Source organism: Pristis pectinata, chromosome 32 (genome assembly GCF_009764475.1).
Source record: "Pristis pectinata isolate sPriPec2 chromosome 32, sPriPec2.1.pri, whole genome shotgun sequence".
Classification (NCBI taxonomy): domain Eukaryota; kingdom Metazoa; phylum Chordata; class Chondrichthyes; order Rhinopristiformes; family Pristidae; genus Pristis; species Pristis pectinata.
Window position 1 is genome coordinate 18,948,318 of NC_067436.1, and position 229,123 is coordinate 19,177,440.

The 229,123-nt window shown below is 44.2% G+C and overlaps 4 protein-coding genes across 6 annotated transcripts; all 4 read right to left on the minus strand.

Annotated features, from left to right (window-relative positions):
• Nucleotides 1-1,305: 1,305 nt before the first annotated feature.
• Nucleotides 1,306-8,324, minus strand: LOC127585178 (protein shisa-like-1). The gene is made up of 4 exons (XM_052042392.1): nt 8,193-8,324; nt 5,104-5,218; nt 4,120-4,327; nt 1,306-1,516 (listed from the first exon to the last, which is right to left on the minus strand). Exons 1-4 carry the CDS (start codon nt 8,322-8,324, stop codon nt 1,306-1,308), a joined length of 666 nt encoding a protein of 221 aa, XP_051898352.1.
• Nucleotides 8,325-17,654: 9,330 nt separating this feature from the next.
• Nucleotides 17,655-65,384, minus strand: man2a2 (mannosidase, alpha, class 2A, member 2). 2 transcript variants are annotated; one of them, XM_052042672.1, is made up of 22 exons: nt 64,949-65,384; nt 55,592-55,846; nt 52,498-52,642; nt 50,078-50,249; nt 48,980-49,107; nt 47,031-47,204; nt 45,664-45,850; nt 43,960-44,137; nt 42,978-43,180; nt 42,491-42,673; nt 41,771-41,885; nt 37,968-38,035; nt 35,393-35,558; nt 33,032-33,262; nt 32,489-32,611; nt 30,673-30,787; nt 28,667-28,800; nt 27,270-27,411; nt 25,638-25,771; nt 21,873-22,067; nt 20,932-21,042; nt 17,655-19,937 (listed from the first exon to the last, which is right to left on the minus strand). In XM_052042672.1, exons 1-22 carry the CDS (start codon nt 65,078-65,080, stop codon nt 19,788-19,790), a joined length of 3,441 nt encoding a protein of 1,146 aa, XP_051898632.1. In that variant the 5' UTR covers nt 65,081-65,384; the 3' UTR covers nt 17,655-19,787. The 2 variants fall into 2 exon arrangements, with proteins under 2 accessions (XP_051898632.1, XP_051898633.1); XM_052042673.1 differs by having other exon boundaries at nt 17,667-19,937; nt 32,576-32,611; nt 64,949-65,351.
• Nucleotides 65,385-68,129: 2,745 nt separating this feature from the next.
• Nucleotides 68,130-116,831, minus strand: fes (FES proto-oncogene, tyrosine kinase). 2 transcript variants are annotated; one of them, XM_052042625.1, is made up of 19 exons: nt 116,658-116,831; nt 98,474-98,707; nt 96,318-96,491; nt 92,386-92,482; nt 91,690-91,873; nt 86,977-87,114; nt 86,134-86,253; nt 84,721-84,843; nt 83,526-83,712; nt 82,823-82,900; nt 82,078-82,287; nt 79,960-80,082; nt 79,560-79,613; nt 78,302-78,420; nt 78,095-78,189; nt 76,685-76,808; nt 74,829-74,986; nt 71,116-71,238; nt 68,130-70,036 (listed from the first exon to the last, which is right to left on the minus strand). In XM_052042625.1, the coding sequence occupies exons 2-19, from the start codon at nt 98,696-98,698 to the stop codon at nt 69,894-69,896; spliced, it is 2,475 nt and encodes an 824-aa protein (XP_051898585.1). In that variant the 5' UTR covers nt 98,699-98,707; nt 116,658-116,831; the 3' UTR covers nt 68,130-69,893. The 2 variants fall into 2 exon arrangements, with proteins under 2 accessions (XP_051898585.1, XP_051898584.1); XM_052042624.1 differs by lacking the exon at nt 116,658-116,831 and adding an exon at nt 104,304-104,428.
• An 11,098-nt stretch (nt 116,832-127,929) lies between these two features.
• On the minus strand, nt 127,930-228,860 carry LOC127585267 (furin-like). Its single transcript, XM_052042596.1, has 15 exons — nt 228,513-228,860; nt 173,479-173,577; nt 165,199-165,294; nt 162,733-162,861; nt 161,770-161,846; nt 159,962-160,050; nt 157,400-157,572; nt 156,991-157,203; nt 155,079-155,179; nt 150,811-150,914; nt 149,421-149,538; nt 142,242-142,421; nt 140,822-140,946; nt 139,829-139,954; nt 127,930-133,954 (listed from the first exon to the last, which is right to left on the minus strand). The coding sequence occupies exons 1-15, from the start codon at nt 228,684-228,686 to the stop codon at nt 133,386-133,388; spliced, it is 2,373 nt and encodes a 790-aa protein (XP_051898556.1). The 5' UTR covers nt 228,687-228,860; the 3' UTR covers nt 127,930-133,385.
• Between the last annotated feature and the right edge of the window lie 263 nt (nt 228,861-229,123).

Here is a 229,123-nt window from a genome sequence, read left to right on the forward strand (position 1 = left end):
GTGTATAAGATGATGAGAGGCATTGATCGTGTGGACAGTCAGGGGCTTTTCCCCAGGGCTGAAATGGTGGCCACAAGAGGACATAGGTTTAAGGTGCTGGGGAGTAGGTACAGAGATGTCAGGGGTAAGTTTTTTACTCAGAGAGTGGTGAGTGTGTGGAATGGGCTGCCGGCAACGGTGGTGAAGGCGGATACGATAGGGTCTTTTAAGAGACTGTTAGATAGGTACATGGAGCTGAGTAAAATAGAGAGGGCTATGGGTAAGCCTAGTAATTTCTAAGGTAGGGACATGTTCGGCACAACTTTGTGGGCCGAAGGGCCTGAATTGTGCTGTGGGTTTTCTATGTTTCTACGTTTCTAACTTTCACAATCTTTATGCCAGTGAAGTATTTCTGAATTATAATCACTGTTATGATGTAGGAAACACAGCAACCAAACTGGCCACAGTAAAATCTCACAAAGAGCAATTAGATCAGTGTTCTTGGGATGTCAGTTGAGGGATGGATACCGGGCAGGAGCCAGGTTCCTGGCACCCAATTCCTGGTCCTCCGCCTGTAACTTGGGAGACCTGTTTTGTCGAAACAATCACAGAAACATCAGCCCATCCAGTGCATATGGAGTGCATGGGTCAAAGTCTGTAGCAGAGTAAATAGATACACAGGAATTGCTGGACCAAAAGACCAAGCTCTGAATCATTTGCCATCCAGTATGTGAATACTCAGACAATCCAGTAACACTGTTGACTAACCAAAGTGACCAACCTCCATCCACAGGAGAATCAGAGCTGGAGCAATGGAACACTCAGCAATGTTCAAACTTACCATTCTCCTAAGACTATAACACAGAAACAGCTGGAGGTCGGTGGGGCAGCATCCTTGTCTAGACACCAGAGGTTCTGTGCTCACACCCACTCCAGATACTGGAGCACAGAACCCAGGTTGGTGCCCCAGCACAGAACTGCAGGATGCCTCGTAACCAGAGCTTCTGCTCTGTGGAAGAGACATTAAACTGATGCCACGTCAACTCTCACAAGTAGGGGATCTACTTTTAGTGCTACTTTTAAAAGGGGAGTTCCCATGGTGTCCTGGTCAGTATTTGAGCCTCAACTGACATTACAGCAGCAGATTATCTGACCATCAACACACCGCTACAGATGCAGTGGACAACCTGGCTGCTGCACCCCCGCCTCCCCACGATGCTGCCAATCCATCAGTGAAGTTCAGTTCGGTGGCTGCACTCCTGCAAGTCGCAGAGCACAACCTGCGCCCATGTCCACCAATGCAAGGGTCCTTCATCAGCAACGATGTCAAGATGCCCGTTGTCCCAACGACGACCTTTGACCCGGTGTGGAGAAACTTCCCTCAGGGCTGTCTCCATAGCCACCACAGAGGGAAGCAGGAGCTCGGCACGGCCGGAGCTTGTCTCTGTTCACCGAGCAGTAATAGAGCAGGTCCATCAGGAGGAGGGCAGCAACACCGAGACCGTAGACCAGAACAGCAGCCATCAGCCCATAGTTACTGGAGGGGGTAGAAACACCGGTTCAGTGAGTGAGGACCAACAGCCCAACACAGCTCGTCAACAGATGAGGAGCGACAAAGGGGCCTTCCCCAAACCTGGCTCACCGCTGGGACCAAAGGTCTCTGGAAAGCTGTGTGTCCCAGCCAGGAGGGCAGACACAGCTCTCAGCCGGCACCCAGCTGACTGAACCTTGACCGTGCTAATAAAGGTGAATGCCTCGGAGTCAGTGCCTCAGGGGCGTGGATGGGCCCCAGCTCAATCAACGTGGAGATGGGGAAGGGCTTGGGTCCACTGGGCAGCTTACAGAAAGAGCAACATCTGCTGAATCCCACCCCATCTCCCCACCCCCACCAGCACAGCATCCCCACCACCCATCCCATCCCCCATCACCACCTTAACCCCACCAACCCATCCCCTACCACAACCCCATCACCCCCACCATCCTGTCACTTCACCCTCACCACCCAATCCCCCCAACACCCACCCCCCATCATTACTCCAAGCCCCTCACATCCCCGCACCACTACCCCATGCCACCAAACATCAGCCACACTTCAAACCCTGCAATCAGCAAATTCAAGGCAACTGACGACTGAAAACCATCAAAGCTTCCACCAAATGAGTCCTTCCTTGCCCTCGCCTCTCACTCCACCTGAACAAGTTCCCTTCCCTCTGAGCCCAGAGCAACGTCTGGGTCACTCGATGAAGTGGTTGCAGTGCCTTCTGGGGAATATCCACCAACGTTACGTCTGTGGACTTCCAGATGGTAATTGATAAAGTCCCTTTTCAGAGTGTTTGTTAAGTGTAGGGCTCAAGGAACTGAGGAGGTTTTACTGACCTGGCTGAGAAACTGAGTGACTAAAAGCAAAGGTTAAGACAACGGACAGCAGCTCAAACCAGCAATGACAGGGGTTCCTACAGGGATCTCTGCTGAGGTCACAACTATTCATCATACCGATAAGGTACTTAGATAACAGAGTGAAAAGTCACACAGTCAGGTTTAACAGTGACACGGAGATAGATGACATTGAAAACCATGCGTGCAGTTGCATTAAATGACAAAGATGATTAATTGATTGAATGATTGGGAAAAACTGGATTTGAACGTAGCCAGTGACATCGTCAAATTTTGACCCAGAAGTCGGAAATCACAGTGTACCTTCAAACTGAAGAAGCAAAGCTGCAAATAGGCTTGAGGGGAGGGGTAGGAGTCGTGAACAAAGATTAATATCATTGACGGGTACAGAAGGTAATCAAGAGGTGAATGGAATGCTGGCCTCATGTCCATCGACGTAGCAGGGGGATGAAGTTATGCTTCAGCTGTTCCACACCCTGGTTACACCGCACTGTGGTCGGTAGTGGGGCCAGGCAGTTTGACGGGTGTACTGGCCTTGGAAAGGGTGCAGTGCAGGTTTACCAGAATGATACCAGAACACCAAGGGTTAAATAATGAGGAGCAAACACACAACTCATGTTCTGTTCCCTGGAACTGAGAAGGTTAAGGTGTGACATGATTTGAATTTTCAAGATAACAGATTTGGAAGATGAAGAGATAGACGGGGTGAGTGCCCGCTGTCTTCTTCACAGGCAGGGGACAAAAAACTAGAGGGCAGAGGTTTAAGGTGAGAGGGGAAAGATTTAAAAGGGACCTGAGGGGTAAATTCTTCACACAGAGAGTGGTGCGTGTATGGAATGAGCTGCCAGAGAAAGTAGTTGAGGCAGGTACAATAAAGATATTTAAAATACATTTGGATAAGTTTATGGATGGGAAAAGTGTAGAGGGCTATGGGCCAAACATGGACAAATGGGACTAACTTAGCTGGGCACCTTGGTCAGCATGGATGAGTTGGGCTGAAGGGCCTGTTTCCATGCTGTATCACTCTATGACTAAGAGAAGATGTGTCCACTGGGCGAGAGGGCAGGGCTAAAGGATTTGAGCCAAGCACACCAGGAGCAGAGTCAGGACACTCCGCTAGACACAGAGTGTGTTCAATGTTTACAACTCTCCACAAACACCAGTCGACGCTGGTCAACTGCTGACAAATCCAAGGCTGATTGTATAAGAACTCACAAAGGTTTTAAGAAATATGGGAATAAGCAGTTTTAAGGTCACAGGTCAGCTATGATGTCATGAGGCTCATACAGCACAAAAACAGGCTCTTCAGCCCACGGAATCCCTGGCAACAATCGGGCAGGAGACACCAGAGGCCGGAATCTGGAACAACAAACAAAAGGGTGGAGAAGCTCAACGGGTTGAGCAGCGTCTGTGGAGGGAATGGGACAGCCGAAGTTGCCGGTGGAGACCCTTCACCAATCCATGTGGATGGTTTCGACCCAAAAGGACAACTGTCCGTTTCCCCCCACAGATGCTGCCTGACTTCCTCCAGCTTTTGGCTTGTTGCAGCCATCCAGTTACACTGATCCTTGGCTGAACGATGGGCTCCAGGGGTAGATCGTCTCCCCCTATGCCTTTGCTCCAATGTCCTGGTCTGGATTCCACACCCCACCCTACTCCTCACAGAGCAGCATTGCCAGTCCACTTGGTCACCCCGCCAAAGCAGCCAGCACTTCCTCCTCTGTGCTGAGATTGGCTCATACATACACAGAGCTCCTGGTGGCCACCGTCTGGTTGATTCTCGTCATGTTCTGAAACTCCAACCTGTTGCAGCAGTACTTCAGGGTCTGATTACTCTGCCGGCAGCAATACGTCTGCTTCCGCTCATCATTGAGGCGGGGACAGTGGAATCCAGAGTGATATATTCCCGCAGCATCCAAGTACGGCTCACAGGTCCTGAACTTGGAAGCAGAAACTGGACAGCAAAGGGTTAACTGTCAGATCATCGCTTGTTTATACTAACAGAATTATGGCTCAACTCGATGCAGGGCAACCGTGAAATTAGTACAGGCAACCCCCCACGTTATGGGGAGGGTTTGTGTTCCCAGAAAACCATCCATATTGACCCAGATGCTGCCTGACCTGCTGAAGGTTTCCAGCGTTTTCTGTTTTTATTACAGATTTCCAGCATCTGCAGGTTTTTGATTTCTGTTCACAGAGGATATCATCTGCTCTCCCTTGTTACACGCAACACCAAACACTCAGCAATAAAACCACCCTGGACATAACCCAGTCAGACTCGCCGTTCGGTGGTAACTAGGGATGGGCAGTAAAAGCCGACCCTGCCAGTGACACCCTCATCCAATAAACAAATGGAAAAGCAAAGTTTAAGTCGCCCTCCTGTGACGGTACGATCAGTCCCACTGACCATGTCCGGGCAGTACTGAGAGTGTGTTGCACTGCTAAATGTGCCACCTTTCAGAAAATACATTATACTACAGTCCTGCCTCTCACCTCCCCTCTCCAACTGATGCAAGAGATCCCATAACACAGCTCTGAAGACGAGCAGCACATTCCTCTGGCCAAGGTCCATCACTGAATCGACACCAGGTTGTCTATTACATTGGTGTTTGTGGGATCACTGTGTGAAATTGGCTCCAATATAACGTAATGATAACACTTGACAAGTGGCCATGCAGCACGTTGAGGCAGGAAAGGTGTTACTGAGGGCTGATTTCTTTCACTTCTTACCTGTTGCCAATAACTCACAGAGCAGCAGCAAAACCTTCAGCTGTTGGGAGAGCGGCCAAGCGTAGCAGCTGTTCCCAGCGCCCCTAACTCTCATCCCAAAGGACGATACCAGGACCTACAACAAAGAACACCGTTTACTTCCAGTCCAATCTCTCACCCCTTCCAAATGCTACCAGAGGACCCAATTTCCTGCTGTCCTTGGTGATACAGAGAGAGAGTCCCTGAGAAATGAACAGTCAGAGAGTCAAACAGCAGAGAAACAGGCCCTTCGGCCCATGCTGTCCATGCTGATCATTAAATACCTATCAATACAAACCCCTTTTACCAGCACTAGGTCTGCAGCCTACTATGGTTTGGCGATTCAAGTGCTCGTCCACATGTCTCCACCACCTTCTCAGGCACTGGGTTCCAGATTTCAATCACCCTCTGAGTGAAATAATTCCTCCTCGGATCCCCTCTTAACCTCTTACTCCTCACTTGAAACCTATGCCCTCTCGTCTCAGATGCCTCCGCCATGGGGAAATATTTCTATCTGCTGCATCTATGCCTCTCGTAATTTTGTACACCTCTATCAGCTCTCCCTTCAGCCTCCTCCACTCCAAGGGAAACAAAGCCAGCCCATCCTGTTGCTCTTCATGACTGGCAGCTGGGAGACCAAATAAAAGCTGTCAATGGAAGACTCAATGTCCTTACAATACAGGAACACCGAGGATCAAGGATGAATCTACAATGGATTTAACAGAGAATAAAGGGTTGGTAGATTTTCTTTTTATGCTCTGGACCTATCAAAATTTTAAGTGTAATTAGTTGATCTCAGTGCTGGTGATGCAGTGAGCCAGAAGCAAATCATCGGACCAGGACGTGCAGACTGATTGGTTCACTTTTTAAAGCCAAACATTTAATTCTGCTTCTGCAATTAATTGCTCTATTAATATTTATCATATACATGTCATGTTGTAATTACGATCTCCCACCATTGATGGAGCTGCAAGGGGGTGGGGAAGGTTCCCATAATGAGACAAGCCTCATATAAGCACTTTGCACTGCAACTATAGACAGGGATTTAATGTGTTGACAAATTGCATGCTTCTCTGTAACACATTATATATTCTAAGCACATATATGCCATAATTTCCAAACAGAAAATCTCTCATTGTTTAAGTTTGAAAACCAAGACTGAAAGTTACACCTTAATGTGTAAAACAAAATTACATTGTGGGGAAATATTAATAGAATTGTTTGGATTGAGTACAATTCCCAGTGTAACTGAGATAATTTCAAACTGGCTGTTGGAGGAATCCCTGGTGCCAAAAGCAAACCTTCAGCGCGGTCAGCAGGCGTGAAGCGGAATGGATTCACTTCGAGAGATGCAAATTAATCAGAAGAGCGAAGATAACAAGAAAAAACTAGATGTTTCGATTGTTTGAAGAAATGGTACATTAACGAAATAAGAAAGGAGCTTTAGTTCAAAGAATAACCGCATGCAGGGAGGCTCTTCACAAAAGACCCCTCGAATACCTCACACAAGACCCCGTGAGCGGTGCTTGTTATTTGACCTCAGAGGTGGACGCTACTGCAGCTCCGCTCTCACCCACATGTCCGCACTTCACAGTACCAGTGGGTGGCAGGGAAACAACTTGCCGGGGAAGTTGTTTCAAGAACAAAGAAACACTGCCTCAATTATTTTAAACAGTTCTTACCATAAAGTAAAAAAAGATTTGTGGTTATAAGCTGCTTAACATAATTATAGCGCTTTAGAACATACTGAACATTTCACAGGCACCGAGCTCCGTCACTGTTGTCATGTCGGAAATGCAGCAGCAATTTGCGCACAGCAAGCTCCCACAGACAGTAACATGATCATGACCGGACTATCACTTCAAAGTTTTTTAAACATGGTTAGGGGCAGCACAGGGTTAATTCATGCTGCTGCCTCCCAGCTCCAGAGACCCGGGTTCAATCCTGACCTCTGGTGCTGTCTGTGTGGAGTTTGCACGTTCTCGCTGTAACTGCCTGGATTTCCCCCCACATCTCAAAAATGTCTGGTTTGTAGATTAATTGGCTACCTCTAATTGCCCCCTAGGGTGTAGATGAGTGGGTGGAACCTCGGGGGAGGGGGAGTTGATGGAAATGTGGGGAGAAATAAGTGGGAGAATGGGACTGATGGGAATGCCCGAGGGCCAGCATACACTCAATGGGCCTAATGGCGTCTTTGACTGTGTGAGGTGTGTGATGTCCCTGGCTATGCCAGCACTTTGAAGTGGCGCCTGATGATGAAACAGATCGGGGAAGGGATGGTCTAGAGTCACAATACAGGGGACAGGCGACACATTTCCCTCCCTGAAGGCTGTTCCTGAACACAAGGAAACAGGAGCAGGAGTGGGCCACTCGGCCCCTCAAGCCTGCCCCGCCATTCTATACTATCATGGCTGGGCTGTCCCAGGCCTCACCTCTCCTTCCGCGACAGTTCCCCACAGCCCCCAATCTTTCAAACGTGTATCCACCACTAACACCTCACGGATCCGGAATTCCGGAGATGCTCCACCTCTGGCAGAAGCTGCTTCGATGCGCCTCAGTTTTAAATGCTCTCCCCTAAAGCCGGATGGTTTCTATAACTATCAGTGGTTTCACTCTCACCGCGACTGGGACTCGTTTTGTTTAAATTCCGGATTAATTTACTTCGTTTTAACTCCTCGGCTGCGAACCCGTGTCCCTGACAACCACCGACGCCACTCTTGCATTCGGGGGACAGAAACTTCAGTGCGGGTCTGCGAATCTCGCAAGGGAGCCTCAGTTTAAGCTGAGGCGGGGCTCGCAGGCAGTGCGGCACCCCCTCAGTCCTGCAGCCCGGAGTCAGCCAGAATTTGCAATATCCTGAGGCTCTACCACCACCTGTCCCACAAGGTGTTTCAAAAGGAGTTTTGTCCCGTGCAGCTGAATTAATGACAGAAGACTTGTGGAGGGGAGGTTGATCCAAGTTCTCCCGGGGCGCAGACCCTGTTTGTAACTGCACTCGGCCGCTCTGCTCTGGGCTGCGGACTGTCCATCCTCACCCTGGGTCTAACTACTCTTCCAATCTCCCTACTCACCCGTTTGCAGCCGCCACCCGTGCAGCAGCAGCGGGCGCGTCTCCGTGAAGTTGGAGTCATTTTTTGGGGTGAGGATCCTCTGACTGGCAAAGATGCGGCTGGAAGAGCGTCCTGCACGAATCCGGGGCTCATCTCCACTGCAGCCGGCGAGGAGCCCCGGAGGGAGATTCCTGCAAAACCTCTCACGTAACCGACCCCGTCCCTCGGCAACCGTCACTGAGCGACGCCATTCTCCCGGCAACGCGATGCTGGTCAATAAAAGGCATCACTGCTCACCCCCTCCCCTCCCCTCCCCTCCCCGGATTCATTTCACATTTAAACCCCCCACACTTATACACTGGCCCTTCCTCCTGCCTTGTTCCGACCTTAGAATTGTTGCATCGCCGAGGGAACTCCAGTTAAAGCCCCCACATGTTCTCCGAGCCATTTGGAGAATTTACGAGTCCTCGCCTCTCACTGGTGCCCCAGGGGATGTGGGCGTGAGCCGACAGTCCTGGTGAAGGTGCTTCACAGTGGTGCTGAGGAGGGGGTTCCAGGATTGAGACCCAACTCCCCATGCAGGAACAGTGATTTATCTCCAAGTGCGGAGGTTGGGTGACTTTCACTCTTGCCTTATTCTCTTGCCAATGGACTAAATGGTCGCCACCTATACCAGCTCTTCGAGCAACCAACAGTCCCATCAACTTCCATGTAACTCTGAATTTCCTGTCCCCCTACAGTCAGGACAATTAATGTACCAGCACGTCTTTGGGACAGAGTCAGACAGCACAGTAACAGGTCCTTCGGCCCAACTGGTTCACACCGATCAAAGTTCTTATCCAGGCTCGTCCCATTTGCCTGCATTTGGCCCAGATCCCTCCAAACCTTTCCTATCCATGTAACTGTCCAAGTACTTCTTAAATACTATTCATGTACCTGCCTGGGCCACTTCATCTGACAGCTCACTCCACATTTCACCCTCTGGGTGAAGAAGTTTCCCATCAGGTTCCTATTAAATCTTTCCCCTCACTTTAAACCTGTGCCCTCTGGTTCTTGATTCCCCAACCCAGGGAGAAAGACTGTGTGCATTCACCCTGTCTATGCCCCTCATGATTTAACACACCTCCATGAGCTTACTCCTCATTCTCCTATGCGCCAATGAATAAACCTCAACCTGCTCAACCTCTCTCCATCACTCAGTCCCTCAACTCCTGGCAACATCCTCGTAAATTTCCTCTGCACTCTTTCCGGCTGAATGGCAATTTTCCTATAGCAGGGTGATCAAAGCTGAACACAATATTCCAAATAATGTGGGAGGAAACCCACACAGTCACTGAGAGAACAAGCAAATTCCACTCACACAGCACCTAAAGTCGGGGCTGGACCCAGTCACTGGAGCTGTGAAGCAGTGACACTCACTGCTGCACTATGATACCACCCAGAGTGCAGCTGACTTGGAGGGGAACCTGCAAGTGGTGGTGTTCCTGTCCTTGTTCTGTTAGGTAGGAGAGGTCACAGGTTTGAGAGACACTTAACAAATTGTTCTGGTGAGTTGTCATTGTGCATTCCACAGATGTCACACACCACAGTCACACCATGCCAGCGCTGCAGGCAATGAATGCTCAGAGGCTGGATGGGTGCTGATCAAACTCACTGATCTGCCCTGCATGGTGCCAAACTTCAGGAATGCTGGAGTTGTACTCATCCAAACAGCTGGAGTGCATTGTCATGCTCATGCCTTATAGGTGGTGGAAAGGCTTTGGAGAGTCATCACTGAAGCCCCCACCATCATCTTTTTCTCAAGCAGTTTCTTGAGGAAGATGCTGTCCTTCAGTTCTTCATGCTCTGAGGTGGCTGTTGTGGGGGCTGTAACTTCTGCCACAGGTGGGCAGGGCGTGGGGGAAGGCTGGGGTAGCTGGTTTGTTTGGGACTCAGCACATACTTTCCAATGTTTGGACGTGTGGTCCCATCACAGAGATGCAAGGTGCTCAGTGACTTTTCACCTCGAGAGGTCAGGGACCAGGGACTGTCACATTGGTGATGATGTTGCATCCTTTTAAGGAGCACGTCCACAAAATGCTCTCTCTGACCTACAGCCTAGTCGTTGCTGTGACAGAGCTCAGAGTACAGAGCTTGCTTCAGGAGTCTGGTGCCAATATGCAACATGGCCCACCCAACGTATCTGGTTAAGCATGTCCCGAACCTCAGTGCTGGGGATGTTGGTCTGGAAGATGCTGCTGCTAACGTTGGCTCCCCTGCCCTGCCAATTGACTTGGAAGACTAGTAGTATGTCTCCAGTGCTTTGATGTGCCCTATCGTAGGTTGTCCATATCTCTAACACTTTCAGGAGGGTGGGGTCACTACTGTTCAGTAGACAATGAGCTTGATGCCAGGTTTGAGGTCTTGGTCTTCCTTAGCTGGCTGAAGGCTATGCTCACACATTGGCAGTGGTGAACTTCATCATCGATATCTGCCTTTGCTGAGAGGTGGCTCCCTCAGTCAGTGATGATGCTTGTATCTGTTCACCTTCATAGACTGAGCTCAAAGTCACCGCTGACTCCTTCACTGTAGCCAATGAGTGCCTGCACCTTGTGTTAAATAGCAAGAAGGTAAAAGTCCTCCCACTAACTTGACCTAAAATCCCCAATCAAAATCCATGATATACTGGAAAGTGTGGATTACCCACACCATCCCCCTAGGGGAGTTCACCATTGATCAGAACCTTAACTGGATCAGCCACATAAATACAACGGCTACAAGCCCAGGTGCTGGGCATCCTGTGGAGTGGCTCACCAGGTTTAATATCCCCCATAAGGGGGAATTAATATTGGGTACTGCAGAAATAGCTGAGGCTTTGAATGACTATTTTGTGTCGGTCTTCACAGTGGAGGACACATCTAACATGCCAAAGAGAGATGTTATGGATGCCACGGGAGGTGAGGACCTCAATATAATTGCTATCACTAAAGAGGCAGTGATGGGCAAACCAGTGGCCTAAAGGTAGACAAGTCCCCTGGTCCTGATCCCAGCGCTTTGAAAGAAATGGCGGATGTTATAGGAGAGGCGTTTGTGATAACTTACTACATTTCTCTGGACTCTGGGCAGGTCCCAGCACACTGGAAGACGGCGAATGTCACGCCACTGTTTAAACAAAGATGTAGGTAAAAGGCGGGTAACTATAGGCCAGTTAGCTTAACATCTGTAGTTGGGAAAATGCTTGAAGCTATCATTAAGGAAGAAATAGCGAGACATCTGGATAGAAGTGGTTCCATCAGGCAGACGCAGCATGGATTCAGGAAGGGCAGGCCCTGTTTGACAAACTTACTGGAGTTCTTTGAGGATATAATGAGCACAGTGGATAGAGAGGAACAGGTGGATGCTGTATAATTGGATTTCCAGAAAGTGCCACATATAAAAGACTTATCCATAAGGATGCATGGAGTTGGGGGTAATGTATTAGCACGGATAGAGGATTGGTTAACTAATAGAAGGCAGAGAGTTGGGATAAATGAGTGTTTCTCTGGCTGGCAATCAGTGGTGAGTGGGGTGCCGCAGGGGTCAGTGCTGGGCCCACTACTGTTCATGATAACCATTAACGATTTGGAAGAGGGGACCGGGTGTAGCGTATCTAAGTTTGCTGATGACACTACATTGAGTGGAAAAGCAAATAGTGCAGAGGATACGGAGGGTCTGCAGAGAGATATAGATGGGTTAAGTGGGTGGGTGAGGTTCTGGCAGATGCTGGTAAATGTGAGGTCATCCACTTTGGAGGGAAAAATAGAAGATCAGATTATCTAAATGGTGAAAGATTGCAGCTGTTGCACAGAGGGATTTGGGAGAGCTTGTGCATGAATCACAAAAGGTTGGTTTGCAGGTACAACAGGTTATCAAGAAGGCAAATGGAATGTTGGCCTTCATTGCCAGGGATTGAATTTAAGAGCAGGGAGGTTATGCTGCAACTGTACAGGGTACTGGTGAGGCCACACCTGGAGTACTGCGTGCCATTCTGGTCTCCTTACTTGAGGAAGGATATACTGGCTTTGGAGGTGGTGCAGAGGAGGTTCACCAGGTTGATTCTGGAGATGAGGAGGTTACCTTATGAGGAGCGATTGAGTCGCCTGGGACTATACTTGCTGGAATTCAGAAGCACGAGAGGGGATCTTATAGAAACATATAAAATTATGAAAGGGATAGATAAGACAGAGGCTGGAAGGTTGTTTCCACTGGTAGGTGAGACTAGAACTAGGGCACATAGCCTCAAGATTCGGGGGAGTAGATTTAGGATGGAGATGAGGAGGAACTGCTTTTCCCAGAGTAGTGAATCTGTGGAATTCTCTGCCTAGGGAAGCAGTAGAGGCTGCCTCAATATATTTAGGACAAATTTGGATAGATTTTTGCATAGTAAGGAAATTAAGGGTTATGGGGGGGAAAGGCAGGGAGGTGGAGCTGAGTCCACGGCCAGATCAGCCATGATCTTATTGAATGGTGCAGGCTCGACGGGCCAGATGGCCGACTCCTGCTCCTATTTCTTAAGTTATGTTCTTATATGTGGAAACTTCTTTGTACTTCCAGCAATTTCTTTGATAAAATGAAAGACCTTTGACCCAAGTCTTTTCTCAAAAAATATTTAAATAATGGCCTCTCCCAATTCTTCCACCTACTGGCACCCATGTCAGAGCCTTTGCAGTTGGCCCATGCACTGGCTCCTGCCCCCAATGCCTCCAGTAACTTGTACCCTCTGCTGATTCACCAAATTACTTGGCAAATATTTTAAATTTCTCTTTCTGACTAGCTCCTCCTGACTGTAACTAGCAGTAAAGAGCTTATAATAAACCAACTTATGAAGACCTCGGTCTCACAGTAAAGTACTTTTGAAAAGCAATCACTGTTGGAATGGACAGGATCAGGTGAAATGAAATCTATTGACAGGTCTGTCGATAACCAGGGAACATAGATTGAAGGTGGTTGGGAAAGGAACTGTTATGGTGAGAAATTATTTTGAGGCTTATGATGATGTGGAGGGGTCTCTGGTGATGGAACGGCAGGAATGAAATTCACGCTGTGAAGGATAGTGAAACAAATAGTTTTTAAAAGGAGCGTCCATGCAGGCTGAGGGGACTAGAGTGACAGATTTTGGGCAGCAAGAGGTGATCGAGAGGGGAAGGAGGTGTTAAATATCAATGCCAGCATGGGCGTGCTTAGCTGAAAAATCTGCTCCCCCTGCAGACTGCATTTGATACATACAAACAGTCTTTCAATTCCAAAGAAGTTTTTAAAATAAGTCTTCATTAAATTCATTGCATTGACTTCATTAAAGGATGATTGACATTGAACTGGCTAAAAAGAGCAGGAAACGGCTTTAAAGTCCAATATTTTACTCCCTTTGAGTTAACTGCAGCAAACAAAAATTGAACAGATAACAAGCAACCTTGATGGAGAAATCACAGGACCATTGCTGAGGTTCAGCGTGCAAGAGGTAATTTAGCTGCAAAAATCTCAATCACTAGACATCTCCTGCTCCCACCTGAGTTTTCTCTCTCCCCAAGGTAGTGAGTGCCAACTCTCACTGAGGTAAACTTTCCATAAACAGGAGCTTTCATGGTGTCTTGCCCTTACTGTTGCTACACATGGGAGTTAGGATACAGAGCATCAGCAGGATACTTTATTTTGGGAGTATCAGCAAAAAGTCCACTGCTGCCATGGAATGATGTAATACCTAATGTTATTCAGCCCAAGAACCCTATGCTAGTATGTCCTGTAACTTTTGAAAAGGCAATGAAGGTTTGAACATTAAAAAAGATGTGTAACCACAACTTTCCCATTCAATCGCAGATGTCATATAGTTCAAAAATCTACTGAACTTGAAAATATTCAGTTCTTTGGGGTAGGGTATTCCAAGAATTTACACCCCCAAATGAATCCGAAATGGCCAATCCTTTACTGAGTCCACTAGACACTCCAGCCGGGGCTGTTACAGTTGAATCACCTCCAGATCATAAACTGGTTGTGTTAAAACTCAGTGATCTTCTCCTGTTGAATATCCACTGGTATGAACAACTATCTGACATCTGGGATTGAGTGGGAAGGTGGTGTTGTAGTTAACTAGCCTTGATCTTCGAAAGACGGATGAATGGTACACATCTTTTTTAATGTTCAAAAGTTACAGGACAATAGGAAAGGGCAAGAGTGGATTGCTTTTCCAACAACCCACTGCAGAAACATTCCTCAAGATTTCTCCAGTTACCACTTTTCCTGTCAACGTGCTTTCCATCGTTGTCTTCTGCCAACATTCAAGTTGCCAGATTGGAATCAGGAGCAAGAATCTTGTTTACCCTACCTCCTCTCTAATGTGAATCCGTACCACTACTGTGAGATCAGCTAACTCAGCACGGGCCAGGGGGTGAGAGAACTTTGTCAGTAATGCTGCAAACTGGAGAAAGTAAACAGTCACCAGTGACAAGTGTAAAGCCCTCAGATAATTTGCACATTTTCACTTGGACATCATCCCTTCATCACCACCCATTCCTGAAAATCCACACCCAACAGCACTGAGGGAGTTCCCTCAGACTGCTGTATCACAGCTCCAGACCCAGGTTCAATCCTAGTATCATGTGGTTTGCACATCTCCCTGTGACTGTGTGGCTTTCCTCTCACATCCTGAAGACGTGTGTGTTGGTCAGTTAATTGGCCAATGTAAATTGCTCCTAGTGTGTAAGTGAATGGTGGCATCTAGGAGTTGAAGGGAGTATGCGGACAATATAATGGGATTAGCACAAATAACGCTTGATAGCTCAGCTTCAGTGGGGAAAGGGGTCTGTTTCTGTGCTCCACAATTCTATAATCTCCATCAAGAAAGTGACTGTCACCTTTTGTTTTACAGAGAAATTGGGATGGACTGTAAATGCCTCCATTCTATGTTTGAAAGGGAAAATTGCCAAACAGAAACCCTGGTGCCTATTCAAAGGAATAGCATGGAGTTGAGCTACAGTTGAAAAATCTCTTCAACGATAGCTAAAAGCTGAAGGGTCCTGGGTTGGAAGCTCTTGTGACAAGCAGCACAGTGTCAATGGTGCTATTACACTTAGTACCATTACAAAGGAGTTGACGAATACCCGGCAGCAAACATTAAATGCATAAATTGGGGTGTAAGATGCTACGCCAAGGGAAAGTGGTCAGGGAGAAGGGAAACAAAGGAGATGTAAGGAAAAAATACTGTAAATCACTCAGCAAGTCAGGGCATCATCCACAGAGAAATTGTTTTAAGTGCAGTTTCCTCTGTGAATTGTCCTGGGCTGCTTCACACAGGTTTAAATTCCATGCTGCTGAAGATCAGTAAGTATGTAATCAGTTGTTGCAAAACATAAACAAGCTGGGTCACTGGTTATGAATGAAATGCCCTGTGTAATTAATAATGAACAGCACCACTCTGAACATGCCCTTCCTCTGAGTTCATTGCTGTTGGACACCAGGTCAGGGACTCTGACAGTGGCCACTGTGCAGTGAACATGAAATGGAGATGGTGTGAGGTGGGTGTCACATCAGTGCTGACGCAGGGACAGTCAGGTAAAGTATGTATCAACAATGTTTTGACACATGTTATTAATTGCATGCTGGACTTCATTAATTCCTGCTCTGACATCCAAGAAATCACTGAAGGGCAGCATTAAAAACAAAATCTGACATCAGCTCAGGGCTGAGAAATATTGTCAGAGAATACATTAATGTTAAATAAAATCTGAAAATCCTAGAAAAACTCAGCAGATCAGGTAGCATCTGTGGAGAGAGAAGCAGAGTTGATGTTTCAGGTCTACTACCTTTCATCAAAGATTTTCAAGTGACAGAGAAGGGGTAAGGGTGAGAGAACAAGGGGTGTCACAGAGCCTATCACAGACATTCACTCTGTTCTTTTCACCCCATCTGCTACTTAAAACATGTTTAATTTCTGATTTTTCCACGGTCTGATAAAAGACCATCAACCTGAAAGATGAACTCTGGTTCTCTCTCCACAGATGCTGCCTGACCTGGTGAATGTTCCCAGCATTTTCAGTTTTGATTTCATATTTCCAGCATCTGCAGTTTTCTGCTTTCCAGTAATATTAATCCGACGCACCTCTGGTTGCTTACACTCTGAACATGTTAAAATAGAAAGGATGCACCTGTCTGATGGATGATTGAAAAGGGCAAATCAGTCTGCAGCGTGAATCAGCTGATAGTAGCTGGAAAAATGGAACTGCTGACCCAGATTCAAGCTCCCTTGATTTTTCAAGCTGTCAATGGTGGATGTATTATGGTTAATGAAAATAAAAATAAAACTGTGGAATGAAAAATAGAGGTAACCTTTCAGGTTGGAAACCATTCATCCTAACGATCTGTCAGACTACTTGCTGTCAGATGGCACTACTCAACTTTGCAGAAAATTATCAAGCTAACTTCTGTCCATAAAAAGCAGGACATCCAATTTGGCCATTTGCTGTACCGACAGCCTCAGGCATCAGCAAAGAAGTTGGAAGGTTGTCTCTCAGTAATTACCTTCCAATTACGTTGCTGATGACTGAGAGCAAAGATGCTCTTTTGCAAATCATACACTCGGACTCCCAGGCGCCTCTACTATCCCATTTCTATAATATACTTTTATATTTTTCTCCTGCCAAAGTGAATAATTTCACAATTTCCCACCTTATAGTCCATTCACCAGACCTTTGCCCACTCACTTAGCCTACCTACATCCCTTTGACCTCACAGTGACTTACTTTCCAACCTATCTTTGTGTCCTCGGCAAATTCAGGAACCACATCTTCCGTGTCTTTATCCCGTCATTTATACAAATATTTAAAAAACTGAGGTCCCAACATTGATCCCTGTGGCTCAGCAGTCATTACAACTTGCTAATCAGAAAAAGACCCATCTTTCTGTGAGCTGGATAATCTTTTATCCACATTGTTACCTCCAGCTTCTATTTTCCTCAATAACCTTTGACGCAACACTTCAATGACTCCTACAAGTCTTAATACATCAACCAGTTCCCCTTTATCCACCGCTTATGTTACTTCTTCAAATAACTCCAATAAATTGTTCAGACACGATATCACACATTGATTTTGCTTGATTACCTTAAAGTTTTCCAAGTTCTCTGCTGTTACATCTTAGTTAAGGCCACAGTTATAGCAGAAATTACTCTGTGCCCTGCTATTACTTGCAGCTGTTGTGGTCTGTGTGGTGAAAACCAGAGATTTCTATGAACAACTGTGCAGCAGGAGCCTGAAATCCTGGCAGCACAGCAAGCTCCTTTCACAGTGCTCTGAACAGAAAACGGTGGAAAGATTCAGGCAGTACCAGTATTCATTCATTTCTTTCTCCGCAAATCTGTCCTTTCAGTCTGCTTCAGACTTCCAGCATCCGCAGCTTTGTACTTACTCCTCCAGCTCTTGCACGCTGTGTCTCCAGCTATAGGTGTACAAAGACAAGCTTACAATCCACAAGGTTCAGTTTCTCTGATGTTTTATTGAGTATTTGCAACGGTGTTTTGCGCCTATAAAAGTGCGACTGTGACATTGGAAAATCAAGTTCAGGCAATACTGTTGGCAGCAGGAGACACAGTCTGATCCCATTGGGAATGGTGGGTCTGGGTCTTTTACAGAAACAGGGAATGGTTGAATCTGATGGATATGAGGGAAGCACACCTGCAACCAGGAATCTAGTTAAATGTATTTCTAGATTTTCATAAAGTGGCCCCTGAACAAGGGATGTCGCAACAGGAACACCTGACAACTGCAGCAAATAGAATGTGATTCTTGTATAAATGGTAATAAACAAGTCAATTGGTATACCTTTAATTTGTCCTCTTATGCTATGCCCATCACCATCAACCATCCTGAGGCTCTGCACCTAGTGTTATATTAAGCTCAAAATAGTTTCCCCAAACACTTCCCCTTTGAAAGGACAGAGACAAAAGCTGTCCTGCTGGAAATGAAAACATTAAAATTCCAGTCCCATTTCAGGAAGCCTGGTTCTGATCAGTGCGAGAAAACATCCCTTTAGAAAATATGTCAATTAAATTAATTTAATTTCAATAACCCATCCACACGGATGCCTTTTAATATTTTTTCAGAGAACATGATCCCATTTTTTTTAAAGAATACCTTGAACAACTATTGCAGCTGCTTCAAAGTACAACTTAATTATTCCAGAATATTTTCATTTGAAATTTCTATTGGGCATTTTTCTAGTTTCAAACTAAGGAATTCATAATTTTGCAATTGCTAGTTATCCAAATGCTATTGCCTTTAGCAATTTTATTAAAAAGTGATTCTCTCCAAGAGCAGCAAGTTAACCTTAAAAAAACTTTCAGAAGTAGAACTTACTCCTATCAGTTTGCAAACTATCATACAGCTCACATTAAGTGAATCAGAAGAGTTGAATGCCTCACATGATCTGTTGATCCATTCACATCAAAAGAACACTGAAAAAAAAATCAGACATAAAAACACTGAAAATACACAGCATATCCTTCAGATTCCAAAAACCACGATTGTTTCAGCCTGAGAGCTTTGCTGGAGGTTTCAGAGAAAGCTCAGAACACTGATCTGTATTTGTGTATCCAGATCCGCTGTGCATTTACAGCATTTTTTGTTAGCATTGCTGATCAGGACACTTCAGGTCTTGTGCTGGGTTATAAATATTGTGACAGCCACATTGCAAAGAGCAGTTCGGCTGTACCTGGAGAGACTTGACCTCACCCAGCAACTTCAGCTCTGAATATGCAGCAAAACCACAGACTTATTGCACAAACATCCCAGGAGATGCTGACGAATGAAGCCAAGGCTTTGAATGTCCCAGTGCTGGTCCAGACACTAGAAAACAAGTCCTGAACAATGTGGTAATGGAAGGTCAACTGGCCTTTGATTTACAGGACAAAATGCAGCAGGAAGGTGTGGACATTGGTTTACTCGAGGTGAGGTTCAATCCATGTCAAATCCATCTGTAACAGGGAAAGGACTTCCACAGAACCAAACACCACCCCCCACCCCCCACCATTGAAGGGGAGAGATTCATTGTCAATCTCTTCAGGAATGCATTGCACAAGTCAGATCAGAACACCTTCAGTTCAGGTTTACAGATTTGCACACTGAGCAACTATGAATGTGCAGACTACTCTGATGCCCATGCACACAACTAACACTTTCCCACTTGCCTGCTCTGTTCTTGCACACTTGTGCTTTTGCATCACTGAGACAGGTGTAAACTGTCCACTTTCAGATTCCCCAGAGCTCTGTTCCTCACTATTAAAGTTATGAATTTACAATCAGGTCAGGCTTGCCCATTAAAGTGGATGAAGTGATGTATACTGTAGTGGTAAATGCATAAATTGCATGTAGAATTTGGGGTGGTTCTGCTCTGCTTTCACTACACAAGCAACTTGAAATCCACGATTTGACTCAAATGGAGGAAGCTTGTTCAGTTTCACAGTTCCAGCTCCAAATGTGTCTGTCCCACACCCAACACCCTCTCCATCAACTCCATGGTGTTTATGAATCCAAGAGCCATGGTTCCTACTGCTATATGGCTGCTATCTTGCAACTCCTAGCTCCAGGTGAGGAAGCACTGTTGTTAAATCACTCAAACCATTCGAATGCGGAAGGTGGAAATCTCCATTGGTTTCAGGAAGACAAGGCTGCTGTTGAAGGGCTTGGCGGGATACAGAAGAGTCAGGGACATTGGCTGCACATTCACAACATCCAGACCCTGAAACAGGGTCCCCACTGATAGCTACAACAGAAAGGCAAGAGAGAGGTTAGTCTGTAATCATGTTCTTACTGAACTTCAAGCATCCAGACAGAACTATTCCCAGATTTATGAGAACTTAACAATTTTGTTGAGTTTCGACAAGCGTTACAAGAATTTTAAATAGAAATTAAACAATTATCCTCTTCTCTCCTGAGAGCACAATTCAGTGGAACATTATCCCCCCCATTAGCTCAGCATTACTAAATGTAAAAGACTCAAAATAAAATGCTGGAAATATTCAGCAGCATCTGTGAAGAGAGAAACAGCTAGTTCTGATGAAAGGTCTTCACCTTGAAACATCAACTCTTGTTTCTCTCTCTACAGATACCGTTTGACCTGCTGAGTATTTCTAACACTGTTTTTATCTCAGGTTTCCAGCATAGATAGTTTTTGAATTACAGGGTAGAAAAAACACAGCAAAGAGCATGCAGCTTCTGTGGAGTGATGCAGATTAGCCCAGCTCTTGTGCTTAACTGAAATCCACATACAGGCAATTGCAGAAAGATGATGACTGGCCAACACCGAGGACAGGAATCCACTGGCCAACCCTTCTCCCTCTCCAGTGCTGCCAACCTGAGCACCTTTACCAGACTGAGAACAGGGGGAGAGGGGAGGTCCCCTGGCCTGTTGGCAGCAGATTCACAAAAGGCCATGTGGGTTTTAAGGAAGTCATTGGGCAAAGCCTCATCTGAGAGCCAAGCACAAAAGGTTTACATACCAATAACTTTACATAGAACCAAGAATGTTTGTACAAATTGGCCACTGCTCCTTTTAAATTTTTGGTACTCACAGCAAACGTCAGGAGTTCCTCGACACCAAACCGCTTGGGCCAAGTGGATCCCACGACCAGATTTAGGCAACAGCATGGGTCTGCGCCAGACCCATGTCATGTAAAAATAAAAACTGCCTGAAGCTGCCTTTAATTGATTTAAGCCAGTTATCAGACTGTCTGTGTCTACAATAATCTGTCCCATACCTTGCCCTGGGTAGTCGTACAATTGAAGCCCAGGCTCCTGGCCTCAAGCCCACAGTCAAATCCTTTCCGATGAAGGATCAGAGCAGCCTCTAACCCAGGGGCTGAAACCACCTGTAGCAAAAAAAAATAAGAGAGTGAAGGGGGCGGGTGTGAGTGAGTTGGGGAAAGTGCAAGAGAGTATGTGTGAGAGAGAGAGTGCGCGAGACATGGTGTGACAGAGAGGGTGTGTGTGAGAGAGGTGTGTGGGTGTGAGAAAGAGAAGTGTGAGAGAGACACAGAAGTATGAGTGAGAAAGAAAGACAGAGGGTGCAGTGAGAGAGAGAAAGGGCGTGAGTGGGTGAGTGGTATTGATGTAGGGATTACACCCACCATGACTTCAGTGCAGAAGGACAATGACATGCCATTACAACTCCACACCACGTCCAGTGTGGGTGCAGTGGCTGGGAAATCAATGGCAGCATCCGCATTTAAATTACAAAGTGAGCAGTAAAGCCCAACTTGCCTCCTACAGCACCTTCTGTTGGATGCCGCTCAATCTCACAACCAATGCTTTTTATTTGTGGGATTGGTATATTGCAACGCCAGCGTTTATTTAAGGTGGTGATGAGCCAGCTTCCTTCAGCCACTGCTGTCCATATGGCAAGGATTCTCTCAGTGCTGCTTCTGACCCCTCTCTCCTTTGCGGAGAGGAAAGTTTTGCCAAGCTTGAGAGGGCTTCAGAAGGCAAAGTGGGAAGAACCATGTGATCCCAGTGCGAGACTGGGTGAATGACGTAACTCTCGGGCAGCCAGCCTGTCACTTTGGAAGGGGCAGATGATAGGGTGAGGGGGAGGAACTACAGCAGGGTGGTGCAGCCCGGACTGGCGAGGGAGCAGGAAGCATGGCCAGTGTTGGGCTGAGCCGCAGCGGTGATTGGCCTGGTTCCCCGTCACATTCCTCACCTCAGACTGCAGAGTCCTGATGTTCAGCATGTGGAAGTCGCACGGTACAGCGGCAGAAAGCGGGCGCCAGGTTCGGATGGGCGGAATTTTCTGTGGCCGGGGTGTCACAGGCATTGCCAGGACCTCATGGTTCACCAGCATCGAGGTCATGTGACTGAGCAAAGAGGGGAAGCTCACCGGCCTGCTGTCCTGTACCTGGAGGAACAGAAATCAATACCTGGGGTGAGAGCAGTACCCTGCGGTAGACCCAATTAATCCAGGAGGAAGGGTCAAAGGGGGTGAACCTGAGCAACTTAACTCTTCCAAATTACCGGATCCCCAAAATCTCTGTACTACCCTGTACTGCCTCGATGCAATGTGAAATGAATTGATCTGTACGATCGGTATGCAAGACAAGTTTTTCCACTGTACCTCAGTATGAGTGACAATAATAAACCAATTCCAATACCAAAATCCACCCTCATCTCCTGCAAAGCCTGGCAGATTAGTTTAACAAGTCAAGTCAAACTTATCGTCATGTGCACAAGTACGGTGGGATATAGGTACAATGAAAAACTTGCTTGGACAGCATCACAGGCACGCTGGTTCAGACAACACACAAAACATAAAATATACATAAATTATATAAGACAGTGAAGAGAAAAAGACTGTGCAAAACAAGACATTAGTGCAGTCCCCAGGGTCACCAATACTGCACAAGCTCAGTCCCAGAACTTAAAAGGTTTTGTTTCCCTGGGGCACGCAAGTACAATCCACACACCGACTGAATCAAGTCCTGGTCAATTCCCACATCTGCTGATTCAAGAGAAGTTGAACTTAACTGCCAGTGAGAGACCTGCACTTTCTAAACCCATCAGAGTCAACCAGGATGAACCAACAAGTCAAAAAGATAAAAAGAAAGGAAGGAATTGCCTGGACTTTGGTGGCTGAAAAACAGCATGACAACAACATTCAGCTCCAATATTCATTTAATGAAGGTTGATCCTCTATCTGCTCAATATCCCAGCCCTAATCCCCAGATTGCTTCAGGATCAAAGTCTATTGATCTCAGCTTTAAACATACTTGAGTGTATATCCTTTGAGGTAGAGAAGTCCTAAGATTGACAGAAACCTCAGATGGACCACACCTGGTGATGTCTGGACACTACAATTCTTTACATGCATTGAAAGACTGTTACATAAATGGCAGCTAAGCCAAGCATGACTCTGGCTTCATTCAACATCCACATGCTATTCAAGGAAAGAAATAAGAAAATGATTTTTCCTACCCTCACTGAAGGCAAAAATGAGCCAAATATCATACTGACCGAGACCAACTAACACAGCAGAGGGTCTAACCAGAGAGTGTCTAGACTGCATGCTGCATTGGCTGCTGCAACAATCAGGGAGCGCTCTCGCATCACCTTTCAAGCTAAGAAAATCAGACAATTCACAGGGAGGTTTTACTGGTCCAGATTTCCCCTGCAGACAATACACTCAAACAGCAGTAAGCTGATACTGTGTGGATTCAGACTGATGATCATTGCAAACAATTGCTCAGTTTCTAATAGCAGATTTCTCATCAGTGGACATTGGTACTTGGCACAGGACTGGCCAGAGTCAGGCTCCGAGCTTCTTTACACGGTGCCAATGTATGTGCTCATCCAGAGTGTTCAAGGTCACAAACTGTGCAGTCACGATGTACCATCACTTACACTGCTCCACTCCTCCCACCAAAATTGCTCTTCAAAACTGCTTTTGCAGTTTTTCTGCTCAAATCGTAGCTCAGAATTGGTGGGCCAAAACTTGGTAAACGGGCATAGCAGTTCTGTACAGAGCCAGAGATCAGCACCACTAGCATGGCTTGTTACAGACCTCTCCCTCCTGAGCGGACATAATTCAGGACAAGGCAGCAGCATTTCTCCACTTCCTTAGTAAACTTAAACTATGAGTCCACACTGGCAGTGTTAACAAATCACTCTCAAGGATCACAGTCAAGCCACACTCAATCCTTACCAGAATTTCACTAACACTCAGCAGGAGCCAGCAGAGAGCAGTGAGGCACTGGAACACTGACTGATCTCACCCACTAACACAGAGGCAAAGGTGCACTGCTAATCAGCAACTGGGATATGAACACAGACAGGCAGCTACTGGCTACACTGCACAGGCAGCTACAAATGACAGCACTGAGGAGGTCAAAGATAATTAACAAACTATACTTTGACCTAGCCCGCTCTCTAAAAGGTTACCTCGTGGGTGCTGTTCCAGGAAAAGATGGAGGCTGCGAACGCCTGGAACATGGAGTGCAGCCTTGACAGTAAGCCAATGTACTAAAGAGGAGCAACGGGAATGAAGAAAATGGTGAAGATGTAGGAAAGCAGTGCAGCAAATGGGCAAGTCCTACCTGTCACACTGCAGAGACACAATAGTAATTACACAACATGTACAAAAACACACACTCACACCCAAACCCACGACCGATTCTCCTCTCTTTAGCCTGTCAGATGGGCAACCTGCAGCTCCCCCACCAGATAGCCTTCCAAATACATGCATACAAAAAACAGACATTTTATACACGTGAAAGCAGTGGCTGGTTTGCATTTGTGATGCTCCTGTTCCTAACCGAGACCCATTAACCAGGAATGATTGGAGCACAGAAAATTCCCGCAAACTCCACTCATTTCCAGGTCAGTCCAGCTGAAGGTTGTGCAATTCTAATTAATTGTTCCGCAACACTGCAGAACTCCTCACTGCTGACAGTCGTCTGCTCTGCCACGTGTCACAGGTTTGACAGCCCCTAACGACTACTTCCCTTTCAACCTTTAGGACCCTGAGGCAGGGGCAGAACATTCACTTCTTAACAATGACTGGTCACTAAGGGAGATAAGCAAAGCTTTATCTTGCAGACTGTTTCATTTGACACTCCCACTGAAAGGCAAGAACTTCTTTACTGAGGGAGTTCTTCAGAGTAAAGGATGACTTGCTTTCATTAGAATTCTGAGGGGTCCAAGATGGCTGAAGAGTCCTAATGAGGGATCTGCAGACTCTGCCACAGGTGAGGTAGGCGGGGCAGGTGGATGGGTTGTTTGGGACGTTGTGTGCTCCTTCCACAGTGGTTCAAGTGTTCCCATGCAAAATTCTCAGTGTCTCCCCAGACACCCCTTCCCTCATGTCACACACCTGGGTTCAGAATAAACCAAAAATATTTCATTGGCTGACCCACACATTGGGTCATGCTGAGGTCATTAAAGCACCATCATAAGTGGGAGACCCTGTCTGATATGAAATGCAAGACGAGGGATACATGTCTGGCTTGGCCTTTGCCTCACGTGTTGATACAACCACAGAACCTACTAAATACAGAACAGCAGCATGAAAAGGAGACACTGGAGAGGAAACAAATTCCAGACAATCTCCCCAATCCTTTCCTTCCCCCTCCTTGCCCACAACCTCCTCTGTTGCTGGGGTCCATTTCCACAAGCTATATGTGAGTTCTCAAGCTCGGTATTTGCTGGTGGGCATTTAATCACAGTGAGGATTTCAAGCAAGACCCTCCCCTGGCCACTGGAGAACACTGGAGTCAGCTGATTTCTAACCCTCCCTACTGCTCAGATATCAAAGTGTGGAAGTGGACACCTCTGGAATACAACGGTCAAGGACAATGTCAAATGGATCTTAAACCTCATTGGAAATGAGAAACAATATTTTCATTTTGCTTTGTCCATCTCCTCCACATAGAGGCAATAGATCATTCACAAAACACATTTGTAAAGGACTAAATACTTTGTTTGATGTCGATCTTCTTTCCAGCAAGATGCGGAATCTATTGCAGGTCAGTTTATTGTCTTTTAGCCCCTGTCCCAGGCCTCGATTATCATCCTGCATTAAGCGGCGATCCAGAATAATCTCCAACTGACCTGCAAATGAAAGGGGATAAACATCAGCTCAGGCTTCAGCAGTAAAACAGAGGGGTTGCCCAGGTTACTTTCTGTAACATTTCCTCTAATTTCCTCAGGAAGAGGGTTTGTTAGAAATTTCAACTTTATAAAAGTAGTTCCATGGATTAAGATATCTTTATTAGCCACATGTACATCGAAACACACAGTGAAATGCATCTTTTGCGTCGAGTGTTCTGGGGGCAGCCCACAAGTGTTGCCACACTTCCGGCCCCAACATAGCATGCCCACAACTTCCTAACCCATATGCCTTTGGAATGTGGGAGGAAACCGGAGCACCCGGAGGAAACCCATGCAGACACGGGAAGAACGTACAAACAGCAGTTGGAATTGAACCTGGGTCGCTGGCGCTGTAATAGCGTTACGCTAACCGCTACACTACCATGCCTGCCGTTCTTCACTGATGCCTCCTCATACCCTACCCCCACAACAAAGGCTACAGGTGGTGAATACAGTGAGCAAACTTGATCAATGGATCACGGAGGTTCCTCATTCTTTAAAGCAATCCAGTCTTCCTTCACAACAGGATGCAGATGCAGAGTAACTGCATTGTAACCAGCAATAGGAACATTTCAAATCAGTCCCATAAGCAGCCACACCACCATTCCCTGCCCTGCCTGATAATGTTGGAAGAGGACAGTTTACTACCGCTCTAGTCTATGTAAACCAGGTGCATAAGAAAATAGGAGTAGGCCACTCAGCCCTTCATTCAATATGACATGGCCGATCAGCCCAGGCCTCATCTCCTCCACTATGCCAGTTCTTTATAGCTCTCAATTCCCCAATTCAAAAATGTATCTACTTCCATTTAAATACTAATGATTTGGCATCCACAGCCCTTCAGATGGAGAATGCCAGAGATTCACCACCCTCTGCAAGAAAACATTTCCACTTATCTCAGTTTTAAATGACAGGCCCCTTATATTGTAACTATGTCCCCTTGTTTGAGACTCTCCCACTTATGAAAACATATCAACACCTTCGCTGCCTTGCCCCCTTTAGATCGTGTATATTTTCAATAAGATCATCCCTCATTCTTCTAAACTCCAAAGAGTACAGACCTAATCTGTTTAACCTCTCGACAGGACAATCCTCTCATCCTGGGAATTAGACAAGTGAATCTCCTTTGGACTGGCTCCAATGCTACCATATCCTTTACTAGGCTCATGAGGAATTCTTATGTCAGTTCTTTTCAAAGTGAACCAGCCTGTTCAACAGTCCAAAGCAAAATAGTAGTACAAAAAATATATGGCAGCCTTGTCTGAACCTAGTGCACAGGATCTCACTATGCTAGTGTCAATTTCTCCTAACCATAGTGACCCCGGCATTGCTACAGATCATGGTGAGAAGGAATGGATACTACCGCCCATCCCCACACCGGCTAGTACCTCTGACAGTAGGGCCAGGGGTACTTCCTTCCCACTCATTTGATGTCCAGGAGCACTAAAGGGTTACTTACCACTACGTATGCTTGACACGCCCAGAGATTGAGCAGTGTGCACCGTGAGACGGGAACGATTGTCCTGAATATAGGCCATGGCTGGCATGGGGTAGAAGTTGGCCTGAAGTGGCAATTTTTGGAAGTATTTCCTAGGTTGAATCTATATCAAAATAGAGAAATATGAAGATTGATTCATACTGCTGTGCAAAGTCTTCATTATTTGAAACTACAGTATCAAATGGGAATTTAAATTTCGTTCAATCTGGAAATGAGAGTGGTCATGTGGTGACTGGGAAATGACCAGATTGTTACAAACCCCCAAACAATTCACTGCAGCTTAGGGAAGCAATTTGTTGTCCTGATGTGACTGCAGACATATTGCACCTTGGTTGCCTCTTAACTGCTCTCTGAAATGCTCTGACAAGCCACTTAATCCAAGTACAATTCAAGATGGGCAATAAGTGTGAGCATTACTCGTGTTGCCTGCACTCTTTAAACAGATATTGAAGAAAACATTTAATTACATATTCTTGTCCTCTTGCAAACTGACTTCAAGCCTCTCCAGCTATTCTCCCCAACTCAGATGTTTCCCAAACCACACTGAACCAGCTCCCTGATCTGATATCCAATGGACTGAAGTCAGGGATGGGGACATAGGGTCCATTAAACATCTATACATGTAAAATCTTATGGTCTGTGTGCATTTCCTATTAAAACTAACTCTGACCGCATTTATAATGCAGGCTGCTACTATAAACCTGTCAAGCTGTAATTATTCTGACTTCACAAAACCAGGCTGGAGTAATTACAGGGCAATAAGTTCACATCACCAGTTTCTACTGGTAGTGTTCAATGAAGAGAGGATATGGAAAAAATTAGGCCAAAATACGACTTATAAGAGGGACTGATTATATCTGTGGATCCTGGTCCAATTATCCCGACCATCCAATACCTGTTAATTGATCCTTGATTTGCTCCTCAGCCTATGAAATGTCCACTGGTTAAAAAAAATGACCATCAATGTATTTATATTGCACCTGACAACATAGAGATATCTTAGAGTGCTTCACACAATGAATTATGATTGAAGGTCAGTGAGGGTTTCACAAACACAGCATCATTAATGGCCCTAAATTGTGACAGGATGACTAAGCAGCTAATCTGTATTTGATATTAGTTGCTACCACAGAGGAACCATCTGCTCTTCAGATAATGTGACAAAACTGTTCACGTCCGCCTGAATAACAACAAGAGGCAGATGGGATCAGCTTCAGCGCACTTGCTCAGGAGAAATAGCTAAGAGTTTACTTCAGGGCCGGAGTTTTCTAAAAAAACACTTCTTGTTTAATTTTCTACCATCCACCATATTCAGCTTTCTAGGTCAGTGGATGATACCGTTTGTGTAATCACTTTACCTGAAACCCATTCAGATCAGTGAAGAACATGTCTCCGCTTTCAATACTAGTGGACAGTCGCATTGCCAGCTCCCTGTTGACCTGGTCATGAATGTCAACGACAATGGAAACATCCAGCGACAGCCCTTCAACTCCTGTCAGTACAATGGATTGTGTCAGGTTATCAATGAGCGGCATATAACAAAGCACATTATAATCTACCGACTGGAACCATTCCTTTCAATCTATCTCTGCCACATATCCAGATGCTATCAGTAAACTCAACAATGTCCACTGCTAGCAATTCCTGACGTCAATAGTGGCACTAAATCCAGCTTAGTACCTCTCCTGGACCTGTCACTATTTACTGCTCCTTGCAAAAACATCAAACTGAGGCTTTGAAACTGAAATGCTTCAACTGCTGTACAAAGTTTCCCTGTTCCTCCCAAATTCCCCAACCCTTATTGTCACTGCACATTCTCCCTGTGCCCTGATAGATTGCAATCATCCTTCTCAAACATATGACAAGGAGAACAGCAATAAGGAAATTGCACTTGTATAACACCCTGCACAGCCTCAGGAATCCAAAGTGTCTTAAAGCCAATGGAGTCACTGTTGCAATAACACTGGAATACAGGAAAAGGAGTATATTGTTTCTCCACTCTGTTGTTCAGACATTCAATGAGATCATGGATGATCTGTGACCATCCTCTAAAAGAGGCACTCAAATTACATACAGCAAGATCCCACAATTAGCAATGCTCTGTTGCCAGAGTTTTAATGATGTTGGAAGGATAGCCATAACGCAGTAGGATTTTTTAATTACAGCCAGGAGAGCAGTTCAAAGCCTCTCATTTAAAAGGCAACACTGACAGTGCAGCACTCCACCAGTATTACACTCGGAGTAACAGCATGAAGCAGCACTCAAAGTCACAACTGAGAGATTCGAGTGAGAGCAAAGGCCCTAAGCCATGATGAATACTCAATTCTATCGTTATAAAATTTACAGTCAGTGTTCAGCAGCCAAGATGACTCTGCTCACGACAAGAGTCAAAATCTGTTTGGCCCATCTCCTTAATAAATCCTATCTGTTAGACAATGCTGAGCTGTGCCACTGCTGTTAGAAGCCTGATTTTTGACCTACGCTAGAGTGACAGCCATGCTGGTGAGAGAGAAACAACTTGCATTGTGCTCGTACTTGTCCCAGCTGTACGATACCCAGACATCTGGACAGCTCATCCTTGTTGGGCACATTCATCCTTAGATGCAGCTGCCTTAACCTAAACCTTTTGATTCTCCACATGATCACACTCTCGTAACCACTGGTGCTCAGATGCTGGTGTACTGTGTGATGCTCCACAGTGCGTCCAGCAACAGCAACAGTGGCCTTAGACATTCTCTGCTTAAATCTCCTGGATTCCATACATTCCCCTGTCCACTTTCAAAAGCCTGCTGGACAGTGCCAACTTAAAAACATAAGAAAATAGGAGGAGTAAGCAACTTGGTCCCTCGAGCCTGCCCCACTATTCAATATCATCATGACTGATCTGCCCTGGGCCTCAACTGCTCTTCTGTGCCAGTTCCCCAAAGCCCTCAATTTCCTAATCTTTAAAAAATGTATTTATTTACTATTTAAATACTTCTGATAAGCTGGCCACAAACCTGAAGTAGAGAATTCTGAGATTTACTGCCGTCTGCGAGAAGTTATTCCTGTGAAGCTCAGTTTTAAATGACTGCCCATTCACCTTGTAACCACGTCTCTTCATTTGAGATTCTGCCACTAGTGAAACATCTTGACATCTACCCTATTGTTCCTCCAAAGGTCTTATAGGTTTCAATAAGATCAAGCCTCATCCTTCTAAGCTCCAAACAACATAACTATAATTTTTTTAGCTGCTCACGGTAGGACAACTCTCTCATCCCAGCAATTAGGCAAGTCAATCTCTCAGTGTCTACTGCTACTCCTGCCACTCCAGGGAAATTCTGCATCATGAGAATGTGCTAGGGACAAAGAAAGCTGCTGTTACCTGGCAAGTTGTAAAGGCGAATTATCTGGTGGAAATGCCGATAGAAGCTGATGACCTCGGAGTACAATGGGCCTTCTGTAATGCGAGTGATCGGAGTCTGTTTGGAAATATAGGCCTAAAAGCAGAGACATAAATACACAGCCTTGAAGTGAAAGCAAATTAAACTGGATACAAAAGTACTATAGTGTACATTAGCCTTGCAATTTATCCTCTATAATTTATTTTCAATATAAGAATTAGTACAAGGCTTAAGTTTTTATGCCATCCCACATCTGCAGTTGCCTTTCATTGCCTCAGTGTGATTTACAGACATTTAATCATTCGAAGTGTAATCACTGCTGTAATGGAGGGAATGAGGGGTACAAAGAGAATGTCCACATTTAGTCACCTCTCCAAAATGGCACTCTTGTCCCAGCAGCTCGTCTGTGAAACATGTGGCAGGTGAAATTTAATGCTGAAAGCTCCGAGGTGTTACATTTTAGGAAGAATGAGAAAAGCCAATATAAACTAGACGGAACAATTCTCAGATGGGCACAAGAGAGAGATCTCAGGATATACATGCACAGGTTGCTGAAAGTGACAGAGCAGGTTGGGAAGTGGTTTATATACATAATCACAATTGATTGGGCTTAATATAGAGAAAATACGGTACAACAGTTAGGACAAACCTTTATAAAACACTGGTTTAGCCATAACTGTAGTATTCTGTCCATTTCTGGTTGCCCCACTGATAAGCTGAAGGCTTTGGAGAGGATGCAGAAGAGATTAACCAAAATGATTCGTGGGACGAGGGACTTCAGTTATGTGAACTCATTAGAGAAGTTGGAACAGGGTAGGTTGCAAGGAGATCTGATTGGTATTTAAAATTATCAACGGCTTAGGTAAAATGCATATGGAAAAACTTCTCCCCATATTCTAACAGCTGGGAGAGAACAATGAATGAAGGAGATTGGCAAAGGCAAAAGTGTCATGAGGAAATAATGCAGAGAACAGTGAGGACCTGGAATGTACTACCAGAAGCAGATACAACTGTAGCACTGAAAGGAGAGCTGGATAAATATCTGAAAGGAATAAATTTAAGGGATAGATCTGGTTCACACTTGACAGGCCAAACACTGTAGCCATTGTGATTCATGAATGAGCGTAGACAGTAAATTCAGAGGCTGTTTGACAGTGAGGGGCAACAGCCGACTCCACCGGTGTATAATTTCCACTGGGAAGTTAAGCAGGAGGAAATCACCAACCTCTAACCCAGACCAATGATGCTCAGAGCACACTGTGGGCAAGGGGGCATGAAATATTAGTTTATGTACCTTATAAATGTGGTTTTGGAATTTTATATTTATGTGTCATATAATTTATATGTGACATAAGACAGTCTTCCAGTTTTGTAAAGACATAAATCATTATGAAAGTCATCTGTGAACTGAAAAAAAAACTCATCAAATTGGAAAATATATGAAGAGTATAGATTAAATAAAATCTGGAGGAATGTCCTTGAGACAAAACCCCCTAAAATGGATGGATATTTTTTGACATGTCCTCACTATTCAAGTTTAAACATCAGGAAGTAGGACTTCCAGGTGGACTCCAAGGAGTCTACACGAACTGTTCAAGGAATCTAGTCAGTCACAAACTTTCCACCCATTGGATATATTTTTCTATAATCATGCAGATGAGCACTTTTGTTTTAAAAGCTTTGCCTGTTGGATTTCTCAGGGTTTCCATAACACCCACAAAGGGAATCCTATGAGCACTGAAGTCTCTCCACTTCCATTTGAGGAAATAGTTTAACTGCCATTATAAAGCTCTGTACCCTGGCTTCACCATCAGGAAGGAAGAGGTAGGCGCCACTCTTATCTTTAAATGACCGCGTTCCATACCACACGAACTCCATCCGCACCTTCTGCTCCTGCTGGTCATCTTTCCTTTTAATGTTCTGGAAAGTAAATAAGCACAGTTAAAGAGAACATACAGGTAAACAACCAGGATGGTCAGATTCTACCTGATCTACACCAATAACAAAGAGTAAAATGCATCAGTATTGTTGACTGAAGAAATGCACTGCTAATTCCAAGATCCAAACTACAAACCTATCTAAGGTCAGCTTCCAAGTTGTGAATGTGTAAACTTATTTTGTTTTACAAACCAAACTTTTCAACACAAACATAAGCACCAAAATGCTGGGAAATGGGAAATAAATAACAAACCCCAACAATACAAGTAATTTGAGTCTTTCAATCCATGTAAAGTGCCTCATTCTTGGTGGGTTCTCCTACAGATAATTGTGTACAACTGCCTGCACTGTTCCTCAGACATTTCAGCCAGTGATATTCTTTATTTCTGGTCGAAGCCCTACCTCCATCAGTCCAGTTACTCCATTAAACCACACTTGCATGTGCTGATTTTCGATGAAGAAATCATTGGTTGAGGACTCCAGGATCTTCACACTGAATGGTTCCTTCTTACTCACAGTTACGTCTCTGTTGCGTAGGTAGATTGCCACGTTGGAATTCACTGGTGCATTAAATGATTCAGATAGCTGGAACACAGCAAGCCCCAGAGCAGGGAGGCGAGCAACGAAGGAGACCTGCAGTGAAATACAGCAAGGTTATAGTGGAGATTACTTGCATGTATCATTTTGCACTGAATAAAGGGGTTCCCTCACCATCTGTTCTGAATAAGAGTGTTCAACCTGTCACATTGGCTCCGTTTCTCTTTTCACCAATGCGGCTTCACCTGCTGAATATTTTCAGATTTTCCTGTTTTTATTTTAGATTTCCAACATGTTCAGTTTTTGTTTTATTTTTCTCTCCCCATTGTAGTTTGATTCCACGGTATGAATAACCAGTGGTATCACTGGATTATTTATTGGACTGGCACCATTTATTGGGAGTGGAAGACAGATTGTAGGACATAATTAAAACATAACTTATTACAGGTTTTTGAACTGATAACATTTGATAATGGGATTTGGACATCACTGGCATTGACAATACTATTTTGCATTGCTGAAGTTCATGAACTTAGAGCAGTTAAGAGTCAACTACATTGGACTGAAATCACAAACAAGCCACAGATTTTCTTTGCTGAACCAAATGCTTACTCTTATTCAGACTAACTTTTGGTTGGAATTCCAGATTTATTAAATTGAAGTAAAATTCTCTAACTACCATGTCCACTGATTGATAGCCGAGGACTCTGGCTGCTAGTCCAATATCTCAACCACTACACAACTGTACCCCAAATCAACATGCATACAGAGAAAGAAACAACATGCCTTTGGACAACATATGACATCCTCAGTATATGCCAAAGCTACGCACAGCCAAGCAATTGTTTCTGATATTTAATTATGGTGGCACATAGCAAAGATCCACAAAAACAAGAGCTGTATGTCCAGTTAATTGTTTATTGCAACATGGGCTGAAGGATAAATATTGGCCAAGGCTCCCTGCTCTTCAAGTAAGGTCACACATCTTAACAGACAGATAAAACTTTATAATTTCAGACTAATGCTGAAGAGAGAATGAACTCAAAACTTTGACTCAAATATAGTAACTAAACTGATATTTCTTTTCCTTAGCATCATACAAAGCTCAGTACTCTCCTGAAAAGGTAAAGCCTGATTCCACATCAAGGAGGGATTGTGGAACATCCTTTAGCTGACCAAAGGAATTCGCCCCCATTTTACTCTTACTCCACGACAGTATGAAAACCATGATGTCAACCAATGGGTCTACAACAGAACCTTAACGAATATCCCAGTGCTTCACTGCACCAACACTTTTCTCAGCTGCATCACGCAAAAGTACTTTGATTTGTGCATGCTTGGAGGCAGAACTTCATAGCAGCATCACTGCTTTCATGAAAGGATGCACTTTACACCCTAGATCCACAAGTCCTCTACCAACTTGCACCCCTTGCACTACAGTGCCCTCTGACAATATAGGTTAACAGCGAGATCCTAGAAAACATGGACCATTTCCCATTCAGGAATCACCTCTCGGCAAAGGCAAATACTGAACATGAAATTCATCATTGCCTTCAATGCATCCACAGTCTTTGGTCAATTGAGGAAAAGGGAATTTGAAGATCAAGACCTCAGAACTGGCATGAAACTCATGCTCTATCAGGCAGTGGTGATCCTGCCCTCCTATCAGCTTGAGACTTGGACAAGCTACAGCAAGAATCACACCTGAAAAATACCACCAGTGCTGTCCCTGAAAAACATTCCAAATTCACTGGAAGGATAGTTGAACCAACATCAGAGTTTCTCTCACTACTACATAGCCAGTAGAGGCCCTAGTTACACTCAGTTCGGTTCACTGGAATTGTTTACATTACTCATCACCAGATTCCTGTAACAGACACCATCAAGAGCTCCATCATGGGAAGAGACAAAGGAAGAGAGTCAGCATCCCCCAGTAACTCCTGGGAATCTCTGGCCACGATTGCTCAAAGTGGAGAAGGGGCATTTGTCATGGTATTTGGGAATCTCATGGCTTTGCATTGGAAGCACATCGAGGCCCTGCGTACAAAGTGGACCACCTCAGAAACTGTCCATCTACTCAGCCCTTCAGCCACCATCTGCACCATTATGTGGTGCTAAGGTCCAAATGGAAACAGTAGGAACATTTCACACAGATCATTATACTTCACTGTAAGTCTTCAACACATAAATGGATTTAAATTGCCACCGTCTCACACTCTCCACTACCTGGTATGTATCTGTTGCCATATCAGTTGGTGATTTCCACACTGCACTGATCTGTGTGGGCAGATTGCTCCCATCGATTAGTGTAACCTTGACCCGCGGTGAGGTGGTGTGAACAGAAATCACACAGAGACGCTCTTGCTCAATAGGATTGAATACAACCATGTACCTGGGTAAACATATAAACAGATTAAAGTTCCACTTAACCAACTTAAGACTCTTCACAAAAAGGCAAATTTATGATGACTGAGGAGCCCAGGATGTCCCAAAGTACTCCAGAACCAATGAAGTAAGTTTGAAGTTTAATCACTGTTATGTCTGTGGAAGGTAGCTCATCTTCAGTACACACAATAGCTCCATCATTCTTTACAAACAATTACACTACAGCCATCTTCAATATTACAGAAATGTAAAGAATGATAGCAAGAATTTCTATGGATACTTCAAAATGAAAAAAAAAGTTAAAATGTGTTGGTCCCATAGAAAGTGACTCCGGGAAATTAATAATGGAAACAGATACTCTGCATCACTCTTCACCGTGGAGGGTACAAGTAACCTCCCAGAAATAGCATAGGTCAGGAACTGGAAGGAATAAAAGAAAAGAAAGAAATTGTTGGAGCTGCACATTGATTGGTCCCCGATACTGATGGAACTCTATCCTAGGGTCTTGAAAGTGGCCAGTGGGACGGTTAATGCATGGGTTTTAATTCCTTATATTAAGGAAGGTTCCAATAGATTGGAAAATAGCAAAGACAGCAGGGGAAATTACAGGCTGCTTAACCTAAGACGTCATAGGGAAAGTATTAGAAGCTATTTTTAAATACATGGCAGGGCACTTCAGAAAATTCAAGGTAATCAAGCAGTCATCGTGGTTTTATGAAAGAGAAATCATGTTTGTCCAATTTCTTGGAGTTCCTTGAAGAAGTAACACATGCTGTGGATAAAGGGGAAACCAGTGAACATCTATACTTAGATCTCCAGAAAGCATCAAAAGTTATTGCAGAGACTAAAAGCTCTACATATGAGGGGGCATACTGGCATGGACAAAAGATCAACTAGCTAACAGGAAACAGACGGTAGACATAAATGACCTTTCCAGTTTGACAAGATGTAACAAGTGGCTGCAACACAGAGTGGTGGGCATGGGGGTTGGACCCCAATGATTTACAATTTATATAAATGACTTGGATGAAGACACTGAAGGAATAATTGCTAAATTTGCTGATGACACAAAGATAGGCAGGAAAGTACACCTTAAATAAGAAATAGAGAGAGTATAAAGGGAAATAAACAGGTTATGAGTGGGTAAATGAAGTATAATGTGGGAAAATGTCCATTTTGGCAGGTGAAATAAAAAAGCACATTATCTAAGTGGTGTAAGATTGTAGAGCTCTGAAATGCAGAGGAACCTGGGCATCCTTGCTTGTGACTCACAGAAGTCTGGAATGAAGGCACTGAAAATAATTAGGAAAGCTAACAGAATGTTTTATTGCGAGGGGAATGAAATAAAAAAGTAGCAATATTGTTCTTTTGTATAAATATGGCATTAGTGAGACCACATCTGGAGAAGTGTCCTGTATCGGTCGCATTAATTAAGGAACGGCAATGGAAGTAGTTCAGAGACTGAAACCTGGAATCAGGAGGTTGTCTTGCAAGGAAAGATTGAACAGGCTGATAGACTGACTAATTCTGATGACAGGCCACATTCTCCATAGATGGTGTGTGACCTGTCGAGTATATTCAGCATTTTCTGATGTTATTTCTGAATAAGGTAGGGATTTTTTGTTTGAAAAAAGAAAGGCTGAGGAGATGTTTAATCAAGATTTAATCATGCGAGACCTACAGAGGATGAACAGGAAGGAAGTTTCTTTATCAGAGAGGCTCATAACTACAGAATGCAGATTTAAGATCCTTGAGGGAGAGATTAGAGAAGAGGAATTTTGTTTTCAATCAAGAATAGTGCTCTGGAACTCACTATCTGAAAGAGCAGAGGAGACAGAAACTCTCATTATATTCAAAATATACTGGATGAGAACCTTAAAAGATATGGGCCAAGAACTAGAAAGTGGGATTAGTCTCAATAGTTCCTTTTTTGTGGGCATGGAAATGCTGGGCTGAGTCACCTCCTGTGCTGACTATCGATATTTCCACAGCTCTGAGCACACTGATGACACCTGCTCAAACTTCTCAGTGAATTCAGAAAAAGCACTTTACAGCAATCTAACCCTCAGGTAACAAGGAACCATCACCACCTGCACCTCTTTAGGGGCGAGAAGGAAAATAAATACAACAATAGGTTCTTTAAATTTTTGAACAGACGAATGCTAACTTATGGGTTCTCATCAATTACTGGGCCAGTATTCATCCCTCAGCCTAAAGCATGCAGATCATCTGATCATTATCACGTTTTTTTGAGAATCTGCTATTTGCACACATTGACTGCCATATCTTCCACACATTAATGGTGACTGCATCTCAAAAGTGCTTCTCTGATGTTCACTGAGATATATTAATGTCATGGAACATGCTAATACTAAAATATGCAAAACTCATTGCCTTAATTGCTGTAAATTTATACCTGGGAAGTGATTCCAGTTTTATCACCGTTTTCTCTGGTAATGAATCATGATTTTGCCGTCTGTCATCCTGAAATTAATGAAAAAAGTCATAATAATTCCTAAACAGAACAAAGCTAACATAACTCCTAGTTACTTTTAAACACTTGCTACACCACTTGTAAGCTGTGGCAGGCTGCAGCTTTGATGTGGGAGAGGGAAGAACATGTGGCACTTCCTCCTGTGGTATCTGGCCTCAGGATGGAAACTTATATAAGGCTACATCCATGAATGGGTTATGCCTTTCCCAAGAGGGAGGAGATGTAAGGCACTGATGCCAGTGATCAGACTCGCCATTCCACTTGACACACTGACTAGCTAAGACAAAAGCGAAGGGAAATTGCAGCAGAGTAGAAGACCAAGGAAAAACAACAGCTACTATCAGGTGAGTTTGACTACAGCTATGCCATTGGATTTATTGTAGTCTTTCTTGCTGGATGTGCAAAAGTGGCTGAGCTACAGGACTTGAAACAAAACAAAGTGGCAAAATAAAGTTAAATATCAGAAACAAAGGTTGATCTGCTGTTCCACCAACCCCAGTGTAGATAAGCCTGGGGATAACTCAACAGTAACCAATTCACCTGTCTCCAAAAGGACCCGAGAAGCAGAAAACATGTCTGGCCCAAGGATGGTGAAGTTAAGGGGAAAAACAAATGTAAGTGACAAGTTACAGGCTATTATTATTGACTTAGCCATAAGAATCAAACATAAAACATACAACAGTATGGCATTAGAACAGGTCCTTTGGCCCACAATGTCTGTTCTGACCATGAAACCGAATTAAACTAAACCTACCTGCCTGCTCCTGATCCATTTCTCTCGATTCCCGGCATGTTCATGTGTCTCTTAAATGCCACTATCATGTCTGCTTCCACCACCATGTTTCAGGCACCCACCAGTCTCTGTGTAAAAAAAATACCTTGCATATCTTTAAACTTTTCCCCTCTCACCTGAAAGCTATGTCCTCTAATATTTTACATTTCTACCCTGGGAGAAAAGCTCTATTTCCATTATCTATCCCTTGAATAATTTTATAAACCTCTAACAGGTCTCCTCGCAGCCTCCAACACTCCAGAAAAAACAATCCAAGTTTGTCCAACTTCTCCTTACAGCTAATAAACAAACTTCTGGATCTAGTCCAAGATTCCTTTCTTGTTTGTGCATGACGATTGGTGAGGGGAGGGTAGTAGATGTGTGCACATAGCAAGTTCTTAAAACAACAGTTTTAACCATTAGGTGATCTGCATCCATTAGGCTGAGTGATGAATATCAGCCCAGTAACTGATAAGAACCCCTAAGTTAGCATATATCTGTTCAAATATTTAAAGAACCTTTAGTTGTATTTATTTTCCTCCTCACCCCTAAAGAGGTGCATGTGGTGATGGTTCCCTGTTACCCAAGGGTAAGATTGTTGTAAAGTGCTTTTTCTGTTGGGAGTATCTAAACAGTGAATTTACGGAGTGGGTGTCAGTCAGAGGATTGAGTATAAAAATTGGGAAGTCATGTTGCAGCTGTATAAAACTTCAGCTAGTCCACATTTAGAGTATTGTGTGCAATTCTGGTCACCATGCTATAGGAAGAATGAGGCAGCTTTGGAAAGGATGCAGAACAGATTCACCTGAACCTTGCCTGAATTAGAGAGTATTAGCTGCAAGGAGAGATTGAACAAACTTGGATTGTTTTCTCAGCAGCGTCGGAGGCTGAGGGGTGACCTGATGGAAGTATATAAAATTATGCAAGGCATAGGTAAGGTAGATAGTCAGAGCTTTTCTCCCAGCGTGGAAATGTCAAATATGAGAGGGCACAGGTTTAAAGGAGCTTTGCAAGGCAAGTTTTGTTGCACAAAGACTGGTAGGTGGCTGGAATGTGCTGGCTGGGGTGGTGGCAGAAGCAGATACAATATCAATATTTAAGAGGCATTTAGACAGATGCACAAACAGGCAGGGAATAGAGGGACACGGACCATGTGCAAGGCAAATGGGATTAGTTAGCTTGGCGTCATGGTTGGTGCGGACCTGGTGGGATGAAGGGCCTATTCCTGTGCTGTACTGTTCTACGTGGGCCTTCAAGTGGTAATCAAAGGATGGTAAATCCTCGTTGACTCTTTCTCCTCCTGAGCCAATTGGAACACCTCCTCAGGTGTAATCTATGCAGAACAAGATCTTCAATATACACATGGCACAGTTACAATTGAGCCAAAGAGAGTGTACATTTTCCATTTGGAGACTCTCTCAGGGTTAAATGCTCTCTCAAAATTGTATAGGAGTAGCCCTTCCAATCAGCTCCAGCAGAATTCACTTACCACATGGAGAAAAATGTGCAGTAGAGCTCTGCGATGACAGCATTATGAGGTATTGAAACAAGAGCCAAAACTGGAATCTGAAGAGCACTTACAGCTACCTTAACCACCAGATGTAATTTCTACTTCAAGGGTATTATGACCAGCAGGAATTTTAATTGTGCTTAATTTTCTTCCCTCAGAGATCTGCCATTCTTGTTACCAGTTTAGTTACACTGCACACATTTTATGGCAAGTACTTCATTCTTGGGTAACAAGACCAAAACTGCATATCATCACTCCAGGTAAGGTCTTACAAAACTGCAACAGGACTTCTTTACTGCTGTAAGCAAGCCCTCTTATAATAAATGCTACCTACTTGATCACTTCCTGCAACTGCATGTTGTTCTCAATGACTTGTGACAGTTGCTTTGAACAATCTCTCACCATTCAACAGATATTCTGCTTTTCTGTTCTGTGCAAAGTGGATGACCTCTCAATTTTCCACATTATATTCCATCTGCCAGGTTTTCTCATGCTCACTCAGTCTGTCAGTATCCTCTTTAAGCCTCTTCACATCCTCCAGTGTGCTCCACAATCCTGCCCAGATTAATACCATTAGCAAAACTGGAAATATGACATTTCTTCCCCTCAGCCAAATCATTGATATAAATCAGGGCTAACTAGGGCCCCAGAACCAATACCAACAGTGCCCATTAGTCACAGCCTGTCAACCTGAAACAACTCTTTATTCCCACTATTTGCTTTCTACCCAATGACCAATCATCATTCCATGTCAGTACCTTACCTACCAACTCCATGTGCTCTAACTAACCTCCTATGGGCCTTATTCCGGAAATCCAAATACACCACATCCAGAGATTGGGTCCCCTTATCTATTCTACCAGTCACATCCTCAAAGAACTCAACATATTAGTCAAACATGACCCTTCTTTGCAAACTCCATAACAAATCTGCTCAAACCTTTTGTTCCCTTCAAGGCTTTTCCGTAATTCTATCCTTCATTGTAAATTCCTGCATCTTCCCTACCACTGATATTAGGCTGACAGGTTGGCAGTTCGACGTTTTCTCCCTCCCTTCTTTAAATAGTGGGGCTATACTAACATCATTATAATTAGTAGGCACTCAGTGAGGCACACTAAGTGGAATACCAGTGCAGCTCAACCCTCCGACACTGGGGATTAACTCAATGACTCTCTGAACCAAATTCACAAAACAGCTCAGTATTTGAGACACAATCTAACAGAGGCAGAGCCAATCCCTCTGATGAGAACGGCCTTGTACTTGGCATCACTTATAAGTCAGTTTTGTACTAACCTGCACCAAATTTCTGAATCTAATGCTCAGTTTTGGGATACTGCACTCAGCCTGTAATAGGATAAGAAATAGCCTGTACCTCAGAATAACTCAGATACTCAGTTTTGTTTTCTAAAGGGATATATTCCAAATATCACAGGTTTAATTTACCAGCTGTAGGAAAAGGGAAGATTCATCGTATTTGTAGTCATTTTTGCTCTGAAGTACCAAGAAGTGGGCTGCATTAATTATCACCCGTTTCAAATTCATAAGGGAGTGAAAGAGCCTGAAAAGGAAGAACACCCATGTTTAGACAACAGTCCATCAAACCTCGGCAAAAAGCCTTGCATTTACACAGCATACCAGCATACAAGTATCCAGTAGCTCTTCAAATCATTGGTAAATCTGATGTCTCTGTACTGACCCAGCACTTCCCCAAGTGTTCTCTAAAAGCCTCAGGTTTGGCATTAAGGGTGGGAAGTTTATATAACATCCTGAGTTAACTTGGCAAGTGTAAACTGCTACAATAAGACTTCATAGGTTTTCATAAACAAGGCCAACTACTCTACAGATCAACAACACGAACAATTATACACTTTGGTGTTTATTTCTGTAACAGCAGACCACATCCCTTACAAATAACAATTTTATGAAAGTAAAAGCAAGCTGAGAGGATTAATCACTAATGATGCCCTTTGTCCATATTCCACTTCATGGTTCCCAAACCTTGGCTCTTGCCAACCTGACCACATATGCCTCATGTCAAACTGATAAAAACCATGTGTGTATGTGGACTTTAGGTTTACAGTAGAGTGATGGGCTTCCAAACTATTATCACAAACTATCCTGGGAATTTTAGTCTCATTAAAAGAAGCTCCTTGCAGCATGTACCTGAGCCCGTAGTCAACAACCACTACTTCTTTTGAGGTGCCAGTAATAGCGTCGTGATGCTGGAACAGGCCTATGTTTTGCCGAGCTTCAGTTAAGAAGCGATAATCAGAAACGAGGTATCGAATGTCCACACCAGAGTGCCGAGCGTGACTCAGGGCCAAGCTGTAGAGGATCTCAGCTGCTCTGCAATAAAACCACACCGTTTACAAAAGGCTGACGCAAGTTATTTACCAAAAATATTCTCACACACTATGTTATCAAAAATTTACTGGTAGGAGTCATTCAGTTCAATACTCCTGCCCAAATTTATATGCTGTCGCTCATTAAAAATAAAGTTTGACTTTCTGTAATTCTCACTGTTACTCTCCCTAATCCATTTGTTTTCTCTTTCTTGCTCTTTAACATCCATTCTTATTCCTTTTCATTAAAGCAATATGAAAGCTCCAAGAGCAGAAGTGCTTGCAACTGCCAAGTGGAGGATTCTTACCTGAGGTGTGATTCCAGCACTCGATCCAGATTCTTATAGAAAGGTCTTGAAGTAAAATATCCACTCCAATAATGGTCCTCACGATCGGCATACGTGAAGAAGTCACCACTGAGGACTGGGTAGGATGGAGGCTTGCTGCCAGGGCTGACACCATTCTTCTTGTAAACTGCATCAAAGTATTCAGACAGGGTCCCAAACTGTATCTGTAAATCAACAACAGACATTCAGGACACCAAGTGAGCACATTATGTCTTCCTCTCTGATGAAAAACATAATGATGCTGGAGGGACTCAGCAGGCCAGGCAGTATCTATGGAGAAAAGCAGGCGGTCAACATTTCAGGTCAATACCCTTCTTCAGGATTTCTTGAGTTCTGAAGAAGGGTCCTGACCTGAAACGTTGACCACCTGCTTTTCTCCACGGATGCTGCCTGGCCTGCTGAGTTCCTCCAGCATCACTGTGTTTTTCATCTCGATTCCAGCATCTGCAGTCCTTTGTTTCTCTCTGTCTTTCTCTCTGAAGCTTTCCTTCCTAATTTTCCCCAATCTTCCAAACAGACTTCCAACTTCAATATACTTCCACAGGGGCCCTCCAAAGTCAAAGCTGAGTTTATTGCCATATGCACAAGTCCATGTATGCACAGGTGCAATGAAAAACTTACTTGCAGCAGCATCACAGGCACTTTTCCCAGAGACCACAATTTATCCATGAATCTTGCAGACCATGCAATAGTGGATATTGGCCAAGTCCAATTTGACCCCATTCAGTGCCATGTGCTCCCAGCTTTCTTCAACAGCAGCAACTGGAAGACAGAATCCCAGCAATTCCTCCTCAGCTAACCCAGAGACACCACAACCAACTACTACTCTGGCTTAACGCAGCTAGTGGATCAGAAATCTTCCAGGTTGGTATAGCTCAGAGCTAGAGACTTTAGAAATGAACCAATGGGATCTGGAAACTTGCCCTCAACACAGAGCACTTACTTGCACATGAAGCTCTGGGTGAGAGTTCATGTAGTTGAAAAGTTTCTCATAATTCTGGAACTGCTGGTCCCACTCCAGAGCTTTGTCATAACGGAAGTCATCTCCAAGTGGAATCAGAACAACTTTGCTTTTGTACAGCTTGGACTTTTTCCGGTATTGATCCAATAGTAAGTTTGCCCTGAGCGAAGAGAAAAAGATCTGGTGAAATAGAATCAAATAGCTGTGAAGGAAAATCAAGAATGTGTGTCAGTAGTAATAAACAAATTAGGTTATAATCAATCAATCAATTTCCTTAAGAAATGGAAATTTGCCATCTGAGTAGCAGCAGACAATAATAAAAGCTGGGGTATCAAAATGAATATAAAATCTTGCTAAATAAATCAATAAAGTCAATTATATTGCACATATTTCTTGTCAATTTTTCCCAATATAAATTCTTATGTCTAAGTTTATAACGTCAAGCTGTAATTAAACTCTTCTGCTCACAGAGGTGTCAATAATCGCACCAAATGTCAGGACCAGGTAAACAAGCTTAACCCATTTAAGATTGGCAGATTCCAATATGAATGTGAATACATAATTTAATAATGGAAAGATATACAAATAAATGTAAAATTGCATGTCAATCACACTGTTCCATGACCTTCCCAGTTCCAGCCACCAGTTTTCAAAACCTTCACACTTGAATTTGTGCCGTGCAGCATCCTAATCAACCTTAGTTCCATCCTCTCTCAAGTTTCAACAGCCGATACTTCAGAGCCAAATATTGCACAGCACAAGACTACACCAATCTTGATTCCATCTGTTCAGACTTGAGAGATGGTCGTTTACCATGTGGAGCACAACATGAAAACAAAACTATCAACACAAAAGATAGGTTGCAGTACAGATAGACCCAGATCTGGCTGTTCTCTGCAACGTTAATTGATTTCAACTCGGACAGTAAAGCTTTACTCCTGGATTCAATGACTCAGGGTAGCATCAGGGCAACCTCACAAAGATAATCTGACCACCATCAATTTAAAACCTACTCGAGCACTTCTGATTTTATTTTCCACTGGAGGCGCTGGCACAACAGTGGAATAAAGTGACTTGCTATGCTAGGAGGACGTGCAGCAAGTCATCCTGACCTGGATAAAGAGCACAGCTGGCTGTCAAAGTACGGTCCACCTGACCCCAAATGACCAACACAAATAGTTGGGTCTCATTGAGTGAAGGGCAGGTATCCAGGCTCTACTCAGGGTTTCACTAGTCGTTCTCAGACGACAACTGAGAGCTTGGCACAAGGTAATTTACAAGGAAGACTTTTGCATTCAGTTAAGAATTCAACATCACTCCTTCATGGTGTCCAACCAGACCATGAATAACTGCTTGGACATTTCCTACCACCCTCCCTGCTGCTAAGAACTCCTTTCAAGAAGTTAATCATGTGAAGGACAATGGGGTATCACCAAATACATGAGATTTTCAAGAACAGAACACATTTCAAACACACTCAAATTCAAAAGGAAGCAAGTACTCCCATGGTGATGACTACACAAGGTAGATACAGGAAGATTACTTCACCAAGACTCAACAGTAATCCAAGTCAGAATTGACATTGACAGCCATGAATAGAGAGCGAATACAAATGAAGTTAGATTGAAACACACAATTATGCGAGTTATCACAGAGCCCACAGCAGTCCAAGAGATCAGCTCCTACCTCTCTGCCACATTGGCATCATTTATCACTTTAGGTGGGACTTTCCAAGGACAGCTGATGCGTCCTCCAGGGAGGCGCCTGAAGTCAAACTGGCAGCAGATTTTGGGGTCAGGCCCACAGGTGTGAGGAATGTCATAACTGTAGAAAGGCATCAGTTGACACATGATATCTGTGCTCGAGTCAGTATCTAGAAAAAACATGGCGGGAGGAAGCAAAATGTTTAGTTTCGTCATAAAATTAATTTTTAATTTATGGAATTTTTTCCACTCCCTCAAATTGTGTGAACTGAAACAAACAAAATAAAAAAGACATTGGAAACATCTTCTTTCATATACAAAGGAATTACGGCACATTTCCACCAATTATGTCCTTTCTCCCTGGTCTAGTCCCTTCCCACTCACATCCATGACACGTGGGATGGCCTCCACCACTTCAACAGATTCCATTTCTTTCGTCCCAACTGGTTCACTTTCACCATAGACATATCATCTCTCTACACCTCTATCCCACATCAGGAGGGTCTAAGGAAGGCCCAACTATCCCCACCAACCACTCCCCACCTTATGGCACCTTCCCATGCAACCATAGGAGATGCAACGCCTGTCCTTTCATCTCTTGTCTCCCACCATCTAGGGACCCAAACAGTCTTTCTAGATGAAGTAGCAATTCACTCGCACTTCTTCCAATCTGATCTGCTACATCTTCTGTTCACAATGACAGATGCAGATTGGGTGACTGCTTTGCAATAACCTGCATTTAGTCTGCAGGAGTGATGCTGAGCTTCTGGCTGCCTGCCACTTAAGTTCCGTCCACTCCTCTGACCTATCTGTCTGTGGCCTTCTTCACTATTACAACAAGACTGAATGCAAGCTTGAGGAACAGTACCTCACCTTCTTATGTTGCAGCCTTCCATACTCAATACCAAATTCTTCAACTTTTTTTTCTGTGTTCAATTCTGTCAGAATTGCTATTTCTGCCTGTCATTATTTTGGTTTAGTTTCTCTTCTTCTACAAGAACGGTTGGGCCTGTTGGGCATGTCCACAAGCCTTGTAGTTAACGACACATTACACAGACAAAGAAGCACAATGCACCTCTAACTGCTACATTAAGTCATATGGTCTCGCCTTATCGGAGTTATTCCCTTTCTCCCCCATGTTCTCTCCTACTGAATATTAATTTGTTTCTCTCTTTCCCAGTTCTGACAAAGGATCTCAGACTTGAAAACATTAACTGTTTCTCCTTCCACAGATGCTGCCTGGTCGACTGAGTTTTTCTTTAGCAATTTCCGTTTTTACTCCAGGATATGTGCATTTATTTCTGGTATTTCCAATTCACAAGAGTTCTTTGCAGAGCTGCTTTCACCTACCCCAGGTCTGTCTCCACATGAATTCCAGATTTTTGGTGGCTGCAAAGTGTTTTTTGATGGAATAATGCACCCTCTGGATGAGCATACTGGTCAAGTTGGAGCGTTTCAGCAGATAGGACATGGTTGAGCTGTGTCCAAAAGGATCGATTGCCCATCCTGATTTTGGGATCACTCCTACGAATACAAAATATAGGAGCTCACATCAGCATATACATCAAATCAATGACGGTAAATATCATATTGAAGAACCACAGCCTATACAGAAACTAGTAATAGTTCATTCCATGTCCATGAGATGCATATAATATCACCAACAAAGTTTTAGCACTCCCAAATAGAATGCGTTTAAGGTAAAAGTCCAGCTTCAATCTATGGCAATGGAAGTGTGGATTTCAAAAGGTACTTTAAAAATCAGTCACCTCCTCTGCTCCAACTCCCACCAGTACAAACGAGCTCATTCCTCTGCTGCAGGTGCTCACCAAGGTTCTAACAATTTCAACTACCATTGTTCACATGAACAGCAGAAACGAGTGGAGATGAGCAATTTTACTCTGTGCTTTTAGTTCCTCAACAAAAAATGAAAAAAACGTTGACACAACATTTTGCACATCCCACTTACAGCCACAGAAATACTTTTCAACTGCAACTATTGGATATGCAGAGGCCATTTTGTGCATTGCAAGCTCCCAGAAAAAGCAATTTGATACAATCAGCTAATCAGTTTGCTTGATGTCGACTGAGGGATAAATATTGTCTAGGATAAATATTGCCTAGAACACCAGAGACAGATCCCTGGCTCTTCTTCAGAACTGTGCAATGGGACCCTTAGTGTCCAGCTCAAGAATGTAGATGTGGTCTCAATTTAACATTTCATCTGAAAGACAACACCTCCAATGGTTATAAGTAGCAATCTCATAGGTGAGATTGCTAACTGCTGTGCCAAAACTGGCACTTTAAGGGAACCTTGGTGATCCAATGGGTCAGACAGCCACACTGTAATACTCCAGCCTGATCTGCAAAGTTCTCACAAGAAAGGATAGGAACCAGGGGTCACTGCAAAAAAGATATCCTGAACTGGCAATATTTTGTTTTCATTTGTAGGATAAGGGCATTCACACTTACTGGCCATTCCTCATTGTTCTTGAGATGGTGGTGATGAACTACCTTCTTGAATTGCTGTAATCTACGTGGTGAAGGTGCTCCCATAATATTGCTGGATAGGGAGCACCAGGAATTCATAACCTCAATAAGGAACAGCAATGCTTTGCCAAGTCATAACAGTCTGCAACTTAAAGAGGGACGTACAGATGGTCGTGTTTAAAGTGAGCTTGTTGCCCTTGTCCTTTTTGGTGGGAGATGTTGCCAAAGTAGCCTTGGTAAGTAATTGCAGTGTGCTCTGTAGATGGTATATTGTACCCATGATGAAATGGTAGATGAAATGAATCTTTCAGATGGAGCTTAGGAAACTAAACACAGAAAACTGTTCATCCAGACAACAGAGTATTGCCTCATCCTCCAAAGATACAAAGTGCAATTGGCAATTTTGCAAAGTGATCAAATGTTGTGCAGGGAATATTACACCGTCTCCAACCCTTGCAGTCTGTGCCTGAGAATGTTTGATGAGACAGTAGGAGAAGATTTACTCTGTATCTAACCCACGCTGACCCTGTCTGTGTTTGATGAAACGGCTTAAAAAGAACTATACTCTGTATCTAACCTGTGCTGCCCTATACTGGAAGATATATGATGTGGCACTGCGGAAGGAACTTCACTATATGTGAATAGAAAATATCTTTCTATAAAAAATTTGCAATTAACAACGGGAACATTTGTTTCAGTGTCAATATTCTGCACTTTGGCAAGAAAAAATAATCCACACCTCAACATAATCCTCAGATCCTTAACGTATCTGTGCATCAACTTCATGGTTTGTCAACGTAGATAGTTACCAATATTTTTCTCCAGCCACTGATGTCCTTCGATTAGCTGATCAACCATTGCAAAGTAGTGGGAGTTAGCTTCATCTGTCATTACCCAGCCTCCAGTCACAAACTCCAACTGACCATTAGCTGCCAGCCTGGAAACCAAAACAAACATTGAGGAAAATGGCAATAAATCATATACCACACAAAGTCAACTGAAAGAATGATGCACAAAACAAGAGACATGAACAAATGCCTCCCTACACTGAAGTTATCGATGCATCACGGCTTGGTACGGCTACTGCTCTGCCCAGGACCACAAGAAACCGCAGAGAGTTGTGGACACAGCCCAGTGCATCACTGAAACCAGCCTCCCCTCCATGGACTCTGTCTATACCTCTCCTGCCTTGGTGAAGCAGCCAGCATAATCAAAGACCCCACCCACCCAGGTCATTCTTTCTTCTCCCCTCTCCCATCAGACAGAAGATACAGGAGCCTGAGGGCACATACCACCAAGCTCAAGGACAGCTTCTATCCCACGGTGATAAGACTTTTGAACAGTTCCCTTATACGATGAGATGGACTCTTGACCTCACAATCTACCTTGTTTGACTTTGCACCTTGTCTACCTGCAATGCACTTCTCTGTAGCTGTGACACTTTATTCTGTTATTGTTTTTACCCTGTACTACCTCAATGCACTGTGGTAATGAATTGATCTGTATGAGCGGTATGCGGGACAAGTTTTTCACTGTACCTCGGTACAAGTGACAATAATAAACCAATACCAACACCAATACCAAATGAAACATCATCAACATCTGACAATTGATTCAGAATTAATTCTGGCTATAATTGGTTCCTGGCAAAGGACCAATTGGCAATTGTTGTGAGGTGAGGATATACTGAAAGATCTGATCAGTCTTTAGCCATTTTGCCCAGAATGGCCACATTGACAATGAGAAGTCAGAAAGGCTGACCCATAATGTCTCTGTTGATCGACAGCCTGTCTTGGTTTGATGACTGACTACAGATCAAGACAGTAACTGAGACTGGGATTGGGAACTGTGCACCTGCCCAACACAAGACAATGCTTTCACAAGAGAAAATTCCTGTCCCTGCATACCGACGGACAGCTGCCCTTTTCTGAGTATCAATGTTGTCCCACCACTTGGAGAAAAAGGAGATCTCTGCCCAAATAAAGCGGCGCTTTGGGTCCTCCTGGAGCTTCAGCAGCATGTTGTTCAGGATGTGCTGCGTCTGGTCAAAGTAATATTTGTCAAATGTCTTAATCCATCCTGCAGAACAGAAACAGATTACAACTATGAGGATCCAAATGTGTAGAATATTTTCTCACATCTCTCAGAAACAAGTGGAAGTCATTAAAATAAGGGAGTCATGCAGAAATACAGCTATTGCAGCCCTGTGGGTATGTGAAGGTCACAATCTATGGCAAGATCACACAAACAGCAATCAGATAAACAACACAAATCTGCTGTGCTGATTTACACTTCAATACTGGACTGAATGTTAGAAGTCAGTGCCTTTTAACCACCCCAACCTCACAACCATTAATGCCCAGCAGAACCAATAACACAACATAAGAAATAGGAGGAGTAGTAGGCCATTTGGCCCGTCGAGACTGCTCCGCCATGGACTCAGATCCACCTACCTGCCTTTTCCCCATAACCCTTAATTCTCCTACTATGCAAAAATGTATCGAACTGTGTCTTAAGTATATTTAATGAGGTAGCCTCCACTGCTTCCCTGGGCAGAGAATTCCACAGATTCACTACTCTCTGGGAAAAGCAGTATCTCCTCATCTCCATCCTAAATCTATGCCCCTGAATCTTGAGGCTATGTCCCCTAGTTCTAGTCTCACTTACCGGTGGAAAATACCTTCCTGCCTCTATCTTATCTATCCCTTTCATAATTTCTATAATGTTTCTATAAGATCCCCTCTCGTGCTTCTGAATTCCAGCAAGTATAGTCCCAGGCGACTCTCTCTCTCCTCACAGGCTAACCCCCTCATCTCCAGAATCAACCTTGTAAACCTCCTCTGCACCGCCTCCAAAGCCAATATAGCTTTCCTCAAGTAAGGAGACCAAAACTGCACGCAGTATTCCAGGTGTGGCGTCACCAGCACCGTGTACAGATGCAGCATAACCTCCCTGCTCTTAAATTCAATCCCTGGCAATGAAGGCCAACATTCCATTTGCCTTCTTGATAACCCGTTGTACCTGCAAACCAATCTTTTGTGATTCATGCACAAGCACTCCCAAGTCCCTCTGTGCAACAGCATGCTGCAATCTTTCACCATTTAGATAATCTGATCTTCTTCCAAAGTGGATGACTTCACATTTACCAGCATTGTACTCCATCTGCCAAACCCTTGCCAACCCACTTAACCCATCTATATCTCTCTGCAGACCCTCCGTATCCTCTGCACAATTTGCTTTTCCACTCAATGTAGTGTCATCAGCAAACTTAGATACGCTACACTCGGTCCCCTCTTCCAAATCGTTAATGGTTATCATGAACAGTTGTGGGTCCAGCACTGACCCCTGCAGCACCCCTCTCACCACTGATTGCTAACCAGAGAAACACCCATTTATTCCAACTCTCTGCATTCTATTGATTAACCAATCCTCTATCCATGCTAATGCATTACCAACTCCATGCCTCCTTATCTTATGGATGTCTTATATGCGGCACCTTATTGAATGCCTTCTGGAAATCCAAGTATACAACATCCACCTGTTCCCCTCTATCCACTGCACCCGCTATATCCTCAAAGAACTCCAGTAAGTTTGTCAAACAGGACCTGCCCTTCCTGAATCCATGCTGTGTCTGCCTGATGGAACCACTTCTATCAAGATGTCTCGCCATTTCTTCCTTAATAAAAGCTTCAAGCATTTTCCCGACTACAGACATTAAGCTAACTGGCCTATAGTTACCCGCCTTTTCCCTACATCCTTTTTTAAACAGTAGCATGACATTCGCTGTCTTCCAATCCACCAGGACCTGCCCAGAATCCAGAGAATTTTGGTAAGATATTATAAACGCCTCTACTATAACTTCTGCCATTTCTTTCAGTACCCTGGGATGCATCCCATCAGGACCAGGAGACTTGTCTACCTTTAGACCCACTAGTTTGCTCATCACTACCTCTTTCACGACAGCAATTGTATCAAGGTCCTCACCTCCCATGGCATCCATAATATCTCTTTGGCATGTTAGATGTGTCCTCCACTGTGAAGACTGACACTAAATAGTCGTTCAAAGCCTCAGCCATTTCTGCAGTACCCAATATTGTTCTTAGCAGCTCAACAGAGGGATTTTACAACTGCACTGGAGCTTTAGTCACAATCTAAACATTTAGGGATCATGTCAAGGATGTAACCAATTACTCTGGCCAAAACGACACCATTTTTATAAAGCCACCAGCAATTTTCTAATATACAGCTACACACAAAAACAAAACCATTATTATTTCATTGTAAAATAAATTTGAGATGACTCCGGAAATCAACGTGTTCCTCTCACCTGGATCATTGTGGGAATGGGGCACCACAAACACCTGTAATGGTTCATTGTCCCACTCTTGCCGATTATAGGTGATCTCGAAGCCCTGCTTCCAAGCACCGCCATCCACATTATCAAACTTCAGGACCGAATAAACATCCAGCATCTATCAGACAAAAAAGGCATGTACCAAGACTGCACCACAACCTGAAATTACAATTCGACAGTGAGCAACTGGTCAGTGACTCAAGACACTTGCGGGAAGTCAGAGAAACATGGTAGGAGTCGCATGGCGCAGCCCCAAATTCTCAGGCAGAACACAGGTGACCGCAGGTTTCTGTATCCCTTCAGCTATGACCTTACTGAATGACAGAGCAGGCTCAACGGCCCAGATGGCCTATTCCTACTCCTGTTTCTTATGTTATTGTCTTCATTTACCCATGCCCCAAGCATGCTCCAGGATCTGGTCCCTGACTGAAGACTTTAATTCCAAGTATCAGCATGGATTACATGTCCTTTGTCTGTGGCAAGCTTGGCTTCAATTGCTTTACTTTTAATTTTAAGTTTGCCCCTTGAGACAACTTGATTCAGAACACGGAGCAACGTCCAGAAGGCAACACCAGCAGCAATTTAAAATGGAAGTCTCACGTAGTTCTGAGGACTCTGCTTCCCAAAGGACATTTTCATGGTACGCTGAGTGTTACTTTAATCTCGTACGCCCTTAATGAATAAATCACATATGCTCAATCCCATGAGAAAATATTTGACATGAAAACAACCGACCCTTCAGCATTAGAACCATTTCAGGTGCAGAACCACAGCGACGTTGGTTCAGAAAATTTATAGAGTTGTTATAATACTGGAAGCTGCTTTTCAACCTATCGATTCAATGACAGCTCCCAGTAGAGGAATCCCATCAGTTCCATTCCTTCGCTATTTCATCAAAGCCCCTGGAAATTTAGAAGCCCAGTGCATATGGTGAATTTGCGGTATTGATTGCAATTATTTCAGATGTTCTGTTTAATTGAGACCAAGCACCAACCCATGTGGCATCCCACTAGTCACAGCCTGTAAACCCAAGAAAGACTATGGATTCCTACACTTTATTTCTTGTCTGATAACCAACTCTCAATCCAAGCTGGTACATTACCCCCAATTCCATGTGCTCAGACCTTGTTCACCAACCTCCTGGTGGGATCTTCACAAAAGCTTTCTGAAAATCCACTGGTTCCCCCTCACCTCCTCTACTGGATATATCCTCAAAGAACTCCAACAGATCAGTCAAACACAAATGCCCTGCTGTAAGTCGATGTTGACTATGCTCAGGCACATAATTTTAAGTATCTTGGTACCACATCCATTATAATAGACTCCAGCATTTAATGCTGTCTTTAATTTCTTCTGCATCTCATAGTTGGACCACTTTTCCTGCTTTGTTTTTGTGCCTTAAAGGAATGTACATTGATTGCAAATCATGTAATAGTTCTTTAACTGCTTGTCCATTCTCATGCTGTTTAGTACACTTTACCAAACAGCAAACTATTTCTACATCACTTCCAGGTGGTAGTCTCCTAAAATTACCCTTTTCTACACTTGTACCTATTTACTAAAGTATCTCAGCAATCAAACAAGTCACTTGGGCATCTTACTGCCATGCTGATACTGGTATGGGTCTGAATCATTACAAAACAGATGTATAAAAACAGCTCATCTAAATAGAAAGAACTGACAATCCCTCCAACACAAATCTAATGGCTATCGCTCCTGTTAAATAAATGTTCTTGGATCGTGGATGACACCAGAAAGACTATGTTTATCGTTAATCTGAGGAAGCGGTGGTGGAAAGGGGATGGCTCCCTTATTCTCTACAGCCCTTGTGCACGCAGTGCCACCACACAAGTGCTGAGGAGAATATGTCGAAGTATTGCCTCAGGGAGGATGAATCACTGTCGACATACAAAGCAGCAGAATGTATGACCTTGGCTTCAGAGGAGGGGTGGGGAGCGTGGAGAGCGTGATGCTCTCACAATATCCCTGTTGCTGTCTTTCTGAGTGATAGAGGTCACAGGGTAGAGAAGTGCTTTATTGATCGCATGGTGTTTGCCTGCATTAGCATACTTGCAGGTCAACCACACACTAATCAATGATTGAGGAACATCAGCCTGAAATTAATCCTCCACTGATTTGAACCAGTGTCTGATGTGATTTGAATTTGCATCTATAATTTGCCCTTTTTTTCTTCCATTTACCATCTATCTTCATAGCTGCCTCTTTCTTAGGAAATCCCACATTTCTCCCCAGATAATTCAATCCTTTGAAATTAGGAATCACTGAACTGTTTCCAATGCCAGAGCATTAGGCACCGGGACTGCTCAATGATGTGGTGGCTTTATTTCTGAACAACCATTATGCTGTTGTGTTGTGCTGTGGGCACTGAGAGAACAGGAACCATCAGAGGTGGAAGGCAGGCTAACATTTAAAGTAGTTGATTTTTACCACTATTGGTTTTCAAAGGTAATGGGAAACCTTTTGTAGCCCTCCTAATGAGAACAAATTTGCATTGATGTAGCAGCTTTCACATCTTCAAAGTGCCTTGTGACTAATGCACCGGTTTTGAAATTGTGCCACTTACAGATAATACAACTGCAAACACTTACAAACAGCATTAATAATCTGTCTTGATAAGGAATAAATATTGGCCAGGAAAATATGATTTTATTCTTCAAATTGTGCCATGAGGGCTTCATGTGTGCTTTGAGAGGCAGACAACACTTAATTTTATGTCTCATTTGCAAGGTGACTCTATGGTGACGCAGCACTTACAGTGCTGCACTCGAACATTTACCTAAATTACATCATCAAATCCTTGAGTAAGTAATAATGATGGGGGAGGAGGGTGCAGAATCAAAAACGATTATCAAACTGGATAAAATTGCAGTCACACTGAAAGCTGTTTGTTCCAAATTAATCCGATCTTCTCTACCTGCCAATCAGAGTCTTACAATCTCGTCAACAAAGCTTTAGATAAAGGAGAGTGTTATTGATCCACACGGATTAGAAACAGATACAACCCAGCAGAAGTATGTCGGATTAACATTTGATCAGGTTTCCCTACCTGCAGGTCTGTTTTTTGTTCTTTATTCCCAAGGGCAAATTGGCAATCTTGTGGAAACACCGAGAGGAAGGTTTGGTGATTGTCAGTTGGTAAAATCCAGGAGCCATTCGCTTGGAAGGTGAGCAGGCCTGGATGAGCATCTGCATTCTCAGTGAGCTCCAGCACAGAATCCTTGATGTGGCTGATTATTTGGTGATTTTCCTCCAAAAGCTGCTCCAACTGCTCAATGCGATTTTGGAGCACCGAGATCTGGTTCTATATTGGGGAAACAAAGGAGAATGTGGACAATGTTACGTTGTGGATCCAGAGCACAGCAAATTTCACTGTTTTTAAAGTTGCTGTCATTTAGATGATAAAAACACTGTACACTTGCCCAACATTCCCCCGATAACCTTCAACAACCATTCCTTCAAGATGCTGAGGACCTGCTCAGAGTAATGTGAAGGTCACATACTCATATATGTCTGTGTATCATTTTCCAATAGGGAATGCAGAACTCTACATAAGCCAAATCCATACACGATCGAATTACTAAACTAAGATTAGATCAGATCAATCGTTTAATAAGTATTTCATCCTCAATAAGGTACTAGAATTTGTTATTAATGGAAAAACAACCTTTTAAAAAGAATAAAGCCAATTACCTGTCTTCTTTCTGATCTGTCACCTGAAATTTACAAGGATAACAATTAAACTCCAACCTGAGACTCTGCTTATTTGACACCAATTAAACTTTGTATCCTTTTTGTGAACACTGACATCCTCAAAAATCCAAGCTCACAAGCCTCTATTCCCTCCACTAACACTCCACCACCAACACCAGCTCAACAATAAATTTATTTTGTCTTTTTCCCTCCCCCAAAATAAGTATTCTTCCATCTCATCCCCTCCTGATTTCATGAATGCAGCAAGGCTCTCAAATTTAGCTTCCCTAGCCTCATAAATGATCAGCATTGTGTTCAATTCTGGGCACTCTGTTTTCCAGAAGTTCAGAATCAGAATTATTAACACTGACTTATATGGTGTGAAATGTGTTGTTTTGCGGCAGCAGTACAGTGCAAAGACATAAAATCTATAAATTACATAAGTAAATAAATAGTGCAAAATAAAATAACAAGGCAGTGTTCATGGACTGTTCAGAAAGCTGATAGCAGTGGGGAAGAAGCGGTTCCTGAATTGTTGAGTGTAGGTCTACGGGCTCCTTCCTGTACCTCCTCCCTGATGGCAGTAATGAGAAAAGGGCACGTGAGGGTTCTTAGCGACGTATGCCACCTTCTTGAGGCACTGCCTCTTGAAGATGTTCTCGACGGTGGGGAGGGTTGTCTTCGTGGTGGAGCCGGTTGAGCCTACAACCCTCTGTAGCCTCTTGCGATCCTGTGCATTGGAGGTTCCATACCGGGCTGTGATACAACCAGTCAGAATGCTGTATCAGTCAGATGTGAAGGCTTTAGGGAAGGTCCAGAAGAGATTCACAAGAATGATCTACAAATGAGGGACTTCGGTTACATGAACAGACTGGGGAAGCTGTGGGGGCGAAGGAGGGGGTATCGTTAGAGCAGACAGTGTTAAGGGATATTTGAAAGAAATATCCAAAGCCTAGGAAAGGTCCAGACAAGGCAAGTAAAGAGAAAATGACGTCAAGAGTAAAAAGAAGAATTTAGAACCAGATGATTTAGACTTGACATTGGCAAAGGAACCAAATAACATGAGCGAAAAAAGTCCTTTTCTTTAATGCATCAAGTTGTTGTGATTTAAAGCTCATTGCCTCAATGAGGGTGGAAGCATTTTCAATCACAGCTTTCACAAAGGTAATGGATAAATACTGCGGGGCTTAAGGGGAAGAACCAGAGTACGAGACAAACTGGATTGGCCTTACAAAGAAAAACACAAGGTCAATGTGCCAAATGGCCTTCTCCTATGCTCGAACAATTTGCTAATATTCTATCAAGGCTCTCATCTTCTTTCTTTCAGAAGACTTTTTTTGTCTCCAAATGTATCATCACACGAATGCAATAAGATTCTCCTTGGATGACACAGTACAGCTGCCTCACAGCTCCAGCCACTTGGGTTCGATTCTGACTCAGGTGCCGTCTGTGTGCAGCTTGCACATTCTCCTTGTGACCGTCTGACCTTCCCCTGGGTGCTCGGGTTTCTTCCCGCATCCCAAAGACTTGCTGTGGGTTAAATGGCCACTGTAAATTGCCTTTGATGAAGGTCAGTGACAGAAGAATGGGGAGGGTGGGGTGGGGGGAGCAGCAGTCGATGAGCATGTGATAAAGAATGTAACTAGGAGATAAGAGGGGGACAGGCACTAATGGGAATGTTCAGAGAGCTGGGCTGAACAGCCTCCTGTTTTGTAATAATGAGAATAAGAATACAGAAAATAAACATTGTTTGTCCGAAGAAAGAAAAACTGGGGAGACTTGGCAATAAATTGTCCACCTTAAAGGGCACCTTATGTGACTGAATGTAATTTATTCAGAAGGATCTAAAATTTAATTGATTTCCTGTTAACAAGTCTTGGAATTAGTTTACGTGACAGCTCAATACATTTAATCACTCTTCTGTATAAACCATTTCAGAATCTTGACAGTGATCAACAATTTATTCCAAGCTCTCAAAAATAAACAACGTGGTTGACAGCTACTTGGCACCGAGCTACAACCACAGCAGTAAACTTCAGCAGCTGCTGCTGGAACACGGAACAGTAGTTCCAAAAGCAGAAGGGTAAAATGTAAGCCACACTTTTAACCAGCGGACTGCACATCAATTGTATACTGCTGAGAATCAAAGAACAGCATGGCACAGGAAGGCATGCAATCTTGTGATGAACAATCTCATCAGTCAAAGTACCTGGCCTTTGCCACATCCCTGCAACATTTCCCATGTTTCCTTCAAACTTGACTGATTGCTTACTACTCTTGGTTCTATTTCTCTTACTTGCCTTACTCCTTCAGCTTAAAATAACTTGCTCTCCAAATACACTTGGGTCACTTTTCTAGTAGCAGATTTGTTCCATGCTTGGTCTTTAGAACTTATGGTTTCTCCACCAGTTACCCTGCTTTTCACCTTCCTCCAACTTTGAATGTATTACAATGAAGTGCCAAAACAGTGAGATGTACGTGAGGGACAGTGACGGAAACAATGGAAGAGCTGGGGGTAAGGAGCCTGAGAACAGGGTATTTCAAGAAAGGAACCAAGTTCTCCAGCAGGGCTGCTAAAAGAAGTGGGCCCAGCGAGAGACCTTAAACAACAATATCACAGCAGGAACCAGAAAGGTGAAAGAAAACTTGTCTTGGTGTTTGAAGATCCTCGTCATTTAGACTGGAAGGGGTTGATGGTAAGCATGAGAGGAAAATAAGAGATTAAAATAGGATTGGTTTTTTTAAAATTTGTGTCTCAGCATCGGTGGAAACTCAATGCCTTATGTTAGAATGCTGGCAACTAACCTGGTAACAAGGCTATTCACATCCTGATCAGTATATTCTCATCATTCCCTCAAACCTGCTGTGTTCCAAGTGATCTGTCAACTGCCTGAGCACACTCTTTCTCAATGGCTGAAAACCTCCCTTACCTCATTGAGTGTGCCCCACCCACTCATTCCCAACTTCCTGAGTAACAGCAACTTACATCATGGGCTTTGTCTTTCCCTTCAGCTAACTAGATAAATCTCTCAAACACTGGTTAAACTGCACTAGGAGTATGGTGTACAGTCCAGTCACCACACCACAGGAAAGATACGGCACAGAGGAGTGCACAGATTCACCAGGATGATGGCTGGAATGGAGGACGTTAGTTACAAAGAGATATTGGATGGGCTGCATTTGTTCTCCCTGTTGCATTGGAGGCCGAGGGGTGGCCTTATGGAGGTTTATAATGTTATGAGGGGCACAGTTAGGGTAGATAGTCAGTGTCTTTTTCCTCAGGTGGGGGAGTCCAAAACTTGAGGGACTAGGTTTAAGGCGAGAGGGGAGAAAATTAACGGAGATCTGAGGAGCAAATGTTTCCACACACAGAGCAGTGGGTATATGGAACAAGCTGCCCGAGGTGGTTGTACAGCCGGATACAATTACAACTTTTAAAATGAATTTGTACAGATACTTGGACAGGAAAGGAGAGGCTTACAGGTTGATTCAGGCAAGTGGGATTAGCGTAGACAGGCATCGTGGTTGGCATGGACGAGTTGGGCTGAAGGACCTGCCTCTGTGCTGTACAGCTCTATGACAGTGAGAGTCCACACAGATAGGAGAGCTGATTAACGATATGTGGTGCGATTTCATCACATAAGCAATAAGACAACTGCACCATAGGTCACTGAATCAGTTGCTAACAAAAATGACACAGGTCAAATAAAGTTTTCTGGAAAGAATCAAAGTAATATTTTGCACACCGGGCTACCATTCATCCGCTGTATCCATGCCAGCCAGAAATAGACTACTTTGCTTAATTATTCTTCCAAGTTCTTGGTCCATTGACTTATAGATTATGGTTATGCAAGAGGAAATCTGAAAGACGTGCAAGTTGGTAGGTTAATTGGCCACTATAAATTGCCCCTAGTGTGGAGGTGAGTGGTAGAATCTGGGGGGAGTTGGATGGGAATAGAGTGGGAATAAAAAATAGCATTAATGTAGAATTGGTGTGACTGGGTGACTAATGGCCAGTGTGGACTCGATGGGCCGAAGGGCTGTATAACTCTGGGACTCTGTGAATTCACCCGCATACTTTCTAAACATGGTGAGGTTTTCTTCCTCCACCACACATTGAGAAAGAATTTCTTTTACAATCTTCCTCTCATTAATCCACCCTTAATTACTGTCTCGCCTGCTGAGGAAAATAGGAGCCTGCTGCTCTCATGTAAATCTCCACTCTTTGGTAAGAGAAATCCGAAGAGGTATCCCGATAGGATGGAGGTCAATACTGATCGGTGTCTTGTGAGTGCTTTAAACAAAATAACACATCGTATATCAGATACAGAAATGAGTGGTGTTCTGCTCCAAAAATGGTCCACTCAATGGGCAGTGCAAGTGGTAGGAGAACCATGAATTTAGCAAGTATTTGCCATTTTAGAAAAACTTCTGTGATTGCACATAACACTCCTACTGAGTTTATTTAATTGTGAAAAGGCGCTGTGAAAAGACACTGAAATGGAGGATGAAGTCTACACAATAAATTCACAATATGGGCACAAGGACAATCAAGTGCTGAGGCTTGAATTTAATACTGAGCACCGGCGTTAAAACACAGCTAAATTACATGGGTTACAAAGGTCTTGATTCAATCCTCTCTGAAATGCATAAACTAGTGCAGAACAACTAGCCTCAATAATTCTATGCAAAATGGAGGCAACAATCACTTGCAGCATCCCCCCATCTGTTCACCAATGCATACAGTCAGCTCAAGTTCATGGTCATTTAAGCCAGGTGCAGGACAACTGCCAGTGATCTTGAAATTATACCTCGTTCAGATTTTTCAGAAGGGGCAGGCTGGTATAAAAGCTCCCTGGGAGAAAGTAATAGTCAGAAAGCAGAGACTAATTATCCATTATTATAGTGCAATCGATAGCAGTAGGTGTATTAGACACTCTGCAAATGACATATCTGACAAGAATGCATTTATAAATGGTTCAAGAAAACACGTAACATTTATTTAAAGATAATCTGTAGCAGAAGGTTGATCCTTTGTTACTAACTGTAATGCTACTCCAACAGGGGACAAACACATTTGTCAACAGAATGTGTTTTGTACTTCTGCATTACTATTGTTTCCTCATAAGTGCATGGAATAATGCCTCACATAATACGGAACTAAGCTGCACACAGGTCCAATCCTTGGAATTGCAGTTAAGTATCACACTGAGAGATAATTGGTAAAGGAACTCAAGGTTAAGGGGAGAGGAAATCAATGTCCCCATCTTGCATTTAACATTTGCTGCTGGAACAACACACGAGGAGCCGGATGACACTCAGGTACAATATCAGCTGTGCTCAAACAGAGCCAAATCCCACCTTCCTCTGCAACCAACAGTCATTTAGGAGAGGCACAGAAAAATCAACTGCATCTTCTTACAAAATAATACCTTTAAGGGAAAAGGATAAAAGGAAAAATAAACTTGGAGAAAAATTATTTTCTTTTACCACAAATTTAGAAGCATTAGGCAAGCCATGATGTACTCACTTACTTGAACCCTTACTCTAATTTATTTAGATTAGGGTTGCTTTTAATCTCTGGGTTTAACTTTTATTCACATGTTTTCAGGATGCCGGCATTCACCAGCAACATGCTGCACTTCTCCTGATGAAAGTACTCCCAAATGCTGTCAGGGAGAGAGCTCCAGGAATGTAGACTAGGCACATGATGAAGAAATGGTGATTTTTTTTCCCAAGTCAGGATGGTGTGTGAATTGAAGGGGTAGCTGCTGCTGCTGCTCCTATGTTCTTGCTACTGTTTTGCTTCATGATGCGGAGGTCACAGTTTTGCGAGGTGCTCCCTGAGTAGCCTATGTGAGTAATTCCAATGCATTTTGTAGTTGTCACACCCTACAGTCATGATGCACCAGTGGTAGAGAGGGAGGTATTAAATTTAAGGTGGTGGATGGGTGCCAATTAAAAGGGCTGCTTTGTTCTGGATTGTGCTGAGCTTCTTGAGTGTTGTCATCCAAGAAAGAGAATATTCCATCACACTCCTGACTTGTGCCTTGCAGATGGTGTCTTGGCTGCAAAAGCATGACAGCCTCTGTCATACTCTTTGTAGCCCTGGCATTCAGGCGGCTGGTCTATGTTTCCAGACAACAGTGACCCCCCACCTCTGTGCCCCTCTCCAGGATGCTGATGGTGTGAGACCCTTTAGTGGCAATGCCTCTGAACATCAAAGCTTAGTTGTAGAATCATGAATGTTACTTGCTTTTTATCAGCCCACGTCCAAATATTGTCCAGTTCTTGCTACTAGGCACCTTATTGCTTCATTTGCAGAACAGGTTACAGATTGAAATGTGCATTGTTTAACTGTCAGCAGACATCCCCACTTCTGACCTTACAAGAAAGACTGTGTCTTTTGTTGTGAGATAATAAGCAGCTAATACAACTGATTCTCATTGTAGATGCAAGCAGACGGCATAGACAAAATATGAACATTAATCTTCTAATAATGCTTTAAATATGTTTTGCATCCATTCACCCATAAAGCATTCTAGAACAGTACCAGACATCATCAAGCCCATCACATTCTTCAATTTGAAAAAGTTCTCGAACTATTCACATCCCCTTAACCTTGCCCATGGTCTGCAATTTTTCCCTAAAGTTTTTATCCTGTTCTCTCTCGAAAGGGACAACAGAATGTGCTTCCAGCTCGTAACAACTCATTGCATAATTGCCAATGTGTTTTGTTTGCTGTTTGATAAGCAGATTAAAAAGCCTTATTTTTCAGTGAAAGCATTGAATAATAGTATGCTCGACAGCATCAGTCCCTGTTAGGCTAAGGTTGAGTGTTGCACCCCAGACAATGAGATGCAAAACTGGGCGCCAGGTCTATATACTTGGTGTCAGGTCACAGAAGGCATCAGATGGTGACAGGTATCAGTGTCTAGGTGGTGCTGGGTACCAGAGGATATGGGGTGATGCTGGGAGCTTGGGTGGTGGAGGATGCAGCCCACAGGATGCCCAATGCTGGGTGCCAGAGGATGCAGGGTGATGTGGAAACTTGGATGACAGGGTGTCAGCAAAACGATGGCTGAGGATGAGGGATGATGCTGGGAGCTTGGGTGACAGGGTACCAAAGATGTTGGGTGTCCAAGGACATGGGGTGATGCCGGGTGCCTGAGGATGAGGGATGACACTGGGTGCCCAGGTGATGCTGGGTGGCACTAGGTACCCGAGGATGAGGGATGACACTGGGTGCCCAGGGATGAGGGGTGGCACTAGGTGCCCAGGTGATGCTGGGTGGCACTGGGTGCCTGGGGATGAGGGTGATGCTGGGTGCCCGGGGATGAGGGATGACACTGGATACCCAGGTGATGCTGGGTGACACTGGGTGCCCGGGGATGAGGGGTGACACTGGGTGCCTGAGGATGAGAGATGACACTGGGTGCCCAAGTGATGCTGGGTGTCACTGGGTGCCCGGGGATGAAGGATGACACTGGATACCCAGGTGATGCTGGGTGACACTGGGTGCCCAAGGATGAGGGATGACACTGGGTGCCCAGGTGATGCTGGGTGGCACTGGGTGCCCGGGGATGAAGGTGACGCTGGGTGCCCGGGAATGAGTGATGACACTGGATACCCAGGTGATGCTGGGTGACACTGGGTGCCTGGAGATGAGGGTGGCACTAGGTGCCCGGGGATGAGGATGATGCTGGGTGCCCAGGGATGAGGGTGATGCTGGGTGGCACTGGGTGCCCAGGGATGAGGGTGGCACTGGGTACCTGAGGATGAGGGGTGACGCTGGATGCCCAGGTGATGCTGGGTGGCACTGGGTGCCCAGGTGAAGCTGGGTGCCCAGTGATGAGAGTGGCACTGGGTGCCCGGGAATGAGGGGTGACGGTGGGTGCCCAGGTGGCACTGGGTGCCCAGGGATGAGAGTGGCACTGGGTGCCCAGGGATGAGGGGTGACGGTGGGTGCCCAGGTGATGCTGGGTGGCACTGGGTGCCCAGGGATGAGAGTGGCACTAGGTGCCCAGGGATGAGGGGTGACGCTGGGTGCCCAGGGATGAGAGTGGCACTGGGTGCCTGGGAATGAGGGGTGACGGTGGGTGCCCAGGTGGCACTGGGTGCCCAGGGATGAGGGGTGACGGTGGGTGCCCAGGTGATGCTGGGTGGCACTGGGTGCCTGGAGATGAGGGTGGCACTAGGTGCCCGGGGATGAGGATGATGCTGGGTGCCCAGGGATGAGGGTGATGCTGGGTGGCACTGGGTGCCCAGGGATGAGGGTGGCACTGGGTACCTGAGGATGAGGGGTGACGCTGGATGCCCAGGTGATGCTGGGTGGCACTGGGTGCCCAGGTGAAGCTGGGTGCCCAGTGATGAGAGTGGCACTGGGTGCCCGGGAATGAGGGGTGACGGTGGGTGCCCAGGTGGCACTGGGTGCCCAGGGATGAGAGTGGCACTGGGTGCCCAGGGATGAGGGGTGACGGTGGGTGCCCAGGTGATGCTGGGTGGCACTGGGTGCCCAGGGATGAGAGTGGCACTGGGTGCCTGGGAATGAGGGGTGACGGTGGGTGCCCAGGTGGCACTGGGTGCCCAGGGATGAGGGGTGACGGTGGGTGCCCAGGTGATGCTGGGTGGCACTGGGTGCCCGGGTGAAGCTGGGAGCCGGGGAGGGGGGGGGGGGGTGCAGGTGACCGGGTGCCCGCCGCGCTGGCCTTACCCGCGGGAAGCTGACGCCGCTGTGCCGCCGGCCCGGCTCGTGTTGTACCCGGTCCAGCATCAGGTAAAGCGAGAACACGGCCACGCAGAAAATGGCGCCGCCGCACACCGTCACCTGTTTCTTCAGCTTCATGGCGGAGCGGCCCGGGAGGGGAGCCCCGGGAGCGGAGCCCCAGGACGGGAGCCCCGGGCTCGGCGGCGGCCGCCCGCCCCTAGGCCTCTCGGTACCGCCGCTCCATCCCCGACCTCCCGCTGGGCTGCTGGGCCCGGAGACACACACCCAGCACCGCCTCCTCCCACCCGTCACACCAGCCGGGCGCCGCGGGCTGTGGTACCGGTGCAGGCAGCGGTGTGGACCGCGGCGGCAGTGGGCGGGATCCGGAGCGGCTCCTCAGCAACGCGCCTCCTTCCCCACCCCCCGCACTGCCCGCCGCCCCTGCCCGGCGGCAGCACCGCGCCCCTAGCGGCGCGGAGGTCCAGGCCTCCCACCGTGTCACCGCCCCACCTAGCGGCGCGGAGGAGAATGGGAGCAATTGTGACCATCTGTGAGGAAGGGAACGGGGCAGAAAGTTCACGGTCGACCCAGCAGCAGCGATCTCTGGAGCAACACACGAAGTGTTGGAGGAACTCAGGAGGTCAGACAGCATCTGTGGAAGGAAATGGACAGTCCACGTCCACTACCTCGGACTATTTTTTTCTCTCAACTGGCACATGTTTATTTTGTTGTGAAAGTTACCTATAATTTAATACAAGTCTATGTTAACTTATATTTGTCATGTTTGTGCTATAATGTACTGTGCTGCTGCTGGAAAAAGCTAACTTTCATGGCATTTATACCGTGACAATAAACTTGAATTTGACTTTGACACAGACAAGCACCAGGCACCTTAAACACTGGAGAGGTACTACCAGCTCTCAATCCTCCCAGTCCATTGTAAGGATAAGCAAACAGACAACAATGTTCTTTCCCATCAAAGCTCGAATTGTATCCGATCACCACTGACGGGCAGGCTACAACACCAGACCACGAAAACAGACAGTCTGAGCTCAGTCACAGAAAGAGGAAATGATTCATGGAGACACAAGAGGCTACAGATACTGGAATCTGGAGCAACAAACAAGCTGCCGGGGGAACTCAGCGGGTCGAGCAGCATCTGCATGGTGGAAATGAACCGTCGACGTTTTGGGTTGAGACCCTTCATCCGGACTCATGATAAGTCCCTCACCAACTCCTGAAATCCCTTGCCCATTCTTGCTCATAATTTGAGTACTTGGGATGACAGAGTTCCTCCAGCAGGATCAGGCAGCAGCCCAGCCAAAACATCGGGAGTGTACAACCCTCCCCACCTGTGCCACCAACCACCTCCTGCCTCACCAGAGGATGCAGTCCCACATTCACCCTCGCAGACCCCTCAGAACAGAAATGGAAGCAAACCACCCCACTCTGGAGAGCGAAATGCTGCCCCTGGTGGCCTGAAGGATGTCCAGAGCTGATCGAAGGGGAACTGGATCTGTTGCAGACTTCCCCAGGAGCCTTGAGGATCAGACTTCCCGTAGCTGGTCCTCACATTCCGAATCCAGGAGTACATTCACGTAGCATCGCTTAGGAATATTTAGAAAGACATTTCTATCCTTTTAACCCTTTCCAAAGCACTTTGCAGACAACTTTTTGTCAGTGTGGACATTGTTGTAAAATAGGAAATGCAGCAGTCAATTTGCATATTGCAACCTCCCGCGAACGGTAAAGTAGTAATGATCAGATGGTCTGTTTCTAGCGAAAAAAGGTGTGCAATAGGTATTGGGCAACACTGTGTTAACTCACCTGCCCTTCATCAAAGGAGTGCCAGGTGACTTTTGCTTGTTCCTGAAGCTGGGGCAGTGGGGTGGGGGCTCTTTCTTTAACAGCTCATCTGAAACACAACATCCCGAACAGTGCAGCACTTCCCTCTTTGTTGCACGAGAGCGTCAACTCTTGAATTTTGTGTCTCTGGGCTGGAACCTTTAGGTTCAAAGCTGTGGCAGCTTCCTTTAAGTGTGTAGCTATATAGAAAACAGGAAATGCCGGAAACACTCTGCAACAAAGGTTAGCCACTTCTCGACACAAGCTGCCTGACCCAATGAGATTTTCCAATATGTTCTTTTTTTAATTTGAGATCTCCAGCATCAGCAGTATTTTGCTTCCTTTGCTTTTCAGTGAATCAGAAGAAAATTAGACCAGCAAAAGGTCATGTTTAAATCAATTGCTATTTTTAAGTTATGCATTTTGCACTTTTTTAAAATATCCCAAGTATAAAAGCTTATTGCTTCATTCCTAAAGGAAGTTGCTGGTGTCAATTTGTCACACAGTGCCTTCCTTAGTGGGACCACAACAACACCATGCTGGAGCTTACCACTGTCAGTATGGAGTGCTCAGATTTCTGACTAGAAATGTCAGCACCACATCAATTCATCAAAACCCCCTCAGGATGCCCACACTATTTTACTTCCCAATGGTCAGCACAACTCTCAGTGGAGAGAGAGCTTATGTGGGAAATATTACTGTTTTTTCTACACCACCTTCGATTCAATCCACAGGCATTTCAACTTTAATATAAAATCCAAACTGCTTCATAGCCACACAAACTGGTCCAATGTGGAAACATGACTTACAGTAACTGACGACACCAGAGACTGCAAATGCTGGAAATCTGGACCAACAGTCAAAGGCGCTGGAGGAACTCAGCGGGTCAGGCAGCATCCGTGGAGGGAGATGAACAGTTGACGTTTCGGGTCGAGACCCTTCACCTGGACTTCTTCCCAGTGTTCAGTCTGAGCAAAGAAAGCACCCCAGCAATTTCTCACAAAGATCGATGAGACCTTACTGGTGTTGGTTGAGAGATGAAGCTGGTGAGGACACAGGGACATGGCCTAGATCATGAACATCAACCTGCACTGTTGGATGACATGACAGGGCAGCTGCTTGCTGTGGGCTGAGTGGCCTATCACAACAGTATTGGTCTTGTACAGTAGTAAATGCCAGTGCAATCCCCATGGTCAGCGTGACTGGTCCAAATCGGAATCCAATAAAAAAAACACATCCTCAATCCCTATTGGACTAAATACCTGAGTAGTTCTGGCATTAATAAGGTCACAGTTGTGTTTATCTCACTGCGTACCCCAGAGAACCATTCCAACACACATCAAACATTTAAAACACTCCATTTTAAGCTTTATTACTGAGCAGATGGCTGCACTTCACTTGCAGAGGAGCACTGGGTACACAAGGAGCAAACTTTTTGGCTTTACATATGGTTTCTTGAAGTTTTAATTAATGTTCCCATCAATCTGTTGCTGAGATTATCAGACCTTCTTGCTCTAATTTTATCAAACAAAAAGACAGCAAAACATTTCAAGCTTCCAAACTCATAAAATTCAAAGAAAAAGTCAAAGTACAAACACAAAGGCAAGCAGTCCCTGAGCTGGACTGTAGGGTGCAGGGTCAGATTTGGCCACAGCCCAAGGTTTGGGTGTCCCTGCAGAACAGAGTCAATACTCAACATGTTAGTCTGTACAGGAAGATTGCACGGTTGGGTAAGAATAATTTGGCAAGTATTCCCAAAATTAATCACCCAATCTGTGGAAATTTCTGAGGGTTCCACAGTGCTCCAGTTGGCGTGGGAATTGTAGGCTCAACATCACTTTACACTGTGAGGTAACAACTGTCCAATCATCCCCTGACCCACCAGGAGAACAAACTTAAGTTGGTGGTCCACGTTTCAACCTCCTGGTTACCATGTGGTGATTCCCAAGGATCCTGAATGGTCCTTGCAGACCTCATAGTGGCATTAAAAGACTTTTAGATGGCACAGGAATATGCAGAGGGGGGAGGGATATTGATCATGTGCAGGCAGAAGAGATTAATTTGGCGTCATGCTGGTGCAGACATCGTGGGCCACTGTTCTATGTTCTAGAGTAAATGTACTCATTCCCAGGAGGTGGACTGTGCTGGAAATATCAGCATTTACTCAGCATGAGTGAACTTAGGAGGCAGTTAATGAGCTGTGTTACTGGGTCTGGAGTCAGACTGGGTAAGGATGGCAGATCTCCCTCCCCAAAGGAACCAGCGCTCCCTGCAGATCAAGCTTTTACTGAAGTCTGGTAGTTTCATGGAAATTAATACCAGCTTTTTACATCAAACTTATTTAAATGAATTTAAATTCCTCAGCAGCTGTGGTGGGATTCAAAGTGAAGCTCTGGACCAATGGTCCAGGACTCATCATACCAGCCCAGTAAATGAACCACCAGCCACCACTACTTTGACCAGGGAGAGCTGTGAACTCTTGGATGAAGTGACAGAAGAGGACTGTTGCCCAGACCTTCCAAGCAAAGGGAATTAAGATCATAGAACTGGAGAAAAGTGCCAGTCCTACTCCAGTGGAATGGCTCAATACTTCCTTGGGAATGAAAGGGTGGGGGGGTGACACAACCTGTGCTCGGCAGCTACCATCCTGTCATCGTGAATTATCATCTTGCGACTTGCCTGGAGCTGCCTCCCTGCCCAGGAGGGCACTGACCCCTTGTCAGGGAATCCCTGGGCAGTCTCACGCCGGTTCCTTGTGGCTACAGGAGGAGAAAGGGTGAAACGAGAGCAGCATCGGCTCCCTGCCAAAGCCGAGGTTGAACCAAACTGTTGGCTCAGCAGAAAGGCAGATCCACACACTGCAGCTGTTTGACTATGACACAGACTGCCTGAGAGAGGAAGTATTTACCCCTTATGATATAATGCAAGGAATAAAAAACACACATTGGAAGTACTTTACACATGCATTCTTAGGCATTACTAGCAACACAAGCATCCCTAAGACATTAAACATTCGAATGTTACTCCCCAGTCTGTTAGCCTCTGTGTACAGCGCACACACACTCCGGGGAACAGGGGCTGTCTGCAGAATGCATTTCTTCCAGCTTCATTTCCATTTCTTCCTTATGTTTATAAGTTCCTGGTGGATAGTACTGAAACTCGGCCGTTTCTTTGGATCATACTGCCAACAACGGGTCATTATGCTGTAAATTTCTTCCGGGCAGGAGTCTGGAGAACTCATACGGAAGCCTAGGGCAAGAAACACATCAAGTAGCCAATCAGTTATGGGGTCTCTTGAACCACGACCCTGGCATTCCTCCTCACGGCACAGTTCCCAAGCTTCAGGCCCGCAGGCTGCTGCATGCCCAGAGACTTCAGCACAGTCCTGTCTCCACCAGGTGCCGGGTTCCAGCAGTGGTCACTGGTTAAAGCTTCCGCACAATTAAACACTTCCCACTGTTGGTGTCACACAGACCCAGGGCAGGGATAACATGGGGCCAATGCTGAGCAAAGCTCCCTCTACACCATCCCATCACACACTCCCAGGGTCTGTGTGACACCAACAGTGGGAAGTGTTTAATTGTGCGGAAGCTTTAACCAGTGACCACTGCTGGAACCCGGCACCTGGTGGAGACAGGACTGTGCTGAAGTCTCTGGGCATGCAGCAGCCTGCGGGCCTGAAGCTCGGGAACTGTGCCGTGAGGAGGAATTTTATGATAAGTCCCTCACCAACTCCTGAAATCCCTTGCCCATTCTTGCTCATAATTTGAGTACTTGGGATGACAGAGTTCCTCCAGCAGGATCAGGCAGCAGCCCAGCCAAAACATCGGGAGTGTACAACCCTCCCCACCTGTGCCACCAACCACCTCCTGCCTCACCAGAGGATGCAGTCCCACATTCACCCTCGCAGACCCCTCAGAACAGAAATGGAAGCAAACCACCCCACTCTGGAGAGCGAAATGCTGCCCCTGGTGGCCTGAAGGATGTCCAGAGCTGATCGAAGGGGAACTGGATCTGTTGCAGATTTCCCCAGGAGCCTTGAGGATCAGACTTCCCGTAGCTGGTCCTCAGACACAGAGTGAAGCTCCCTCTACACCGTCCCATCACACACTCCCGGGGTCAGACACAGAGTGAAGCTCCCTCTACACCGTCCCATCACACACTCCCAGATCACAGACAGCATAGGTTAGATACAGAGTAAATCTCCCCATACATATAGTGCTGTCAAACTCTTTAAAGAACAAGTGTGTACATAAAGTTAGTTATGTGAAATCCCAGAGGCTTGTAACATTGATAACAACATTTTTATATTTTCCTGTGAATCTCACCTTGTTCAATTTCCTCCCGAGTTTGCTGGTTTGTCATTGTTGGGTATGGGGTTGAGCCCAGAGTGAAGGTCTCCCACAGCAGCACTCCATAACTCCAGATGTCACTCTCAGTCGTGAACCTGCCTGGAATGTAACCAAGTCAGTCGATGAACAGAGACAACGGCTGGCCCTCTGGGCACTGAGCCAGGAGTCCTTCACCAGTTCTGGCCACAGCTTTACCCAGAGAACACAAACACGCCTTCCCTCCTTCACGTCTGACACATGCCGAAACACAGGGTCAACACTCTGTCTACCCACCTCAGATCCACGGAGACACAGGAGGCTGCAGACGCTGGAACCTGAAGCAGCACACAAGGTGCTGGAGGAACTCAGCGGGTCAGGCAGCGTCTGTGGAGGGAAGTGGACAGTCGAGGTTTCAGGACCAGTCCAGACGAAGGGTCTCGACCTGAAACATCGACTGTCCACGTTCCTCCACAGATACTGTCTGACCCGCTGAGTTCCTCCAGCATCTCGTGCGTCACCTTAGATCCATGCTCCCTGATAGCCGATAAAAATCGTCGCAATGCAGTTTGGAGACACAGTTGATTCTGTCACCTACAGCCGTTCCAAGGAGAATCCCTCAGCACCACAGCAGAATTCCAGACTTCTAAATCACTTTATTCAAGGAAGTGCTTCCTGACATCACTGCTGGATAGTCTAGTTCTCCTCTGGCCAAAGGCTGTGCCCACACCCGACCCCACACCCTAAGACCACAGGCTGTGCTCACACCTGACCCCACACCCTGAGACCACAGGCTGTGCCCACACCTGACCCCTCATCTGACCCCACACACTGAGACCACAGGCTGTGCCCACACCTGACCCCTCATCTGACCCCACACCCTGAGACCACAGGCTGTGCCCACACCTGACCCCTCACCTAACCCCACACCCTTAGATCACAGGCTGTGCCCACACTTGGCCCTGGCCTCAGGCTGAACGTTGTGGTCTGCAATCTGAGGTGCCAGGGTCAGGTCTCCTGCTGGGAATACAGTTAACGGTGAGCAGCTGGCTGTCCCTGCACCTTTTCTCAGTTAATTTTATTGGATATAAGAAGCAATGGAGATGGGAAGGAGGTCAACAATTTGGACACACCCATTTTAAACCACAGCTCAAAGTCAAAAGCCCTGGCCTCGAGGTGCTAACACACATCCCAAAATACATTCCAACAAAGGAAACAAGGGGAAAGGTAAGTTGCTGAAGGTGACCTCTAACTTTGCAACTCAAGGAGAATAAACATCATGACTTTTACCGACGCACCATAGAAAGCATCCTATCCGGATGCATCACGGCTTGGTATGGCAACTGCTCTGCCCAGGACAGCAAGAAACTGCAGAGAGTTGTGGACACAGCCCAGCACATCACGGAAACCAGCCTCCCCTCCATGGACTCTGTCTACACTTCTTGCTGCCTCAGTAAAGCAGCCAACATAATCAAAGACCCCACCCACCCTGGACAATCTCTCTTCTCCCCCCTCCCATCAGGCAGAAGATACAGAAGTCTGAAAGCACGTACCACCAAGCAAGGACAGCTTCTACCCTGCTGACCACTGAACGGTCCCCCTTGTACAACAAGATGGACTCTTGACCTCATAGTCCGTCTTGTTGTGACCTTGCACCTTATTGTCTGCCTGCACTGCACCTTCTCTGTAGCTGTGACACTTTATTCTGCGTTCTGTTCTTGTTTTACCTCAATGCACTGTTGTAATGAACTGATCTGTACAAACTGTATGCAAGACAAAATTTGCACTGTAACTCAGTACATGTGGCAATAATAAACCAATTTACTTTCAGGTGGCCACCGCCTGCACCTCAGGCTGGATGTGGGGCACACACACGGGAGTCTTGGTTCCACTCAGTGCTGAGTCGGCTGACTGACCTCAGCTCTTCACAGTCATTGGGCCATTGGATCACTACATACACTTACAAAACAGCAGCCTCACTTATGTTTCCTCTTTACACAACACACCCATGAGTGTTGAGGAGGCTGTCACACAGGGCTCAGTCCCTCAGTGTCCAGAGCCACCAGCACCCCAGACTGTACTCCTTCCCCACAGAGCCTTCACAGTGGCCGCACCGAGCTTCAGTGCGTCCCTCAGCAAGGACTCCTGCAGCCTGGAACGTGCCAGTCGACAGCATTTACTGACACCAGGATGTAAAGAAAGATGTATTGATGGTATTGTATTTTCTGTCTATATTTTGGTGAATATATTTTTGGAAAAAAAAGCTGATTTGCCTCAGTTCCTTCAGGGAGATTGAGTGTGCGTGCCTGTGTGTATGGGGGCGGGAGGACATTAGCTAGAGCTCCTCACCAACACCCAATGGTCTACTTGGATGAGACTGTGCTTGATTCCCACACTTGAATTCTTTGAGGGTGTGACAGGGAGAGCTGAGAGTGGGGAACCTGTAGACGTGGGGTATTTAGATTTCCAAGGTGCCATGTATGAGGCAAGTGCATAAATTAAGAGCCCAAGGTACTGGAGGAGGTATAATAGCATGGACTGTGTTAACATGGGAACCTTGGTCAGCATAGACCAGTTGGGTTGTGTCCGTGCTGTATACCACTGAAAGCCAACTGCCACAGAGAAAGCAAAGAGTTAGAATAAATGGGCCCTTTTCAGGCTGGAGGGATGTAGCTAGTGGACTGCTGCAGGGATTGGTTCTTGGCCCTCAATGTTCACTATTTACATTAGTGACCTGGAGGAGGGAAAGAAATGTGAAGTTTCCAGGTTTGCTGATGATACGAAGGTAGGTGGAAGGGCATGTTGTGATGAGGACATTGTGATTCTGCAGTAGGCTCCAGATAGATTGAGGGATTGGGTGAAAACCTGGCAGGTGGAGTTTAATGGGTGGCCGATTATTATCCCAATGGAGAGAGACTACAAATGAGTGAAGTACAGGGGGCTCGAGGTGCTCTTGTGCAGGAATCACAAAAGGTCAGCAGGCCAGTCCAACAAGTAGTTGAGGCAGCAAACGGCATGTGGGCCTGGGGCTTCGGGTTACTGAAATTGGAAAAGTTCTCAGTGAATAATTCTTCTGAAGAACAGGGAGGTTTTGCTACAGTTGTCCAGGGTGTTGGTGAAGCCACACCTGGAGTACTGTGCACAGTCTGGTCCCCTTCCCTAAGAAAGGATACAGCAGCACTGGAGGCGGTCCATAGGGATCAACCGGGCTGATTCCTGGGATGAGAGGGTTGTCGTATCAGGAGATGTTAAGTCATCTGGGTGTGAATTCCTTGGAGTTTAGAAGAATGAGCCTTATTCAAACATACAAAATCCTAGGAGGGCTTGAGAGGGTCGATGTTCTCACTAGTGGGAGAGTCACGAACAAGAGGACATAGACACAAAATAAGGAATTCATTTAAAGCTGAGGTGTACAGAAACTTCTCTCAGAGGCTGGTGAACCTTTGGTGGTGACCAGGTCACTCAACAGATTTAAAGTGGAGACAGATAAATATTTCAAAGATCGGGGAATTGAGGGTTTTAGGGAACTGGCACAGAAGACTCAATCAGTATCGAGGCCAGTACAGATCAGCCATGATCGTATTGAATGGTGAGGCAGGTTTGAGGGGCCGAGTGGCCTCCTCCTGCTCCTAGTGTCTTGTGTTCCCTGCAACTACAATGCCCAGGTGGACACTACTGCTCTCTGGTCCAGGCCAGCCTGAAACACTACTCACCGTAATTGAGTGCCTCAGGGGCCGTCCACTTGATTGGAATCTGCTTCATCCCTCCTGTGGAGGAGTAGACCCCGTCCTCTTCCTCGCGAGACATCCCAAAATCACTGATCTTCAGAACATTCTTCTCTGAAACCAGGCAGTTCCGAGCTGCCAGATCTCTGCAATGAAATGAACATTAATTTTAATGTGTACAGAGCAAGATCCCACAAACAAATACGTCAGATCCTGAGCTGAGTGAGGGGGGGGGGGGGGCACGGATTGAAGGAGGGGGAGGGAGGTGCTAAGAGAGTGTCTTCCCTCTAGTGGGTGATCACTGGAACCTGTTCTCCTCCTGTCCAAGTCAAAAATCAAGTTTATCGTCAGACGCATGCCCATGTGTGCACAGGTGCAAAGAAAGACTTACTTGCAGCAGCATCACAGGCACAGAGCATCAGAGAAACAGCATTCACAAGAAAAACGTAAATTAAACATAAATTATACACAATTGTGTGGATGATACAAAGATAGGTGGAGGGGCAGGTAGTGTTGAGGAAGCAGGGAGTCTACAGAAGGACTTGGACAGGTTGGGAGAATGGGCAAAGAAGTGGCAGGTGGAATACAGCGCAGGGAAGTGTACGGTCATGCACTTTGGTAGAAGGAATAAAGGCGTCGACTGTTTTCTAAATGGAGTGAATTCAGAAATCGGAGGTGCAAAGGGACTTGGGAGTCCGAGTGCAGGATTCCCTAAAGGTTAACTTGCAGGTTGAGTCAGTAGTAAGGAAGGCAATGCAATGTTAGCATTCATTTCAGGAGGACTGGAATATAAAAGCAGGGATGTAACGCTGAGGCTTTATAAGGCGTTGGTCAGACCACATTTGGAGTATTGTGAGCAGTTTTGTGCCCCACATCTAAGGAAGGGTGTGCTGGCATTGGAGAGGGTCCAGAGGAGGTTTACAAGAATGAACCTGGGAATGAAAATGTTAATGTATAAGGAACATTTGATGGCTCTGGGCCTGCACTCACTGGAGTTTAGAAGGATGAGGGGGGATCTCATTGAAACCTACCGAATATTGAAAGGCCTGGATACAGTGGACATGGAGAGGATGTTTCCATCAGTGGGAGAGTCTAGGACCAGAGGGCACAGCCTCAGAATAGAAGGACATCCCTTTAGAACAGAGATGAGGAGGAATTTCTTTAGCCAGAGGGTGGTGAATCTGTGGAATTCATTGCCACAGACGGCTGTGGAGGCCAAGTCATTGGGTATATTTAAAGCAGAAGTTGATAGGTTTTTGATTAGTAAGGGTGTCAGAGGTTACAGGGAGAAAGCAGGAAAATGGGGTTGAGAGAGGAAAATAAATCAGCCATGATTGAATGGTGGAGCAGACTCGATGGGCTGAATGGCCTCATTCTGCTCCTGTGTCTGATGGTCTAATTTTTACAAAAGAAAAAACACAATTAGGGTGAAAAACAAAGTCGATTTCCGTGCAAAGTGGTCAGAGCAGTCCCAGTGTTGCTGAACTGTAGGGGTAACCAGGGCCATGCCGGTTGCTTCAAGAACTAAATGGTTGAAGGGAAATCACTGTTCCTGAACCTGGTGGTGTGGGACTTCAGGCTTCTGTACCTCCTGCCCAATGGGAGCTGCGAGAAGATGGCACGGCCCGGATGGTAGGGATCTTTGATGATGGATGTTGCCTTCTTGAGGCAGCATCTCCTGTAGGTACTCCTGATGGTGGGGAGGGATGTGCATCCGGACAGCAGGTCAGGACACCGCTGAAATGTCTATATCTGGACCTCCAGGGACCAAGAAGTGCGGCACTATTTGGTACCGCACCCTGTGGCGGCACCCTGCTGCTGAGTGCTGCTGGAGCATCACTGACCTGTGGATGCAGTGCTTGCTCTCCAGGTAGGCCATCCCTGCCGCGGCGTTCTCCGCCATCTTTATCAGGTCTTTGGTGCTGAGTCGGTTGGCTTCATTCCGTAAAAACGTCAAGAAATCCCCTCCTGAATCGAGAGAGTTACAAGTGAAACATTGATGATTTAAACCTGTTCATCTCAACAACTTCCAGCTCTGATGACCTCCCTGCAAACTGTTTCCCCCCTCCACAGATGCTGCCTGACCTGCTGAGCATCTCTGTTGCCAGCAGCCACCATGTCCTACTCCGTGTTTGTGATTGGAGTTATACAGCTCAGAAACAGGCCCTTCGGCCCAACTCTCCCATGCCGTCCTGAGGATGGTGAGTGCAGTGAGGAGGAGCCAGAGCAAGGATTTTATACCAAGGCCAAGGGGAGATTATCCATCTTGTTCCAACATTATTTTACTCATTCGCTTCTCGGGATCAGCTATCGCTGGGAAGGCCAGCGTTTACTGACCACCTCCGATTGCTGTCGGAAGTTGGTGGTGAGCTACTGTCCCTGTTGGGGAGGGAGTTCCAGGATTTAGACCCAGCCACGATGAAGGGTGGGCGATAATTTTCCAGGTCAGGATGGCGAGCAACTTGGAGACACAGGAGACTGCAGATGCCTGAGTCTGGAGCAGCACACAAGATGCTGGAGGAACTCGGTGGGCCGAGGAGCATCTGTGGAGGGAAGTGTTTAAAAAAAAACATGCAAGGTGTCCCGAATGGAGGTGGGGAGGGACTGGACCAGTGGGGTGAAGTCCAGGTGAAAGGTCTCAACTTTGCAATGTCAACCATCTATTTCCCTCCACAGACACTGCCTGACCTGCTGAGTTCCTCCAGCATCGTGTTTGTTGCTCAGAATAGCGAGTGACTTGGAGGGGAACCTGCAGGCAGCTGAGTTCTCCGAGGCTTCCTCCTGGTGCGAGCAGAGTGGACATCAGCCGCTTGTCCAAAGTCCAAGGAACGGGGTTCAGGTTGTGTAGTGGGGCCTCCCACCTCCTCCTGAGCTCCCAGCTGAATGAAATGGTCATAGAACATAGAAAACCTACAGCACAATTCAGGCCCTTCGGCCCACAAACATGTCCCTACCTTAGAAATTACTAGGCTTACCCATAGCCCTCTATTTTTCTCAGCTCCATATACCTATCCAAAAGTCTCTTAAAAGACCCTATCGTATCCGCCTCCACCATTGTTGCCGGCAGCCCAATTCCACACACTCACCACTCTCTGAGTAAAACACTTACCCCTGACATCGCCTCTGTACCTACTCCCCAGCACCTTAAACCTGTGTCCTCTTGTGGCACGGTCAGTGCTGGGACCAAGACGGACAGGGTTTACCTATCCCACCTTTCCCTCCACAGGCCCACACCTCAGCCCCCAGCACCTCACCTTGCACCAGCTCCATGATGATGTAGATCGGCTGCTTCTGGGTGCAGACACCGATCAGCCGGACGATGTTCGGGTGGTCGTACTGCTTCAGGATCCTGGAAGACAAAACCCGGGGACAACCTTAAATGAGCTGCCTCTCCTGAGCGTCCCTGATGTGTCCGAGCATCGTCTCTGGCCCCTGTTCACCAGTGGCTGCCCAATCCTGACCTGGCCTCCATGAGGAACTTGTTCTTCTGCTCAGCCGGCAGGTTCTCACGGCACATCTTGACGGCTACCAGAGTGTTGTCATTCCTCATCCTCCCGCTGAACACCTCACCAAAGTTGCCCTGCGGAGGGAAGAGTGGCACAGGTGAGGAGATGCCAGCCACTCTCCACGTCCCCAATCTACACCCCCACCCTGCCCCACAATCAGCAACATCACATCCCCCTGTTACATCGCTTCAGTCCCACAGCACAGCAGCCGTCCCAGGCACGGCAGAGTGACATCAGGCGCCCAACACCGGCTGCACGGTGACCAAAGCTCAGACAGGCAGGGAATGGGTCAGGCAGGGAACTCAGGGAGAGAGTTAGAGGGAGCCCCAGGGTTTACAGAGAGGGGGATTGACTAGGACAGGGAGCCCCAGGGTTTAGAGAGAGCAGGAGTCAGACAGGGAGCTCTGGTGTTTAGAGAGAGCCGGAGTGGGTCAGACAGGGAGCTGTGAGCCGGGGCCCAGGCAGCTGAAGGCACAGATGCAAGTGGTGGAGCGGTTAATTCAAGGATGAACAAGAGGCCAGGACTGGAGGTCAGACATCCTGGGGCTGTCGGCTTGTTGGAGATTACTTCCACAGAAACAGAAAATGCTAGAAAAACTCAGCAGGTCAGGCAGCATCCGTGGGAAGAGGAACAGTCACCATTTAGACCCAAAACATTACCTCGCTCCCCACAGATGCTGCCTGACCTGCTGAGTTTTTCCAGCATTTTCTGTTTTTGTTTCAGATTTCCAGCATCCGCAGGTTTCAGATTTTCATTTGCTGAAGAGATTCCAGAGACGGGAAGGGTGAGACTTTAAGGGTTTGAGAACAAGGGCGACAAGTTTATCTGAGGTGTGGTCAGACTGGGAACGTGTGCAGGTCAGAGAGCACCAGGGGTGAGGGCAGCAGTCTATGGCAGGTCTCTGCCAACCCACAGCAATGGGGAAGGGAGGGGAGGGGAGGAGGGCTGAAGGTGTTGAGGAGTGAGTGTATTTATTGGGCTACAGTACAGTTCCACACCACCAACTACTCCACTCACCCAAGTGGTCTCAGGTCAGCCTGGACATTGAGCTCCAGCAGCACTTCGACCACTGAAGGCATCACTCCCCGTCTGAACAACTGGAACTCCCTCTGGTTAAAGGGAGGAAGTCCTGAATATGGATTACACACATTATGTTGGGCGAGAGGGGATTCTGTGCAAACACTTCCTGCACAAGCAGCTCCTGGCACTTACCCGGCCGATCTGATCCCCGATTAGAACATCCTCGTGGTCCAGAACCCACTTGTCCTAGAAAATAACACAGCATCAACTCAACACTGAGTGTCTGTGAGCTATTTAACTGTAGACACCATCACAGAGAGAGTTCAAGAAAGAGACAGAGAGTGCGAGAGAGAAAGAGAGAGTGTGAACGTGAAAAAATGCACAAGTGAGCCAGCTAGAAAGAGAGCAATGTACTCCAAGACAGAATAGATTGGGAGAAAGAAACTTACTAGAGAAGGGGTGAGAAAAAGAGGACGAGAACAAACATGAGGTGAAAAGGTGAAAGCGAGAAAGGGTGCGAAGCACAGAGTGTGTAGGAGAGCAGAGGAACGTCTGGGAAAAGTCGTCACGGGCGGACAATGTTATCGGGCACCTTAACAATGGGCTTGATCAAGGTAGCTCCGGTTTTCTTGGTGATGGGTTGCCCAGTCTTCAAGAGGTTGTCGATGAGCAGAGGGATTGTGGGAAAACCGTCACCATCAAACCGATACTGCGACTGTTGAGAAACGAGAGGTGAAAAGGCTGAGATACTCGTGGCTCTTCCTCTAACATGGAACAGCAGCACTGAAGCTGCCAACCAACGTGCCCTAGTTCACAGAGGATTATCTTACCCTGGAGAAACACAGCAAAAAATGCTGCAGCTTCTGCTACGGTGGGACACAGTGTGTACTGCTCGACATGCATGGTGCTTTGTAACCTGGAGTTCTCTGCATAACAACAAGTTGGGTACAGTGTGTCACGCTGTCCTGTCTCACTGTACACACAACACATTATACACAGTACATTCCATCTGACACACCACCAGTGTCTAACAGAGAAACTGACCAATGCTGTGACGGCAATTCCGCTGGTCAGGGCTTCTATTGTTCGACTGGGCTTCAGTCTCCGAGTGCCCCACCTGACCCAGCCTGCCCACTCCCAATCTTGCCGACTGATGGTGCAGACTCACTGGGTCAGTTTCATGTGCCCAATGAGAAGCAGAAAATGCTGGACACACTCGGCAGGTCTTCGACCTGAACCGTTAGCTCTGCTTCTCTCCGGGGAAGTGGGTCAAGGAACGGCAGATGGAATTTAACTGGGACAAGTGTTGGATTTTGTAAGTTAAACCAGTGCAGGACTTGCACAGTAAATGGCGGAGCCCTGGAGAGTGCTGTAGAACAGAGATACCAAGGGGCACAGGTACACAGTTCTCTGAAAGTGGCAACCTGGGTAGACATGGTGGTAAAGGGCACACTTGTCTTCATCGGACAGGCATCAAGTACAAGAGTTGGGACATCATGTTGCAACCGTACAAGACGTTGGTGAGACCACACTTGGAATACTCTGTGCGTTTCTGGTCACCCAGCTATAGGAAAGATATCGTTAAGCTGGGAAAGCTTCAGAAAAGATTCACGAGGATGTTGCCAGGACTGGAGGGATTGAGTCATAAGGAGAGGCTGGACAGGCTGGGACTTTTTCCCCCTGGAGCGAAGGAGGCTGAGGGGTGGCCTTCAGAGGTTTCTAAAATCATGAGGAGCATGGATAAAGTGGACGGTTGCAGTCTTTTCTTGCGGGAGGGTCATCGAAGACTAGAGGACACAGGTTTCAGGTGAGAGGGGAAAGGTTTAGAAGGGACCTGAGGGGCAACATTTTCACCCAGAGGGTGGTGGGAATGTGGACTGAGCTGCCAGAGGAAGCTGTAGAGGTGGGGACAACTACAAATATTAAAATATAGTTGGACAGGTTCATGGACAGAGAAGGTAGAGGGAGATGGGCCAAACAAGGGCAAACGGGATTAGGGCAGGTCGATATAAAGAGACTATTAGTGGTTTCTCGCCAGCCCGCATAATTAGGGGGAACGTAAATTAGTGAGGGTGAGATAATGAATGCTATGGGATAGAGGATTTTGTATTACTGAGTATCATGGTTACGTAATATGTAATGAAATAGGGGAATGTCTATTAATGGGGATTAAACATAGAGATACGTAATATTAATGGTGTATTGTTGATGGGGATTAAGCATTATGTGTATGATGGGGATATATCTATTAGGGTCATATTAATCACAATAGATAGTGGATATTACATAGTATGGGGCTTAATCATCAATATGGTCAGCACGGACGAATTGGGCCGAAGGGCCTGTTTCTGTGCAGTATAACTCCACGACTGAGTGTTTCTAACATTTTCTGCTTTATTTCAGGTTTACAGCATCTGCAGTTTAAAAAAAAATCTTCAAGCACCCAATATGAGGCTATCCTCACAGAGCACCTCATCGGACCATTTCAGCCAATGGCGTCCTGGGCGAACTCTGACAAGCAGGTGACCTCCAGCAATGAGGGAAGAGGTCCCCGGAGGAGAAATCCCCCTCCCTCTCTCCCCCACCGATGACTGCTTGCCCTCCAACCCAGGAACGCTGAGTATCATTACATCTCCTCTCACACAGCGACGGACGGGGATGATAAAACCGCAGACGAGCACAGATCCCACGGTCAGTCTCTGAGACTTACGTCTGTGTGTTGAATGATGAAATGGCGACACTGCCCCGCGGACATCACGGACAGAACGTACTCCCCCTTGTTCTGGCTCTCTCGCACCAGGAAGTCCCCCTCAGTGGTCAGGAGTTGCAGGGTTTCCATCCGGGGGATGGCACCGTGGTACCAGGCCTGCTGGCTCAGCGGCTTCTGGACAGCTGGCACAATGGGCAACAGCGGAGGCAGCTGGAGGAGGCACAACACACTGCGTGAGGACCGCTTCAACCCCACCCCCACCCCGGAGCCCCTCCCGCAAACTTCCAAGCCAGGAAGGCATCCACAGGGGAGTGGAGGATGCAGAGGAGACCCTCACGGAGGCATGGGACAACGGATCGGATGGTCACCTTGGGGAACCAGGTGGGGGTGGCATTACTGTCAGCCAGTACACTCCAAAGCAGGGTGAGGGATGGACCCAGGCAGGGATCCACAGCTTAGGCACACAGCCACCTGTGTCCCGAGCACAGGGAGCATTTTCGCTCCAGATTGAACTCCACGTGCTCAAGCAACAGACTCTTCCCAATCACAACAGGCCAGCCAGTGGCTTGTTCTGGGAAGCTGATTCAGTTGAAGTATAACCCACTGCAGCTTGGGGTTGGGGGGTGGGGGGGTGCCAGGCCATTCAGCCCATCTGGTCTGTTCCTTCACATCACAGCTCGATTCCATCTCCCATCACTCTCAAAAACCCGAGGAGAACGCGTGGGAGGGAGTGGGCATCACTTACACTGAACTTGGGCTTGAAGAGCCCTGAGATGTGGTTCTTCAGCGATTCCAGGGTCATGGGTCGGACCCCATCCTTTCCCTGGGGACAAGAGACAAACCAGGTCAAAACTCCCCAAGGACAGCGGCCGGTGTGGTAAATGTCTGTGGTGGTGATCAGGGGCTTTGGGGGTGGGCGAGGTGGTTATGGATGGGTTGGGGTGTTAGCAATTTGCACCATGCTCCCCCTCGGTCTTCAAAAGCAATGGGTGGGGAATGGAAGGGTGGAGGGTTTCTGATGGTGAAGCTGCTCCAGGTGAAGCTACTTCTGCAGTCCCACCGAACAGGCAACACAGAATTATACCACACCGAGCTGTGAGCGTCTCCGAGCCCCACCCACCAACCCCCCATCAACCTTCCACCCCTACGAGCCCCCATCAACCCCCATCTCCCTTCTCCACTAGCCCCCATCTCCCCATCAACCCCATCTCCCCCAACCCCCATCTCCCCAATCAACCGCCATCTCTGCCAGCCCCCATCTCCCCCCCACCAGCCCCCATCTCCCCTTCTCCGTCAGCCCCATCTCCCCCATCTTCCCACCAGCCCCCAACTGCCCCCTCCCCCCAGCCCCCTCGGGTGCCTGTCCAGTGTCCCTATTACGCGGCCCCGCTGCCTGCCCAGGGTGCCCGTTCCGTGGCCCTGCTGCCTGTCTGCCAGTGGTGCCTCACCGCTGAGGTGATGGAGTAGCGGTCGTCGTCCATGCCCAGGGCTGGCGGGGGTTCCTTGTCCCCCAGCTCCTTCAGCTTGTGGACCAGCAGCTGCCTCTGGCCCTCCAGCCGTGCCCTGCTCAACAGCAGTGCCCGCACCTGCTGGTGACTCTCCTCCAGAGCACACTTCTTGCTGAAGACGTAGACGCTGCCAGGGCAAGGGGAAGAAAGAACACGTCAGAAGGAGAGGAAGCCGCTCTGCCCCTCCATCCTGCTGCTATCCTCCAAGCCCACGGCTGATCCTGGGCTTCCAGTTCCTCACCCCATCCCCAACGTCCAAAAATCCCACCAGTCTCATCATCAGTGGAGCACCAACTGCCCTCGGGGGACAGAATTCCAAGGATTCACCAACTGAGCAAGGATGTTCCTCCTCGTCTCCATCCTGACTGGCTGACCCCCAGCCCTGAGTCTGCGCTCCCATCTCCCAGCCCTCCACCCCTCTCAATGAGGTGGCGTGTTCTAGACTGCGGTGGGTGTGGGCCCTCCTGTCCAGCGGTGGAGTCTGAGATGTGGCTGACTGAAGGTCGCCTTGGATGAGGAATTGAAAAGCTGGGCACTCGATGCAGAAGAGATCCTGGCGGTCTCTTCAGTCTGAGCCCTGGATGGTTGGTCTACACAACACACTGGCCATAGAAACTTGGAGAGCTGCTGCCTCACAGCCCCAGGGACCCCGGCTCAATCCCGACCTCTGGCACTGTCTGTGTGGAGCTTGCATGTCCTCTCTGGAACTGCGTGGGTTTCTCCCAGGGGCTCCGGTTTCCTCTCATATCCCAAAGACGTGTGGGTTGGCAGTAAATTAACAACTATTCATTGCCCCCAGTGAGCAGATGAGTGGTAGAATCTGGGGGGAGGGAGGGGAGTTGATGAGAATGGTGGGGAGAGCAGAAGCAGGACTAGTGTAGGATTGGTGGAAATGGGCATTTGATGGTCAGTACAGACTCTGTCAGTCTACAGGAGTAGTGAGGGGGAGTGAGGCAAACAGGAGGCAAGTGGCTGACGATGGGGAGTGTGGTGGAGGAGATCTTCTAGAACAGTGAGGGTTTATCTATAAAACATGATGGGCTGCTCACACCCTCTGGCTGTTTCCTGTCACCATTTAATGTCCCTGAGAATCAGTAATGTTAAGCCCGGGCCCTCGCTTGGCTGTGCTGCTCACCGTGACCGGAAGCCAGCGGACTGCTCCTCCGCGCTTATTTCTATGGAGATCTGTCTGCTGGTTGCCTGTCGGTTGTCGATGGTCTCTGTCAGAGACTGCAGCTCCTCCTCGATGGACGTTAGACTGAGGGGAACATGGGGACATCAGTCCACGCAACTGTGGCCAAAGGTTCATCGGAAACAGGCTGGGCATCGAGGTGAGCACAGTGCAGCTCACAATCCTGTCTGGATAGCGCAATCCAGCCTGAAGATATCACGGTCCGCATTGTGGACGAAGTGGTCTCATGCAGGTAACACGGTCTCAACATGGACTCAAATCCGACAGTTATACAGCACAGAAACAGGCCCTTTGCCCACTGCTTCGATGTCAACCTTTTTGCCCATCTATACTCATCACATCTGCCTGCACTAGGTCTGTATCCTTCTATGCTTTGCCTATTTACTTGCCTGTTTAAACGTTGTTAAACATAGTAAATGTATCTGATTCTGCCACGTCCTCTGGCAGCACCGTCTGTCAACCGCTCTCCGTGTGGAAAAGTTTCCTCCCAGATCCCCTTTAAAACTCCTTCCTCTCACCTGAAACCCATGCCCTCTCGTTTTTGACACCCCTACCACAGGAAAAACATTCTGACCATCTACCCTATCCATGCCTCTTATAATTTTATACACCTCCGTCAGGTCATCCCTCAGCCTCCTGCAGTCCAGCAACAACAAGCCCAGCCTGTCCAATCAGAACTAAAGTCCCTCAGTCCAGGCAACACCCCAGTGAATCTCCTCTGTACTCTCTCCAGCACAACCACATCCTTATCATCATTCAGTGACCACAACTGCACAAAATACTCCAAGTGTGGTCTTACCGGTGTTTTGTGAAGTTGCAACATAACGTCCCAGCTTTTATATTCTATGCCCTGACCAATGAAGGCAAGCATGCCATATACCTTCTTCACCACCCTACCAACCCATGTTGCCACTTTCAGGGAACTACGTACTTGAACCCCAAGATCTCTCTGTTCATTAACGTTCCTCAGTGCCCTAGCATTTACTGTATTTGTCCCACCCCCAAAATGCATCACCTCACACTTGTTGGGATTAAATTCCACCTGTGCACGCTCCACCCAACTTCCCATCTGACCAATATCCTGCAGTAGCCTCAGACAACTTTCCTCAATCTCCAACTGTCGTGGTCCACAATGTGCCGACTTGGTCCCAGTGTGGATGACACAGACCGCACCTGACACCTCCATCCATACCGCACACAACAGTGATAAAGAATCCAAACTCTATTACAAATTCAAGAGAACAGGCACATCCACGAGTGACCAAATACACTGGTGTGATTTAACACATTTGTGGCCACACATGTTCAGACATGAACACATACCAATGACATGCATGGGCAGCTGCACACACTCACCTGTGCTGCACCGATTCGATGGTCAGGTCGTTGACCTGTAACTCCCCCACTTGCAAGTCGTCCAAGTCCTCCAGGAGGCTGGTGTCAAAGGTGACGAGCGGGGGCACCTCGGTCACTGACCTGTCGGGGACACGGAGGGTCAGAGTGAGGGGCGGTGGCGACGCCCCGGAGCTTCACACCAGCTGTCTAGTCAGAGCCCTCTCCTGGCCAAAGTTCCCCAGCCACAGTCCAGCCCCACCTCTGCCAGGCAGGCTGAAGCTGCTGGGAACACCAGTGGGTGAACGGTGCCCTGGACAGCAACTTCCCTTCAACCAGTCAGTTCTTGAACCAACCAGAAAAACCCTAATCACCGGAGGTTAGCAACACTATGACCACTTTAATCACTTTGCACGATGGACTTTTGTTTTATTCTAATTGTGTTCTTTCTTATAAAAATTGTACATAATTTATGGTTTTCTTGTGAACGCTGCTTATCTGATGCCATGTGTCTGTGGTGCTGCTGCAAGTAAGTTTCTCATTGCACCTGTGCACACATGGACGTGCACATGACAATAAACTCGACTTTGAACTTGATTTTGGATTGGGGTGAGGCAAGATTCCGGGTCACGTTGAGTATTAACCTACACAGCTGTGATGCATTCCATGGTCAAATTGCCCGTGTCTGGGCTCCTACACTGGGTAACGAAGGTGGGAACCCGTGCATTTTCGGGAGAGAGTGGGGTGGGGGAATCTATTTTAACTAAATGCACAGTTTTCACAAAGGATGCGGACCCGGAACACGTCCCATGCCTGGGTCCATTGGCTGGAGCAGGAGGGCACGTGAGGACGGTGATGGTCACACACCTGTTCTGCTCAATGAAGCTGTTGTACTCTCTGTGTGGGTCAATGGCTTCAATAGCGTTGCTGATCTCCCGGTGAACCGTCACCACTTCCTCCTGCACCAGGCTCGTCAGCTCATGGTATTCCTGCAAAATGTCCTTGCTGTGGGAAAATGAGGAAGACAAATGGGAAGACCGGCATCAGTGGCCTGGACACAGCTCGAAGCAACCCCTTTGTCCTCCCACAGCACGGGCTGCCCGCTACAGTCAGTGTCCGACTGGTAAATTGTGGAGCTATCCAAAGCAAAAAACCGCAGATGATGGAAATCTGAAACAAAAGCAGAGACTACTGGAAACACTTAGAAGGCTCAGGAAATTCAGCACGTTCTCAGTGACTCCTACCAATTTTTAAATATGCACCATTGATAGCATCCTGTCCGGACGCATTGCAGCTTGGTACAGCAACCGCTTTGCCCAAGACCACAAGAAATTGCAAAGAGTTGTGAACACAGCTCAGTCTATCACGCAAACCAGCCTCCCCTCTATTGACTGTCTACACTTCCCACAGCCTCGGGAAAACAGCCAACATAATCAAGGACCCCTCCCACCCCGGTCATTCTCTCTTCTCCCCTCCCCCATCGGGCAGAAAATACAAAAGCTGGAGAACACGTACCACCAGGCTCAAGGACAGCTTCTATCCCGCTGTTATCAAACTCCTGAGCAGTGTTCTCACATGCTAAGAGATGAACTCTTGATCTCTCAATCTACCTCCATATGGCCTTTGCACTTTATTTGTCAACCTGCACTGCACTTTCTCTGTAAATGCAACATTATATTCTGCATTGTTTCCTTCTTACAACCTTGATGTAATAGTGTAAGATAAGATATCTTTATTAGTCACATGTACATTGAAACACACAGTGAAATACTTCTTTTGCATAGAGTGTTCTGAGGGCAGCCCACAAGTGTCGCCACGCTTCCGGCACCAACATAGCATGCCCACAACTTCCTAACATGTATGTCTTTGGAATGTGGGAGGAAACCGGAGCACCCGGAGGAAACCCACACAGTCACGGGGAGAACGTACAAACTCCTTCCAGACAGCAGCTGGAATCGAACCTGGGTCGCTGGCGCTGTAATAGCGTTACGCTAACCACTACACTACTGTGCCTGACCGGTATGGCATGATCTGACAGGTTGGCACGCAAACAAAAGCTTTTTGCTGTTTATCAGTACATGTGACAACAACAATAAACCAACCAGATCAGGTGGCGCCTGTGGAGGGAGAATCAGAGTTAATGTTCCAGGTCAATGAGCTTTCATCGGAGCTGGGAAAAATAAGAGAAAAAAACTTGTTTTAAGTTTCAGAGAAAGGGGGGAGGCTCCCTGCCCTTGGAGGACTGACCATCAGCCACACTATAAGGGCAGCTGATGGCCACACTAACTGTTCACAAAATCACCCAACTCAATCTCCACTCTGACACTTCCTCCAGTGGATGAGATCAGACTGTGAGACCAGCATCCAATGTACTTCCTCCTCTCCCACCCGAGAGGTTACTGAGAGGGTAGTGGGTGGAGCGTTGTAGCTGATGAAGGTGATAGGTGTGTGGAGGTTGTTACCTGACCTCCACCTCAATCAGGGCCTCTCCCCCCACCCCCTCCCAGTTCCTATTGACATCGCTCTCCCAACACCCACACTCAAGAACTCACAAACACACACCCCACAAACATACATAGGTAGGCCTGGTGGTGTAGCGGTTAGCGTAACGCTTTACAGTGCCAGTGACCTGGCTTCAAATCCAGCTGCTGTCTGTAAGGAGTTTGTACGTTCTCCCTGTGTCTGCGTGGGTTTCCTCCGGGTGCTCCGGTTTCCTCCCACATTCCAACGACGTACAGGTTAGGAAGTTGTGGGCATGCTATGTTGGTGTCAGAAGCGTGGCGACACTTGCGGACTGCCCCCAGAACACTCTATGCAAAAGATGCATTTCACTGTGTATTTCAATGTACATGTGACTAATAAAGATCTTATCTTTTTTATATGCAACACACATATAAGGGCAACACACAAACAAACACAGAACACACTTGGGAACACTGGGGATTAGGTTACTGTCCAATCGCTGGGAGTCACGGACAACAAATGGATCCCAGTACTGGTTCGCAAAGGGAGAGAGGGATAACGATCAGCCTGGTCCAGCAGAGAGAGCTCAGTGATTGGGCCAGTGTGGAGCCCAGCCACAGACTGTGGGTTCAATCCCCACCCAGAGACCCGAGAGGAAAACCCAGGCTCTGTGCAGGACTGAGGGGCTGCTGCACTGTCAGGGGAGTTGGTCTTTGGGTGAGCTATTAAACTCAAGCCCCAATTTAACTTCAGGCAGGTGTAAAAGATCCAATTTTCCACTGTTTCAACAACAAGAGACCCTCCCAGTATCCCAGTCACCATATTTTTGAGTCACTGTTGAATCTGGGGTCTTGCTGTACATACATCAGCTGGTCACATTTCTTCCCGGATAACAATGACCATGTCCACTTGGTTTGAAGCACCTGGTAATGAGCCAAGGTTGTGAAAGGCGTGGGATACACGGAGTCAGTTCAGGGACCTGAAATGTTAGCTTTGTTTCTCTCTCCACAGGTGCTGCCTGACCTGCTGGGTGTTCCAGCATCCCTATTTTAATGCTGCAGAAATGGACGTCTGTCTCTGAATGGAGACACTGGAGACCACAGATGCTGGAATCTGAGCAACAAACAATGTGCTGGAGGAACTCAGGCTTATGTCGGGTTTCGACCTGAAATATCGACAGTTTCTTTCCTCCACAGATGCTGCTCGACCCGCTGAGCTGCTCCAGCACAGTGTCCGTCTCTGAGTATCTGAAGGTGCAGATCGAGCTCCCCTACCACCCCGGTAAGCTGCAGTGGTCTCAGGCTACTCGGCACTAGGATTCCCAAACACACTTGGACACAAGACTTTCACCCACAGGCAGCAGCTCCGGGGTTAACCCTTTCTGCAGAAACAATGGACTTTAATCACCATTTACAACACGTGGGTACAAGAGCAGACTGACTGGAGTCAGGAGCACAGGTGGTAGGGGCCCGAGCTCAAACTGCTCGCGGCCACTGTGGACGAGATCTCCTCAGTATCCTCACAGAAATATTTCATAAATAAGAATAGGCCACAAAACTAAAGAGCTCGCAAATGTCTTTTCTGAAAAAAATGTTAATCAACAGGATGTGGCTGTTGCTGACAAACTTGGACTGATAGCGAAAGGCCTCCGTTAGAAGTGTCTGCCCAACAAATGCAGTGTTAATAACCCTTAAAATAATCCCAGCCGTTATGCAGGGGAAGGGAACCAAGGCAGACCTGAGATATCGATCAGCTACAGCTCACGTTCAAATTCATTTCACCAGCAGCAACAAAGCAGCAGAGACACAAGGAGCAGGAGCACCCACATGGATCAGCATGTCTCACAAACTGCTGGGTCCTCTCACGTATTAAACACCCCAGCCTCCCTGTTACACCCTCAGGGAAACTCAATGCACATCCCCCCGCTCAACATCACTGTCCCTGCCCTCGGCGTGTGTGATGGGACGGTGCGGAGGGAGCTTCACTCTGTGTTGACCCTGGGAATGTGTGATGGGACGGTGCGGAGGGAACTTCACCGTGTCTGACCCCAAGAGTGTGTGATGGGACGGTGCGGAGGGAGCTTCACTCTGTGTTGACCCTGGGAATGTGTGATGGGACGGTGCGGAGGGAACTTCACCCTGTGTCTGACCCCAAGAGTGTGTGATGGGACGGTGCGGAGGGAGCTTCACTCTGTGTTGACCCTGGGAATGTGTGATGGGACGGTGCGGAGGGAACTTCACCCTGTGTCTGACCCCAAGAGTGTGTGATGGGATGGTGCGGAGGGAGCTTCACTCTGTGTTGACCCTGGGAATGTGTGATGGGACTGTGCGGAGGGAGCTTCACTCTGTGTTGACCCTGGGAATGTGTGATGGGACGGTGCGGAGGGAACTTCACCCTGTGTCTGACCCCAAGAGTGTGTGATGGAACGGTGCAGAGGGAGCTTCACTCTGTGTCTTACCCCGGGAGTGTGTGATGGGACAGTGTAGAGGGACCTTCACTCTGTGTCTGACCTGTGCCCCTGTACTGGGAGTGTGATATGGATAGTGTAAAGAGAGCTTTACTCTCTGTCTATCCAGTGCTGTCACTACACTGGGAGTGTGTGATGGGACAGTGTAGAGGGAGCTTGACTTCTAGATGTAAAATGTTTGCTTTGACCTTTATGCCCAAGTTCCCAATTTTGGGTATTTTTGTTTGTGTTTTTTTTATTTTAAAACAACTTCATTAACAGTAACTCAGTAAAGAACTGGAAGTGTCCTGTGGACATGCTGCACTCCAGGCCCTTTGGCACCCACAGGTTGTGGAATGGCTGAAACAAACTGGAGAGACGTGCAGTCTCTCTCTAGGGATATTGTGTATGTAACTCAGGAGAGGGGCAGGCAGTTGGAATGGATGGAATGCTGTTCCTGCCTGGGGAGCATTTAATGAGCCAGTGCAGGGAGAACTCTACGTACCGAACCTGTGCCCTGGGAGTGTGGGCGGTGGCTGCTGAAGTGAAAACTAGTTCCAGTACCTCCCAACCATAAGCCAGGAGCCATTGGATGCTGTAGTTTGGGATCCTCCCTGTTTCTTGCAGCGTCGTTGGTCAGACTGAACATTGCACACTGGGATCGTACTTACAGGATGTGAACCATCTCCTCGTGCAGCTCCTGCAGAGCGTCCAGCAACCCCGGTAACTCCTGCTGGTAATACTGCTGGTGGTGGACCTCGGCTGAGCGGACAGCCAGGACGTACTGGTTGTGGAGGATGTGCATTTTCATGGTGGCCTTGACGTACTTGTCTTTCATTTTGTCCCGCTCCCTGTCTAATTTTGAAAAGAAATTTGTGTAATCAGATCCTGCTGAGCCTGGGGAGAAAAATCTGAGCTCAGTCCAGGACAGAGCACCAGATCATCAGACAGCAACCCCTCTCAACCCAGAGTCTCTTAGCCCAGAGTCCAAGATTCCAAACCCAAGTGTCACAGACAGGAATACATTTCAGTAAGGAACTTATATTTAACATAGTAAAGCTTCCCAGGTGCTTCACGGAATATCAGATATTATGTGAGATGGGAATATCAGGATAGGCAAACATTTGCTTGGCCCCAAGAGTGAAGGGTTCACTGGTCAGAGTTCCCATTGTTGTGTTCTCAGGATGATTGGTTCAATGGTGACATTTCCAAGTGCGTGCCCCCAAGGAGTGAAAAGTTTACTGGTGAGATTTCACTGTATCGGGTCCCTAGGAGTGAATGGTTCACTGGTCAGCGTTCCTAGTGTCATGGCCCCCAGGAGTTTATGGAGATTGTTCTTCTCTCTGCCTCCTCTCTCTCACACTCACCTTTACTGGCCTCGTGAAATTTCTTCTTTGCTGCACTCACTTCCTTGGCGTGCTGCCGATATTGTGACTTCAATTTCTCAATTTCACTCTGTGTGTTCTGTAAATCAGAGCATCACAGTTTAAACACAAGAATTCACAACAGGTAGCCAAAAGTGGCCTTGAGAAGATGCACACACTTTTAGGGAACCAAAGCCAGTATTTTTATTGGAGACACAAGAAATTCTGCAGATGCTGGAATCTGGAGCAATACACAAAAAGTGCCAGAGGGACTCAGCAGGTCAGGCAGCATCTGATGAAGTCCTGATGAAGGGTCTTGACCCAAAATGTCGACTGTTTATTTCCCTTCATAGATGCTGCCTGACCTGCTGAGTTCCTCCAGCACTTTTTATGTATTGCTCCAGTATTTTTATTGGCAACACAGGTGAACGTCAAGAACTTTTAGTGGGTACATCATTAAAGGTGTGCAGATTAAGAGGATGAGTTACAGTACAAGATTGAGAAAGGGCTGTGCTGTTGAAATGAGGGGGAGTGAGGGAGGTGAAACACCATGAAGAAATTGAGTAACAAGAGTCCAGATGAAGGGTCTCAGCCCTAAACATCAGCTGACCATTTCCCTCCACAGATGCTGCCTGACCCGCTGAGTTCCTCCAGCAGTGTGTTTATTTCCTCATTAAGCAATGTTAGTGTACGACAGAATAAAATAACAATGTTAACAGCTGAGTTAGCATGGGTAGTGGTGGGAAAAACCAGATGGGCAAGTGCTTGGTCTGAGAGTGTGTCCATGGGCAGTGGGTGGGCAGAGCAGGTATGGGTCCAGGGGTGAGCAGACCACGTGATGGGGACAATGTCCATGGAATGTGGGAGAAGAATCAGTGGGATCCAGTCTGTTTCATTCACATGGCTCCTGCTGAGGATACTGGTCCTCCAAGGGAATTGTGGCCAGCATTCAATAGCAGGGTTATGAAAGCCTCCGTTTACTATTGAAGCAATTACAAAGCAGGTATCGAGGCACAGGAGAACCAGGGGAGGGTCAGCAGGAAACTCGTCAAAGGGGGTAATGGAAAACCCATTCACCTTTGGGAGGGCAAGATGAAAGAAAGTGGAGAAATGGGGGTGACTGAAGATGGCAGAGAGCCAGCCGTGGGATCGGTGAGAGAGCTCCATCCAAGAGTCAACACAGGTACGCTGGGCTGAACTGCCTTGGTGTTTGGAAGGTCATAACAAACAAGATGCTGGAGGAACTCAGCAGGTCAGGCAGCACCTGTGGAGGGAAATAGACAGTCGATATTTCAGGTCGAGACCCTTCACCTGGACTGAAAGATAGAGGGGAGAGAGGCAGTATAGAGAGGTGAGGGGAAGGGTGGAGCCAGATCTGCAGTCTCTTGTGTCTCTGGATTGAAACATAATGTTCATCTTTGTTGAATGGGATTGGTCTAAACCTGCTCTCTGTGATGGCGTAACCTCCAGTTTATGGTTTGTTCCGTGTAACAATATCTGCCCTTAAAGAGACTAATCGAATTATCCTAATTGGCATACTTGGGAATACAACACCTCGACAAACTGGTTTTAAAACTGGTTCTGTTTACGACTGTAACTAAAGCAGTCAGGCTGCCACTGGGATAGCGTGTAGGGAAGGGTGTGTCAGTAATACCACAAAACCCCTCCACCCAGACCACAACTCATAGTTTCCTGGAGCATTTACAAAAGCTGGAGAATTTAACAGGAAACAAGAATTCCTCAATAAACAAACAGTGAAATGAATTAGTCAAAGGTTACTGCAGCCAGGTGGAGTTGTAGTAACAGGGGTAGAGGCAGGAATCAGTGGGGAAGGCTCAGATTATGATTCACGCAGATGCCTACGCCTACAGTGGGAAAGACACCAGGTTGGAGCCTTGGAACCTGGATACCAGGGAATAGGGTGCCAATGCTCCAGGGCTGTTCTGGTCACCAGTCCTCAGCTGGAGCCAAACCCAGGAGGCCTCAGGGTGATTTAATACTTTAAGTTCCTTTGTCTTTGAGTTCTGGTTTACTCATTCCAAAAGAACATCAGAGGTGGGCAGCCTGGTATGCAGTGGGTAGTGCTGGTCCCTCACAGCCCCAGTGACCAAGGTTCAATCATGGCCTCTGGTGCTATGTGTGTGTGTGTGTACACGGAGTTTGCACGTTCTCCCTGTGATTGCGTGGGTTTTCCAGGTGATCCAGTTTCCTCTCACATCCCACAGACGTGCAGGTTGATGGGTTAATTGACTGCTGTAAATTCTGGGCAATGAAAGAGTCAGAGTGCAGGTGTGAGAGAAAATAAGTTGCAGTGGTCCAGGGAAATGAGGAGGGGGGATGGGACTGTTCCTCGAGAAGCCAGTGTGAACCCTGATGGACCGAATGGCCTCTTTCCATGTCATTATAAGACAAGAAAAAGACGGCTGCTTTACTATCAAGAGCATCCAGCTGGGTAGCAAAAGCTTTGAGACACAAGAGAGACTGCAGACACTGGAATCTGGAGCAACACACGTGGTGCTGGAGGAACTCAGCAGGGCAGGCAGCGTCCATGGAGGGAAACAAGACAATCAAAGTCAAATTTTTCTGATTGGCCCTGAAAAGGCAGGGAGCCTTGATGATTGGCATGCTGGGTGACCAATGGCAGGAAGGCAATGTGTAACTGACAAAAACTACTGAAAATATCACAAATTCAGATTGGTGAAGTATTGTTGGGCAAGTGTATTGGGTCCCAGATCACAGGGAGATTGATGGGAAACAGGTCAGTGTACAGGGAAAGTGCGTGGTCTCTGTGGACAGGCAGCAGTGTACATTGGGTAGATGTGGGTGATCATTGTGGGGAAATCGGAGATCTGTTTACTGCATGTGGAGTATACACAGGTACTCGAGGATGCAGGTCAGTGTTCTGGTAGTGCGTTTGGGGCACTGAGTGTATGATTTGTGTTCTGAAAGTGGATATGGTGGATTGTTGTCAGTATATATGGGGGAAATTGAGGATTCATACTCTGTAGAGGAACTAGCATACAGGTTTTCACACCAGTAGTGGGTATGCGGACAATCAGGGATGAGGGTCAGCGCACTGGGAGTGTATATAAGTGATCAGGGATACAATCAGCGTACTGGGAGTGCATGTGTGAGTTTATAATACGTGACAGAATACTGAGAGTATGTATGGGTGATCACGGATACACGTCAATGTCATGGAACTGTACACAGGAAACTGTGGGCAGAGGTGACTATCATGTGTATACTGGGGATCAGTGTACCAGGAGTATGTGCAGAAAGAATCAGGGATATGGTTTGTGTACTGGGACTTTATATTTAGGATCGGGGACAGCTCATGTACCTGAAGTGTAGACAAAGGAATTAGGGACAAAGGTCAGTGTACTGGGAGTGCGTATGTGGGATTAGGAATACAGATTAGTGTATAGGGAGTGTTTATGGGGATACAGGTTTGTGTACTAGGACTGTATATGGCTAGTTGTGCAGCGTGCACTGGGGGCGTACATGAAGGATGGGGGATAAAGATCAGTGTACCAGGAAGGTATATGGGGAAAGAGGGATTCAGGTTTGTGTACTGGAACTGCACGAGGGATTGGAAATGCTGCTCTGTGTGTTCTGAGAACACACAGCGACTTGGGATACAAGTTTGTGTAGCTAAGTGTACACAGAAAATATCCGAGAGAAGTCAGTGTATTTGGAGTCTATTTGTGGGATCAGGGATTCCAGTCAGGTTTGTACACTGGGAGCATTCAGTTGCAATTCTAAGCAAACCAATCGCAACAAAACTACCTGCACAACCCAAGGAGACATCGCTGTTGGGAGAAGGAAGACTGAAGGTAAACGTGGGAGCAGGGGGTGGGGGGGGAGGTGTTGGAGGTTTTCCAGGATGGGCTTTCCCAGCGTGTGGCCAATGGGATGCATCTCCTGTCTGATACCTTCAGCACTTCCTGATTGATGTGCTGCCACTGCTCGCTGTAGCTCTTCTTCAGCAGCTGCTTGTCACGGATCAGAAGGGCCAGCTTGTTCAGCGGCCCTGAGCTCAGGTCTTCCGAATGCTTCCTCATCACCCGACTCAACACCTCCGTCTGATTCACAATCGTCGCCCAGGACTGCAACAACAAACGGGAAGTTTTCAAACAATATCTGTTGTCACACCTCACAGCAACGTCCTGACACGTGAAGAGTTTAAAATCCTCCTCACAAAGACGTGACTGAGTGGAAAGTTCAGCAGAGGCAGCCTCAGTTAAAATGGAGCTCCACTCTGTGTTTAACCTACGCTGTCCCTGGCCTGGCACTGTGTGATGGGGCAGCGAGGAGGGAGCCTTATTTAACCTGTTTTTCTTCCAGCCCTTGTTGATCCTGTCCTGAGATAGTGTGGCAGGACAGTATAGGGGGAGTTTTACTCGATATCTAACCTTTGCTGCCCCTGACCCTGATGTGTGACAGCATTAGTTGTTTTTCTTTAAAGTTAGTCATCGCTGGTATACTTTCTTTTTAATGTAGTTTCCCAGTCTCTTGGGTAGAGAGTTCCAAAGGTTAACTTCCCTCTTTGTGAAGAAATTTCTCTTCATCTATGTCTGGTATTGTGATTTTGACACTGTGAACCCTGAGAAACAGTAACTCAGCATCTACCCTGTCACGCCCTGAAGTATTCTGCACTTTTCAATGTGAAGTCTTCTTTTGTACCCTCTCTTTCTGCCTCGATGTTCTTTTCATAAAGATATGGACAGTTTTCCAAGTCTACTCCAACCAAGTTTCAGCATTTCACATCCACTCTGCCAAGAGCATACAGCTCCCTATTTCTCAATGCAACCCATACTGGGCTACTTTGACAGGACCTAGCTGTGCTTGTAGCTAACAGCCAGGTTCAGCAAGCAGTTAGGAAGGCACGTGGTACCTTGATCTTTATTACAAGAGCAATTGAGTACAAGAGTAAAGATAGTCACTTGATGGCCGGCATGGACATGTTGGGCTGAAGGGCCTGTTTCTGTGCTGCATGATGCTAACCTTATTACAATTATACCTCGGTGAGACCACACCTGGGGTATTGTGTACAATTTTGGTCTTCCTACCTAAAGAAAAGAGGAGATACTTTTGTTGGGGTGAGTACAACAAAGGTTTACTAGACTGGATCCCGGGACAGTGGGTTTGTCAAATGAAGAGACATTGAGTAGACTAGGCCTGTATTTTCCAGAGTGTAGAAGAATGAAAAGAGATGCCAATGAAACTTGCAAAAATCTTTAAGGACAAAGCAGGGAGGGTGTTTCCCCAGCTGAGGAGTCAAGAACCTGGAGTCACAACCACCAAATAAAGGGGAACCACTTAGGATGGAGATAAAGAAAAGAATTCTTCACACAGAGTGTGGTGAGTCTTTGGGGATCATCTTCCCCAGAGACTTGGGGAGTTTCAGTCACTGACTCATTCAAAACAGGAATCAGTAAGATTTGAGGTTGAGGATCGGGCAGGAATTGGCGCTGAGGGAGATCAGCCACGGTCCTGATGAATGGTGGAGCAGATCAGAGGTCCACGTGGCCAATCCTGCTCCTGATCCTCGCGTTTTCATGACAGGCTCAACTCACAGCAGAGGAAATAGATGAAGGTGACCTTTCAATGACGAACGTTATAAATGACCAACTGATCCGTTTCAGAGATGCTGGTTGAAGGATGAACATTGGCCAGGGAAAACTCTACTCCAAATCAGTCCCTCTGACTTTTCAATCAGAAGTCTTATACCCACAAATTAACAATTTACCTTAAGGACTGTCCACTCGACAGTTCAGAACAATATCAGTACTGCCCCTCCCACGACGCAGTGCTCCCTCGGCACCACCCCTCCCACGATGCAGTGCTCCCTCGGCACTGCCCCTCCCACGATGCGGTGCTCCCTCCATACCACCCCTCCCTCAGCACCACCCCTCCCACGGTGTGGCGCTCCCTCAGCACCACCCCTCCCCTCAGCACAGTGCTGGGACAGTCAGTCTGACCTTTTACGTTCTGTGCCTAGGGTGCAGGGCTGCCTCTGGGCCTGGCTGTGGTCTGTGGGACTTGGTACCACCACAGCAGTGACTCTGTCCCTGGGCTCCCTGCCTACCTTGTTGAGCTGGCTGATGTAATCACCCCCTCCTGCCTGAAGGCTGCTCTCCTGCCTCTCCGCTTGCGAGAACATCTGGTGGAGTAAGCCGGAGTACTCCTTGTCGCTCCGCACGCGATTAGTCATCCATTTCTTCATCACGTCCATCAGCCGGAGCTCCGAGTCCTGCAGCCGCAGCAGGATGGTGTGGCTCTGCGGGCACCACAGGTCCGAGCTGAAGCCCATTGTCTGCACCTTCGCCAATGGGAGGAAGGAAATGGGTTAAACAACGGAGGGCAGGACACAGGCCAAGTTCCGAGCACAAAATTCTCGGCCCTCAATCCCAACGCAGCACTGAGGGCTGTTGTGCTCCTCTGACAGTGCAGCACTGTTTCGTTCTCTCTTCTCCCCTCTTGCATCAGGTAAAAGATAGAGGAGCCTGAGGGCACTTACCACCAGGCTCGAGGACAGCTTCTACCCCGCTGTGATAAGACTATTGAACGGTTCCCTTATACAATGAGATGGACTCTGACCTCACGATCTACCTTGTTGTGACCTTACACCTTATTGCACTGCACTTTCTCTGTAGCTGTGACACTTTACTCTGTACTGTTATTGTTTTTACCTGTACTACATCAATGCACTCTGTACTAACTCAATGTAACTGCACTGTGTAATGAATTGACCTGTACGATCAGTATGCAAGACAGTAATAAACCAATACCAGTATGGCCCTTTCGGTGGTGCAACCCTCCTGCAGTACTGCCCCTGCAACAGTGCAGCATTCCCCCATAGTGCAGCTCTCCATCAGTACTGTCCGTCTCCAACCCTCCTTCACCGCTGCTCCTCCAACAGTACGGAACTTCCCCCAGCATTGCCCCTCCCACTGTGCAGTGTTCCCTCAGCACCGTCCCTCCCATCACGCGGAGTTCCCTCAGTGCTGCCTTTCAACAGTGGAGCACACCCTCAGTCCTGCTCACTGAGTTTACCACTGAGTTGAGGTCAGATGTAACACAGCTCAAGTGTCTCCCCTGTGGCAATGAAGTGACATCAAAGGTGAGATTCTGGGTGAGGAGTTGTCTTCAATGGGTTTTTGCATCAACATATTGTTAGAATTAATGCCACCATTTACACAAAATCTAACCACAGATCCGTTTGGTTTACCAGGATGCTGCCTAAATTAGAGGGCACATGCTAAGAGGAGAGATCAGACAAACTTGGGTTGTTTTTTCTGGAGTGCCAGAGGCTGAGGGGAGACCTGATAGAAGTTTATAAAACCATGAGAGGCGTAGATACACAGCCAGTATTTTTCCCAGTAATGTCTAATACTAGAGGGCAATGTGCTGCCTGGGTTGGTGGTGGAGGCAAGTTAAGAGGCTCTTAGATGGGCACAAGAATGTGCAGAGAATGGAGGGATGTGGAGATTGAGCAGGCAGAAGGGATTAGTTTAGTTTGGCATTTAATTACTAGTTTCATTAATTCAGCACAACATGGTGGACCGAAGGGCCTGTTCCTGTGCTGTACTGTTCCATGTTTGATGTAAAATCATTTCCAACCAGTTTCTGCTCCATTCTCCAACACTGTGAAAATACACCGACCCCAACAGGCGTCTCCGGGGATAGCCCGGAGTGATCTCACAATCTCATCGCCTGACCTGCGGCTCAAGGACCAGGCGAGGCAAATCCTCACTTTTAAAGTCATCCCTCAAGGCACACGTTCAGATCTGCTGTCCATACAACCCACCTGCAGCTTTACAGGTTTGTTTTAAGCTAAATGTTTTCCCCTTAAATCTGCTTAAAAAATTATTGATTTTTTTTATTCATATCAATAAAATTCCATATCAGCAGTGTATTTTGTTATCAGAATTGTGCACTTTCTTCAGGGTGTGCTTGTAAATGTGGACAAAGTGCAGAGACCACAGCTTGACCCTTCACTGACTCACCAGGCATCTGTGGAAGATCCCAGAGGAGCTGAGAAAGAGGCAGCAGAAGGGCATCACCCCTGATCTTCCCAAGTTATTTCAAAATCTGAAGACAAGTTGAGATAATATGGCAGATGCATGACTGATGCAGATTAAGAAATTGGAAAGGGTGCAAGAAAAGATTTACCAGGGTGTTACAGAGACTAGAGGGTTTGCATCATAAGACATAGGAGCAGAATGAGGCCATTTGGCCCATTGAGTCTGCTCTGCCATTCGATCGTGGCTGATTTATTTTTCCCTCTCAACCCCATTCTCCTGCTTCTCCCCGTAACCTTTGACACCCTTACTAATCAAGAACCTACCAGCCTCTGCTTTAAATACACCCAATGACTTGGTCTCCACAGCCGTCTGTGGCAATGAATTCCACAGATCCACCGCCCTTTGGCAAAAGAAATTCCTCCTCATTTCTCTTCTAAAGGGACGTCCTTCTATTCTGAGGCTGTGCCCTCTGGTCTTAGATTCTCCCACTGATGGAAACATCCTCTCCACGTCCACTCTATCCAGGCCTTTCAATGTCCGGTAGGTTTCAATGCGATCCCCCCTCATCCTTCTAAACTCCAGTGAGTACAGACCCAGCGTCAACAAACACTCCTCATATGTTAACCCTTTCATTCTTGGGATCATTCTCATAAATCTCCTCCGGACCCTCTCCAATGCCAGCACATCCTTCGTTAGATACAGGGCCCAAAATTGCTCACAATACTCCAAATGTGGTCTGACCAATGCCTTATAAAGCCTCAGCATTACATCCTTGCTTTTATATTCCAGTCCTCTCGAAATGAATGCTAACATTGCATTTGCCTTCCTTACTACCGATTCAACCTGCAAGTTAACCTTCCAAGTCCCTTTGCACTTCCGATTTCAGAATTCGCTCCCCGTTTAGAAAATAGTCTACGCCTTTATTCCTTCTACCAAAGTTCACAACCGTACATTTCCCTGCGCTATATTCCATCTGCCACTTCCTTGTCCATTCTCCCAACTTATTCAATTCCTCTGCAGACTCCCTGCTTCCTCAACACCACCTGCCCGTCCACAATCTCTTCAGCTCCCTCTTTCAGAGCCCTGGGGTGTAGTCCATCCAGTCCAGGTGATTTATCTACCTTCAGACCTTTCAGCTTTCCAAGCACCTTCTCCCTAGTAGTAGCGACTAGACTCACTTCTGCCCCCCGACTCCCTCGAGTTTCTGGGATTTTGCTGGTGTCTTCCACAGTGAAGACTGATGAAAAATATTTATTCCTTTTTTCCACCATTGTTACCCATTACTACCTCCACTGGGTCATTTTCCAGTGGTCCGATGTCCACTCATGCCTCTTTTTTACTCTTTATACATCTGAAAAAACATCTGGTTTCCTCTTTTATATTATTGGCTAGATTACCTTCAATATTTCATCTTTTCTCCCCTTATTGTTTTTTTAAGTTGCCTTCTGGTGGTTTTTATAAGCTGCCCAATCCTCTAGCTTCCCATTAATTTTTGCAATATTGTATGCCCTCTTTTTTGTTTTTATGCTGTCTTTGACTTCCCCTGTCAGCCACAGTTGCCGCATCCTCCTTTTTTGTTTCTTCTTCTTTGAGATGAACTGATCCTGCATCTTTCAAATTACTCCCAGAAACTCCTGCCATTACTGCTCTACCGTCATCCATGCTAGGGTCCCCTTCCAATCAACATTGGCCAGCTCCTCTCTCATGCCTCTGCAGTTACCTTTACACAACTGTAATACCAATACAGCCGATTTTAGCTTCTCCCTCTCAAACTGCAGGGTGAATTCTATCATATTATGATCACTGCCTCCTAAGGGTTCCTTTACCTTAAGCTCCTTAATCAAATCTGGTTCATTGCACAACACCAAATCCAGAATTGCCTTTTCCCTAGTGGGCTCGACCACAAGCTGCTCTAAAAAGCCATCTTGTAGGCATTCTACAAATTCCTTCTTTTGGGATCCAGTACCAACCTGATTTTCCCAGTCTACCTGCATATTGAAATCCCCCATGACCACCGTAACATTGCCCTTTTTACATGCCTTTTCTATCTCCTGTTGTAATTTTTAACCCACATCCTGGCTACTATTCAGAGGCCTCTATACAACTCCCATTAGGGTCTTTTTACCCTTGCAGTTTCTTAACTCTACCCACAAGGATCCTACACCTTCTGATCCCATGTCACTTCTTGCTAAGGATTTGATTTCATTTTTTTTTACCAACAGAGCCACCCCACCCCCTCTGCCCACCTGCCTGTCTTTTCAACAGGATGTGTATCCTTGGGTGTTTAGCTCCCAGCTCTGATCTTCCTTCAGCCACGACTCTGTGATGTTCACGTCATTCCTGCCAATTTCTAACTGCGTTATAAGCTCATCTACCTCATTTCGTACACTGCGTGTATTCAAATATAACACCTTCAGTCCTGTATTCACCACCCTTCTCACATTTATCTCTGTGTTGCCTGAAGTTAAATTCTTATCCTTGTCTAAACTTTGTCTTTTTCTTTACTCTGGAGTCTTCAGTAACCTCTCCTGCGCTCTCCTTCCCTTGTACTTTATCAACACTTTTCCAATCTGTTGAACCCAGCCCCCTCCTCCCACCACTAATTAGTTTAAAGTTCTATCTACAGCCCTAGTTATGCGATTCTCCAGGCCCCTGGTCCCAGCATGGTTCAGGTGGAGCCCATCCCATTGGAACAGCTCCCTCCTTCCCCAATACTGGTGCCAATGTCCCACAAATTCAGACCCACTTCTCCCACACCAATCTTTTGAGCCATTTAACTCTCTGATCTTATTGACCCTGTGCCAATTTGCACGTGGTTCAGGTACCGATGCAGAGGTTATTACCTTTTTAGTTCTGCTTTTTAATTTAGTCCCTAGCTGCTCAAATTCCCTCCGCAGAACCTCTTTCCATGTTCTACCTACGTCGCTGGTATCCTCATGAACCACAACAACTGGATCTTTCCCCTCCCACTCCAAATTCCTCTGCAGGTCAGGTGAGATGTCCCGAACCCGGGCACCAAGCAGGCAACAGCCTTCGGGACTCTCGATCCTTGCAACAGAGAATTGTGTCTATTCTCCTGACTATACTATCCCCAATTACAACTACATTTCTCCTCTCTCCCCCCTCTTGAATGACTCCCTGAACCACGGTGCCACAGTTCGGTTGTTCATCCTTCCTACGGCCCCCACTCTCATCCACACAGGGACCAAGAATCTCAGACCTGTTGGACAAGCTCAAGGGCTTAGGAGAAGCTGGATAGGCCGGGACTGTTTTTTCCTGGAGCGTAGGAGGCTGAGAGGTGATCTTATAGAGGTTTATAATATAATAGATAAGGTGAAGGCACATAAATTAGAGGGCATAAGTTTAAAGAGAGATGGGAAAGATTTATAAGGGACTGGAAGAACTCAGCAGGTCAGGCAGCATCTATTGAGGCAGATAAACAGTTGATGTAGTGGGTATATGGAACGAGCTGCCAGCGGAAGTGGTAGAGGTGGGTACAATAACAACATTTAAAGGACATTGGACAGGTACATGGATAGGAAATGTTCAGAGGAATATGGGCCAAACACAGGCAAATGGGACTGGCTCAGGTAGGCAACTTGGTCGGCACGGACTAGTTGGACCGAAGGGCCTGTTTTCTGTGCTGTGTGCTTAAGTTCTATGACTCGATGTCAAGTTAGCTTAAGTTGTAGCATCCTACAGAGTCCAGGAGACTGCAATGTTGCCAAATGGAAAATGAGGTGCTGCTGCTAAAGTTTACGATGAGTGTCACTCAGTACAGGAGTCCACAGAGTGAGAGGTCAGGGTGGGAGAGGGGTGAGGAATTAAAGTGGCAACAACGGGAGGTTCAGGGTCCCCACTGTCAGTTAAACACGAATGTTCCGCACTCACCCAACCTGCATTTGGATTCCCCGACATTGAGGAGACCACATTGTGAACACAGATGCAGTACATTGGAAACGTAAGAGACCACAGATGCTGGAATCTGGATCAACACACAAAATGCTGGAGGAACTTAGCAGGTCAGGCAGTATCTATGGAGGGAAAAGGACAGTCAACATTTTGGGTTGAGACCCTTCACCAGGACTGGAAAGAAGGAGATGGGATAGCCAGTATAAAAATATGGGGGGGGGGGGGGGGGGGGTAAGTGGTGGAGCAAGAGCTGGCAGGTGATAGGTGGATCCAAGTGTGGCGGGGGGGTGATAGGCAGGTGAGGCAGGGGGAGAGTGGGAATGACGGATGAAGCTGGGAGGTGACTAAGATCGGAAGAAGTGCAAATGAATCACTGCTTCACTTTTTGTCTCCGTTTCAGTTCTGACGAAGGGTCTCCAACCTGAAACGTTGACTGTGTTTCTCTTGCCATGGATGCAGCCTGCCCTGCTGAGCATTACCAGCGTTTTCAGTTTTTCTTCCCCAAATTACTTTCTATTTATGATTGAAATATAAGTTTGATGCGTTTGGCTCAAGTTTGGTTTTATCATGGGAATTAACAGATTTAAACAAGCAATATTAAACCTACTGAACCAGACATAAAATTAAACTTGTGCTAATTATGACAGTAACCACAGGCTGGTAAAACAAATGTTTTGTTGAGGACTTCCTTCATGACACTGTTTCTCTCACACTAACAGGCTCGAAGACACAGGATGTGAGATACCATCTTTCCTTTGTTACTACCATGAGTTGAATCAGATTAAGAACAAGTGGGCAGATTCTGTGAAAGATCAATGGGGAAACATATTGCACATTTACCGGGCTAATGAGCGATAACACAGACGCAACCTCTGACTAACTCCGAGGTTCTTGCTGTCTCCTTTTCCCAGTCTCCTCATTTTTCACCTGCCTCCCCTCAAATACCATTCTGCAATGTCCATTTTTCAAGCAAGTTTCTTTCTTATTGTCATAGAAACAGCACAACAGGCCCCTTTGGCCCATCAACCACCCATTTGCAACAATCCTACATTAATCCCACATTCAGATTCTACCCCTCATCCACACACGAGGGACAGTTTACAGCAGCCAATTAATCTACCGATGTGCGTGTCCTTGGGGTGTGGGAGGAAACCAGGGCACCCGGAGGAAACCCATACGTTCACAGGGAGAACATGCAAACTCCACACAGACAGCGCTGGAGGTCAGGATTGAACTGAGAGGCACTGTTTGACAACTTGCTACAACTAGCGATGAGCTTGCAGCCCTTTCTGTCCAGACAGCTCTATAGAAAGCTCCAACGAGACTCCTGACAACTTTAGTACCTCCGGTAACTCAGTGGGAGGGATAGTCAGGAGGCTTGGATTGATATTTTTATGAACTTTCAACCATGTTGCTTGCCCACTCACCCACAGTGCTGACATCCACTTGGACTGTATGGCCACAGGTTTGCAAGTCAGCAGCACCACCACCCCCCCCCCCCCAAGCTGGAATGTACAGCTGGGTGAGGCTGTGAGGCCTCCCATGGGTCAATAGCCAACTAGCCTCACATCTGAGGGGTGGCACTGGAGGGCTGTGTGTACGTGGGATGGAAGGTAGAGTGCAGCCTCAGCAGGGAAGAGGGAAATTAACCCTGAATGACAAGAAGTAAATAAGGAGGAGCAGGAATAGGCCATTCAGCCCCTTGTGCCCTACAATGCCATGAGGCAAGATGGAGACCTTGAACCTCAGCAGCGCTCTCCTACCCTATCCCCACATCCATTCATTCCTGCAACATCCAGAAATCTCCCGACCTCACTTCTGAATGTAGTCACAGGCTGGGGCTCCCACATACTCATGGGGTGGGGAAGGTGCTTCAGAAAACACCATCCTTACTGTCCTGTTCATAACATCATAAGACACAGGATTAAGCCATTCGGCCCCTTGAGTCTGCTCTGCCATTCAATCATGGCTGATTTGTTTTTCCCTCTCAACCCCATTCTCCTACCTCCTCCCTTACGAATCACGAACCTATCAACCTCCGCTTTAAATATACCCAATGATTTGGCCTCCACAGCCGTCTGTGGCAATGAATTCCACAGATTCACCACCCTCTGGCTAAAGAAATTCCTCCTCATCATTGTTCTGAAGGGTCGTCCTTCTATTCTGAGGCTGTGCCCTCTGGTCCTAGCCTCTCCCACTGATGGAAACATCCTCTCCACATCCACTCTATCCAGGCCTTTCGATATTCGGCAGGCTTCAATGAGATCTCCCCAGAGCCATCAAACTCTCCTCATATATTAACCCTTTCATCCCTGGGATCATTCTCATAAACCTCCTCTGGACCCTTTCCAATGCCAGCACATCCTTCCTGAGATACAGGGCCCAAAACTGCTCACAATACTCCAAATGTGGTCTGACCAATGTCTTATAAAGCCTCAGCATTACATCCCTGCTTTTATATTCCAGTCCCCTCGAAATGAATGCTAACATTGCATTTGCCTTCCTTACTACTGACTCAACCTGCAAGTTAACCTTTAGGGAGTCCTGCACTAGGACTCCCAAGTACCTTTGCACCTCCGATTTCTGAATTCGCTCCCCATTTAGAAAATAGTCTACGCCTTTATTTCTTCTACCAAAGTGCATGACCGTACACTTCCCTGCGCTGTGTTCCATCTGCCACTTCTTTGCCCATTCTCCCAACCTGTCCAAGTCCTTCTGCAGACTCCCTGATTCCTCAACACTACCTGCCCCTCCACCTATCTTTGTATCATCTGCAAACGTGGCCACAAAGCCATCAATTCCATCATCTAGATCATTAACATATAACGTGAAAAGTAGCGGACCCAACACCGATCCCTGCAGAACACCACTAGTCACTGGCAGCTGACTGGAGAGGGCCCCCTGTATTCCCACTCTTTGCCTTCTGCCAGTCAGCCAATCTTCTATCCATGCTGGTACCTTTCCTGTAACACCATGGACTCCTATCCTGTTTAGCAGCCTCATGTGTGGCACCCTTGTCAAAGGCCTTCTGCAAATCCAAGTAAACAACATCCACTGACTCTCCTTTGTCTATCCTGCCTGGTACTTTCTCAAGGAATTCCAACAGCTGTGTCAGGCAAGATTTCCCCTCAAGGAAACCATGCTGACCTCTGCCTATTTATCATATGCTTCCAAGTAACCCAAAACCTCATCCTTAATAATGGACTCTAACATCTTACCAATCACTGAAGTCAGGATAACCACCGTATAATTTCCTGTCTTTTGCTCCTTCCCCTCTAAGAGAGTGCAGTGACATTTGCGATTTTCTCATCCTCTGGAACTATTCCTGACTCTCATGATTCTTGAAAGATCACTACTAATGTCTCCACATTCTCTTCAGCTACCTCTTTCAGAACCCTGGGGTGCAGTCCATCTGGTCCAGGTGACTTACCCACTTTCAGACCTTTCAGCTTCCCAAACACCTTCTCCTTAGTAATAGCGACTACACTCGCTTCTGACCCGACTCTCTCGAATTTCTGGCATGTTGCTGGTGTCTTCCACAGTGAAGACTGATGCAAAATACTCATTCAGTTCGTCCGCTATTTCTTTGTTCCCCATTACTATTTCCCCAGCATCTTTTCCAGTCGTCCAATGTCCACTCTTGCCTCTCTTTTACTCTTCATATATTTGAAAAAACCTTTGGGATCCTCTTTTATATTATGGGCTAGCTTACCTTCATATTTCATCTATTCTCCCTTTATTGCCGTTTTGGTTGCCTTCTGTTGATTTTTTAAAAGCTTCCCAATCCTCTCACTTCCCTCTAGTTTTTGCAATATTGTATGCCCTCTCTTTTGCTTTCATGCTGTCTTTGACTTCCATTGTCAGCCACAGTTGCTTCATCCTCTCTCTAGAATGCTGCTTCTTCTTTGGGTTGAACTGAACCTGCATCTTCCAAATTACTCCCAGAAACTCCTGCCGTTGCTGCTCTACCGTCATCCCTGCCGGGGTCCCCTTCCAATCAACATTGGCCAGCTCCTCTCTCGTGCCTCTGCAGTTATCTTTACACAACTGTAATGTCAATACATCTGATTTTAGTTTCTCCCTCTCAAACTGCAAGGAAAGGATTGAGTGCTCTCAGTCAGGAGAGCAGTAAGGGGGGGGGGGGTTACTCCAGCAGGGGAGGAGGGGACAACAACAACTGTAACTGGCACCAGGATCTCAGCAGCACTGAGATACCCTGGACCCCAATTGTTGAGCTTGGCGAGGGAGGGGGGAGGAGGGTATCCGGAGTGTCTGCCCGTCAGTGACTGCTCTCCTCAGGGGCAATGCTGAGGGCCATGTTCGCTCCCCCCGGGACCCGGCCTCCGCCCGCCACCATCCTCCTCCCGCCCCCTCCTGCCATTGGCCCGTCCCCCAGGCCCGCAGCCACTCACAGAAAGGGGAGGGAAGTCGTGCCACCCAATCACGACTCGCCCTCCCGGCTGTCAGTCAAACCCTTGTCCTCAGTCCCAGGAGGGAACCCAGTGACATCAGTGGGGGGAATCCCCAGGAATTTGCAGGCGCCTGTTGTTATTCCCTGGGTTTTGCACCAACCCAGACCACAGCAATGATCCCAGAGGCTGGAGAAGCGCTCCAGATGCAGACAGACGTTGCGCACATGCCCCAGGTCCCCGCCAGTGGGTGAAGGTGCGCCCGCATCCTGTGTCAGCGGTGCAAACCACCATGGAAAATTGTAAAAGCCATGGATGCTGGCAGCGTAAATAAATCAGAAATGCTGGAAACACTCAGCAGGTCAGGCCGCATCTGTGGGGAGAGATTCAGAGTTGGGGAGAAGAGAAAAACTCGTTAAAACTTGCAGTTGTCCTTCCCGGTTCTGACGGTCTTCGACCTGAAACGTTAACTGTGTTTCTCTGACCTGCTGAGTATTTCCAGTGTTTTATTTTTGACACAAACTGTAATATTGCAAAGAACACTGCCCATTAGTTGCTCAAGAAACCGACTGTTGACTGGGCGGGAAGAACAAAACAACAGAATTCTTCCTACACAGGAGCAGTTGTCAGAACGGATTACAAGTTACTCCATCCCAAGCGAATCAGGGAGAGGGAGTGTGCTACTCCTTCCCCCTCTGAATGTTAAAACTGGTTTTATCTCAAACGTCTGCCGGTTCTAATAACATATAAAGTAAAATAGACACGGGCATGACACTCTGATCAAATGCAATCTTTCAAGTGCGTGGAAACAGTCAAGCGTGCAAACTGTCCTGAACGAGCAGCACGCAAATTCACACTTGCAAACATGCAAGATATGATAAAGTGTTGCCAGATTAAAGCTTCTTCTATCTTCCATTACTGAAACAGTGATGAGGGGTAATTGTAGGAAGGGCACCAGAACGGGAAGGGAGAGGGAAGGTCGGGAGGCGGGGGAAGGGGAGGGAAATGGAGAGTGAAGTGTTGGGAATGTGGAGAACACCAGCAGGATAGTGGGAAAAGCAGATGATCTGATGGCTTTGCTGGGGTGGTTGTGGGATCTTGCTGTGCACAGACCGAGTGCTGTGATAAACCGAGCTGGAGGGTGCTTCACTTTTTACAAAGTGAAACAGCCAAGCTGCTCCCAGCACCTGAATCGCGCCCCCCCCCCTCCTTCTTGGGTCGAGGATGGAAGACCCACTCTCTGATCAGACCATCGGTCTGTTGTTGACTCTGGCTGGTGCCGACTCCTATGCCCAGCCCAGGTGCAACCCACCCCCCAACCCACACTGCCTGCTGAGCTGACGAGGGGTCCAATGCCACAGTGAAGGACAATTGGGTTAGCACAGGAGACCTTCAATGGTAACTGGGGAGGATTGGGTTCCAGTACTATTTCAGTGAGGGGAGGGTGTCAGTAAATGGGGCCGGGGGAGTGGTTCTTTCAGCATCTTGTCTTCACTGGCAAGGCCAGCATTTGTTTCCCATCCCTAATTGCCCTCAAGAAGGTGAGTATGATCCACCTCCTTGAACCGCTGTTGGGGAGGGAGTTCCAGGATTTAGTCCCAGTGACGTTGAAGGGCCCAACCATGCAGTTGTAACTCAGGACAGCATGTGACATGGAGGTCAGGCTGCAGGTTAGGGAAGTGCGTTCAGAGTAGCCTGGGTGAGTAACTGCGGGACACCTTGCAGACAGTGCACACTGCAGCCACTGTGAGCCAGTGGTGGAGGGAGGGAATGTTTAGGGTGCCAATCACGTGGACTACTTTGACCAAGAGGGTGTGGAGCATTTAAATCATTGGCAGTGGACTGATCCAGGCAAGTGCAGAGTATTCCATCACACTCTTGAGTCATGCCTTGGAGAGAGTGAAAGGGCCTTGGGTGTCAGTCGGTGAGTCCCTCACCGCAGGATCCCCAGCCCCTGACCTGCTCTGGTAGCCACGGGATTTATGTGGCTGGTGCAGTTGAGTTTCTGGTCAATGACGGCCCTCAAGATGTTAATAGTGGGGGACGTCGTGACGAATGCCATTGATTGTCAAGGGGACGTGGTTAAATTCTCTCCTGTTGGAGATGGTCGTTGCCACTTGGGCTTGAATGTTGTCTGGGTCTGGCTGCACACAGGCATGGGCTGCCTCATTTGCTGAGGAATTGATCATTGTGCAGTCATCAGTGAACATCCCCACTTCTGACCTTACAACAGAAGGGAGGTCACTGATGAAGCAGCTGAAGGTGGCTGGGCCCAGGACACTGCCTGAGGAACTCCTGCAGTGACGGCTCGGGCTGGGGTGACTGACCTCCAACAACCACAACCATCTTCCTCTGTCTGACTCCACACTGGAGTGTTTTCCCTTTGATGCCCATTGAGTTCAGGTTGACCAGGGCTCCATGATGCCACACTTGGTCAAATGCTGCCTTCATATCAATGCAGTCACTCCCCCCTCCCCTCCGGAATTCAGCTCTGTTGTGTTTGGACCACGTCTAGGATGAGGTCCGGAGTTGACACTGGACATCAGTGGGTGAGTAACTGCTACTTGATAGCACTGTTGCTGACAGCTCCATCACTGTGATGATGATTTGAGAGTTGTCTGTTTGGGTAGTCTTAGCCCAGTTGGACTTATCCTGTTTGTTGTGAACAGGACATACCTGGGCAAATTGGGGAGATGCTAATGTTGTAAATTGTACTGGAACAGTTTGGCAAGAGGCCAGCAGAATGCCAGTAGAGGAAGTCACAGTGGATAAGGTAACTGTTAGGATGGGGAAGTGTTGAGGTTGACCCGCAAATCAAAAATAATACATTTCACATTTAGATTAAAAACCAACTGAATCTGAAATTGCAAACACACAGCATTCTGAGGGCCCCGTCTAAACATTTCCCAGGGAATGCCCTGACCCAGTGAGGTGAATATTGTGGGGTTGGGGGTGTGAGTGGGGTTAGGGCTCACCTGCTGACTGGAACACCAGCAGGACACAGGAGTGCAATGACTGATCACTAACGATTCAAAAGAGAAGGATCTTTACAATTCTAGTCAACTCAACAATTTTCACATCCCAATTTTTACGATTAACACACTGTTACATGCACAGAACCACTTAGTCAGTGATACTGAACCAGTGACCAGTCCAATTCAGATCCCACAAATTAAGCTGATGGAAAAGAATCAGAAACAAAAAGCTCTGCTCAGTCATGGTGGCAAATTACTGGATTACTGAAAAACCCAAAACCCGTTCATTGATGTCCGTCAAAGGAGGGAGTCTGCAGCCCATCCCCGATCTGGCCTGTGGGTAACTCCAGTCCCACCCAGATGGTTGGCCCTGTACCACCCTGCAAAGTGGCTCAGCCACCCTGGGGCAGTTGGGGACAGGCGTTGAGTACAGCTTCACCAGCAGGGCCCACCATCCAACAACTTAGAAGTCTGAAATTCTGAAGGAGCAAGTGACAGAGAAGCAGGGGCCTGAGAGCCATGTGCCAGCAAGGCTGAGAGATGTGGCAAGGAAGATTTAAGTATCTGTTGTGTCCTTCACAACCCCAGGATGAAGTACACCTTGAAATATAGCAGCCAGTTTGTACACAGCAAGCTCCCATAAACAGCTACAATATGGTGACCAACTAATGTTTTCAATCAGGGTGATTCCCCTCCCACAGTGCAGCACTCCCTCAGTATGGCGCTCCCTCAGCACTGCCCCTCCCACAGTGTGACCCTCCCTCAGCAATGCCCCCCCCACAGTGTGACCCTCCCTCAGCACTGCCCCTCCCTCAGTGATGCCCAGACATTGACTGTTGTGTGATTTCAACAATTTCCCTGTCTGGAGGCAAAGGAACCGGTTAAAACCCGGCCCGTCTTGGTGATGCTGGTTAAACCAAAGGGGAGGTAGGTCAGAGCTGGGGTGGGATTCAGACCTGGCTCAATGTCAGTCCACGCAGCCTGCACCAGCTCCACTGGAGACCAAACCCACAGCCTGTGCCCGGCTCCAGAGTAGGTTCTGAGGGAGCAGGGAACATTCAAGGCAGCAGGTGAAGCAGGACAGCAGAGTCACAGGAGAGACGGAGAGCAGCTGAGAGCAACCCTACAGAGGTGCAGGGAGAAATGACAGGGGCAGCTCTTGCTTGTGAGACTCAGCTCTAGGCCAGATCTAGTTCAGTTGTGAACAGTTTGGTCTGTTCTCTTTGTTTGCAGAGGAGACTGAAGGGAGATGTTTCCTCAGTGTTCATGAAAGTTCAGGCCAGGTAAAGAGGAAGGAGCCATTTCCCTTTGCAGGGAGCTCAATAACCGAAGGGCATGGAGTGACTGAAAAGCAGATCAGAGGGGAGATGAGGAAACATGTTTTTAGAGTTTTTAGGGTGGTGGAGTCTAGAACTCACTGCCTGGGAGGAAGGGTGGAGGGAGAAACCCTCCCCATATTGAAATCGTAGTTGGAGGGGCTCTCGAAGCGCCACGTCACTCGCAGGGCTACAGACCCAGCCATGGCAAGTGGGATTAATCTGAACAATTCTAGCCTCAGCTGACGTGGACACAATGGACCAAATCAACTCATTTCTGTGCCAACACTTTAACGAGTCTTTGATCCACTGTCTATAAACTTAATGAGTGGGATGGACTCCAGGGAGAAGCAGACAGCAGTCGCTCTGAGCAAGGGTCAATCCTTTGCATTGCCTGCATGTTTCCATAATGTCTGTGCTCAGTAGAACACTGACAATGTTTCACAGGCAGGACAGCGGCCAGGAAGGTTGAGATGGTTTCTCTTAGAGCAGAATGAAGGTGTCAGTTTAAGCCTTAAAACGGAACAAGTTCAGTATTTCCAGGTTACGGGAGACAGGGCAGTGACAGGTCACAACTTTCTCAGTGAACATCAGCCTGCTTCAAGTGGTAGTGTGCCCAAGTCAGAGACAGAAACTGTTTCAGACAGGTCCATAAACGTCTGGCACTCCCACAGAGTGCCACACTGCCAGAGGTGCCTTCTGTTGGATGAATGTGCAACTAAACTCTCATCAGTCTGGTCAGTTGAACTTGTAATCAATGGGGTTGCACATGAGACAAAATAATGACATTACTAGAACACTTTTCTTATCACCAGCACAATTCACCGTGCACACAGCCAATGGCATATTTCAGTTGTCAAGTACATTAAACTCAACCACCTGGCCACTGCACAGACCCAGCCATCAGCACGCAAATAAATAACTGATACCTGGTTTAGGTGCTGCAGGGGGACTTATCAATGCTTTCCGTCACTGGAAGAAGTCCCCTGCTCCTCATTAATGCCCTGGCATCTTAACCCCTTACTTGGCTGCAGGGATATTGGTTTAAAGCATCTTCCAAGAGGTGGCACCTCTGTCAGAGTTGCATTCCCTCCTGACCGTCCAGGAAATGAGCTGAAATTTCTTATCTTAATCTATCCAGAAATAAGATCCTTCATCTGACAAAATGTTCACCCACGACAACTAATTTCAATTTTGGTCAAAAGAATTAATGAGTATGCAAAATACATCAAAACATTACAAGGACCAGGTTTACGACCCACATTGTACAATGCACTACTGCCTGATGTAATACAATAAGCCCTCTTATGATATACCCAAATTTATACTCTTAGCTTACTCACAACCCAATGTGAAGCCTGTAATAAGTGGCTCAGTGAGTTGTGATCAAGTATTGTCGATGAGTCCAAAGGCTGTGGGTTCAAGTCCCACTCCAGACCAACAAACACAAGAATCCAGATGCCTCTCTCCAGGTCTGCGCTAGGAGTGCATCTTACAGATAACATTACACTGAAGCCCCATCTGCTCTCTCGAGTGGACAGGGACTACTTTCAAGATGCAGGGGAATTTGTCCACTATTTATACTTCCTGAGTCACTAAAATGCAAATGATCAGGTCACCATCGCTTTGCTGTTTGTGCTTGCTGTACGCAGGTTGGAGGCACATTTACCGGAGAGCACAGACGTAACGGGGAACATGAACTGAGGGGGGGGGGGGGTGTTTGTGCATAGTTCAGGGCAGGTTGAGAAAGTGGTTATAAAAGCATCATGGGTTTATAAATAGTGGCATGGTATGCAAGAGCAAAAAAGACAATGATGAACCTTCAAAAAAATACTTGTTCAGCTCCAACTGGAGCATGGGGATTTGTACAGTGTGATAGGCTTTAGGAAGAATTGAAGACCTTGGAGAAGATGTGGAGAGGACGCAGAGGGATCTGGGTGTCCTGACCTGGTGCGTGATACACAAAAGGCCGGTGTTCAGGTGCAGTGAATGATGGGGGAGCAAACAGAATGTTGTTGTTTATTGTAGGGGAATGGAGTACAAAGGTAGGGAGGTGATGCTTCAGTTCTGCAGGACACTTGTGAGGCCACGTCTGGAGTACAGTATCGGTCTCTTTATTCAATGGAGGAGGTAAATGCTTTGGAGGCAGTTCAAGGAAGGTTGCCTGCACTGATACCTGGAATGGGCAGGTTGTCTTATGAGGAAAGGTTGGACAAGCTGGGCTTGTATCCACTGCTGTTTAGAAGAGTGAGAGGGGACTTGGTTGAATTCTGAAGGGTCTCGAGCGGTTGGCGGTGGAGAAGGTGTTTCCTTGTGGAATCTGGGATGCACATTTGACACAGTGATGAGAATGTTTCTCTCTCTCTGGGGGTGCTGAGTCATTGCTATTCCCTTCCTCAAAGTGCAGTGGAAGCAGAGTCTTTTCAGGCAGAAGCAGAAAGAGACAATAAGCAAGGGGTAAAAGGTCAGCATCGGGAGGCGAGGATGCAGAGTCGAGGCAACAATCTGATCAGCAGTGACTGGCAGAGAAGGTTTGAGGGGGCCCGAACCTGCACATACAATGATTCCAGTTCTGGGATAGACCAGGGCAGCTGGAACAGAGGAGGTTGTGAGAAGGTCTGAGCAAGACCAGGGGGTGGGGGGGGGGGGGGCGGGGAGGGGGGAGGGGGTAGTAGACTGAGACAAACTGTTCCCATTGGTGAGTGGCTCAGGATACGAGGACACGGAGAAATGAAACAAGGAATATCCCTTTCCCACAGTGAGGAGTTAAGGTCGGAAATACAATGCTGGGGGATTCATGGAGAGAGAAACAGGAGGAGGCCACTCAGCCCTTCAATCCTGTTCCTCCATTCAGTAGATCCTGGCTGATCAGAACCCCCTCTCTCCCTGCAACCCCTGGATGCCTTTCCCAAAAATCCTTCTTAGTCACTGTCTGGGCCTCTACTGCCTTCCGTTGTAGGGAGGTAGGGGGAAGTGAGGGTTGGGGGGAAGTGAGGGTTGGGGGGAAGTGAGGGTTGGGGGGAAGTGAGGGTTGGGGGGAAGTGAGGGTTGGGGGTGGGGGGAAGTGAGGGTTGGGGGGTTGGGGGAAGTGAGGGTTGGGGGGTTGGGGGAAGTGAGGGTTGGGGGGTTGGGGGAAGTGAGGGTTGGGGGGATGGGGGTTGGGGGGTTGGGGGGAAGTGAGGGGGACGTCAGACCCCGACCCCGGGAACACGCCGGTTTCACAGCCGCGGGACCGGAAGGGGAGAGAGCTGTTCCGTAACCCGAACCCAGCCCGTGGGGAGGGGGGGGGAGGGGGGGTGTCTGCGGAACCCGGACCCCCCCCCCCCCCAGAACCGTGCGGCCAAACCTCAGTCCGACTCTCAACGTCCGGACGAAACCTGGGACCCACCGGGAACATTCCCACCTTCCCTGACGACACGGCAGCCGACCATTCGGCCCACCGAGCCGATGCCAGCCCAGTCCCCGTTCGCCCCTCAGCCCTGCCCAACGAACAAACGCCCCGCTCCCCGAACGTCCCGGGACGGAACCCCGGCGTCAGAAGCCCGGCCCCGGGGCGGCGTCCGTCTCCCCGCCCGCGGGAGGGACCGGTGAACCGGGCAGCGAGGTCGGAGCGGCGCCGGTGCCGGGACTCACCGTCTGTTGGGCCACCAGCGACCCCGGACCTCCTCCTCCTCCTCCTCCTCCGCTCCGGGACTGAGCCGGTGAATTTATTTCCTCCTCTGGGGAGGGCAAGAAAAGCCCAAGCGATTCGTCCGCTGAAGTCTGTTGGAATTGCCACCGGACGCGGCGCCTCCTCCCCCCTCACACTCCCCGCCCCTCCCCTCACTCCCGGACTCCCCCCCCCCTCACACTCCCGGACTCCCCCCCCCCACCCCTCACACTCCCGGACTCCCCCCCCCACCCCTCACACTCCCGGACTCCCCCCCCCCACCCCTCACACTCCCGGACTCCCCCCCCCACCCCTCACACTCCCGGACTCCCCCCCCACCCCTCACACTCCCGGACTCCCCTCCCCACCCCTCACACTCCCGGACTCCCCCCGCCGGCAGCCTCCCCCCGGGCGGCTCTGCTCTCAGCTCCGTGCCGCGGGCTTTGACATCGCGCCCCGCTCCCGGGTTTCCTTCCTCTCGCTTCGACGAAGTGTGAAGATCCAAACCCTCCCCGCGCTGCCGCTTAACCCTCGCCGTGCCGGACCCTGTCCCACACGGGCAGCCGCCGCACACACCCTGCCCCGGGGGGGAGGAGCGCCTCAAACTCTGGGGTCCTGCACCAGGCTCGCAATCAACACTCGCACCAATTGATCAGCGGGTCCATTTAAGGGTTTGAAAGAAGTAGGTTTTATTCTGTGGTTGACATTGTTGTGATCCGGATGCACAAGTCTGCGCCAAGTGCTCACGCTCTTGTCAGTTGTGTGACTTTGGTGAAAAGTGGGGGTGGCGAATGAGACCACCCCCCCCCCCCCGACTGGGGACAGGGAGAGAGAGACTGCTGGAAACACTCAGCAGGGCAGGCAGCGTCGGTGGGGAGAGATCCAACCTACTACTTTGAACGTGAACCCTGTTTCTCTCTCCCCAGGCGCCGCCTGACCTGATGGGTGTTTCCAGCAGCCTCTGGTTTTGTTTCAGAGTTCCAGCATCTGCAGGATTTTTGTTTGATCCTCCCCCTCACCCACCCCCACACGACTGGACAGTGGCAGCACCAATCACGTTGCTTCACTGTGGGACTGGCTGAGGGTGGAGGTGGGGGTGGGAGGCAAGAGCTGGTGTGGGCAGTGGTCATGGAGATGGAGCTGATAGGGCAGTCATTACCAGACCGGTACCCCAGAATTTCCACGCTCAATCCCGTTGAAGCAGCTGTGGATTTAAGTTCAGTTAATAAGCATTATTAAAAACCTCCTCATGACAAGATCTGGCACCGGAATTGCTCCGGTAGATGTTTCGGAAAAGCCACCACCTTCGGGATGTGCAATAGATGCTGGCCCTGCCCAAACCTCCAAATAATAAATAAGTCAAAAAAAGACCAGATATTAAAATAGCCAAATAAACAGAAGACTGTGCTCAAGGCGACTTACCCTGTCCGACTGCGAGGAATTTTGTCTTTGGCGTAGCTCTTGATTTCACACCTGGGGTTTCTGCAACTTTGCACGATTCCAATTTTAGATCAGTGTGTGACGTGAGGGGAAGGTGCACAGCTGTGAAGCTCACTTCCGATGACGCCGAGCTCCGTCGGCCAAAGGCATTAAGATGATTCCCAAACGGGACAGGAGGCTCCCGGTCACTGAGTGTTGCTGGTAGCAAGGTTGATGGAGTGAACCAGAGATGGCGTTGATGAGATTTCGACAAAGTGTAGGGGTGAAAGGAGGGTATTTTGAGGAGCTGACCACATTGACACCGAAACAGGAGCCACCGAGAACAAGTGTGAAGAGCAGAGACCACGAGCAGCCATCGAGTTAGACAAACCACATACTTGTCCTTAGCAACCGTGTCCACGATTGGTTCCTGGCAAGTTCCACACTGGTGACCCATCCTGTTCAATTCTTCCCTTGACTGAGAACCGAGGTGAAGAATACATAAGGAATATTATGCTGGACATCAAAAAAAAACACTGGTTCAGCCACAACAGGTCAGGTCAGCTCTGCAGGAAGGATGGAAGGCCTGAGAGAGGATGCAGGGAAGGTTCCAGTGTCCAGGATGAGGGACTTCACCGGAGAGTGTAGAGCAGAGACTGCTTTGTATCACAACCATGTTGATAGAGGGGTCCAACAACATGAAGGTTCTAAACATAGAGAAACTCTTCCCATTGGCAACACACAAAGGAGTTGAGAAATGCAGTGGGTCAGGCAGTATCTAGGAGGGAAAGGACAGTTGACATTTTGGGTCAAGACCCTTCATCAGGACTGGGTCCCATTTCCTTCCGCAGATGCTGCCTGACCTGTTGGACTCCTCCCTCCCCTTCGTGTGTTGCTCCAGATTTCCAGCATCTACAGTCTCTTCTCATTGGCAGAAGGGTTAAGCAGAGGACATGGATTGAATGCAATTGGGAAAAGATCCCAAAGAGAAAGGAGGAAAATTCTGTGGCATGGGGTGGGGGTGACCTAGAACTCACTGCCCGAGGGGAAGGGGACTCTAGCACTAACTTCACAAAGGGGTGGGCTCAACACCTGAAGCAAAACAAGTTGAAGTGACAGAAACAGGGACTCCTGGTCAGTTACCTCATAACCTGATGGTCTATTGTGTGCGGCTTTGAGCTGACACTACATGAATTGTTGCCTTTTGCTTTGGTGGAGAGGAGGGAGGTTTATAAACTGACAATGTGCTGCAATTTATAGAAGGTCAAACTTGACAGGCCACAACTTCCTCTTCCTTTTGACTGTGCAGACCCCTGATGGATGTGTTGTTGCAGACACGAGCTGCTGCTTTGTGTCACAACCAGGTTATTGTAGGGAAGCTGAGACAATTGTTAGCGAAGTTTTCAGTCTCAGGCAGTGCCTTATGTGAAACAAATTGGTTTCCTGCATTCGCAAGCAGCCAGAAGCTTCCTCTCTTTGGCTACGGTCCAGTGACAACCCTCCCCAAGGCCTGGCCCACGGACACAAGTCCTTTGGATCCCATCAGCATAGCTGGGAATTTAAATTTAACTATCAAATATAACTGGAATAAAGTCAGTCTCAGTGACAGAGTCACAGAGAGACAGCATGGAAAAAGGACCTTCAGCCCATTGAGTCCATGCTACCCTGTTATATTGACCCTGCATTAATCCCAGTTTTTATTCTCCCCACATTCCCATCAACTCCCCTCAGATTCTACCCCTCACACCTAGACACAGGGGCAATTTACAGCAGCCAGTTATCCCACTGACCTGCATGTCCTTGGGATGAGGGAGGAAGCCTGAGCCCCTGGGGGTGGGGGGGGAACCATCAGGGTTACAGGGAGAACATGCAATCTCCACACACACAGCAGCCGAGGTCAGGACTGAACCCGGAGCTGGGAGGCACTGGCTCCTACCAGCTGTGCCAGTGATGGTGACTCTGAAATGCCAGTTGTTGTAAAAACCCAGGTGGCTTCCAAATGCCCTAAAGCAGAGAAATCTACAGTAAGCATCCAGTCTGGGCCGTCTGATGCACCAGTTATTGACTCTTTACTCTCCACTCTCCAGTGGCCCAGGGCAGTAGAGCTGGTAAATAAGGGCATATAAATGCCATTCCTACCACCAATGCCCACATCCTGTGGAGAAATGATCTCCCTGCCCAGCTCACCGAGCCAGGATCCAGCAACCACCGCCTCCTGAGGATGTGGAGCTAATGTGACAATTTTCCTGCTGCCTTCTAAGGTTTATTGGCTAAGCAAACCAAAGACCTTGGTCACCCTCAAGAGGCCCCTCAGCACAGCTCAACGTGACCCATGCTTCCCCACACCATTGAAAGGCTCTAGGATTAACGGCTGCTGCAAATTTAGCTTCTGTGCCGTGCTTAGGCAATACACAATCACTAGGGAAATCCATGGTGAATAAGTTTAGAGGAAGTCTGTGAAAAATGAAAGCTTGCAACAACATGCCCGCAGTCAATGTTATCTGCAGTGCACTCTGAATAGCGATTTGTTTGTAAGTTTTAAGTTCAACAACTTCAGAATTCAAAGATAGTTCCTGCCCTAAAAGTTACTCAATAACTCGCTCAGTACATCCCAGAATATTGTCTGTGAAAGTGGAGATTTTCACCCACTTAACCACAAACGGGTGTCACTGCTCTGTTGAGTGAACGTCAATGGGACCAGGATGAGCCTCAGGTCAAAGAGCTCGAGGCTTCTTTCTCTCTCACTGGGTGGTTCTACCCAGGACAACGGCACTCAGTGGCTCTGGCCACACACCCAGATGTCAAGTTAGCCACTCAATTGCTTTGAAAGCTTAAGTTGAGCAAACTCTTGTCGGTCAAACCCCTCTCCTTGGATGGGGTCGAAGAGTGCAAGGTAAGATGGTCAGTTATAAGCCAGAACTAGAATGTTAAAAAGCCTCTTAATCAAAGGAGAAGATCCAAGGGAGGTGCAGAGTTGGACCAGCATGGAATACGGGGACAGAAGGAAGTTCAGATCAACACATCTCAATAGCAACAGAGAGAACACAGGGAGAGGAGAGGGCTTCTGCTGAGAAGGAATGTGAAGGAATATTTTCGATAAAAAGCTGGAATTAAATTTTAGTTTGCTGTTCCATGCCAAGTTGACTCATGTATCCCAAAATTCAGGCAATGCCAAGTTCAACTGGAAGACTGCAGTCTACAGACCAGGACTTTGAGGAGGAGGAACCCTGCTTTACTTACTGTGGGTAATGATTCAGTTGGTTGAAAAGTTCAGCTGAAATCAACAGCAATGCTGGAGAGGTGCTGGAGGCAGATCCTCTCCCAACAGTTAATCTCCATGGCAGAGAAGGTTACAGGCTGTATGTTGGAAAATGGAATCTGTTTGGATTGGGACACAAGAGACACGGCAGATGCTGGAAATCTGGAGCAACACACACTGCTGGAGCAACTCAACAGATCAGGCAGCATCTGTGGAGGGAGATGAACAGTCCACAATTTGGGCCGAGACCCTTCATCAGGACTGATGGAGTCTAGTTGGGTAATTTGGAGACACCCGAGACTGCAGATGCTGGAATCTGGGGCAACAAACAATCTGCAGGAACTCAGCAGGTTGAGCAGCATCTGTGGGAGGAAAGGAATTGTCGACGTTTCAGGTCGAAACCCTGCATCAGGATGGTCAGCATGGATAATGTGGGCCGAAGGGCCTGATCTTGCACTGATTCTCTAAGTTTTGCAATTTGGAAGTCCAGAGTACAAAACATTTGCGCAGATACTTGGCTGAAGAGACAGAGAGACAGATCTGGGGCAGGCCGCGTGAAAGGGATAATTCTCTGTGCAGAGCAGGGGAACTGCATCGGCTGCCAACTGCTTACAGAAGTAACACAGAGAGGCTCAAGAAGCTGAAGAACAAAACAAAAGCAAGAAACTGCTGAGCTGGAATTCTGATAGAAACGCAGAAAATGAGCAGCAGGTCTGGCCGTGTCTGTGAAAAGAGAAAGGGGATCACCTCTTTGGCTCGACAATCTTTCAGCAGAGAAGGGAATAGCTGGAGATAACCCAAGTTGTAAGATACAGAGAAAGGGGAAGAGTGAGTGACAAGGAGGATCTGAGAGAGTTAGGCAGGAGAGATTGAAGTGGACGCAGGAAAGGATAATGAGGCAAGTGGAGGGTCTGGTAAAATGGGGATTGCAGAACAGTGGTTAGTGAATGGACCCTTTGCGTTGGCAATCTGGATGCTCACCACATGACATTAATCAGAATCAGACTTATCACTGAATTATATGATGTGAAATTTGTTGTTTTGTGGCAGCAGTACAGTGCAAAGACAAAATTCCTGAGTTGCAAAATAAATAAATAGTGCAAAAAAAAGGAATAACAAGGAAGTGTTCACGGACTGCTCAGAAGTTTGATGGCAGAAGGGAAGAAGCTGTTCCCTGCACATAATGCAAACTTGCACAGAATTTTAATGAAAGTAGATAACCTTATTAAAGTTACATAAACTTTGAACTGCAAACAAAATACCTTTGGTGTTTTTCTTTAATCAATGGGGTCAGCAGGCTTCTGACTAACTGACCTTCACAATGATATAAAAACACAGGAGTTCAGATCACAGAAATTTCTCCCTAAATAAATCTTTAAAGAATAACTGACAATATTTTTGCAGTTCCACTGTGGTGAGAGGTCACATTTGCATCTTACAATGTCCTCATCTTAACTCAATCTTTTGCAAAGCTGATGATTTTTTTTGAACCATTATTACTATTATAAGGCAAACACACCAAATATATCTAATGGGACAGTGAATCCATTATTTTGCTCATACAACCCAAAAGTTGAAATGAGCACTGGGTGAATCATTTCCCTTTTCAGTGAAAGGGACAGGAGTTTTATTTTAAATTTCAATCTAAGAGGGGCAGGTTAGATCATGTCTTTAATTAGAAAATCAGAACCTCTGTCAATGCCAGCTTTTTGGAGTGTGCCAGGACTGTGCTGAAACAGACCCAAGGAAGTCACTTACCGTCACCTCTGCTGCCTACAGAAACAAGCTTAGAAGTACGGCTGTAACAGGACCAGTGGCCCTACCTTGCAAAAAGGTCAAGCTGCGGTTGGCTACGTTCAGAAGCAGCAGATTCCCTTGCAGGTGAAAAGGAGCGTCCAAAGTGATCCCTGAATTAATGAGGCCAGGGTCCAGTACAAGGAATCTGCTGACTTCATTTCCAGGCAGCTGTTACCCTTCCTAAACTCAGTGAAATTAAAACATCAGCAAGCCCACAGCCCACCTTGGTTTTGTTCTCCACACCACTTCCTTTTCATTCTTAGTAACTAAAACACGTGTTAGAAACTGTCTCTGTATTAGTCACCAACTTCAATACTGCATCTCAAAGCCTCTCATTTTGTGCCCCAAATCCCTAACATTTCTGAACAGTCCATGAACCTATGAACACTAACTCATTGTTCCTTTTTTTTTTGGGCACTATTTATTTATTTTTGTAATTTAGAGATTGCGTGTCTTTGCACTCTCTACTGCTGTAAGCAGAATAACAAATTTCACATCATAAGGTGCTGATAGTAAATGATTGTGTGTGGCAAAGTGGACAAAAAACAATGGCAATAGGTGTGTCGTTTTCAGCTTGGTGGGCTGTGAGCAGTGGGCTGCCACAGGGATCAGAACTGCGTGCAATTCTGGTCACCTCACTATAGGATGGATGTTGAGGCTTTAGAGAGGGTGCAGAGGAGGTTTATGAGGATGCTGCCTCGATTAGAGGGCATGTGCTTTCAGGCGATGCTGGACAAACTTGGGCTCTTTTCCCTGGAGCGGCAGAGGCTGAGGGGAGATCTGTTGGAAGTGTATAAAATTACGAGGGGCACAGATAGGGTGGACAAGCAATATCTTTTTCCCCATTATTGAGTGATCTACCAGAGGGCATGCATTTAATGTGAGAGGGGGTAGGTTCAGAACAGACGTCAGGGGTACGTTTTTTACTCAGAGTGGTGGATGCCTGGAATGCGTTGCCTGATAGGGTGATGGAGGCAAATTCACTGGGGGCTTTTAAGAGGGACTTGGATGGGCACATGAATGAGAGGAAAATAGAGGGATATGGGCATTCTGTAGGTAGGAGGGATTAGCTATGCCGGCACAACATTGTGGGCCGAAGGGCCTGTTCTGTTCTACGTAATATTCACAGGTTAGATGAAGTGACAGTGTATCTGGATGAGATCACACGGCAGCAGGGAAAGTGAACGAAGGACCACTAGAATCTGCAAAGTGTTTTTAGCCAGATTGAATGGACAAGATGGTGACAAATGGAACATAATGTGGGCCAAATGGAAGGCAGGGAACTTGTAAACACTGGGGAGCTGAGCAGAGTTTAATGAGATTCCAAAAGTTATCATGAATGAACAGCAAACAATTTATAATGGAAATGTAAAGTTGGTCTTTATTGCAAAAGGGCTGCAGGGCAAAAGTAATAAAGTCCATCTAAAACAGGAGCATAGTGGGAGCTGTGTGGGGAATTTTGGATCTACTTGCCTTGCTGCACGCTTCCTGTGAAAAATTTTGGATTAGTCAACACCCAGGGGTGGTGGTTTCATTGAAGTTTAAGAGATTGAAGGGGACAGTCAACAGAGATGCTGCTTCCTCTGGCTAGAATCCAGAACGAAGGCAAAATCCCAGGAAAAGGAGTCATACATTTATGACTGTGAAGAAGTTTCTTTAGGGTACAATAAACTTCTGGAATTCTCCTGTGCAACATTCAGTTGAGTACGTACAGGGCTGTGATCCAAATTCAGCACACCAGGGGAATCGGCAGGAAAATGATCCATGATCTTACTGAAGGACTGAGGGCCAGTGTAGCCTCCAGCTTCTGTTTCCTATGTTATTTACCAGAACAAGTTATGCCACATGCTGCCCGTGAGGACTGGCTGTTGCACAGACCAACGGAACAAGTGGTTATACTGGAGGGAATTCGTCAGCTGGAAGAACCCTTCTATCTGAGGGCGAGAAAGGTGCTGATAAAATACAAATTTTCTTCCTATTTAGACCATACAACAGGAGCAGGAGGAATCACTCAAGCCTCCCCCACCACTCAACACAGTCATGGCTGATCTGCCTCATTCCACCCGAGTAGTCTGCAACTTGACAGCGTGAACACTGAATTCTCCAGTCTCAGGTAACCCCTGCCCCCTCTGTTCCTCTCTCCGCACCACCACCGCCCCCCCCCCCCCACCCCACCAAAGAAATTTGGCAAATCCCCTTTGACCCTAACCAAGTTTTATCAACGCACCATAGAAAGCATCCTATCTGGATGTGTCACGGCTTGGTACGGCAATTGCTCTGCCCGGGACCACAAGAAACTGCAGAGAGTTGTGGACACAGCCCAGCGCATCACAGAAACCAGCCTCCCCTCCATGGACTATCTACACTTCTAACTGCCCGGGTAAAGCAGCCAGTATAATCAAAGACCCCTCCCACCCCAGACATTCTCTCTTCTCCCCCCCTCCCAGGCAGAAGATACAAAAGCCTGAAAGCACGTACCACCAGTCTCAAGGACAGCTTCTATCCCACTGTTATAAGACTATTGAATGGTCCCCTAGTACAATAAGATGGACTCTTGACCTCACAATCTACCTTGTTATGACCTTGCACTTTATTGTCTGCCTGTACTGTACTCTCTTCAACGGTAACACTTCATTCTGCATTCTGTACTGTTTTCCCTTGTACTACCTCAATTCGCTGTGTAATGAACTGTTCTGTATGAACAGTATGCTCTACAAGTTTTTCACGGTATCTCAGTACATGTGACAATAATAAACCAATTTACCAACTTGCACCTCCCCACCCCCATTTAGTCTGCCCATTACTCACACACTCCACCCATTGGCTCCCCTATACCCCCCTCCACTGCCCCCCCTTCCCTCATCTGGTTTCATTCACTTCTCCCTCTGTGCAGCCCCTCATTGTCTCCACCCATCACCTCCCAGCCTGCCTCCATCTCCACTCCTCCCTCCCCCATATGCCCATCCTGACCTGGATACACCTATCTCTTGCCAGCTCCTGCCTCCCCCCTCCCATACTTGCCAACTCCCCTCTTCACAGTCCTGATGCAGGGTATCGACCCAAAACATTGACCATCCCTCTGCCTCCACAGATGCTGCTCAATCTGCTGAGTTCCTCCAGCAGTTTGTTGTTTGCTCCAGATCCCAGCATGTGTAATCTCTTGTGCCTCAGTCTTCACCTCTTCTGTGCCAGCTTCCATAGCTCTCAATTCCCCAATCTTTCAAAAATATCTACTTTTTAAATACCCCCAATGATCCAGCCTCCACAAACCTTTGTGGCAGAGAATTTCAGAGATTCACTACCTTCTGTGAGAGATCCCTACACGCGTCAGTTTTAAATGATCCCTCGACCTTGTCACCATGTCCCCTTGTTCAAGATTCTCCCACGAGTGCAAACATCTACCCTGTCAGGTCCTATCAGGAACTTGTATGGTTCAGTAAGATCACCCCTCCTCCTAAACTGAGGAATACAGGTCTAATTTCTTCAGCAACTTGTTATAGCACAAGATTCACTTCAATTTTATCTTTTAGATAAATGCAAACTATTATTGTCAATTCTGTCAAATTTGAATTTGCATAATGGCATTATCTCCACAGAATGCTTTAGTTATTAAACAGCTTGAAGCACCAGCCACATCCTGCAAAATGTAAGGAGATAAAGGTTTAGCATAACTACTTACGATGGTGAGGAATGTTGACAGGGACACTGTTGTGAATAGTTGCCAAACTGGTTCAGAATGATTGAGGTTACAAAATTAAATGCAGAATTCATCAACAGTGATGCAGACACAAGCACACCCCTGCACTTCATTGCCAGAACTTTATGGCAATCTTGTAAAGAGGCTCTTCATTCTTTTTTTGACACCAATTAGCTAGTGGGTCAGCATATTCCATGGATTGCAATAATTGCATGTCATTATATCTCAGAGGCCATGAGGATTAACTTCACCTTCTCATTAATCTGCTGATACACTGCAGACTCCTGATACCAACCACCGAGTAAACAATTGTTTCCAAATCTTCGGGACCATGAAATTTAAAACAGTGCTTAGACAAAACTAACCTGCCTGGGCTCCAAGGATTGAACAACTGTGCTTTTCATGGTTGGATGGGGACCAGCCAGTCCTTCGATCAAGTAATAGATATTTCCGCAATGAAGGGCATTCATTTCAACCTCTCCATGATGCTAGTTCCTTCCCCAACATACAATTTATTCCCACTTCTGTCAAGTGCTTTCCCTAGTTCTTTAAAGACTGTTCTTGCACATGCCTCATGCAGCCCACAGCCACAATAACTCAGCTGGAGTACCCTCAAGCTTGGGTCAGAATGCAGCACAAGGTGCTGTGATGGAGGGGATTGGCCAGGAGACACCAGCACAGCTCACATGCACCTTCATTCCATTTCCCCACCTTTGCTCAGCTTACCAAATGAAGCAGTGAGATTTACTCAGAAACCTGCTTTTACTGTTGGTACTTAAACATGATTGGCCAGCACACCCTACAGATAAACACCAAAAACCACCCATCTGCAGTCTACTTAATAGTACTTATTGTCTCCATCCGTCCCGATGTACTGAGTACCATCTGCACACCCCAAACCCTCGACATTTGTGCAAAGGAGTTGCTGCCACAATGGATCCCTTGACTGAGCAGCTAGTCACCAGCAACTGTACCACAACACTCAATGCACAGCAGAGCTTGGTATTTAACAGGTCCAGACTCTTCACGGAATCTGCTGACGAGATTCAACATTCATCAAATGGAGAAAGAAAACACTAATACATTTTTTGCTTTGAAAAAGTCTTTAATTTCTTTAAGTAGATCTATGACAATATTTCCACATCCATTAAATAATGAGTAATCTGTTTTAAGCCATTTTTATATTACAAGAAAATTACTGTGTACTATATAATATTGTACAAAAATATGTCTGTTCACTTATCTTAGTAAATCATCCAGAATATCAGCATTATAGCAATGGGACTTCACATCAGAGCAAGCAGTCAGCAACGCACTGTGAGATAAGACTGTAACTGAGTTTATGTAGCCCTTTCAATTTAGTATCTGTGAATGATTTTGGATGCTGAATTTTCTCTCCTCTCCCCTGCAACCCAACACTTCCCTAATTCTCTGCCCATCTCTCCCTAAGGCTTGACACCAAGTAGTGATTCCATGAGCATGAGTTGACCTCTCTTCCCTTGACAACCGTCCTCAAGTGCCTGCCTAGGTACACAGTGTATTGATAGGTTATTTGTCCACAGAAGGCACCACAGTGTAGCCTAATGTGCTCTTCAATAATCAACTTATGCACTTTACCATGGTGGTCACTGGATAGTAATTGAGACAGCAACTTAGTTTTCCACCAGCTAACCTCAGTAACATCAAGGGATCCCGTGGTTCCATTTTGTTTGGAATTACTCCATTCAAATGTAGGATCTTCTGGTTTATATGACTCATGGCTTTTAAGCCGTTGAACGGTCTTTTAACAGGATTTGATTTTGTGACTGCTTTTGGGCACTGCAGTTAATGCATTAGACAAGATCTGGAATGATTAAATACATTAGTGCAATGCAGCTACACTGAGTGGGGAGAAGGGGGAGAGGAGCTGTCATTCACTATGAATTATAAACCGTATTTAATCTCCAACTACATGTGCAAACATTTCAGCAAATTTGTTTTTACTTAGCTAGGGCAAAGTTTAATGGTGATTGATTAACCGGCAGGAATGCGAGAAACTAATGATGATCTGTACATTTCCAACTAATTAATTATGGAGCCTATGGTACTCTTGGGGTAACTAGGATCAATTATTTATAGCATTTGCACAGAATATTACCAAAGGAGTTGCGCAGAAAGGTCAGAGACCAGATTGATCTATTCCTTAATTTTTGCATATGCTGCTGCGTCAATAAACTGTTGACAGTACGAAATATTTTGTCAGCTCTTCCCTCCAACTTAACACAAAGATAGATTTGGGCCTGTGTTTTAACCAAATACTGGAACAGATCTCCAGAACAATGCTGATTTGTTGAGTATAGCATCCAGGATTCAGCAGTAGACTAAAGTGCATTGACAAATGTCAGAACGTGGAGCTGTTTAACATTTGACAGTGAAAAGGTATTTTGGGGATGGACACAATGGAGCAGAGTCCGACGGATTTGCTCTAAACATGGCATCAAGACATGCCACTGGATGCAGCACAGGTCAGAACTCAGGTAGGAGGACACCTACATGAGTTCCAAGGATTACTGGTACAAGACTGCTGCAGTGCAACACCATGTAAAGTACAGCTCTGCTCGCTTACCGTCCATATCCCCATCTGAGTATGCCACAACGCACTGCAAAACATAGCAGAATAGGCAAAGTCATTCCATCTCCTCACCAAACACAGCACCGGGACAATCAACTCAATTCAGGACTCCCTGACAGACACACACGTACTGCGATTCTTTTACACTTTGTTGCATATTATCAAATCATGGTTTAATATATATATTACAATTTACAATTACTTCTCATGAATTCATTGACAACCATATACCTGCCCCCATCCCACGGCCCGTAATTATATTGCTTTATTAAAATAATAGTCACATGGTGCCAAGTTCAAAGAAGCCACAGTGACCCAGCTTAACCAAAATTTCAGTAATGGTATCGCACCATTGTTTTAGTGCCTGATATTCACAATAGAAAGAGAATTGTGCATATGAAAATAGTGCAAAGTCAAGAGATAACCTAATGACTTACTTGCAAGGCTGTTAGACGATGCATGCCTGAACTGTCACTTCCACACCCAAAAACCCCCCGACTGATCAGTATAATGCTGTAGTTGTAACCCCAGCTAGTCAACACAGTTTGCACAAAAGCCAGTAAAGTGACTTTCATCCTGCAATGCAATCCCATGGCTTCTGAATGTGTTAGTTTTTCATGGGTTATGGCCATACAACTAGACTGTCCTGCAGAACCCATCAAATGGCCCTTCTACATGTGAAAGGCCAGCGAATTAACTGGGAAAGAGCCCACAGTTAGGTTTGGACCCATCCCCCCCATTGTCCACATGTACACATTTAAACCAGGTCACTGATACCAATCAGGAGCAGGAACTTTGGGAGACTCTTCAATTTCCCTGATGGAACAGTGCTGAGGCTGGATGTAGGAGCCCAACTAATGCACTGGCTTTGGTCAATTGAGGACAGGGCTTCTATTGCACAGCTCATAGTTCACCATCAAACAGGGTCCAACAGAACCCCTCTCACGTCACTCCATTTGGCTGGTCAGAACAAAGTACAAGCACAATGTTTCACTGAAGACATGACTCACAATTTGCAAAGTTATCCTGCAGAATAAAATTTAATACCCCATGTGCAAAAATATTTCCCCACCCCAGTTAAATAAAGGGAAACTTCCAGCTTTGGAGTCCATCTAAATTCTCTCCATCCCCGGCAACTTGTGCTTTCAAATCTTTCCACCCATCGCCCTCCAACACCCTGACAACTGATGAATTTGAAATCAGTGAAATGCCCAATTAATTCAGGTGAAACCTGTAATAATTTGTATCATTAGAACTCAACAATAAATGGCATAATTTCCCCTCAGACCATGGCGAAGTCCGTTAAGTGTGTGAAATGCAAAGGGGATACAGTCTTCCTGCTTGTGCGTTAAATGTAGCTTTAGTCTTTCAAGACAGTAAACTTTGAAACACCAGGATACGGTGCTACAGGGAACAGTGTCTTGGTTAACAGTGGGAGGATAATTGGGAGGATTGGGCTAAATTTGATTTTGTTCTGCACCATATCAATGCAAGTATTTTAAACAAGCCTCGTGACAAGCCAGAAATAATGACGAAGACTTCACTTGCAAACAAAGCATTAACTATACTTCACACAGGCACCTCCAGCAGATTCAGCAAAGTAATAAGATTTTGTGACCAACTCTTCCAACTTTCAAATGTTAAATAATTTATCAGCCTCATTCATTATCACTGATACATTATAAAACCAAGAATAATGCAACTTAAAAAAAATTCTGAGACAATGCCCTTGCTTCACTGAAGGAACTGTTGGTGTCATCAGTGAATCACCCTGAGAAGGATGTGATGATTTGGGAACTTCTTTGCCCCAAAGTTCTGAACTCCCATTTCAGTTTAATAACCACACTTTGAAAGAGACATTTACCCTCACCCAAACCCAGTGATGTTTTGTGCTCATTGTATTTGCTCAGAGGATAAACATTTTTCACAGCTATTTGCCACAACTTTAAGCTAATTCTCTCAGGCCAGGAGGCACGAATGGTAAATGGGGAAAAGTGTTGTTTAAACTTAATGAGGTAGAAGCACTACAAAACTGTACAGGGCATCTCAAAGGCTTCATTTTGTGACTCTCCATCAATAGGCACAAATTTGTGAACATGTTCAGACTGAGGAGAAAGGTTCCCAAGTGGACAGCCTGACATTGTGGGCGGTCTTTGCCATGAGGGCAAATACAGCACTGAGACATGGGGTAAAGTTTCCTCTAACACTGTCCTGTCAAACACTCACATGGTACGTAGAGTACAGGTTAGGTACTGAAGGGAGTTCCACTGCCTTCACACTGTTAATTCATGTCAGCTCCAGAACAAGCATTTCTTGCAACATTCTTCTCCATTTTCTACAACAGTTTATGACCTCCAAATCATGCTGAACATTTAGCAAATTAAGAGCACTTTATGCACTGTACCTGTCCTCTTGAAGTTAAGTGGAGAGCAGACAAACTTGCATTAAATAAGATTCTTACAACAAGAGGGCAACTCCATTCTTTTGAGACGTATCTGGATGGAGTACCAAAAGTGAAAAAGCATCTAACCCACTTTGTCATCTGTCAGGAATATTTCCTTTAGATGACAGAGATGCCTTAACAATATCTCCTCAGAATGTTGCACATTTAGAAGAGTGTGGTTCAACGAAGAAACAGGTGTATAATTCCTGAATATCTAACTTACTGAAAAAGTTAAGAAAATGGGGACCCCACCATTTTAATTACATTAACATTCAATTTAAACCTGCTCAACTTTGCTCTGTTGGCCAACTATACGAGCAATTTCTTTCCCAGACAAACCATAAACTATATGCTTATTACCAATCCTTCAAAGAAAATAATAGGTACTATTTGAAAATTTAGGGATTGACATTTATACAAAGTGCTTTTGAGGAGATTTGCATCAACACCTCAGAAACTTGCAAGGTGTGCAATGAATATTAGTGAGGTGGCATTCTGGGTGTCCAAAGTGATATGTTCCTCCTTGGGGATTAACAAAACCCCTCTGGCCACACATTGCACTACTCTCAAAATCATACCCAAGTGCATGGATGAAAATTTTTGATTTTCTGCCCAACCCTTTGATCTCTGATCTCAAAAATTGCCGTTGCCCAAGCTCCACTGGAAGCTGAAGGTGCTGTGGAGGAATACTCCCCATCCCTGATAACAGCGGGGAAACAGTACTGCAGGTGCCTTCAGTGCCAATCTTTGTAGGAAGTGCTATCAGATGAGTTGGATCAGATCAAACTCTACTCGCATCCACATGCACTTTCAGCAGGAGCAGTTCTGACTGTTTCCTTCCCAAGCCCCCAGTGGCCAGCCTGAATTCAGCACAGACCCGGAGTTTCAATGCATGAACACCATAATGCGTGGTGTTTCACCTGATGGATCAGAGGGAAGTTAGAAAGAAAGATACTTCCAACTTCAGCCACAGTCTAGTGAGGGTTTTAAGGGATGGAATTTTTAATTTTTTTTTAAAGTGCAAAAATGTTACCGCTTGAAACTGTCACTATTGCTACAGCACAAAAACACTATCAAATATTAGAAAGACTTCTGTATTTTTCAATCAATGTGATTAAAATTATTTTCCAAAAATTTTCTAAACTGTAAGAAAAATTCCTCATAATTTAATGACTTGAATTTATCCAGATCACTTTTCAATTTGATACACAATTTTGGGATTTCCTATCATTACCATTCACTCTTTCTGACCATATCCCGCAAGGAGGTGAAGTCTGTAACCTACCTCAGTTAAGAGCTGTGAAAAATGCCCAGTTTCCAGTATTAACAGTTCAGCTACAAGGGACCATGCCCAGTTTCAAATACCCATGTTCCAGATAAAAGCGAGTGTGTGGATTTCTTGTCCCCTAAAGACACCTTTCCCTGAAGTCCATGAAAGTGATAGACACATAACCCTTCATTAGTTAGAGGATGCTTTGAAAAAAGATTAGAGGACACTTTGTATTTTCTTTATAAAAGCCATTCTCTCACTTTGGCCCTCAACATCAAATTCGTCGCAATCCGATTCGGATAAATCCCCGTCCTTCCAAGCATCAGAAATTCCTTTGTAAGATATAATCCCTTTCCCATTCTGCAGAGTGTAGACCTTCACCTTGCTGAACTGGAATCCTGATCTGACCTGAAGAACGATGAATATTATAAAAAAAACCATTATAATAAAGGCACAGATGGTCAACGCAAACCATACAGGTACGTGGGACCCAGTTAAAGGCTCCACAGCTTCCTCATCCTCCAGGGGTGACTCTCTGCTGACTTGCATCTGGGGTGAGCAGCTCAATTCAACTTCATTGTGGTGTGAATGCGGAAGGCAGGAAAGGCAATGATTGGCAGTAAAGCCATTGCACGTGCGGCAAGAAGCATGACAAGGCAGGCAGGCCAAGACCTTCGCAGATACGTCGTTGTTTACTAGGGGACCATCAATGACTCCTTTGTAGAAACCAGGCGGACATTTTTCCACACAGCTTTGTTGGTGCAGAAAAAATACGTCTTTACATTCTAGGAGAGAAAAGGGAAACAAATTTTAGTACAAATCAAGAACCATTTCAGTAGAGACTACTTTGCAGCTATTGAGAGCTCCAAATGGGACAAGACAAAAAGAGTATCACAATTTAAGGCTGGATTAGATTTACAATGCAGGACCATTCATTAATGCATAATTCATATCAGTTTAGATAATCAAAGGTTCAAAATCTGGGGAGCCTCTAATCTTTCACGCAATTACTTTTGATTGCATTTACTTGAATGGTAAATTAAAACAATGACCTTTCAAACCTAGGAGATTCTTCAGAGAATATTTTAAATCTAAAGAGACAATACAATAGAACATCCACATGTCCCATGCTTGGCTCTGTAATGAAACAACTCAGAAACCTGACAGTTTGCACGTTGTTAGGTTTTACATAAGGATGTGCACTACACACGAGGCCTTCCACAGCCCAAATGGGGCCTAATTTTAATTTTCCCCATTGATGAGAATTTTTTCAGATTCTTGAAAGTATTAAATATTTGGGTGGACCCGACCCAAGTACTTTTGGTCTACCTGAACTACAAAGAGAAACTAAAAATTTGTGCACAGAGTTTCAGCAGGAGATCAACTATGATTTAAACCAGTTAGACAAGGAAGAACCAAATTTAGTGAGATACCAAAGAAATGCCTCAGATATCATTACAGAGGCTGTTTACAATGACCAAAGAATATTTTTGGATGTTGCTGGTAGAATCTACTTTTGGCTAGAGTCCAAAGACAAAACACAATTATCCTGACTGTGGCATCATCAGGCATTGCTTCAACTCTTTAGACTGGGGGAGGGATCTGCACATTTGGCTTTTGAACTCCCTTTAAATATGACAAGTGGAGACTCCAATATGTAACATTGGTCAGAGAACTGCAAAGGAAAAAATTTTAAGGAGTTTGTAAACTTATTGTCCAGGATGAATGTATAACAGCTCACAAAGCAGCTACTGAAGCATTAGATCACGTTGCAAGACCTTAGACACTATCATAAATTAATGGCAGGAGGTTTAGTGTTAGCTGGAGGTTTTCATCAAACCCTACCCGTAGTAATTCCATGAGGTACTGAAGTAGAAGAAATGAAAACCTCAATTAAAGCATCATAGTTAGGAAGATATTGAACAACTACAATTAAAAACCAATGTGTGACCACACATGACAGACAATCCAACTACTAGAGTGTTTGCTTCGAGTTTATTCAAATCAAGAATGGGGGAAATAAACACAAATACCCAACAGGAATGATTTTGATGAAAAACTTGGGCTGAATTGTTACATCACTTCATGATCTGATGTGAGCTCTTTTCCCAAATGTTACTCAAGACAATTCAAATTATCAATGGTTGCGTGAAAGAGCAAATTTAGCACAATAAAGTGACGCTGCTCAGGCCTTCTGTTGAAGCTTCCTGGGCAAACTTTGCCATATAAATCTATTGACAGTGAGACAGACATTGAGGCTGTACATTTTCCTGTTGATTTTTTAAACTCTGACCTGGTGTGCCATCACATGAACTTGAATTAAAAGGAGCTCCAATCATGCTACTCAAGAACTTGCATCCACCAATACCATAAAATGCCACAAGATTATCAGATCAAAAGTTACTAACACATGCAACTGATGCTACAAAAATAATGCTGTTGGGGAAAATGTCTTCATCCCTCAGATACCAATTATCCCATCTGATCTACTTTTTTTCAAATTCAAGTGATTTCCATTGCCTGTTCAACTTGTTTTTTCTATGAGCATTAACAAGGTGCAACAACAATCACTGAAAGTTGTTGGCCTTAATCTCAAAACTCAGTGTTTTTCTCATGAACAGCTACATGTTGCTCCAGAGTTGGACATACAAATAATGAACATTTTTACACCGGATTCAAGAGAGAAATACCGTACATTTTGAAGCAATTCAATATTGAAATTAAGTACATTTACACTGTGTATGGGTACATAACTACTTAGAGAATAATAAATGTAAATTTTGTATAATTAATTTTCAGTGAGAGAGACTTGGATCATTGATGTTACATTGGAACGAGCTTGATAAATGATATACACCAAATTCATTTCAAATATGGTCATTGTAAATTTTTTTTTTACTTGTCTTATTCAAATTAAACTCAGAGAGATAAAGACAGACCCCAAAGAGACAAGGGCTCCCTAAAAGTTAACTGTACGAATTAACTATGATTTAGAATGCTGTTAATCATAGCAAATATAGGCAGTCCCCAGATTATCACAGGGTTTGTTCCTGAGAACCGTTTGTAACCTGAACTGTTCGTAAGTCTGAAATGAACAAAAACAGTGTGTAGGAGAGGATCACAGGAACAACTGTGATGGGAGAGCGAGCAGGCACGGGAAAAGTGGCCACCAGCTGGCCTCACTGACCCAGTGAGAGAGCGAGTGAGTTGCTCAGCACTGCTACACTCAGGTGAGGGGGTGGGGAGGGGAATGGAGGGGAGAAGGCACACGGAAATGCCCCATTCCCACTCGGCAGAGGATGCCTGAAAATCCATATCCATCCATCCCACCAGTCTCTTAAGTGCCCGTTTGTGTATACAGGGTGTCCATAAGTTGGACATTTGTAACCTGGGGAGGGCCTTTATTGGAAAAGGGCCCTCAAGACCACTTCAACCAGATGATGTCTGATCTACATGTCAAATCCATTGACTCACCTTTGCTCTGTAAAGCTTGATAATCCTGACCAGCACTGGATTTAAAAACAACACTCTGCTGGAGGAACTCAGCGGGTTGAGCAGCATCTGTGGAAGGAAATGAATTGTCGATGTTTTGGGTCGAGATCCAGCAGAACCCTGTCCTGATGCAGGGTTTCAACCCGAAACGTTGACAATTCATTTCCTCTCACAGATGCAGCGTGACCCACTGAGTTCTTCCAGATCGGTTGTCGCTCCAGATTCCTGCACCTGCAGTCAGTCCCTCGTCTCTCCACTGGATTTAAAAACTCTATCTCAATATGCAGAGCTTTTTCCTTGAAGTACCAGATTTTCACTTTTTGGATTTTGTGCTTTTTGACTTTACTTAAATAATCTAGCACTGAATTCACAATTGCAACCTCCTTGTTTTCTTCCTTCAGTGGAGATAGGTCCAATTTATCAACCAGACTACATGACTGAATTTCTACCACTTTAAACAGCTCAGTTAAATCTCCCTTCAGTCTAAATGCAAATGAATGCAAGTGAGGTTTGCTGCTATCCTTAGAACTTAACTCTTTTTTACAAGAATCACTGTAATCATGTTGTAGCCTTTCAAAAGCCCAAGGTCCAACCCTAAACTGAACCAAACACTGCAAATGGGAGTAGCCTACAACTCTGTACCATTTACTCTTGGATGCAGAGACTGGCCAAGATTTCAGGGGCTGTGTTTGCACTTGCTGTTATTTCTCTGCACTGTTTGCAACAGCAGTGAATGGGAATCAAAGCAAAATAAAGTGTTCAGACTCTGGGCAGATTAACCCCTAAATACCAAGTCTGTGGGAGCATGGATGCTTGTTAACAATCAAAAGTGATCTCTCTTTCCAAGGAGAATCATTGCATCAATTTATACCCATTGTTGGTTCCCTTTGATAATGTTTCCCTTCTAACTGTTTATTTTCTCCAGCTCCCAACTCCTCACATTGGCATTTAGAAAGGACACTAATTAAAATTAAAGCCAATTTGGGACCTCATCCAAAATCTATGAAACTTTAAAAAAACAATTATCAACATTAATTTGAAGGATCACTGACATCAGGGAGCGGTGATTTTTTTAATTAAATGTCTCAAATGTTTAGGGGAGGTTCATTATGTGAACCAAATGATAATATTTCGGGCAAAAACAATTTACACAAATTCCGCACTAAGGTTTAACCTGTCATTTCTTGTTGTACTGGAGATAAATTGTGCATTTTTAGTCCTGATATCCCAAACTCAGTTTTTTTAATTTTACGAAAAATCAGATAGAAGATGTTTGTTAATTTACACTATTTTTACAAGTGCCTTGGGAAAGAGAAAGGAAGTGAAAATGTGAAGCAGAAAGTTAAAGACAAATTAAAATGACAAAGGAACCTGTGAACTTCAAAAAAATATAATCCATTTTTAAAGTCACCTATTAAAAAGCTCCCCCATCCAAACTTGGCTCAAAAGGAGATCAAAACACCAGATTACCTTTCATGGTATCTACACTTCTTATCATCAGAAAAGAATTTGTGGGCTTTAAAATCTGTTTGCTATAACCTGCCTGCTATTTGGTTGCAAAGTTACAAAACAGAAATGCCTATATCTGCAACCTCTATGGTAGACAGAAATCTTTTAAAATGTTAACAGGGTGCATAAGTAAAAAAAAAAGAACTTTGAAGTTTTTCAAACCATTTTTCCAATTATTTTCTTGTGATAAAATCCAGATGTCTCAATTCCTGAAATTCAGCACAACACTGACCCTTCTGATGTCTTGCTGTAGCAGCAATTCATTATGTGATCACGTAAAATGTGCTTTTTTTTTTACTTAAAACGAGGAGGACACTGAAACCAAGCTCAATGTGACCTTCACACATTGACATGAGCTGGAGTCTGATCACTCTTGCCCAATCCTTCACTCCACAATCCAGAAGTGAAAGTCCAAATCATAACACTCCTTCTGCTGACCAGGCAAGAGATGCTGACAGTCAATGGACAGAGCCTAGGTCTAATCTGAATAAAGTACACTGACTAATTGTGCTATCAAGAAGCTAGAAGTTGAAGATTAAATATCTTAACACACATCAAGAAATTGGGGGGGGGGGGGGGGGCAGCGGAAGCTTGCCAGTATAAATTACTTTTACATTTTACCAATAAAAGATTTTGATGTTTGGTCAGTTCAGCCTAACAGTCACTGTGCCAATTTGAAGTTTAAAGGTCAACGAGGCAGATTGGGGATAAGTGATGTCACTTTGAGGCACTGTATGCTTGCAAAGTACACCCTAAAAAAGCAAGGAGCCATGTCCCTTCAATGACAGACATATGACTTGTGATTCAGCTATATGATCTACACATAGGGATAATTTTAAAATATGTTGTAAAACACAAGCTATGATGGAAGAATCCAACTCCCCTCCTTTCCAAGCACAGGAAAAATTATCTATTTCACCTATTTTCTCATAACTTTGCAATGACTCTGGGGATAACATTATAGTACAATCTGATGTGTTAGCTTCTAATGTCAAGTGTTACAGTGCGCAAGATCTAAGTTCCAAATTCCAGTTGCAATTAAACTCAGTTAAAACCCACACTGGGACTTGAATATTAATACCTACAGGGCACAGCTTAAAATTTATGCCTGTGTTTTTACTTGATTCCCAATCACTTCAAAAAGTTCCCCTTGCTTTTTTGCAGCCAGGTATGCAAAGCCCCTTGGACTGGGGAGTATTAATCAGCAATGAACCAAATCTGTGCAACAATAACATCCACGACAAGCCAACAAACGTCAGCAAAGTGTTGCCAGAAACATCTGCCAATCTCTCAAATTTAACATTAGTCACAGGCTGGTAACTTGGCTAAGGTCTGCCCAAGGCTATGTTAATTTATTTAAAACATTTGACAAAATTAATAATCATTAATCATTCATTTCCTGAAGTACTGGAAAAGCTACCAGTAACATACAGAACCACCCGCCCTGGAAACAATGAGTTTCCGCTATGTTAAGCATTTAGTAGCGTATAACATAACCATTAATTTTTCTTCTTTCTTTCTTTCTGTAATGTGCTCTTTTATTTTGAGATGTTGGGGTGGGGCAAGTTTCAGTCCCTACCTCACACACTTTTCCAGTCTCACGTGTAGAGGGCGCTCCAAGGCAGAAAAATTCAGCCTGTATTATTTTGTTTACTTACCCACACACACATGTTGAGAGTTCAGTGTCTTGCAGTTGGCAGGAAGTGTGATATTGGTGACTTTCAGCTGATCATGGTTAACTGGTGCTGTACCGTAAAGGACCAGTGTAAATTGTCTCAGGGTTCCTGGATAGATAAATGAATGTAGAACGTTTCTAGGTTGCAAAATAACAGCTATACTTATTTTCCCAAAGTACACACTTTAAGAAGGTTAGAAGAAAATGACAAGAAATTTGTAAAAAAATATTTTTTGGAAATGGAAAACAGATCATCAAATGGGAAAATGATGGAGGAATTGGGTGTGGCACTTTAGCAGAATATTCATGTAATGTCAGAATGTACGTCAAGCAAGATTTACTGACCTCACGTGGATATAGACTAAATACAGCATTCAGGGTTTTCGGGGTGAACTCAAAGATAGTTTGTTGGTGAATTAACATCAACCAGGGTGTGGGTTTTTGGGGGCTGGGGGTGAAACTTGAAAATGTTTGAAGGCGTGGCAAGGAAGATAACAATGAACTGCAAGGGAAACAGACAGGCTGGCAGAATGGATGGGCAAGCAGCAGCTGAAATCGAATACAGAGGAGTGTGTAGTGACATCATTTGGCAGAAAGAACAGTTGTAAAGGGTACACAGTAATAGAAGGACGGGGGTGTATATGTGCCTGAGATGCCCGTGCACTAACACTTCCATGATTCAAAAATAGGACACAGATTGAAGATCATCGACAGATGCACAAAGGTAGTGGTGTAAGAGATGTTTTCACCTGATGAGGGCATGAAACATGACATGTGCCAAATAAGACAGAAGATTATCTGACAGCAAATTACATACTGGATAAGCGTATCAAAGGACGCAAGAAATCAGCAGGAAGGATTAGAGTAGATATCTGTCACAGGCACCATTATCTCTCTACATCATTTATGTAGAGGAGACATGGCCATTAGGGAAGGATTCAGATAAGATACAATGCCTGATTTTGGAAGCACAAACCATAATTATTTAGACCAGACATATTCTCCAGCTCTAGAACCCATTCGCCAGATGGATCTTCATCCCATGAATGTGTTGTCATGAATGCCCAGTCTGTGAATCCTTCAGATGAGTAGTCACGTTGCCTGTAGGGGATAAAATGCAAATCAGAGATGGGTCCGTCCTTCCTTCCCTCCACCCACCACCTGTTTTGCCATTCAGGAACATCAAACACCATTCTCCTCTCTCATATCCATTTTCCTTAATTTCCATCTTGAAAATGCTCAGTTACAAATCATCATCTTGGTCAACAATTCCAATAATTTGCAACTCCAAGAGCAATGGAATTTCTCCTCACCCAAATCCTAAATGGCAGACCCTTTACCCCGAGTCCATAACATCCGGTTCTTGATTCTCTTGGCTGCAGAATTAACCTCTAAGCATCCACTCCACGTCCCATTAGAATTTTATAACTTAAAGGGGTCACTTCTTATTCTTTTAAGATCCAGAGAAGGCAGACATACTCCATTCAGACCCAGGGCAGCCCTCTCACCCCAGTTACACCCACTCAAAGGCAGGTATCTCCTTCCCCAGGTAGGGAACAAAACTGGAGCACACCAAAATATGATCTCACCAAATACTGCAACAACTCCAGCATCCAATTTCTTATGAAAAAATTAAGTGACAGCAAAATTCTCGCAACAGTATTTTTCCTCCACTCATTGCAAGCACTTATTAGAGAGATAATAAATAAGTTTACAATACAATGCTTAGCATTGTCCACCCCTATAGTTTTACTCCCAATGGCACTGACATACAAACTGTGAACATTTTTTGCAGGTAGATATGATCAGAAAGGGCAGAGTTGTGATCTCATGAAACTCGGCTACGTTCACCAAGAATCTGGGATAATGTTCTGGGGCCCTTCTGTACTGGGTAGCCATGAAGATGAGAAAATGCACTGCAGTTACTTGCTCGGGCTACTCTGACAGAACCTCCAAAACCTACCAGTGGAACACCACTGCCTGCAGGCTCACTTCCAAGTGGTACGCCATTCTGACTTGGAAATATATCACTGGTTCTTCACTGCTGCTATATTCCAATCCAAGAACTCCATACTCAATGTTGTGGGAGTACTTTCACCAGAACTAATGCAGCAGTTCAAGTTAGCTCATCATCACCTCTCAGAGGCAATTAAAAGTTAGCGGTATGCACTAGCCTTATAGAATTGTCCGTATCCCAAAAATGAACAAATGTTGTTCGGCCTCTCATTATAAAGCATCAAACTAAATTCCCTTTGCCAAAAAAATGAATATGGTGGAAAACAACTTAAAACTATAAAACCTACAATGCAAAAATTACCTATTTACATTCTTTGCAGGATATTATTCACAATGTGTCTACTTTGAGCTACAGATTTTATCTAATAGTAACTACATACCTTGGTGCCAACAGCGTTGACCTTGTCCCCTTTGGGCTGGTGAGGTATATAGCCAAGTCTCCACGCTTGTTATATGATAGTGTGATCCTTGCCTGCACGTGTTCTAAGGACTGAATAAAGTTTGGAGTTTGAAGGCATGCATCAACACTCTTCCGTATCTCCAATCGGTCTCCGATTTCCCTAAAATAGTAAGTTCAACATCAGACCATGAACTAAAATGAAGGAAATGTCACAACATCCTCTGAAATTATCTATATTGTATACACAAGATCAGTTAGTTGTGGCTCAGGTTCTTGACAGACCCATGCAGAACTAGTTACATGCAGGTTGTCTCATCTGGTGTAATTCTTGCCTTAAAAATCAGATGGTTGTGGTTTCAAGTCAGAGTCAAGGACACAAACACAACTTAGGCTGACACACTAGCACAGAACTGGAGGCAGTGTTACACTGACAGAAGTATTAACCTTCAGAAGGTGGTGTTATGCTCTGGCGATTCAGATGGACATTAAAGGATCCCAAAACAGTCAGGAGAACAGCAGGGAATGAACTAGTTGACATCCCAGCCCCCTCAAATACCTCCAGAAATGAATAAACTCAAGTACATTCCTTGCTGGATACAAACTGTCTTAACAATCGACTCAGTACACGAAGTGCTTTACAACATTTGAGAGGTACATTGCCATGTACAAGCCTTTTCTTAAAATTCAATTGTCTACGTGAATGCTGCATTTTTACTCAAGTCCTAGGGACAGTTTGCAACCACCCACATGCAATAAGTACAGTAGCTTCACATTCACTACATAGAAAGAACGACGACTGTGGAAAGCACAAACCACAATGATGGTGAACTCGAGACAAAAGCCACTTGTCAAAGGCACTAAGTTTTTGGTTAAGGACCCATCTCTTCACGGTGCCTGCATTACATTCTTCACCCCAAACATGGGTATCACATGAAGCTGTGAGCAAATTAGTAATCAGCAAATCAGAACATGTGCTGATTAAAAATCCTTACACACCCATTAGGTGATAAAATTGGAAAAATGTGCACAAAAGATAAAATTTCCCAAATTGCATCTAAGTGTACAGTATATTCACTTCTGCTCAAACCACACCTTTGAATTGAGGCCAACAGGTTTGGAGCATGGTGCACTCTGTCAGTGTGGAAAGAGTTTAAATTTATTGTTATAGGCATACATACACAGGGTATAAATGTCATGAAAACTAGCTTCTTGTAGCAGCACCACAGTACATTACAAACATGACAGACAAGTTAACAAACTTAAATGAAGTAGAAATTTTCCCTTTGCACCATTTCAGTGAAGCTGTAAAACACACAACTTGATCCATCCCACCCCCACAAAATATGGTCCCGCCAGCATCACTGCCAAATAATAATGCAGAACTCTGGTCAAGACAAAACCAACCCGTGACAATTAATGAAGCTGCTGCCTGACAGCTGCAGTGAACAGAGTTCAATCCTGACCTCTGCTGTTGGCAGTGTGGAATTTGCATCTCATCCCTGTGACCATGGGGGTTTCCCCTGGGTGCTCCCAGTTTCCTCCCACATCCCCAAGACATGAGGGTTGAATGGCCATTGTCCTTAGAGTGTAGGTAAATACTACAGTATGGGGAGTGTTGATGGGAATGTCCTATCACAGGAGGTTAGACAGTTTGGGTCTGTATTCCTTGGAGTTTAGATGAATGAAGGGTGTCTTGTTCAAACATACAAGACCCTAAGGAAGCTTGACAGGGTAGATGGTGGGATGTTTTCACAAGTTCTGTATCTTTCTCTAACAAAAGATACAGAAAGCCTGGGGGCAGTGCACAGGGATGGGAAGGTTGTCCTACAAGCGTCACAAATAGTCTGTTAACAAAATAAGGGGCTGGTCATTTATAACCGAGGTGTATAGAAATATCTTCTCTCAGAGAGTAGTGAATCTCTGGAATTCTCTGCCCTTGGGGGTGGAGAAGGCCAAATCATGAGCTATATTTAAGGTGGACTGAGATAAATATTTTAAAGTTGAGGAATAGACAGTTATGGGGAACTGGCACAGAAGAGTAGTTGAGGCCAGCATAGATCAGCCATGATCATATTGAATGGCAGGGCAGGCTTGAGAGGCCTGGTGGCCAACTCCTGCTCCCTTGTGTTCATGTGAACATGCAGAGAATAAAATGGGATTAGTGGAAATGGGTGCTCGATGGTCAGCATGGACTTGGTGGGCCAAAGGGCCTGTTTTCAAGTTGTGGGCCTCCATAAGTATCTCTTACACAACAAACAGGCAAAGTCTTTACAGTTGTGCAGAAGTTCAGTCACAAAATTATCAGTACACTGCATGCCCAAGAGGATATTCATTGATAATTGCTGTTTCAATTTAAGTTATTAGATAATGAATATAACTGAATGCTCCAAGACTATAATCATCACTCACCAGGAGTAATTGCCCAATAGATTTGTGCATTTTTACATTTTCCATATTGCAGACATCCAAAATATTTACTGGCAAAATCCAGTATAATCAGAAGTAGCTGTTTCAATGCTAGGAACTGTATCTGATGCTCCCAACACTGCATGCTTGTAAACATGCCTAGAAATAGCACTACTCTGTATAATTAGAATGAAGGAAATTACTTATCTTCAACAGCTGTTACTGTACTTGCTCTCCAAAAATAGTGATAAAAATTTTAAGTAATGTTGAGTTCGTAAGAACTTGCACAGAATTGGTTATGAGACAGTGCCGCATGATATTGCGTACAGGAGGTCAAGAGCAACAGCAATCTTCATTCATCTAGGGTTAGAATCTGGGGATAACTGGCTGGGGCCACAGTGTATTTCAGGCCCCAATAAGTTGTACATTATATCAAAATTATAAATTCCTATTTTTTCCATTTATAACGAGAAGTTTTGATGTAGTATTACACTAATTGAATGCTCTCAGGAGTGGTGACAAAATCTTCAGCAGCAATCATTTCCTCACTAATTTGAGGCCTGTGCAAGATCTGCTTGTGCAGAATCAGCCAGATTCAAACCTGCGTCCTTCTGGGTGCATGATTCACAGGCTCCCTTGATTTATTTATTTGGGGTTGGTATTTTCCCTAATCATGCTTATCCAACAGAAAACAGGCTTTACATTCAAATCTTTCCCACAGAATAAATCAAACTGATAAGACAATTCTTAAAATAGTTAAAACTCTTATTGGAAAAGGTGTTTCTTCAGTCAAAAGAAAGGAGTTTTGAAGTTGGCGTCAGCTTTTCATTTCTTTGCATACATCGAACTAAGTTGGCAAAAAGACAAACAAGAACCATCGTGGATCTATTGCAGGCACTCACTAATCACATGGCTAACAGACAACTGTCCTTTCATTAGAAATAAGTTATCAGCCAAATCAGTAGCTTGGTTTTTAAAGATAGTCACAGCTACTCAAGTTGAACACAACTACCTTTAATTCTGTTAATGCACCGATGACTACTGTTCTATGGCAACTTATCTGTCAACCTGATGCCACAAAAAACCTCAGTACACAGCCAACTTTAGCACGAGTATAGACATCCACTAGTGCATGAACCTCTCCTATAAAATACCCAGTGCCATCATAGTTAAGGTACCAAATGGCCAAGTTTGTTGTTTCTCAGTGAACTTCATAGTCACTAAGTAGGTAAACTTTTATAAAAAATTAAATTCATACTTGGGTAAACAGTTATTTAACACCATGAAGCTTCCAGGCCTTTGTTACAACGGCAACTTCAATTTGACTGCTTGACTGAAATCAGCTCGCCGCCTCTGCTCCAAGGACAGCAGTGAGGGGCCCTGCCACCTCACCCAGCTACAGCTGCACACTGCACATGGCACAGCTCCAGTACACTGTCGATCCCAGCTTACAAAGTGCTCAGGATGTGGAAACGTGGGCCTGTAAAGAAGCGAGTGAGGCCACATCCCGCCTACAATCTTACTAGCCGAAAACTGAACTGGGAGCATGTATTTGTGAGACCAGACTCTCAGCAAGGGTTATAAGATCTGCCAGCTATGAATGGATAATAGAACATAGAACACTACAGCACAGTACAGGCCCTTCAACCCACGATGTTGTGCCGACATTTTATCTTGCTATAAGATCTATCTAACCCTTCCCTCCCGCATAGCCCCCCCATTTCTCTGTCATTCATGTGTCTATCTAAGAGTCTCTCAAATGTCCCTGCCCCCACAACCTCTGCTGGCAGTGTGTTCCACACACCCACCGCCCTCTGTGTAAAAAAAAACACCCCTGATGCCCCCCTTATGTCTTCCTCCAATCATCTTAAACTTGTGTCCCCTCGTGTTAGCCATTGTTGCACTAGAAAAAAGTCTGACTGTCCACAATCTATGCCTCTTATCATCTTGTACACCTCTCATCCTCCTCCTCTCCAAAGAGAAAAGGCCTAGCTCACTCAACGTATCCTCATAAAACATGCTCTCCAATCCCGGCAGCATCCTGGTAAATCTCCTCTGCACCTTCTCTAAAGCTTCCACATCCTTCCTATGAGGTGACCAGAACTGAACATAATACTCCAAGTGTGGTCCAACCAGAGTTTTACAGAGCTGCAACATCACCTCGTGGCTCTTAAACTCAATACCCCGACTAATGAAGGCCAACACACCGTACGCCTTCTTAACAACCCTATCGACCTACACGGCAACCTTGAGGGATCCACGGATGTAGACCCCAAGATCCCTCTGTTCCTCCACACTGCTAAGAGTCCTGCCATTAACCTTATATTCTGTCTTCAAATTCGATCTCCCAAAGTGTATCACTTCACACTTATCCGGGTTGAACTCCATCTGCCACTTCGCAGCCCAGCTCTGCATTCTATCGATATCCTTTGTAATCTACAGCAACCTTCTACACTATCCGCAACACCACCAACCTTTGTATCATCAGCAAACTTACTAACCCACCCTTCCACATCCTCATCCAAGTCATTTATAAAAATCACGAAGAGCAGGGGTCCCAGAACAGATCCCTGCGGAACACCACTGGTCACCGACCTCCAGGCAGAATACGTTCCATCTACCACCACCCTCTGTCTTCTATGGGAGAGCCAATTCTGAATCCACATAGCCAAGTTTCCCCAGATCCCATGCCTCCTGATTTTCTGAATAAGCCTTCCATGAGGAACCTTATCAAACACCTTACTAAAATCCATGTACCACATCCACTGCTCTACCTTCATCAATTGCTTTGTCACATCCTCAAGGAATTTAATCAAGCTCGTGAGGCACTAGCTGCCCCTCACAAAACCAGGGCTGGAGTGGGATGGGTGCACAGCTGGAACCAGGATCCAGAATGCTTGTATTTTTCAGCTGACCTTGACAAGCTGAAAGTGGAAGTTGTATAGTGGTCAACCCTTCCATGGGTGTGGCATGTCGTAATAGATCTGGTTCTTCCAGACAGATGTTTCTTCCTTCAGGAAAATGGTTGAGAAGTTTGGTTGGGGGATAAGGACAGGGATAGGATAATATCTAATTTGAAAAAAAAATAAACATCTTTGATGATGACAGCAGCAATGTTAGATCAACACAAGCTAAGTCAGAAATCATTTGGAGTTCAAAGACTTCATGGCTCTCGCCTTAACATCAGTATTTCAATGATGTCAGGCAATTTAATAGACAAAACATTTAGTAACTGAACTAAAACACAATTATCAGCAGAACGTTCAATTCAACAGTGAAATCGTTTGGTACTTCTTCCAATGTAGGCCTGAAATAGAAAAACCTAGATTTAAATTGTCAATGCTTTCAACAAGCAGTGCACAAGTTGAACTTTCAAATGGCAAGAAGCAAAATATGATGAAATGCCAAATAGTTAAGTACACCCACTGAATGGCCTTTGGTCATAGGTGAACCTAGCAAGAGCTATGGAGGATCCTGGTGCTACAAGTCACATTTGTTGGTACTTAGTCATATTTTCTGATCCTGTTTGGTGGCAAATGTATTACCTGCAGAAACCAAAGTCAGATATATCAATGCATTAATGATTAGTTATTGCAGGTCAGGATACGAACAGTGTCTTACCAGCAGTTCGACCATTGATCCATACCTTTGAATTAGCCCTGATCTTACTGAAAGGCAGAGCAGGCTCAAATCTGGCCAGCTCCCAGTCCAACTCTTCGGTTGTTGCTCACTCACTGCTAATTGAATTTCAGCACTAAGTTTTCAATTCTGTTCTCATAGCTGTACTCTGGATGGTTGGCCAAGACAATGATTCCTGTTTGGTCCTGAATTAATTTAACTGGGCATGCAGTTGGGAAACAAGGATTGATTTCACTATCACAGGTTTAGAAAGGAGAATCAGCTGTGCTTGGTTATCCACCTTGCGATCCGAAGTGGATGAGTGTAGACATCAGGCAAGGACAGGACTGGTCAGGGATCGAACATCCTCCAATATCAAATACCTTGTTGACGCTTAGTGCCAGGTTTCAACTGTTCAACTGAAGTGCTGATAGATACCTAGCACTATGGAAACTTCACCCCAGAAGGAGCAATAAGTTCATGGAGAGAGAGAAAATTGGTAGAAAAATGCATGGAAGCTATAACATACACTAAATCGTTATCCATGAGGGATGGGGGCATGGACTTCCTACAGATAACAAAACCTATGGATGCTGCTAAGACCATTAGTGATGAGGGTGCCACGCCACACCCATGGAAGGGTTGACCACTATACAACAACTATTTCAGTTTCAGCTTGTCAAAATCAGCTGAAAAATACAAGCACTCTGGGTCCTGGTTCCAGCTGTGCACCCATCCCACTCCAGCCCTGGCTTTGACTGGACACCTTATCCTGGCTCTGAACCATTCCCAACCCCAGCTGCACACTGGCTAATATTTCACTACATGCCAACAGAAGTCATCAAATGCAACCCATCTCTGGATACACTGGACCCTACAAGACACGGCCCTGGAATAATGTGCAATGTTTACTAACACTCTCAGTAATACATGGCGGAACCCCGCAAGTACACAGATAGTATGTCAGCAGTAATGAGGACTTCGTGTAATCATAAAAATCTCTTCAAAAACATCCCATTTTCCATGACCCCATAATCTATATCAAAAGAAACTATAAAATTTAAAATAAATAGCATAACATTTTGGTATTACTGCCCTTTATGAGGGAAGTGCCCATTAATAAACATCCACTTACTTTGGCTCAGAGGTGATAACAATGACGCATTTCCGCTGAGCTCCAACACTTGTCCAGTTTTTAGCTAATGCAACCATAGCTCCAGCATCAAGTAGTCCATACCCATAGGAGTGACTGACTGTAAGAGTAGGGGAACATCACAGAAATAATCCCATCTCTTTCATACAGTTGAGTTGACAATAGGTTGTATACACACACAGAGCATTTTAAGAAACCCCTAACAATCTACGAAATAACTTGGTGGTGTGGGGTGAGGGAGAGAAACAGAGAAAAGGAACTGGGTTGGAAGGAAAAAGGATGGTTGAGGAGAGAAAAATTTCAATAATCAGTCTGAAATGTTGAATCTTTTTTCAAGTTAATTGTAAGAGTTCAAACTGCAATTTTATCACCAGGACTGAAGGTGTGGAAGCAGCTCAAGGGTTAATAGGACACGACACATCAAATCCTGCAGTCTCTGTGGGATCCTAATTTATGCAGAAGACAAAAAATGCTCCATCTGCCTTTTTCTAGAGATTTTTCCCCACTCTGTAGTGAGTGGATATGATCCAAAATGACCCGATGGACATAGTGAAAAGTTCTATAGCAACACTGTAGAACAACTAAAGAGGTGCATAGCAGATTTACGAGAACGTTGCCCGAGATGGAATGCTTCAGTTATGAGGAGAGAATGGCTTGCCTGAGTTTGTTTTCCTTGGAGTGGAGAAGGCTGATAGGGGTGGGAGGGGGAACCTGATGGAGGTGTACAGAGGCACAGATAGGGGCGATGGTAGGAAACCTTTCCTTATGGCAGAGGTGTCTAAATCCATAGGGTACAAGTTTAAGGTGAGAAATAAGAGGGTTAGAGGGCATCTGAGGAAAATTTTACCCAGGTGGCTGGAATCTGGAATGCAGTATAAGATAGTGGAGGAAGTGATGTTAATGGAAGGTACTGCACAAAAGTACACAACATTATATGGAGGCACTGTTCCCCTCCATCCATACAACCTGCAGGAAGGATTTACTGAACGAACTGTTCTCATTAACACGCTTGCAAAAAGATATCCAAACAAACCAACTCTCAATCCACTATAAGAAAGCATTAAACAAGATCACTGTCTGCAGAGAAGGCAACTGGACACAACCTGATCAAAAAACAGATTAAACGGTAAGGTGAAAAAAATCTGCAATAAATGGAACCACCAAACAAAATATATTTCAAATCAGAAGGAACTGGGATAACCTGCCAGGTCGATGAAAGGGAGAAGCATCAGGAGGTGCACCAGCTGCAGCCAGACTGTGATAGCAAGGTCAGGGTACCAGCTTGGATGAGTGACATGGATTTTCTCTTCATTATGATTTCATTGCCAGGAGCTACCCAACAAAAGACAGATCATTCAGATGCCATTGTTACCTTTGCGGCCAACTCCATTTGTAATCCAGTCGTTGGAGGAGAGGTGGGCTGGTTTGGATGTACGTACTACAAGGTGCTGCATGTCACGCCAGGTGAGATTTTTACTTGGAAGGGAGGAGAGGAAAAAAATAATCAATAAATTAGATGAGTGTAGCCAAATGCAGCACTTGGCAGGAAAGAAAACGCAGAAACACGGAGGCTAGACTGGAGCACACTTACTCAAACAAAGCGCACGTGCTCACTGAAGTAACTGAGAGCCTCTCCGGCGGACGTGACGTGCAGTCCCCACCAGAAGGCCTGCCCCACAATTAGTCCGCATCGCACTCTCGCGCATGCGCCCGTGGCCACCAATGGCAGTTCGAGTCCTGCGGGTCCGGGCCGCTACATGAGCTTTTCAGTAGCGCTGGTAACGCTGAGTATAGTTTTCTCTCAGGGAATGCTCCCCATTCTTCTACTTTCAATATTAAAAGAATAGCATTGCAAAGGATGGCAAAACCACAGCAAATCACCTTTTACTTGTTTGGTTAAGGCATTATAGATCTTCATTGTTGCAATGTAAATCTGCTCAACCTTGTCCATCGATCTGATCTTGTCCAAAGTTGCATTTGAACTTCGAGCAATTCAGAAGTTCCAGGTGTGATCTTCAGCCTAAGGTACTTGACGGGATTATCCACTTCTTCTAGAATGTGCATTTGTCTGGAAAGGGATGCAGTGGTCTCCAGGCTCATCCCAAACAGCTGCATAACACAGAACTCTGTGCTTTGCGCAGCTGTTCCCAGGGATGCACACCAAGACAAACATTAACTGCTCCTTGGAGATTACCAGCCTGGCAAAAAATGCACTTTGGTCTGCATTAAAATTTGCTGGTCTTCCACTGCAAGGGCCTGCCCACAACTGAACGTTGAAGACTGCTGCATTCCAAGTTCCAAGACTACACGCTGAGGGATGCACTGAAGCTTGGTGCAGTCATGGGGAAAGGTCACACTTCAGGGCCCTCCCACCATCATGTGCAGAAGGGCTGGAGCCCATGCAAAAGCTTCTGACCTCATTTGGGGAACGTGCATGAAAACATATTGAAGGCATGTGATCAAAAGCAAATGGAAAGTCTTGCCCTGTGAGTGGTGACATATGAACATACTGATTTGTATATTTGCAAATTTACTGAATTTAATAATGAAATTTAATAATGAAGTTGGTATCTTTTTTTCCCAGGGTCGAAATGTCTAATACTAGAGGGCATGCATTTAAGTGAGAAGGGGTAAGTTCAAACATGATGTGCAGGGCAAGTTTTCTTCTCTTTACACAGTGTGATGGGTGCCTGTAATGCACTGCCAGAGGTACCAGTGGAGACAAAAATGAGAGGTGTTTAAGAGGATCTTAGACAGGCACAAGAATTAGTTCAGTTAGGCATTTAATTAGTTCAGCATGACATGGTGGGCCAAAGAGCCTGTTCCTGTGCTGTACACGTAACTATACGATGGAATCATGAATTCCCATGTTTTCTCAACTGTGAAGTACCACCGAAATGTTGTCTCCTTCTGAGGAAGCATGCCTCTGGGCATATACAAAATGCACTTGTTTTCTGGCAAGGGAGATGAGCTTGACAGGCAAGAAATCCTAGTTAACAACTGATGATAATTGTTTAAAAGTCCTCAACCTGAAACATCACTTCTCTTCCCATAGATGCTGTCTGACCTGCTGAGTATTTCCAACACTCCCCATTTTTATTTCAGATTTCCAGCAGCTGCAGTTTATTTGGTTTTTGAATCATGGAAGCAGGTGGACTGCTGCCATGGGCCGAGAGTTCTTGTCATTTCAGGGCTGGGAGATTCGTCAGGGGGGTGGGGAATCAAATGAGGGATGAGACAAGAAACCGCCAGGAAGCTGATTCCCTGCAGCGATTGTAGTCACTACTGAAGTATCAGGTTAGTACAGCATTGGCCTCAATGTTTTTGTGGTCCAACAGCCTGACAACACTTCAGTCCCATGTCAAGAATGAAACCAGCAGGAGCCAAGCATCTGCAGAAGGGGGGAAAGGGGAGGAAATTGGAGGGCAAAAGAGGCCAACAGGGAACACAAATAAAGCTTTGATTCTAAAACCTTGAACAGTAACATGACACACTAATATCCTCTGCCTAAATAAGGGCAATTACAATTACAAAGAATTGTTGGGGGAACTAGGAAAATAGGCAAAAGGAAAGGTCAGTATGAGCAGTAGCAGATTTTTAAGCAGTTATTTCATCAAACTCAGCAAAAACTTATCCCAATCAGAAAGGAGGACTCAATGAGTAACACAAATCCAGGGTAAGTAAAAGTCGATAAAGGAAATTATTATATTTTGAATTAAAGCATATGTATAGTAGCAAAAGCTAGTGGTAGCAAGAAGACGGGCATTTCCACCTACCGCCTCCCCCCACCTCCCCTGGCAAATGAGGGAGAAAATTGACCAAGAATAAAAGGGCAAGAGCTTCAAAGGATAGATGAAAGGGAGGAGGATAACTAATGTAAGTGTTGGACCCCTATAGAGTGAGACTGGGGAACTAATGAGCAACAAGGAAGGAGTAGATAATTTAAACCAATATGTTGCATATCTTCACAGTGGAGGATACTACAAATAATTGGGCTACTTTCAAATAGAAAGGAAGAACTTATAAAAAATCCCTGTCACAAGGGACAAAGTATTGGAAAAGCTCATATGACTAAAGGCAGACAAGCCATTCAAGACCCAAACCCAACTGCCTACATCCAAGGGCTTTAACAGAAGTGGCTGCAGAGATAACGGAGCTAATTGTTACCAAGTGTTCCGAAACTCGGAGTTCTGGGAGTGCAGCAGTTGATCAGAAAACAACAAATGTGACTCCCTTGTTCAAGGAGGAAGGGAGACAAAAAACTGAAAACTGTTGGTCAATTAGCTTAACAGTTTTTGTTGGGTACTGGAGTCTGCAATCACGGAAGAAAGAGCTAGTCATTTAGAGAAGCTTAATATAATCAAACTGAGTCAAAACGAGTTTATGAAAGAAAACTGTGTTTGGCAAATTTGCTAGAGCTCTTTGAGGAGCTAACAAGCAGAGTTGATGAAGGGGAACCTATAGTTGAATCATATGTGGATTTCCAAAAGTCATTTGATAGGTTGCCACGTAAAAGGCTGGTGTACAAGATAAGAGCTGACAGAGGAAGTGTGTTGATGTGGACTAAAGACTGATTATCACATAGAAAAGAGTCAGAATAAATCGGTATTTTCAGAATGAAAGGATGTAACTAGCTCTTGACCCTCAATTATTTATGATCCATATTAATGACTCTGAGGGGACAGAATGCAAGATATTCAAGTTTGCTGACGACAGGAAAATACGTAGGAGGGCACGTGCGATGATGATATTTGGACTAGTAATCAGACATAGATAGGTTGAGTGAGTGGACGAAACCTTAGCAAATGGGAGTTAAATGTAGTCAAACGCAAGGTCGTGCACTTCAGTACGGGGAATGAACAGGCAGATTGTTTATTTACAGTCTTTCACCACTGAGATAAAGTACAGAGAGATCAAGCTGTTCTTGTGCATGAAGCTAGCATGCAGGTGCAGCAATTAATTAGAACATTGGCCTTTATTGCTCAAGGGTTGGAGTTTAAAAATAGAGAAGTAGTGTTACGATTGTACAGGGTAATGTGAGCCGCACCTGGAGTTCTGTGTACAGTTTTTGGTCCCCTTATTTAAGATATACTAGCATTCGAGGCAGTCCAGTATAGATTCACTAGGATCCTGGGGAATGAGAGGGCTACCCTATCACAAAGGGCTCAAATAGTTAGACCTATATTCTAGAAGAATGAGGGGTGATCTCACTGAAACAGCCAAGATCCTAAGGGGTCACCACAGGGCAGATGCTGAGATGTTTCCACCAGTGGGAGAGTCTTGAACGAGGGGGTCATTAGTTATTGAGGTATGTAGGAATTTCTTCTTGGTGAATCTATGGAATTCTCCACAGAGGGTTGTGGAAGGCCAATTATTGAAGATATTTGAAGAGAAGGAAAGATCAAGAATTGAAGGCCATGGGTAGCTGCAACAGAACTTTATGAGGCCTGGGCCAGATTAGCCATAATCAAGTTGACAGATCAGGTGGCCTACTCCTGGTATTCTTGGTGATACCACTTGTTAATTGTTTTATGTTGAAAATAGCTAGAATTTAAATAATTTATTAAAACCTTAACTAGAAAATTACTGCACAAAACATTATGTGAGCAGCCAATAGAGGGATTTAACCATGATGCTTACTTTGCCTCCAGTGCAAGGGCAATGATTCCAGCAGCAAGAGGAGCAGAGGCAGAGGTTCCTGTGTGTGACTCTGTGCACTTCTGTCTGAGGTCAGTGGTAACCTAAGCAAAAATAAAAGGGAACATCTGTTAATGAGGTATATGAACAATCAGAATCTCCAATTTCAGTCAGATGATAGAACTGGCTCAAAGTGCTGGGAACCCAAAATAAAATAGCAACATGCTGGAAACGCACAGCAGGTCTGTCTGCAATAGTCTCAAACTGAAACAGTAAACAATCTTTTTGATTCACACCAGTTATATTTTCTGCTGTGATCGCAAAATATTCTCAAAAATGTCAATTGAGCAGTCATACTCCATTGATTCAGTGTCCCTTCCTTCAACATTCAGGCGTATCTGACGACCCAACACTAAAAGCAATTTGTACCAAGACATGGTCAAAAGTTGCTGTACACTAGCTGGTATTAATTGGCAACACACTCAAGCTTTATACTCCATGGGGTAGAAATGAGATCAAAGTACTCTCATTCTTAACTCACCGCAGCTTTTAATGGTTCCACTGAGACTTTGTCTCATTATTAGCAAATATGCCTTTGGCACGTGTCAAATAGTGATTTGCTTCCTCACGAACATCAATCGGGCAAACAAAAATCACAATAACCAGCCACCCCCTTTACCCAGCTGTGTGGCCATTTTTCAAACATAGGCTCAAAACTGAGAGTTGACAGATTATTTGACCAGGATACAGACTGCAACCAGATTAACCCTACCTTCAACAGCCACAGTTAGTAATTGTGACATGCCAGCACATCTGTAAGTCAATTGTAGCATATGAACTGTTGACCATTTTGGATTAGTCAACTCAACATGGATTGGGAATGATCAAACAGGGTTTGATCCAAATTGCCCTTCCACTCTGTGGAGGTATTGATATTCCACTAGGAAGGGCTCTCATTGGAACAATGTTCAATGGGAATTTGAAAGAGGAGACATTTTCAGGCAAAAAAACCTCACTGGACTCCAGGAGTGAACAGTAAAGCAGTTACAATTTTCAAAGTCAACAAATGCACTGAAAGAGCAAAGGATGAGGCATGGTAAAGTCAATTTAACACAAATAATAATGGATTATTAACTGCTTAAATACATAAAGGACTCAATTTAAGGAGAAACAAAAATCAAACCAATCAGAAGCAACTCCTTTTTCTTTAAGAAAATACAAATGGCCCAACTCAGTTTTGATTCACATTTCCACTGTCAAAATAAATGTTCGTTTGGTAAAATCCTTCAACTACCCCACATCCTGAGGATACCAGAAGCAGCAAGCAGATGGATTCCCAATATATGGCAACATTAAATGACAAAAAAATGTTCTAGGAATTTCAGTGACATGTTAATAATAAAATGCTTTGGTGTTGTCAGGAAGCAAAGAAATCAGCTGAGTAGAGATGGAGTGACTTCTGCACCTCCTATCCCTGGCTGCTATGAACTGAATTAGCTGTGAGTAATCATAAGGCACATACCGTACTGCACCAAACACATTCATACTAATTTAGGCACAGAAAGATAATTTGCACTAATATGTCTGTTCATTGCCAGCTTCACCTCGCTGGTTAACTCTGACCCAAGTTTTTCCAAGTCTAAATAATTCTTTGAATATTTTTGAAGAAGTAACCATAAAAAAAAGGTAGCTGAAGTAACTAAATACCCACTTGTGCACCATGATGAAATCTGCTAATGAAGAAGGATCAGAGGATTGTCCTTAAGTTTTTGCACAATTTAAATAATGATTTTATAATACAGTTTCAAAATGGGTACGGATTATTCCACTACCATTGCATCAACAAATGAAACAAGGCATACAATGGAATACACTTTGGTGACAATTACACTTTACCAATGAAATAACTACTTACAATCTGCTTTTCAAATTGCCCTCCACTGCTGTATGTGGTAGCAAGTGTTGAGGAGCATGCCTCACTATACCATGGCACATTCCCATTTTGAGTTGTGCTGCTGATTGACAAGGTATAAATGCTGTTTGTGTATCCATCACAGTTACAGCTGTCCCGCTCCCGGCCGCCATTTCCAGAGGCCCAGACGAAAATCGAGCCGAGACCCTGACGTCCCTGTGAACAGTGAACCAAAACACAATTAACATTGTGCAGCTCAAGTCCCAAGTTTCACAACAGCTGAAGAAAATTTAGTGATTGGATAATGTATCTAAAAATTGTGAGCATTACATTTTCTAGACCTTGCCAATGTTTACGTTCCACAGATATGAACGTTCCACTGCACAATATGCAAGAGTAAAGTTCACTTTACCTGAGTAATGCCTTTAAAAAAGGCTGCCTGTGCTAGCTTAGCAGGTCCATCTACTGTCTTTCCGTCATCTTCTGGACCCCAGCTGGCACTATAGATGTCAATGTGCTGAGGATTCATGCTGAGAGACTGGGCTTCCACAGCATCAGTCACCTCTCCATCCAGCATCCGCACGCCTACAGAATCCCAAAGAATGTACATTAAGTGGCTGAACTGGCTGATGTAGCACAAAGCTTTGGTGACCTAAGCTCAAAGCTCAGTTGATTATCAACTGGATGGCAAGGGATGATACAGAACAAAATTGAAGGAATAAAGAAACTAGAAATTTCTGCTGTTGTGTTGATTTCTAAATCCTTTTGGAAAAACAAATCTTCTGCAACAAGCCTTCAAAGAGCTTAAAGGCACCCACTATGAGCAATGTGAGGAATATGTATTTATGATAAATTGCAAAAAGCAGCAATGATGCAGGGAGAAGTGCCTCAAGTTTATCAAGTTTAAATAGCAGAAACACTCAAATAGAAAGAGGCCTGAGATTTTGTCCCTGGGTTGAGTAAATGTCAGCCATGTCCTGATTCAGCAAGTAATCCTGCGCATTCCCAAATTGTTGGTTACTCCCAACCAACGGCTTCCAGTTATATATATAGCACCTTTAATACAGTCAAAACACTCCGAGGTGCATCACAGGACCACAAAATAAAACTAACAGCAAAGTATTAAGGGAGAATGTCTATAGCTGAGTCGAACAAGTAGACATCAAGAAGATAGAGCTACAGAGGTAGAGATGTTTAAAGAATACAGGTGCTCTCGGAAAGGCCATTCAAGCCATCCAGAGCCCATGAAGAGGATGCTGTCTGTTCATATCCATCATCTTTATAGCACAAAAAGGGTAAAATCTCTTGCCATCAGCCTGGCCCTACAGTCACATACAGTGAAGGAATCAACCGAAAATAAACAGGTTAATACCAGATTTAAAATAGTGGGCAAAATTATAATTACAAATGCTTGAAATGTTCAGTTGCAAATATTGCCAACAGCAACTGGAATGAGAGAAAGGTTCTTAAAATATCGATCAGATTTTTTACTGCTGGGTGATACTTGCATTCCTGTTTGTAAAGATTAGATTTAATTGCACTGACCCTTATTTTTATGTAGCATGCCGACAATCATTAACAAGCCTTGTGCCTAACAAACTGTAATTACAGCAATGTGCCTGAGGCAGGTGATGCCCGAAGTACTGACCCCAAAGAACAAGTGAAGGGAAGAAAACACGAACTGAAAGGGGACACCAAGTAAAAATGGCACAGAATCCTTAAGAGAATATTTTGGGCTATTTTCCCTTCCTATTTCTTCCCTTCACCCCCCCCCCCCCCCCCCCCCACCGACACACACCTTGACCTTGGTGCATTCTAGATAGACATCATTCCACCCTGCTCTGGGGAACGAACATTTCCCTGCAGCTGCAGGGAAAAGATGGTCCCATTTCTTTGACTCAATGCCCGCTGGAGAGCATGGCTCAAGGTAAGAAATTCATTGCAACAGAGCTCAAAAGAAGTAGGCATTCCAAGGTGATGTTCCTTGCCACAGTGTTTCCAAGGCTACGATCGGTGATCATTTGAGAGAAACAAAAAGCAAAGCAGCACTTAAGTAGAACAGTATGACAAGGAAAACCATCAAAACGGAATATCGCTGGAGGCAGCAAGAGAAAGAAAATGTCACTCACAGATTTATTCAGCATGTCCCTTAAAAATGAAAATGATCATTATCCAATGTGCTGTGCTTTTTATCTCAGTAATTAAATTAAAAATAAATCAAATGTATGACCTTCATGAGTCTAGCAGGTAGTACCCTTCCAGTGACAGAACCACAGTGCAAGAAAGCTTCCTGGCTCAGTCTCTGCTGCTGAGTCAGTACACCTCAGCCAGAGTGTGACGGACGCCCTCTGCTTGCCTGAATAAGCCTGTTTGATTGGCACTCCTGGCTGGACTACCAGCATGCTGTGAACATACTGCAGTTATTTCCAGAGGCTCTTTCAAAAGCAGTTGCCAAACCTGACCTCTACCTTCTAGGACAGAAGTCAACAAGAATGCATGTACAGCACAGGCAGCAACTCTTCAACACACCATCCTGAAAATATTACTGATCCTTCATCATGGCTGGGTCTGAATCCTGGAATGCCAACGGGAACATGTTCACATCACACACACATCACAGAGGTTCAAAAAATACTTTCAAGAGGAAAATAGGGATGGGCAATAAATGCTGTCCTGGACAGCAAAACCTCTTCGTCTCAAGAGAATTACAGTCAGGATTCCAATGCAAATGACCTCAGTGGATGGATATTTGACTGCAGCAGGAAAAATGTTACAAAATTCTTATTTCTCATCTCTGTAATGGGCTTTTATATTGAACAATCATTCCTCAAATTTTTGGACAGTGTTCAATAATTGATCATTTGGGCTTTCAAAATGAGTAGAATCTTATCCAAAAAAGAATGGTCTTTAGGGGAGACTGGATTTAGGACCGGTGGGAAGGAATTACTGGCGGCAGGAGAACAGTTGAACATACCTCCTATTCTGGCATTATATGCCACCCCCACTCCACAAATCTCATTGTTAGCAGCAGCAGCCACTTCCCCAGCACATCGTGTTCCATGTCTGTGAGAAATGGAAAACACAATGCAAATCAGTATGCAGATATTTACACATGTGTGTGTTTTCTGAAAAATATCACCATTCCTATCATTTCATTCCCATCTTCAACCGTATCTTTACACAGGCACCAACAGCTGAACCACCCCATGGAAAAGAATCACAAGACATAAACAGGCGTTTCAGGACACCATGTCCATGCTGACCGAAAGGAGCCTATGTTGATCAGCAGTTGGCCTGCAAGCTTCTATGCCTTGGTGATTCAAGTGCTCATCTCGATACTTAAATGTGGTGAGACACTCTACACTACTGAATGTAATAATCATGAATGTTAAGCTTTTGTATTTTGTAAACCAAAGTACCTCTGTTCCTCTAAGCTCCCTTGGGCACTACTATTCATTGTATACGTTCTACCTACATTAGACCTCCCAGAGTGCATCATCTTGAACTTATCAGTATTAAATTCTATTGTTCTACCCATCTGACCAACTGATCAATAGCAACCTGTAGCCGATGATGATCCTCCTCATCAAGGCCACCAACAATTTCTGCATACTTTCAACTGTATGCCTACATTCACGTGTAAATTGTTAAGGTACATAACACTAAGGGTCCCTGTGGTAAATCACTGATCACAGGCTTCCAGTTACCACAACCCTACATCACCCTCTGCCTCCTATTACCAAGCCAATCTCAGATTCAATTTACCAACTTGCCTTGGTTCGAATGGGCTGTAACTTTTTGGATGGAGACTCTTTTGGATGGGACGTTGTTTGAAAGCCTTATTGAAGTCCATGTAGACTACAGCACCCACACAGCCCTCATCAACACATTTACTATCTCTTCAAAAAAATCAAAATGATCCTCATTAACACCAGCAAAACCTCATTACAAAGATGTGGCAGAGGTTGGAACCTTTATCCAAATTGCCCTCAGCTGGGGTTGAACTTCTCTTACTGGGTTTGCTTTCAGAAACAGTTAGGAGCTCAACCACCTGCGACAAACTTGCAATCACTGGGATTGAATCTAATTTTGCCAAGATGCTGTGCCCACATTGGAAGGATAGAATCTATAATTAGACTGTTCACGCTTTTCATTTTGAGAGAATTTCACAGATGTACTACTGGGTTTTATTGAAATTCCACTGACAACAGCTGCCCAACAGCAAGATTCTCTTGGCCAAGTACCAACAAGGCAAATGTAACTGGCCTTCCTTTCACAGTTTGTTTCCATGCTGACCTGTCCAACTTTCCTAATGCCACTTCTATATTGCTGCAAGTACCAGGGGATTGTTAACCAAGCAGAGATGCTGCAACAAATACCAGTCTCTCTTTATATTTTCACTAGCCTTCAAAATTCCTGAAAATTCAGGGCCACAGGTGATGTAAAATTCCTGCTACTTATCAAAGAGACACTGGAGTGGACAGAACTAATACCATCACTGGATTCCTATAAAGGTCCCCACTTGCAAGCACGTTGATGTTATGCGCCAACAAGGTTTCTTAATGTTTTCTTTTGGTAGCATGCCCACTATACAACTTGGGACAGGGTACACAGGAGCATTTAAACAAATGTAGGGGTTCTCTTAAGGAAATAACAAAGTAGCATTGGTATACTGAGCAGGTCATCTGAAATAAAATGTTAAATCACACCCTCCCTCCCAACTGTCACCACCATAATCCTTCAGGTTCCATTTCAAACAGGTCTTTCATTGCAATGACCCACCGGTTATCATTGAGCTGTGTGTAACGAGGCTGGGGATCAGGGTCATTATTGTTCACATCATAACTGGCACCAGGATCCTAGAACAGGAAAAAAGACTGCTTTAGTTGTCTTGTCCCTCTCTGCAAAAAACAATTCCTTCCAGTAGAACAAAGGACTGGACTTTGCTTGACTTCTGCTGGCACTCAGGACAACTAATTTATCAGCGAGATCAAATGAGATGAAATTTTTGGGAGGTACTCGCTTGGACTTGTATGTCAATTGCACAACTCCTCCCTAGGTCTGGCAATCAATAATGCCACTAGATCTCTTCGCGAAAGGGGAGAGGTAAATCAGAGTTTGGGGGGGGGGGGGGTGGTGGTGGGTGGAGAATATTTTCATTCAACTAATCTGATATTTAAATCCACTGTCTTCAATACGAAATTAGACATCAATTTTAATAGTGGAATATTTGCCTCTGTGGGGATGAAAGAAACTGAATTTTCTCCACGTTTTTGTACGACTCTGATGTGCTCTGCCCTTGAGCTGTATTAAGTTGGTTAATTAGTTACTGCAAATTACCCCTAATGTATGCGAGCCAGCAAGTTGAAGGGCATGTAAAAGAGAACAGGTTGCAGGGAAGTGTGCTGGGAAATGGGATTGCTCAGAGCCTGTTCAGACAGTGTGCCAAATGGCCCATCTTGTAAGAGACTATGAGAAAAAGTATGAACTTTGGATTATTTTTTGTTGCATTAGAGATATTGTACATGACTGAACTATTCATTGGTTTATGCTCAACAAGTGAAGCTCAGTTTTTATGTTGGAAATGCTTGTACTTTTCCCCTTTAGGCAACATTAGGGAACTTTAGGCAACATTTAGGGAACATTAGGCAATGCTTTTTCCCGCAAACCAGGAATCCAGTTGTTGCATTCCTTCTTAAGCGCATTGGAATCATGCTGCATTGAGAATTTAATACATCTACTTACATAATTATCTTCTAAATCTGGGTGATTCTTCTCAATTCCATCATCCAGGATGGAGACTACCACACCCTTCCCTGTATAACCTTGCTTCCAGGCGTCTTGCACATTTAGGTCCCGATGATTTGAATTATGCTAATTAAAACACAGAACAATACAAAGCTTTACCATCAGTTTTGATTGTGCACAAAATAAATGAAGCCTTTTTGCCTTAGCTTTGCCATTTCAATAACTATGCTCCGATTTCTTGTTGCGTCTTCAGACTCCTTTGAAAAGTTCCTTAGCAGTTGAAGATTTAGCACCAGTGTAACTACTTCAGCATAGTACAGTAAAACACCAATACTCTGGCATCCGATTGTTCAGAAGTCTTGATGAGCTGAGATGTGGCTCATTCATTAGTGTGGCATACAAACTGGAAATCCAGGGTGTGTAGACAGAGCTGGGGGTTTCGAGTGCAGCCAGGACCCAGACTGTGGGCCAGTATGCAGCTGGAGTTGTGGCTGGGCTCTGGAACTCCAGGTAACAGGAATCTGGGTTGGTTTGCTGCCAGACCCAAGGTCTGGAAGAGCTTGGCTATTTACCACTCCACTTTAACTCATGAGGTCCATTGGAAAATTCATTTATTGTATAACGTGAAAAAAGTGAAATAAAGTGTGCTTCGGAATTAAGGGGAGTAATATCCAATAATCCAGAAAATCTGCTGGTCCAGCACCAAGCGCGCCGCGTTATCTAAATTTCACTTACTACTTTATTATCTACACTAACTTTATCCAACACAAATTCCACACAGAGCACTCAAGGTTTATTGCTTCCTTAGTGGAGCACTAGAAACTTGACCAACAGCTTCCTGGATACATTACTAGAGAAATGTTGCATATCTGTTAGCAAGAGCACCTCGTGCAGGTGGTGTACTTCAATGGCAAACAATGAACACATTGAACTTCAAAACCAAATAGGTCAAAGCCAATCCAAAAAGAAAAATAAGACAATGGGGAACCAATGGCAGCAGAGGTTTGGTCTTGAAAGTGTTTTTTAAGACCACGTTGTGTTGCATCTCTGAACTGGCAAGGAGCTGACCTTACATACTATGCACAAAACAGACCAATGGAAGCTTTTTAAAAAAAATGACACCAGTCGTCATCGATTGCACTCCTGCTGGGTCTGTGAACTGGAAAACTATTTACAAGGTCAAGGTTTACTGAACTCTGTAAAATACTCATTAATGTGGTAAGATTCAGGGGCCGGGGTTGTAAACTGACAAATGATGGACATCAAAAATTACTTATGAGCAAAGATAAGATGGTTAAATTTTTGAAGAGAGAGAGAGTGTCATGTGTCATGCAGGTGTGCGTGGCAGGGGTGGGATGAATGAAAACTTCAAAGCTCACAAAAGGGATCAACGTAGGACAGAAATGTAATGCTCAGGAGAGCTACAAGTGGTCTGCTACTTCATATTCCATTATCGGGAACATAGCAGCAGTCCATCCAGCCCTTCAAGCCAGCACAGCCATTTAATTACAACGTGGCTGCTCCGTAACAAAGCCAATTTATTCACTTATTGGGATTGCTGGCAGGAACCGAGTCGATCGCCTGTTCCCAGCTTCCGTCAAGTTACCTTCTTGCAGTCCTTCCCCAGCTTCGTGCCCCTACCCATCTGTCAATGCCAGTTCTACAATTTTCAATTGCTCCCCAGTGCCACGTCACCCTCACATACTTCATTCTGAGGTGGGAGAGGTGCTGCAAGAAGAATTTCACAACCATTTGAATGAAGCAGTTTTTACATTCTCTTTCAAATGTTAACATTAGTCACTGGAATGATTAAAATTAAAATCACTTTTCTAGTAACCTCTGAAGACAGGATTGAGGGTTGAAGCTGCAATTTACTTCACACATCAAACCAACCTTTCCTCAACACTTAAAATAATTTTTTCAAGCTCATCTGCATTTTTTGCCATAATATCCTTGCCTTTGAACTTGCTCCACAACTTCTATTCTCAAACTTTTTAAGTCTAATTTTCCTTTTAACACTGATATTCCTTGACCTGGAAGCTCTCCACAACAGTGATCCAAAAGTCTAACCCAAGGAAGATAGGCCACTGTAGCACTGCTAGCGAACATTTGTGGCTCAAGCAGAATATCTTCACTGCTTGTCTAATATGGCAAAACACTTTCGAATTCACAATGGCCACCTTACTAACCCAAGTCAGCAGAAGACCCACAGCTCTATGTCGAATCCAAATCATGTTTTCTAAATTAGACAAGTATGGGCCGGTTGGTGGAATTTTGGGTTCAAACGTTTGCTGCCTCTTCGTTTTCTCCTTAACCATTCCTTGAATTTCTTAACATTCTGTACAAAACTCTTCTTTCATATTTAAGCTTGATTTGCTGTGCTCCTTCCTTGCGGGGCAGGAGGAAGTTCTGCACCTCCATTCTAGCACATTGGTTTAGTCCAGTACACAGATTACTGCTTACCAGGTACCACTGCAGTGAAAACTTGGGGTCATTTGGTTCTGTGTAAATATCCCGCTTTGTTCTTCTTTTTACTACTTGCTGTTCCAGCCATTTGACCTGTTTACAAAGATAAAATAGCAGCTTTCAGAAAATCAATCCAGTAAACTATTCATCTCTAAAGGACATCGCAAATAAGCAATTGTTTAGCTGGATTTAAAAAAACATCTGGTGCACAAATTGAATGGGAAGGAAAAGGTGGTGGATTTTGGATTCTGTTCAACGAACTCCACCTATATTTGAAAAGTTTACAAATATTGCCTTTGTTTTTGAGATACAAAATGGTTCAAAACTATTTGGCTTAATGGAAACTCAGCCTTTCATACTTCCTTTCAAGATTACTACACATTTAGGCATTTATTCTAACTGGAGGAATAACTTTGGTCACATGAGATAAACTGCAACTAGCAGAACTAGAAAGACAAACCAATAAGCTCACAGACCCATAACCAAGACCTCCGAATTGAAAGAGTGTTTCAATTTATCAGTACTTGAGCCCTCCTGACACTTAGCTTCAAAATTCATTTCTTAATAAAATACATCGACAATCAAACTGAGGACAAGAAGCAACACTCATTTGATCCTTTATTATTACAAGTCATTTAAAATTGGCTATTTACACAACTTACTATGCTGACCAAGAGCTCTGACCAAGTTGCTGCATGTTTAAAAAGTCTATTCTGAGATAAGCCTGAATTTAAGATGGTGAGCTACGTTCAATGGAAATTATGCAAGCATTGTGGTGCATAAGATCCAATCTATTAAGCAGTTTGTCCGCCCAACATCAGGTCAATTCACAGCTGCCACCCAGCCACAGATGGCATCATCCTGATGGCATGTACTCCACTTGTGAACAGTTCCATGTCGATCTCTTTAGAGTCTAACACAAGGAAGATGGGCTACTGTAACATTGCTAGCGAACATTTGCGTACCAAGGAGAATATCTTCACTGCTCTTCCAAAATGAGAAATAATTTTCAAATTCACAATAGCCACCTTCCTAACACAAGTCAGCAGAAGACCCACAGCTCTACACGTCACCCAAATCATATTTTCTAAATTAGACAAGTATGGGCTGGCTGGTGGAATTTTTGGCTTGAAAGTTTTCTGCACCAGTTTTCTCCTTTAACCATTGCTTGAATTTCTCAACAATTCTGTACCAAACTCTTCTTTTGGATTTGAGCATGTCTTGCTGTCCGCCTTCCTCGTGTTTCTTAGGCCAATGTTATAAATCGATGAACAAATACAAGATAAATACATTTTAATTAAACTAGAAAATGCTGAAAATAAACAGCGGTCAAGCAGCAACCATGGAAAGGAAATCAGTTAATGTTTCAGGGCGATGATGTATCAGAAGTAGAAAGATTTAGAAATAATTAAGTTATAGAGAAGGGGAGGGAGTGACATGAACAAAGGGAATGTGTGATAGAGTGGAGACCAGCAACTGGATTAGAGGTAATGGGGTGGCTGAGAAGGGATGAAGGCTTGTTGATCAAAGCTGACCTATCTGAAGGAGATGCAAATAGAAAGAAAACAGGAGAGACAGCTACTTGTGTCATTCCTGCAGATGTTCCCCTTGCACTCTCCACCATTCCTCCTCTTCTGTAACTTGCAATATTTCATCTGTTTTTTCTGATGAAAGATCAACCCAAAACATTAACTGTCTCACCTGAAGCAATTATTTTTTCTTAAAAGATTTCTACCATGTGCAGGTTTCCTTCGATAAATAATTGCATAAACACTGAACCGTAAGTTTTTCACTCCTACTCAAACAATGAAGTTATCAGGTTTGTTCAGAAGCCATCTAGTCACATGTAATGCCACTACCTAGAAGTTGCCCTCCAAGCCACACACCATCCTGACTGGGAAATAAATCGCTGTTCCTCACCATCAATGGGTCAAAACCCTGGAAATGATTCCCTAAAAACATTGCGGGTATACTTGCACCTCAAGGACTGCAGCAGTTCAAGGCGGCAACTCACCACCACCTTCTCAAAGGCAACTTGGGATGGGCAATTAAATGCTGACTCAATCTGCAAAGACCAAATCTCTTGAATGAATATATAAAATAAAACATTATTCAGATGACAAATTACTGAAGAGGTTATTACAGAGACTCTATCACTTGAAGTCCCAGCACAAAAAGTAAATCTTTCACTCCTCCTCCCACCTTCAGTGGAAAATGATGTGCTGTTGATGCTGTTATCAGAACATAGGTCTCCCTCAACCCAAATGTAAAACTGCCAAACATCAGCTACCTGGAGGGTCTGATATCAACCTGAAGGGAAGGGATAAGAGGGAAAGTGGACCGACATGGAACTGGATAATCAGCTGGTTTGAATGATGGTCTCAGCAATTTTGAGAAATAAAAACCTGAATGTTTTAGTTACAGTAAAAGCCTGAGAGAGATCAGGCCATGCACTAATACAGAGCACTTTTTAGGAAAGGAAATTTATACGTCTTTCTGGATTGAGACAGGAGCTGCAAGTCTACAAACCAAAAATTTTACCTCTGGAAATATTCCTCCCCTTGTTATAGAGAACTTCATTTAATATCTATAATATATTTATTAGGTCCACAAAAGCAGTAATAAAATTAAATTTGAAGACGTGGGCTGAAAAACTGATGGAGAGAGCCAGGTTAACTTAGAATCACTCAGATAGAATGTCAGCTATTAATAAAAGCTAAATACATCATTTTTCTTTTACCACAATTACATTTAAAGCTTCACAGTTTGATCTCATAGTCCATGCACATTTAAGCTTACAACAGATAGAAGTTTCATTTTCCACTGATTCAATTTTTTTTAATGGTATGCACTGTAAATTGATATTAAAGTGTATGAAAAATAAAAGTTCCAGCATTGGTCCCTAAATCTGGAAAGCAGTGGATGATGTGGTATATTGGACTAGGTCTCTTATCTTTTGATTCTAGTCATGTGTAGCAGTTATCGAGCATGGTGTAGGGAGATGAAACAGGACTGTGAACCGAATGCACAAGCTCCATTCCATTGGTGCAAAAGAAATGGTATCCACTTATTTAACATTTCATTGATTCAGCCAAAATATATAAATGCAGGAGAACTTTCAACTTATCCTGTACCTTTTTGAAGAACAAAATTAGCTTGAGTCTCATAATTACCTGGGCCAAACCCTGCTTGCTATTACTTACTCCTGTGCTATGCTTCCTACTTTCCAATCACACTCTGGCATTAGGGTCCATTGTATCTTGCGGCCACTCTCACCTGCAACTCTAATAATGGACTCTGTTCTGTCCTAGGTCCAGATTTGACTTGAAGTTGATCTTCAGGACAGTAGCTAGTAAATAACAACACTATTTCAGAATGGAGAAATGCTACACCTGGTACACAATGGAAAGTTATACACATTGCAGCATTAAAAGTCCACAACTGGTTGACCACTTGTGTGATGTTAACAATTTTGAATTTCTTTTCAATAAACGTGACACTGTTGGGAAACAGATTCATGATCCCTCCTGGTTACACAGATCTAACTCATCCTCACCAGATGGAGTCCCACCAACTTTTCCTGCCCAACTACCCTTCTTGCTGTCCACATTCCCATAGGAAGGTTTAAGAGTTCACCTTGAAACAGACTGTTCTTTTTTTGTTTTGACAGACGGCATTGTCTGCTTTCAGAGTCTGTTCTTTTCCCTTTATCATTTCCAACTGATCACGAGTCTAGTAAGCTTTGTAAACCCATTATGGGCTTCTACCGTTGAAGTATTACTTGATAAATAATTTTATTTTGGTACTGGCAGTGAAGATTAAGTCTACAAAGAAATCTAATCAGCATGAATAAATAACAAAAGACCAATTGTTGGAGAAAACTGCAAGCACCGCAATGAATGGCCTGTCTCACTGCTGACTGCATTCTGCAGTCAAAATAAAAACATTTCCATCGAAGACAGAAGAGTCTCCTCCATGTCCTTCCCAGCCAAGTTAGAATGCAAACTTGGCTTTATTAAATGAATAAAGCAGTTAGCTTCTATCATTGTTTTTCTGACACAAACAGACAAGAGATTAATTCTCAACAAGAACAGATAAGTTTGAATAGTGTCTGTAAAAAGATGCAAAACACCTGTTCACTGACCATGTGTCATTTTCCCACGGCATAAACTTTATGGCAGGTCCTTAAATGCTTCATGATCATCTGAGGTAGCAAAGGTGAGGTCTTGATTTGAAATAGCAGGCAGCCATGGAAGGCCCATCTTGGCAAAGGAACTGTAGTTCATGTCAAAACTTATTGGTGGTCTGACTGACACCCAAAATCTCTGTTTTTTTTCATTACGTACACATTATGGCAGCCAACATTTGTCCTAATACCTTCTTCCAACAGCAACCAGCTGTTTGGAAGAAAATGCAGCATTGGTTTAGGTTTCAAATGCTACTTATAGAACCTCAACACTTCATACCCACCTGCTGCTGAACTTCAAGCACATAGCAGATTAAGGCATATGCGTAGGATCACTTGTTCTGGAAATTCGTACTGATCTACTAAACTGGCCAGTTTATGGTGAAGGTAACTGTTGGGGTTATAAGGAGTTGGTCCAATAATGAGTGAAAGGAGGTCATGAGACCAGACAGAAGGGTGAGCTGCAGCCTTCTCCCCGCTGTGGGAACAGGATGGAAGACCTCCAGAGTCCTGAGCCATTCCTCACTCTGCCCTTGGGTGCAGCCTTGTAGAAGTGGATGCAAGGAACCCATGCCTACCAACTCACCCAAAGTGCATCTAATCACTGCAAGTGGAAAACCTGCAGGTGCTTGCTTCAAGACGCTCAAATTCAAATTATGGCAATTAGAAATCAATCTAAACTCCAAGTTTTCAAATACACTCACTCCAGTTATCCGCTGATTGACTATTTGCAGATTAGTGAAGTCATTAGGTCCCAGGCCCCCTCAAACAATCATCTTCTTTGTAACACCACACTGATACAGACAATAACTGGCTCCCCACTGTCAGTCTTTGTTTACTCATTTGTGCCTTGTGATTTCAAAACAGATCACTGCTTATAAATTTCAGTGCATTTAACAGTAGTCTGTTAGCTAATCACTTTCAGTTATTTAAATGTTTTTAATATGCTTATTAACGAGTGTTAATGCTTTTAGATTACAGGGCACATGTGTGTTTATTTGGAAAGAGCATTGAGTTGCATGCACATGGTAATCCATCAATTATGAGAATCACTAATAACTTCATTTTACCCCATCCACCATGAAAATATTCTCAACATGTCTCACGACACAACCTCTGCGGGAATTGTTTGCACTCCGACACTTTCACTCAGGGTCCCTATTTTAGCCTGACTAAAATCAGCATACTTAATCTGGTTCACAGCTGGTTTTACTAATCTGTTTATTTTAATTAAAAAGGGAATACACAATGATGAAAAGACTGCAAATGACAAAACATAATGAACATACTCCGCTTTCACATTTATCAGCAGACAAACGGTGGATTAACAACAAAGCAAAGGCAAGCCTTGCTCTTTTTGCATGCAAATCTCAGGTCGACTGTTTGGTGTGCATTGTTTGCCTCTGCCAGCTGCATCCTGCTGGTATGCTAACAAGGAAATAAATCTACTGCCTTTGTGCTTCAAATTCAACCCATCCCTCTCTTGTTTCCTTGAATGATTTATTTACCTCACCATCTAATTGCATGGGGATGCAAAATCAATTACTGCTAAATACTGAAGGGCATAGTTTCCCAGGAAAGGAAAACAGCAAATATTTAGGAGACCTGAAATCACCACCTCTCTTGGTTTACAGTTCCAAGGGCCAGCTTCACCAAGTAGCAATTATTCAGAAGTGGTGACACAGCCTAATCTGACACAGAATGTGTCATAGCCAAACTCAACCCTCTTCTCACAAATTCCACATGCACACTGTGCAGCAAGGTAAGCAGTAGTGCTTTTCCTATAATGTCTCCTGAACCGAACATCAACAGTGGTAGCACCCAACTGCTGTGCCTGTAGAAATCAGTTCACCCACTGAAGAATGAGAATGGAACCTGGCAGTGAAAACAGAAAATGGTAGACATTCTCAGCAGATAACACAGCATATGTGGAGAGAGAAAAAACAGTTGACAACCTGGAAATCTGAAATAAAAACAAAATGCCGTGAAGTACCCAGCAGGTCAGGCAATGTCAATGGAGAGAGAAACAGAATTAAGTTGATGACCTTCATTAAAAATGCAATAGTGGAAATGCATGCAACCACAGCAAGTGTAACACCTGCCCTTTTACCTCTTCCCTTCCCACCATCCAGAGACTGAAACAGTCCTTGGAGGGGAAGCTCCTTTACTTGCACTTCCATTTTGCTTTATTGAATTTGGTACTCACAATGTGATCTCCTCTACATTTGATGAGCCAAACACTGGCTGAGTGACCAATTTGCAGAATACTGCTATTCAGTTTGCAAGCTTCCAGTTGCCAGTCTCTATCCCACTCTGCCTTCCTGTATTGTTCCTATAAAGGCCGACATAAACTTAAGGAACAGGACCTCCTCTTTTGACTGGGCACTTCAGTCCTCAGGACTCAGAGTTCAATAATTTCAGTTCACAGACCAAAGACAGACAGTGATTGTGTAGTGGGGAATTAAAGTGACAGGCGACTGGACATTTGGGCATTTTGCAAAATGGTCAGCCAATCTACATTTGCTTTCTCCAATGTTGAGTAAATCACCTCATGATCACCAAATGCGATCAACTGGAAAAAGTGCAAGTGAATTGCTGCTTCACTATACAGCATCTGGGTTCCTGGAAGGTGGCGAGGGAAGAGGCAAAAAGGCATATTTGCATCAGCTTCCAAATCACGTACCATTATTCCAGTTTAAGATACTGAAAGCTTCAAAGAATCATCACCTCTCATGCAGAGCATTGTCAAGAAAACAATGCAATGAGACACATTTCAATTTTGAAATGGATAAAAGATTTAACCACACATCATTAATCTAAGCAAATGGTACGTTACAAGTCTTTGTGTCAGTTACTCCTAACCCACTGACAGCATTATTCATTGTGTTCTGAATGCCATTAGGGCATAGCTGGTTCAAAGAAATTCTTCCAACAGTCACTTAATCCAACTATACAGAATAACAGAATCCATCCAAGATATGAATAACAAGCTCTACACCTGGAGTTGTAAACACTGCATTGCCAAGCCTTTCAAAGCAACCGGGCCTCAAGTGGATTGAAGTGAGAACATAGGGCTCGAAGTCCACCTATATTGTTGTCAGCTCACAAGCTCACAAAGCCATACCTGCAGCTGAAATGTGCAAGTAGAACTTCAGCCATCTTGGACTCCTTCAATTACATCTGAACAAAATGTGTTTTGGAGCACCGAGGCGAAGTATGATAAACGATAAAGCTATGGTTTGAGGTTTTATCCTAATTTCTAATGAAATGCAAAGGATTAACATGGTGCAATTTAAGAGTGAAAATGTGTGATAACACCAGTCCCCATCCTACCCTTGCTGGTTCTCCTCCAAGTCACACACCATCCTGACTTGGAAATGCATGCCATTCTTTTACTGTTGCTAATTTCAGCAGAGTGGGAGTACCTTGCCTAGGAAGGCTGCAGCTGTTCAAGGTGGCTCAGCACCACCCTTGTAAGGGCAATTACATATGGTTGACAAAGCCTGGCCTTGCCCACATCCTGAAAAACAGGAAAAGATTTTTACCATCTACCTCATGCGCATACACATTCAATGGAAACACAGTTTAGCTAGTTTCCCAGTTGAAATGTTTTTGTTTAATATTTTTTTGAACATATAGGAACTGAATTATAGCAAACGAGTTACAACCACCGAAACTATCATGGAAGCATTAGAGCAAGCAAATCCAATTATACATGATTTAAATGATTCAGAAACAGATGTATGTTGAAACTAAAACATATTTACTCAAAATACCTTGGTAGGGATATTCTGGTCACTCAATTATCATTTCTCATTATTCATTGGGTTCCCAAGTATCTAAATTTGTTAAACCACTGGTACCACTCAGCATCTCTCAAATATCGATACAACCCAAGATTGATAAAGAAATATGATTGCATTGCTGAATATTTTCACTGAAATTAGAAGAAACATTGCTACATCCTCACTAATTTGTGTAGCTGCATTGAAGTCCATACACTTACCCGGGACGTAGACTCTTACAATAAACTAATTCACAGGTCATTAGAAACAACAACAGAAGTGATCCAAATTTGGTCCATGCCATACCTGGGGTGCCCGCTGCAGTTTGTTGTGATGGTGAACGTGCTGATTCAATGATCGTTTCACTACCCCTTGATGCCGAAAATGATAGTAATCATCGAAAATCTGCAAAACAAACATAAAAGGCTCAAACACCAAACCAAGATATTGAAATAAAAAAATCACAGGCTTGTTGTCAAAGTAACCACCTGTGGCCTTGATGTCCCAGAGAATTAAGACAAATCTGTGTTCTTGGCTGATCCCAGTCAATATAACAATGCCAAGAGAGAACATTAGCTAACTAAAACAATTGCTAGTTTCTGTATGGGTATACTTGACAAAAGATTCATTAACCATTTCCAAATCAAATAAATTGGAAGCCATATCAGAAAAATGCAACAATGTACTTTGGTGACATTGATATGATTCATTTTTCTGTCCTTCCTGGAATGGTTAGGATCGAACACATGCAGATCACCTTACTCCAGTGACCCTTCTATGTTATAGCAAGGATTGGCATGCTATTTGACTGCAAAGGAAATCACAACTGACCATTAATTTTCATTTAGGTCCACATGCAAGACACTTAAATTTTTACCTTCCATTACTTAAAAACAATGAGCAAAAAGCCCTCAAAAACTGTCCAACCATGATGCAGGATTAATAAATGGAATGTCTACATTCATATGTGAGTAGACTACAGGCAACATGTAGTGTCAGGATTCCAACAATTTAGCTGATAGCCAAGCAAATCAATACTTTTCCCAGTGATATTGATCCGCATGAACAAACACACATGGTACATATGCCAGCTTGATTCAGCCAGTAAGAAAAATGAGGGGTCTGGAAACCAGAAGTGATCATGAATAAAACTGAATTATTCCTTTTATTTGGGGTTCTCCCTATTTCCTAACCCTCCCCAAGTGTACGATGGACTAAAGCAACTCCTTCTACCAACTAACACTGGTTTACCTTGGTCTATATGCTTCTCCTAAAAGAAAAACACTTGTTTATGACTGTAAATTATTGAAAATGATATTAAACACATCACCCTACAAATGCCTGCAAAAGACTGATGATTCATCTTTAAAACAACTGCAAGGTTTCTCAGCTAACCGGAGATGCAATCTCTAAAGAACGTAAGCACTACTTATGCTCAACTGTAAACTTTCAGCAAAACTTAAGTATGGATAAAGTAGAATAAACAAACAAAATACTGGCAATATTAAAATAACTGGACATATATTCACTCATTGACAACACTCTGAATATCATAAGCCATACATTTCTTGTGGAATATTCTTATAACTTGCAGGAAAACAATTTGGAACAGAACAAACGTGACCTTGTCTGAATTGACTTTTTTTCAAAGTAAATTAGGCCAGTTCATGGTAAAAATGACTTCAACTTAAAGTCGAAAGGAATTTCATCAGATCACTTGTAATTAAGTTTAGAGTCAAAAAATGGACAACTAAATTTGTGGCATAAGGGACCAGGGATTTAAATATATGATATAAAACAGACAAATCAAAAGGTATCCTGAACACAGGGAGCCATGCCTATCTTTTTTTCTCCATAATCAGGCAACAAATTCCACATGGTGAGAAAAGACAATATTTTGGCTCAGTTCATCCACAGTTTTTAAACTCTCCATTTCAGTGTCTGTTTCCTATAGGATCAAGTTGTTTGCACCAAGCGTTCAATCCTAAATATATGTCTCACTGGAACATCCCAAATATATTTTGGAAATATCCTCTGCATTCCCTTCATTTTACTTGCACCTGATATCTCTCCCATTCCAGGATAGAAAGCCCAAACTTGCACATCATTCTTAATAACGCTGATTCGACAGTGGGGATTAGAGTTGTACTGCTTTACTACAGTCTTCAATGTTTGAATAAACATCTCCAACCCTCTTGAATAAAACAGTAATTCAGGTGTTGGACTACAGCACAAAGCTACAAGTTTACATAGGAGCAAAGTTTTCCACTGAACGACAAAATTTGATGAGCCTGAATATTGCGTGAAAGAATTTATGGAGATGGACCAGTAATCAAAAGGGAGAGACAATCAAAAATAAGATTAGCCTGGACAAAACAGTTTATGTAGCTGGAACTCAATGTTCCAGAAGGAGGAACCTTCACCTTCGAGCATTTCCATCAGCTAAACTTGACTTGCCAAAGGGTGCAAATGTTTTGGCTGAACAGGAGACTTAATATGTATTGAACTGGCACAGAAGTAGAGCAAAGATATCTGTGACCAAAGGTCATAACTTCAATTAAATTACAAATTATATGCAAGTTTCTTCGTGATGACTATTTTTATGAAATGGTTTAATAACTAGAATTTATGTACAGCTTTAACTTCTACTCATTGTCGACTTAAAACAGGTTACCACCTTACTCTCAAACTGTGCCTTCAGGTCCAAGTCTCCTCAGTCAGATAAACATGCTCCATGCATGTACCTTGTCAAGCCTTTCAAGAACTTAGTAAATTTAGCCACAACATAGAAGGCTGCGTGCCATGTGTTGGGAAATAGGATTGGTGTAGATATGAATTTGATAGCTCACATAAACAGTGCAAGCGGAAGGGCCTGTTGCCATGGTGTATGATGCTAATATACCAGGACAACATGAGACATCAGGATAGATGGTGAAAACTTAGATGAAGACGCAAGGTTTTCATGAGGGTATTAATGACATAAAGGCAAGCAGGAATTTACTGAGAGAAATCCATGACTGGGGATAAAAGCTTTCCCCAAACTTTGGACTGATTCAAATCAAGAGTGTGCAAGAGGCAAGAAATGGAGTATAATGGTCAGAGGGAAAGAGCTGAAAATTCAGGGTTTGGGAAAGGAAACGCAACAGAAGGATTGAAAACACGCAAAAAATTTTAAAACAAGCATTGTCAATGCAAGATCCATTGGATGGGTAAGAAATTGATTAACAGGCCCCAAGGCAATTGTCTACAAGCAACAAGCCTCAGGTGCAGTCAACATTGCTGGAAGCCCTCATTTAGGTGGCTGCCTCATGATCCTCTCCTGTGCCTTCAATACATTTCCACTGATTTTGTTCAGTTCCACAGTCTAACCATAAATTTATATCTCCAAAAAATTCCAATTTTTCAGTCAAACTCAGTTCAGTAAGTTCAGCATGGTTTGGTTAATTTTACAATACATGTGGGCTAATAGTTTCAGGACCTAAAACATGATTTGAAGTTATGAATAAATCCAAGCATTTACAGCACATGTTTAAAAAAGGGAACGGACAGCTGGTTGGCTCAAATGGCAAAATGCTACAGTTTTTAAATGTGTGGAAGGACCTCAGGGACACTTCAGGTGCCAACAATTCTAACCACTGGTGAGAAATAATGAATTTTTAGAAAATGGTTTGGAAATCTGCAAGGTGTTTTTCCACTCCACATGGCTTTAAATTGCAGTCAACGTTGCAGTTTAAATGCCCTAAATTTGAATGAACCAAATCTGAATTTGGTTAATAAATTGGGACTGTCAATAGAAACAAAACTTCACATATGCACTAGCTGAGGTGTCCAGAACCAGCAACCTGTGATGGAATACATAAAGCATACTTTGGTAAAGATAGACTACCAACTGTTAATTTTGTGTGATATGGAAGTATCCATTGTCTCAAGGATTTGATGCCTTTATTCACAACCTAACTAATTTGTAGCCAATACAGAAATTTTAAATGTTATTTTACAATAACTTTTTCTCAAGTTTATCGTCAAATGATCTCACTAACAGACTACATTTACTCAGCCTCATTCACCAGTGAATTAAACAAAATATGAATAAAGAATGGACGAGGCATAACTCAATTGAATTGGTTCAAAGTTTCAAGCCAGGACCAGAGTATCTATGCTGGTAATTCAGCACAATACTAAGGAAAACTGCATTGGTAGTGGAGCCATCATTGAAATGAAACACAATGTCGGAATCAACTTTTCCAAGGGAAGTTGGGAAATTCTGCTCGTGTTCCATCAAAAATTAATCCTACAATCACTAATCCCAAAAGAGAAATATAACTTGACTGATTTGCTCCTTGTGTGATTTATGCACAAATTAGTTTTTGCCTGACCAAGAACACAAACTACAGTTTAAAAGAAATATTGCCTGTGAAAGTTTTTTTTGGGAATTTGATAGACACAGTATGAATGCAGACTCTTGTAATTTATAAGTATTTGCATTAATTCATTTCTTAAGCCCACCCTTCTGATTCTGGATGACACAACAAGGGAAAAACAGTCCCCCAGTGCATCACACCGTGGGTTTAGTGTTACACGAGTAAACAACGTCAGGGCTCAGAATCTGCCAACTGCAATATTTACAAGAATGCTTCCTGATCTACCCTTAATACTTAAACCAGTGTGCTGACATAGAATAGTTTAACAAGATGACACAGAGAAAAATGCCACGTCTCATTTAATTACTATGATAACAGTGCAAAACTGCACCTGTCCATTGAATACATGAATCATTTGTAGGGAACCCAAGGCCACAGTTCAAACTTCTGATTCAGATCTACACGGGTGCAATCAACATGTCTTGTTTGTATTGATGGCTGTCAACAGACCAGTGACACTGATCACAAATTTCAAAAGATAATCCAAACAAAACCACTAATGGTAAAGTATGGAGAGTTCATGGACTCTGAGAAATGCAACATCAGAAACATTTCATACGGTCAATATGAAATCTGTTTTGGCTGTGAATCGAAATAAAATTGGTCATTTTTCAGACATCAAACCAATGACGGATTATAGAAGGATTCAAGTCTTGTATCTGATGATTTAAATAAAGACCTTTCGATTACAGCAACTGCGTTACAAGGATGATTTAAGGTAAGAAAACAAATCGGATGTTAAGGACATTACTGTTTTCTGCAGAAGTAAATGCAAAGGCAGAAGTCATCAACAAAATCAATCTCTTGAGTTCAATAGAAATGTGTTTGAAGTAACTACAAACATCAATATCATAAATATTGCAAAATAACTGAATGAAACTCACACAACAAGGCACCCATACAAGGGATTGTATATTGCAAGCAAAATACATTGTTCAAAGACATTTCAGATGTGGGGTCACCATTTGAAGCACTGATATTTTTTCCCAAAATTGAACTCAATAGCAAAATACAGGAAGTGGAAGTTTGAAGAGCCTCTGTATCTAGTTTGGGATAAGAGAGAACGTAAGGGACCATTTAAGGCACTGTTGGCTGTGACATAGTCTTCTATAGTTCTCGTCACATCATCTTTGACATCTTAAAAAAAATGGAAAATGCAGGTTCAACTTCATATCGCATCTAAAGCTTACATGATAAAGCAGTTCCTCAGAGTCCTCACAATTAAACTTTTGTGAGTGGGCTTGCGCCCACAACATCCTGGCTCAGATGGCCACCACTTTTGCAAACCTGATACAAGATACCTGGAAGATTTCTCCACTGTCACCAAGTAACAAGGTGCAATAAAGCGTGGTCTTTGCCCATCAGGATCGCACTCCTCCAACTGCTCGCTTTGCCCAAGAACATACAACTGTACAGGACATTAATGTGGCCACACTTGGGAGCATTTTGTGCAATTCTGGTTGCTGACCAGTGTGAAGTATGGCAATAAGCTGGAAACGGTGCAGAAAAGATTCACAAGGATGTTACTGGGACAGGAGGGCTTATAAGGAGAGATTGGATAGCCTGGGTTTTTCTCCTTGGAGTATAGGAGGCTGGGGGGTGGGGTGACCTTATGGAAGTATGTAAAATCATGAGGGGCATAGACAGGGTGAATGGTTACAGTCTTTTTCCTAGCATAGGGGAGTCTAAAGCTAGAGGTCATAAACTTAAGGTGAGAGATGAAAAATTTAAAGGGGACATGAAGGGCAATTCTTCTACACAGAGGGCAGTGGGCATGTGGAGTGAGCTGCCAGAGGAAGTGGTAGAGATGGAAACAATTGCAACATTTTAATTAAAAAGAATTTAACGTGGTTCAGGTATAGGGAAAGCTTAGAGGGATATGTGCCAAAAGGGACTAGCTTAGGTAGGCAACTTGTTCAGCATGGTCGAATTGGGCCGAAGGGCCTGTTCCTGTGTTGTATGACTATAACTCTGTTGTACTAGCTGGTGAGGGAAAGATTCATCCAGAGCAATTTAATGGCCACAACTGCCAATGGAATTCTACAAGCTATATGGGAGTTTCCTACAACTCATCAGATCAACAGAGAAGTTCAGTTAATTTGTTGTTCTAAATCTAATACTGAACTGTACACTCATCTCCAAATTCTTCCCATAACTCCCTCAAATCCTTTCTCCTTTCAACCTCCCATTCTCATGTCTACTTGTAAAACTCAAGTTGCCATCACATAACTACAACTTGTTTGAATTTCTTCCCTCCCAATTGTTTCAGGCTTCAGCTTTTCTGTACTGTGGGCCTCTGCCTTCTCTCAATTTTGTTAAAAAACCATGCTGCCCTAGAAGAACAAGGTTAAGTAACAACTTGGCTCAACTCATCGCTGCCTTCACTCTCTTTTCTGTTCATGAAGTAAATGTGCAATCAAGGGTTGTACCAGAACATTTAACATCCAACCCATGTGTTCCACCACTTCTGACCCATTGTCCAAATCCAGAGAACTTTCACCTCCCTTAAAAACTACTTTTTAAACATTGTTTCAGCTTAATGCTCATTCATTCCACAAGGTGGCAATGTATTTTCCTCTGAATTTTAAGTGAGAAGCAAGGACATGAATGATTTTTTTTTGACTTAATTCTGTTTCTGGTGGATCAAGAACCATGTGCCCTTACCCTGGCCTCCACAACTGGAGAAGCCACATCAGTTTGGAAAACAACTGAGATGTCCTGACATTGAAAACACATGAAAAGGAACAGACGCAGCCACACAACCCCTCACACCTGCTCTGCTATTCACTACCAAAATCTACTTTCCCATAAGATTACCATTTCCCTCAATTCCAAAACTCTTCAGCACTACCTTGAATATATTCAATAACTGAAATTCCACAGCCCTCTTGGGGAAAGAGAATTCTACACATTCACAACTGATCGAGGAAATTTCTCCCATCATTTTCCTTAATGACCAGCCTGAGCCTCTTTATATAAAAAGGTGCTATTGTTTAAGTAATACTTTGGTGCCACTGAAGTGGAATATTAAAGCAACACTAAATCCTGTAAACTTATCTCAACAGATTAACACACAAACACATGCAAACAAAAACAGTCAATGTCCAAACCCTATTGCACGTTGAGTTTTCTCATCTCAAGCAGGATGACGCATAGTTGCTGCAATTTGCCTCTGGGAAGAATGTCATAAAAGACTCCTGCTTATGATCCCAATCCAGTGACCATAAAAGGAAATGTCTATGTCAAGCAAGATCTGCACGTCTGCACATCAGGCTCAGCTGTCATTATCTGTGTCAAACAGCATTCACAGAGCATTAATGCAGATGCTAATTACTTTGAAGTGTACTACTATCCCAAAAAATTCAACTTATTCTCGGGATAATAAAACTGAAAAGGCAGCATGTGTGGAAAATTCTAACAGACATCCCAAAGTCACATATGGTGACCTTGAGAGTATTGCTGTTGACCTAGTGGAAGGTGAAGGCAGGAAACAGAAGACAAATGGAGCATTACCTGGACTCATTACTAATTATCAGCACAATTTGATATACTTTAATAGTGGCCTCAGTCATACAAACGTCATTTCAACATCACACTAAGGTTACAAAGTGGGATCCTAGAAAATCTCCTATATAGATATTTGGGCGGTAGATCTTCGTACAACATCTTCCCACCTTACTTTAGATACAAAATATAATTTCCTATATTTTATGTTGAAAGCTCTCACTAGGGCTGGGAAGGTTAGAGTGAAGGGATGCACCCAGTTTCTGGATCTACACAAGCTGCAGCAGGGATAGATTTAATGCCTCAAATTCTTAGTTTTTTCTACTTTCCATGTAGCCTCAATGTTTTAATCAATGCATTCAACAAACTGTAAAACACCGAGGCATGTTTTAGATAGAAATCCTTCTTTTATTGGTAGATGTGAAAATGTAAGACCAACTACATTTCTAAACAACTCTGCATGAATTTGGAACAGTCTGCTGGAAAACTAATTCTGCTAATACTTGGACCGACTTGAAACTGGAACAGCATATCCCAATATAATCGTGTCTTTAAAAACCTACCAGTGGATTGCAATTTACAGTCATACCTATACAATGTTAACAACCAGCTCAGAGTGCACTGTTGTACTCAGTCACATCCAGGTTAATGGCCATGTCAGAGTTAGCATAATATTAATAAAATAAATTAAAAGATCCTTCTTGATGCAAACAAGAATCATCTCAAAGTTGCACAAATTATAATGGTCAATTATTCTTCCTATTGATTTTAATTAGCCCTGAGAATTGTTGAGAATCACACCCAGTTGCTGAAAATACATTTTTTTATTTTATTGGAGTATTTCAGTAGTTCCAAAGATAACATTCATTACCTTCCCTGATACTAACCACTCACTTCACCCACACAAAGTTCCTTATTCCACCAATCCAATCACCTTTTGCAGTATATTTCTACACCTGTACATTTAATAAGTGTGGTTTTGCTTCACCGTTGTTCGGTTTTGCTCACTTAGTGTCTTTTACATCATCCTTGTTGGTACCCAATGTGAATTTTAATTTCAATTATTGGGAAAAAAAAATCCTGCAGAGCACAACAGCCTACAGTACATGCTGCACATGCAGAATTTACAAAACTCTACACCACAAATATTGGTTTACTTTCTTGGATCACAGACAACTATAGGGAGCAATTGTTAAAGTGCACAAGTAAAATAAAGGGAGGGCTATGGACTGTCACAATTAAAATGAAAAACTGCCGAACTCAGACTTCTTTGGATAAACATGCACAGCATTCCATATGTATTTTTTTGTCCACTGTATCTCGCTGTTTAACAAGACACCATCTGTTGCCATTATAAAGACTAAATAATTAAACAAATTCTTTTTTGTTTGAAAAAGAAAATGTTTAAATGGTTGTTGATACTGGAAGTGAAACTTCTGCAGTCACTGTTCTCAACCTTTGGAATTGAATTGCTGCCGAGATGAACCTGGACTTGTGCAAGATAGAAAAGTGTTAATTTGCTGAATCAATTTTTTTTTTTGAGTGAAATGACCTTCCAAGCAGGATCCACCTCCTCTAGGTCTGACTCCTAGCTTTACCTCAAAAGTCTGCAGAGCAACACATACTATTATGTATCTACAGAGTTCTTAGCTTCAATAATGTATCATCAGACAACCATTCAAGTGATCTCCACATTGTGAGCAAAGTTGAAGGAATTTGCAAGCTAAGAGGTTAGTCACACTGTTAACTGTGGAAATTAAATTTCTTCTAACTCCTCACCTCCACACCCACTCATTTGGGGGAAAAAAAAAAATCACCCAATAGAACAGAAGCGTCATCAAATTCTGAAAGTTGTGCAAACGCACAACATTTGTGAGGTAGCTGTATTTACTGCTTCAGGCACAGGTGCACCTCAGTATCCATTAAAGAGCCACCTGAACACTCACCCCTCCCCCACCTGTTTCCACCATCACCCAGTGCCACTCCTCTGCTTCCACCAAATGCCTCCCAGCCTGTTTCAGCCCTTCCTCACTTCCAACACACTAGCTATGTTCCATCTATGCTCTCAGTCTTGACCCAAAATATCAACCATCCCTTTGCCTCCAAAGATATCGTTTGACCCACTGAGTTCTTCCAGCAGTTTATTTTTTGCTCCAGATTCCAGCATCTGCAGCCTGTTTTATCTCCACAGGTGTTCATCAGTTTGCATGAAAGACTCTCACCCGAAATATTAACTAGACTTTCTCTTCATGGATGCTTACAGATTCAATTTCTACTTTCAACAGGTTTAACTTCCATTTCAAACATCCAGTGTTTTCACAGTTTTTCCCCCATGGGCAATAAATTATACTTAATACATTTTCTAAATCATAAGTCTCTTTTTTCAATGCAGTGCTGTGAGTTCAAGCCTGGGCAAAGTGAAATTCAATTCCCTTGTATTTTCCCCAACTTCTCCCAATACCCAAGATGGAACTGAAAAATATCTGATTGGTAAAACAATTTAATTCTGTATTACAAATTTAATGACAGTTCCATGAATCCCTGACAATTTTGTGGAGATTTTGTTAAGTTTTTCAGAAACCTATTAAGATATCTGCTTTGCCAGATCTAAAGAAACAAATAGCAAACCTGTTCAACAAAAGCAAAAATCTGATATTTTCACCACAGGTACAATGATCATCTTAAACTACCAAGTTTGAAAACTGGGTTTCGTAACCGCACTGTGGCACTGCTGGATGTTTGATACCAGTGGGAAACTGGGGTCACTGTGGAGTGGTTTCAACAGAAATAATATTGTACAGGAGAACCAAAGTGCTTCAACAAAAGCTTCACAGAAGCGGGAAATGTTATAAACAAAAAAAATTAACTTTGCAAGTTTTTATTTTTGCTCTGTTAAATGATTTCTAAAAAAATGTTTTTTCAGAGACTCTCTAGTGTGTGTCTAATTCAAATGCACTTTACTGACTAGCACCTTGCCACTCTAACTTTGAAACATCACATCGCATTTGTCTGATTTAAAAAGAGGGCTGTTTGAGTTCACTGCAACCAAAGTTTTAAAAAAAATTGAACCAATTTACACTAGTACATTCAAGGATCAGGTCAAAGCCATGTTAAAACAAATAGCACAGAGAACATATTCTGCAAAGTGCTGTGGTTCATGTTTACTATCTCAGTCACCTTTATAGGATGGTGTTGACACATCTGCAAGCAAACATGCAGGCAGCAAGTCATACTAGTTGCAAAGCACACTCCTCAAAAGCTAACAGCAAAAACATTGTACAGTTCGGAGATTAGCTTCAGCATATTTAGATGTCAATGCAGTTACTCTTGCTCTCACTCAGGACAGCACAGTGTCCATGCTTTAGTTTAAGAGGCAATTAATCTCACCCCCTTGGCATCCATGGGCAATAAAACTCCAAATTGTACCACAAACATTTCAACTCTGCATTTGCCCATTTTGTTCATATTTATTACACTTGGATATTTAAGTTACAAAAATGGGAAATCTGTGGTTAAATGATGCCAGTTTCCCAAAATTGCCAGAGAGATGTGGATTTAGTAACCCCCGAGCTTTCTTGTTACTAAAACCCAGGCTACAGTCAGTGCAGAGTCTAATTTGTCCTTCCTTTTCTGTCCAAGTCCTGGCTGTGGTTTTTCTAGCATTGACCAAGAAGAGCTTAACATTTTAGGCTGGGTATAAAAACATTCAAATTCTCTTTCAGGAAATAAATATCTAGAGAGCCCTTGGTCAAGGCTAGAAATCCACAGCAAAGGATCACAATAAGACAGTAATTGCCCACCTTCATTGCCTTTAGGATGACAGAAAGCTGGTGTCTTGAACTACTGCAGTTCTTAAGATATTTATTAGTCACATGTACATCAAAACATACAGTGAAATGCGTCTTTTTGCGTTATTGAGAATGTGCTACGGGCAGCTTGCAAGTGTCGCCACTCTTCCAGCGCCAACATAGCATGCCCACAGCTCCTAACCCGTACGTCTTTGGAACGTGGGAGGAAACCGGAGCACCCGGAAGAAACTCACGCAGACACGGGGAGAATGTACAAACTCCTTACAGACAGCGGTGGAATTGAACCTGGGTCGCTGGCGCCGTAATAGCATTACACAAACCGCTACACTGCTGTGAACTCCACAGTACTATTGGTAAGCAAGGTCCAGGACTCAAGAGCCCAAGATGAAGAAACCACAATATATTTTCAAGTCAGGATGGTGTGCAACTTGGAGGGGAGCTTTTATGGGGGTAGTATTCCCATGCACCCATTGTCCTGGTCCTCCTAGGTGGTGATAATAAAAGTTCAGGAGATGTCAAAGCAACTTTAGTAATTGCAATGCATTTTGCAGATCACACTGTGCAACCACAGTGTGCTAGTGCTCAAACTGGTGGTTAAATGGTTGAGAGTATAAATCATGCTTATCTAGCTTCAAGTGCTGTCGGAACATCATTCATTCAGGTAAAATACAACCTATTCACCAGTGAGCAGTTTGATGGCAAGTACCAAGAGGCATACCTTCCATCACTTTGCTAATGATCAAAAGTGATAAGGCATTAATGAGCTGGATTGGATTTGCCTCACATTTTACAGACAGGACGTACTTGGGCAATTCTCCACATTCTTATGATACTTCCTCTCATCCAACATCTACATATAATTAGGATCAAACTAAATATATGAACATTGTTAGTGAACTGGATATCCTTGTGGTTGAACTCAGCTCAGCTTGTTTGAATCTTAAAGGTAGAATGCCCATCAGTGTACATCTGTGCTTGAAGTGATTTCCAAATTTAAATGCAAGTCCAAGTCCGTGTGAACATCTTGTGACTCTTCCACTGAGTGCAAATAGCAGCATATCTGTTGTAGAATTCCCAAGCAAGTTATCACCACAATGCCAGCACCATGTGCTCTAAAAGCCTAAGATGCCCAAGTTGACCTAAATATAGCAATGAGTGTTTAAAGCCAAGGTAAGGAGCTTGGCCTTTGCAAGAAGAGTGTCAGTTAGAACCTCAAAAAGTCCTTGTCACACTTGGCCCTTCATCCCATAATTGCTCTGTCCAGTATTTGAATTCAGCATTAGGTTAGAGAATCCCATTTTGCTTGGCGACTAGGGAACAGTATCAGAGCTGCCTGCACTTCAAGGTACAAAGCAACTTCTGGGAGCAAAAGAACAAATTACCCAAATATCCAATGTTAAATTTAAAATTTACAGGTACATTTAGACACCTCCTAATGAAACCAATGTTCAAAACTGCTACTCATAACTGTAATGCTGGCTCTGCACATTTCTCTTCAGTACAATACAAAAGCAACTTTCTATATAAATAAAGTCTTTTGAATAAATACAGTCTCCTTCAGCAGTTCAGAATTTTATGCACTGAGTAAATGAGTCACACAGACCACAAGTTCAAACTGTGACTGACCACCTTAGTGAGCTGGGGAAGCACTGACATTTCTATCAGGTTTCTGTTCTGAGTTGGGATGGTGAGTTTGGGGTGGGAAGAGATGAAATAGACAATGTTAAAAAATAGGCATTAGATGGTAATAGGGCACTCTTATCAGTGGCGTTCCAGGAAACTTGTGTAATTTTCTATGGAAGGATTAGACATATTCCTAATATATTCTTGCAGTCTAGTGACCTGCTAGCACACACTTCCTTCACAAGTAATGGTCAGATGTGCATGGACTGCCTCCAGGTGAGTGGGAGGTGGGGTGGAAGGGCAGGTAATTGGGGGGGGGGGGGGGGGGGGGGGGGGGGGGGGGGATATCTGGTGAAAGAATCTATTAAACCTATTAACATTTTGTTTTTAATGTACTGGATTGCTGAAGTGACAAACATTAATTTACGACAGTGCAATTGAAGACTGGTCTTGTAACTGGCTCAACTAACTAGTAAATGATTGCCAGGTTAACGGATGCATTGAGAAACTTTGAAAGTAAAATTATTAATTACAAGTTATGGTAGAATCAGCTGATACAGGGGAAAAAGCAATACTAGCAGGATTGCTGCTGAAACTTGTGAATTGCAGTTCAAAATATTTACCATAATCTAAAAATTAGGAGTTTGATTTTAAATTTGAGGAAAAAACACATGCATTAAAAATTGAAAATAAAGAAAAGCAAGGGTTAAGGCATACATTGCATGGGACGGAAGGTGAAAGGATAGTGAGGTGAAGGGAGGAGAAAGAACATGAAAAATCAAGTATGAACTGGGTGCTTGCAAACAAGGTTTTAAAACCCCGATTTACAGATTGATAGGGCAATGTGACAGCCAAAACTTGATTGCAACATGGTCAAAATATTTTTGAAAGAAAATAGAGATAAATTTCAGACATCTCAGGGATACTGAAGAGATCTGTTCCTGGGAACTATCCATAAGCCAATTTTTCCATGTCAGAAACATCCATTTTCTATAGTATCGTATACACTATCAATTGTTCTGCATGCACTTCCTTGAATTCTTTCAATTGAGTATTTTTGAACAAACGCTACCCATAATTAAATCAATACTGTAGCCAGTTGCAAATGAAACATTTTATTGTTACTAAAGTGAAAAATTCATTAAAGATTGGTAGGAAGAAGGGGAGGAGAATTTGCATAAAATCTGATTTCTGCAAGTCAAGTCTTCTGTAATCCAGGGAGCCCCTGTATTTCTGGGAAACTTCCAATCTTAACTTCTCTGCCAGGCAGGAAGTAACAGCATGAAAAGAGGACTTGAAGAGGCAATGCAATGCAACTCAGAACACCACAGCCTGCCAAACTACCCTCAAATCAAACAGCATCTCTGAGGTCGTAAAATTTCCCAAAGCATTTTTCAGGACTACGAGAGGATCTCAGGTTGGAAATCAGAGATTTTCAAAATTAAAATGAGTGCTTGAGAGAAAAATTTAGCTGCCAACATAAATGGGGATCCAAAAATGTTTTATATGCTTGTGAATGGTACATGAGTAGTTCAGAGAGGAGTGGGACCCATTAAGGACAAAACTTTCACATGGATGCTGAGGGCATGATGAAGGTATTAAATGGGTACCTAGCATGTTTTCACCATGGAAAATTATGCTTCTGATGTAAAGCAGGGAAGTCAGTCAACACACTAGTTTTATTAAAAACTGACAGCACCAGAAGTATTAGAAAAGTTGACCAAGTTTCAAGTAGGTAAGGCGCCAGAACTGCATAGGATGCACCCTGACATTTCGAGGGACGTAGGAGGAGGAAATTACAAGGGCACTGATCATAATATTCTAACGTGCTTTAGCTATGGAGCTGGTCACAGAGGATCAGAGAGAAGCAAATGGCACTGCCTTGAACAAAAGGTTAAATCAGCAACAGCAGACCAGTTAATTTAAAGCTCAAAGGTGAGGGGAAACTGTTGACCCATGACAAGATTCATTGTCATCTGGAGGAAAATAGATCAGGAGATTTGTTAATGAGAAATAGTGTATTTGATAGAATTTGATAGAATCTTTGGCTAAATTAACAGTTAATGAGGATAATGCAATCATTGTAATGTACATTAACTTCCAGTAGGCTTCTCATTAGGTGCCACATGACAGGCTTATTAATAAAGTTGAAGCAGATGACATAAAAGGAACAAATTGGATACAAAATGGGCCGAGTAACAGACAACAAACTGTCAAGATGAACGGTTGCTTTTCAGGGTGGAGGAAGGTGAAAAGTATTGCGGTCACTCTTTATTTCCCCATCTACATTAATGACCTTGACTTGGAAACAAATTTTTAGCACTTTGTGAATTGTACAGAAACAGCAGCAGGATATAAACGTGCTGGTAGATTGGGCTGCTGTAAGGGAGATGAAATTTGACACAGGCAAATGTGAAGTGATACATTTTGGTAGGAAGAAGGGGAGGCAGCAATATAAATTAGAAGTTAAAGTTTTAAAAAGGGTGCAGAGCAGAGGGACCAGGGTGTATGGTTGTACAAATAATTGAAAAAGCAGGACAGGTTGAGAAAGTTGTAGGCATGCTCTGTTGGGGCCGGAAGCGTGGCGACACTTGTGTTCTGGGGGCAGCCCACACTACGCAAAAGATGCATTTCACTGTGTGTTTCGATGTACATGTGACTAATAAAAGATATCATCATCATGTCACCATCAAATGGTTAATAGGGCATACACATATCTGGGCTTAATCCGAGCCAATGAGCAATGCTCATCTAAAAAGCTGCTCTGGACTCCTCTGAAGTACTGTTCTCAATTCTGGTAGCTATATTACAGGAAGGATGTGACGGCATTAGAAAGGCCAGAAAAATATACAAGAATAGTTTCCAGTTTGAGGGTCGACAGGTACAAGGATAAAAAAAAATGCTGGGACTGTTTTCTTTTGGGAAGGCCAAGGAAAACATACCATGGAAAACCCTCCATTTACAGCTTAAATGTTTGCTGATGTATATTACACCACAGGAGGAGGCATTAATGCTCAGTTAAAGTAACATTAAGCGTAACAAGAGATACATAAACTAACATTTTTACAGTAACATCCATCCCATGAAAATAATCTACTAAAATTTTGTTCAGAAATTCATATGAACTGTACCACTTTTGCAGCTACAAAGTTATCCTAACCAATAAATTTTCATTTTCCCTTAAAATACAATATAAACGTCACAATTTGTTGCCACGCAAATTCCCTCACTAGAACATCAAAACTCAAAATCATTTTGGATGAAGTTAATATTCAGAACAATGAATTCTAATAACACAAAGTCAATTTACATCAATTTTATGCAAGGATGTGAACAATATGCCATTTCTGCCACCTAGTAACAGCTTCCCACCAGTGAAATGGTAAGCATGCATATCTGCAGGAAAGGAACCACAGTGCTTTCAATACGTGACAAGAGAATAAACTCGCCCATAGTCCTATGAATATAATTAGTTACAGAGACTGTTGTTTAAGGGGAGTAGTAATCTTGATCTGAATTTTTAACATAGGGCACAAATTGTTTAGAAATATCTTAGATAAAGATAAGTTCAGTAACAGAGTTAGAGTTAAATAACAACTCATTCCTAACACCAATTTATCCTTGATAGCTACATTTGTTCAAATTATGGGTTAATTCATCCAAATAACTTAAGTACGAGGTGAAAATGGCAATTCATTTAATGCAGCACGTCCCTTGAATTAATTCCAGATATGAAGATTAAATATAGGATTTTGGTTTTCACGGCAAATAATTTTGGCTCAAATATTATCTTAGATTCAGCAGCAGCCTGCATTAATCTCTAGTTTCACAAACTAATTTTTGAATAAAGTTTCAATCAAAAACTCACTGCTTTTGGCAACTATATTGGGGAAAAGAAAGAACTGCAGAGAAGTTTAAAAATCTGCACAGAAACTGAATACAAAACAAACTGAGAAATCTGTTTTTCATAAATATATATATACACCTTCAATGTTCAGCAGCTAAAAGGAAAAAAAGTCTGATTTTGGATCTCAAAGTCCATCTGCAACTAAGGATGATCTTATTATATCAGCAGGGATACCATACAAGGAAACTTATGAACATGAAATATCAGCATATTATGGAAAAACATATCGGACAAATGGTGTATTAAAACTTCATTTTGAAAGACTTGTCAGAGCATCAACATTTCATCTCATGCCAGCCCATGAACTTGTCAACTGAGAAACAATACGTAAAGCAACTTTAAAACGTGATCATGATGTTTCCCTCAGACTGCTCCCATCCTTTCCCAAGTGTTGGATCTACAGCTACATCAATTTCCAATGAACTTCACCAAAAATCCCAGCAAGCTATTTGACCATTTGGAAGCAGAGATGGTTGCCCCTTATGAAATTATTCTGTTGGTGTACAAATTGTGCCCTCTGTGCCCTCAAAAACCACAGATTTGATGTACAAGACTAGTATTACTTTGGCCACAATAATGACCTGGATTTGTACATTTTCAGACCTCAGTGACTCTAAGCACCTCACAGCTATTTGAGATGTAGCTATTCTGTAATGTAAGCTTCCACAAAAACAAATCCTACTGGGTCTTTCATTTTAATTCCTATCCTTGAAAGGACAAACAAAAGTAAAATGCACCTTACCCTCAAATTTCAACCATCAAGCAATAAAATGCTTAAATAGCATTTTTGATAGATTTTGTCTAGATTGCAATTCAACTACAAAATCCACAATTTCTACTGATTTACAGATAACATTGAATCACAAAAGACAGGAGAGAAGATATTAAGTTTCCACATTAAAGTTTCAACAATTTACCAATTAAAGGCATTCACAAAGATTGACGTCACGCATTTGTTAGTTGTGCTATGAAACTACAGCCAAAATAGGACAACTTTGTGCCTGACAGCATTTAAACTTTATTCCAGAAATTCATTCATTTCTGTGCATCCCTAGCAAGCGAACACACGAAATGCTTGTGGCTGCTGGGTTCATGTGGTCTGATAATTTGATACCATAAAACCAAAGCAGAACTTGCATGACATAAGACACATTATTTTCATAATGTTAAATGTATGCAATCTCACCACTGTGTGCAAACTTTGAAAAGCAACAAACGATTTCAAGTTTGCAACTGAAGGCAGCAGAAGCATACTTAATGCAAGAAGTTCTAAATCAGACTTTTCAAATTGGTTTATTGTCACTTGTACGAAGGTACCGTGAAAAACTTGTCTTGCATACTGTTCATACAGCTCATTACAAAATGCATTGAGATAGTACAAGGTAAGACAATACTGAATGTAGAATAAAGTGTTACAGCTACAGAGAAAGTGCAGTGCAGGTAGACAATAAGGTGCAAAGTCATAATGAGGGAGATTGCGAGGTCAAGAGTTCATCTTATCGTACTAGAGGATTGTTCAATAGTCTTATAACAGTGGAATAGAAGCACTTGTTGAGCCTGCTGGTAGGTGCTTTCAGGCTTTTGGATCTTTTGTCCAATGGTAGAGGGGAAAAGAGAGAACGTCTGGGGTAGGCAGGGTCTTTGATTATGCTGGCTGCTTTGCTGAGGCAGCGAGAAGTATAGACAGAGTCCATGGTGGGGACAGTGGTTTCCCGTGATACGTTGAGCTGTGTCCACAACTCTAGATCAACCCACAGCACCATGCAACAAAGATGCTTTTTTTTCTTTTCAGTTCTGTCTTTAAGGTTTAGTATACCAATGTTTTTGATAATAGGGATTTCTCAGGGTTTTTTGGTCCAGAAAATTAACTTTCTTTTCACAGATGCTGCCTGACCTGAGTGTTTCCCACATCTGCAGTGTTTTCTGTTTGCATTCTAATGCCTTCTGCTTATGGAAAATGCAAAATGTGACTCACTTTTTGCAGGTTGAAACCTGAAACTGATCAGATATACTCATCCAGTGATCCAATGTTAATTAGCAAAGTCTGCTAGATCGGGTCCATTCTAAATCTCTTCAGACTGTTCTAATTTTATCTAAAACAGTTAAATTAATTAAGATATTACACAAGCAGATGCATCTTCAACAACAAGGTCCATTCATTTCTCTTGCCATTTTGTCAAGAATTGCAACTAAAAACATCTCATTGGTTTGAGAGACTTTGCTGTGCACAAATTGGCTGCTGTTTCCTACATTTTATTAATAACTACACTTTGGCTGAAAACCACTTGGGATGACAAGGTTCTGAAAGTCGTATACAAATTCCACCATCCTTCTGAGCTTTATAATTGCCACTTCGAAAGGAATGAATTACGCTCTACCTACTTTAGCACAGAAGAACTCCTGAAACATGGATCCCTAATTAACACTTTTTTTAAACAAGTTATTTACGGAGCACTTCTATGGTGAAACTATCTTCCGCATATAAAATTCAGAGGTATTTGGAATTTCTCATTAAAATTACTACTTGATACAAAGGTGATCTTACATTTAAAGGGCAATTGTGTCACTTAAAAAAAATTTATTCAAAACAGTAGCTGACTATTGTATTCAATAGCCAAAATGACTAACAAAAAATATTTCAATGATTGCAACAGTAAACAAAGATACTTTTGTTCAAAAAAAAATCACTTTGCTCTTATCTTATGGTAGAAAAATCATATTTGACAAAATATAAAATGGTCAGTTCAGTCTCAGAATATTTTAACAACAGACGCATCCCCATGTAACAGTGATCGGTGCAAGGAAGAACTGCTAAAAAATTAAGGAATGGCGATTTTTTTCCCTCAAAAAAATCATTGAAGTAAACCCTTGACATTGATTTATTATGTTGCTAAAAATAGCTTTTTGTCCATTAGCCACAGCCACATACAGCTAATTAAATAATGATGTGCCTGATCTCAATAATACTCTGCATGGTGTACACTTGAACCTTAGTGTATTTGCTGGCAAAATGTTAAGAGGAGAAACAATGTCTGTGACTGTTTAAAATTGCTCAGTAAATGATTACCATGAATAATTGGTCACTAATATGTTATCTGCAAAACACTGCAACATGGTGAAAATGCCAGACTTCAGAGATGCATGAGAACATTGTATGGGGAGGAAAAGATCAGCTCAGAGTAAGCATTCCAGGCGAAAAGAGGAAAGTAAAAGGAACCAATTTCAGCAGCAAGGTAGAGCACCCCAATCCACTCAGCCTGCACGTGTGTCAGAATTATTAACAGTCTTATCAAATCAAAGCGCTGCTCTCGATTCTTGGACAAAACCTGGAAGATACGCAGATGTGTTCATGTCAGAATTCCAAACATTGGCAAAGGAAGAACTCTGAAGTGAACGTTGGCATGTGGTTGTTTAATATTTATATAAATGAACAAAATATCTTGTAAATAATGCACGTCTACTTGAGGGTATAGTATTATGTACAAAAATTAGTGCATGTAACGAAAACTGTGTTGCCACGGTCATATCTAATCCTACTAGTTAACAACAGTTTGGTTAATCAGACACTTTCATGGACAATTTGAGGCATTAATCTTAAACAGTGCAAGGACCTCTGGTGTCCCTTGAACTCCAATTACTATGGCAACCAACAATCATCCACACAGGGTTGTTTCTCTTGGTACATATTGGATAAACATTCCAGGCCCTGAACTCTAGGAACTGAATGTCCCTGTAAAACTGGGAAATATCCAATTGCACAGAGCTGCATTTATTTTCCACAGTTACTGTACATATTAGTTTCTAGCCATCTAAAATTCAACCACATCTATTTCAACTTATTCAAAATCCTTCAGCATTGCTTTATTAAAAAGTAGGTAAACCATTGATATGTAGCATCCCAACCAACACCAGAAAAAAACAAAATGAAAAATCTGGCAACCAAAAATATTGTTCTTGACATTCAAATAGAAAACCTGTCCCTAAATCTATAATAATGTAACAATTCTGCAAGATTAACCATTCCAGTATTTTACAAAGATAGTGTTAAAATGAGTTGGACAGTGTGTATGACGACTGTCTTTATGCACTTCTTCCCCAGTGCAATTTTTGATGTAAAATGTGCAGGTTTTGGAATGAAAGAGTAGGTCCAAAGGGAGATTTGGAGAACTATGTGGCGTCCACGATCAAGCTATTTGTTATACTAAAATAATGTTAAGGTAACGTTCGTCTCATTACAAATCCTCTCACTGGAAGTTGTGAAGATTTTGCTCTTGGTGAGGGGGTGGGAAATAAGAAAATCGTATCTGGCATGGTATTAAGTCTAGTCATGTGATAGAGAAAACTAAATGGACCCATCAGAAATTTTGTTTAATGCAAGTCAGTAGTGCAGTACAAAGATTATCTGCTTTGCCTACTTTCTCTGAAGCTTGATGTACTGCACAAACCCAGTGCCAGCTACAGTGGCTAACTGTGTTTGTTGGCTTTATGGATCTAATAAGCATACAAGAGGACAGCACATTTATCAACAGCTAGATGTTTTTTTTAATTCTTGCAGACAGAATTCAATCATTCAATTTAATCAGCAAGACAGTCCATATTAAGAAAAAGATTGGAGGTATTCAGCTGATTTAAAGGGTTTCAGAACACAGTAATGTTCATATTTGGCAGCATGTGAAGTAAAATCAAATGAATGTGAAGAAAATTACCAAAGTTAAAAGGAGAGCAGCAGACAAGAGAATGAAGAATAAGAACAAAAACATTCATGAAGTACCTTGAAGACTGAAGGTGCAAAACATTTCACCCATTTTTACATTTCACAAAATTACACATATTAAAAAAAATGATTTTATTTGTATTGTGAAAAGGTCATCAGTTGGCCTCAACAGCCTTTGACTCAAGAGAAGTTAATCATTGATAGGGTTTCCAAATCTGATCCATACTTCAAAGTCTTAGCCGTCTCAGTTTGCAACACGAGCTTGCAAATTGACCCCAAGTGAAGCCTTTGAGGCATATCATCCCAATCAAAAGAAAAAGATAATCCTTCTGTAGCATACCCTGCCTCCAACCCTGCTTCCATAATACTCGTCACCCCCAGACTAGAATCTTGCTGGCCTGGCTCTCATCCTCTATTCTCAATAAACATATGTTCATCTTAAACATTGAGCCTTTCCCATCTCAATGTTCCACTCCACGAGCCTCCTCTTACAACAGTTTCTAGTCCCCCAGAATTCTCAATCTACAATTCATTCTCATCTTTAAATCCTTTCATTGCCTCTCACTTAACTCTCTGCAGCCTCCTCCAGCCCAACGGCCTTTCAAGAATGGTTCCCAACTCTACTGCACTCCTTGCCCCAATTGGTCACCGTATCTTAAGTCATCTCTGCCTCTTCTAGAACACCTTTCTGAAATCTCTCCACCCTTTCACCTTCCTCTCCCCAAAACCCATCTTCTTGATCACACTCTGGTTATTCCTAATTAAATCCTGTTGCTTCCCTTGTGGCAAATTTCAGAACTTTGTAAAAGACATCATAAAGTAATTGGTGTTATTTGCATAAGCACTGATAAGAGTACAGCTGTGCAGTTCAGTCATTTTCCTCTCCCTATTGCATGTTCATTGCCAGAGAAAACCAGCATTCACAGCCAACACATCAAGAAGAATGCAAATTCTCAAAGATGGATGCTTCTGGGACTCCCGGAACTGTTCTCCAGAACAACAACCTTCGGGAGAGACAAAACAAGAGGGGGGAAAGTAGTCAAAAGAAAGTATGTTTGGAAGAATGGCCCTCAATTCTGGTCTGGATCATGGTATCACATCGAAAAACTGCAGTGCTAGAAACTGGTCCCACATTACTGAATGATCAAGTTATTGAATACTGTTTTAATTAATTTACTTCTATTTCTCCCGTGCCCTTTCCCTGAAAGATGTCCTTTTATTGTTTGGGTGGCCTGATTTAATGTCTCTGAGGTTTAACTGTGTAAAAGGGGAAGGTTGGGTGAATGTGGTGGGATTGGGATGGTGACAGCAGAATAGAATAAGAACTGCCATAATAGCCAAATTTGTTGGGGGTGGAAACCATTTCATTCATTGCTCTCTCTTCTACCCCTCTCCAAAGGTAATGCTGTTTACAGTGATATAAAATATAGTGACTCATTCCTATATCTAAATCCCTCTTTTCACTGATATAGATGGCTTTTCCATTTACGAGAATTAGATTCAAATTTGACAGCACCTTTCCAATCAATGAAAGGGAAAATACTTCAAATGTCAGCCAAAACCTGACAACAATGCATCAAGTGCCAAAAGTGAAGTTCCACTGGAAAACAAGGCACCTGATGGCGATAATCTTTTCCCCAAATTACAAGCATGTCATATAGTTCAGACAAACACTCAGCTACAGTAGTTAAACATAATCTCTCCATTCCCTTGGCTCAAATAAACTCTAGACCTCACAACTAAACAAACTGTTTCAATCCTTAACTACACAACAGCTATAGTACTACAAAAGACCCATTAAGGAATCGATATTCCCTTGCAGACAAAATGTTCAATGGTTTCAAAGACACTAAAAAAAATTCAGTGTGAATAAAGAACCGCGTGAAAGTCATGTGAGGATTGATCTTTCAAAGCATACATGTGGGTTTATACAAAAAAAAATCCCAAGACCCAATATAACCAACAATTCTTATTGATAGCTGGTGGAAATTAGTGTCAATTCAAATATATGAAACTTGAAAATAAAGATCATTAGCATTTATGTTTCACAGCTCAGGTATTCATTATCAGATCAGAAATTTAGGACCACAAAGTCAAATCAGCTGCAATGCATATTTAATATGGAATCGTAAATGCACTCCATCCATCTTTTGACTCAGCCACGACCAAGTTCCTTCTCTTACAACTTTACTCAGGAGATACGGTAGTTTAATGAGTACCTTAGAGCAGCTGCTCCAGCATTCCATTATACACTCCAGCAAGTTTAAGCTAAACCAATGCATTGGAAAAAAAAGCTTAAGTTTAAAGGAGCTAAATAAATTACTTGAACAAAAATTATTCTTGATTTGAGGCTCAAACCATAAACAACTGTCAACCAACAACATCCAAGAAAAGCAGACCATTTTATTGGTACCACTCCACTATCCAAAGTGTTCATCCCCTCCACCCTAAGCACACTATGGCTGCAGTATGTACCATAAAAGCATACCTCAATTTGCAGCCTCTATCACCAAGGCCAAGGGGAACAGGCGCATGGGAATACCTGATGGTTCACCTCTGAGCCACACACCAGCCCTTCACTGGGTGTAAACTTGGAGCTCCCAACCCAAGAACACAGTGACAGTACCTTTATCAGATGGACTACAACTAAAGTCGATAGCTCACCACACTTTCTCAAGGGCAATTAAGGATGAGAAATAAATTTCTGACCTTCAAAAGTTGTGAAAAATATTTCAGATGGTCTAAATCTGAAATAAAAACAGGGAATTTTATCTTATTAAACCAGGAAGCATCTGTGCAGAGAGAATGTTAGTACTTCAGGCTGATGGCCTTAGATCAGAACTGAAATATAAACATTAAGATACAGAGAAGGAGAATGGGAACAGGGTAGAAAGAAACAAAACAGGAGATTTAGGACAGGGTGCAAGGAGGGAGCTAAGAACCACCTTGCAAGGCTATAAAGGACAAGAAACAAAATATCGGTCTTGGGAAGGTATAAAAATTAGGTGACATTATTTAATTTTGAATCAAGACTATAGTGCATGGAGGACAACAGAAAGGTCAAAGTGGGAGTAGGACAGATAATTGAACCAAATGTCGAACAGAAACATCAGCTCTGTATTACCTGTTATAATACAGGTGTTCCCTAAAAGGATCACTCCATCTGTACTTGGTTTTCCCCAATGTAGACAAAACTGCAAATGTACTACAACAAACCAAAAAAAGTGCAAATTTTTGCTTCACCTGGAAAAAATGTTCAGGGGTCTAAAAGGTATGAAGGGATGAGGAAGAGAGATGATGTCACATCTCTTACCCTTGTGTGGGCAAATGCCATGGGATGTTTCACAAGGTGATCCACCCATCAACAGAAAAAAGGCAGAAAATGCAAGTGGTATCACATCTGAGTCCAATGTAAAACTCTGAAAGTAAGTTTACCATTATGTTTGTTATCATTAATCACCAACAAATTCCTCTTGAATCTTGCGCTATGTTTGGCAGCTGACAGATATGCAGAACCCCACCTTCTCCCATTTCCTTAGTTCAAGCAAGACATGAAACACAAGCTACAAACTGAAATCCTTCAGTGCAATACAAAGTGATAGTATGCAGCAGCGTACAACTGACTGATCTGAAACAAGTGCTTCTCATTCTGGAGAGCAATGTTTGGGCTTTTCAATATATTATAGAGCCAGAATTTGGGAAAAATGTCATTAAGTGTTTGTGTCACAAGATCGGTAAAGTTGTTTCAGCCATAAAAGGGCATCCCCTGGAGTGGAAAACATTTTTTTTAGAAACAGCTCTAAATTATCCACAGCCCCACGCACATCAATAACAATCAACAAGTATATACCTAGTACCAAGGATACCCAACTATGCTTCATAACAATATTTTTAAAACAGCACATTAAATGTAGCAAAAATTCCCCAGTAGTTTGGATAATCAAGTTAAGGCCAAATATAACATGGAAGACTATGTTGAATAACTAAGTCTAGAAGGGTTTCAGCAGCAAATGAACTAATGCAGAACTGAAGCTGGCCACACTACGCCGTAAATAGGCAATCTTAATGATGGTGCAAGTATTTAGTCATAAGAAACCCTCTGGATCAAGCATAACATCAAAAATAGACTGGTTCAGCCTCAGACAGTTGTCAGGATAAATATGGAGCCAATGACCAAGGAACAGACTGTGTGGTTGGGACAAGAGACAAGCATTCTTTTGAGAAGCCCCATTTTGAATCCCAATCAAAATACACACAAGGCTGTGTTACTGGTCCAAAAAAAGGAGTGATGAAAAAAGTTCACTGGAAAGTTGGGTTTTTGGGGTGGATATGTGGACTTAGAGAGGCAGACAGAGGAAAAGAAGGTCTGTACAAACTAGAATCTGTACCGGGGCATCAGATCTGGGTCAGGGCTAGCACCTTGATTTTCTTTACTTTTCAAGATGGAAGTCATCTTTACAATAAAACTAATGAAAGATATAAGATGGTATCCATAACATTGACTTTTTGCCAAAAAGCCCATAAAAGGGAACAAGCTCAAGCCACTGCATTAGAATCACAAAATGTCTTCCTGCAAATAAACTGGCTTACCACTAAACATTTGCAAAATGATGGCCCACTATCAACCTGCCTACATTGTTCAACACCATTCTCAGGCAATAAAAGACCCTGAAAATATGGACCACTTTGTTAATCTCGGGAGCTATCCCTTCATTAAGGCGAACAACAAATGATGAAATTCACCACCACCTTCAGTTTTTCAGTCAAGAAATGTTATGGTGTGGTTGGTACTAGTCTCTACTCTTGGAGTTGAAGATCATATCCACTATGCCTATGAATGGACAGAATTTACATCAATTCAGGAAGCAGATGCTTGGTCTCTGGGAGGAAGCTGATGACAGGAATGTGCAGAGAATAAAATAGATTGGAGTAGGATTAGTACAAAAATAGGTGCTTGATGATCAGCATGGACTCAGTGGGCTGAAGGGCCCACTTCAGTGCTGTATCCCTTTCCCTCTGGCATCCCTCTCTGGTTATCGCAATCAAGGTCTTCATTTTTGAAGACGGATACCATCGTGGACCAAATAGTTTACAATAGAATGGAGTCAAAATTATTGACATCAACAACAGCATCACAGCCAAGGAGCTCGACATCACGGTCAAAGAGAGTGAAACATACCTCACAGAAGAGATTGACTGTGACTCTGAGCATTTGGTCCTTACAGGATCTTGACAGCACTGAGGAATCTGTTCATGTCATGATTGTAAGTGAATTACTGCACCTCCCTGCAAACATCAGCAGTTCTTTAGCTTACTGTTTCCTGCAGAGTTAAAAGTGAACCACTGAAAAAAACTACATGCACAAAAGCACACATTTCATCTGGAGGTATATCTGCTGCGCTACCTGGGGTCTGGGTACTAGTAATGTAAGTTATTTAGAGAATATTAGAGAAAACATAACCATAGCTTCACAAGAACGTGGTCAGATGAAGCAGGGCAAGAGGTAACTCATGAAGGTAAAAGATCCTGACATGGCGTAGAAGAGTTGGGCCAAATGAGTTTTTTCTCTGCTGTACAAGCAATGTAATAACATAAATTCCAGTGCTGGTCAGCATCTTTTTTCATATCTCAACAAGTCTTTAAACATTGCAATCAAACAAGAAAAGCTTAGATAATTTGCAACATCTCAATTACACTCAAATATTGCATGAAGTACAGGCATGGCGCCAAGACAACTTAAGTGCCAAATCATACAGCTTTTGGGATTTTATAAGTACATTCTATCAATTCTAACCAAAGTTCAGGTGAAATATGGCATCTTTTATGTTTCAGAGACTCAAAATCTGCCACAAATTGCAAATAACCAGTAGCTGAATTTAAGTAAAATCATACGCAATCCAACAACGGAAAGTATTCAGCAGCTTTTTCCAATAATGCCAGACAGGTTACAGTAAAGGTCCTTCTCACCTGCTGAACAGTGTTCTAATTAATGCATTGAACCTTTAACACTCCTTTGATACAGAAAGCAAGACAGAGGGGAGTCTGAATTTGCTGCAAATTACATATTTTTAAAAATGTTTTCTTTTTTTTATTGTGCAATTAAAAAGACCCCTTGGGGATAGACAGAGCAGGAGCAGGAGGGGAGGAAACAGGGAGCAGAGGAGGCAGAGTTAACAAGCTGCTGATGCATGCACCAATTTGAGGCAGGCACCTGTGCAAATAAATATCCTGCATTTAAATAACAAATCAGGCTGTGAAACGTCTTTGGGCTTGGGATTCAGTTGTGACCTACATGAATTTGCACCTGATTGAAGGTCTTGCCCAGGCATTAAGCCCACTTGTACCATGTGTAACTTGGCACCATCACGTCAGAATCATTCCACAAGTCCTGCAATCAACCTCATCAACACAGAAATATGGCAAGAGTAGAAAAACAAGAAAGGATGTTAAAGGAATTGGGGAAAGGAAAGGTGGCTTTAGAAGGAAAGAAAGTCAGATAGCGAGAATAGAAACCACTGTCACATTAAAAAGGGTTTTTAACTACAGGTTGAAGATCAGTTATAACACACAGTTCAATATACATTTCCATCAACACAAGCTACAGGGAACATCAAAAGCAAGGCCAGCTTCAGCACTGCCTGTGAAATGTTTAGGGCATAATTTTGATCCTATAATTTTTTTTGTCTAGTTTTGTATCTGCCAAGTGAAGAAAGCCCACCACTATTTTAAGAGATTCCAAATAAAGCTGTGGGATATTTTCAGGGATTTTAATGTTAGTTGCATAGTTAACAGTTGTCCTTTCCACTAAAATACTTGCTTCCAAAATCTTGCAAATTAACTTGGAAACAAAATTCAACTTTTATGACCAAGTGATATGGAAAGAAGACTTAATTAGGATCAAATGCTTCTTGACACTGCGATAGAGCAATGACCAGTAACATTTACACATCTCCCACAAATATGCATGCATTTGCTCACTTTTCCTTGTGAAAACATAGTCTTAAAATAGCATCGTCTCTGATGGTGCAATCTTGCTGTGCACAAATGAGCTGTTAATTTGGCTCTTTGCAGTAATAACAAAATTGTACAGCTTTCCTTTCATAAGATTTCAATATTCTAACGAATGCAGTATTCCCAAATCTGTGCAAAAAGATAGGAATATTTAACAGATAATGCTGCACTGAGAGGCAAATATCTTTAAAGCCACACAGTTGTCAGTGTTCCTCCTCGGCACATTGGGAGAATGACAGCCATGATTAAAGAATACAGTATTTCCAAATTAGCTGCAACCGATAAACAGGCTATAGAATTTATTTCTGCAAACTTCTAAAAGCACAAGACTGCCACCATTCCTCTATCTTGGCCATTGGTGTTCTGAAATATTTTAGGCTTTGTTTCTTCAAGCCTTTTCAACAAAAATAAAGTCCAGGTGTTGAGATAACATACAGCTGCAAATTCAGCTACAATTCAAAAAGGAAGTAGTCGGTGTACAACGTTTAACAATTCTTTCACTCAACACGAGGCTATCGTACAACTGGCCTTTTGGTTAAAATAATTTACTCGGCATGGAGAAAGGTTAAATCTCATGTCTCTGGGTCAACTGAAACTTAATAGCTTTTAAAGTATAAAGGGATAAAGTAATGCATTTTCCATGTGTGGAAAGTATTAAAGAAAGACAACAGCAAATTACTGATGGATCTTTGCTGAAGTCATCAATATAGGGTATTTCATTGCTACAGACATTCATTTGACAAAGGCCTTGAATCATCTCTAATAGCTGCTGAATTACACTCTCCCACAGAGGCAATTAAAGACCCAGTATTAAAGTACAGATGGGGGGGGGGGGGGAGTGGTGGCGGCGGCTGCAGGTCACTTCATTGCGCAATATACAAAGCGAACAGGACCTTAAAAGACATTGAAAACTCTGTGCTATCAACACGCTAATAAAACCAAGAATCCCACATGGAGTAAATAAATAGAAAATCAAGAACTGAGATAACACTGAGTAAGTCTAGTTTATAGATTGCAATACAGATACCAAGCTTACATATAAACTCACAGCATTTGTAGGTTTGTACTCTGCAATTCTTCCTCCAACTTTACAAAGCCTAAACAGGACAAAAGTGTACTCTGCCATACCCACATTTTAGGCTTAGCTTCAGCAAGTCTTCAATTAATCACAAATAAATAAATCTCCCGAGGCATTGCAGGTAATGGAGGGATTCGGATCATGTGCAGGCAGATAGGTTTAGTTCAGTTTGGCATTATGGTCGGCACAGATATCACGGGCCAAAGGGCCTGTTCCTGTACTGTAGTGTTCAATATTCTATGTTCATAAATCAGATACACGGCTATGTAACCACAGCAATATTACATTAAATGCACATTGACCAAAGATTAACAGTCAATCAAGCTAGTAGGCCCTGCATGTATCATGGTGGACGAGCTGCAGGAGATGGACCAAAGTAGGATGGAACACAGAGTGAAGCCACAAAGGCGTGAATATTGAATCCATAATCATTTCTATGGGTGACTTCTGAAACCAGTTTCTCATTATCATTTTGTAGCTGTTCAACACCATCATCCCCTCAGCATTAATCAACAAGCTTCAAAACCAGGGCCTCTGTACCTCCCTCTGCAACTGGATCCTTGACTTCCTAATTGGGAGACCACAGTCAGTGCAGATCAATGGTAACATCTCGTCCTTGCTGACAATCAACACAGGCACACCTCAAGGATGTATGCTTAGCCCACTGCTCTACTCTCTCTACACTTATGACAGTGTAGTTAGGCACAGCTCAAACGCCATATTTAAATTCACTAATGACACCACTGTGGTTGGCAGAATCTCAGATGGTGACGAGGAGGCATACAGGAGTGAGATAGATCGGCTGGTTGAGTAGTGTCAACAACAACTTTGCACTCAACATCAGCAAGACCAAGGAATTGATTGTGGACTTCTGGAAGGGGAAAGGCAGGAAAACACAACAGTCTTCATTGAAGGGTCAGCATTGGAAAGGGTGAGCAGCTTCAAGTTCATGGGCATCAACAACACAAAGACTCTTGCAAATTTCTACACATTGACGGTGGAGATCACTCTGACTGGTTGCATCACCCCCTGGTATGGAGGCTCCAATGTGCAGGATCGAAAGAGGGTTGCAGACTCAGCCAGCTCCATCATTAAGAACCCTCACCAGTCGGAACATGCCCTCTTCATGTTGCCACCATCGAGGTGGTGGTACAAGAGCCTGAAGATCCACATTCAACATTTCAGGAACAGCTTCTTCCCCTCTGCCATCAGATTTCTGAACAGTCCATGAACACTACCTCGTTGTTCCTCTTTTGCACTAATTTCGTAACGTAATTTTTATGCCTTTGTCTTGCACTGTACTGCTGCCACAAAACAAATTTCACTACATACGTCAGTGAGAATAAACCTGATTCTGATTCATCTATTATTGATCTATCTTAAGGAAGAGCAGAGAGGTACGCTGTACTAAACTCATCCCACAAAGCAGTTTGTCCTTGCATTTACTTGATACAACCTGTTCAGTCAGCTGTTGACCCAGTGAAAACTGGATCATAAGCTGCACCCAGATCAGAGCAACACAGAAACCTTAATTATATACTTTATTTGTTTTGAAATACTATAGTTCTAAATTACTGCCCTAGCAAAATACGCAGAGTCATTTAATGAGTTGTCAGTCACGTTCCTTGAACCAAAATAACATGCGACTATGTATAACTACTTGATTTGGAATTGGTACAGCTCTGTTACAGACCTCACAAAGCCAAACTAGAGGAACACAACGCTGTGTTTTGTTGCGGTGACGACGGTCAAACAACAGAGCGACACACAGGATGGAAACATCCTTCAGCCCGTTGAGTCCACACTGACAATCAACCATCCATTTACACAAACCCAACATTCATCCCATTTTTTTAATTCTCCCCACATGCGCATCAACTCCCCCACCATCCCCAGATTCAACCACTAACCTGCACATTGAGGGATACTTTATAGCAGCCAATTAACCTAGCCAATATGTCTTTGGGATACAAGAGGTAACCAGAGCACATGAAGGAAACCACGTGGCCACAGGGAGAATGTGCAAATACTAATACAGTCATATTAATCAATGCTTTTCAAACCTTAATAGTTAGGATACAAGAACATAAAGAGGACTAAGCCACATGGCCCACCAAAGTATGCACCATTATTCAATATGATCCATCCTGAAGATGTGAAATAGGCCACATAAGTGAAAACTATTTCATTTCCATACAATGCAGCAATTGCACTATCAACTCAATATGGAGGGAGAATCAAACTTTGGTCAATTCCCGACAGTATAACATCATAGAACTCAAACTTATGATGAGACTTCCAACAATAGTTACAGAATAGAAAGCGTCAACATGCAGAGTTAAGGAAGGTGGAAAAGGAAAAAGAAATAAAAAATTGGTCACCAAAGCAGCATGAATCCTGCCTCACCTTGTAGGACGTCACTACTGAATGTTACCAACTCCCACTACCCAACAGCCTCAAGGAAAAAGGTACAGGAATAGGGTCAGTTTAAATAAAATGTCGTCACTAAATAACTGATTCTAAATAAGGGAAAAAGGAAGAAAGGATCCAATGAAGGTTTGAAATGGTAGCCAGGTCTTCCCATAACCTTTATCAAAGAAATCCAATTCATGAATTCACCCAATTAAATATTAAAACCTAATGGAAAAAAGGTCAACATCGTGATCAAAGAGTGTTCACGTAAATAATGAGTATACAGTTCAAATATCTGTCTGTGGATAAGACAAATTACTTTCACTACGAATCTTAAAGTTAAAAGATTTCTTGGATACAATGTTAGCTGAAGAGAATGACTGAACTATATTGAAAGTTGACTGATATCTGGAAGGAATTGGAGCATGGCGAACTGCACCTTCAAAGATAATAGATTAGACCGAATTTGACATTGAAGGATTGCTTGGTGATGAACCAAGTTCTTAAATGGACATTCTATCAGACTAAAAATCCCATACTTTTGTGGTGAAGTTACACATTGACTAAAGCGCAGAGGAATTACAAAATCTGAAAGTGAGCTTTGTCACTTGTATTCATATTACACCTCTATTTCAGATGAGGTGTTAAACCATGCTCTTAGGATGACATATAAACAATAAAATTATGAGCAGTGACACAGGAGGTTCTGCAGATGCTGTAATCTGGAGGAATACACACTAAATGCTGGAGGAACTCAGCAGGTCAGGCAGCATCTCTGGATGGAAATAAACAGTCGACGTTTCGGGTTGAGACCCTTCATCAGGACTAGAAAGGAAGAGGGCAGAAGCCAGAATAAAAGTGGGGAGGAGCACAAGCTGACAGGTGATAGGTGAGTCCTGGTGAGAGGGGGAAGATACGTGGGTGGGGGAGGAGGGATGAAAAGGAGTGATGCAAGAAGCGGAGAGGTGATAGGTAGAAGAAGCAAAGGGCTGAAGGAGGAGGAATCCCATAGCAGGGACAGTAGACCATGGAATAGAGGAGGTGGGGAATAGATGGGCAGGTCATGAGGGGCAGGGAGGGGAAGGAGAAGGGGTGAAGGGGCCACAGGAATGAGGGAAAATGAATGGGGGAGGGAGGGGTTACCAGAAGTTAGAGAGGTTACCAGAAGTTCAACTTTCACACCAACTAATACAAAATATAAAACTGCAACCAAATCATAACCAAGTCAAGATGTTGAGGCCAACAGGTTGGAGACTACCCAAGTGAATGAGGTGTTGTTCCTCCAACCAGCAGAGGCAGCTGTGGATAGACATGCCAATATGGGAGTGGGAAGTGGAATTATGAGCAGTTGGCCACTTAGCCCATCGAACCTGTTCCAGACTGTACTCTCAATTCCTCTTTCCTGCCTCCACCAGATAACCACTGACCCCACAGAAAACATTCAATGGCACAATCCCCAGAGCAGTTGTGTTATCATGTTCACAATCACATTACCTTAAGTTGCTGTTTGTGGCAACTTGCTGCATGCAAATTGGCTCCCCTTTACAAAGTGACTAATATTTAATTACAAAGTGTTCTTTATCATAAAATGTTCAAGGTCCTTTACAGGAGAATTAAAAGACATGACATACTAAGCCATCTACTGGGGTAACTGACCAAAAGCTCAGTCAAAAAGAGGTTGACTTTAAAAAGGACATCTTTTGGAGGTAAAAAAAATCAACTTCAGAGCCTAAACACAGCGTCAGTATTCAGAGGCACCACAAGCAAATGTGAAGTGAATCATTTCAGGGACGATCAAAAGGCCCGAAATGAAGAACAATTATCTTGAAGGGACATAGAATTGAAGGAAATGAAAGCTTGGTAGGGCAAAGGAACTGAGGGATCTGGAAACAAGAATGACAACTTTGCCAAAAACAAAATCCTACACATGCCGGAAATTTGAAAAAAAAAGCTCAGCACATCAGACAGCATTTTTGGAGAAATTGAGTTCACGTTTTAGAACATTAAACCTGAACTCATGTTTCTCCTCACAAATATTGCCTGACCTGCAAAACACTCCCAGCATTCTTTTACCCGAGTTTTCATTCAAGTTCAACCTTCACACCAATGAATACAAAATACAAAACTGCAACCAAATCACAACCAAGACAAGATTGAATACATTGAAAACCAGAATACTACATCAGAATGAATAAAAACAAACCAAAAGGTTTGGTCTCTGAAATGTCGTCTTAAATTGTGCTGCAACATTGCTGCCTCAGCTGGATTCTGCATCCTTTGATATTGAGAGAATGCATAGCAAATGTGAAATTTATTACCTACATCTAAGTTAAGAAAATTCATTACCATCTTTGTATTTATGATCAACTAGCCCCCAAAAATTAAGTTAAGTTTTCAGGAAAGGCCATTAAATGTAAACCAAATAATTAGGATTTCTAGAGCTACTGGAGTGAATTTGTGATGACTAGATTGTATTTTATTCTGATGAACAAATTTAAACAGTGAATTTTTAAAAATCAATGGCTGATTTAATGCTTATGGCTTCAGCTAATTGAGTTCTGAGTGTTATGAAGGACTGAAATGAATAAATCACATGATTCAGATCACCGCAGTTCTCCAGCATTTATGAATTTCCAGTTAGTAGAATGACCTCCAAACTCTTGTTCATGTCTGTCACTACCAACTTAAGGGTTTCAATTTACAGTTACTTACATTGGTTGTGCACATAGCAAAAAGGATCTGCTCTGACTCATGCCCCAACGTAACCAAAACTAAGTGAAGTGAATTAGATGTCCCAAGATGCCTCTTGCTATGTTGAGAATATGAATACAAGAAATAGCTGCAGCAACCATTCAGTCAGATCATGGCTGATCTCAGCCCCTTTTCTGCATATCCCTTGATTGCTTTAATCCTGAAAAATCTATCACACACCCTCATGCCAGTGAGCCTCCACATCCCTCTTGAATGGAGAATGCTAAAGGTTCTATTCATTCTGAGTTAAGAAAGTTCTTTGGCCTCAATGGTCAACTCCTTATATGAGATTGACCATTGAGTCTAGACACCTGAATCATGTGAACTTTATTCCTGCATCTACTTTGTCAATCTCCTTAAGAATTTCACACGTTCTAATGAGATCACCTCTATCATCTAAACAGAGAACATAATCACAGTCTACTTCATTTTTCCACATATAAAATTGGATACGCAAGGGGAAAACATATAGGGATGGAGTGGAAGAATGGGACTGGCTGGATTATTTTACAGAGCTTACATAGAGTTGTTGGGCTGAATGGCCTCCCAAAGAGAATCTCTCCCTATTTTCTCTGAATATGGAAAGGAAACCTGACAGGAGGAGGGCAAGGCCATTGATTGCTCATGAGATGATGAGGATTTCTGCCTTTTTAGGCAATGAGTTCCAAAGGCCTGCAGCATCCCATGTACGTATCTAATCCTTCTCCAACTTATCTTAGACCTATAACACCTAGTTATCAACCTTTGGCTAAGCAATTGCATCTACATGACGCATGTGTTGTATTTAAGCTAGTGAATATGAGAAAGAAATTGAAAGGCTAAGAACCAAAACAGGTAGGAGTGCACAAGGAGCACTAACACCAGCACTGAACTGTTGGCATACTCTGTATATAACTCTACAAAGGATGTGACCAATTTTTAAAACTGCTCAAATACAAATAATCAATTATTATTTTCAGCACAAGTAACTGAATTAACAAATCAGCAAGAGATGTTTCAACTACAGATACCTTGATATAAAAGAAATAGCAATAATTCTCCAAAGGAAAATAAAGATTTTTCAGAATAAATAATTTGAAGATGAAGTTTTTGTTCCAATTAAATGGTTTCCCATTGTAGCTGCACTGAAAACAACAACAAAATACATGTAACCAATTCAAGAAACTTGACAGAATTTTGACTTTGCTTAATAACGCAATGTTACCCAACACATTAAGCATATAAAGCACTGACGACACATGGTCACAGTTCAAATTCATATGTAAAGACCTGAAGCCAAAAAACATTGCCTTGCTTCTAAGATAAACCTGCTACCTCAGCTTCAAAACAGTTTTATTACAGATAAACTACACCCATCAGAAACACTGTTTACCAATTCCCATGCACATTTAAATACAGTCCAAGTTACACCCACATAGCCACAATCTATGTTTTGCTGAAATGATGCATTGCTGATCACAAGAAATGGATTTCTATCCAGCAAATGGAAAAATACTAAAAATGGAAAACTTCCTCTCTTGCATTTTGCAAGTAATAATCATGTGGATTTTTCCAACCAGTATACAAAAATGCTGAACCTGCCAAACCCCTCAAAATTTAAGGGGATAAAAGCCCTCAATGTTAGCAGCAGAGTGCTGAACAGTCAATGTATTGTCAATATACAGACCAGCTGGAATTTGAACTGCAAGCACAAAATGAATAGGTAATTCAAATTAATAATTACACTACAGTCACACTGTGGGAAATGAAACCTCAGTAATATCCCATTTCAACTGCCCTACATTGGGTAAATTAAAATACTCTAGTCTCCTCTTGATATGCCTTTCAAAACTAGTCGTTCAATATTCTGAAGACCTATTTGTTTAACCTTGTAAAAAATGTTGCTGTCCTGGTTTCATTTCTGTAATGATTTGATCCTAATAACCTTCCTCTGGGAAACATTTGCTGCAGCACTTCCTGGCGCTGCAATCATTAACCCAGTCTGAGCAGACAGGGATTCCAATGTTGTCGCAGATCTTATTTAGGTATCAAAATACCACAGGAAAAAATTAATTTGTTAATGCACTTTAAAGTTTTGCCAATGGATGTCTTGCAGGATTCTTAACCACCACCTCCAATTGCTTCTACTGATTTTTTACCCATGGTTCTGGAGCTCAACGACTACCTGCATTCCCTTTACCGCAGCTCCTATTCAAAGTGACTGTTAGGATAGAGATACAAATTTTATGGAAATAGGCCAACAACTTTCATTGTGCAGACAGGAAATTTTCAAACTTGATAAAACCATGGAAATAATTTCCAAGCAAAGAAGGATCAAGACATACAAGGGAAATAGAACACAAGAGCAACTGAACAAAACACAAAAATACCTTAAGACTAAGTATGGGTAAAGATTAGCAAACATTAGTGTGGGCTCCTTACAGAGTGAGACAGGGGAAGTTATATCAGGGCAAGGAAATGGCAAAGAAAATAAAATCAGTATTGTGCATTTGTCATTGTGGAAGACACAGATATCCTTCCAAAAGACTAGAGAACTGGAGTTTAGAATTAATGAGCTCAATGAAACTGGTTATTTGCTTTAAAAAAAGTATTGAAAAAAATTTATGGGATTTAAAGGTGATAAATCCCCAGCACCTGCTGAACTGCATCTGAAGGTTTTGAACAGGGTGAAAGTATTGCATAGATTCTCAAATAGCTCCCAAAGATTAGGAAGAAAATGTAATCCTTTAAACACAAGGCAGGAGAGAGAAAACAAGGAACCACAGAAGCTATTCTGAAGTCAGTAGCACAGGAAATGCTATAATCTATAAAGGAAGTGGTGATGAGGCACTTCGAAAATAATCTCATTCGCAGAGAATTTACAAAAGGGAAATTATGTTTGACAAATCTTTTCCAAATGGCAGAACGGTTACGGGTAAATCAATGGATTTGACATGACGTATTTGGGCTCCAAACGCCTAGATAAGGTGCCACAAAAGATATTAAATTAGATAAGAGGTCAATTTATTCGCATGCATTGAAGGTGAAATTACAGACAGAAAACAATAGATATTAATGGTTTATTTTCAGGTTGGGTGGCTGTAACATGGGGTGCCACAAGGATCAATATTGGGGCTCCAGCTGTTCAACATCATTTAGATGAAGGGCCAGGTTTACCAATGATACAAAACTAAGTGGCAGTATGACTTTCAGGGAAGATACAAAGGGGCATCAGGGCAGATATAGACGGGCTAGGTGAATGGGTGATGGCATTTCATGTAATACAAAAAAAATTGAAGCCATCTATTTTGATAGTATATCGAAATGTGCAGCTATTTTTTTTTAAAAAACGGTGAAGTTGAAAGGTGTTGGTATTCAGACAGACTTGGGTTTCCATGCACCCAAAAGTTAACAAGTACAGCAAACATTAGAAATTGTATGGTATGTTAGAGTCAGGGATATTGGGTGAAACCAGGCCCTTTGACCCAGAGTCAGTGGTGATCAAACACTCATTTACACTAATCCTACATTAATTCCTTCCACTCTACGTTCTCATTGATTCCCACCCTCCCCCCCCCCGTATTCTAGCATTCACCTACACACAAGGGGTAATTTACAGTGGCCAATATCCTCCCAATCCACACATCTTTGGGATGTGGGAGGAAACCAGAGCACAGGCGGGGGGGAAGAAACACGTGGTCACAGGGAGAACATGCAAGCTCTCCACGCAGGCAATACCTGAGGGTCGCTCGCGTTTGGATCTCTATGGGCCTCATGTTTGAGGCAGCAGCTCTACGCGATGTGCCACTGTATCGCACTTAAATCCTTTAATCTTGTCCCCTAATCCTTTAATACACAAGGATTAAAGGACAAGAAATGTTTTACTCCAATTATATGGGCCCCTGTTGAGACCACATCCGGAATAGCATGTGTATAGGTCTGATTTCCCAACCCAAGGATATACTTTTGACAGAGGAATGCACAAGTTTGCCAGGTTGATTCCTAGGATGTCCCATGACAAGGTACACAGCCTGGGCTTGTATTCTCCTAGTTTAGAGAGATAAATGTGACCTCATTGAAACATACAAATTACCTTCAGGGCTCTTGCAGGGACGAGGTTTCCCTCAGCTGAGTTATCTAGAATCAGAGGTCATGTCTCAAAACAAGCCATTCAGGACAGGGAAGGAATTTCTTCACCCAGAAGGTAATAAGCCTCTGAAATTCTCTACCCAAGGGAGCTGTAGAGGCCCAGTTGCTGAGTACATTCAAGACAGGTGGACAGATTTTTAGATATTAAGGGAATCAAGGGATCTTGGGTTGGTTCAGGAAAGTGACAATGAGGCAAAATGCAGACAACAATAGACTGCAGATGCTGGAAATCTAGAGCAATACACAAAGGACAGCGAGTCAGACAGCATCTATGGAGGGAAGTGGACAGCCAACGTTTTGGTTGAGACCATTCATCAGGACTGGGAAGAAAGAGAGGAGATAGCCTGTAAAAATGAAGTAAAATACATAGCCATGATGTTATCGAAGAGCAGAGGTGAGGGGCTTAGTGGCCCATTCCTGCTTCTCTTTCTTACATTTTTATATTCTTATGGTCCAAAAGAATGTTAGTATTTCCTCATCTCTCTCACACATCCCTCTGCCTTGGTGGCTTTCATAACTACAAACTAAATCATCAAGTGAACAGCTGCTAAATTTTGACGCTTTGCAACCTCCTGAAGGCAGATTTTTATTAACATCAGTGTTTATTCTAGGTAATGTGGTTAGCAACCTATCAGACTAAAAAATATCTGGACGTTTCACTGGTATTCACAGCATCACAGAATGTTTCTGTAGTTTTCTTAGACAACCTCACAAGCAAGAAGCACTGCACTGTTCAACCAAAATGTTTATTTAAATCCCTGTATAACCATTGCTCCACTCCCTTCATGTAGATTTATGCAATCCACACACCAAATCTATTTTAAAGTTGTTCAATAACCTTGCACACAATGTTGTATTGTAGCGGCTAGCTACACACTACGAAATGAAGATACAGAGTCGCTGGTTTGAAATCAGAAGTTGAATAAACGACAGGGCCGCGGTCAGGCGAGAAAAGAGTTGGCGGAGGTGCATGAAATGTTCCTGGCGGCCGCTGCTGGCGATCAAGATGTCGTCGAGGTATATGAAGACGAAGTCCAGGTCGCACCCGACCGCATCCATCAGTCGTTGGAAGGACTGAGCAGCGTTCGAGGCCAAAGGGCATCCGGATGAATTCAAAGAGGCCGAAAGGTGTGATCAGCGCCGTCTTTGGAATATCGTCCCGATGCACCGGGATCTGGTGATACCCGCAGACGAGGTCGACCTTGGAAAAAATGGACCACCCGTGCAGGTTGGCAGCGAAGTCCTGAATATACGGCACAGGGTACCAGTCCGGGGTAGTAATGTCGTTCAGGTGTCGGTAATCGCCACAGGGTGGCCAGCTTCTGGCTGCCTTTGGGACCACATGTAGCGGAGAGGCACACGGGCTGTCCGACCTGTGGATGATCCCCAACTCCTCCATTTTTTTGAACTCCTCTTTCACGAGGCGGAGCTTGTCCGGGGGTAGACACCAGGTGCGGGCGTGGAGGGAAGGGCCCTGGGTGGGGATGTGATGCTGGACGCCGTGCTTGGGCAAGGTGGTGGAGAACTGAGGCTTTAGTACGGACCTGAACTCTGCCAGGACCCTGGCGAACTCATTGGTCGATGTAGTGACGGAGTCCAGGTGTGGGGCCAGTAGCTTGGCCTCATCCAACGAGAACGTTTGGAAGGTCCTGGCATGTACCAAACGCTTACCCCGCCGGTCAACCAGCAAACTGTTGGCACAAAGGAAGTCTGCCCCAAGGAGTGGTTGCGCAATGGCGGCCAGGATGAACTTCCGAGTAAAGTTGCAGGTGCCGAACTGGAGGTGCACCAAACGAGTGCCAAAGGTCCGAATGGCGCTACCATTGATGGCTCTGAGGGCGGGACCTGGTGTGCAGTTGCGAGTCTCGCGGCTGTTGGGAGGCATGACGCTGACTTCGGCTCCAGTGTCCACTAGGAAACGACATCCGGAACGCCTGTCCCACACATGCAAGAGGCTATCCGGGTGGCCAGCCACCGTAACCATCAGCGGCGGCTGGCTCTAGCGTTTCCCGGAAACCTGCATGGTGGCCGGCACCTGCGGGCGTCAGCGCCCCACAGCTGGTGATAGAAACACCATTGGTTGGTCGGTGTCTCAGACCTGGTGGCAGGTGGGGTGCGTTCGATTGCTGGGTCTGGCCTGCTGGGTACGTGGCGTGGCAACACACTCGACGGACGCCCCACTCTCCTTTTTCGCCTGCCAAAGGACATGCGCCCAGGCAGCCACACTCCAGGTGTCGCTGAAATCGACATCCACCAGGAGCAGGTGGATGTCGTCGGGTAACTGCTCCAGGAAGGCCTGCTCAAACATCAGGCAGGGTTTGTGGCCATCTGCCAGGGCCAACATCTCGTTCATGAGCGCAGACGGGGGTCTGTCACCCAACCTATTGAGGTGGAGGAGGTGGGAGGCCCGTTCGCGTCGGGAAAGGCCGAAAGTCTCAAGGAGGGTCTTGAACTTATCGTACTTCTCCTCCTCCGGGGGTGCCTGAATGAAGTCCTCAACCTGGGCTTCAGTGTCTTGGTTAAGGGCGCTCACAACGTAGTAGTACTTGGTGTCATCCCTGGTGATCTGGTGAATCTAGAACTGGGCCTCGGCCTGGTCGAACCAGACATGAGGCCTGAGGGTCCGGAAGGTGGGCAATTTAAGGGCTACTGCCTGTACCTCTTGTTGTGCAGACACTGTGGGTCCAAAAACGTTTGGGCCCGTCGGGGTCACCAACGTAGCAGCTAGCTACACACTACGAAATGAAGACAGAGTTGCTGGTTTGAAATCAGAAGTCGAATAAATGACAGGAGCACGGTGCACCTTTAATATCCGAAAACTTCCCCTGCTACAGTTCCCGCACTGACGTCACACGCGGTTCACCTGACCTTCCTGCGCACGGGCTTTCCTAGCCCGACGATGGGGAAGAAGGAGGGCCCCACACCATCTTGGATCGGGGCCTCCGATGTCGTTTGCGATGTCAGGAGCCGGTTTGATGCCGGTGCAGTGAGTCGCTACAGTATCAGTTATACATATGCACAACCAGAAGCTCCAGGTTAGATGCTTAGCCTTTGCATTGGTGCTGCTGGTTCAGGCTTGAATCCAGAAAAGGATCAGATTGCATTCAGTTTCGGAAACCTTGTTACCGCTTCAGCTGACATGAACAATTGTGGCTTGGTTAAAATAACAGATTATTGCAAAAAGGTGGAACTGAACCTCAGCACGAGTCAGCACACTTTCAGGACAGGAAGGTGAAACATTGTTCCATAGGATAAACATTACAAATCTGACCATTTGGCCCAGCCAGTCAGTAAGCATTTATGCGTCACTTGAGCCTCACTTCCCCTTTCATCTCAATCTATTAATTTGATCCTCTATTCCTTTCTCCTTTGCATGTTTGTCCAGCCTTCCCTGAAATGCATTTACATAATTCACAAATCACTGTGGCACTGTTCCACATTCTAAACACCCTTCAATTTGAAGTCTTTCCTGAATTCTCTGATGGATTCCTAGGAGAATATCTTGCAGTGAAAGCCCCTAGTTATAGTCTTTCTCAGAAGTGGAAACATTTTCTCTGAAGGCACTCTATCAAAGACTTAAAGTAGGTTTTACCCAAGCTTCAAGAGTTCCTTTCTCAGTATGTAATGCTCACATTTATGCAAGTCTCAGAACCGTCTCCATATCCTCCTTAGAATATAGTGACTACAACTGTATACAGGATGCTAGGGTTTAATAAGTTTAACAGTACACCTCCAAATTTCAAATCTATCACTCTTGAAATACTTATTCCCCCGCCCCTTTCTTTAAAGTGCTGTTTTAACCTTTGCCAAGGGCCTTCCCACTTAGTAAACTGCTAAGTCACCGTAGAAATTGACAATTCCCCTTTCCTCACCTAAATTTGGAGGAAGTATTGGGAATAGGAAAGAACCAAAAACCATCCCATCAATTGCAAATTATATTTTCTGTAACATCCAGAATTCTGCTAGCAAACTTTATCTGGTTTTGTTCCAAGAAAGCTAGAGAACGTTTGGTGATACTATGAAACAATGCTTGCTGATGTTAGTAATGCCAAGCTGCATCTCGATAAAGGAAAAAATGACAAAACACCGCGACATTCAAGCCCAATGTGTGATAGGCAACAGCAATAAATGGTTACTTGCAGAATTGATGTTCCTGGAGTGACAAGCAAAGCAAATGTTACCACAGTTGTTTTAACACTGGTGTGACTTTTTACTGTAACAGTTGAAATATAGCACATACACGTGGTTACAGTTAAAACCAAAATGCCACATCATTGTAACATGTAAAAGGAAAACGCTGCTTTTTGCCATTCAGATTTCGTTTCACAAGTAATTTCTCTTTTATAAATACTAGGTTTGTACTCTTGAATGTTAATCTCCTTCCACATTTTCCTTAAAGTTACAAGTAGTCACATACCGTTAAGACAGGAATGATGAGAAATTTAATGTTTATTGTAGTCATAATTTACTTTAAAGTTCAATGTAAAGTGAACAAAATAGTGGTGGACAGCCCACTTGAACAGTTGTTAATGTGGTTAAGGTACTCTCAGGTGGAACAGAATTATACGAGAGGCTTACAAACCATTTTGGAGTTAGCCACATTGTTGCAGGTCACATGTATGTCGGACTGGTTGCAGACAGCAGCTTTCCTTCCCCAAAGGGAAAAGGGAAGCAGCAGAAGGGATTTTCTGAAAATTATGGTTACAGTTTCTGATACCATCTTTTTATTCAAGATTTTAGTACATTTTAATTCCCCAATCAACATGGTGGAATTTGAACTTGTATTTCAGTTAATCAGTCCAGTAACATTTGCACTGCTACCATATGTATTACCAATTCTGTTAAAGGACAATTTTCCATTGGAAAAACAATCAGCAATATAATTGGAGTTTTCCCTACCTCTGTTCTGTCAGTTTGGAGAGGCTATTTCGATTCAGACAAGACGAGAATCTTTTTTTGATGCTCAGAGTTGGGTGGGGCACTTGAGGCACAAGAGTTTGGGGATGATGGTAGAGCAGCAATGGTAGGAGTTTCTGGGAGTAATTCAGGAGATGCAGGTTCATTTCATCCCAAACAAGCAGCAGCATTCTATAGGGAGGATGAGGCAACCGTGGCTGACAAGGGAAGTCAAAGACAGCGTAAAAGCAAAAGAGAGGACATAAAATATTGCAAAAATTAGCGGGAAGCTAGAGGATTTGGAAACTTTTAAAAACCAACAAAAGGCAACTAAAAAAGCAATAAGGGCAGAATAGATGAAATATGAAGGTAAGCTAGCCCATAATATAAAAGAGCATACCAAAAGTTTCTTCAGATATATGAAGAGTAAAAGAAAGGCAAGAGTGGACATTGGACGGCTAGAAAAGACACTAGAGAGGGAGTTATGGGGAACAAAGAAATAGCGGACCAACTGATTAAGTATTTTGCATCAGTCTTCACTGTGGAAGACACCAGCAACATGCCACAAATCTGAGAGTCGGGTCAGAAGTGAGTGCAGTTGCTATTACTAAGGAGAAGGTGCTTGGGAAGCTGAAAAGTCTGAAGGTGGATAAGTCACTTGGACTGGATGGACTATACCCCAGGGTTCTGAAAGAGGTAGCTGAAGACATTGTGGAGGCACTAGTAGTGATCTTTCAAGAATCACTAGATTCAGCAATGGTTCCAGAGGACTGGAAAATCACAAATGTCACTCCACTCTTTAAGATGGAAGGGAGGCAAAATACAGGAAATTATAGGCTAGTTAGCCTGACTTCAGTGGTTGGTAAGATGTTAGAGTCCATTATTAAGGATGAGGTTCCGGGATACTTGGGAAGCACATGATAAATAGGCCGAAGTCTGCATGGTTTCCTTAAGGGGAAATCTTGCCTGACAAATCTGTTGGAATTTTTGAAAAAGTAACAGGCAGGATAGACAAAGGAGACGGAATGTTATTTACTTGGATTTTCGGAAGGCCTTTGACAAGGTTTCGCACACGAGGCTGCTAAACAAGATAGGAGCCCATGGTATTACAGGAAAGGTACTAGAGTGGATAGAAGATTGGCTGACTGGCAGAAGGCAAAGAGTGGGAATACAGGGGGCCCTCTCCAGTCAGCTGCCAGTGACTAGTGGTGTTCTGCTGGGATCGGTGTTGGGTCCGCTACTTTTCACGTTATATGTTAACGATCTAGATGATGAAATTGATGGCTTTGTGGACACGTTTGCAGATGATACAAAGATAGGTGGAGGGGCAGGTAGTGTTGAGGAATCAGGGAGTCTGCAGAAGGACTTGGACAGGTTGGGAGAATGGGCAAAGAAGTGGCAGATGGAATACAGCGCAGGGAAGTGTACGGTCATGCACTTTGGTAGAAGGAATAAAGGCGTAGACTATTTTCTAAACAGGGAGCGAATTCAGAAATCGGAGGTGCAAAGGGACTTAGGAGTCCTAATGCAGGACTCCCTGAAGGTTAACTTGCAGGTTGAGTCAGTAGTAAGGAAGGCAATGCAATGTTAGCATTCATTTCAGGAGGACTGGAATATAAAAGCAGGGATGTAACGCTGAGGCTTTATAAGGCGTTGGTCAGACCACATTTGGAGTATTGTGAGCAGTTTTGGCCCCACATCTAAGGAAGGGTGTGCTGGCATTGGAGAGGGTCCAGAGGAGGTTTATGAGAATGATTCCAGGAATGAAAGGATTAATTTATAAGGAACATTTGATGGCTCTGGGCCTGTACTCGCTGGAGTTTAGAATGATGAGAGGGGATCTCATTGAAGCCTGCCGAATATTGAAAGGTCTGGATAGAGTGGATGTGGAGAGGATGCTTCCAGTAGTGGGAGAGTTTAGGACTAGAGGGCACAGCCTCAGAATAGAAGGACGTCCCTTTAGAACAGAGATGAGGAGGAATTTCTTTAACCAGAGGGTGGTGAATCTGTGGAATTCATTGCCACAGACGGCTGTGGAGGCCAAGTCATTGGATATATTAAAAGTGGAGGTTGATAGGTTCTTGATTAGTAAGGGTGTCAGAGGTTACGGGGAGAAGGCAGGAGAATGGGGTTGAGAGGGAAAAATAAATCAGCCATGATCGAATGGCGGAGCAGACTCAATGGGCCAAATGGCCTAATTCTGCTCCTTTGTCTTATGGTCTTATAGTTTGTCACTTGGCACCTCAAGCCTGCTCCACCATTTCATGACCATCCGGTAACCTCAAATCTACATTCCTATCTATGCAGAGTAACCTGTTATCAAGAATCAAACCCTGACCTTAAGGTTCTGTTTCCACTGCCTTTGAAGAAGAGTCCCAAGGCTCAAAGCCCTCAACAAAAAAAAATGTACCTCATTTGGTGCGAAATGGGCAACTATCTTTATACAGTGGCCCCATTCTAGATTCTCCCGTGAGGAAACATCATGTCTAAACCCACCCTGCCAAGGCTCCTTGACAATGAGACAACATAAAACCAAATTAGCACAAATAAAACATGCTATAGCTTGCTACTATCAATGTTACATCAGCCAATGAAACTTTGAAATTTGTAGAACTGCACTGTAAAAGTACTGTCTCAGTATTGGAGTACTACCCGTAAAATCACCTGCTGCAAAATTACACCAGCAATTACTACATTTCAGCAAATGTACACTGAACTTGAAATGTTGAATACCTCTGCAATATCCTGAACTTGAAATGTACACTGAACTGAAATGTGCTTTGCAACTTAAAACGCACAGGCCCATTGGCCTAAGTGCCCATTTCCACTTGCAAAACAATCAGAATGTATTCATTTTATGATTGTTTCTGCCTGCTCTTGTCCCAAGAACTTACTTCTTTTAGCTTTATTCCTTCTCCCCTTACCCTGTCCCTTCCCACCTAGATATGTAACATCTGATGCCCTCCATCACTGAGTTTTCATTTTCTTGTCCCAATTTCATTTCCACCAAGAACATCCAACACTCCATATAATCATCACACCAGGATGTCTGAGGGCCTTTCACTTCTTCCTTGAACAGAGGCCCACCTACTGCCTCTACCACCACCACTCACTTGGTCAAACTCAGTCTCATATTCTACAACTTCTTTAACTCCACTCACATTTTCCTGACCCATGGTTTGCTTGTGGGAACTTGCACGAGTCCCATCTAATTCCATGACATTGTCGATTTCCATCCTCCCCTCACATCTGGCTCTTCCCTTCCCCTCCTGGATTCGTGTCCCCTGGTCAGGGAGAAGTTAGTGACCAATATCCACTACAAATCCACAGATTTCCACAGCCATCTTGACCGCATTTCCTCCCAAACTTCCTGCAAGGATTCCATTCCATTCTTGAAGTTCTACCTTCTCTGTTGCATCTGTTTGATGACAAGATTCACACCAGTGCTTCAGAGAGGTTTTCATTTTTTCTTAAACATGGCTTCCCCTTTACCATGATTGGCAGAGCTCTTAACGACATCTCTATACTTCTGTTCTGACCCTTCTCCCAGAGCAAGGATAGGTTCTCTCTCACCTTCCACTACACCAGCCTCCACATTGAATGGATTAGCCTCCGTACTTTCCATCACTTTCAACAATCCACTACCAGACGTCATCCCCTTGCCTCCCACCATTCTGAATGGACCGATTCCTCTGCAATATCCTGGTTTGCTCTTCCATTTTCATCAATCATTCCTCTTCTCATGGTACTTTCCCCTGTAACCATCTCTGCTCATCGTCCAGGCACTAACAGCCCTTCCAGGAGAAGCAGCAATTCATTTGCATTTCTTCCCATTCAATGTATTACATTTGGTGCTCGGAATATGGTGAACACTTTACAGAACACCTCTGTTCAGTCCCAAGGGTAACCCTGTGCTTCCAGTCAGCAGTCATACTTGCCATCACATGTCCACTTTGATCTCTGTCTGTTCCAAAAACACCTCATCTTCCATCCAGGCACATTGCAGTTCTCCAAACTTAATACTGAATTCAACAATTTCAGATAACCGGCCTTTTTCATTTGTGTCCATTTCTTTTGCAAGGTCATCTACCTGTGATACGACTCAGTTTTCCTCTCTCCACAGATCTGCAGTGCATTCCTGGCATTCCCTTTTATTTCAGATTTCCAGCAATGGTTCCACAAATCATAACATTGTTTTCTATCCTAACTGCCCTGATTTCCCAGACATTTCTCTCCACAAACACAACACCAAAAGCAATTGCAACACCTGGACAACCTTGGTCTCCACCTTCCCACAGACATTCTCACTCTGCAACTTAAACTGCTTCCTCACGTTTCCAGTTCTCTCACTCCACTGAACCTTCCTGATCTTTTGAGAAACCTCAGCACTGTTTTAAACTCAGAATTCCAGCATCTACAGCTTTTATTTTTCAATGCATAAATAGTTAGTTATAGTTTGCAATACTCAATCCCATTAAATTTTATGATATTTTTAAACTCAAGAGACACATTCTCTTCAAAAGAGCAGCAAAAGCGTTTTAATGAGCGCTACTTTCTGCCCTACTACTCTGTGACAATGCACATTAGAAGCCAACTGCTCCAAGCTTACCACATCTCCTTCCTGCTAAGTGGCTATTGTTTTTATTGGGAACCACTCCTGAGGTTTCAGGAAATGATCACAGGCTTTGTTTAATCCAGGAATGCAAACAGCATTTAGCTGACGATTTGGACTAATGTAGGGTGGGTAATGAGCAAATAAAATAAATATTTATTTGTTTTTCTGCATTCACCAAGTACTTTGGGTTTCTTTCTCACTAGAAGAATCCATCCCACCCAATCCCTTCATGCTACTGCATTCACAATCTACACCACTCCAGAACTCCTCAAACATGCAATTTAAATGTTTACAACTGAATGTTTTTCTGGTCCTTTTCAAAAAACCTGCCTAATTAGGCATTGTTGTACACTAGAAAAAGCAATTACACTGAGGATAGGAATAAACTATTTTTCCAGCTTAGCAGGCTGTTACTTGTGCCACAAATATCTGTCCTGGGCCCTCAGCTATTTACAATCTGTTAATGACTCAGAAGGGGGCAATGTATCCAAATGTGCAGGAAGTGCAAGGCTAATGGGAGAGCAAGGTACAAACTTAACAGAATCTGCAGAGGCTTTTAAATGAGCAAGGTGGTGACAGATGACGCAAGATAATTATTTGCATTTGAAAACAATTTTTAAATTGTTAGAAACTGGTGAATGTTGTGCAGGGATATGGGTGTGTTGAAAATGCAGCAATTTAAACATCAGGTACAGCAGGCAACAAGGCAAATGGAATTTGGAATGCAAAACAGAGGAAACTGTTGTCAATCTAGAGGCCACTTTGGTGAACCCACGCCCGGAGAGCTTTTCGTACTGTTGTTCTCCATCTCCAAGATGATTTACAGGCAAAGTAGCATAGATTCACAAGACTGATTCCTGGGATAAGGAGATGAAGCAAGATCAAGAACACTTTGGAGTTTATTGGAATGAGAGGCTGTTTCACCAAAACACCCAAATGCCTGACATGCTAAGAGGCCATTTTCTGCGGCTGAAGTCTCTAATTTTGGGCAGGGCCTCATAGAGACTGACCACCATTTATGACAAAGATGAGCAACGTATTTATGCAGAGAGATATGAATCTTCAGAATTCTCCACCTCAGGGCAGAGGGTGGTTAGTCATTCCATATATTCAAAGCTTGACATGCAAACTTGCACACAGCGTGAATCACAAGGTATGGGGACTGGGGGGGGGGGGGGGGGGGGGGGGGGGGGGGGGGGGGGGGGGGGGGGGGTGCTGGAAAGTGGATTTGAAATGGAAGATCAATCCAAGTTGTTGAATAGCAGAGCAGGCTATTTCTAAAAATTAACTCACATCCTGCAAGGAGGCGATCTGGAAGGAAAGAGATAAAGATGCACAAGTGTCCAGTTACCATGTACGTTTACACAAACACACCCTGGCTGAACAATAGCACCCTACCCTATAATAGTTTCTGGATTGAAGTCCACTCCAGAGATTTGATATTAATCCAAATAAGCACTTTAAGGAAATGCGGAGAATTCAGCACTATCAAGGAACAAACTCTAAAATGACAGGACACAAAATGACAACATGAATACTTGTGCAATACAGAGATAATGAAGCCATTAACTAATCAGACCCATCAATAGGGGAGACCCAGGCATCACATGAAGAAGATCCCAGCGACGAATAGCTTCAAGAACCCAAAGGTCCAAAATATCCTCCTTCTAAACCCCAAAACCTAATGCATCGCAAAATGCCTGAAATTACTCCAAAACCACGCACCAGCATTTCGGAAATGTTAAGCAAGATGACAGTTGGGTTGGGTCTCCCTAAATCCCAAGTTCTTTCATTTTCAAAAAATATTTCCATACACCACTTACAAAAATTAAGTGAAGATCCATTCTATGTACACCCCTTCAATAATGCTAACATTTTAGGCCTGGGTTTGATAGTAATTTGTCAGTAAATAGCTGACTCAACTCAACAATTCAGGAATAGCTTCTTCCTCTCTGCCATCAGATTTCTGAATGGTCCATGAACACTACCTCATTATTCCTTTATTTTTTGCACTATTTTTGTAATTTCTAGATTTTACGTCTTTGCACTGTACTGCTGCTGTAAAACAAAAAAATTTCACGTCTTATGACAGTGCTAATAAATCGGAATCTGATTCCAATTCCGATCAGGCTAACTCAATTTCCACAATGACAATATGAATAAATAGATTAAGGGCCAAATACATGGATACACTTACCTTTAAAGTTTCAAATTCTTTAGTTGGGTCCCATTTGCTAATTTCATCATTTACAGTGGGTTAAACCGCATTAAGCTGTGGGTGGCTATCCTGCAGAGAACAACCACCCACCCACCACTTGTGTAATTCATATGTGCGTACTGCAGCAAGGACATATGAACGTGAAAGGAGGGTGCCTCTACATCTGACACCCCTCCCACCCCCCACCCTTCTGATAATGGACTCAGCATTCAGTGCCAGGAAGGAGTTCATGCACATTGAGCCAAGGGTATCTGGCTCTGCCGCCTTATGAAAGCCATCTACTGTGGCCTCAGTTATTTGAATGGGGTTGATGATAAGTTAAGATAAGATTTCTTTATTAGTCACATGTACATCGAAACACACAGTGAAATGCATCTTTTGCATAGTGATTTTGGGGGGCAGCCCACAAGTGTCGCCACACTTCCGGCACCAACACAGCATGCCCACAACTTCCTAACGTGTACGTCTTTGGAATGTGGGAGGAAACCGGAGCACCCGGAGGAAACCCACGCAGACATGGGGAGAACGTACAAACTCCTTACAGACAGCGGCTGGATTTGAACCTGGGTTGCTGGCGCTGTAAAGCATTGTGCTAACCACTATGCTACCGTGAGCTGGAAGAAAAAGATGGAAGCATTTTGTTCTTTCAATTAATGTTTTTAATATAAAGTTAAAAGTTTATAATTTGTAAATAATTTAAATTAAAACCTATTTCAACTTTTAAAATATTTATTATCAGACATTGAGAAAGAGTTGCCTATGGTAAAGCAAGTAGTCAAATGGCCATCTGGGCAATCTAAGATATGGGCCTTGGGTTGTCGAACTGATCACCGCATGTGAATGCTGCAGTGTCAGCGAGGCCTTGAGTGGGATTAGACCTGCAAGGCTATAAAGGTTGATTAAGTAGCATGGGGATTGCACAGGGAACAAATGCGAGGAGGAAGACGAATTAAGCACCCCATCCTATCCAATATCCTGGTCCAAAAGAGTACAGTTCGGAGGCAAAGGGGAAACCCAATGATTTTAATTGTTTCAAATAAAATGGAAATTTTCCACTCCATTTAATCCACAGTATTTTTATCTTTCAGGGCTTTACAAATACATGCAATGTTTTAACATTTCAACATCCTGGAAGCTGTAACCAGAGGTGCAGAATGAACTGATGGATCATTCTTCTGGACACGTAATGTCTTTTTCCCTCCAATGGCACAAACAGTGAACTATTGTTCAAAGGTTTCATTTTTTGCCCTCAATTTTCTTTCACCAAGAACCTAAACTAAAGAACATCCATCAAAAAGGTATCATTTTTGCTAGCAACATGTGACATGGCAAGAAATCAGCCCTTGATCAAATTATTTCGTACTACGAAAGCAAAAGAAAATAAATGTCAAAAATCTGAAATGAAAACAAAATGCTAGAAATACTTAGCTGGCCAGACAGTGAAAAACCTGGAGGAGAAAATTAACTTTTTAACTCAGTAGTTTAATATCACATTGACTAACCTCACAATTTCCTGTTGCAGAACCGGATTAAAAAACATCATTGCTGTTTGAATTGTGAATAACCCGAGATAAATAATTTACAAATGGATTTAAAATGCATTAGACAGCTTAACATTACATTGAATGTACACAGGAACTGCAAATATGTCTGTACAAAATGGGATCTTCTAGATCTAACTTTTATGGGATTTAATAGATTTTGGAGGCAAGAAGAGTAGATGGTGTCAGAATGCAGATTGTCCTTATTAATGCAGAGTGGCCTCTTCAAAATCCTACTGTGCAAAGCCAAAAAAAGTCAAATGTGGCCTGAAGCATAATCAAACCCATTAAATTCTTCAAGAGCTTAAACATCAAATGTTCCATTTAATGAAGTAGAAACTACTTAATAGTATGGTAAGTGCACCTTAGAATGCATCATGTTTTGAAGATGACTATACAGAGTTATAACTGTAAACAGTTCTGGAATTTGCAAAACACTTCCTCCTGCACAAACAGTCTGTGTAGGTTTCAGAAACAGCACGACACTGCTCTGTGGTACATATTCAAAAACGTTCCACTTGGAACCCTGATATCAAGTGAAGGTACGAGGAAGGCAGAGGCAGCCCTTCTGGAGCAGAAAGCAATCCGCAATTATCACCAGAAACATATATTCCCAACTTTCATGAGTTGCTATACTGCTTCCAACCAAAAATAAACTGCAGTGACAGATTTGCCCTACCCCATTATTACAGACCGCTGGCTTTAAACTGTCCTTGACTGATAACGCTAGCTAAAACAAGCAGAGGTTGAGAGTTAGGTCACCTGATTCCCAAGGAGAATATTTTCAAAGAGAGCACAGCTTATGCAGTTTGTCATCTAAACCTCCCATTTAGGTTATTTATGTTAAAGTGACTGCATTCATTAATTGCCATATTTTCTCTGCCTCACTGACAACACGCCTCACCTTACTCAGGCTAATGCTCAAAGTAAAGAGCATCTCAGGATACCTGCGAATTCCCTTTTCAGTTCCCTGTGGAATTATAGATGCCCCCTGACCTCAACATGATGCCTGTAGTCAGGAATAGTGAAACAGTCAAACTCAACACCAGACATTGATAAAAGAATCCAATGTCTAACAAGCAAAGGCAAGTGTCTCACTTCAGGATGAATGTGTTTCCAAATATGACAAACCTTGAATTTTTGAAATTATGAAATTGTTGAGGGATAGCAGATAGCACTAAATTATCGGTGATTAGAAAAATGCTATTCCATTCTAGTTTAGAGAAAAACTTTAAAACAGAACTAATGAAAACTTGAGATGCTTCCATAAAGTATATTAAAAATTCTACTAAGTTGCCATAGAAGCACCATATTTTACTTTGTGGAAAAGCTGTTTAAAAAATGCATCTTGGAAGCTTTAATGTCCTGAAGTGCAGAAACCTTAAAGCTTCCACAACTTTTAAACCTTTAAAGTTCTCAAGTACAGTTTTTGGGTCACTTTGATGAAAATCATAGAATGTAAAGCAAAATATGAATCCACAGCTTCACCTTAACACTGAACTCAGTGAAAAAGAATATTGATTGACATCTGTTACTGATGTGTTGGTCATACTACAGTCTTGGAAAATCTGTTCTGTTGCATTCATGGAGTAAGAGTTTCTGCACATTATATCATAAGGTACATTAGACTAAACTACACAATCGCAAAATCCACACTGATATGATTGAGGGGAAAATTAATACTGGAGTCAAAAATCATTGTCATGACATGTTTTCCATTACTATTCACACAAGGACCCATCATGATGCTCTCAGGCAGCAACAGTTTGCTGGAGGAACGATCGGGCACCATTTGCGGAGGTGAGGGGGTGGGGGGAAAAGGAATTGTTGACGTTTTAATCGAGACTCTGCATCAGAATTGGATGCTTTCAGGCAGTACTCTAAAAAAAATAGAATCCTCTGCATCTTAAAATCTCTTAAAAGTACTCCCCAGTCAACAACATATTATAAACATGCAAAGAAATGTGTATCCGAAACTGAAATACTAGTCAGAGATGCATACTCATTTTTGATGCTTTAATGTCTAACAGCAACTTTGAACAGGTGGGTGAAAAACATGGGAACAAGACGACACAATATGACAATAAACTCGACTTTGAAGAACAAAGTTTTTTTTCCTCCAGATGACAGCAAAACAAAGATTACAAGAACAACAACACGGGACGCAAATTACAGCCCCCGACTCGGAATGCAAGAATGAGTTACGCAAGTCGCTTACTCACAGGCGATTCCTCCTGAACCGTGTCATAGACAAGGAAGCAAAAAAAAAAATACTTGGACTTATTCCCGTTACTGAATCGTGCGTGTTACAGGGGCGAAAACATGTCCCACAAGGGATGATGACAAAAATAAAAGGTATTTCAAGCGACGACGGACAATGTAAAAACACAGAAAGAAACAGAACTCACGGCTTGTGTCAGGATTCTGGAAATAAGTTAATTTGCTGTTAGTTTTACAGCAGCCGCTTCCTCCTGCATCACTCCTGCCCCGTTAAGCCCCGTGTGGGGATGGATGACCGTGGACGGTGCTGCCGTGAGCTGGGGGCTCGGGGAAGGGAGGGTCCGGGAGCCGTGCAGATGTCAGCGGGGCCGGGCAGGCCCACCGCCCCCGGCGGAGGGTGGAGGGGGGGGGGGCGGTGCTCCGGCCCGGGCGGCTGCGGAGCGCGTCCCCCCCCGTCCCCCCACCGCCGCACCCCGGGCGCCCAGCGCTCACCTGGCCCAGGTTGATGAAGCCGTGCTGCCGGGCGAGCCGCTCCGCCTCCTGCCGCCCGCCCGCCACCTGCACGGCCCAGGTATTGGTGTAAACTCTCGGCCCGACGCCCGCCGCCCCGGTGCCCGCCGCCAGCAGCGCCCACAGCCACAGGGCGGCCCCGGCTCCCCGCTCCATGGCCGGCCCGCTCGCCTCACGCTCCCTCGCTCGCTCGGCCTCCTTCCCTCCGGGCCTCGCTCGCTGCCTCAGCCGCCGGGGGGGAAAGCCGTCCGCCCCGCCGCCTCAGCGCCGGCTGTCCATGGCGCCGCTCCGGCCGCTCTCTCCCCGCGCCAGCGCCGGCCCCGCCCCCCCCCACGGGTCGCCGGAAACGCGTCAGCCACACACAGCGCGAGGCGGCGGCGCCGGCCCGCCCCCTGGCCCCGCCTCCTCCCCTGACCCCGCCCCCCGCCCTGGCCCCGCCTCCTCCCCTGACCCCGCCCCCCGCCCTGGCCCCGCCTCCCCACCCGCGGCGGTCACGCCCGCTCCCGTCACTGGCAATAGAGCAGCGCACAGTCCCCTCCCAATGAGACCGGGACACCCCTCCCCGACCCTCGCACCCACCACCCCGACCCTCG

Coding starts and splice junctions, on each gene's coding strand:
- LOC127585178 (XM_052042392.1), bottom strand. CDS start 8,324: ATGAGCCCCGGATTCGTGCAGGACGCTCTTCCAGCCGCATCTTTGCCA. Junction 4,328..5,103: donor CTGTGAGTTATTGGCAACAG/GTAAGAAGTGAA, acceptor TTTGCTGTCCAG/TTTCTGCTTCCAAGTTCAGG. Junction 1,517..4,119: donor GTGGCCACCAGGAGCTCTGT/GTATGTATGAGC, acceptor TACCCCCTCCAG/TAACTATGGGCTGATGGCTG.
- man2a2 (XM_052042672.1), bottom strand. CDS start 65,080: ATGAAGCTGAAGAAACAGGTGACGGTGTGCGGCGGCGCCATTTTCTGC. Junction 55,847..64,948: donor GCGGCGTCAGCTTCCCGCGG/GTAAGGCCAGCG, acceptor TCCCCAATATAG/AACCAGATCTCGGTGCTCCA. Junction 27,412..28,666: donor CTGATCTGAATGGGTTTCAG/GTAAAGTGATTA, acceptor ATTTTGATATAG/ATTCAACCTAGGAAATACTT.
- fes (XM_052042624.1), bottom strand. CDS start 104,366: ATGTACTGCATCTGTGTTCACAATGTGGTCTCCTCAATGTCGGGGAAT. Junction 92,483..96,317: donor TCAATCAGGAAGTGCTGAAG/GTATCAGACAGG, acceptor TCTGATTTACAG/AACACACAGAGTGAAATTGA. Junction 83,713..84,720: donor TCCGCTGGCTTCCGGTCACG/GTGAGCAGCACA, acceptor TTGCCCTGGCAG/CGTCTACGTCTTCAGCAAGA.
- LOC127585267 (XM_052042596.1), bottom strand. CDS start 228,686: ATGGAGCGGGGAGCCGGGGCCGCCCTGTGGCTGTGGGCGCTGCTGGCG. Junction 173,578..228,512: donor GCTTCATCAACCTGGGCCAG/GTGAGCGCTGGG, acceptor TTTGTTTTGCAG/ATTTTCGATGATTACTATCA. Junction 150,915..155,078: donor GCCCTTGCACTGGAGGCAAA/GTAAGCATCATG, acceptor CTCCCTTCCAAG/TAAAAATCTCACCTGGCGTG.